Source organism: Coturnix japonica, chromosome 25 (assembly GCF_054131305.1).
Source record: "Coturnix japonica strain WE chromosome 25, WE-NBRP24, whole genome shotgun sequence".
NCBI classification, from domain to species: Eukaryota; Metazoa; Chordata; class Aves; order Galliformes; family Phasianidae; genus Coturnix; species Coturnix japonica.
Window position 1 is genome coordinate 2,074 of NC_140687.1, and position 288,358 is coordinate 290,431.

At 49.2% G+C, this 288,358-nt stretch overlaps 8 protein-coding genes across 33 annotated transcripts in view; 3 read left to right on the forward strand and 5 right to left on the reverse strand.

Moving 5' to 3' along the window:
* Positions 1-600: 600 nt before the first annotated feature.
* Positions 601-15,698, forward strand: LOC107306998 (heterogeneous nuclear ribonucleoproteins C1/C2-like). Its single transcript, XM_085523895.1, has 7 exons — positions 601-647; positions 3,146-3,260; positions 7,994-8,041; positions 10,336-10,496; positions 11,900-12,001; positions 13,767-13,918; positions 15,421-15,698. Exons 1-7 carry the CDS (start codon positions 626-628, stop codon positions 15,502-15,504), a joined length of 684 nt encoding a protein of 227 aa, XP_085380021.1. The 5' UTR covers positions 601-625; the 3' UTR covers positions 15,505-15,698.
* A 6,299-nt stretch (positions 15,699-21,997) lies between these two features.
* On the reverse strand, positions 21,998-63,993 carry TTC5 (tetratricopeptide repeat domain 5). Of its 12 annotated transcripts, none has more exons than XM_085523897.1 (13): positions 63,936-63,993; positions 63,617-63,653; positions 60,900-61,060; positions 59,240-59,981; positions 51,545-51,756; positions 45,265-45,397; positions 40,681-40,772; positions 38,964-39,020; positions 37,524-37,670; positions 36,674-36,837; positions 26,040-26,181; positions 22,842-22,989; positions 21,998-22,090 (listed from the first exon to the last, which is right to left on the reverse strand). In XM_085523897.1, exons 3-12 carry the CDS (start codon positions 60,981-60,983, stop codon positions 22,861-22,863), a joined length of 1,902 nt encoding a protein of 633 aa, XP_085380023.1. In that variant the 5' UTR covers positions 60,984-61,060; positions 63,617-63,653; positions 63,936-63,993; the 3' UTR covers positions 21,998-22,090; positions 22,842-22,860. The 12 variants fall into 12 exon arrangements, with proteins under 12 accessions (XP_085380023.1, XP_085380025.1, XP_085380030.1 ...); XM_085523899.1 differs by having other exon boundaries at positions 21,998-22,411; positions 22,822-22,989; XM_085523904.1 differs by lacking the exon at positions 51,545-51,756.
* On the reverse strand, positions 22,995-23,777 carry LOC146756815 (uncharacterized; the record flags this gene model as incomplete). The annotated part of the gene is made up of 1 exon (XM_085523945.1): positions 22,995-23,777. A coding segment is annotated over one exon (783 nt), but the record flags the coding sequence as incomplete, so codon positions are not given.
* Positions 63,994-67,932: 3,939 nt separating the features above from the next.
* Positions 67,933-124,182, forward strand: LOC146756816 (immunoglobulin superfamily member 1-like). 6 transcript variants are annotated; one of them, XM_085523909.1, is made up of 8 exons: positions 67,933-68,423; positions 71,255-71,290; positions 72,682-72,827; positions 77,842-77,995; positions 82,646-82,954; positions 103,544-103,831; positions 105,333-105,431; positions 108,704-124,182. In XM_085523909.1, exons 1-8 carry the CDS (start codon positions 68,393-68,395, stop codon positions 108,802-108,804), a joined length of 1,164 nt encoding a protein of 387 aa, XP_085380035.1. In that variant the 5' UTR covers positions 67,933-68,392; the 3' UTR covers positions 108,805-124,182. The 6 variants fall into 6 exon arrangements, with proteins under 6 accessions (XP_085380035.1, XP_085380036.1, XP_085380040.1 ...); XM_085523910.1 differs by having other exon boundaries at positions 67,939-68,423; positions 72,766-72,827; XM_085523914.1 differs by lacking the exons at positions 67,933-68,423; positions 72,682-72,827.
* On the reverse strand, positions 124,125-166,363 carry LOC107307287 (protein NDRG2-like). The gene is made up of 15 exons (XM_085523915.1): positions 166,217-166,363; positions 158,371-158,401; positions 155,812-155,920; positions 152,231-152,351; positions 146,689-146,751; positions 141,907-141,967; positions 139,341-139,427; positions 137,887-137,943; positions 137,199-137,293; positions 136,804-136,848; positions 135,803-135,854; positions 135,279-135,326; positions 133,040-133,075; positions 131,686-131,737; positions 124,125-129,059 (listed from the first exon to the last, which is right to left on the reverse strand). The coding sequence occupies exons 2-15, from the start codon at positions 158,395-158,397 to the stop codon at positions 128,905-128,907; spliced, it is 1,008 nt and encodes a 335-aa protein (XP_085380041.1). The 5' UTR covers positions 158,398-158,401; positions 166,217-166,363; the 3' UTR covers positions 124,125-128,904.
* A 10,380-nt stretch (positions 166,364-176,743) lies between these two features.
* Positions 176,744-212,283, reverse strand: PNP (purine nucleoside phosphorylase). Of its 2 annotated transcripts, XM_085523894.1 has the most exons (6): positions 212,215-212,257; positions 205,405-205,571; positions 199,693-199,796; positions 194,547-194,722; positions 185,020-185,201; positions 176,744-180,320 (listed from the first exon to the last, which is right to left on the reverse strand). In XM_085523894.1, the coding sequence occupies exons 1-6, from the start codon at positions 212,223-212,225 to the stop codon at positions 180,091-180,093; spliced, it is 870 nt and encodes a 289-aa protein (XP_085380020.1). In that variant the 5' UTR covers positions 212,226-212,257; the 3' UTR covers positions 176,744-180,090. The 2 variants fall into 2 exon arrangements, with proteins under 2 accessions (XP_085380020.1, XP_085380019.1); XM_085523893.1 differs by lacking the exons at positions 176,744-180,320; positions 185,020-185,201; positions 194,547-194,722; positions 199,693-199,796; positions 205,405-205,571 and adding an exon at positions 206,466-209,992 and having other exon boundaries at positions 212,215-212,283.
* A 3,021-nt stretch (positions 212,284-215,304) lies between these two features.
* Positions 215,305-256,310, forward strand: PIP4P1 (phosphatidylinositol-4,5-bisphosphate 4-phosphatase 1). Of its 5 annotated transcripts, XR_014937209.1 has the most exons (9): positions 215,305-215,458; positions 226,833-226,996; positions 232,524-232,630; positions 236,969-237,068; positions 244,344-244,396; positions 248,578-248,668; positions 250,923-251,104; positions 252,439-254,453; positions 254,614-256,310. XR_014937209.1 is itself a non-coding variant. In XM_085523926.1 (8 exons), the coding sequence occupies exons 1-7, from the start codon at positions 215,404-215,406 to the stop codon at positions 251,064-251,066; spliced, it is 714 nt and encodes a 237-aa protein (XP_085380052.1). In that variant the 5' UTR covers positions 215,305-215,403; the 3' UTR covers positions 251,067-251,115; positions 252,439-256,310. The 5 variants fall into 5 exon arrangements, 2 of the variants coding, with proteins under 2 accessions (XP_085380052.1, XP_085380051.1); XM_085523926.1 differs by having other exon boundaries at positions 250,923-251,115; positions 252,439-256,310; XM_085523925.1 differs by having other exon boundaries at positions 252,439-256,310.
* A 16,996-nt stretch (positions 256,311-273,306) lies between these two features.
* Positions 273,307-288,358, reverse strand: part of APEX1 (apurinic/apyrimidinic endodeoxyribonuclease 1) — a 34,468-nt gene continuing 19,416 nt past the window's right edge. Inside the window, exons 3-4 of one of the 5 annotated variants that reach the window (XM_085523920.1) lie at positions 277,816-278,008; positions 273,307-274,312 (exon numbers count right to left, since the gene is read on the reverse strand). In XM_085523920.1, the coding sequence (XP_085380046.1) occupies positions 273,774-274,312; positions 277,816-278,008 (732 nt within the window). In that variant the 3' untranslated portion in view covers positions 273,307-273,773. Of the gene's footprint in view, positions 274,313-274,426; positions 274,510-274,659; positions 274,740-274,795; positions 274,922-275,538; positions 275,685-277,815; positions 278,009-288,358 lie in introns of those variants that run through there. The other 4 variants (XM_085523923.1, XM_085523924.1, XM_085523922.1 and 1 more) reach the window with 4 other exon arrangements.

Below are 288,358 nucleotides of genomic sequence, written 5' to 3' on the forward strand. Positions count from 1 at the left end.
GGATATAGAGGGGGAATGGGGCTGCCGTGGCCGGGGAGGATGGGAGGATGATCGCAGGACAGGTCTTGGGTGAGGATATGGGGGTATAGGGGGATATGGGGGCAGATAAGGGGTCTTAGTGGGGTTTGAGGGGGTTTGGGGGGGGGTTTAGAGGGGTCTTGGGTGAGGATATAGGGATATATGGGGGGATATAGGGGGAGATAGGGGGGTAGATAGGGGGGTATATAGGGGGAGATAGGGGGGACAGGGGGAGATAGGGGGGTATAGGGGGAGATAGGGGGGTATATAGGGGAGATAGGGGGATATAGGGTGAGATAGGGGGGTATAGAGGGGGGATAGGGGGAGATGGGGGGGTATATGGGGGGATAGAGGGAGATAGGGGGGTATATAGGGGGAGATAGGGAGCTATATAGGGGGGATAGGGGGAGATAGGGGGGTATATAGGGGGGATAGGGGGAGATGGGGTGTATATAGGGGGATATGGGGGGATAGGGGGAGAGAGGGGGCTATATAGGGGGAGATAGGGGGGTATAGGGGGAGATAGAGGGGGATATGGGGGGGATAGGGGGAATAGGGGGTATATAGGGGGGGATATGGGGCCGCCGTGGCCGGGGAGGATGGGAGGATGATCGCGGGACAGGTCTTGGGTGAGGATATATGGGATATAGGGGGATATGGGTGGGTATATGGGGGGGAAATGGGGGGAGATGGGGGCAAATAGGGGGCTTATAGGGGGATATAGGGGGGTATGGGGGGCTTTTAGGGGGGTATGGGGGGCTTTTAGGGGGGTTTATGGGGGGATAGGGAGGTTATAGGGGGTATAGGATGATATGAGGGGGTGAATGGGGGGATAGGGAGGATGGGAGGATGATCGCTGGGCAGGTCTGGGGTGAGGATATAGGGGTATATGGGGGATATAGGGGCTTTATAGGGGGATATGGGGGGCTTTTAGGGGGATATGGGGGTCTTTTAGGGGGTATGGGGGGGTTATAGGGGGATATGGGGGGTTTATGGGGGGATATAGGGGGGTATGGGGGGCTTTTAGGGAGATATAGGGGGATATGGGGGGCCTTTAGGGGGATATGGGGGGGTATGGGGGGCTTTTAGGGGGTTATGGGGGGCTTTTAGGGGGATATGAGGGGATATGGGGGGCTTTTAGGGGGATATGGGGGGGTTATAGGGGGATATGGGGGGCTTTTAGGGGGATATGGGGGGGTATGGGGGGCTATTAGGGGGTTATGGGGGGCTATTAGGGGGATATGGGGGGGTATGGGGGGCTTTTAGGGGGATATGGGGGGGTTATAGGGGGCAGATGGGGGGTTTATGGGGGGATAGGGGGGGTTATAGGGGGATATGGGGGGCTTTTAGGGGGGTATGGGGGGCTTTTAGGGGGGTATGGGGGGGTATGGGGGGCTGTTAGGCGGATATGGGGGGCTTTTAGGGGGATATGGGGGGCTTTTAGGGGAATATGGGGGGCTTTTAGGGAGATATGGGGGGCTTTTAATGGGATATAGGGGGGTATGGGGGGCTTTTAGGGGGATATGGGGGGCTTTTAGGGGGATATGGGGGTCTTTTAGGGGGATATGGGGGGTTATGGGGGGTATGGGGTCCCCCTATAACCCCCATATCGATCCATCCCCCTATATATCCATCTCTATTACCCCATAGACATCAACCTGGCAGCGGAGCCCAAGGACCCCCCATATCCCCATATATCCCCCCCATACCCCATATACCCCCCCCATATCCCCCTATATCACCCCATATCACCCCCTATACCCCCCCATATACCCCCATATACCCCATATATACCCCCATATCTCCCCCTATACCCCCCATATACCCCCCTATATCCCCCCATATACCCCCCCATACCCCATATATACCCCCATATCTCCCCCCATAGACCCCATATCTCCCCCCATAGACCCCATATCCCCCCTATCTCCCCTCATATCCCCCCATAGACCCCATATCCCCCCATAGACCACATATCTCCCACCATAGACCCCATATCCCCCCCATAGACCCCATATACCCCCTTTATACCCCCCATATCCTTCCATACACCCCCCTATACCCCCCATATCCCCCCCATATCCCCTATAACCCCCCATATCCCCCATATACCCCCCATATACCCCCCATATATCTCCATATCCCCCCCATATACCCCCATACCCCATATATCTCCCCCTATCTCCCCCACATACCCCATATCTCCCCCATATCCCCCCATATACCCCCATATACCCCCATATCCCTCCATATCCCCCCCATATACACCCATATACCCCCATATCCCCCCCCATACCCCATATATCTCCCTGATACCCCATATATCCCCCCATATACCCCCCATATACCCCCATATATACCCCCATACCCCATATACCCCCTATAACCCCCCTATATCTTCCCATATCCCCCTATATACCCCCATATACCCCCATATCCCCCCATAAAGCCCCCTTATAACCCCATACCCCATATACCCCATATCCCCCCCATATCCTCCCTATATACCCCCATTATAACTCCATACCCCCCCATATCTCCCCATATACCCCCATATACCCCCCCATACCCTATATCTCCCCCCATAGACCCCATATCTCCCCCCACACACCCCATATCCCCCCATATAGCCCCCATAACCCCCCATATCCCCCTATACCCCATATATCTCCCCCCATATCCCCCCATACCCCATATATCTCCCACATATACCCCCATATCACCCCATATCTCCCCATATACCCCCATATACCCCCCATATACCCCCCATATACCCCCTATATACCCCCATATCCCCCCATAGGCCTCATATCTCCCCATAGACCCCATATACCCCCTTTATCCCCCCTATATACCCCCATAGACCCCCATAACCCCCCATATACCCCCCCATACCCCATATACCCCCCATATCCCCCCTTATAACCCCCTATATCACCCCATATACCCCCATATACCCCCATATCCCCCCTATCTCCCCTCATATCCCCCCATAGACCCCATATCCCCCCCATAGACCCCATATACCCCCTTTATCCCCCCTATATCCCCCTATATCCCCCCATATACCCCCATATACCCTATATACCCCCCCTATATCTCCCTATATATCTCTATTACCCTATAGACATCAACCTGGCAGCGGAGCCCAAGGTGAACCGCGGCAAGGCGGCTCTGAAGCGCTCAGCTGCCGACATGTACGGATCAGTGGCGGCGCCGCCATCGCCATCCCCCCTCGTCAGGTCCGGACATTTACATATTCATCGCCTGATTTGCATAAAGACATTGTTGTCTGAGTCCTTGTTAGCATATGGGTATTGTGTGACCCCTTGATTTGCATATACCTAGTGTTACTTGCCACTTAATTTGCATATAGCTAGTGTTACTTGCCCCTTGATTTGCATATAGGTGTTGTTGCTTGCCACTTAATTTGCATATAGGTGTTGTTGCTTGCCACTTAATTTGCATATTAGGTATTGTTATGTGGCTTGGATTTGCATATGGGGTTAGGTGCTGAGCACATATAGGGTGTTATGGGGTTTTTATATGGGGTTGTTATGGGGTTTCTATGGGGTTATGGGGTTTCTATGGGGTCTCTATGGGGTTATGGGGTTTATATGGGGTTTATGGGGTTTATATGGGATTTATGGGGTTTATATGGGATTTATGGGGTTTATATGGGATTTATATGGGGTTTATGGGGTTTATATGGGGTTTATGGGGTTTATATGGTGTTTATATGGGGTTTCTGGGGTTTATATGGGGGTTATATGGGGTTATGGGGTTTATATGGGGTTTATATGGGATTTATGGGGTTTATATGGGGTTTATATGGGGTTTATATGGGGTTATGGGGTTTCTATGGGGTTTCTATGGGGTTATGGGATTTATATGGGGTTTATATGGGGTTATGGGGTTTATATATGGGGTTATGGGGTTTATATGGGGTTTATATGGGGTTATGGGGTTTCTATGGGGCTTATATGGGGTTATGGGGTTTATATGGGGTTTCTATGGGGTTATGGGGTTTCTCTATGGGGTTTATATGGGGTTATGGGGTTTCTATGGTGTTATGGGGTTTCTATATGGGGTTATGGGGTTTCTATGGGGTTATGGGGTTTCTATATGGGGTTATGGGGTTTCTATATGGGGTTATGGGGTTTCTATGGGGTTATGGGGTTTCTATGGGGTTATGGGGTTTCTATATGGGGTTATGGGGTTTCTATGGGGTTATGGGGTTTCTATATGGGGTTATGGGGTTTCTATGAGGTTTCTATGGGGTTATGGGGTTTATATGGGGTTTCTATGGGATTTATGGGGTTTATATGGGGTTTATATGGGGTTATGGGGTTTATATGGGGTTATGGGGTTTCTATATGGGGTTATGGGGTTTCTATATGGGGTTATGGGGTTTATATGGGGTTATGGGGTTTCTATGGGGCTATGGGGTTTCTATGGGGTTTCTATATGGGGTTATGGGGTTTCTATGGGGTTATGGGGTTTATATGGGGTTATGGGGTTTCTATGGGGTTTCTATGGGGTTAAGGGGTTTCTATATGGGGTTATGGGGTTTCTATGGGGTTATGGGGTTTCTATGGGGTTATGGGGTTTATATGCGGTTTATATGGGGCTATGGGGTTTATATGGGGTTTCTATGGGGTTATGGGGTTTCTATGGGGTTATGGGGTTTCTATGGGGTTATGGGGTTTATATGGGGTTTCTATGGGGTTATGGGGTTTCTATGGGGTTTCTATGGGGTTATGGGGTTTCTATGGGGTTATGGGGTTTCTATGGGATTTCTATGGGGTTATGGGGTTTATATGGGGTTTATATGGGGTTATGGGGTTTATATGGGGTTTCTATGGGGTTATGGGGTTTATATGGGGTTATGGGGTTTATATGGGGTTTCTATGGGGTTATGGGGTTTCTACATGGGGTTATGGGGTTTATATGGGGTTATATGGGGTTAGGGGGTTTTTATGGGGTTTCTATGGGGTTATGGGGTTTCTATATGGGGTTATGGGGTTTATATGGGGTTATGGGGTTTCTATATGGGGTTATGGGGTTTCTATATTGGGTTATGGGGTTTCTATGGGGTTTATATGGGGTTATATGGGGTAATGGGGTTTATATGGGGTTTATATGGGGTTATGGGGTTGGTTATGGGGTTTCTATGGGGTTATGGGGTTTATATGGGGTTATGGGGTTTATATGGGGTTTCTATGGGGTTATGGGGTTTCTACATGGGGTTATGGGGTTTATATGGGGTTATATGGGGTTAGGGGGTTTATATGGGGTTTCTATGGGGTTATGGGGTTTCTATGGGGTTATGAAGTTTATATGGGGTTATGGGGTTTCTATATGGGGTTATGGGGTTTCTATGGGGTTATGGGGTTTCTATGGGGTTATGGGGTTTCTATGGGGTTATGGGGTTTCTATATGGGGTTATGGGGTTTCTATATGGGGTTATGGGGTTTATATGGGGTTATGGGGTTTCTATATGGGGTTATGGGGTTTATATGGGGTTTATATGGGGTTTCTATGGGGTTATGGGGTTTCTATATGGGGTTATGGGGTTTCTATGGGGTTATGGGGTTTCTATGGGGTTATGGGGTTTCTATATGGGGTTATGGGGTTTCTATGGGGTTATGGGGTTTCTATGGGGTTATGGGGTTTCTATATGGGGTTATGGGGTTTCTATATGGGGTTATGGGGTTTCTATGGGGTTATGGGGTTTCTATATGGGGTTATGGGGTTTCTATATGGGGTTACGGGGTTTCTATGGGGTTATGGGGTTTCTATGGGGTTATGGGGTTTCTATATGGGGTTATGGGGTTTATATGGGGTTATGGGGTTTCTATATGGGGTTATGGGGTTGGTTATGGGGTTTATATGGGGTTTATATGGGGTTTCTATGGGGTTATGGGGTTTCTATATGGGGTTATGGGGTTTCTATGGGGTTATGGGGTTTATATGGGGTTATGGGGTTTCTGTATGGGGTTATGGGGTTTCTATATGGGGTTATGGGGTTTCTATATGGGGTTATGGGGTTGGTTATGGGGTTTATATGGGATTTATGGGGTTTATATGGGGTTTATATGGGATTTATGGGGTTCATATGGGGTATATGGGGTTCATATGGGGTTTATGGGGTTTATATGGGGTTTATGGGGTTTCTATATGGGGTTATGGGGTTTCTATATGGGGTTATGGGGTTTATATGGGGTTATAGGGTTTATATGGGGTTTATATGGGGTTTATATGGGGTTATGGGGTTGGTTATGGGGTTTCTATGGGGTTATGGGGTTTCTTATGGGGTTTCTATGGGGTTATGGGGTTTCTATGGGGTTATGGGGTTTCTATATGGGGTTATGGGGTTTATATGGGGTTATGGGGTTTCTATGGGGTTATGGGGTTTCTATGGGGTTATGAAGTTTATATGGGGTTATGGGGTTTCTATATGGGGTTATGGGGTTTCTATGGGGTTATGGGGTTTCTATGGGGTTATGGGGTTTCTATATGGGGTTATGGGGTTTCTATATGGGGTTATGGGGTTTCTATGGGGTTATGGGGTTTATATGGGGTTACGGGGTTTCTATATGGGGTTATGGGGTTTCTATATGGGGTTATGGGGTTTCTATATGGGGTTACGGGGTTTCTATATGGGGTTATGGGGTTTCTATGGGGTTATGGGGTTTCTATGGGGTTGTGGGGTTTCTATATGGGGTTATGGGGTTTCTATGGGGTTATGGGGTTTCTATATGGGGTTATGGGGTTTCTATATGGGGTTATGGGGTTTATATGGGGTTATGGGGTTTCTATATGGGGTTATGGGGTTTCTATATGGGGTTATGGGGTTTCTATGTGGGGTTATGGGGTTGGTTATGGGGTTTCTATATGGGGTTATGGGGTTTCTATGGGGTTATGGGGTTTATATGGGGTTTCTATGGGGTTATGGGATTTATATGGGGTTTATGGGGTTTATATGGGGTTTCTATGGGGTTATGGGATTTATATGGGGTTTATGGGGTTTATATGGGGTTTATATGGGGTTTATGGGGTTTATATGGGATTTATGGGGTTTATATGGGATTTATATGGGGTTTATGGGGTTTATATGGGATTTATATGGGGTTTATGGGGTTTCTATATGGGGTTATGGGGTTTATATGGGTTATGGGGTTTCTGTGGGGTTTATGGGGTTTATATGGGGTTTATGGGGTTTATATGGGGTTTCTATGGGGTTTATGGGGTTTATGGGGTTTCTATATGTGGTTTATGGGGTTTATATGGGGTATATATGGGATTTATGGGGTTTATATGGGATTTATGTGGGGTTTATATGGGGTTTATGGGGTTTATATGGGGTTTATATGGGGTTTATATGGGGTTTATGGGGTTTCTATATGTGGTTTATGGGGTTTATATGGGGTTTATATGGGATTTATGGGGTTTATATGGGATTTATATGGGATTTATGTGGGGTTTATATGGGGTTTATGGGGTTTATATGGGGTTTATATGAGGTTTATATGGGGTTTATATGGGATTTATATGGGGTTTATGGGGTTTATATGGGATTTATATGGGGTTTATATGGGGTTTATATGGGGTTTATGGGGTTTATATGGGATTTATATGGAATTTATAGGGTTTATATGGGGTTTATATGGGGTTTATGGGGTTTATATGGGATTTATATGGGGTTTATATGGGGATTATATGGGACTTATATGGGGTTTATATGGGTTTTATGGGGTTTATATGGGGTTTATATGGGGTTTATGGGGTTTATATGGGATTTATATGGGGTTTATATGGTTTTTATGGGGTTTATATGGGATTTATGGGGTTTATATGGTTTATATGGGGTTTATATGGGGTTTATGGGGTTTATATGGTGTTATTCTGGGATGTTGTTATAGGGTCTGATGATTTTGGGGTGATTTGGGGGTTTTTTGGTGTCATCCTACAGGTCGTCCTTCGATCTGGATTATGATTTCCAGCGGGATTACTATGACAGGTATGGGGTTATATGGGGTCTATGGGGTATATGGGGTTATTTATGGGGTTATATGGGGTCTATGGGGTTATATGGGGTCTATGGGGTTATATGAGGTATATAAGGTTATATATGGGGTTATGGGGTTATATGGGATGTTATATGGGGGGATATGGGGTTATATGGGGTATATAGGGTTATTTATGGGGTTATGGGGTTATATGGGGTCTATGGGGTTATATAGGGTTATATATGGGGTCTATGGGGTTATATGGGGTATATAGGGTTATATATGGGGTTATATGGGGTCTATGGGTTGATATGGGGTTATATATGGGGTATATAGGGTTATATATGGAGTTATATGGGGTCTGTGGGGTTATATGGGGTATATAGGGTTATTTATGGGGTCTATGGGGTTATATGGGGTTATATGGGGTGTTATATGGGCTGTATGGGGTCTATGGGGTTATATTGGGTATATAGGGTTATATATGGGATTATATGGGGTCTATGGGGTTATATGGGGTCTATGGGGTTATATGGGGTCTATGGGGTATATAGGGTTATATATGGGGTCTATGGGGTTATATAGGGTTATATATGGGGTTATATGGGGTCTATGGGGTTATATAGGGTTATTTATGGGGTCTATGGGATTATATGGGGTATATAGGGTTATATATGGGGTCTGTGGGGTTATATGGGGTCTATGGGGTTATATAGGGTTATATATGGGGTCTATGGCGTTATATGGGGTATATAGGGTTATATATGGGGTGTATGGGGTTATATGGGGTATATAGGGTTATATATGGGGTCTGTGGAGTTATATGGGGGTATATGGGGTATATAGGGTTATATATGGGGTTATGGGGTTATATGGGGTGTGTGGGGTTATATGGGGTATATAGGGTTATATATGTGGTATATGGGGTTATATGGGGGGATATGGGGTTATATGGGGTATATGGGGGGTATATGGGGGATTTTGATCCAATTTCGAGTCATCTCCATTACAGTGTCCTCTATGTGTCTCTAATTGCCCTTTTTGGGTTGATTTTACACCATTTTGGGGCCGATTTCGATCCGGTTTCAAGGCATCTCCATTATATGGTCCGATTAGTGTTGAGAATAGGGATTTTTAGGGTCATTTTGTCCCTTTTTATGTAGATTTTAAGCCTTTTTGGGGTATTTTACGTTAAATTCCGAGTCAGTGGAGATCCACTGCGATTCCAGTTCATTTTGGGCCTAATTCAGCCATTTTCGGGCCTATTTCGATCCAGTTTTGAGTAATCTCCATTAAAGGGTCCAATTAGTGTCAGAAATAGGGATTTTTGGGGTCATTTTGGGGTTAATTTAGGGTCTTTTAGGGCAAATTTGGGGTCATTGGAGATCTATGGCCTTTCAACCTCATTCCGCTTCATTTTGGGCCTAATTCAGCCATTTTGGGGCCGATTTCGATCTGGTTTCGAGTCATCTCCATTATAGGGTCCAATTACTGTTGGAAACAGGGATTTTCGGGGCCATTTTGGGTTAAATTTGGGTCTTTTAGGGCAAATTTGGGGTCATTGGAGATCCATGGCCGTTCAACCTCATTCCCCTTCATTTTGGGCCTAATTCAGCCATTTTTGGGCCGATTTCAATCCAGTTTCGAGTCATCTCCATTAAAGGGTCCGATTACTGTTGGAAATAGGGATTTTTGGGGCCATTTTGGGTTAATTTAGGGTCTTTTGGGGCAAATTTGTGGTCATTGGAGATCCATGCCCGTTCAACCTCATTCCTCTTCATTTTGGGCCTAATTCAGCCATTTTTGGGCCGATTTCGATCCGGTTTCGAGTCATCTCCATTATAGGGTCCAATTAGTGTTGAGAATAGGCATTTTTAGGGTCATTTTGTCCCTTTTTGGGTAGATTTTAAGCTTTTTGGGGTATTTTACGTTAAATTCCGAATCAGTGGAGATCCACTGCGATTCCAGTTCATTTTGGGCCTAATTCAGCCATTTTTGGGCTGATTTCGATCTGGTTTCAAGTCATCTCCATTAAAGGGTCCAATTAGTGTCGGAAATAGGGATTTTTTGGGTCATTTTTGGGTTAAATTTGGGTCTTTTAGGGCAAATTTGGGGTCATTGGAGATCCATGCCTGTTCAACCTCATTCCCCTTCATTTTGGGTCTAATTCAGCCATTTTCAGGCCGATTTCGATCCGGTTTTGAGTCATCTCCATTACAGCGCCCTCTATGTGTCTCTAATTGCTCTTTTTGGGTTGATTTTACACCATTTTGGGTCAATTTTAATCCTTTTTATGTCCTTTTAGGATGTACAGCTACCCAGCCCGCGTCCCGCCGCCGCCCCCCATCGCTCGCGCTGTGGTTCCATCCAAACGACAGCGCGTGTCCGGAAACACCTCGAGGCGTGGAAAGAGTGGATTCAACAGCAAGAGCGGGCAGAGGGGGTCCTCCTCCAAGTCCGGAAAGTGTCAGTCCTTTTTGGGCTCATTTAGGGGGATTTTGGGTCATTTATGGGGTCATTTATGGGATTTTGGGTCATTTATGGGGTCATTTATGGGGTTTGGGGGGTTTTGGGAAGAGCGGCTTCAACAGCAAGAGCGGGCAGAGGGGGTCCTCCTCCAAGTCCGGAAAGTGTCAGTCCCTTTTGGGCTCATTTAGGGGGATTTTGGGTCATTTATGGGGTCATTTATGGGGTTTTTGGGTCATTTATGGGGTCATTTATGGGGTTTTGGGGGTTTCATTGAGTTTCGTTGAGTTTTTGTTGGGTTTCGTTGAGTTTCGTTGGGTTTCGTTGGGTTTCATTGGGTTTTATCGGGGTTCTTGACTCATCCAAGTCCAGAAAGTGTCAGTTTTGGGGTCATTTATGGGGTTTTTGGGTCATTTATGGGGTCATTTATGGGGTTTTTGGGTCATTTATGGGGTTCTGGGGTTTTTTGGGGGGTTTGATGGGTCTTAGTTGAGTTTCGTTGGGTTTCGTTGGGTTTTTGTTGGGTTTTGTTGGGTTTTGGCTCCTCCAAGTACAAAAGGTGTCAGTTATGGGGTCCTTTTTGGGGTTTTGGGGGTCATTTATCAGGTTTTTGGGTCATTTATGGGGTCATTTATGGGGTTTTTGAGTCGTTCATGGGGTCATTTATGGGGTTTTGGGGTGGTTTGATGGGTTTTCGTTGAGTTTCGTTGGGTTTCGTTGGGGTTTTTGTTGGGTTTTGGCTCCTCCAAGTCCGGAAGGTGTCAGTAATAGGTTCCTTTTGGGGGGTTTTGGGGTCATTTATGGGTTTTTTGGGGTCATTTATGGGGTTTTTGGGGTTTCATTGAGTTTCATTGGGTTTTGTTGGTTTTCAATGGGTTTCATTGAGTTTTGTTGGGTTTTGTTGGGTTTTATTGGGGTTCTTGACTCATCCAAGTCTGGAAAGTGTCAGTTTTGGGGTCATTTATGGGGTTTTTGGGTCATTTATGGGTTTTTTGGGTCATTTATGGGGTCATTTATGGGGTTTTGGGGTGGTTTGATGGGTTTTCGTTGAGTTTCGTTGGGTTTTGTTGGGTTTCGTTGGGTTTCGTTGGGATTCTTGACTCATCCAAGTCCGGAAAGTGTCAGTCATTTTTTGGGGTCATTTAGCGGGATTTTGGGTCATTTATGGGGTCATTTATGGGGTCATTTATGGGTTTTTTTTTTCATTCATGGCGTTATTTCTGGGGATTTTGGGTCATTTATGGGGTCATTTATGGGGATTTGGGGTCATTTATGGGGTCATTTATGGGGTTTTATGGGATTTCCCTCCAACCGACCCTAAAATCTCCATTTCTGGGCCCTTTTGGGCCCATTTTGAGGCCGATTTTGGGCTAAAAAAGGCCGATTTTGGTTGTTTTTGGCAGTGAAAGGCGACGACCTTCAGACCATTAAGAAAGAACTGAGTCAGATCAAGCAAAAAGTCGATTCCCTCCTCGAAAGCCTCGAGAAGATCGAAAAGGAACAAAGTAAACCCAAAATGAACCAAATCTCACCCAATTTCACCCATTTTTATGCCTCCCCCCCCCCAATAATGGGGGTTTTTGATCCCCATTGAACCCCATTGATCCTCATTGGATCCATTGACCTCATAGACCCCCATTGACCCCCATTATATCTCATAAACCCCTATAGACCCCCATTATATCCCATAGACCCCCATTATACCCCATAGACCCCCATAGACCCCCATTATATCCTATAGCCCCCCCATAGACCCCCATTAACCCCATAGACCCCCATTATATCCCATAGACCCCCATTATATCCCATAGACCCCCATTATACCCCATAGACCCCATTATACCCCATAGACCCCATTATATCCCATAGACCCCCATTATACCCCATAGACCCCCATTATACCCCATAGACCCCCATTATACCCCATAGACCCCCATTATATCCCATAGACCCCATTATACCCCATAGACCCCCATTATATCCCATAGACCCCATTATACCCCATAGACCCCCATTATACCCCATAGACCCCCATTATATCCCATAGACCCCATTATATCCCATAGACCCCCATTATACCCCATAGACCCCATTATATCCCATAGACCCCCATTATACCCCATAGACCCCATTATATCCCATAGACCCCCATTATATCCCATAGACCCCCATAGCCCCCCATTGACCCCAATGTCCCCATCCACCCCATTGACCTCATTAACCCCATAGACCCCAGTGTCCCCATTGACCCCATTGTCCCCATCCACCCCATAGACCCCCATTGACCCTATTAATCCCATTGGTCCCCATTAACCGCATAGACCCCATTGACCCCATAGACCCCCATTAACCCCATAGACCCCCATAGTCCCCATTATACCCCATAGACCCCCATTATATCACATGGACACCCCATAGGGCCCCATAGACACCCATAGACACCCCATAGAGCCCCATAGACCCCCATAGCCCCCATTGACCCCATAGACCCCCATAGCCCCCCATAGACCCCATTATATCCCATAGACCCCCATTATATCCCATAGACCCCATTATACCCCATAGACCCCCATTATATCCCATAGACCCCCATTATATCCCATAGACCCCATTATACCCCATAGACCCCCATTATACCCCATAGACCCCCATTATACCCCATAGACCCCCATTATATCCCATAGACCCCATTATATCCCATAGACCCCATTATATCCCATAGACCTCATAGCCCCCCATTAACCCCATAGACCCCATAGACCCCCATTGTCCCCATCCACCCCATAGACCCCATTGACCCCAATGTCCCCACTGACCCCATAGCCCCCCATAGACCCCATAGACCCCCATTATAACCCATAGACCCCCATTAACCCCATAGACGCCCATAGACCCCATTATATCCCATAGACCTCATTATATCCCATAGACACCCCATAGACCCCCATAGAGCCCCATAGACCCCCATTATACCCCATAGACCCCCATTATATCACATGGACACCCCATAGACACCCCATAGAGCCCCATAGACACCCCATAGAGCCCCATAGACCCCCATTATATCCCATAGACCTCCATAGACCCCCATAGACCCCCATTATATCCCATAGACCCCATAGACCCCCATTATATCCCATAGACCCCATAGACCCCCATTATATCCCATAGACCCCCATAGACCCCCATTATATCCCATAGCCCCCCATTAACCCCATAGCCCCCCATTATACCCCATAGCCCCCCATTGAGCCCCATATCTCCCCATAGAACAGAAAGGCGATAAGACGGAGGAGGAACAAGGCAGCGGATCAACCAAAAAGGAGGAAATTGGCCCCAAAACGGAGACGGGGGGGGAAGATTCGGCCGAAGAAGGAGATTTATTGGATGACGAGGATGCGGAGGAGAGGGGGGACGACCAGGTTAATTAATAGGGATCTTAATTAACACATGGGGTTAATTAATAAAGGGGGGGGGGGGGGTGTATTAATGGGGTTATGGGGGGGGGGAGGGTGTTAATTAGGGCTAATTAGGGGGTAATTAATTAATGGGGTGGGTCTGTGGGATGACGAGGATGCGTAGGAGAGGGGGGACGACCAGGTTAATTAATAGGGATCTTAATTAACACATGGGACTAATTAATAAAGGGGGTGAGGGGGGGGTGGGGATAACGGGGTTATTGGGGTGGGGAAGGGGTTAATTAGGGGTAATTAAGGGGTAATTAATTAAGGGGGGACATGTTGGATGACGAGGATGCGGAGGAGAGGGGGGACGACCAGGTTAATTAATAGGGATCTTAATTAATGCATGGGGTTAATTAATAAAGGGGGTGGGGGGGGGGTAATAATGGGGTTATTGGGGGGGGGGGGGTTAATTAAGGGTAATTAGGGGTAATTAATTAATGGGGGGGATCTGTTGGATGACGAGGATGCGGAGGAGAGGGGGGATGACCAGGTTAATTAATAGGGATCTTAATTAAGCTAATTAATTAATAGGGGGGTGGTAATGAGTAGTATAGGGGGGGTTATGGGGTGTTATAGGGGGGTAATTAGGGGTAATTAGTTAATTAAGGGGGGACATGTTGGATGATGAGGATGCGGAGGAGAGGGGGGACGACCAGGTTAATTAATAGGGATCTTAATTAACACATAGGGTTAATTAGTAAAGGGGGTGGGGGGGTGGGTAATAACAGTGGATATAATGGGGTTATGGGGGTTAATTAGGGGTAATTAGTTAATTAAGGGGGGACATGTTGGATGACGAGGATGCGGAGGAGAGGGGGGACGACCAGGTTAATTAATAGGGATCTTAATTAACACATGGGACTAATAAATAAAGGGGGCGAGGGGGGGGTAATGAGTAGTATAGGGGGGGTTATGGGGTGTTAATTAGGGGTAATTAGGGGGTAATTAATTAATGGGGGGGATCTGTTGGATGACGAGGATGCGGAGGAGAGGGGGGACGACCAGGTTAATTAATAGGGATCTTAATTAAGACACAGGGGTCGGTTAATTAGGGGGTAATTAATGGGGGGGGGAGGGGGAAGGATAATTAGGGGGTAATTAATTAAGGAGGGGAAGGTAATTAGGGATGGGGAGTTAATTAGGGAGAAATAGGGGGTTAATTAGGGGTTAATAGGGAGTTAATTAGGGAGAATTAGCGGGTTAATTAAGGTATAAATAGGGAGTTAATTAAGGGAAAATACGAGATTAATTAGGGAGAAATAGATGTAATTAGGGGAAATTAATTAGGGTGAAATCGATTTAATTAGTGTTAATTAATTAGGGGGAAATAAGGGGTCAAAATGGCTGAAAATAGGCCCAAAAATGGGTCAAAAAAGACCAAAAATGGGCAAAAAAATGGCCAAAAAAGGCTAATTAACTCATCAATACTTAATTAACGCCTAATTAATGATCTTCATTAGCTCGAATCCATTAAGGGGGACGAAAAAGAAGCGGAAGAAGGTGAAGACGACCGGGATAGCGCCAATGGAGAAGACGACTCCTAAAAATACCCCAAAAACAGGCAAATTTACCCCAAAAAACACCCCCCCCCCCCTTTATTACCCCCTTCCCTCCCCCCTTTAAGTGTTGGTGGTGTTGTGACCCCCCCCCCCCCCCCCAAATCCCTCATTAAGATCCCAATTAATTTTGATACCTCGTTAACGAACGTAACGATTAAAAGGACGGATGGTTTTTAGGATGGGGGCTGTGATGTTGTTTGTGGGGGGAAACGGACCCAAAATGGGCAGAAATTGACCCAAAATGGGCACCCAAAATGGCGAATTCAAAATGGGCCCAAATGGACCCAAAATGGGCAGAAATGGACCCAAAATGGGCCTAAAATGGCAGAAATTGGATAGAAAATGGCGGGCACAAAATGGCGGACTCAAAATGGGCCCAAATGGACCCAAAATGGGCAGAAATTAACCCAAAATGGGCAGAAAATGGGCATCCAATATGGCGGACCCAAAATGGGCCCCTAATGGACCCAAAATGGGCAGAAATTGACCTAAAATGGGCATAAAATGGGTCAAAAACGGGCACCCAAAATGGCGGACTCAAAATGGGCCCAAATGGAACCAAAATGGGCCTAAAATGGGTCAAAAACGGGCACACAAAATGGCGGACCCAAAATGGGCAGAAATTGACCCAAAGTGGGCATAAAATGGCAGAAATCGGATCCAAAATGGCGGGCACAAAATGGAGGACTCAAAATGGGCCCAAATGGACCCAAAATGGGCAGAAATGGACCCAAAATGGGCAGAAAATGGGTCAAAAATGGTCACCCAAAATGGCGGACCCAAAATGGGCCCAAATGGACCCAAAATAGGCAGAAATGGACCCAAAATGGGCCTAAAATGGCAGAAATTGGAACCAAAATGGCAGGTACAAAATGGCGGACTCAAAATGGGCCCAAATGGACCCAAAATGGGCAGAAATGGACCCAAAGTGGACATAAAATGGGTCAAAAATGGGCATCCAAAATGGCGGACTCAAAATGGGCCCAAATGGACCCAAAATGGGCAGAAATGGACCCAAAATGGGCCTAAAATGGCAGAAATCGGATCCAAAATGGCGTGCACAAAATGGCGGACTCAAAATGGGCCCAAATGGACCCAAAATGGGCAGAAATGGACCCAAAATGGGCAGAAAATGGGTCAGAAACAGGCACACAAAATGGCGGACTCAAAATGGGCCCAAATGGACCCAAAATGGGCAGAAATGGACCTAAAATGGGCATAAAATGGGTCAAAAATGGGCACCCAAAATGGCGGTCCCAAAATGGGCCCAAATGGACCCAAAATGGGCAGAAATGGACCCAAAATGGGCCTAAAATGGCAGAAATTGGATAGAAAATGGCGGGCACAAAATGTCGGACTCAAAATGGGCCCAAATGGACCCAAAATGGGCAGAAATTAACCCAAAATGGGCAGAAAATGGGCATCCAATATGGCGGACCCAAAATGGGCCCCTAATGGACCCAAAATGGGCAGAAATTGACCTAAAATGGGCATAAAATGGGTCAAAAACGGGCACCCAAAATGGCGGACTCAAAATGGGCCCAAATGGACCCAAAATGGGCAGAAATGGACCCAAAATGGGCCTAAAATGGCAGAAATCGGATCCAAAATGGCGGGCACAAAATGGCGGACTCAAAATGGGCTCAAATGGACCCAAAATGGGCATGAAAAGGGTCAAAAATGGGCACCCAAAATGGCGGACTCAAAATGGGCCCAAATGGACCCAAAATGGGCCTAAAATGGCAGAAATCGGATCCAAAATGGCGGGCACAAAATGGCGGACTCAAAATGGGCCCAAATGGACCCAAAATGGGAATAAACTGACCCAAAATGGACATAAATTGGGTCAAAAATGGGCACCCAAAATGGCGGACCCAAAATGGGCCCAAATGGACCCAAAATGGGCAGAAATGGACGTAAAATGGGCATAAAATGGGTCAAAAATGGGCACCCAAAATGGCGGACTCAAAATGGGCCCAAATGGACCCAAAATGGGCAGAAATGGACCCAAAATGGGCATAAAATGGCAGAAATTGGATAGAAAATGGAGGGCACAAAATGGCGGACTCAAAATGGGCCCAAATGGACCCAAAATGGGCAGAAATTGACCTAAAATGGGCATAAAATGGGTCAAAAACGGGCACACAAAATGGCGGACACAAAATGGGCCCAAATGGACCCAAAATGGGCAGAAATGGACCCAAAATGGGCAGAAAATGGGTCAAAAATGGGCACCCAAAATGGCGGACTCAAAATGGGCCCAAATGGACCCAAAATGGGCAGAAATGGACCCAAAATTGTGCAGAAAATGGGTCAAAAATGGGCACCCAAAATGGCGGACCGAAAATGGGCCCAAATGGACCCAAAATTGGCAGAAATGGACCCAAAATGGGCATAAAATGGCAGAAATTGGATAGAAAATGGCGGGCACAAAATGGCGGACTCAAAATGGGCCCAAATGGACCCAAAATGGGCAGAAATGGACCCAAAATGGGGCCCAGATGGTGGGGATGATGGGGACCCAAAATGGGCCCAAATGGGCCCAAAATGGCTGAAAATTGACCCAAAATGGGCCCAAAATGGGGCCCAGATGATGGGGACCCAAAACGGGCCCAAATGGGCCCAAAATGGCTGAAAATTGACCCAAAATGGGCTCAAAATGGATCCAAAATGGCGGGCACAAAATGGCGGACTCAAATGGGCCTAAAATGGGCCCAAATGGACCCAAAATGGGCCCAAAATGGCTGAAAATTGACCCAAAATGGGTCCAAAATGGCGGGCACAAAATGGCGGACCCAAATGGGCCTAAAATGGGCCCAAATTGACCCAAAATGGGCCTAAATGGACCCAAAATGGGGCTCAGATGGTGGGGATGATGGGGACCCAAAATGGGCCCAAATGGGCCCAGAATGGGCCCAAAATGTCTGAAAATTGACCCAAAATGGGCTCAAAATGGGTCCAAAATGGCGGGCACAACATGGCGGACCAAAATGGGTCTAAAATGGGCCCAGATGGACCCAAAATGGGCAGAAATGGACCCAAAATGGGGCCGAGATGGTGGGGATGGTGGGGACCCAAAATGGACCTAAATTGGACCCAAAATGGGCCCAAAATTGCTGAAAATTGACCCAAAATGGGCCCAAAAATGGGGCCCAGATGATGGGGACCAAAAATGGGCCCAAATGGGCCCAAAATGGCTGAAAATTGACCCAAAATGGGTCTAAAATGGGTCCAAAATGGCGGGCACAAAATGGCGGACCCAAATGGGCCTAAAATGGGTCCAGAATGGACCCAAAATGGGCCTAAATGGACCCAAAATGGGGCTCAGATGGTGGGGATGATGGGGACCCAAAATGGGCCCAAATGAGCCAGAAATGGCTGAAAATTGACCCAAAATAGTCTAAAATGGGTCCAAAATGGCGGCCACAAAATGGCGGACCCAAATGGGCCTAAAATGGGCCCAAATGGACCCAAAATGGGCAGAAATGGACCCAAAATGGGCCCTAAATGGACCCAAAATGGGGCCCAGATGGTGGGGATGATGGGGACCCAAAATGGGCCCAAATGGGCCCAAAATGGCTGAAAATTGACCCAAAATGGGCTCAAAATGGGTCCAAAATGGCGGCCACAAAATGGCGGACCCAAATGGGCCTAAAATGGGCCCAAATGGACCCAAAATGGGCCTAAATGGACCCAAAATGGGGCTCAGATGGTGGGGATGATGGGGACCCAAAACGAGCCCAAATGGACCCAAAATGGGCCCAAAATGGCTGAAAATTGACCCAAAATGGATCCAAAATGGCGGGCACAAAATGGCGGAACCAAATGGGCCTAAAATGGGTCCAGATGGACCCAAAATGGGCAGAAATGGACCCAAAATGGGGCCCAGATGGTGGGGATGATGGGGACCCAAAATGGACCCAAAATGGACCCAGAATGGGCCCAAAATGGCTGAAAATTGACCCAAAATGGGCCCAAAAATGGGGCCCAGATGATGGGGACCAAAAATGGGCCCAAATGGGCCCAAAATGGCTGAAAATTGACCCAAAATGGGCTCAAAATGGGTCCAAAATGGCGGGCACAAAATGGCGGACCCAAATGGGCCTAAAATGGGTCCAGATGGACCCAAAATGGGCCTAAATGGACCCAAAATGGGTCTAAAATGGGTCCAAAATGGCGGGCACAAAATGGCGGACCCAAATGGGCCTAAAATGGGCCCAAATTGGACCTAAAATGGGCCCAAAATGGCTGAAAATTGACCCAAAATGGGTCTAAAATGGGTCGTAAATGGTGGGCACAAAATGGCGGACTAAAATGGGCCTAAAATGGCCGAAAATGGGCCCAAAATGGGTAAAAAATGGGTCAAAAATGGATCCAAAATGGCCGAAAATGGATCCAAAATGGCGGGCACAAAATGGTGAGTCCCACTGACCCCATAGACCACATTGATCCCATAGACCCCATTGATCCTATAGGCCCCACAGACCCCATAGCCCCCATTAGACCCTATTAACCCCATTGACCCCATAGCCCCCACAGACTACATTGACCCCATAGACCCCATTGATCCCATAGACCCCATAGACCCCATTATCCCCACTGACCCCATAGAACCCATTGAACCCCATTCACCCCATAGACCCCATTAGTCCCATAGACCCCATTGGCCCCATAGCCCCCATAGACCCCATAGACCCCATAGACCCCATTGACCCCCATTCACCCCATAGACCCCATTGACCCCATTAGACCCCATAGACCCCATAGACCCCATAGACCCCATTAGACCCCATTGACCCCATTGATCCCATAGACCCCATTGACCCCATTGGCCCCATAGACCCCATTGACCCCCATTCACCCCATAGACCCCATTAACACCATTAAACCCCATTAGACCCCAGTGTCCCCATAGACCCTATAGGTCCCATAGACCCCATAGCCCCCATTAGACCCTATTAACCCCATTAACCCCATAGACCCCATAGCCCCCATAGACCCCATTAACACCATTAAACCCCATTAGACCCCATTGATCCCATAGACCCCATAGTCCCCATTGACCCTTTATCCCCCATAGACCCCATTGACCCCATTGACCCTATAGCCCCCATAGACCCCAATGACCCTATAGACCCCATAGACCCCATTGACCCCATAGACCCCATAGTCCCATAGACCCCATAGACCCCATTGGCCCCATAGACCCCATTACAACCTTTAAACCCCATTAGACCCCATAGCTCCCATAGACCCCATAGCCCCCATTAGACCCTATTAACCCCATTGACCCCATAGCCCCCATAGACTACATTGACCCCATAGACCCCATTAGCCCCATAGCCCTCATTAACATACTGGCCCCTAATTAACATATCACACTCCTCATTAACATATCAGTTCCTTTATTAACATATCGACCCCCTCATTAATATATCCACCCTTCACATTAACATATCTAACACCTCATTAACATATTAAACCCCCTCATTAACATATCATCCCCTTATTAACATATCATCCCCTCGTTAACATATCCACCCCCTCATTAACATATCAACCCCCTCATTACCATATCAGCCCCCTCATTACCATATCACCCCCCCATTAACATATCAACCCCCCTCATTAACATATCACTCCCTCATTAACATATCACTCCCCCTCATTACTGTACCACCTCCCTCATTAACATATAAACCCCCCTCATTAACATATCCACACCCTCATTAATATATCAGCCCCCTCATTAACATACCATCCCCCTCATTAACATATTAAATCCCCTCATTAACATATCAACCCCCTCAATAACACATCCACACCCTTATTATTATACCACCCCCCTCATTACCATATCAACCCCCTTATTACCATACCATCTCCCTCATTAACATATCTACCCCTCATTAACATATCCACCCCCTCATTAAGATATCAGCAGCCCTCATTAACATACCAGCTTCTTTATTAACATACTGACCCCCTCATAAAAATATATGCTTCCTCATTAACATATCGACCCCCCTCATTACCATATCACCCCTCATTAACATACCAGACCCCTCATTACCATACCAGCCCCCTCTATAACATATCAACCCCCTCATTACCATATCAGCCCCCTCATTAACATATAAACAGCCCTCATTACCATACCATCTCCCTCATTAACATATCAACCCCCACTCATTACCATATCAGCCCCCCCCTCATTACAATATCAACCCCTCTCATTAACATATCCACCCTCTCATTAATATATTTGCTGCCTCATTACCATATCACCCCCTCATTAACATATAAACAGCCCTCATTACCATATCGCCCCCCTCATTAACATATCCACCCCCTCATTAACATATCAACCCCTCTCATTAACATATCCACCCCCTCATTAACATATCCACCCCCCTCATTACCATATCAACCCCCTCATTACGATATCAACCCCCTCATTAACATACGAGATTGCTCATTAACATATCAACCACTTTATTACCATAACATCTCCCTTGTTAACATTCCAGACCCCTCATTAACATATCACCCCCCTCATTACCATACCACCCTCCTCATTAACACACCACCCCCCTCATTACCATATCACCCCCCTCAATACCACATAGTCCCGACCCTCATTACCATACCACCCGCCTCATTACCATATGGACCCTCTCATTACAATATCACCTCCCACATTAACATACCAGACCCCTCATTAACATATCAGCCCCCTCATTATGATATCTACTCCCTCATTAACATATCCACCCCCTCATTACCATATCACCCCCCTCCTTACCATACCAGCCCCCTTATTCCCATACCACCCCCCTCATTACCATAACACCCGCCTCATTACCATACCACCCCCCTCATTACCATACCAGGTCCCTCATTAACATATCAACCCCCTCATTACCATATGCTCCCCCCTCATTAACATACCAGGTCCCTCATTACCATATCAAACCCCTCATTAACATATCAGACCAGCTCAAAACCACAATGCCCCCCCCTCATTAACATATAAAACCCCCTCATTAACATATCAACCCCCTCATTAACATACCAGATCGCTCATTAACATATCAACCCCCTTATTACCATATCAACCCCCTCATTACCATACCACCCCTCTCATTACCATATCACCCCCCTCATTACCATATCACCCCCTCAATACCACATCGTCCCCCCCTCATTACCATACCACCCCCCTCATTACCATATGCTCCCCCCTCATTACCATATCAACCCCCTCATTAACATATCCACACCCTCATTACCATACCACCCCCCTCATTACCATACGCCACCCCCTCATTACCATATATGCTAATTAAGCCCATCGGGGGCGCAGCTGCAGTCGAGCCGTGGGGCGGCCACGGCCCAACTTGGGGGGCGGCGACCGTTGACCATCAACATCAATGGGGACGGGATGCGGACACCCAGGAACGAGAACGTCTGCGGGACCAGTATAAACCAGTATAAACCAGTATAGACCAGTATGGACCAGTATAGACCAGTATAGACCAGTATAGACCAGTATAGACCAGTATGGACCAGTATGGACCAGTATAAACCAGTATAGACCAGTATGGACCAGTATAGACCAGTATAGACCAGTATGGACCAGTATAGACCAGTATAGACCAGTATAGACCAGTATGGACCAGTATAGACCAGTATGGACCAGTATAGACCAGTATAGACCAGTATGGACCAGTATGGACCAGTATAGACCAGTATAGACCAGTATGGACCAGTATAGACCGGTATGGACCAGTATAGACCAGTATAGACCAGTATAAACCAGTATAAACCAGTATAAACCAGTATAGACCAGTATAAACCAGTATGGACCAGTATAGACCAGTATGGACCAGTATAGACCAGTATAGACCAGTATAGACCAGTATAAACCAGTATAGACCAGTATAGACCAGTATGGACCAGTATGGACCAGTATAGACCGGTATGGACCAGTATGGACCAGTATGGACCAGTATGGACCAGTATGGACCAGTATGGACCAGTATAAACCAGTATAAACCAGTATAAACCAGTATAGACCAGTATAGACCAGTATGGACCAGTATAAACCAGTATGGACCAGTATAAACCAGTATAAACCAGTATAGACCAGTATGGACCAGTATAAACCAGTATAGACCAGTATAAACCAGTATAAACCAGTATAGACCAGTATAGACCAGTATAGACCAGTATGGACCAGTATGGACCCATAGTGGTCAATAGAGCCCCATAGGAACCAGTATGGAACAGTACAGAGATATAGGGACCAGTAAGGACCAGTAGGGACCAGTATGGGTCAATATGGACCAGTATGGACCAGTATAGACCAGTATGGACCAGTATGGGTCAATACAGACCAGTATGGACCCATAGTGGCCAACAGAGACCCATAGGAACCAGTATAGACCAGTAGGGACCAGTATGGACCAGTATAGGTCAATACAGACCAGTATAGACCAGTATGGACCCATAGTGGTCAATAGAGCCCCATAGGAACCAGTATGGAACAGTACAGGGACATAGGGACCAGTATGGACCAGTACGGACCAGTAAAGACCAGTATAGACCAGTATGGGTCAATACAGACCAGTATGGACCAGTACAGACCCATAGTGACCAGTATGGAGCAGTATAGACCAGTATGGACCATTATAGACCAGTAGGGACCAGTATAGACCAATACAGACCAGTATGGACCAGTACAGACCCATAGTGGTCAATAGAGCCCCATAGGAACCAGTATGGACCAATATGGACCATTATAAACCAGTATGGACCAGAATGGACCAGTATAGACCAGTATGGACCAGTATAGACCAGTATGGACCAGTATAGACCAGTATAGACCAGTATGGACCAGTATGGGTCAATACGGACCAGTATGGACCCATAGTGGTCAATAGAGCCCCATAGGAACCAGTATATCCCAGTATAACCCAGTATATCCTAGTATAACCCAGTATATCCCAGTATATCCCAGTATAACCCAGTATATCCCAGTATATCCCAGTATATCCCAGTATAACCCAGTATAACCCAGTATAACCCAGTATATCCCAGTATATCCCAATATAACCCAGTATAACCCAGTATAACCCAGTATATCCCAGTATAACCCAGTATAACCCAGTATACCCCATTATATCCCAGTATAACCCAGTATAACCCAGTATAACCCAGTATAACCCAGTATATCCCAGTATAACCCAGTATATCCCAGTATATCCCAGTATAACCCAGTATAACCCAGTATATCCCAGTATAACCCAGTATATCCCAGTATATCCCAGTATAACCCAGTATAACCCAGTATAACCCAGTATATCCCAGTATAACCCAGTATAACCCAGTATATCCCAGTATAACCCAGTATATCCCAGTATATCCCAGTCTATCCCAGTATAACCCAGTATATCCCAGTATATCCCAGTATAACCCAGTATATCCCAGTATATCCCAGTATATCCCAGTATGTCCCAGTATGTCCCAGTCTATCCCAGTATATCCAGTATATCCCAGTATAACCCAGTATAACCCAGTATAACCCAGTATAACCCAGTATATCCCAGTATAACCCAGTATATCCCAGTATATCCCAGTATAACCCAGTATATCCCAGTATAACCCAGTATATCCCAGTATAACCCAGTATATCCCAGTATATCCCAGTATAACCCAGTATATCCCAGTATAACCCAGTATATCCCAGTATATCCCAGTATAACCCAGTATATCCCAGTATATCCCAGTATAACCCAGTATAACCCAGTATATCCCAGTATAACCCAGTATATCCCAGTATATCCCAGTATATCCCAGTATATCCCAGTATAACCCAGTATATCCCAGTATATCCCAGTCTATCCCAGTATAACCCAGTATATCCCAGTATATCCCAGTATAACCCAGTATATCCCAGTATATCCCAGTATGTCCCAGTATGTCCCAGTCTATCCCAGTATATCCAGTATATCCCAGTATAACCCAGTATAACCCAGTATAACCCAGTATAACCCAGTATATCCCAGTATAACCCAGTATATCCCAGTATATCCCAGTATAACCCAGTATATCCCAGTATATCCCAGTATAACCCAGTATATCCCAGTATAACCCAGTATATCCCAGTATATCCCAGTATAACCCAGTATATCCCAGTATAACCCAGTATATCCCAGTATATCCCAGTATAACCCAGTATATCCCAGTATATCCCAGTATAACCCAGTATAACCCAGTATATCCCAGTATAACCCAGTATATCCCAGTATATCCCAGTATATCCCAGTATAACCCAGTATATCCCAGTATATCCCAGTATAACCCAGTATATCCCAGTATATCCCAGTATATCCCAGTATAACCCAGTATATCCCAGTATATCCCAGTATAACCCAGTATAACCCAGTATAACCCAGTATAACCCAGTATATCCCAGTATATCCCAGTATAACCCAGTATAACCCATTATAACCCACCTTGCCCTGGTGCTGGATGTGGTGCCTCCTGATGTGGGGCTGCCCCACGGCGACGGCGTCTCCCACGGCCAGACCCCAACGTGGGGCCGCGTTGTACACGGTCAGAAGGACCGAGCCCGTCCCGTCACACAGACCCACGGCGCTATGGGGCACAACAGCACTTATGGGGTGATATGGGGTGATATGGGGGGATATGGGGTGTCTATGGGGTGTCTATGGGGGGATATGGGGTGTCTATGGGGCTCTATGGGGCCGCGTTGTACACGGTCAGAAGGACCGAACCCGTCCCGTCACACAGACCCACGGCGCTATGGGGCACAACAGCACTTATGGGGTGTCTATGGGGCTCTATGGGGGGATATGGGGTGATATGGGGCTCTATGGGGGGCTATGGGGGGATATGGGGTGTCTATGGGGCCCTATGGGGGGATATGGGGTGTCTATGGGGCTCTATGGGGCACTATGGGGTGATATGGGGTGTCTATGGGGCTCTATGGGGTGCTATGGGGCTCTATGGGGGGATATGGGGTGTCTATGGGGCTCTATGGGGTGTCTATGGGGCTCTATGGGGTGATATGGGGTGTCTATGGGGTCTATGGGGTGTCTATGGGGCTCTATGGGGCTCTATGGGGTGATATGGGGCACAACAGCACTTATAGGGTATCTATGGGGCGCTATGGGGTGTCTATGGGGCTCTGGTGTCTCTATGGGGTCTATGGGGAGCTATGGGGTGTCTATGGGGCTCTATGGGGTGTCTATGGGTCTCTTATGGGGCTCTATGGGGTGTCTATGGGGCACTATGGGGCTCTATGGGGTGTCTATGGGGTCTATGGGGTGTCTATGGGGCTCTATGGGGGGATATGGGGCTCTATGGGGGGATATGGGGTGTCTATGGGGCTCTATGGGGGGATATGGGGTATCTATGGGGCTCTATGGGGTCTATGGGGAGCTATGAGGTGTCTATGGGGCACTATGAGGTGTCTATGGGGCTCTATGGGGTCTATGGGGTGTCTATGGGGCTCTATGTGTGTTTATGGGATGTCTATGGTGCTCTATGGGGTCTATGGGGTGTCTATGGGGCTCTATGGGGCCGCGTTGTACACGGTCAGTAGGACCGAGCCCGTCCCGTCACACAGACCCACGGCGCTATGGGGCACAACAGCACTTATGGGGTGTCTATGGGGCACTATGGGGGGATATGGGGTGTCTATGGGGCTCTATGGGGGGATATGGGGCTCTATGGGGCTCTATGGGGTCTATGAGGCTCTATGGGTCGTCTATGGGGCGCTATGGGGTGTCTATGGGGCTCTATAGGGTCTCTATGGGGTCTATGGGGTGATATAGGGCTCTATGGGGTGATATGGGGTGTCTATGGGGCTCTATGGGGGGATATGGGGTGTCTATGGGGCTCTATGGGGCCGCGTTGTACATGGTCAGCAGCACCGAGCCCGTCCCGTCACACAGACCCACGGCGCTATGGGGCACAACAGCACTTATGGGGTGTCTATGGGGTCTATGGGGTGTCTATGGGGCTCAATGGGGTGATATGGGGGGATATGGGGTGTCTATGGGGCACTATGGGGCGCTATGGGGTGTCTATGGGGCTCTATGGGGCCGCGTTGTACACGGTCAGTAGGACCGAGCCCGTCCCGTCACACAGACCCACGGCGCTATGGGGCACAACAGCACTTATGGGGCACAACAGCACTTATGGGGTGTCTATGGGGCTCTATGGGGTCTATGGGGCTATATGGGGTGTCTATGGGGCTCTATGGGGCACTATGGGGTGTCTATGGGGCTCTACAGGGGGATATAGGGTGTCTATGGGGTGTCTATGGGGCTCTATGGGGTGTCTATGGGACTCTATGGGGTGTCTATGGGGCTCTATGGGGTGCTATGGGGTGTCTATGGGGCTCTATGGGGCCGCGTTGTACACGGTCAGAAGGACCGAGCCCGTCCCGTCACACAGACCCACGGCGCTATGGGGCGACAGGAACTTATGGGGCACAACAGCACTTATGGGGCGCTATGGGGTGATATGGGGTCTCTATGGGGCTCTATAGGGTCTATGGGTGTCTATGGGGTGTCTATGGGGCGATATGGGGTGATATGGGGTCTCTATGGGGGTCTATGGGGCTCTATGGGGTCTATGGGGTGTCTGTGGGGCTCTATGGGGTCTATGGGTCTCTATGGGGAGCTATGGGGTGTCTATGGGGGAATATGGGGTGTCTATGGGGTCTCTATGGGGTCTATGGGGCACTATGGGGTGTCTGTAGGTCTCTATGGGGCTCTATGGTGGGATATGGGGTGTCTATGGGGCTCTATAGGATGATATGGGGCTCTATGGGGTGTCTATGGGGCTCTATGAGGTGCTATGGGGCTCTATGGGGTCTATGGGGTGTCTATGGGGCTCTATGGGGTCTATGAGGCTCTATGGGGTGATATAGGGCTCTATGGGGTGATATGGGGTGTCTATGGGGCACTATGAGGCGTCTATGGGGCTCTATGGGGGGATATGGGGTGTCTATGGGGCTCTATGGGGTCTATGGGGTGTCTATGGGGCTCTATGGGGCCGCGTTGTACACGGTCAGTAGAACCGAACCCGTCCCGTCACACAGACCCACGGCGCTATGGGGCACAACAGCACTTATGGGGTGTCTATGGGGTGCTATGGGGGTCTATGGGGTGTCTATGGGGCACTATGGGGGGATATGGGGTGTCTATGGGGCTCTATGGGGTGATATGGGGTCTCTATGGGGCTCTATGGGGTCTATGGGGCACTATAGGGGGATATGGGGCTCTATAGGGTCTATGGAATGTCTATGGGGCTCTATGGGGTGTCTATGGGGCTCTATAGGGTCTATGGGATGTCTATGGGGCTCTATGGGGTGATATGGGGTCTCTATGGGGCTCTATGGGGTCTATGGGGCACTATAGGGGGATATGGGGCTCTATAGGGTCTATGGAATGTCTATGGGGCTCTATGGGGTGTCTATGGGGCTCTATAGGGTCTATGGGATGTCTATGGGGCTCTATGGGGTGATATGGGGGGATATGGGGTGTCTATGGGGCTCTATGGGGGGATATGGGGTGTCTATGGGGCACTATGGGCCTCTATAGGGTCTATGGGATGTCTATGGGGCTCTATGGGGGGATATGGGGTGTCTATGGGGCACTATGGGGTGTCTATGGGGCTCTATGGGGGGATATGGGGGGATATGGGGCGCTATGGGGTGTCTATGGGGCTCTATGGGGCCGCGTTGTACATGGTGAGAAGGACCGAGCCCGTCCCATCACACAGACCCACGGCGCTATGGGGCACAACAGCACTTATGGGGCACAACAGCACTTATGGGGTGTCTATGGGGTGATATGGGGGGATATGGGGTGTCTATGGGGCTCTATGGGGGGATATGGGGTGTCTATGGGGCTCTATGGGGCACCATGAGGTGTCTATGGGGCTCTATGGGGTGATATGGGGCTCTATGGAGTCTATGGGGTGTCTATGGGGCTCTATGGGGCTCTATGGGGTGTCTATGGGGCTCTATGGGGGGATATGGGGTGATATGGGGTGTCTATGGGGCTCTATGGGGGGATATGGGGGGCTATGGGGTGATATGGGGGTCTATGGGGGGATATGGGGTGTCTATGGGGGGCTATGGGGCCGCGTTGTACACGGTCAGAAGGACCGAACCCGTCCCGTCACACAGACCCACGGCGCTATGGGGCACAACAGCACTTATGGGGTGTCTATGGGGCTCTATGGGGTCTCTATGGGGGGCTATGGGGTGATATGGGGTTCGATGGGGGCATATGGGGTGTCTATGGGGCGCTATGGGGTCTCTATGGGGCTCTATGGGGGGATATGGGGTGTCAATGGGGCTCTATGGGGCTCTATGGAACTCTATGGGGTGTCTATGGGGTGTCTATGGGGCTCTATGGGGTGATATGGGGTGTCTATGGGGCGCTATGGGGTCTCTATGGGGCTCTATGGGGGGATATGGGGTGTCAATGGGGCTCTATGGGGCTCTATGGGGCTCTATGTGGTGTCTATGGGGTGTCTATGGGGCTCTATGGGGTGTCTATGGGGCTCTATGGGGTGTCTATGGGGCTCTATGGGGTGATCTGGGGCTCTATGGGGGATATGGGGTGTCTATGGGGCTCTATGGCATCTCTATGGGGGTCTATGGGGTGTCTATGGGGCTCTATGGGGTGATATGGGGTGTCTATGGGGCGCTATGGGGTCTCTATGGGGCTCTATGGGGGGATATGGGGTGTCTATGGGGCTCTATGGGGCCGTGTTGTACACGGTCAGTAGAACTGAACCCGTCCCGTCACACAGACCCACGGCGCTATGGGGCACAACAGCACTTATGGGGTGTCTATGGGGCTCTATGGGGTGTCTATGGGGAGCTATGGGGTGATATGGGGCTCTATGGGGTGTCTATGGGGCTCTATGGGGTCTATGGGGTGTCTATGGGGCTCTATGGGGGGATATGGGGTGTCTATGGGGCTCTATGGGGCGCTATGGGGCTCTATGGGGCTCTATGGGGTGCTATGGGGTGTCTGTGGGGCTCTATGGGGCCGCGTTGTACACGGTGAGAAGCACCGAGCCCGTCCCGTCACACAGACCCACGGCGCTATGGGGCACAACAGCACTTATGGGGTGGCTATGGGGCGCTATGGGGGGATATGGGGCTCTATGGGGGGATATGGGGTGTCTATGGGGCTCTATGGGGCTCTATGGGGTCTCTATGGGGCTCTATGGGGCTCTATGGGGTGTCTATGGGGCTCTATGGGGGGATATGGGGTGTCTATGGGGCTCTATGGGGTGTCTATGGGGCTCTATGGGGTCTATGGGGTGTCTATGGGGTGATATGGGGTGTCTATGGGACTCTATGGGGGGATATGGGGTGTCTATGGGGCTCTATGGGGCACTATGGGGTGATATGGGGTGTCTATGGGGCGCTATGGGGGGATATGGGGTGTCTATGGGGCTCTATGGGGTGTCTATGGGGGATATGGGGGGATATGAGGCTCTGTGTGGAGCTATGGGGTGTCTATGGGGCTCTATAGGGTATATGGGGTGATATGGGGTGATATAGGAAGATATGGGGTGTCTATGGGGCTCTATGGGGTGTCTATGGGGTCTATGGAGAGCTATGAGTGTCTATGGGGCTCTATGGGGGGATATGGGGTGATATGGGGCGCTATGGGGTGTCTATGGGGCTCTATGGGGCTCTATGGGGTGTCTATGGGGCTCTATGGGGGGATATGGGGTGATATGGGGCTCTATGGGGTGTCTATGGGGCTCTATGGGGTGTCTATGGGGCTCTATGGGGTGATATAGGGCTCTATGGGACTCTATGGGGTGTCTATGGGGCTCTATGGGGCCGCGTTGTACACGGTCAGCAGCACCGAGCCCGTCCCGTCACACAGACCCACGGCGCTATGGGGCACAACAGCACTTATGGGGTGTCTATGGGGCTCTATGGGGTCTCTATGTGGGTCTATGGGGTCTATGTGTGTCTATGGGGTCTATGGGGTGTCTATGGGGCACTATGGGGTGTCTATGGGGCTCTACAGGGGGATATAGGGTGTCTATGGGGCTCTATGGGGTGATATGGGGTGTCTATGGGGCTCTATAGGGCTCTATGGGGTGTCTATGGGGCTCTATGGGGTCTATGGGGTGTCTATGGGTCTCTATGGGGCTCTATGGGGCTCTATGGGGCGCTATGGGGCTCTATGGGGTCTCTATGGGGCTCTATGGGGTGATATGGGGGGATATGGGATGTCTATGGGGCTCTATGGGGTGATATGGGGCTCTATGGGGTGTCTATGGGGCTCTATGGGGGGATATGGGGTGTCTATGGGGCTCTATTGGGGGATATGGGGCTCTATGGGGCTCTATAGGGTCTATGGGATGTCTATGGGGCTCTATAGGGTCTATGGGATGTCTATGGGGCTCTATGGGGTCATATGGGGCTCTATGGGGTGTCTATGGGGCTCTATGGGGTGATATGGGGTGTCTATGGGGCTCTATGGGTCGTCTATGGGGTTCTATGGGGTGTCTATGGGGCTCTATGGGGCTCTATGGGGTCTATGGGGTGTCTATGGGGCACTATGGGGTGTCTATGGGGGTCTATGGGGCTCTATGGGGTGTCTATGGGGCTCTATGGGGCCGCGTTGTACACGGTCAGAAGGACCGAGCCCGTCCCGTCACACAGACCCACAGCGCTATGGGGCACAACAGCACTTATGGGGCACAACAGCACTTATGGGGTGATATGGGGCTCTATGGGGTCTCTATGGGGGGATATGGGGTGTCTATGGGGCACTATGGGGTGTCTATGGGGCACTATGGGGTGTCTATGGGGCTCTATGGGGCACTATGGGGTGTCTATGGGGCTCTATGGGGCACTATGGGGGGATATGGGGTGTCTATGGGGCTCTGGCGTCTCTATGGGGTGTCTATGGGGCTCTATGGGGGGATATGGGGTGTCTATGGGGCTCTATGGGGCTCTATGGGGTGTCTATGGGGTGTCTATGGGGCTCTATGGGGCTCTATGGGGTGTCTATGGGGTGTCTATGGGGCTCTATGGGGCTCTATGGGGTGTCTATGGGGCTCTATGGGGGGATATGGGGTGTCTATGGGGCTCTATGGGGCCGCGTTGTACACGGTCAGAAGGACCGAGCCCGTCCTGTCACACAGACCCACGGCGCTATGGGGCAACAGGAACTTATGGGGTGATATGGGGAGATATGGGGTGTCTATGGAGTCTATGGGGTGTCTATGGGGCTCTATGGGGTCTATGGGGCTCTATGGGGGGATATGGGGTCTCTATGGGGCACTATGGGGTGTCTATGGGGCTCTATGGGGTCTATGGGGAGCTATGGGGTGATATAGGGCTCTATGGGGTGTCTATGGGGCGCTATGGGGGGATATGGGGCTCTATGGGGGGATATGGGGTGTCTATGGGGGGGATATGGGGTGTCTATGGGGCTCTATGGGGTCTATGAGGCTCTATGGGGCTCTAGGGGGTCTATGGGGCGCTATGGGGTGTCTATGGGGCACTATGGGGTGATATGGGGTGTCTATGGGGGAATATGGGGTGTCTATGGGGCTCTATGGGGGAATATGGGGTGTCTATGGGGCTCTATGGGGGGATATGGGGTGTGTATGGGGCTCTATGGGGTGTCTATGGGGCTCTACAGGGGGATATAGGGTGTCTATGGGGCTCTATAGAGCTCTATGGGGAGCTATGGGGCTCTATGGGGTCTATGGATGTCTATGGGGCTCTATGGGTCTCGATGGGGTGTCTATGGGGGGATATGGGGTCTATGGGGCGCTATGGGGTGTCTATGGGGCTCTATGGGGTGTCTATGGGGCTCTATGGGGTGATATGGGGTGTCTATGGGGCTCTATGGGGCTCTATGGGGTGTCTATGGGGTCTATGGGGTGTCTATGGGGCTCTATGGGGGGATATGGGGTGTCTATGGGGCTCTATGGGGCCGCGTTGTACACGGTCAGAAGGACCGAGCCCGTCCCGTCACACAGACCCACGGCGCTATGGGGCACAACAGCACTTATGGGGCACAACAGCACTTATGGGGTGATATGGGGAGATATGGGGCTCTATGGGGCTCTATGGGGCTCTATGGGGCTCTATTGGTTGTCTATGGGGCGCTATGGGGTGTCTATGGGGCTCTATGGGGCTCTATGGGGTGTCTGTGGGGCTCTATGGGGCCGCGTTGTACACGGTCAGTAGAACTGAACCCGTCCCGTCACACAGACCCACGGCGCTATGGGGCACAACAGCACTTATGGGGTGTCTATGGGGCTCTATGGGGTGTCTATGGGGCTCTATGGGGTGTCTATGGGGCTCTATGGGGCAGTATGGGGTGATATGGGGCTCTATGGGGTCCTATGGGGCTCTATGGGGGGATATGGGGTGTCTATGGGGCACTATGGGGCTCTATGGGGTCTCTATGGGGTGTCTATGGGGCTCTATGGGGTGTCTATGGGGCTCTATGGGGTCTATGAGGCTCTATGGGGTGTCTATGGGGCTATATGGGGTGATATGGGGTCTCTATGGGGCTCTATGGGGTGATATGGGGGGATATGGGGTGTCTATGGGCTCTATGGCGTCTCTATGGGGTGTCTATGAAGCACTATGCGTGTCTATGGGGTGTCTATGGGGCCCTATGGGGTGTCTATGGGCCACTATGGGTGTCTATGTTGGTCTATGTTGGTCTATGGGGCTCTATGGGGTGTCTATGGGGTCTCTATGGGGCTCTATGGGGTTCTATGGGGTCTCTATGGGGGTCTGTGAGGCTCTATGGCGTCTCTATGGGGGTCTATGGGTCTCTATGGGGGTCTCTATGGGGCTCTATGGGGTCTATGGGGCTCTATGGGGTTCTATGGGGTGTCTATGGGGGTCTATGGGTCTCTATGGGGGTCTCTATGGGGCTCTATGGGGTCTATGGGGTGTCTATGGGTCTCTATGGGGCTCTATGGGTCTCTATGGGGCTCTATGGGGTTCTATGGGGTGTCTATGGGGGTCTATGGGTCTCTATGGGCTCTATGGGGTCCCTATGGGTGTCTATGGAGTGATATGGGGCTCTATAGGATCTATTAGGTTCCTATGGGGCTCTATGGGGGGATATGGGATGATATGGGGCTCTATGGAGCTCTATGGGGCACTATGGGGTCTCTGTGGGGTGATATGGGGGGATATGGGGCTCTATGGGGGGATATGGGGTGTCTATGGGGCCCTATGGGGTGTCTATGGGGCCCTATGGGGTGTCTATGGGGTGATATGGCGTCTCTATGCGGGTCTATGGGTCCCTATGGGTCTCTATGGGTCTCTATGGGGTCTCTATAGGGGTGTATGGGGCTCTATGGGTCTCTATGGGGCTCTATGGGGCTCTATGGGGCACTATGGGGTGATATGGGGTCTCTATGGGATCTATTAGGTTCCTATGGGGCTCTATGGGGGGGATATAGGATGATATGGGGTGTCTATGGGGCTCTATGGGGTCTATGGGGCTCTATGGGGCACAACAGCACTTATGGGGTGATATGGGGTGTCTATGGGGCTCTATAGGGTCTCTAGGGGGCACTATGGTGTGATATGGGGGGATATAGGGCTCTATGGGGTGTCTATGGGTCTCTATGGGGCTCTATGGGCCTCTATGTGTCCCTATGGGGTCTCTATTGGTGCCTGCAGTTCCCCAAGTGGCCACTAGGGGGCGACAAATCGACACCATAAAAACCCCATAAAAACCCGAAAAAACACCCGATTTTCACCAAAAAAACACCCTAAGAACCCTCTCGAGGCCCTTAAGACTCTAAAAAGACCCAAAAACTCCCAAAAAAGACCCAAAAATGTGGTTTTTTAACCCAAAAAACTCACATAGGGACTCCTTCTTCAGGCAGCACGCAGCCCAGCACTCGGCCCAGCAGCGCCCGGCCCTGGTTGTCCCCATGGGGATCTATGGGGGTCTATGGGGTGTCTATGGGGCTCTATGGGGTCTCTATGGGGCTCTATGGGTCTCTATGGGTCCCTATGTGTCTTTATGGGTCTCTATGGGTCCCTATGGGTCCCTATTGGTCACAATGGGTCATTATGGGGTCTATGGGTCTGTATGGGTCCCTATGGGTCTCTATAGGTCCCTATGGGTCTCTATGGGGGGATATGGGGCTCTGTGGTTTCTCTATGGGGGGATATGGGGTGTCTATGGGGCTCTATGGGGTCTATATTGGGGGATATGGGGGGATGTGGGGTGTCTATGGGTCTCTGTGGGGGGATATGGGGTGCTGTGGGGGGATAAAGGGTGTCTATGGGGCTCTATGGAGTCTCTATGGGGGATATGGGGCTCTATGGGGTGTCTATGGGGCTCTATGGGGGGATATGGGGCATCTATAGGTCCCTATGGGTCTCTATGGGGCCCTATGCGTCTCTATGGGTCCCTATGGGTCTCTATGGGTTCTCTATGGGGTGTCTATGGGGCTCTATGGGTCTCTATGGGTCCCTATGGGTCTCTATGGGGTCTCTATAGGGGTGTATGGGGCTCTATGGGATGTCTATGGGTCTCTATGGGGTCTCTATAGGGGTGTATGGGGCTCTATGGGGTCTCTATGGGGCACTATGGGGCTCTATGGGGCACTATGGGGCTCTATGGGGCACTATGGGGCTCTATGGGGTCTATGGGGTGTCTATGGGGCTCTATGGGGCTCTATGGGCTCTATGGGTCCCTATGGGTCTCTATGGGTCTCTATGGGTCTCTATGGGTCTCTATGGGTCTCTATGGGTCCCTATGGGTCTCTATGGGTCCCTATGTGTCTCTATGGGTCTCTATGGGTCTCTATGGGGCTCTATGGGTCTCTATGGGTCTCTATGTGTCTCTATGGGTCTCTATGGGTCTCTATGGGTCTCTATGGGTCCCTATGGGTCTCTATGGGTCCCTATGTGTCTCTATGGGTCTCTATGGGGGTCTATGGGGCTCTATGGGTCTCTATGGGTCCCTATGGGTCCCTATGGGTCTCTATGGGTCCCTATGGGTCTCTATGGGGCTCTATGGGTCTCTATGGGTGTCTATGGGTCTCTATGTGTCTCTATGGGGTGACTCACATGGGGACTCCTTCTTCAGGCAGCACACAGCCCAGCACTCGGCCCAGCAGCGCCCGGCCCTTGTTGTCGCCATCCCATAATGAGCCCATGGGAGTCACCGTGTCCCCTAATGACCCCAATAGTGACGGGGATAAAGCTCTGCGGCGCCGGGCTCGGGATTTCGACTGGATTTTGGGGCGAAAAAAGGCGATTTTGGGTCAAAAATGAAGGGAAATAGAGAAAATTGGGGGTGAATCAGAAACAAAATGGCCGACTTTCGGCCCACTTCTTGTATAGGCCTCAACCACTTCCTGTTTAGGCCCCACTTCCTGTCTAGGCCTCAACCACTTCCTGTCTAGGCCCCACTTCCTGTATAGGCCCAACCCACTTCCTGTTTAGGCCCAACCCACTTCCTGTTTAGGCCCCACTTCCTGTCTAGGCTCCACTTCCTGTATAGGCCACACCCACTTCCTTTTATCGGCCACGCCCACTTCCTGTCTAGCCTCCCCCCACTTCCTGTATAGGCCCCACCCACTTCCTGTCACCTCCCACTTCCTGTCCCCCCACTTCCTGTCTAGGCCCCTCCCACTTCCTGTTCCCATACACTTCCTGTCCCCCCCCCTTCCTGTCTATGCTCCTCCCACTTCCTGTTTTCCCCCACTTCCTGTCTATGCCCCTCCCACTTCCTGGTTCCCTCCCCCCCCCCCCCCCACTTCCTGTCTAGGCCCCTCCCACTTCCTGTTTCCCCCCACTTCCTGTCTACGCCCCTCCCACTTCCTGTTTCCCCCCCACTTCCTGTCTACGCCCCTCCCACTTCCTGTTTTCCCCCCACTTCCTGTCTATGCCCCTCCCACTTCCTGTTTGGTCTCACCGCGGCGGCCATGTTGCTGCAGATCCTGCCCAGATAATCCAATAGCCGCGCTCGACGCACCCTGGGCTCCGACCAATCAGGAGCCAGATCCGCCGCCCGCGCGAATCCATCCAGGGCGGCCCCGTAGTCCTCCTCGAACTGAAGCAGCTGACGGCCAAATCTGATTGGTCCAAAGCCCCATAACCCAGCTCCCATTGGCTGGATGGAGCCCCGCCCCCCAGCTCCCATTGGCTGATTAGAACCCCATTCCCCAGCTCCCACTGGCTGCCCATTACCGAGCTCCCGAGCTCCCATTGGCCGAATGGAACCCCGCCCCCAGCTCCCATTAGCTAAAGGGAGCCCAACCCCCCAGCTCCCATTGGCTGGATGGAGCCCCACCCCCCAGCTCCCATTGGCTGCCCATTACCGAGCTCCCGAGCTCCCATTGGACCAATGGAACCCCACCCCCTTCTCCCATTGGCCAACCAAAGCCTTGCCCCTCAGCTCCCATTGGTTGACTAGAGCCCCATTCCCCAACTCCCATTGGCTGACCATTACCGAGCTCCCATTGGCCCAATGGAACCCCACCCTAAGCTCCCATTGGCCAATCAGAACCCCATTCCCCAGCTCCCATTGGCTGGATGGAGCCCCACCCCCCAGCTCCCATTGGCTGATTAGAACCCCATTCCCCAGCTCCCATTGGCTGCCCATTACTGAGCTCCCATTGGCTGGATGGAGCCCCTCCCCCCCAGCTCCCACTGGCTGTCCATTACCGTGCTCTCGAGCTCCCATTGGACCAATGGAACCCCGCCCCCAGCTCCCATTGGCCGACCAGAACCCCATTCCCCATCTCCCATTGGTCGGTCCTAGCCCCGCCCCCCAGCTCCCATTGGCTGTTCATAGCCCCGCCCTTCAGCTCCCCATTGGACCAATGGAGCCCCACCCCGAGCTCCCATTGGCTGCCCATTACCGAGCTCCCGACCTCCCATTGGCCCAATGGAAACCCCACCCCCCAGCTCCCATTGGCCAATCAGAACCTCATTCTCCAGCTCCCATTGGTTGACCAAAGCCCCACCCCCCAACTCCCATTGGCTGAATCAGAGCCCCATTCCCCAACTCCCATTGGCTGACCATTACCGAGCTTCCGAGCTCCCATTGGCCCAATGGAACCCAACCCCTTCTCCCATTGGCCAACCAAAGCCCCGCCCCTCATCTCCTATTGGTTGACTAGAGCCCTGCCTTCCAGCTCCCATTGGCTGAACCAGAACCCCATTCCCCAGCTCCCATTGGCCGGTCCTAGCTCCGCCCCCCAGCTCCCATTGGCCAATTAGAGTCCCACCCCCCAGCTCCCATTGGCTGCCTATTACCGAGCTCCCGAGCTCCCATTGGACCAATGGAGCCCCACCCCCAGCTCCCATTGGTTCAATGGAACCCCGCCCCCTTGATCCCATTGGCTCTCACCGTGGCGCGGTTGAGGTGGAGGTCGGGATTGGACGCTGCCGTGGGGTCAACCTTCTCCTATGGGGCAGATGGGACCCATAGAGACACACAGAGACCCATAGAGACACATAGAGACCCATAGAGACCCATAGAGACCCATAGACACCCCATATCCCCCCATATCCCCCCATATCACCCCACATCCCCCCATAGAACCCATAGCCACCCCATAGGACCCCATATGACCCCATATCCCCCCATAGACAACTCATATCCCCCCATAGAACCCATAAGACCCCATAGCCACCCCATAGAACCCATAGGACCCATAGGAACCCATAGCCACCCCATAGGACCCCATAGGACCCCATATCCCCCCATAGAACACATAGGACCCCATAGGACCCCAAAGCCACCCCATATCCCCCCATATCACCCCATAGACCCCCATATCCCCCCATAGGATCCCATAGGACCCCATATCCCCCCCATATCCACCCCATATCACCCCATATCCCCCCATATCACCCCATAGGACCCCATAGCCACCCCATAGGACCCCATATCCCCCCATATCCCCCCATATCCCCCTATAGGACCCCATATCCCCCCCATATCCCCCCATATCCCCCCATATCCACCCCATATCCACCCCATATCCCCCCATAGAACACATAGGACCCCATAGGACCCCATAGCCACCCCATATCCCCCCATATCCCCCCATATCCACCCCATATCCCCCCACAGAAACCATATCCCCCCATATCCCCCTATATCCCCCCCATATCACCCCATATCCCTCCATATCACCCCATAGGACCCCATAGGACCCCATAGCCACCCCATAGACCCCCATATCCCCCCTATATCCCCCATATCCCCCCATATCCACCTCATATCCCCCCATAGAACCCATAGGACCCCATAGCCACCCCATATCGCCCCATAGAACACATAGGACCCCATAGCCACCCCATAGGTCCCCATAGGACCCCATATCACCCCATATCCACCCCATATCCCCCCATATCCCCCCATATTCCCCCATATCCCCCCATAGACACCCCATATCCCCCCATAGACACCCACAGGACCCCATAGCCACCCCATATCCACCCCATATCCCCCCATAGAACCCATAGGACCCCATAGCCACCCCATATCCACCCCATAGGACCCCATATCCCCCCATATCACCCCATAGACCCCCATATCCCCCCATAGGACCCCATAGCCACCCCATATCCCCCCATAGAATCCATAGACACCCCATATCCCCCCATAGGACTCCATAGGACCCCATATCCACCCCATATCCACCCCATATCCCCCCATAGGGACCCATAGCCACCCCATAGGACCCCATATTCCCCTATATCACCCCATAGACCCCCATATCCCCCCTATATCCCCCATATCCCCCCATATCCACCCCATATCCACCCCATATCCCCCCATATTTACCCCATATCCACCCCATATCCCCCCATATCACCCCATAGACCCCCATATCCCCCCATAGGACCCCATAGCCACCCCATATCCCCCCATAGGACCCCATAGGACCCCATATCCCCCCATATCCACCCCACATCCCCCCATAGAACCCATTGCCACCCCATAGGACCCCATATCTCCCCATATCCCCCCCATATCCCCCCATAGGCCCCATATCCCCCCATATCCCCCCATATCCACCCCATATCCCCCCATATCCCCCCATATCCCCCCATACCGCCTGTCCATACGCCCCCAACGCTCTCCTGGCCACTTCGGGGCGCTGCCCCCCAGCGAAGAACAGCGACACGTAGGCATTGCCCAGCACATCTATGGGGCACGACCCACACGTGTGGGGCGGGGAGACACATAGGGACCCATAGAGACCCATAGGGACACATAGAGACCCATAGGGACCCATAGGGACACATAGGGACACATAGGGACCCATAGGGACCCATAGGGACCCATAGAGACCCATAGACACCCATAGGGACCCATAGGGACCCATAGAGACCCATAGAGACCCATAGGGACCCATAGGGACACATAGGGACACATAGGGACCCATAGAGACACATAGGGACCCATAGAGACCCATAGACACCCATAGGGACCCATAGGGACCCCATAGAGACCCCATAGAGACGCATAGAGACCCATAGAGACCCATAGGGACCCATAGGGACCCATAGAGACCCATAGAGACCCATAGAGACCCATAGGGACCCATAGGGACCCATAGGGACCCATAGAGACCCATAGAGACCCATAGGGACCCATAGGGACCCATAGGGACCCATAGAGACCCATAGAGACCCATAGAGACCCATAGGGACACATAGGGACCCATAGGGACCCATAGAGACCCATAGGGACACATAGGGACACATAGGGACCCATAGGGACCCATAGAGACCCATAGGGACACATAGGGACCCATAGGGACCCATAGGGACCCATAGAGACCCATAGAGACCCATATCCCCCATAGAGCCCCATAGACACCCCATAGAGCCCCATATCCCCCATAGAGCCCCATAGACACCCCATAGAGCCCCATATCCCCCATAGAGACCCATAGACACCCTTTATCCCCCCACAGCACCCCATATCCCCCCAAAGAGACCCATAGACACCCCACATTCCCCCATATCCCCCAATATAGACCCCATAGAGCCCCATAGACACCCCATATCCCCCCACAGAGAAACCATAGAGCCCCATATCCCCTCATAGAGACCCCATAGAGCCCCATATCATCCCATAGAGCCTCATAGCCCCCCATAGAGCCCCATAGACACCCCATATCCCCCCATAGAGCCCCATAGACACCCCACAGAGCCCCATATCCCCCCATAGAGCCCCATATCCCCCCATAGAGCCCCATAGACACCCCATATCGCTCCATAGAGCCACATGAAGCCCCATATCCGCCATAGAGATCCCATAGAGCCCCATAGACACCCCACATCCCCCCATAGGGCCCCATAGGCACCCCATAGACACCCCATAGAGACCCCATATCCCCCATAGAGCCCCATAGCCCCACATAGCCCCCCATAGACACCCCATATCCCCCCATATCCCCTCATAAAGCCCCATAGACACCCCATATCACCCCATAGAGCCCCATAGACACCCCATATGCCCCCATATCACCGCATAGAGACCCCATATCCCCCCATATCCCCATAGAAACCCCATAGAGCCCCACAGACACCCCATATCCCCCCACAGAGACCCCATATCCCCCCATAGAGCCCCATAGAGACCCCATATCCTCCCATATCACCCCATAAAGCCCCATAGACACCCCATATCCCCCCCATAGACACCCCATATCCCCCCATAGAGCCCCATAGCCCCCCATAGACCCCCATAGAACCCCATATCACCCCACAGAGACCCCATAGAGCCCTATAGAGCCCCATAGACACCCCATAGAGCCCCATATCCCCCCACATCACCCCATATCCCCCCAGAGACACCCCATAGAGCCCCATATCACCCCATAGACACCCCATAGAGCCCCATAGACACCCCATAGACACCCCATAGAGCCCCATATCACCCCATATCCCCCCATAGAGACCCATATCCCCCCATAGAGCCCCATAAAGCACCATATCACCCCATAGACACCCCATATCACCCCATAGAGCCCCACAGACACCCCATATCCCCCCATAGAAACCCCATATCCCCCCATAGAGCCCCATATCCCCCCATAGAAACCCCATAGAGCCCCATATCCCCCCATATCACCCCATAGAGACGCCACAGTCCCCCATAGACACCCCATAGAGCCCCATAGAGCCCCATAGAGCCCCACAGACACCGCATATTCCCCCATACTGACACTATAGAGCCCCATAGAGCCCCATATCCCCCCATATCCCCCCATAGAGCCCCATATCCCCCAACAGACACCCCATAGAGCCCCATAGACACCCCATAGAGCCCCATAGACACCCCATATCCCCCCATAGAGCCCCATAGACACCCCATATCTTCCCATATCTCCCCATATCCCCCATTATCCCCCCATAGAGCCCCCATAGCCCCCCATAGAGCCCCATAGAGCCCCCATAGCCCCCCATAGACACCCCATAGAGCCCCATAGAGACCCTGTAGCCCCCCATATCCGCCCACACCACCACTTAGGGCCCCCATAGAGCCCCATAGACACCCCATAGCGCCCCATAGACACCCTATATCCCCCCATAGAGCCCCATAGACACCCATAGTCCCCCATATCCCCCCATAGAGCCCCATAGACACCCCATAGAGCCCCCCATAGACACCCCATATCCCCCCATAGAGCCCCATAGACACTCCATATCCCCCCACATCACCCCATAGAGCCCCATATCCCCCCATAGACACCCCATATCCCCCCATATCACCCCATATCACCCCATAGAGCCCCATAGACACCCCATAGAGCCCCACAGAGCCCCATATCCCCCCATAGAGCCCCCATATCCCCCCATAGACACCCTTTATCCCCCCATAGACACCCCATATCACCCTATAGACCCCCATATAGACCCCATATCCCCCCATAGAGACCCATATCCCCCCATAGAAATCCATAGAGACCCCATAGCCCCCCACAGAACCCCATAGAGCCCACAGACACCCCATATCCCCCCATAGAGACTCCATATGCTCCCATATCCCCCCATATCCCCCCATAGAGCCCCATAGACCCCCATAGAGACCCCATAAGGCCCTACAGAGCCCCACAGACAACCCATATCACCCCATAGAGACCCCACAGACACCCCATAGAGCCCCATATCCCCCCATAGCACCCCATAGAGCCCCATATCCCCCCATAAAGCCCCATAGAGCCCCATATCCCCCCATAGAGCCCCATAGACACCCCATAGAGCCCCATAGACACCCCATAGGGCCCTATAGAACCCCATATCTCCCCATATCCCCCCTTACACCAGTTCCTCCCATCTCTGGGCTGGCTCCTGACCGCGGCCTCGGCGTGTTGCAGACTCTCCTTTAGGGCCGCGGCCCCACAGACACCCCATAGAGCCCCATAGAGCCCCATAGAGCCCCACAGACACCCCATAGAGCCCCATAGACACCCCATAGACACCCTATAGAGCCCTATAGTGCCCCATAGCCCCCCTATATCACCCCATAGAGCCCCACACAGCCCCATAGACACCCCATAGACACCCATAGACACCCTATAGAGCCCTATAGTGCCCCATAGCCCCCCATAGACACCCTATATCACCCCATAGAGTCCCATAGACACCCAATAGAACCCCATATCCCTCCATAGACACCCCATATCCCCCCATAGAGTCCCATAGACACCCCGTAGAGCCCCACAGAGCCCCATATCCCCCCATAGAGCCCCATAGACACCCCATAGAGCCCCACAGACACCACATATCACCCCATAGAGCCCCATAGACACCCCATAGAGCCCTATAGTGCCCCATAGCCCCCCTATATCACCCCATAGAGCCCCATAGACACCCCATAGAGCCCCATAGACACCCTATATCCCCCCATTGAGTCCCATAGAGACCCCATAGCCCCCAATATCCCCATAGAGAACCCATAGAGCTCTATAGAGCCCCATAACCCCCCATAGAGCCCCATAGACACCCCATAGAGCCCCATAGACACCCCATAGGGCCCTATAGAACCCCATAGACACCCCATATCCCACCACAGAGCCCCATAGACACCCCATAGAGCCCCATGGAGACCCCATAGCCCCCCATAGAGACCCCATATCTCCCCATAGACACCCCATATCCCCCCATAGAGCCCCATAGACACCCCATAGAGCCCCATAGACACCCCATATCCCCCCATAGAGCCCCATAACACCCCATAGAGCCCCATATCCCCCCATAGAGACCCCATATCCCCCCATAGAAACCCCATAGAGCCCCATATCCCCCCATATCACCCCACAGAGACGCCATAGAGCCCTATAGACACCCCATAGAGCCCCATAGAGCCCCATAGACACCCCATAGAGCCCCATAGACACCCACAGACACCCCATATCTCCCCATATCCCCCCATAGACACCCCATATCACCCCATAGACACCCCATATCCCCCCATATCCCCCCATATCCCCCCATATCCCCCCTTACACCAGTTCCTCCCATCTCTGGGCTGGCTCCTGACCGCGGCCTCGGCGTGTTGCAGACTCTCCTTTAGGGCCGCGGCCCCACAGACACCCCATAGAGCCCCATAGAGCCCCATAGACACCCCATATCACCCCATATCCCCCCATATCCCCCCATAGCGCCCCATATCTCCCCCTTACACCAGTTCCTCCCATCTCTGGGCTGGCTCCTGACCGCGGCCTCGGCGTGTTGCAGACTCTCCTTTAGGGCCGCGGCCCCACAGTTCTGCCTTAGGGCCATAGACAGGAGACGGCGAGCCTCGGGGTGCTCACCCTATAGATATATAGGGGATATAGGGACACATTGGGACCCACAGGGAGCCATAGGGACCCATAGGTACCCATAGAGACCCATAGAGACCCATAGGGACATATAGGGACCCATAGGGACACATAGAGACCCATAGAGACCCATAGGGACATATAGAGACCCATAGGCACATATAGAGACCAATAGGGACCCATAGAGACCTATAGGGACCCATAGAGACCCATAGGGACATATAAGGACCCATAGAGACACATAGGGACCCATAGGGACCCATAAAGACCCCATAGAGACCCATAGCATCCCATTGAAACACATAGGAACCCATAGAGACTCATAGAGACCCACAGAGACCCATAGGGACACATAGAGACCCATAGAGACCCATAGAGACCCATAGAAACCCATAGGGACACATAGAGACCCATAGAGACCAATAGGGAGCCATAGGGACCCATAGGGACATATAGGGACACATTGGGACCCATAGGGATCCATAGGGATCCATAGGGACCCATAGAGACCCATACGGACACATAGAGACACATAGGGACTCATAGAGACATATAGGGATACACAGACCCCATAGGGACCCAAAGGGACACATAGGGACCCATACAGACCCATAGGGACCCACAGGGACCCATAGGGACCCATAGAGACCCATAGGGACCCATAGAGACCCATAGGGACCCATAGGGACCCATAGGGACCCATAGAGACACATAGGGACCCATAGGGACACATAGGGACCCCATAGAGACCCATGGGGACCCATAGAGACCCATACAGACCCATAGGGACCCACAGGGACTCATAGGGACCCATAGGGACCCATAGGGACATATAGGGACACATTGGGACCCATAGGGACCCATAGAGACCCATAGGGACCCCATAGAGAGAGACCCATAGAGACATATAGGAACATATAAGGACCCATAGGGATCCATAGAGACATATAGGGACATATAGGGACCCACAGAGACCCATAGAAATACATTGGGATACATTGGGACCCATAGGGACACATAGAGACCCATAGAGACCCATAGGGATCCATAGAGACCCATAGAGACCCATAGGAACATATAGGGACACATAGGGACACATTGGGACCCATAGGGACCCATAGAGACACATAGAAACCCATAGAGACCCATAGGGACCCATAGAGACATATAGGGACATATAGGGACGCATAGAGACCCATAGGGACCCATAGGGACATATAGGGACCCCATAGGGACCCATAGGGACCCATAGAGACCCATAGAGACCCATAGAGACCCCATAGGGACCCATAGAGACCCATAGAGACCCATAGGGACCCACAGAGACCCATAGAGACCCATAGGGCCCCATATCCCCCCATAGAGCCCCATAGACCCCATATCCCCCCATATCCCTCCATAAAACCCCATAGGAACCCCATATCCCCCCATATCCCCCCATAGAGCCCCATAGACACCCCATAGCCCCCCATATCTCCCCATAAAACCCCATAGGAACCCCATATCCTCCCATATCCCCCCATAGAGCCCCATATCCCCCCATAGACACCCCATAGACACCCCATAAGCCCCCATATCACCCCACAGAGACCCCATATCCCCCCATATCACCCCATAGAGCCCCACAGAGACCCCATATCCCCCCATATCACCCCATAGATCCCCATAGACACCCCATATCCCCCCCTAGCCCCCCATAGAGACCCATAGACACCCCATAGTGCCCCACAGAGCCCCATAGACACACCATATCCCCCCATAGAGCCCCATAGACACCCCATAGCCCCCCATATCCCCCCATAGAGCCCCATATCCCCCCATATCCCCCCATATCCCCACTCACGTGCTGCAGCGCCCCACGGAAGCAGGCCTTGGCCCCATCCAGGTCCCCCCTGCCCCATAGGGTCTCTCCCAATAAGGTCCGAAAACCCCATAGAGCCCCATAGAACCCCATAGAGACCCCATAGAAGCCCCATAGAGCCCAATAGGGCCCCATAGAGCCCCATAGGGCCCCATAGAACCCCATAGAAACCCCATAGAGCCCCATAGAGATCCCATAGAGCCCCATAGATACCCCATAGAGCCCCATAGACACCCCATAGAGCCCCATAGACACCCCATATCCCCCCATAGAGCCCCATAGAGACCCCATAGAGCCCCATAGAAACCACACAGAGACCCATAACACCCCATAGAGCCCCATAGAGACCCCATAGTGCCCCATACCCCCCCATATGAGCCCTACAGAGCCCCATATCCCCCCATAGAGCCCCATAGAGACCCCATAGAGCCCCATAGAGACCCCATTATCCCCCCATATAGCCCCACAGAGCCCCATAGAAACCCCATAGAGCCCCATATCCCCCCATAGAGCTCCATAGAGACCCCATAGTGCCCCATATCCCCCCATATGAGCCCTACAGAGCCCCATATCCCCCCATAGAGCCCCATAGAGACCCCATAGAGCCCCATAGAGACCCCATTATCCCCCCATATCCCCCATAGAGCCCCATAGACATCCCATATCCCCCCATAGAGCCCCATAGACACCCCAAAGCCCCCATAGAAGCCCCATAGAGACCCCATATCCCCACATAGAGCCCCATAGACACCCCATATCACCCCATAGAGCCACATAGACACCCCATATCTCCCCATAGAGCCTCATAGGACCCCATAGAGCCCCCATCGCCCCCCAAAGGGCCCCATAGACACCCCATATGCCCCCATAGAGCCACACAGACACCCCATATCACCCCATAGAGCCACATAGACACCCCATATCCCCCCATAGAGCCTCATAGGGCCCCATAGTGACCCCATATCCCCCCATAGAGCCCCATATCCCCCCCTAGCACCCCATATCCTCCCATAGGGCCCCATAGAGCCCCATATCCCCCCATAGAGACCCCATATCCCCCCATAGAGCCCCATATCCCCCCCTAGCACCCCATATCCCCCCATAGGGCCCCATAGCCCCCCATATCCCCCCATAGAGCCCCATAGCCCCCCATATCCCCCCATAGAGCCCCATATCCCCCCCAGCACCCCATAGAACCCCATAGAGACCCCATATCCCCCCATAGACACCCCATATCCCCCCATAGAGACCCCATATCCCCCCATAGAGCCCCATAGACACCCCACAGCCCACCATAGCCCCCCATAGAGCCCCATAGACACCCCATATCCCCCCATAGACACCCCATATCCCCCCACAGAGACCCCATATCCCCCCATATCCCCCCATAGGGCCCCATAGAGACTCACGTGCTGCAGCGCCCCACGGAAGCAGGCCTTGGCCCCATCCAGGTCCCCCCTGCCCCATAGGGTCTCTCCCAATAAGGTCCAAATACCCCATAGAGCCCCATAGAGACCCCATAGAGACCCATATCGCCCCATAGAGTCCCATAGAGACCCCATAGAGCCCCATAGAGCCACATAGACACCCCACATACCCCCATATCCCCCCATAGAGGCCCACAGACCCCCATAGAGACCCCATATCCCCCCATAGAGCCCCACAGCCCCCCGTAAGACCCCATAGAGACCCCATAGAGCCCCATAGAGACCCCATATCCCCCCACAGAGACCCCATATCCCCCCATATCACCCCATAGAAGCCCGATAGAGACCCCATATCCCCCCATAGACACCTCATATCCCCCCCTAGCACCCCATAGAGCCCCATAGAGACCCCATATCCCCCCATAGAGCCCCATAGACACCCCATATCCCCCCATATCCCCCCATAGAGCCCCATAAGGCCCCATATCCCCCCATATCTCCCCATAAAACCCCATAGGAACCCCATATCCTCCCATATCCCCCCATAGAGCCCCATATCCCCCCATAGAGCCCCATAGAGACCCCATATCCCCCCATAGAGACCCCATATCCCCCCATAGAGCCCCATATCCCCCCCTAGCACCCCATATCCCCCCATAGGGCCCCATAGCCCCCCATATCCCCCCACAGAGACCCCATATCCCCCCCTAGCCCCCCATAGACACCCCATATGCCCCCATAGAGCCCCATAGGGCTCCATAGAAACCCCATAGAGCCCCATAGAACCCCATAGAGACCCCATATCCCCCCATATCCCCCCATAGAGCCCCATAGAAGCCCCATAGGGCCCCATATCCCCCCATAAAACCCCATAGGAACCCCATATCCTCCCATATCCCCCCATAAAGCCCCATAGGGCCCCATAGACACAACATATCCCCCCATATCCCCCCATAGAACCCCACAGACACACCATATCCCCCCCTAACCCCCCATAGACACCCCATAGAGCCTCATAGAGCCCCATAGGGCCCCATATCCCCCCATATCTCCCCATAAACCCCATAGGAACCCCATATCCCCCCATATCCCCCCATAGAGCCCCATAGACACCCCATAGCCCCCCATATCTCCCCATAAAACCCCATAGGAACCCCATATCCTCCCATATCCCCCCATAGAGCCCCATATCCCCCCATAGAGACCCCATATCCCCCCATAGAGCCCCATAGAGCCCCATAGGATCCCCATAGAGCACCATATCCCCCCATAGACACCCCATATCCCCCCATAGAGACCCCATATCCCCCCATAGATACCACATATCCCCCCATAGAGCCCCATAGCCCCCCATATCTCCCCATATCACCCCATAGAGCCCCATAGCCCCCCATATCCCCCCTTAGAGCCCCATAGGGCCCCATAGACACTCACGTGCTGCAGCGCCCCACGGAAGCAGGCCTTGGCCCCATCCAGGTCCCCCCTGCCCCATAGGGTCTCTCCCAATAAGGTCCAAATACCCCATAGAGCCCCATAGAGACCCCATAGAGCCCCATAGGGCCCCATAGAACCCCATAGAAACCCCATAGAAGCCCCATATCACCCCATATCCCCCCATAGAGCCCCATAGAAGCCCCATATCCCCCCATAGAGCCCCATAGACACCCCATATCACCCCATAGAGCCACATAGACACCCCATATCTCCCCATAGAGCCTCATAGGGCCCCATAGAGCCCCCATAGCCCCCCATAGGGCCCCATAGACACCCCATATCACCCCATAGAGCCACATAGACACCCCATATCCCCCCATAGAGCCCCATAGACACCCCATATCACCCCATAGAGCCTCATAGGGCCCCATAGTGACCCCATATCACCCCATAGAGCCCCATAGAGACCCCATATCCCCCCATAGAGCCCCATAGCCCCCCATATCCCCCCCATAGAGCCCCATATCCCCCCCTATCCCCCCATATCCCCTCCTAGCCCCCCATAGACACCCCATATGCCCCCATAGAGCCCCATAGGGCCCCATATCCCCCCATAGACACCCCATATCCCCCCATATCCCCACTCACGTGCTGCAGCGCCCCACGGAAGCAGGCCTTGGCCCCATCCAGGTCCCCCCTGCCCCATAGGGTCTCTCCCAATAAGGTCCGAAAACCCCATAGAGCCCCATAGAACCCCATAGAGACCCATAGAAACCCCACAGAGCCCCATAGGAGCCCCATATCCCCCCATAGAGCCCCATAGCCCCCCATGTCTCCCCATATCACCCCATAGAGCCCCATAGAGACCCCATATCCCCCCATATCCCCCCATAGAGCCCCATAGACACCCCATATCCCCCCATAGAGACCCCATATCCCCCCATATCACCCCATAGAGCCCCATAGAGACCCCATATCCCTCCATATGCCCCCATAGACACACCATAAGCCCCCATATCACCCCACAGAGACCCCATATCCCCCCCTAGCCCCCCATAGACACCCCATATGCCCCCAAAGAGCCCCATAGGGCCCCATAGAAACCCCATATCCCCCCATAGAGCCCCATAGACACCCTATATGCCCCCATAGACACCCCATATCCCCCCATAGAGCCCCATATCCCCCCATAGAGACCCCATATCCCCCCATAGAGCCCCATAGACACCCCATATCCCCCCATATCCCCCCACAGAAGCCCCATAGGGCCCCATATCCCCCCATATCTCCCCATAAAACCCCATAGGAACCCCATATCCTCCCATATCCCCCCATAGAGCCCCATATCCCCCCATAGAGACCCCATATCCCCCCATAGAGACCCCATATCCCCCCATAGGGCCCCATAGAGACTCACGTGCTGCAGCGCCCCACGGAAGCAGGCCTTGGCCCCATCCAGGTCCCCCCTGCCCCATAGGGTCTCTCCCAATAAGGTCCAGGCCGAACTCAAACTTGGTTCCAGTTTTAAGGCTCTTCCCAATACGGCTTCGGCCCTTTGGGATCCCAATGGGGTCACGAGAAGAGCCCGGCCCCGCAGATATAGGGCACGGGGCAGAGCCTGGGGGGACACTGGGGGGATATGGGGGGTTAGGGGGTTAGAATGAGGCTCTATGGGGTGATATAGGACCTCTATGGGGCTCTATGGGGTTCTATAGGGTGATATGGGGCTCTATGGGCTCTATGGGTGATATGGGGTCTCTATGGGGGGATATGGGGTGTCTATGGGGTTCTATGTGGTCTATGGGGCTCTATGGGGTCCCTATGGGGTTCTATGGGGTCTATGGGGCTCTATGGGGGGATATGGGGGGATATGGGGTCTCTATGGGGCTCTATGGGGCACTATGGGATCCCAATGGGGTCACGAGAAGAGCCCGGCCCCGAAGATATAGGGCACGGGGCAGAGCCTGGGGGGACACTGGGGGGAGATGGGGGGTTAGGGGATTAGAATGGGGTGATATGGGGAGATATGGGGTCTCTATGGGGCTCTATGGGGGGATATGGGGTTTCTATGGGGCTCTATGGGGTGATATGGGGGGATATGGGGGATATGGAGTCTCTATGGGTCTCTATGGGGTCCCTATGGGGTTCTATGGGGTCTATGGGGCTATATAGGGTCTCTATGGGTCTCTATGGGGGGATATGGGGCTGTATGGGGAGATATGGGGTCTCTATGGGGCTCTATAGGGGGATATGGGGTGTCTATGGGGCCCTATGGGGTCTCTATGGGGCTCTATGGGGGGATATGGGGGGATATAGGGTCTCTATGGGGTGATATGGGGGGATATGGGGTCTCTATGGGGCTCTATGGGGGGATATGGGGGGACATGGGGTCTCTATGGGGCACTATGGGGGGCTATGGGGGGATATGGGGTCTCTATGGGGTTTCTATGGGGGGATATGGAGGCATATGGGGTCTCTATGGGGCTCTATGGGGTCTCTATGGGGTTCTATGGGGCTCTATGGGGGGATATGGGGTTTCTATGGGGCCCTATAGGGCTCTATGGGGTTCTATGGGGGGATATGAGGGATATGGGGTCTCTATGGGGCTCTATGGGGGGATATGGGGTCTCTATGGGGCTCTATGGGGTCCCTATAGGACTCTATGGGCCCTATGGGGTGTCTATAGGGCTCTATGGGGGTATATGGAGTCCCTATGGGGTTCTATGGGGCTCTATAGGGCTCTATGGGGGGAAATGGGAGGATATGGGGCGATATGGGGTCTTAATGGGGCTCTATAGGGCTCTATGGGGTGATATGGGGTCTCTATGGGGCACTATGGGGTGATATGGGTCTCTATGCGTCTCTGTGGGTCTCTATTGGGCACTATGGGTCTCTATGGGGTCACGAGAAGAGCCCGAAGATATAGGGCACGGGGCAGAGCCTGGGGGGACACTGGGGGGATATGGGGGGTGGGTTAGAAGGGGATGATATGGGGTTTCTATGGGGGGATATGGGGCTCTATGGGGTCCCTATGGGGTTCTATGGGGTTCTATGGGGCTCTATGGGGGGATATGGGGGGCTATGGGGTTCTACGGGGTTCTATGGGGTGATATGGGGGATATGGGGTGGCTATGGGGCTCTATGGGGGGATATGGGGCTCTATGGGGCTCTATAGGGGGATATGGGGGGCTATGGGGTGTCTATGGGTCTCTATGGGGTCACGAGGAGGGCCCGGCCCCGAAGATATAGGGCACGGGGCAGAGCCAGGGGGGAGACTGGGGGGATATGGGGGGTGGGTAAGAAGGGGATGATATGGGGTTTCTATGGGGGGATATGGGGCTCTATGGGGTCCCTATGGGGTTCTATGGGGTCTATGGGGCTCTATGGGGCTCTATGGGGTCTCTATGGGGGGATATGGGGTCCCTATGGGGTTCTATGGGGTCTATGGGGCTCTATGGGGTCTCTATGGGGTGATATGGGGTCTATGGGGCTCTATGGGGTCTCTATGGGACTCTATGGGGCTCTATGGGGGACTATGGGGGGCTATGGGGTTCTATGGGGTCTATGGGGTCTCTATGGGGCTCTATGGGGTACTATGGGGTGTTATGGGGGGATATGGGGTCTATGAGGGGATATGGGGCTCTATGGGGTCTCTATGGGGGGATATGGGGTCCCTATGGGGTTCTATGGGGTCCCTATGGGACTCTATGGGGCTCTATGGGTGATATGGGGTCTCTATGGGGCCCTATGGGATCTCTATGGGGTTCTATGGGGTGCCTATGGGGGGATATGGGGGATATGGGGCTCTATGGGGCTCTATGGGACCCTATGGGGTGTCTATGGGGTGATATGGGTCTCTATGGGGCTCTATGGGGCCCTTTGGGATCCCAATGGGGTCACGAGAAGAGCCCGGCCCCGAAGATATAGGGCACGGGGCAGAGCCTGGGGGGACACTGGGGGGATATGGGGGGTTAGGGGGTTAGAAGGGAGTGATATGGGGGGTATGGGGTCTCTATGGGGCTCTATGGGGGGATATGGGGTCTCTATGGGGCTATATGGGGGGATATGGGGTCTATGGGGGGATATGGGGCTCTATGGGGTCTCTATGGGGGGATATGGGGTCCCTATGGGGTTCTATGGGGTCTATGGGGCTCTATGGGGTCTCTATGGGGTTCTATGGGGTGTCTATGGGGGGATATGGGGCTCTATGGGGTCCCTATTGGGTTCTATGGGGTCTATGGGGCTCTATGGGGGGATATGGGGTGTCTAAGGGTCTCTATGGGGTGATATGGGGGGATATGGGGTCTCTGTGGGGTGATATGGGGTCTTTATGGGGCTCTATGGGGTCTCTATGGGGTTCTATGGGGGGATATGGGTTGAAATGGGGTCCCTATGGGGTGTCTATGGGTCTCTATGGGGTCACGAGAAGAGCCCGGCCCCGAAGATATAGGGCACGGGGCAGAGCCTGGGGGGACACTGGGGGGATATGGGGGGTTAGGGGGTTAGAATGGGGTGATATGGGGTGATATGGGGTCTCTATGGGGTGTCTATGGGGCTCTATGGGGGGATATGGGGTCTATGGGGGGATATGGGGCTCTATGGGGTTCTATGGGGTGATATGGGGTCCCTATGGGGTTCTATGGGGTCTATGGGGCTCTATGGGGTGTCTATGGGGCTCTATGGGGGGATGTGGGGTGTCTATGGGGCTCTACGGGGGGATATGGGGTGGCTATGTGGCTCTATGGGGGGATATGGAGGGATATGGGGTCTCTATGGGGGATATGGGGGGATATGGGGCTCTATGGGGTCCCTATTGGGTTCTATGGGGTCTATGGGGCTCTATGGGGGGATATGGGGGGATACAGGGTCTCTATGGGGCTCTATGGGGGGATATGGGGTCTCTATGGGGCTCTATGGGGGGCTATGGGGGGATATGGGAGGATATGGGGGGATATGGGGTCTCTACGGGGTTCTATGGGGTCTCTATGGCGTGATAAGGGGCCCTATGGGGTGTCTATGGGGTCCCTATGGGGTCTTTATGGGTCTCTATGGGTCTCTATGGGACTCTATGGGCCCTATGGGGGGATATGGGATCTCTATGGGGCCCTATGGAGCTCTATGGGGCTCTATGGGGCACTATAGGTCTCTATGGGGGGATATGGGGTCTCTATGGGGGGATATGGGGTCTCTGTGGGGTGATATGGGGTCTTTATGGGGCTCTATGGGGTCTCTATGGGGTTCTATGGGGGGATACGGGTTGAAATGGGGTCCCTATGGGGTGTCTATGGGTCTCTATGGGGTCACGAGAAGAGCCCGGCCCCGAAGATATAGGGCACGGGGCAGAGCCTGGGGGGACACTGGGGGGATATGGGGGGTTAGGGGGTTAGAATGGGGCTCTATGGGGGATATGGGGGATATGGGGTCTATGGGGGTAAACGGGGTTCTATGGGGTGATATGGGGTCTATGGGGGGATATGGGGGGATATAGGGTCTCTATGGGGCTCTATGGGGGGATATGGGGGGATACAGGGTCTCTATGGGGCTCTATGGGGGGATATGGGGTGTCTATAGGGCTCTATGGGGGGATATGGGGTTCTATGGGGGGATATAGGGGGATATGGGGTCTCTATGGGGCTCTATGGGGTCTCTATGGGGGGATATGGGGTGTCTATGGGGGGATATGGGGTCTCTATGGGGCTCTATGGGGGGATATGGGGTCTCTATGGGGCTCTATGGGGTCTCTATGGGGCTCTATGGGGGGATATGGGGTGTTATGGGGCTCTATGGGTCTCTATGGGGTCACGAGAAGAGCCCAGCCCCGAAGATATAGGGCACGGGGCAGAGCCTGGGGGGACACTGGGGGGATATGGGGGGTTAGAAGGGGGTTCTATGGGGTGATATGGGGTCTCTATGGGGGGATATGGGGTTTCTATGGGGCTCTATGGGGGGATATGGGGTCTCTATGGGGTCTCTATGGGGGGATATGGGGTTTCTATGGGGCTCTATGGGGGGATATGGGGTCTCTATGGGGTCTCTATGGGGGGATATGGGGTGTCTATGGGGGGGTATGGGGCTCTATGGGTCTCTATGGGGCTCTATGGGGCTCTATGGGGTGTCTATGGGGCTCTATGGGGTGTCTATGGGGCTCTATAGGGCTCTATGGGGGGATATGGGGTCTCTATGGGGCTCTATGGGGCACTATGGGGTCTCTATGGGGTCACAAGAAGAGCCCGGCCCCGAAGATATAGGGCACGGGGCAGAGCCTGGGGGGAGACTGGGGGGATATGGGGGGTTAGGGGGTTAGAATGGGGCTCTATGGGGTTTCTATGGGGCCCTATGGGGGGCTATGGGGGGATATGGGGTGTCTATGGGGGGATATGGGGCTCTATGGGGGGCTATGGGGCTCTATGGGGGGATATGGGGTCTCTATGGGTCTCTATGGGGTCCCTATGGGGTTCTATGGGGTCTATGGGGCTCTATAGGGTCTCTATGGGTCTCTATGAGGGGATATGGGGCTGTATGGGGGGATATAGGGTCTCTATGGGGCTCTATAGGGTGATATGGGGGGATATGGGGTCTCTATGGGGCTCTATGGGGGGATATAGGGGGATATGGGGTCTCTATGGGGCTCTATGGGGTCCCTATGGGGTTCTATGGGGTTCTATGGGGTACTATGGGGTGTTATGGGGGGATATGGGGTGTCTATGGGTCTCTATGGGGTGATATGAGGGGATATGGGGTGTCTATGGGGCCCTATGGGGTCCCTATGGGGCTCTATGGGGCTCTATGGGGCTCTATGGGTAATATGGGGTCTCTATGGGGCCCTATGGGATCTCTATGGGGTTCTATGGGGTGCCTATGGGGGGATATGGGGGATATGGGGCTCTATGGGGTCCCTATGGGGCTCTATGGGGCTCTATGGGGGGCTATGGGGTGTCTCTGGGTCTCTATGGGGTCACGAGAAGAGCCCGGCCCCGAAGATATAGGGCACGGGGCAGAGCCTGGGGGGACACTGGGGGGATATAGGGAGATTGTGGGTTAGAATGAGGCTCTATGGGGTTCTATGGGGTGATATGGGGGATATGGGGTGTCTATGGGGCTCTATGGAGGAATATGGGGTCTATGGGGGGATATGGGGCTCTATGGGGCTCTATAGGGGGATATGGGGTGTCTATGGGGCCCTATGGGGTCCCTATGGGGCTCTATGGGGCTCTATGGGATCTCTATGGGGTGATATGGGGTCTCTTTGGGGGGATATGGGGCTGTATGGGGGAATATAGGGTCTGTATGGGGCTCTATAGGGGGATATGGGGGGCTATGGGGTTCTATGGGGGGATATGGGGTCTCTATGGGGTTCTATGGGGCTCTATGGGTGGATATGGGGTCTCTATGGGGCCCTATGGGATCTCTATGGGGTGATATGGGGTTCTATGGGGTCTATGGGGCTCTATAGGGCTCTATGGGGGGATATGGGGGGATATGGGGTCTATGGGGGGATATGGGGTCTATGGAGTTCTATGGGGTGATATGGGGAGGTATGGGGTCTATGGGGTTCTATGGGGGGATATGGGGTCCTTATGGGGTTCTATGGGGTACTATGGGGTGTTATGGGGGGATATGGGGTCTCTATGGGGCTCTATGGGGGGATATGGGGGCATATGGGGTCTCTATGGGGCTCTATGGGGTCTCTATGGGGTGTCTATGGGGGGATATGGGGGATATGGGGTCTCTATGGGGTGACATGGGGTCTCTGTGGGGCTCTATGGGGGGCTATGGGGGGCTATGGGAGGATATGGGGGGATATGGGGTCTCTATGGGGTTCTATGGGGCACTATGGGGTCTCTATGGGTATCTATGGGGTCTCTATGGGGCTCTATGGGGCACTATGGGGTCTCTATGGGGTCACGAGAAGAGCCCGGCCCCGAAGATATAGGGCACGGGGCAGAGCCTGGGGGGACACTGGGGGGATATGGGGGGTTAGAAGGGGATGATATGGGGTTTCTATGGGGCCCTATGGGGCTCTATGAGGTCTCTATGGGGCTCTATGGGGTGTTATAGGGGAATATGGGGCTCTATGGGGGGATATGGAGTGTCTATGGGGTCTCTATGGGGTTCTATGGGGTCTCTATGGGGCTCTATGGGGTTCTACCGGGGGATATGGGGCTCTATGGGTAGATATAAGGCTCTGTGGGGCTCTATGGGGTCCCTATGGGGCCTCTATGGGGCTCTATGGAATTATATGGGGTCTATGGGGCTCTATGGGGTTCTATTGGGTCTCTATGGGTCTCTATGGTTCTCTATGGGTCTCTATGGGTCTCTATGGGGGGATATGGGGGGCTATGGGGTTCTATGGGGGGATATGGGGTCTCCATGGGTCTCTATGGGGTCCCTATGGGGCTCTATGGGGTGATATGGGGGATATGGGGTCTCTATGGGTCTCTGTGGGACTCTATGGGCCCTATGGGGGGGATCTGGGGTTTCTATGGGGCCCTATAGGGCTCTATGGGGTTCTATGGTGTGATATGGGGTTTCTATGAGGTCTCTATGGGGCTCTATGGGGTCTCTATGGGGCTCTATGGGGCTTTATGGGGCACTATGGGGCTCTATGGGGTCCCTATGGGGTTCTATGGGGACTCTATGGGGCTCTATGGGACTCTAAGAGGGGATATGAAGAGATATGGGGTCTCTATGGGTTTCTATGGGTCTCTATGGGGTCTCTATGGGTTCCTATGGGTCCCAATGGCCCCCTATAGGGTTCCAATGGCTCTCAATGGGGTCTCTATGGGTCTCTATGGGTCCCTATGGGTCTCTATGGGTCTCTATGGGTCTCTATGGGTCCCTATGGGTCTCTATGGGTCTCTATGGGTCTCTATGGGTCCCTATGGGTCTCTATGGATCTCTATGGGTCCCTATGGATCTCTATGGGTCCCTATGGGTCTCTATGGGTCTCTATGGGTCCCTATGGATCTCTATGGGTCCCTATGGATCTCTATGGGTCTCTATGGATCTCTATGGGTCCCTATGGATCTCTATGGGTCTCTATGGGTCCCTATGGGTCCCTATGGATCTCTATGTGTCTCTATGGGTCCCAATGTCTCCCTATGGGTCTCACCCCGGATGCTCTCCATTTGTTTGACGATTCTCTCCATCTCCTCCTCCAGCTCTTCCTGCGTCCCCGTCCTTCTGCCCCATACTTTGGGGGCGCCATCATGGCCGCCATCATGGCCACCATCATGGCCGCCACCATGTCCAAGATGGCCGCCGTCACTTCCAACATGGCCGCCATCAGATCCAACATGGCCGCCATCATGTCCGCCATCATGTCCAAGATGGCCGCCACTTCCAAGATGGCCGACACTTCCAAGATGGCCACCATCAGATCCAACATGGCCGCCACCATTTCCAATATGGCCGCCATCAGATCCAACATGGCCGCCATCGCTTCCAATATGGCCGCCGTCAGATCCAATATGGCCGACACTTCCAATATGGCCGCTGTCAGATCCAACATGGCCGCCATCAGATCCAACATGGCTGCCATCACTTCCAAGATGGCCGCCATCAGATTCATCATGGCCGCCGTCAGATCCAACATGGCCGCCATCAGATCCAACATGGCTGCCATCACTTCCAATATGGCCGCCATCACTTCCAACATGGCCGCCACTTCCAACATGGCCGCCGTCAGATCCAACATGGCCGCCATTTCCATCACGTCCGCCATCATGGCCGCCATCACGTCCAACATGGCCGCCGCCGTCAGATCCATCATGGCCGCCGCCATTTCCAAGATGGCCGCCGCCACTTCCGCCCTTGATGGCATCCCGGAAGCGATAGAGCGCCGCCACCATTTCCTGTGGGAGATCACGTGACCTCGCTCAAGCCACGCCCCCTTCTCCAAGCCACGCCCCCTTCGAGGCCACGCCCCCTATGGGTCCCCATTGGTTCCTATGGGGTCAATGGGTGTCTATGGGTCCCTATGGGTCCCTATGGGTCTCTATGGGTCCCTATGGGTCCCTATGGGTCTCTATGGGTCCCTATGGGTCCTTATGGGTCCCTATGTGTCTTTATGGGTCTCCATGGGTCTCCATGGGTCCCTATGGGGTCTCTATGGGGTCTCTATGGGTTTCAATGGGTCCCTATGGGTCTCCATGGGTCCCTATGGGTCCCTATGGGTCTCTACGGGTCTCTATTGGGTCTCTATGGGTCCTTATGGGTCCCTATGGGTCTCTATGGGTCTCTATGAGTCTCTATGGGTCCCTATGGGACTTTATGGGTCCCTATGTGTCCCTATGGGTCTCTATGGGGTCTCTATGGGTTTCAATGGGTCCCTATGGGTCTCTATGGGTCTCTATGGGGTCTCTATGGGTCCCTATGGGTCTCTATGGGTCTCTATGGGTCCCTATGGGTCTCTATGGGTCCCTATGGGTCCCTATGGGTCCCTATGGGGTCTCTATGGGTCTCTACAGGTCCCTATGGGTCTCTATTGGGTCTCTATGGGGTCCCTATGGGTCCCTATGGGTCTCTATGTGTCTCTATGGGTCTCTATGGTTCCCTATGGGTCCCTATGGGTCTCTATGTGTCCCTATGGGTCTCAATGGATCCCTATGTGTCTCTATGGGTCTCTATGGGTCTCTATGGGTCTCCATGGGTCCCACTTCCGGGTTCTAAGCCCCGCCCCTTTCCCCTCCTTCGACCAATCAAATCGCGTCCCGAAGCCCCGCCCACTCCCCCTCAAGCTCCGCCCCATTTCCCTTTAGCCCCGCCCCCACCTCCATCTCTTTAATGGCGGCCTCGTCTCCTCCTTCATCCCCCGCCGCCTCGTTGTTCTCTTCCTCCTCCACCGCCGCCGCCATCTTGGATCGGACTAACCCCTCCACTTCCGGTCCTAGCACCGGAAACAGGAAGCGCCTCTTCAAGCTTCCGTTTCCGCCTGTTGGGGATAGAACAGGAGGCAGCCAATGGGATGGCGCGCTGAGAGGCACGTGACGCTCGATGCCCTTATATGGAATAAGCCACCCAAAATGGCGGCTGCTCTGTGGATATAGTGGGGGGGGGGGAATGTAGCCAATGGGATGGCGCGCTGAGAGACACGTGACTCAATGCCCTTATATGGAATAAGCCACCCACAATGGCGGCGGCTCGATGCCATTATATGTTATGTGCCCTCCCCAACATGGCGGCACGGCGCAGTCACGTGACGGAACGCACTCAACATGGCGGCCCAATGACCTTATATGGAAGTTGCCCCCCCCCCCAAACATGGCGGCCGGGTGACCTTATATGGAATCTGCCGCACTCAAGATGGCGGATTAACGCCAATAGGTGGACTTGACCTTCTCAACATGGCGGCCATGCCCATATAAGGAGTGCGCTATCCAACATGGCGGCTCAATGCCCATATAAGGAGTGCGCTATCCAACATGGCGGCCATGCGCATATAAGGAGTGTGTTAATCCAACATGGCGGCTCGATGCCCATATATGGAAGTCTCCACACCCAACATGGCGGCAGAGCTCATACAGGGAACCCCCCCACACTCAAGATGGCGGCGCGATGCCCATATATGGTGATATATAGGGGGGATATGGGGTCGCTATGGGGCTCTATGGGGTTATATGGGTCTCTATGGGGCCCTATGTGGTGTCTATGGGGCTCTATGGGTCTCTATAGGGCTCTATGGGGCTCTATGGGGGATATGGGGTTTCTATGGGGGGTCTATGGGTTCTATGGGGGGATATGGGGTTTCTATGGGGTGTCTATGGGTTCTATGGGGGGATATGGGGTTTCTATGGGGTGTCTATGGGTTCTATGGCTCTCTATGGGGCACTATGGGGCTCTATGTGTTGTCTATGGGGTGATATGGGGCTCTATGGGGTCTCTATGGGGCTCCATTGGGGGATATGGGGTGTCTATGGGGTGATATGGGGTCTCTATGGGGCTCTATGGGGTTATATGGGTCTCTATGGGGCCCTATGGGGTGTCTATAGGGCTCTATGGGGTTTCTATAGGGCTCTATGGGGCTCTATGTGGCGCTATGGGGGGATATGGGGTGTCTATGGGGTCTATGGGGCTCTATGGGACTCTATGGGGTTACTATGGGGCTCTATGGGGTATCCATGGGGGGATATGGGGTCTCTATGGGGCTCTATGGAGGGATATGGAGTGTCTATGAAGATCTATGGGGGATATGGGGTCTCTATGGGGCTCTATGGGGTATCCATGGGGTTATATGGGGCACTATGGGGCTCTTTGGGGTGATATTGGGTTATATGGGGTGTCTATGGGGCTTTATAGGGTGTCTATGGGGCACTATGGGGGTCTATGGGGCTCTATGGGGTGTCTATGGGGTCTCTATAGGGCTCTATGGGGGGATATGGGGTCTGTGGGGCTCTATGGGGTTTCTATGGGGCTCTATGGGGTGTCTATAGTGCTCTATGGGGCACTATGGGGCTCTATGTGGGATATGGGGTATCTATGGGGTGTCTGTGGGGCTCTATGGGTGTCTATGGGGTCTCTATGGGGTCTCTATGGGGCTCTATGGGGTGTCTATGGGGTCTCTATAGGGCTCTATGGGGTGTCTATGGGGCCCTATGGGGTCTCTATAGGGCTCTATGGGGGGATATGGGGTCTGTGGGGCTCTATGGGGCTCTATGGGGTCTCTATGGGGCTCTATGGGGTTTCTATAGGGCTCTATGGGGCTCTATGTGGCCCTATGGGGGGATATGGGGTGTCTATGGGTCTCTATGGGGCACTATGGGGTGACTATGGGGTGATATGGGGTTTCTATGGGGTCTCTATGGGTTCTATGGGGTGATATGGGTCTCTATAGGGCTCTATAGGGCTCTATGGGGGGATATGGGGTCTCTATGGGGTTTCTATGGGGCTCTATGGGGTGTCTATAGGGCTCTATGGGGCTCTATGGAGGGATATGGGGTGTCTATGGGGACCTATGAGGGATATGGGGTCTCTATAGGGCTCTATGGGGGGATATGGGGTCTGTGGGGCTCTATGGGGTTTCTATGGGGCTCTATGGGGTGTCTATAGGGCTCTATGGGGCTCTATGGGGTGTCTATAGGGCTCTATGGGGCACTATGGGGCTCTATGTGGGATATGGGGTATCTATGGGGTGTCTGTGGGGCTCTATGGGTGTCTATGGGGCTCTATGGGTGTCTATGGGGCCCTATGGGGATCTATGGGGTCTCTATAGGGTTCTATGGGTGTCTATGGGGCTCTATGGGGCTCTATGGGGCTCTATGGGGTGTCTATGGGGCACTATGGGGATCTATGGGGTTTCTATAGGGTTCTATGGGAGGATATGGGGTTTATGGCAATCTGAGGGAAAAACGGTCATAAAAGAGCAAAAGGGCAAAAAAGTGGCAAAAAAAAGGGAAATATAATGAAATTAAGTTAAAATTAAAGGGATTTCGAAGGGATTTTGTGGAAATAAAGCGATTTATGTGGTTTTAAGAGGGAAATAAATGAGTACGAAGCAAAGCGAGCTGCGTTCCGCCTCCATTCCGCTCCTAAAGGCAAAAAAAACACCTTTAAACACCAAATTTTGCTGTTTTTAACCCAAAATCCCCTTATTTTTAATATTTATATTTATACGGCCTCGCAAAGTCCGGCCACGAACCGCATCGCTCCGGGTGAAGCCATAGGCCGCTATTAAATGTTATACGACACCGCAAAACCCCGCAGCCCGAACTGGCGACAACGAGGGGAACGCGGGTCGGGTCTTTATTCCCTTTTTTTCCCCGTTTTTTTCCCGTTTTTGCCCTTTTTTGCCCCATTTTTCCGCTCCTCACCGTCACTTTCCGGTTCTCCACACGGAGCTCCGCGCTGTTCGAGCGCCGGAAGTGGAATGAGAGGCGGAAACAGACTTGAGAGCCGCTCGCTTGAGGCCGCCTCTTCTGATTGGTCGAGGAGAAAAAGGGGTGGGATCAATGTCCATGTGGATGCTTCTCATTGGTTAATAATGCGTTAAGGGGGTGGGATTAAGCAGATCTCGCTTTTCATTGGTTATAAATCGCAGGGGGGGCGGGATTAGGAGGCCCGTCTTTAAATGTCAATCAAATGCTTTCTCGCGATTTCATTGGTTACAAACCGCAGGGGGGGAGGGATTAGGAGGCCTGTCTTTAAATGTCAATCAAATGCTTTCTCGCGATCTCATTGGCTGGTGGGATATAATGGGATATAATGGGATATAATGGGATATACTGGGTTATACTAGGTTATACTGGGTTATACTGGGATATACTGGGTTATACTGGTTTATACTGGGATATACTGGGTTATACTGGGATATACTGGGTTATACTGGGATATACTGGGATATACTGGGTTATACTGGGATATACTGGGATATACTGGGTTATACTGGGATATACTGGTTTATACTGGGTTATACTGGGATATACTGGGATATACTGGGTTATACTGGGTTATACTGGTCTATACTGGTTTATACTGGTTTATACTGGGGTTATACACCATCACGAGGCTCATTTTGAGGAAGAAAAGCCGGAAATGGTGACTGTCAAAAACAGGAACATTCAGGGCTCCAAAATGACCCAAAATTGGCCTTTTTGACCCCATTTGGAGGCTCCATTGGGGCTCTATGGGGGGATATGGGGCTCTATGGGGCTCTATGGGGGGATATGGGGCACTATGGGGTCTCTATGGGGTTCTATGGGGGGATATGGGGTGTCTATGGGGCTCTATGGGGGGCTATGGGGTTCTATGGGAGGATAAGGGGTGTCTATGGGGCTCTATGGGGTCTATGGGGCTCTATGGGGGGATATGGGGTGTCTATGGGGCTCTATGGGGTCTATGGGGCTCTATGGGGGGATATGGGGTGTCTATGGGGCTCTATGGGGCTCTATGGGGTCTATGGGGCACTATGGGGCTCTATGGGGGGTTATGGGGTGTCTATGGGGTGTCTATGGGGCTCTATGGGGTTATATGGGGCTCTATGGGGCACTATGGGGTGTCTATGGGGCTCTATGGGGGGATATGGGTTGTCTATGGGGTGTCTATGGGGGGATATGGGGCTCTATGGGGCTCTATAGGGTGTCTATGGGGCTCTATGGGGCACTATGGGGTGTCTATGGGTCTCTATGGGGTGTCTATGGGGCTCCATGGGGGGATATGGGGTGTCTATGGGGCTCTATGGGGCTCTATGGGGCACTATGGGGCACCAGGGGGCTCTATAGGGCTCTATAGGGTGTCAATGGGGGGATATGGGGTGTCTATGGGGCTCTATGGGGTCTATGGGGTGATATGGGGCTGTATAGGGTTTCTATGGGGTTCTATGGGGCTCTATGGGGTGTCTATGGGGCTCTATGGGGCCCTATGGGGTCTCTATGGGGCACTATGGGGTGTCTATGGGTCTCTATGGGGTGTCTATGGGGCTCCATGGGGGGATATGGGGTGTCTATGGGGCTCTATGGGGTGTCTATGGGGCTCTATGGGGTGTCTATGGGGCTCCATGGGGGGATATGGGGTGTCTATGGGGCTCTATGGGGTGTCTATGGGGCTCTATGGGGTGTCTATGGGGCGCTATAGGGTTATATGGGATGTCTATGGGTCTCTATGGGGCTCTATGGGGTTCTATGGGAGGATATGGGGTGTCTTTGGGGCTCTATGGGGTCTATGGGTCTCTATGGGGGGATATGGAGGGATATGGGGTCTCTATGAGGCTCTATGGGGCTCTATGGGGTCTATGGGTCTCTATAGGTTTCTATGGGGGGATATGGGGTGTCTATGGGGGCTCTATGTGGTGTCTATGGGGTTCTATGGGGCTCTATGGGGGGATATGGGGCACTAGGGGGCTCTATGGGGCTCTATGGGGGGATATGGGGTGTCTATGGGGGGATATGCGGGTGTATGGGGTTATATGGGGGGATATGGGGCTCTATGGGGTCTATGGGGCACTATGGGGCTCTATGGGGGGATATGGGGTGTCTATGGGGTTCTATGGGGTTATATGGGGGGATATGGGGCACTATGGGGCTCTATGGGGCTCTATGGGGGGATATGGGGCTCTATGGGGCTCTATGGGGTGTCTATGGGGTTATATGGGGTGTCTATGGGGCACTATGGGGCTCTATGGTTCTCTGTGGGGTGTCTATGGGGCTCTCTGGGGGGATATGGGGTGTCTATGGGGCTCTATGGGGTGTCTATGGGGCTCTATGGGGCTCTATGGGGCTCTGTGGGGCCTATGGGGTCTCTATGGGGCACTATGGGCTTCTATGGGGCTTCTATGGGGCTCTATGGGGCTCTATGGGGTTATATGGGGCACTATGGGGCGCTATGGGGTTCTATGGGGTGTCTATGGGGCTCTATGGGGCTCTATGGGGGGCTATGGGGTGTCTATGGGGCACTATGGTTGTCTATGGGGCTCTATGGGGTCTCTATGGGGCTCTATAGGGTGTCTATGGGGCACTATGGAGCTCTATGGGGGCTCTATGGGGCACTATGGGGCTCTATGGGGTCTCTATGGGGCTCTATAGGGTCTCTATGGGGCACTATGGGGCTCTATAGGGTCTCTATGGGGCACTATGGGGCTCTATGGGGGCTCTATGGGGCACTATGGGGCTCTATGGGGTGATATGGGGTGATATGGGGTGTCTATAGGGCTCTGTGGGGCTCTATGGGGTCTACGAGTCTCTATGGGGTGTCTATGGGGCTCTATGGGGTTATATCGGGCTCTATAGGGTCTCTATGGGGCTTTAAGGGGCGCTATGGGGTTATATGGGATGTCTATGGGGCGCTATGGGGCCCTATGGGGTCTATGGGGGGATATGGGGACTCTATGTGCTCTATGGGGTGATATGGGATGTCTATGGGGCACTATGGGGTGTCTATGGGGCTCTATGGGACTCTATGGGGCCTTATGGGGTGTCTATGGGGTTCTATGGGGAGATATGGGGCTCTATGGGTCTCTATGGGTCTCTATGGGGCACTATGGGGTGTCTATGGGGCTCTATGGGGCACTATGGGGTTCTATGGGGTTCCTATGGGGCTCTATGGAGTGTCTCTGGGGCACTATGGGGTCTCTATGGGGCTCTATGGGGTGTCTATGGGGCACTATGGGGTCTCTATGGGGTCTCTATGGGTGTCTATGGGGCTCTATGGGGTCTATGGGTCTCTATGGGTCTCTATGGGTCCCTATGGGTCTCTATGGGTCTCTATGGGGCTCTATGGGATCTGTGGGTCTCTATGGGGTTTATGAGTCTCTATGGGTCTCTATGGGGTCTCTATAGGGTCTATGGGGTCTCTATGGGTCTCTATGGGACTCTATGGGGCACTATGGGGTGTCTATAGGGCTCTATGGGTCTCTATGGGTCCCTATGTGTCCCTATGGGTCTCTATGGGTCCCTATGGGTCTCTATGGGTTTCTATGGGTCTCTATGGGGTCTCTATGGGTCTCTATGTGTCCCTATGGGTCTCTATGGTTCCCTATGGGTCTCTATGGGTCCCTATGGGTCCCTATGGGTCTCTATGGGTCCCTATGGGTCTCTATGGGTCCCTATGGGTCCCTATGGGTCTCTATGGGTGTCTATGTGTCTCTATGGTTCCCTATGGGTCTCTATGGGGTCTCTATGGCGCTCTATGGGGTGTCTATAGGGCTCTATGGGGCACTATGGGGCTCTATGGGGCGCTATGGGTCCCTATGGGGGGATATGGGGTGTCTATGGGTCCCTATGGGTCTCTATGGGTCTCTATGTGTCTCTATGGGTCCCTATGGGTCCCTATGGGTCTCTATGGGTCTCTATGGGTCTCTATGGGGGGATATGGGGTCTCTATGGGTCTCAATGGGTCCCTATGGGTCCCTATGGGTCTCTATGGGGTCTCTATGGGGTCTCTATGGGTCTCTATGTGTCCCTATGGGTCTCTATGGGTCTCTATGGGTCTCTATGGGTCTCTATGGGTCTCTATGGGTCTCTATTGGTCCCTATGGGGTCTCTATGGGTCCCTATGGGTCTCTATGGGGTCTCTATGGGGTCTCTATGGGTCTCTATGGGGTGTCTATGGGGCTCTATGGAGCTCTATGGGGCACTATGGGGCTCTATGGGGTCTCTATGGGGTGTATATGGGTCCCTATGGGTCTCTATGGGTCCCTATGGGTCTCTATGGGTCTCTATGGGTCTCTATGTTTCTCTATGGGGCTCCGCCCTATAGGCCCCAATGACGCATTTTTGGGCTGGATTTGGGGTTTTTTGGGCTAAAAACAGGAACTTCCATAAACAGGAACGGAACCATGGAGGGGTTGAGCTTCATCCTCATCCTGGGTAAGAAACAGGACCCGATTTTGGGGCATTTTCCCTCTTTTTGATCAATTTGACCCTATTTGGGGCCAGTTTTGAGCCTATTTTTGCCCCAAATTGGCCTTTTTTACCCCAAAATTGACCTTTTTTACCCCATTTTTGGGCTCTTTTCTTCCCCTTTTTCCCCCATTTCCCCCCATTTTGACCCAAAATTGCCCCTTTATACCCCATTTTTGGGCTCTTTTACCCCATTTTTGGGCTCTTTCCTCCCCTTTTAACCCCAAAATTGCCCATTTTTACCCCAAAATTGCCCTTTTCCCCCCATTTCTGACCCCATTTCTTCCCCTTTTTCCCCCATTTCCCCCCATTTTGACCCAAAATTGTCCATTTTTACCCCAAAATTGCCCTTTTTACCCCATTTTTGGGCTCTTTTCCCCCCATTTCTGACCCCATTTCTTCCCTCTTTTCCCCCATTTCCCCCTTTTAACCCCAAAATTGCCCATTTTTACCCCAAAATTGCCCTTTTTTACCCCATTTTTGGGCTCTTTTCTTCCCCTTTTTCCCCCATTTCCCCCCATTTTGACCCAAAATTGCCCCTTTTCACCCCAAAATTGCCCTTTTTACCCCATTTTTGGGCTCTTTCCCCCCCTTTTAACCCCAAAATTGCCCTTTTTTACCCCAAAATTGAGCTTTTTTACCCCATTTTTGGGCTCTTTTCTTCCCCTTTTTCCCCCTTTTCCCCCCATTTTGACCCAAAATTGCCCCTTTTAACCCCAAAATTGACCTTTTTTACCCCAAAATTGCCCTTTTTTACCCCATTTTTGGGCTCTTTTCCCCCTTTTTGACCCAAAATTGCCCTTTTTTACCCCAATTTCTGACCCATTTCTTCCCCTTTTGCCCCAAATTCCCCCTTTTTTACCCCATTTCTGACCCCATTTCCCCCATTTTTGACTATTTTGGCCACATTTTTGCCCAAAATTGCCCTTTTTTACCCCATTTTTGGGCTCTTTTCCCCCTTTTTACCCCAAAATTGCCCATTTTTACCCCAAAATTGCCCTTTTTCCCCCCATTTCTGACCCCATTTCTTCCCCTTTTCCCCCCATTTACCCCCATTTTGACTCAAAATTGTCCCTTTTTACCCCAAAATTGCCCTTTTTTACCCCATTTTTGGGCTCTTTTCCCCCTATTTTACCCCCAAATCACCATTTTTTACCCCAAAATTGCCCTTTTTTACCCCATTTTTGGGCTCTTTTCCCCCTTTTCTGACCCCATTTCTTCCCTTTTTACCCAAAATTGCCCTTTTTTACCCCATTTTTGGGCTCTTTTCCCCAATTTCTGACCCCATTTCTTCCCCCTTTTCCCCCATTTCCCCCCATTTTGACCCAAAATTGCCCATTTTTACCCCAAAATTGCCCTTTTTTACCTCATTTTTAGTCTATTTTCCCCCTTTTTACCCCAAAATTGCCCTTTTTTACCCCAATTTCTGGCCCATTTCTTCCCCTTTTGCCCCAAATTCCCCCTTTTTTACCCCATTTCTGACCCCATTTCCCCCATTTTTGACTATTTTTTGCCCCTTTTTTGCCCAAAATTGCCCTTTTTTACCCCATTTTTGGGCTCTTTTCCCCCTTTTTACCCCAAAATTGCCCATTTTTACCCCAAAATTGCCCTTTTTTACCCCATTTCTGACCCCATTTCTTCCCCTTTTTCCCCCATTTCCCCACTTTTTGACCCAAAATTGCCCCTTTTTACCCCAAAATTGCCTTTTTTACCCCATTTTTGGGCTCTTTCCCCCTTTTTACCCCAAAATTGCCCTTTTTTACCCCATTTTTGGGCTCTTTTCCCCCTATTTTACCCCCAAATCACCATTTTTACCCCAAAATTGCCCTTTTTTACCCCATTTTTTGGTCTATTTTCCCCCTTTTAACCCCAAAATTGCCCTTTTTTACCCCAATTTCTGACCCATTTCTTCCCCTTTTGCCCCAAATTCCCCCTTTTTTACCCCATTTCTGACTCCATTTCCCCCATTTCTGACTATTTTGGCCCCTTTTTTGCCCAAAATTGCCCATTTTTACCCCATTTTTGGGCTCTTTCCCCGCTTTTTAACCCCAAAATTGCCCTTTTTTACCCCAAAATTGCCTTTTTTACCCATTTTTTGGTCTATTTTCCCCCTTTTTAACCCCAAAATTGCCCTTTTTTACCCCATTTTTGGGCTCTTTTCCCCCTTTTTTGCCCAAAATTGCCCATTTTTACCCCAAAATTGCCCTTTTTCCCCCCATTTCTGACCCCATTTCTTCCCCTTTTTCCCCCATTTCCCCCCATTTTGACCCAAAATTGCCCATTTTTACCCCAAAATTGCCCTTTTTTACCCCATTTTTGGGCTCTTTTCCCCCTTTTAACCCCAAAATTGCCCTTTTTTACCCCAAAATTGCCCTTTTTTACCCCATTTTTGGGCTCTTTCCCCCCATTTCTGACCCCATTTCTTCCCCCTTTTCCCCCATTTCCCCCCATTTTGACCCAAAATTGCCCCTTTTTTGCCCAAAATTGCCCTTTTTTACCCCAAAATTGCCCTTTTTTACCCCATTTTTGGGCTCTTTTCCCCCTTTTAACCCCAAAATTGCCCCTTTTTACCCCAATTTCTGACCCATTTCTTCCCCTTTTGCCCCAAATTCCCCCTTTTTTACCCCATTTCTGACCCTATTTCCCCCATTTTTGACTATTTTGGCTCCATTTTTTGCCCAAAATTGCCCTTTTTTACCCCATTTTTGGGCTCTTTCCCCCTTTTTACCCCCAAATTGCCCTTTTTTACCCCAAAATCCCCCTTTTTCGCCCCATTTTCACCCTCTTTTCTCTTGCAGCCCTTCAGATGGTCTCCCTGCATTCACAGCCCACAGGTAACCAAAAATCGCCTTTTTTTGCCCCAAAATCCCCCATTCTGACCCTAAATTGCCCATTTTCACCCCATATTCTTCCATTTTGACCCAAAATTGCCCTTTTTCAGCCCCAAATCCCCCATCTTCATCCCAGATTCCCCCATTTTGACCCAAAATTGCCCTTTTTTACCCCCAAATGATCCATTTTTTTGCCTAAAATCGCCCATTTTTGCCCCAAATTCCCCCATTTTCACCCCAAAATTCCTATTTTGACCCGAAATTGCCATTTTTCACCCCAAATTTCCCCATTTTATCCCTAAAATTGCCCATTTTCACCCCAGAATCCCCCATTCTGACCCCAAAATTGCCCATTTTCACCCCAAAAACGCCCATTTTGACCCAAAATTGCCCATTTTTACCCCAAAATGATCGATTTTTTGCCTAAAATCGCCCATTTTTGCCCCAAAATTTCCCATTTTCACCCTAAATTTCCCCATTCTGAGCCCAAAATTGCTCATTTTCACCCCAAATCCCCCATTTTGACCCAAAATTGCCCTTTTTAACCCCAAAAAATCGCCTTTTTGACCCCAAAATTACCCATTTTGACCCCATAATTCCCCCATTTTGACCCTAAATTGCCCTTTTTGACCCAAAATTGCCCTTTTTTACCCCAAATTCCTCCAGTTGGACCTAAAATTTGCTATTTTTGACCCAAAAGTGCCCCATTTTGACCCAAATTTGCCCTTTTTGACCCCAAAATTCCCATTTTCACCCCAAAATCCCCCATTTTGACCCAAAATTTGCTATTTTTGACCCCAAAATGCCCCATTTTGACCCCAAATCGCCCTTTTTCACCCCAAAATCACCATTTTTGACCCCAAAATTGCCATTTTTCACCCCATAATTCCCCCATTTAGACCCAAAATTACCCTCATTTTGACCCAAAATTGCCAATTTTCACCCCAAAATTGACTTTTTGGACCCAAATTTTCCCATTTTCACCCCATAATTCTCCCATTTAGACCCAAAATTGTCCATTTTCTCCCCAAATTCCCCCATTTTGACCCAAAATTGCCCTTTTTCACCCCAAAATCACCATTTTTGACCCAAAATTGCCATTTTTGACCCCAAAATCCCCCATTTTGACCCCAAAATTGCCCGTTTTCACCCTAAAGTGATCCATTTTTTGACTAAAATTGCCCATTTTTGCCCCAAATCCACCATTTTCTCCCAAATTCCCCCATTTTTACCCCAAAATTACCCTCATTTTGACCCCAAAATCGCCTTTTTTCACCCCAAAACCCCCCATTTTAACCCCACCACCCCCTCACCCAACCCCTTCTCTATCTCCCCCCACCATCAAATGACCCAAAATCGCCTTTTTTCACCCCAAAACCCCCCTTTATTCCCAGCCCCCCCCCCTCCCCCCACCATCTCCGTGTCTCCGCACAAGGAGCTTTATTGGATCGGGGACACGGTTACTGTTATATGTACAGCGCCGCCACAGCGACACCGTGTGGACGGGTGGAGAATTGCAGCCGGGGGAGGACGGGCTGTGGTCAGTCTATGGGGGGCTATGGGAGTCAATGGGGGTCTATGTGATATAATGGGAGTCTATGGGAGTCAATAGATTATAATGGGAGTCAATGGGGGTCTATGGGATATAATGGGGGTCTATGGGGTATAATGGGAGTCTATGGCAGACAATGGGATATAATGGGGGTCTATGGGGCTCTATGGGGTCTATGGGGTCTATAGGGTTCTATGGGGGTCTATTGGGGTCTATGGGAGTCAATGGGAGTCTATGGGATATAATGGGAGTCTATGGGAGTCAGTGGGATATAATGGGAGTCAATGGGAGACTATAGGATATAATGGGGGTCTATGGGAGTCTATGGGAGTCAATGGGAGTCAATGGGGGTCGATATAATGGGGGTCTATGGGATATAATGGGAGTCAGTCAGTGGGGTATAATGGGGGTCCATGGGGGGATATGGGGTGTCTATGGGGCTCTATAGGGTGTCTATGGGGGTCTATGGGGTGTCTATGGGGGTCTATGGGATATAATGGGGGTCTATGGGGGTCTATGAGGGTCTATGGGGCTCTATGGGGTGTCTATGGGATATAATGGGGCTCTATGGGATATAATGGGGTTCTATGGGGGTCTATGGGATATAATGGGAGTCAATGGGAGTCTATGGGAGTCAATTGAATATAATGGGAGTCTATGGGGGTCTATGGGATATAATGGGAGTCTATGGGATATAATGGGAGTCAATGGGAGACTATAGGATATAATGGGAGTCTATGGGAGTCAATGGGAGTCAATGGGAGTCTATAGGATATAATGGGGTCTATGGGGTTATAATGGGGGTCTATGGGATATAATGGGGGTCTATGGGGTTATAATGGGGGTCTATGGGATATAATGGGGTCTATGGGATATAATGGGGGTCTATGGGGTATAATGGGGGTCTATGGGATATAATGGGGTCTATGGGATATAATGGGGGTCTATGGGATATAATGGGGTCTATGGGATATAATGGGGGTCTATGGGATATAATGGGGTCTATGGGGTATAATGGGGGTCTATGGGGGTCTATGGGATATAATGGGGGTCTATGGGATATAATGGGGGTCTATGGGAGACTATAGGATATAATGGGAGTCTATGGGAGTCAATGGGAGTCTATGGGAGTCAATGGGATCTAATGGGAGTCAATGGGAGTCTATGGGAGTCAATGGGGGTCGATATAATGGGGGTCTATGGGGTATAATGGGGGTCTATGGGGGTCTATGGGGTATAATGGGAGTCAATGGGGTATAATGGGAGTCTATGGGAGTCAATGGGGGTCGATATAATGGGGGTCTATGGGGTATAATGGGGGTCTATGGGGGACTATGGGGTATAATGGGAGTCAATGGGGTATAATGGGAGTCTATGGGAGTCAATGGGGTATAATGGGAGTCTATGGGAGTCAATGGGGTATAATGGGGGTCTATGGGAGTCAATAGAATATAATGGGAGTCTATGGGGGTCTATGGGCGTCTATGGGGTCTATGGGATATAATGGGGGTCAATGGGGGTCGATATAATGGGGGTCTATGGGGTACAATGGGGTTCTATGGGGGTCTATGGGATATAATAGGGGTCTATGGGAGTCTATGGGATATAATGGGAGTCAATAGAATATAATGGGGGTCTATGGGGGTCTATGGGAGTTTATGGGATATAATGGGGGTCTATGGGATATAATGGGAGTCTATGGGAGTCTATGGGAGTCTATGGGAGTCTATGGGAGTCAATGGGGGTCGATATAATGGGGGTCTATGGGGTACAATGGGAGTCTATGGGAGTCTATGGGGTGTCTATGGGGGTCTATGGGGGGATATGGGGGTCTATGGGATATAATGGGGGTCTATGGGGTATAATGGGATATAATGGAAGTCTATGGGAGTCTATGGGAGTCAATGGGAGTCAATGGGGGTCGATATAATGGGGGTCTATGGGATATAATGGGAGTCAATGGGAGTCTATAGGATATAATGGGAGTCTATGGGAGACAATGGGAGTCAATGGGAGTCTATGGGATATAATGGGAGCCTATGGGATATAATGGGGGTCGATATAATGGGGGTCTATGGGGTATAATGGGGGTCTATGGGATATAATGGGGGTCTATGGAGGTCTATGGGGCTCTATGAGGTTCTATAGGATATAATGGGGTGTCTATGGGGTTCTATGGGGTGTCTATGAGGTTCTATGGGGTCTCTATGGGGGTCTATGGGATATAATGGGGTCTATGGGATATAATGGGGGGTCTATGGGATATAATGGGGTCTATGGGATATAATGGGGTCTATGGGATATAATGGGGGTCTATGGGATATAATGGGGTCTATGGGATATAATGGGGTCTATGGGGTATAATGGGGGTCTATGGGATATAATGGGGTCTATGGGATATAATGGGGGTCTATGGGATATAATGGGGGTCTATGGGATATAATGGGGTCTATGGGATATAATGGGGGTCTATGGGATATAATGGGGTCTATGGGATATAATGGGGGTCTATGGGGTATAATGGGGGTCTATGGGGTATAATGGGGTCTATGGGATATAATGGGGGTCTATGGGGTATAATGGGGTCTATGGGATATAATGGGGGTCTATGGGATATAATGGGGTCTATGGGATATAATGGGGGTCTATGGGATATAATGGGGTCTATGGGATATAATGGGGCTCTATGGGATCGGGGACTCCATTACTGTTATATGTACAGCGCCGCCACAGCGACACCGTGTGGACGGGTGGAGAATTGCAGCCGGGGGAGGACGGGCTGTGGTCAGTCTATGGGATATAATGGGAGTCTATGGGAGTCTATGGGATCTAATGGGAGTCTATGGGAGCCAATAGAATATAATGGGGGTCTATGGGGGTCTATGGGAGGCAATAGAATATAATGGGAGTCAATGGGAGTCAATGGGGGTCTATGGGATATAATGGGAGTCAATGGGAGTCAATGGGAGTCAATAGAATATAATGGGAGTCAATGGGGGTCTATGGGATATAATGGGATGTAATGGGAGTCAATGGTGACAACAACAGCGACACCGTGTGGACGGGTGGAGAATTGCAGCCGGGGGAGGACGGGCTGTGGTCAGTCTATGGGAGTCTATGGGAGTGAATAGAATATAATGGAAGTCAATGGGAGACTATAGGATATAATGGGGGTCTATGGGATATAATGGGAGTCAATGGGAGACTATGGGATATAATGGGGCTCTATGGGGGTCAATGGGAGTCAATGGGAGTCTATGGGATATGATGGGGGTCTATGGGGCTCTATGGGGTCTATGGGGTCTATAGGGTTCTATGGGGGTCTATTGGGGTCTATGGGAGTCAATGGGAGTCTATGGGATATAATGGGAGTCTATGGGAGTCAGTGGGATATAATGGGAGTCAATGGGAGACTATAGGATATAATGGGGGTCTATGGGGGTCTATGGGATATAATGGGAGTCAATGGGGTCTATGGGAGACAATGGGGTATAATGGGAGTCTATGGGAGTCTATGGGAGTCAATGGGAGTCAATGGGAGACTATAGGATATAATGGGAGTCTATGGGATATAATGGGGGTCTATGGGGGTCTATGGGATATAATGGGAGTCAATGGGGTCTATGGGAGACAATGGGGTATAATGGGAGTCTATGGGAGTCTATGGGAGTCAATGGGAGTCAATGGGAGACTATAGGATATAATGGGAGTCTATGGGATATAATGGGGGTATAATGGGGGTCTATGGGAGTCAATGGGAGTCAATGGGAGTCTATGGGAGTCTATGGGATATAATGGGAGTCTATGGGAGTCTATGGGGGTCTATGGGAGACTATAGGATATAATGGGAGTCTATGGGGTGTCTATGGGATATAATGGGGCTCTATGGGGTATAATGGGGGTCTATGGGATCTAATGGGGCTCTATGGGAGTCTATGGGAGCCAATAGAATATAATGGGAGTCTATGGGAGTCTATGGGATATAATGGGGTCTATGGGATATAATGGGAGTCTATGGGGTGTCTATGGGAGTCAATGGGAGTCGATATAATGGGAGTCAATGGGATGTAATGGGAGTCAATGGTGACAACAACAGTGACACCGTGTGGACGGGTGGAGAATTGCAGCCGGGGGAGGACGGGCTGTGGTCAGTCTATGGGGGGCTATGGGATATAATGGGGGTCTATGGGGTCTATGGGGTCTATGGGGTCTATAGGGTTCTATGGGGGTCTATTGGGGTCTATGGGAGTCTATGGGGGTCTATGGGAGTCAATGGGAGTCAATGGGAGACTATAGGATATAACGGGAGTCTATGTGAGTCTATGGGAGTCTATGGGAGTCATTGGGGGTCAATATAATGGGGGTCTATGGGGTATAATGGGAGTCTATGGGGGTCTATGTGAGTCAATAGAATATAATGGGGGTCTATGGAGGTCTATGGGGCTCTATGGGTTGTCTGTGGGGGTCTATAGGATATAATGGGGGTCTATGGGATATAATGGGAGTCAATGGGATTCTATGGGGGAATATGGGTTGTCTATGAGGTTCTATGGGGGTCTATGGGGTCTCTATGGGGTGTCTATGGGGTCTATGGGGTCTATGGGATATAATGGGAGTCTATGGGAGTCTATGGGAGTCAATGGGGGTCGATATAATGGGGTCTATGGGATATAATGGGGGTCTATGGGGGTCTATGGGATATAATGGGAGTCAATGGGAGACTATAGGATATAATGGGGGTCTATGGGAGTCTATGGGATATAATGGGGTCTATGGGATATAATGGGGTCTATGGGATGTAATGGGGTCTATGGGATATAATGGGGGTCTATGGGATATAATGGGGGTCTATGGGATATAATGGGGGTCTATGGGGTATAATGGGGGTCTATGGGGTATAATGGGGGTCTATAGGGTATAATGGGGGTCTATGGGATATAATGGGGTCTATGGGGTATAATGGGGGTCTATGGGATATAATGGGGGTCTATGGGGTTTTTAGATGCTCAGGGACCGGAACCGGAAGTGTCGTCACACCTTCGTGATCCGGGGGATCCAAGATGGCGGCTCCTACAGCTGCGCTTACACCGTATTGGACGGGATGAGGCGTCACGTGACTTCCGGGGAGAGCCAGGAAGTGACGGTCAACGTGCAGCGTGAGAACCGGAAGTGGGGGGGGGGTGGGAGCCCCCTAAATCCGCCATCTTGGATCCCAAAGTCCGCCATCTTGGAACCCAAACTCCCCCATTTCCCCCCACTTTGACCCCCCAAATCCCCCTTTTTTCCCCCAAAATCCCCCATTTTGACCCCCAAATCCCACATTCTGAACCCAAAACTCACCATTTCGACCCCATTTTGCCCTCAAATCCCCCAATTTCCCCCCATTTTGACCCCCAAATCCACCATCTTGCCCCTCATATCCGCCATCTTGGATCCCAAAGTCCGCCATCTTGGATCCCCAAAACCCCCCATTTTCACCCCCCAAAAAAACCCCATTTTTCCCCCCAAATCCCCCAATTTTACCCCCAAACCATCCAATTTCAACCCATTCTTGCCCAATTTCACCTCATTTTGACCCCAAATCCCCCTTTTTCACCCTAATTTCCCACCATTTTACCTCAAAATCCACCATCTTGGCCCCCAGGTCCGCCATCTTGGATCCCAAAGTCCGCCATCTTGGATCCCAAACCCCCCCATTTACACCCCCAAAAAACCCCAGTTTTACCCCAAAATTTCTCAATTTCTCCCTCAAACCCCCTAATTCAAACCCTTTCTGACCCACTTTCACCCCATTTTGACCCAAAAAAGCCCATTTCACCCCATTTTCCCCTTCTTTTGCAGCCCCCCCGCGCCCTCACCCTGACTCCCTCCCCCTCACCAGTCCAACACTCCCCTATTACCCCCCATTTTTTCCCCATTTTTACCCCCAAATCCTCCATTTTTACAGCAAAATCCCCATTTCTGACCCCAAAACTCCCCAATTTCACCCCATTTTGACCCAAAATCCCCCATTTTCACACCAAAATCCCACATTTTGACCCCAAAATCCCCATTTCTGACCCCCAAATCCGCCATCTTCCCCCTCATATCCGCCATCTTGGATCCCAATGTCCGCCATCTTGGATCCCCAAACCCCCCATTTTCACCCCCAGAAAACCCCATTTTTCCCCCCAAATCCCCCAATTTTACCCCCAAATCCCCCAATTTCAACCCATTCTGACCCAATTTCACCTCATTTTGACCCCAAATCCCCCTTTTTCACCCTAATTTCCCACCATTTTACCTCAAAATCCACCATCTTGGCCCCCAAATCTGCCATATTGGATCCCAAAGTCCGCCATCTTGGATCCCAAAACCCCCCATTTTCACCCCAAAAAAACCCCATTTTTACCCCAAAATTTCCCTTTTTCCCCCCAAATTTCACCTCGTTCTGACCCAAAAAGCCTTTTCTGACCCATTTTCACCCCATTTTGCCCCAAAAATGCCCATTTTCACCCCATTTTCCCCTTCTTTTGAAGCCCCCCCCCGCCCCTACCCTGACTCCCTCCCCCTCCCCAGTCCAACACCCCCCAATTACCCCCCATTTTAACCCCAAAATCTCCCATTTTCACCCCAAAATCCCCATTTCTGACCCCAAAACCCCCCAATTTCACCTCATTTTGACCCCAAATTCCCTCATTTTCACCCCAAAATCCCACATTTTGACCCCAAAATTCCCTTTTCTGACCCCCAAATCCGCCATCTTGCCCCTCATATCCGCCATCTTGGATCCCAAAGTCCGCCATCTTGGATCCCAAACCCCCCCATTTACACCCCCAAAAAACCCCAGTTTTACCCCAAAATTTCTCAATTTCTCCCTCAAACCCCCTAATTTAAACCCTTTCTGACCCATTTTCACCCCATTTTGAACCAAAAATGCCCATTTTCACCCCATTTTCCCCTTCTTTTGCAGCCCCCACCGCCTTCTCCCTGACTCCCTCCCCCTCCCCAGTCCAACACTCCCCAATTATCCCCCATTTTGACTCCAAAATCCTCCGTTTTCACCCCAAAATCCCCATTTCTGACCCCCAATCCCCCCAATTTCACCCCATTTTGACCCCAAATCCCCCATTTTCACCCCAAAATCCCACATTTTGACCTCAAAATCCCCATTTCTGACCTCAAAATCCGCCATCTTGCCCCTCATATCCGCCATCTTGGATCCCAAAGTCCGCCATCTTGGACCCCAAAACCCCCCATTTTCACCCCAAAAAAACCCCATTTTTCCCCCCAAATCCCCCATTTTGACACCCAAACCCCCTAATTTAAACCCTTTCTGACCCATTTTCACCCCATTTTGACCCAAAAATGCCCATTTTCACCCCATTTTCCCCTTCTTTGGCAGCCCCCCCTCCGCCCCCACCCTGACTTCCTCCCCCTCCCCAGTCCAACACTCCCCAATTATCCCCCATTTTAACCCCAAAATCCTCCATTTTCACCCCAAAATCCCCATTTCTGACCCCAAAACCCCCCAATTTCACCCCATTTTGACCCCAAATCCCCCATTTTCACCCCAAAATCCCACATTTTGACCCCAAAATCCCCATTTCTGACCCCCAAATCCGCCATCTTGCCCCTCATATCCGCCATCTTGGATCCCAAAGTCCGCCATCTTGGATCCCCAAAACCCCCCATTTTCACCCCAAAAAAAACCCATTTTTACCCCCAAATCCCCCATTTTGACACCCAAACCCCCTAATTCAAACCCTTTCTGACCCATTTTCACCCCATTTTGACCCAAAAATGCCCATTTTCACCCCATTTTCCCCTTCTTTTGCAGCCCCCCCCCACCCCCACCCTGACTTCCTCCCCCTCCCCAGTCCAACATTCCCCAATTACCCCCCATTTTGACCCCAAAATCCCCCATTTTCACCCCAAAATCCCCATTTCTGACCCCAAAACCCCCCAATTTCACCCTATTATGACCCCAAATCCCCCATTTTCACCCCAAAATCCCACATTTTGACCCCAAAATCCCCATTTCTGACCCCCAAATCCGCCATCTTGCCCCTCATATCCGCCATCTTGGATCCCAAAGTCCGCCATCTTGAATCCCAAAACCCCCCATTTTCACCCCCAAAAAACCCCATTTTCCCCCCCAAATCTTCATTTTGACACCCAAACCCCCTAATTTAAACCCTTTCTGACCCATTTTCACCCCATTTTTCCCCCAAAATGCCCATTTTCACCCCATTTTCCCCTTCTTTTGCAGCCCCCCCCCCTACCCTGACTCCCTCCCCCTCCCCAGTCCAACACTCCCCAATTACCCCCCATTTTAACCCCAGTTTCCCCCATTTTCACCCCAAAATCCCCATTTCTGACCCCAAAATCCCCCAATTTCACCCCATTTTGACCCAAAATCCCCCATTTTCACCCCAAAATCCCACATTTTGACCCCAAAATCCCCATTTCTGACCCCCAAATCTGCCATCTTGCCCCTCATATCCGCCATCTTGAATCCCAATGTCCGCCATCTTGGATCCCCAAACCCCCCTGTTTTCACCCCTCAAAAACCCCATTTTTACCCCAAAATCCCCCATTTTCCCCCCAAATTTCACCTCATTCTGACCCAAAAAGCCTTTTCTGACCCATTTTGACCCCATTTTGACCCAAAAATGCCCATTTTCACCCCATTTTCCCCTTCTTTTGCAGCCCCCCCCCGCCCTCACCCTGACTCCCTCCCCCTCCCCAGTCCAACACTCCCCAATTACCCCCCATTTTGACCCCAGTTTCCCCCATTTTCACCCCAAAATCCCCATTTCTGACCCCAAAATCCCCCAATTTCACCCCATTTTGACCCAAAATCCCCCATTTTCACACCAAAATCCCACATTTTGACCCCAAAATCCCCATTTCTGACCCCCAAATCCGCCATCTTCCCCTTCATATCCGCCATCTTGGATCCAAAATTCCGCCATCTTGGATCCCCAAACCCCCCATTTTCACCCCAAAAAACCCCCATTTTTCCCCAAAATTCCCCATTTTGACACCCAAACCCCCTAATTTAAACCCTTTCTGACCCATTTTCACCCCATTTTGCCCCAAAAATGCCCATTTTCACCCCATTTTCCCCTTCTTTTGCAGCCCCCCCCCGCCCCCACCCTGACTTCCTCACCCTCCCCAGCCCAACACTCCCCAATTACCCCCCATTTTAACCCCGAAATCTCCCATTTTCACCCCAAAATCCCCATTTCTGACCCCAAAACCATCCAATTTCACCCCATTTTGACCCAAAATCCCCATTTTACCCCAAAATCACACATTTTGACCCCAAAATCCCCATTTCTGACCCCCAAATCCGCCATCTTGCCCCTCATATCCGCCATCTTGGATCCCAAAGTCCGCCATCTTGGATCCCGAAACCCCATTTTCACCCCAAAAAAACCCCATTTTGACCCCCAAATCCCCCAATTTTACCCCAAAACCATCCAATTTCAACCCATTCTGACCCAATTTCACCTCATTTTGACCCCAAATCCCCCATTTTCACCCCAAAATCCCACATTTTGACCCCAATTTCCCCCATTTTGACCAAGAATCCGCCATCTTGCCCCTCATATCCACCATCTTGAATCCCAATGTCCGCCATCTTGGATCCCCAAAACCCCCCATTTTCACCCCTCAAAAACCCCATTTTTACCCCCAAATCCCCCATTTTCCCCCCAAATTTCACCTCATTCTGACCCAAAAAGCCTTTTCTGACCCATTTTGACCCCATTTTGCCCCAAAAATGCCCATTTTCACCCCATTTTCCCCTTCTTTTGCAGCTCCCCCCCCCGCCCCTATTCTCACTCCCTCCCCCTCCCCCACCCTCCTCCTCGGCTCCTCCCTCTCCCTCACCTGCTCCACCCCCTCCCCCCCCCAAATCTCGCGAGACTTCCGCCTCTACCGCGACAACCAATCAGAAGCCTACATCAACATCACCGTCTTTTCCCCCAACCAATCGCAAGCCACCTTCTTCATCCGGGAGATCTCATTGGCTGACGCCGGTTACTATGGTTGCGCCTATGAGGATCGATGGGAACTAGGCCGCGTCCAATCCTACCTCAGCTCCAGCCTCCATGTTGTGGTTATAGGTGAGATTTTGGGGTGAAAAAAGGCGATTTTGGGGCTTTTTGGGGCATTTTGGGATTGTGGGGGGTCATTGGGGTGAAAATAGTGATGAAAAAGAGGAAAAATTGGGGTAAAATTGGCCATTTTTGGCTTAAATTGAGGCCTTTTTTGGGTCAACTCAAGTAGGCTCGAAATGACCCAAAATTGGCCAATTTTGCCCATTTTTACCCCAAAATTCGACCAATTTTGAGGCCAAATCCCCAATTTTGGCCAGTTTTACCCCTTCCCATCCAAAAAACACCAATTTTGACCAATTTTACCCTTTTTTACCCCAAATTTTGACAGTATTTTGAGGTCAACGCAAGTAGGCCCAAAACGACCCAAAATTGGCCAATTTTGCCCATTTTTACCCCAAAATTCAACCAATTTTGAGGCCAAATCCTCAATTTTGGCCAGTTTTATCCCTTCCCATCCAAAAAACATCAATTTTGACCAATTTTGCCCTTTTTTACCCCAAATTTGGGTCCTATTTGGAAATCTACTCAAGTAGGCACAAAAACGACCCAAAATTGGCCAATTTTGCCCATTTTTACCCCAAAATTCAACTAATTTTGAGGCCAAATCCCCAATTTTGGCCAGTTTTACCCCCTTTCCATTCAAAAAAGATCAATTTTGACCAATTTTACCCTTTTTTACCCCAAATTTTGACTGTATTTCGAGGTCAACGCAAGTAGGCCCAAAATGACCCAAAATTGGCCAATTTTGCCCATTTTTACCCCAAAATTGAACCCATTTTTGGGCTTTCTGGGTTCTGGGGGGTCAATGGGATGAAAATAGTGAAGAAAAAGGGGGAAAATTGGGGTAAAATTGGCCATTTTTGGCTTAAATTGGGGCCTTTTTCGGGTCAACTCAAGTAGGCCCAAAATGACCCAAAATTGGCCAATTTTGCCCATTTTTACTCCAAAATTCAACCAATTTTGAGGCCAAATCCCCAATTATGGCCAGTTTTACCCCTTCCCATACAAAAAATGTCAATTTTTGACCAGTTTTCCCCTTTTTTACCCTAAATTTTGACCATATTTTGAGGTCAACTTAAGTAGGCCCAAAATGACCCAAAATTGGCCAATTTTACCCATTTTTACCCCAAAATTTGACCAATTTTGAGGCCAGATCCACAATTATGGCCAATTTTACCCTTTCCCATCCAAAAAACCATCAATTTTAGCCATTTTTGCCCCTTTTTACCTTAAATTTTGACCGTATTTTGAGGTCAACTCGAATAGGCTCAAAATGACCCAAAATTGGCCAATTTTGCCCATTTTTACCCCAAAATTGAACCCATTTTAGGGCTTTTTGTGTTCTGGGGGGTCAATGGCTTGAAAATAGTGAAGAAAAAGGGGAAAAATTGGGGTAAAATTGGCCGTTTTTGGCTTAAATTGAGGCCTTTTTGGGTCAACTCAAGTAGGCCCAAAATTGGCCAATTTTGCCCATTTTTACCCCAAAATGTGACCAATTTTGAGGCCAAATCCCCAATTTTGGCCAGTTTTACTCCCATCCCAGACAAAAAATATCAATTTTGACCAATTTTGCCCTTTTTTACCCCAAATTTTGACAGTATTTTGAGGTCAACTTAAGTAGGCCCAAAATGACCCAAAATTGGCCAATTTTGCCCATTTTTACCCCAAAATTGAACCCATTTTAGGGCTTTTTGTGTTCTGGGGGGTCAATGGCTTGAAAATAGTGAAGAAAAAGGGGAAAAATTGGGGTAAAATTGGCCGTTTTTGGCTTAAATTGAGGCCTTTTTGGGTCAACTCAAGTAGGCCCAAAATTGGCCAATTTTGCCCATTTTTACCCCAAAATTTGACCAATTTTGAGGCCAAATCCCCAATTTTGGCCAATTTTACCCTTTCCCATCCAAAAAACATCAATTTTAGCCATTTTGCCCCTTTTTACCCTAAATTTTAACCGTATTTCAAGGTCAACTCGAGTAGGCCCAAAACGACCCAAAATTGCCCAATTTTGCCCTTTTTTACCCCAAAATTGAACCCATTTTTGGGCTTTCTGGGTTCTGGGGGGTCAATGGGGTGAAAATAGTGAAGAAAAAGAGGAAAAATTGGGGTAAAATTGGCCATTTTTGGCTTAAATTGGGGCCTTTTTTGGGTCAACTCAAGTAGACCCAAAACGACCCAAAATTGGCCAATTTTGCCCATTTTTACCCCAAAATTCGACCAATTTTGAGGCCAAATCCCCAATTTTGGCCAGTTTTACCCCCTTCCCATCCAAAAAAGATCAATTTTGACCAATTTTGCCCTTTTTACCCTAAATTTTAACCGTATTTCAAGGTCAACTCGAGTAGGCCCGAAATGACCCAAAATTGGCCAATTTTACCCATTTTTACCCCAAAATTGAACCCATTTTAGGGCTTTTTGAGTTCTGGGGGGTCAATGGGGTGAAAATAGTGAAGAAAAAGGGGAAAAATTGGGGTAAAATTGGCCATTTTTGGCTTAAATTGAGGCATTTTTCAGGTCGACTCAAGTAGGCCCAAAATGACCCAAAATTGGCCAATTTTGCCCATTTTTACCCCAAAATTCAACCAATTTTGAGGCCAAATCAACAATTTTGGCCAATTTTACCCCCTTTCCATTCAAAAAAGATCAATTTTGACCAATTTTGCCCTTTTTTACCTTAAATTCTGACCGTATTTCGAGGTAAATGCAAGTAGGCCCAAAATGACCCAAAATTGGACAATTTTGCCCATTTTTACCCCAAAATTGAACCATTTTAGTGCATTTTTGGGTTCTGGGGGGTCAATGGGTTGAAAATAGTGAAGAGAAAGGGGAAAAATTGGGGTAAAATTGGCCATTTTTGGCTTAAAATGGGGCCTTTTTGGGTCAACTCAAGTAGGCCCAAAACGACCCAAAATTGGCCAATTTTGCCCATTTTTACCCCAAAATTCGACCAATTTTGAGGCCAAATCCCCAATTTTGGCCAGTTTTACCCCCTTCCCATCCAAAAAACACCAATTTTGACCAATTTTACCCTTTTTTACCCCGAATTTTGACAGTATTTTGAGGTCAACGCAAGTAGGCCCAAAACGACCCAAAATTGGCCAATTTTGCCCATTTTTACCCCAAAATTGAACCCATTTTTGGGCTTTCTGGATTCTGGTGGGTCAATGGGATGAAAATAGTGAAGAAAAAGGGGAAAAATTGGGGTAAAATTGGCCATTTTTGGCTTAAATTGAGGCCTCTTTGGGTCAACTCAAGTAGGCCCCAAATGACCCAAAATTGGCCAATTTTGCCCATTTTTACCCCAAAATGTGACCAATTTTGAGGCCAAATCCCCAATTATGGCCAATTTTACCCTTTCCCATCCAAAAAACCATCAATTTTGACCAATTTTACCCTTTTTTACCCTAAATTTTGACCGTATTTTGAGGTCAACTCGAGTAGGCCCAAAATGACCCAATATTGGCCAATTTTGCCCTTTTTTACCCCAAAATTGAAATCATTTTGGTGGCCTTTTTAGGTTCTGGGGGGTCTTAGGAATCAACTTTATGATTCTGGGGTGAAATTGGCCATTTTTGGGTCAAATATGATTCTTTTTTGGGGTCCATTCAACCCATCCAACGTTGAAGACCAAAAATATCAATTTTGACCAATTTTGCCCTTTTTTGACCCATTTTTACCCCATAATTGAACCCATTTGTGGCAAAATCCCCCATTTTGGCCAATTTTACTCCCTTCCCATCCAAAAAACCATCAATTTTAGCCATTTTTGCCCATTTTAAACCTAAATTTTGACCATATTTTGAGGTCAACGCAAGTAGGCCCAAAATGACGCAAAATTGACCAATTTTGCCCTTTTTACCCCAAAATTGAACCCATTTTAGGGCTTTTTGGGTTCTGGGGGGTCAATGGGGTGAAAATAGTGAAGAAAAAGGGGAAAAATTGGGGTAAAATTGGCCATTTTTGGCTTAAATTGGAGCCTTTTTGGGTCAACTCAAGTAGGCCCAAAATTGGCCAATTTTGCCCATTTTTACCCCAAAATGTGACCAATTTTGAGGCCAAATCCCCAATTTTGGCCAGTTTTACCCCCTTCCCATCAAAAAAACACCAATTTTGACCAATTTTACCCTTTTTTACCTTAAATTCTGACCGTATTTTGAGGACAACTCGAGTAGGCCCAAAACGACCCAAAATTGGCCAATTTTGCCCATTTTTACCCCAAAATTGAACTCATTTTAGGGCTTTTTGGGTTCTGGGGGGGTGAAAATAGTGAAGAAAAAGGGGGAAAATTGGGGTAAAATTGGCCATTTTTGGCTTAAATTGGAGCCTTTTGGGGTCAACTCAAGTAGGCCCAAAACGACCCAAAATTGGCCAATTTTGCCCATTTTTACCCCAAAATTCGACCAATTTTGAGGCCAAACCCTCAATTTTGGCCAGTTTTATCCCTTCCCATCAAAAAAGATCAATTTTGACCAATTTTACCCTTTTTTACCCTAAATTTTGACCATATTTCAAGGTCAACTCAAGTAGGCCTAAAATGACCCAAAATTGGCCAATTTTGCCCTTTTTTACCTCAAAATTAAACCCATTTTAGGGCTTTTTGGGTTCTGGGGGGTCAATGGGATGAAAATAGTGAAGAAAAAGGGGAAAAATTGGGGTAAAATTGGCCATTTTTGGCTTAAATTGGGGCCTTTTTCGGGTCAACTCAAGTAGGCCCAAAACGACACAAAATTGGCCAATTTTGCCCATTTTTACCCCAAAATTCAACCAATTTTGAGGCCAAATCCCCAATTATGGCCAATTTTACCCCCTTCCCATCCAAAAAACACCAATTTTGACCAATTTTGCCCTTTTTTACCCCAAATTTGGGTCCTATTTGGAAATCTACTCAAGTAGGCACAAAAACGACACAAAATTGGCCAATTTTGCCCATTTTTACCCCAAAATTTGACCAATTTTGAGGCCAAATCCCCAATTTTGGCCAGTTTTACCCTTTCCCAACCAAAAAAGATCAATTTTGACCAATTTTGCCCTTTTTTACCCCAAATTTTGACCGTATTTTGAGGTCAACGCAAGTAGGCCCAAAATGACCCAAAATTGGCCAATTTTGCCCATTTTTACCCCAAAACTGAACCCATTTTGGGGCATTTTTGGGTTCTGGGGGGTCAATGGGGTGAAAATAGTGAAGAAAAAGGGGAAAAATTGGGGTAAAATTGGCCAGTTTTGGCTTAAATTTGGGCCTTTTTGGGTCAACTCGAGTAGGCCCCAAATGACCCAAAATTGGCCAATTTTGCCCATTTTTACCCCAAAATTGAACCCATTTTTGGGCTTTTTGGGTTCTGGAGGGTCAATAGGGTGAAAATAGTGAAGAAAAAGGGGAAAAATTGGGGTAAAATTGGCCATTTTTGGCTTAAATTGAGGCCTTTTTTGGTCAACTCAAGTAGGCCCAAAATTGGCCATTTTTGCCCATTTTTACCCCAAAATTCGACCAATTTTGAGGCCAAATCCCCAATTTTGGCCAGTTTTACCCCCTTCCCATCAAAAAAACACCAATTTTGACCAATTTTACTTTTTTTTAACTTAAATTCTGACCGTATTTCAAGGTCAACTCAAGTAGGCCCGAAATGACCCAAAATTGGCCAATTTTGCCCATTTTTACCCCAAAATTGAACCATTTTTGGGCCTTTTTGAGTTCTGGGGGGTCAATGGGGTGAAAATAGTGAAGAAAAAGGGGGAAAATTGGGGTAAAATTGGCCATTTTTGGCTTAAATTGGGGCCTTTTTGGGTCAACTCAAGTAGGCCCAAAACGACCCAAAATTGGCCAATTTTGCCCATTTTTACCCCAAAATTTGATCAATTTTGAGGCCAAATCCCCAATTTTGGCCAGTTTTACCCCTTCCCATACAAAAAATGTCAATTTTGACCAATTTTGCCCTTTTTTAACCTAAATTTTGACCGTATTTCGAGGTCGACTCAAGTAGGCCCCAAATGACCCAAAATTGGCCAATTTTGCCCACTTTTACCCCAAAATTGAACCATTTTTGGGCCTTTTTGGGTTCTGGGGGGTCAATGGGATGAAAATAGTGAAGAAAAAGGGGAAAAATTGGGGTAAAATTGGCCATTTTTGGCTTAAATTGGGGCATTTTTCAGGTCAACTCAAGTAGGCCCAAAACGAACCAAAATTGGCCAATTTTGCCCATTTTTACCCCAAAATTTGACCAATTTTGAGGCCAAATCCCCAATTTTGGCCAGTTTTACCCTTTCCCAACCAAAAAAGATCAATTTTGACCAATTTTGCCCTTTTTTACCCTAAATTTTGACCGTATTTTGAGGTCAACTCAATTAGGCCCAAAACGACCCAAAATTGGCCAATTTTGCTCATTTTTAGCCCAAAATTCAACCAATTTTGAGGCCAAATCCCCAATTTTGGCCAGTTTTACCCCCTTTCCATTCAAAAAAGATCAATTTTGACCAATTTTGCCCATTTTTACCCCAAATTTTGGTAGTATTTTGAGCTCAACTCAAGTAGGCCCAAAACAAACCAGAATTGGCCAATTTTGCCCATTTTTACCCTAAAATTGAACCCATTTTTGGGCCATTTTGGGTTCTGGGGGGTCAATGGGGTGAAAATAGTGAAGAAAAAGGGGGAAAATTGGGGTAAAATTGGCCATTTTTGGCTTAAATTGGGGCCTTTTGGGGTCAACTCAAGTAGGCCCAAAACGACCCAAAATTGGCCAATTTTGCCCATTTTTACCCCAAAATTCGACCAATTTTGAGGTCAAATCCCCAATTTTGGCCAGTTTTACCCTTTCCCATCAAAAAAACCATCAATTTTAGCCATTTTTGCCCATTTTTACCTTAAATTCTGACCGTATTTCGAGGTCAACTCGAGTAGGCCCGAAATGACCCAAAATTGGCCAATTTTGCCCATTTTTACCCCAAAATTCAACCAATTTTGAGGCCAAATCAACAATTTTGGCCAGTTTTACCCCCTTTCCATTTAAAAAAGATCAATTTTAGCCATTTTTGCCCATTTCAAACCTAAATTTTGACCATATTTTGAGGTCAACTCAAGTAGGCCAAAAACGACCCAAAATTGGCCAATTTTGCCCCTTTTTACCCCAAAATTGAACCCATTTTTGGGCTTTCTGGGGGGTCAATGGGGTGAAAATAGTGAAGAAAAAGGGGAAAAATTGGGGTAAAATTGGCCTTTTTTGGCTTAAATTGAGGCATTTTTCAGGTCAACTCGAGTATGCCCAAAATGACCCAAAATTGGCCAATTTTGCCCATTTTTACACCAAAATTTGACCAATTTTGAGGCCAGATCCCCAATTTTGGCCAATTTTACCCTTTTTTACCCTAAATTTTGACCGTATTTTGACGTCAACTCGAGTAGGCCCAAAACGACCCAAAATTGGCCAATTTTGCCCATTTTTACCCCAAAATTGAACCCATTTTAGGGCTTTTCAGGTTCTGGGGGGTCATTGGGGTGAAAATAGTGAAGAAAAAGGGGAAAAATTGGGGTAAAATTCGCCATTTTTGGCTTAAATTGGGGCCTTTTTGGGTCAACTCAAGTAGGCCCAAAATTGGCAAATTTTGCCCATTTTTACCCCAAAATTCAACCAATTTTGAGGCCAAATCCCCGATTTTGGCCAGTTTTACTCCCTTCCCATCCAAAAAACATCAATTTTGACCAATTTTGCCCTTTTTTACCCCAAATTTGGGTCCTATTTGGAAATCTACTCAAGTAGGCACAAAAACGACCCAAAATTGGCCAATTTTACCCATTTTTACCCCAAAATTTGACCAATTTTGAGGCCAAATCCCCAATTTTGGCCAGTTTTACCCCCTTCCCATCCAAAAAACACCAATTTTGACCAATTTTGCCCTTTTTTACCCCAAATTTGGGTCCTATTTGGAAATCTACTCAAGTAGGCACAAAAACGACCCAAAATTGGCCAATTTTGCCCATTTTTACCCCAAAATTCGACCAATTTTGAGGCCAAATCCCCAATTTTGGCCAATTTTACCCCCTTCCCATCAAAAAAACACCAATTTTGACCAATTTTACCCTTTTTTACCCTAAATTTTGACAGTATTTTGAGATCAACTTAAGTAGGCCCAAAATGACCCAAAATTGGCCAATTTTGCCCATTTTTACCCCAAAATTTGACCAATTTTGAGGCCAAATCCCCAATTTTGGCCAGTTTTACCCCCCTTTCCATCCAAAAAAGATCAATTTTAGCCATTTTTTCCCCTTTTTACCTTAAATTTTGACCGTATTTCGAGGTCAACTCGAGTAGGCCCAAAATGACCCAAAATTGGCCAATTTTGCCCATTTTTACCCCAAAATTTGACCAATTTTGAGGCCAAATCCCCAATTTTGGCCAGTTTTACCCCCCTTTCCATCCAAAAAACACCAATTTTGACCAATTTTGCCCTTTTTTACCCTAAATTTTGACCGTATTTTGAGGTCAATGCAAGTAGGCCCAAAACGACGCAAAATTGGCCAATTTTGCCCATTTTTACCCCAAAATTTGACCAATTTTGAGGTCAAATCCCCATTTTTGGCCAGTTTTACTCCCTTCCCATCCAAAAAACACCAATTTTGACCAATTTTGCCCTTTTTTTACCCTAAATTTTGACCGTATTTCGAGGTCAACTCGAGTAGGCCCAAAATGACCCAAAATTGGCCAATTTTGCCCATTTTTACCCCAAAATTGAACCATTTTGGGGCATTTTTTGGTTCTGGGGGGTCAATGGGGTGAAAATAGTGAAGAAAAAGGGGAAAAATTGGGGTAAAATTGGCCATTTTTGGCTTAAATTGGGGCCTTTTTCGGGTCGACTCAAGTAGGCCCAAAATGACCCAAAATTGGCCAATTTTGCCCATTTTTACCCCAAAATGTGACCAATTTTGAGGCCAAATCCCCAATTATGGCCAATTTTACCCTTTCCCATCCAAAAAACCATCAATTTTGACCAATTTTACCCTTTTTTACCCTAAATTTTGACCGTATTTTGAGGTCAACTCGAGTAGGCCCAAAATGACCCAATATTGGCCAATTTTGCCCTTTTTTACCCCAAAATTGAAATCATTTTGGTGGCCTTTTTAGGTTCTGGGGGGTCTTAGGAATCAACTTTATGATTCTGGGGTGAAATTGGCCATTTTTGGGTCAAATATGATTCTTTTTTGGGGTCCATTCAACCCATCCAACGTTGAAGACCAAAAATATCAATTTTGACCAATTTTGCCCTTTTTTGACCCATTTTTACCCCATAATTGAACCCATTTGTGGCAAAATCCCCCATTTTGGCCAATTTTACTCCCTTCCCATCCAAAAAACCATCAATTTTAGCCATTTTTGCCCATTTTAAACCTAAATTTTGACCATATTTTGAGGTCAACGCAAGTAGGCCCAAAATGACGCAAAATTGACCAATTTTGCCCTTTTTACCCCAAAATTGAACCCATTTTAGGGCTTTTTGGGTTCTGGGGGGTCAATGGGGTGAAAATAGTGAAGAAAAAGGGGAAAAATTGGGGTAAAATTGGCCATTTTTGGCTTAAATTGGAGCCTTTTTGGGTCAACTCAAGTAGGCCCAAAATTGGCCAATTTTGCCCATTTTTACCCCAAAATGTGACCAATTTTGAGGCCAAATCCCCAATTTTGGCCAGTTTTACCCCCTTCCCATCAAAAAAACACCAATTTTGACCAATTTTACCCTTTTTTACCTTAAATTCTGACCGTATTTTGAGGACAACTCGAGTAGGCCCAAAACGACCCAAAATTGGCCAATTTTGCCCATTTTTACCCCAAAATTGAACTCATTTTAGGGCTTTTTGGGTTCTGGGGGGGTGAAAATAGTGAAGAAAAAGGGGGAAAATTGGGGTAAAATTGGCCATTTTTGGCTTAAATTGGAGCCTTTTGGGGTCAACTCAAGTAGGCCCAAAACGACCCAAAATTGGCCAATTTTGCCCATTTTTACCCCAAAATTCGACCAATTTTGAGGCCAAACCCTCAATTTTGGCCAGTTTTATCCCTTCCCATCAAAAAAGATCAATTTTGACCAATTTTACCCTTTTTTACCCTAAATTTTGACCATATTTCAAGGTCAACTCAAGTAGGCCTAAAATGACCCAAAATTGGCCAATTTTGCCCTTTTTTACCTCAAAATTAAACCCATTTTAGGGCTTTTTGGGTTCTGGGGGGTCAATGGGATGAAAATAGTGAAGAAAAAGGGGAAAAATTGGGGTAAAATTGGCCATTTTTGGCTTAAATTGGGGCCTTTTTCGGGTCAACTCAAGTAGGCCCAAAACGACACAAAATTGGCCAATTTTGCCCATTTTTACCCCAAAATTCAACCAATTTTGAGGCCAAATCCCCAATTATGGCCAATTTTACCCCCTTCCCATCCAAAAAACACCAATTTTGACCAATTTTGCCCTTTTTTACCCCAAATTTGGGTCCTATTTGGAAATCTACTCAAGTAGGCACAAAAACGACACAAAATTGGCCAATTTTGCCCATTTTTACCCCAAAATTTGACCAATTTTGAGGCCAAATCCCCAATTTTGGCCAGTTTTACCCTTTCCCAACCAAAAAAGATCAATTTTGACCAATTTTGCCCTTTTTTACCCCAAATTTTGACCGTATTTTGAGGTCAACGCAAGTAGGCCCAAAATGACCCAAAATTGGCCAATTTTGCCCATTTTTACCCCAAAACTGAACCCATTTTGGGGCATTTTTGGGTTCTGGGGGGTCAATGGGGTGAAAATAGTGAAGAAAAAGGGGAAAAATTGGGGTAAAATTGGCCAGTTTTGGCTTAAATTTGGGCCTTTTTGGGTCAACTCGAGTAGGCCCCAAATGACCCAAAATTGGCCAATTTTGCCCATTTTTACCCCAAAATTGAACCCATTTTTGGGCTTTTTGGGTTCTGGAGGGTCAATAGGGTGAAAATAGTGAAGAAAAAGGGGAAAAATTGGGGTAAAATTGGCCATTTTTGGCTTAAATTGAGGCCTTTTTTGGTCAACTCAAGTAGGCCCAAAATTGGCCATTTTTGCCCATTTTTACCCCAAAATTCGACCAATTTTGAGGCCAAATCCCCAATTTTGGCCAGTTTTACCCCCTTCCCATCAAAAAAACACCAATTTTGACCAATTTTACTTTTTTTTAACTTAAATTCTGACCGTATTTCAAGGTCAACTCAAGTAGGCCCGAAATGACCCAAAATTGGCCAATTTTGCCCATTTTTACCCCAAAATTGAACCATTTTTGGGCCTTTTTGAGTTCTGGGGGGTCAATGGGGTGAAAATAGTGAAGAAAAAGGGGGAAAATTGGGGTAAAATTGGCCATTTTTGGCTTAAATTGGGGCCTTTTTCAGGTCAACTCAAGTAGGCCCAAAACGAACCAAAATTGGCCAATTTTGCCCATTTTTACCCCAAAATTTGATCAATTTTGAGGCCAAATCCCCAATTTTGGCCAGTTTTACCCCTTCCCATACAAAAAATGTCAATTTTGACCAATTTTGCCCTTTTTTAACCTAAATTTTGACCGTATTTCGAGGTCGACTCAAGTAGGCCCCAAATGACCCAAAATTGGCCAATTTTGCCCACTTTTACCCCAAAATTGAACCATTTTTGGGCCTTTTTGGGTTCTGGGGGGTCAATGGGATGAAAATAGTGAAGAAAAAGGGGAAAAATTGGGGTAAAATTGGCCATTTTTGGCTTAAATTGGGGCATTTTTCAGGTCAACTCAAGTAGGCCCAAAACGAACCAAAATTGGCCAATTTTGCCCATTTTTACCCCAAAATTTGACCAATTTTGAGGCCAAATCCCCAATTTTGGCCAGTTTTACCCTTTCCCAACCAAAAAAGATCAATTTTGACCAATTTTGCCCTTTTTTACCCTAAATTTTGACCGTATTTTGAGGTCAACTCAATTAGGCCCAAAACGACCCAAAATTGGCCAATTTTGCTCATTTTTAGCCCAAAATTCAACCAATTTTGAGGCCAAATCCCCAATTTTGGCCAGTTTTACCCCCTTTCCATTCAAAAAAGATCAATTTTGACCAATTTTGCCCATTTTTACCCCAAATTTTGGTAGTATTTTGAGCTCAACTCAAGTAGGCCCAAAACAAACCAGAATTGGCCAATTTTGCCCATTTTTACCCTAAAATTGAACCCATTTTTGGGCCATTTTGGGTTCTGGGGGGTCAATGGGGTGAAAATAGTGAAGAAAAAGGGGGAAAATTGGGGTAAAATTGGCCATTTTTGGCTTAAATTGGGGCCTTTTGGGGTCAACTCAAGTAGGCCCAAAACGACCCAAAATTGGCCAATTTTGCCCATTTTTACCCCAAAATTCGACCAATTTTGAGGTCAAATCCCCAATTTTGGCCAGTTTTACCCTTTCCCATCAAAAAAACCATCAATTTTAGCCATTTTTGCCCATTTTTACCTTAAATTCTGACCGTATTTCGAGGTCAACTCGAGTAGGCCCGAAATGACCCAAAATTGGCCAATTTTGCCCATTTTTACCCCAAAATTCAACCAATTTTGAGGCCAAATCAACAATTTTGGCCAGTTTTACCCCCTTTCCATTTAAAAAAGATCAATTTTAGCCATTTTTGCCCATTTCAAACCTAAATTTTGACCATATTTTGAGGTCAACTCAAGTAGGCCAAAAACGACCCAAAATTGGCCAATTTTGCCCCTTTTTACCCCAAAATTGAACCCATTTTTGGGCTTTCTGGGGGGTCAATGGGGTGAAAATAGTGAAGAAAAAGGGGAAAAATTGGGGTAAAATTGGCCTTTTTTGGCTTAAATTGAGGCATTTTTCAGGTCAACTCGAGTATGCCCAAAATGACCCAAAATTGGCCAATTTTGCCCATTTTTACACCAAAATTTGACCAATTTTGAGGCCAGATCCCCAATTTTGGCCAATTTTACCCTTTTTTACCCTAAATTTTGACCGTATTTTGACGTCAACTCGAGTAGGCCCAAAACGACCCAAAATTGGCCAATTTTGCCCATTTTTACCCCAAAATTGAACCCATTTTAGGGCTTTTCAGGTTCTGGGGGGTCATTGGGGTGAAAATAGTGAAGAAAAAGGGGAAAAATTGGGGTAAAATTCGCCATTTTTGGCTTAAATTGGGGCCTTTTTGGGTCAACTCAAGTAGGCCCAAAATTGGCAAATTTTGCCCATTTTTACCCCAAAATTCAACCAATTTTGAGGCCAAATCCCCGATTTTGGCCAGTTTTACTCCCTTCCCATCCAAAAAACATCAATTTTGACCAATTTTGCCCTTTTTTACCCCAAATTTGGGTCCTATTTGGAAATCTACTCAAGTAGGCACAAAAACGACCCAAAATTGGCCAATTTTACCCATTTTTACCCCAAAATTTGACCAATTTTGAGGCCAAATCCCCAATTTTGGCCAGTTTTACCCCCTTCCCATCCAAAAAACACCAATTTTGACCAATTTTGCCCTTTTTTACCCCAAATTTGGGTCCTATTTGGAAATCTACTCAAGTAGGCACAAAAACGACCCAAAATTGGCCAATTTTGCCCATTTTTACCCCAAAATTTGACCAATTTTGAGGCCAAATCCCCAATTTTGGCCAATTTTACCCCCTTCCCATCAAAAAAACACCAATTTTGACCAATTTTACCCTTTTTTACCCTAAATTTTGACAGTATTTTGAGATCAACTTAAGTAGGCCCAAAATGACCCAAAATTGGCCAATTTTGCCCATTTTTACCCCAAAATTTGACCAATTTTGAGGCCAAATCCCCAATTTTGGCCAGTTTTACCCCCCTTTCCATCCAAAAAAGATCAATTTTAGCCATTTTTTCCCCTTTTTACCTTAAATTTTGACCGTATTTCGAGGTCAACTCGAGTAGGCCCAAAATGACCCAAAATTGGCCAATTTTGCCCATTTTTACCCCAAAATTTGACCAATTTTGAGGCCAAATCCCCAATTTTGGCCAGTTTTACCCCCCTTTCCATCCAAAAAACACCAATTTTGACCAATTTTGCCCTTTTTTACCCTAAATTTTGACCGTATTTTGAGGTCAATGCAAGTAGGCCCAAAACGATGCAAAATTGGCCAATTTTGCCCATTTTTACCCCAAAATTTGACCAATTTTGAGGTCAAATCCCCATTTTTGGCCAGTTTTACTCCCTTCCCATCCAAAAAACACCAATTTTGACCAATTTTGCCCTTTTTTTACCCTAAATTTTGACCGTATTTCGAGGTCAACTCGAGTAGGCCCAAAATGACCCAAAATTGGCCAATTTTGCCCATTTTTACCCCAAAATTGAACCATTTTGGGGCATTTTTTGGTTCTGGGGGGTCAATGGGGTGAAAATAGTGAAGAAAAAGGGGAAAAATTGGGGTAAAATTGGCCATTTTTGGCTTAAATTGGGGCCTTTTTCGGGTCGACTCAAGTAGGCCCAAAATGACCCAAAATTGGCCAATTTTGCCCATTTTTACCCCAAAATTCAACCAATTTTGAGGCCAAATCCCCGATTTTGGCCAGTTTTACTCCCTTCCCATCCAAAAAACATCAATTTTGACCAATTTTGCCCTTTTTTACCCCAAATTTGGGTCCTATTTGGAAATCTACTCAAGTAGGCACAAAAACGACCCAAAATTGGCCAATTTTACCCATTTTTACCCCAAAATTTGACCAATTTTGAGGCCAAATCCCCAATTTTGTCCAGTTTTACCCCCTTCCCATCCAAAAAACACCAATTTTGACCAATTTTGCCCTTTTTTACCCCAAATTTGGGTCCTATTTGGAAATCTACTCAAGTAGGCACAAAAACGACCCAAAATTGGCCAATTTTGCCCATTTTTACCCCAAAATTCGACCAATTTTGAGGCCAAATCCCCAATTTTGGCCAATTTTACCCCCTTCCCATCAAAAAAACACCAATTTTGACCAATTTTACCCTTTTTTACCCTAAATTTTGACAGTATTTTGAGATCAACTTAAGTAGGCCCAAAATGACCCAAAATTGGCCAATTTTGCCCATTTTTACCCCAAAATTTGACCAATTTTGAGGCCAAATCCCCAATTTTGGCCAGTTTTACCCCCCTTTCCATCCAAAAAAGATCAATTTTAGCCATTTTTTCCCCTTTTTACCTTAAATTTTGACCGTATTTCGAGGTCAACTCGAGTAGGCCCAAAATGACCCAAAATTGGCCAATTTTGCCCATTTTTACCCCAAAATTTGACCAATTTTGAGGCCAAATCCCCAATTTTGGCCAGTTTTACCCCCCTTTCCATCCAAAAAACACCAATTTTGACCAATTTTGCCCTTTTTTACCCTAAATTTTGACCGTATTTTGAGGTCAATGCAAGTAGGCCCAAAACGACGCAAAATTGGCCAATTTTGCCCATTTTTACCCCAAAATTTGACCAATTTTGAGGTCAAATCCCCATTTTTGGCCAGTTTTACTCCCTTCCCATCCAAAAAACACCAATTTTGACCAATTTTGCCCTTTTTTACCCTAAATTTTGACCGTATTTCGAGGTCAACTCGAGTAGGCCCAAAATGACCCAAAATTGGCCAATTTTGCCCATTTTTACCCCAAAATTGAACCATTTTGGGGCATTTTTTGGTTCTGGGGGGTCAATGGGGTGAAAATAGTGAAGAAAAAGGGGAAAAATTGGGGTAAAATTGGCCATTTTTGGCTTAAATTGGGGCCTTTTTCGGGTCGACTCAAGTAGGCCCAAAATGACCCAAAATTGGCCAATTTTGCCCATTTTTACCCCAAAATTCAACCAATTTTGAGGCCAAATCCCCAATTTTGACCAGTTTTACCCTTTCCCAACCAAAAAAGATCAATTTTGACCAATTTTGCCCTTTTTTACCCTAAATTTTGACCGTATTTTGAGGTCAACTCAATTAGGCCCAAAACGACCCAAAATTGGCCAATTTTGCCCATTTTTACCCCAAAATTGAACCCATTTTTGGGCTTTCTGGGTTCTGGGGGGTCAATGGGGTGAAAATAGTGTAGAAAAAGGGGAAAAATTGGGGTAAAATTGGCCATTTTTGGCTTAAATTGAGGCATTTTTCAGGTCAACTCAAGTAGGCCCAAAATGACCCAAAATTGGCCAATTTTGCCCATTTTTTCCCCAAAATTTGACCTATTTTGAGGCCAAATCCCCAATTATGGCCAATTTTACCCTTTCTCATCAAAAAAAATGTCAATTTTAGCTATTTTTGCCCATTTTAAACCTAAATTTTGACCATATTTTGCGGTCAACGCAAGTAGGCCCAAAACGACCCAAAATTGGCCAATTTTGCCCTTTTTTACCCCAAAATTGAACCCATTTTAGGGCTTTTTGGGTTCTGTGGTGTCAATGGGGTGAAAATAGTGAAGAAAAAGGGGGAAAATTGGGGTAAAATTCGCCATTTTTGGCTTAAATTGGGGCCTCTTGGAGTCAACTCATGTAGGCCCAAAACGACCCCAAAATTGGCCAATTTTGCCCATTTTTACCCCAAAATTCAACCAATTTTGAGGCCAAATCCCCAATTTTGGCCAGTTTTACCCCTTTCCATCCAAAAAAGATCAATTTTGACCAATTTTGCCCTTTTTTACCCCAAATTTGGGTCCTATTTGGAAATCTACTCAAGTAGGCACAAAAACGACCCAAAATTGGCCAATTTTGCCCATTTTTACCCCAAAATTTGACCAATTTTGAGGCCAAATCCCCAATTATGGCCAATTTTACCCTTTCCCATCCAAAAAACCATCAGTTTTAGCCATTTTTGCCCATTTTAAACCTAAATTTTGACCATATTTTGAGGTCAACGCAAGTAGGCCCAAAATGACCCAAAATTGGCCAATTTTGCCCATTTTTACCCCAAAATTGAACCCATTTTAGGGCTTTTTAGGTTCTGGGGGGTCAATGGGGTGAAAATAGGTCAAAATTGAGGCAAAAAATGGGGATTTTGGGGTCCAAAAAAGGTGAATTTGGGGGCAAGAAATAGCAATTTTGGGGTTAAAAATGGCGATTTTGGGTCAAAATCCCTTAATTTTAGGTCCAAAAATGGCAATTTTGATGTCAAAAATATGAATTTTGGGTTGAAAAATGGCAAATTTGTGTCCAAAAATGCAGATTTTGGGGTTAAAAACATCAATTTTGGGTCAAAATCCCTGAATTTCAGATCCAAAAATCGCGATTTTGGGGTGAAAAATAGCAAAAAATGGCGATTTTGGTGCCAAGAATATGAATTTTGGGGTCAAAAATGGCAATTTTGTGTGAAAATTGAGGCAAAAAATGGGGATTTTGGGGTGAAAAATGTGAATTTTTGGGTCCAAAAAAGGCAATTTCGGGGCAAAAAATAGCGAAAAATAGCAATTTTGGGGTTAAAAATGATGATTTTGGGTCAAAATCCCTCAATTTTAGGTCCAAAACTGGCGATTTTGGGGTCAAAAATATGAATTTTGGGTTCAAAAATATCAATTTTCGGTCAAAAAATGTCAATTTTGGGCTTAAAAACATCAATTTTGGGTGAAAATCCCTCAATTTTGGGTCCAAAAATGGCAATTTTAGGTCCAAAAATCGCAATTTTGGGGTGAAAAATAGCAAAAAATGGCAATTTTGGGCTTAAAAACATCAATTTTGGGTGAAAATCCCTCAATTTTGGGTCCAAAAAAGGCCATTTTGGGTCAAAACTGAGGCAAAAAATGATGATTTTGGGGTCAAAAATAGGAATTTTGGGGTCAAAAATATGAATTTTAGGGTGAAAAATATCAATTTTGGGTCCAAAAATGTCAATTTTGGGCTTAAAAACATCAATTTTGGGTGAAAATCCCTCAATTTTGGGTCCAAAAACGTCAATTTGCGTCAAAACTGAGGCCAAAAATGATGATTTTGGGGTCAAAAATAGGAATTTTGGGGTCAAAAATATCAATTTTGGGTCCAAAAATGTCAATTTTGGGCTTAAAAACATCAATTTTGGGTGAAAATCCCTCAATTTTGGGTCCAAAAATGGCAATTTTAGGACCAAAAATATGAATTTTGGGGTGAAAAATAGCGATTTTGGGGCCAAAAAAGGCAATTTTGGGCTTAAAAACGTCGATTTTGGGGCCAAAAAAGGCGATTTTGGGTCCAAAAAAGAGAAATTTGGGGTCAAAAATATGAATTTTAGGTCAAAAAATATCAATTTTGGGCTTAAAAACATCAATTTTGGGTCAAAATCCCTCAATTTTGGGTCAAAAAATGGCAATTTGGGTCAAAACTGAGGCCAAAAATGATGATTTGGGGGTCAAAAATATGAATTTTGGGTTGAAAAATATCAATTTTGGGTCCAAAAATATCAATTTTGGGCTTAAAAGCATCGATTTTGGGTGAAAATCCCTCAATTTTGGGTCCAAAAATGGCAATTTTAGGTCCAAAAATCGCGATTTTGGGCCAAAAAAGGCGATTTTGGGTCCAAAAAAGAGAAATTTGGGGTCAAAAATATGAATTTTAGGTCAAAAAATATCAATTTTGGGCTTAAAAACATCGATTTTGGGTCAAAATCCCTCAATTTTAGGTCCAAAAATCGCGATTTTGGGGTGAAAAATAGTAAAAAATGGCGATTTTTGGGACAAAAAATGGCGATTTTGGGGTTAAAAACATCACTTTTGGGTCAAAATCCCTCAATTTTGGGTCAAAAAATGTCAATTTGGGTCAAAACGGAGGCCAAAAATGATGATTTTGGGGTCAAAAATATGAATTTTGGGTTGAAAAATATCAATTTTGGGTCCAAAAATGTCAATTTTGGGCTTAAAAACATCAATTTTGGGTCAAAATCCCTCAATTTTGGGTCAAAAAATGGCAATTTTAGGACCAAAAATATGAATTTTGGGGTGAAAAAGGCGATTTCGGGTCCAAAAAAGAGAAATTTGGGGTCAAAAATATGAATTTTAGGTCAAAAAATATCAATTTTGGGCTTAAAAACATCAATTTTGGGTCAAAATCCCTCAATTTTAGGTCCAAAAATCGCAATTTTGCGGTGAAAAACAGTAAAAAATGGCGATTTTTGGGACAAAAAATGGCGATTTTGGGGTTAAAAACGTCACTTTTGGGTCAAAATCCCGCAATTTGGGTCAAAAAATGGCAATCTGGGTCAAAACTGAGGCCAAAAATGATGATTTTGGGGTCAAAAATATGGATTTTGGGTTGAAAAATATCAATTTTGGGTCCAAAAATATCAATTTTGGGCTTAAAAACATCGATTTTGGGTGAAAATCCCTCAATTTCAGGTCCAAAAATCGCGATTTTGGGGCCAAAAATCGCGATTTTGGGCCAAAAATGGTGATTTCGGGTCCAAAAAAGGGAAATTTGGGGTCAAAAATAGGAATTTTAGGTAAAAAAAAATCAATTTTGGGCTTAAAAACATCAATTTTGCGTCAAAATCCCTCAATTTTGGGTCCAAAAATGGCAATTTTAGGTCCAAAAATCACGATTTTGGGCCAAAAAAGAGAAATTTGGGGTCAAAAATATGAATTTTAGGTCAAAAATATCAATTTTGGGCTTAAAAACATCAATTTTGGGTCAAAATCCCTCAATTTTGGGTCCAAAATTGGCAATTTTAGGTCCAAAAATCGCGATTTTGGGGCCAAAAATGGCAATTTTGGGGTAAAAAAATATAAGTTTTGGGTGAAAAATGGCAATTTTGGGTCCAAAAAAGTCAATTTTGGGGTCAAAAATATGAATTTTGGGGTGAAAAATAGTGATTTTTGGGCCAAAAAAGGCCATTTTGTGTCAAAATTGGGTTCAAAAATGGCGATTTTGGGTCAAAATACCTCGATTTTGGGTCCAAAAAATGCAGTTTTGGATCAAAAAAGGCAATTTTGGGTCCAAAAAAGAAATTTGGGGTCAAAACTATGAATTTTGGGTCCAAAAATGTCAATTTTGAACTTAAAAACATCAATTTTGGGTGAAAATCCCTCAATTTTGGGGCCAAAAATGGCGATTTTGGGTCAAAACTGAGGCCAAAAATGATGATTTTGGGGTCAAAAATATGAATTTTGGGGTGAAAAATATCAATTTTGGGCTTAAAAACATCGATTTTGGGTCAAAATCCCTCAATTTTGGGTCAAAAAATGTCAATTTGGGTCAAAACTGAGGCCAAAAATGATGATTTTGGGGTGAAAAATATGAATTTTGGGGTCAAAAATATCAATTTTGGGTCCAAAAATATCAATTTTGGGCTTAAAAACATCAATTTGGGGTCAAAACCCCTCAATTTTGGGTCAAAAACTGGCAATTTTAGGTCCAAAAATTGGGATTTTGGAGTGAAAAATAGCAAAAAATGGCAATTTTGGGGCAAAAAATGGCGATTTTAGGGTTAAAAACGTCACTTTTGGGTGAAAATCCCTCAATTTTGTGTCCAAAAATGGCAATTTTAGGTCCAAAAATCGCGATTTTGGGCCAAAAAAGGCGATTTTGGGTCCAAAAAAGAGAAATTTGGGGTCAAAAATATGAATTTTGGGTTGAAAAATATCAATTTTGGGTCCAAAAATGTCAATTTTGGGCTTAAAAACATCAATTTTGGGTCAAAATCCCTCAATTTTGGGTCCCCAAAACCCTCTTTATTTCAGAGCCCCCCTCCCCCCCCATCTTACAACTGGATCCTCCATCTGGATTATTATTGGATGGCAGCCAGGTCACCTTGATCTGCTCCACCAATGGGAGCGCTGTTGCCGGGCAGAACTTCAGCTTCTATCGCGACGGCGAGCTCCTATTGGCTGACGGAGACGATATGGGGCTATCGCGATATCGAGTGGTCGGAGATGGGGGGAATTACAGCTGCCGGTACCAGGTGGATGTGGGGGGCGGGATGTGGGTCACGTCGCCCCATAGCGAGAGGAAGGAGGTGACGGTCAAGGGTGAGATGATCTATGGGGCTGGGATCTATGGGGCAGGGGGGATCTATGGGGCAGATATGGGGGGATATGGGGGGATATGGGGCAGATATGGGGCAGATATGGGGGGATATGGGGGGATATGGGGGATATAGGGGAGATATGGAGCAGGGATCTATGGGGCTGGGATCTATGGGGCTGGGATCTATGGGGCTGGGATCTATGGGGCAGGTGGGGGGATCTATGGGGCGAGGATCTATGGGGCAGAGGGGGGGATATGGGGCAGATATGGTGGGATATAGGGGAGATATGGGGCAGGATGTGGGGCAGGGGTGGATATGGGGGGATATGGGGGGATATGGGGCAGATATGGGGGGATATGGGGGAGATATGGGGCAGGATGGGGGGGATGTGGGGGGATGTGGGGGGAGGGATGTGGGTCACGTCGCCCCATAGCGAGAGGAAGGAGGTGACGGTCAAGGGTGAGATGATCTATGGGGCAGGATGTGGGGCAGGGATCTATGGGGCAGGGATCTATGGGGCAGAGGGGGGATATGGGGGGATATGGGGCAGGATGTGGGGCAGGGATCTATGGGGCTGGGATCTATGGGGCTGGGATCTATGGGGCAGATATGGGGGGATATGGGGGGATATGGGGGAGATATGGGGGGATATGGGGGGATATGGGGCAGATATGGGGGGATATGGGGCAGATATGGGGCTGGGATCTATGGGGCAGGGATCTATGGGGCAGAGGGGGATCTATGGGGCAGGGGGGGATCTATGGGGCAGATATGGGGGGATATGGGGGGATATGGGGCAGATATGGGGGGATATGGGGGGATATGGGGCAGATATGGGGGGATATGGGGTGGGATGTGGGGCTGGGATCTATGGGGCTGGGATCTATGGGGCAGAGGGGGGATATGGGTGGGATATGGGGTGGGATATGGGGCAGGGATCTATGGGGCAGGAAGGGGATGTGGGGTGGGATGTGGGGCAGGAGGGGGGATATGGGGGGATATAGGGTAGATATGGGGCAGGGTGGGATGTGGGGTGGGATATGGGGGGATGTGGGGTGGGATATGGGGCAGGGGGGGATATGGGGCAGGGATCTATGGGGCGGGGATCTATGGGGCAGAGGGGGGATATGGGTGGGATATGGGGTGGGATATGGAGCAGGATGTGGGGCAGGGATCTATGGGGCAGGGATCTATGGGGTTAAAAATGGGGGTTTGGGGGATTGAAAAATAGGAATAATTGGGTTAAAATGGGTTTTTTTGGGGTTAAAAATGGGGATTTGGGGGCCTAAAATGGGGATTTTGGGGTTAAAAATAGAGATTTTGGTTAAAAATTGAACCAAAAATGAGGATTTTGGGGTGAAAAATGGGGATTTTGGGGATTAAAAATGGGGATTTTGGGGTTGAAAATAGGAATAATTGGGTTAAAATGGGTTTTTTTGGGGTTAAAAATGGGGATTTTGGGTGTCTTTGTTCTGACTGAGCCTCATTTTGGGTTGAAAAAGGCTCTTTTTGGTCCATGCTGTTGATCTGCGCTTCGGCCGCCGCCATTTTGTTGCTGTTGTCGGCCATTTTGATCTGCGTCTACTACAGGAGGAGACGAGGTGGGTGAAAAAAGGGCGATTTTGGGCAAAAAATGAGCCAAAAAATGGCATTTTTGACCCAAAATTGATGGAAATGAGGCCAAAAATGGCATTTTTGGACCCAAAATTGATGGAAATGGGTCTAAAATTGCCATTTTTAGACCTAAAATGGAGGGAAATGAGCCCAAAAATGCGGGGAAATGAGACCCAAAAATGGGGGAAATTAGCCTAAAAATGGCATTTTTGGACCCCAAATGACCCCAAAATGGCATTTTTGGACCCAAAATTGGGGGAAATGAGCCCAAAAATGGCATTTTTGGACCCAAAATTGACGGAAATGAGCCCAAAAATGGCGTTTTTGGACCCAAAATTGATGGAAATGAGTCCAAAAATGCGGGGAAATGAGCCAGAAAATGGCATTTTTTGACCCAAAATTGATGGAAATGAACCCAAAAATGGCATTTTTGGACCCAAAATTGGGGGAAATGACCCCAAAAATGGTATTTTTGGACCCAAAATTGATGGAAATGGGTCTAAAATTGCCATTTTTAGACCTAAAATGGAGGGAAATGAGCCCGAAAATGGCACTTTTTGGACCCAAAATTGGGGGAAATTAGTCCAAAAATGGCATTTTTGGACCCAAAATTGATGGAAATGGGTCCAAAAATGGCATTTTTGGACCAAAAATTGATAGAAATGGGTCTAAAATTGCCATTTTTAGACCTAAAATGGGGGAAATTAGACCAAAAATGGCAATTTTGGGTCTGAAATCAGCCTTAAAAATGGTGATTTTTGGTTAATTGACCAAAACTGGGAGAAATGGGCCCAAAAATGGGGGAAAATGAGCCCGAAAATGGCATTTTTGGACCGAAAATTGATGTAAATGAGACCAAAAATGGCATTTTTGGACCCAAAATTGATGGAAATGACCCCAAAAATGGCATTTTTGGACCCAAAATTGGGGGAAATGACCCCCAAAATGGCATTTTTGGACCCAAAATTGGGGGAAATGAGCCCAAAAATGGCACTTTTGGACCCAAAATTGGGAGAAATGACCCCAAAAATGGCATTTTTGGACCCAAAATTGATGGAAATGAATCCAAAAATGGCATTTTTGGACCCAAAATAACCCCGAAATGGCACTTTTTGACCCAAAATGGGGGGAAATGAGGCAAAAAATGGCATTTTTGGACCCAAAATTGATGGAAATGAGCCCAAAAATGCGGGCAAATGAGCCCGAAAATGGTATTTTTGGACCCAAAATTGATGGAAATGAGCCCAAAAATGGCATTTTTGGACCCAAAATTGATGGAAATGGGTCTAAAATTGCCATTTTTAGACCTAAAATGGAGGGAAATGAGCCCCAAAAATGGCAATTTTGGGTCTGAAATCAGCCTTAAAAATGGTGATTTTTGGTTAATTGACCGAAAGTGGGAGAAACGGGCCCAAAAATGGGGGAAAATGACCCCAAAAATGGCATTTTTGGACCCAAAATTGATGGAAATGGGTCTAAAATTGCCATTTTTAGACCTAAAATGGAATGAAATGAGCCCAAAAATGCAGGGAAATGAGCCCAAAAATGGTATTTTTGGACCTAAAATTGGGGGAAATGACCCCAAAAATGGCATTTTTGGACCCAAAATTGATGGAAATGAACCCAAAAATGGCATTTTTGGACCTAAAATGAGCTCAAATGACCCCAAAAATGGCAATTTTGGGTCCAAAATCAGCCTTAAAAATAGCGATTTTTGCTTAAATGACCCAAAATGGGGGGAAATGACCCTAAAAATGGCATTTTTGGACCCAAAATGGCTTCAAAATGGCACTTTTTGACCCAAAAATGTCGATTTTTAACCCAAAATTCGGATCAAATGACCCCAAAAATGGCAATTTTGGGTCTGAAATCAGCCTTAAAAATAGCGATTTTTGGTTAATTGACCAAAAATTGATGGAAATTAGACTCCAAAATGGCATTTTTGGACCCAAAATGAGCCCAAAAATGGCACTTTTTGACCCAAAATTGATGGAAATGAACCAAAAAATGGCATTTTTGGACCCAAAATGGGCTCAAATTACCCCAAAAATGGCAATTTTGGGTCTGAAATCAGCCTTAAAAATAGCGATTTTTGGTTGATTGACCCAAAATTGATGGAAATTAGACTCCAAAATGGCATTTTTTGACCCAAAATTGGTGGAAATAAGCCCAAAAAAGCCATTTTTGGACCCAAAATGGGACTAAATGACCCCAAAAATGCCGTTTTTTGACCCAAAATCAGCCCTAAAAATAGCGATTTTTGGTTAATTGACCCAAAATTGATGGAAATTAGACCCCAAAATGGCATTTTTGGACCCAAAATTGGGGGAAATAAGCCCAAAAAAGCCATTTTTGGACCCAAAATGGGCTCAAATGACCCCAAAAATGCCATTTTTTGGCCCAAAATCAACCCTAAAAATAGCGATTTTTGGTAAAATGCCCCAAAATTGCTGAAATTGAGACTCAAAAATGGCATTTTTGGACCCAAAATGAGCCCCGAAATGGCACTTTTTGACCCAAAATTGATGGAAATGAACCCAAAAATGGCATTTTTGGACCCAAAATGGGCTCAAATGAACCCAAAAATGCCATTTTTGACCCAAAATCAGTCCTAAAAATAGCGATTTTTGGTTAAATGACTCAAAATTGCTGAAATTGAGACTCAAAAATGCCATTTTTGGACCCAAAATAACCCCAAAATGGCACTTTTGGACCCAAAATTGGTGGAAATGAACCCAAAAATGGCATTTTTGGACCCAAAATAAGCCCCAAAATGACATTTTTTGACCCAAAATGGGACCAAATGACACAAAAATGGCATTTTTTGGCCCAAAAATGACCCCCAAAATGGTGTTTTTTGACCCAAAATTGATGGAAATGACCCTAAAAATGGCATTTTTGGACCCAAAATGGCTTCAAAATGGAGATTTTTGACCCAAAAATGGCACTTTTTGACCTAAAAATGTCAATTTTAACCCAAAAGTGGGATCAAATGACCCCAAAAATGCCATTTTTTGATCCAAAATCAGTCCTAAAAATAGCGATTTTTGGTTAAATGACCCAAAATGGGGGGAAAATAGACCCAAAAATGGCACTTTTAGACCCAAAATGGGATCAAAAGACCCCAAAAATGGCATTTATGGACCAAAAATGACCCCAAAAATGCCATTTTTTGACCCAAAATCAGCCCTAAAAATAGCGATTTTTGGTTAATTGACCCAAAATGGCTGAAATTTAATGGTCTTTTTTTTTGGGGTAGGAAACGTCAATTGGGTGGATTTGGTGGAAAAAGATGAAGCCGGAGCCGTTCCCATGGTTCTCATGGAAGGAAGAGGAGAAAATGGAGCCGTTTTGGGGTGAAAAAAGGCGATTTTGGGTCATTTTGAGCTAAAAATGGAATTTTTCGACCCAGAATTGATGGAAAATGGCGTTTTTTGACCCAAAATAGATGGAAAAATGGTGTTTTTTGACCCAAAAATGGTGGTTTTTGACCCAAAATGGGATCCAGGAACCCCAAAATGGAGCCGTTTTGGGGTGAAAAAGGGCGATTTTGGGTCATTTTGAGCTAAAAATGGCATTTTTTGGACCCAGAATTGATGGAAAATGGTGTTTTTTGACCCAAAATGGATGGAAAATGGAGATTTTTGACCCCAAAATGGTGTTTTTTGACCCAAAATGGGATCCAAGAACCCAAAAATGGAGCCGTTTTGGGGTGAAAAAGGGCGATTTTGGGTCATTTTGAGCTAAAAATGGTGTTTTTTGGACCCAGAATTGATGGAAAATGGTGTTTTTTGACCCCAAAATTGATGGAAAAATGGAGATTTTTGACCCCCAAAATGGCACTTTTTGACCCAAAATGGGGGTAAATGACCTCAAAAATGGAGACATTTTGGGGTGAAAAAGGGCGATTTTGGGTCATTTTGAGCTAAAAATTGCATTTTTTGACCCAAAATTGATGGAAAATGGTGTTTTTTGACCCCAAATGGATGGAAAATGGAGCTTTTTTGACCCCAAAAATGGTGTTTTTTGACCCAAAATGGGATCCAGGAACCCCAAAATGGAGCCGTTTTGGGGTGATAAAGGGCGATTTTGGGTCATTTGACCCAAAAATGGCATTTTTTGGAACCAGAATTGATGGAAAATGGCGTTTTTTGACCCAGAATTGATGGAAAATTGAGTTTTTTAGCCCCGAAAATGGTGTTTTTTGACCCAAAATGGATGGAAAATGGAGCTTTTTTTGACCCCAAAATGACACTTTTTGACCCAAAAAAGGCACTTTTTGACCCAAATGGGGGTAAATGAACCCAAAAATGGCACTTTTTGACCCCAAAATTGATGGAAAATGGTGTTTTTTGACCCAAAATTGATGGAAAATGGAGATTTTAGACCTCAAAAATGACACTTTTTGACCCAAAATGATACTTTTTGACCTAAAAATGGCATTTTTTGACCCAAAATGGAGCCGGAGCCGTTCCCACGGTTCTCATGGAAGGAAGAGGAGAAAATGGAGCCGTTTTGGGGTGAAAAAGGGCGATTTTGGGTCATTTGACCCCAAAATGGCGTTTTTTGGACCCAGAATTGATGGAAAATGGCGTTTTTTGACCCAAAATTGATGGAAAATGGAGATTTTAGACCCCAAAAATGGCACTTTTTGACCCAAAATGAGATCCAGGAACCCCAAAATGGAGCTGTTTTGGGGTGAAAAAGGGCGATTTTGGGTCATTTTGAGCTAAAAATGGCATTTTTTGACCCCAGAATTGATGGAAAATGGCATTTTTTGACCCAAAATGGATGGAAAATGGAGATTTTTGACCCCAAAAATGGCACTTTTTGACCCAAAATGGGATACAGGAACCCAAAAATGGAGCCGTTTTGGGGTGAAAAAGGGCGATTTTGGGTCATTTGACCCAAAAATAGCATTTTTTGGACCCAGAATTGATGGAAAATGGTGTTTTTTGACCCCCAAAATGGTGATTTTTGACCCAAAATGGGATCCAGGAACCCCCAAATGGAGCCGTTTTGGGTTGAAAAAGGGTGATTTTGGGTCATTTGAGCCAAAAATGGCATTTTTTGGACCCAGAATTGATGGAAAATGGCGTTTTTTGACCCAAAATGGATGGAAAATGGAGATTTTTGAGCCCCAAAATGGCACTTTTTGACCCAAAATGGGATCCAGGAACCCAAAAATGGAGCCGTTTTGGGGTGATAAAGGGCGATTTTGGGTCATTTGACCCAAAAATGGCATTTTTTGGAACCAGAATTGATGGAAAATGGCGTTTTTTGACCCAGAATTGATGGAAAATTGAGTTTTTTAGCCCCGAAAATGGTGGTTTTTGACCCAAAATGGATGGAAAATGGAGCTTTTTTTGACCCCAAAATGACACTTTTTGACCCAAAAAAGGCACTTTTTGACCCAAATGGGGGTAAATGAACCCAAAAATGGCACTTTTTGACCCCAAAATTGATGGAAAATGGTGTTTTTTGACCCAAAATTGATGGAAAATGGAGATTTTAGACCTCAAAAATGACACTTTTTGACCCAAAATGATACTTTTTGACCTAAAAATGGCATTTTTTGACCCAAAATGGAGCCGGAGCCGTTCCCACGGTTCTCATGGAAGGAAGAGGAGAAAATGGAGCCGTTTTGGGGTGAAAAAGGGCGATTTTGGGTCATTTGACCCCAAAATGGCGTTTTTTGGACCCAGAATTGATGGAAAATGGCGTTTTTTGACCCAAAATTGATGGAAAATGGAGATTTTAGACCCCAAAAATGGCACTTTTTGACCCAAAATGAGATCCAGGAACCCCAAAATGGAGCTGTTTTGGGGTGAAAAAGGGCGATTTTGGGTCATTTTGAGCTAAAAATGGCATTTTTTTGACCCCAGAATTGATGGAAAATGGCATTTTTTGACCCAAAATGGATGGAAAATGGCGTTTTTTGACCCAAAATTGATGGAAAATGGAGCTTTTTTTGACCCAAAAATGGTGTTTTTTGACCCAAAATGGGATCCAATAACCCCAAAATGGAGCCGTTTTGGGGTGAAAAAGGGCGATTTTGGGTCATTTGAGCCAAAAAATGGCATTTTTTGGACCCAGAATTGATGGAAAATGGTGTTTTTTGACCCAAAATGGATGGAAAATGGAGATTTTTTACCCCAAAAATGGCACTTTTTGACCCAAAATGGGGGTAAATGACCCCAAAAATGGAGCTGTTTTGGGGTGAAAAACATCGATTTTGGGTCATTTTGAGCTAAAAATGGCATTTTTTGGACCCAGAATTGATGGAAAATGGTGTTTTTTGACCCAAAAATGGCACTTTTTGACCCAAAATGGAGCTTTTTGACCCCAAAAATGGCACTTTTTGACCCAAAATGGGATCCCGGAACCCAAAAATGGAGCCGTTTTGGGGTGAAAAAGGGCGATTTTGGGTCATTTTGAGCTAAAAATGGCACTTTTTGCACCCAGAATTGATGGAAAATGGTGTTTTTTGACCCAAAATGGATGGAAAATAGAGATTTTTGACCCAGAAATGGTGTTTTTTGACCCAAAATGGAAATGAACCCAAAAATGGCACTTTTTGACCCAAAATGGGGGTAAATGACCCCAAAAATTGAGACATTTTGGGGTGAAAAAGGGCATTTTTGGGTCATTTTGAGCTAAAAATGGCATTTTTCAACCCAGAATTGATGGAAAATGGTGTTTTTTGACCCAAAATAGATGGAAAATTGAGTTTTTTGACCCCAAAAATGGCACTTTTTGACCCAAAATGGGATCCAGGAACCCCAAAATGGAGCCGTTTTGGGGTGAAAAAGGGCGATTTTGGGTCATTTTGGGCTAAAAATGGCATTTTTTGGACCCAGAATTGATGGAAAATGGAGTTTTTTGACCCAAAATGGATGGAAAAATGGAGATTTTAGACCCCAAAAATGACACTTTTTGACCCAAAATGGGATCCAGGAACCCCAAAATGGAGCCGTTTTGGGGTGAAAAAGGGCGATTTTGGGTCATTTCTGGCTTTCCTGGACACCAAAATGGTGTTTTTTGACCCCAAAATTGATGGAAAATGGCGTTTTTTGACCCAAAATAGACGGAAAATGGAGTTTTTTGACACCAAAAATGGCAGTTTTTGACCCAAAATGGGATCCAAGAACCCAAAAATGGAGCCGTTTTGGGGTGAAAAAGGGCGATTTTGGGTCATTTGACCCCAAAAATGGCGTTTTTTGGACCCAGAATTGATGGAAAATGGAGATTCTTGACCCAAAATTGTCACTTTTTGACCCAAAATGGAGCTTTTTGACCCCAAAAATGGTGTTTTTGGACCCAAAATGGGGGTAAATGACCCCAAAAATGGAGACGTTTTGGGGTGAAAAAAGGCGATTTTGGGTCATTTGACCCTAAAAATGGCATTTTTGGACCCAGAATTGATGGAAAATGGTGTTTTTTGACCCAAAATTGATGGGAAAATGGATATTTTTGACCCCAAAAATGGCACTTTTGGACCCAAAATGGGGGTAAATTACCCCAAAAATGGAGACATTTTGGGGTGAAAAATGGCGATTTTGGGTCATTTTGAGCTAAAAATGACACTTTTTGGACCCAGAATTGATGGAAAATGGAGTTTTCTTGACCCAAAATTGTCAATTTTTGACCCAAAATGGAGCTTTTTGACCCCCAAAATGGTGTTTTTTGACCCAAAATGGGATCCAGGAACCCCAAAATGGAGCCGTTTTGGGGTGAAAAAGGGCGATTTTGGGTCATTTGACCCCAAAAATGGCATTTTTTGGACCCAGAATTGATGGAAAATGGTGTTTTTTGACCCAAAATGGATGGAAAAATGGAGATTTTTGACCCCCAAAATAGTGTTTTTTGACCCAAAATGGGATCCTGCAACCCCAAAATGGAGCCGTTTTGGGGTGAAAAACATCGATTTTGGGTCATTTGAGCCAAAAATGGCATTTTTTGACCCAGAATTGATGGAAAATGGCGTTTTTTGACCCAAAATTGATGGAAAAAATGGAGATTTTTTGACCCAAAAAATGGTGTTTTTTGACCCAAAATGGGATCCAGGAACCCCAAAATGGAGCCGTTTTGGGGTGAAAAAGGGCGATTTTGGGTCATTTTGAGCTAAAAATGGCAATTTTTGGACCAAGAATTGATGGAAAATGGCATTTTTTGACCCAAAATTGATGGAAAATGGAGCTTTTTTGACCCCAAAAATGGTGTTTTTTGACCCAAAATGGGATCCTGGAACCCAAAAATGGAGCCGTTTTGGGGTGAAAAAGGGCGATTTTGGGTCATTTGAGCCAAAAATGGCGTTTTTTGGACCCAGAATTGATGGAAAATGGCGTTTTTTGACCCAAAATGGATGGAAAATGGAGATTTTTGACCCCAAAAATGGTGTTTTTTGACCCAAAATGGGATCCAGGAACCCGAAAATGGAGCCGTTTTGGGGTGAAAAAGGGCGATTTTGGGTCATTTTGAGCTAAAAACGGCATTTTTCGGACCCAGAATTGATGGAAAATGGAGTTTTTTGACCCAAAATGGATGGAAAATGGAGATTTTTGACCCCAAAAATGGCAGTTTTTGACCCAAAATGGGGGTAAATGACCCCAAAAATGGAGACATTTTGGGGTGAAAAAGGGTGATTTTGGGTCATTTTGAGCTAAAAATGGCATTTTTTGGACCCAGAATTGATGGAAAATGGTGTTTTTTGACTCAAAATTGATGGAAAATGGAGATTTTTGACCCCAAAATGGTGGTTTTTGACCCAAAATGGGATCCAGGAACCCCAAAATGGAGCCGTTTTGGGGTGAAAAAGGGCGATTTTGGGTCATTCGACCCAAAAATGGCATTTTTTGGACCCAGAATTGATGGAAAATGGCGTTTTTTGACCCAAAATAGATGGAAAATGGAGATTTTTTGACCCCCAAAATGGCACTTTTTGACCCAAAATGGGATCCCGGAACCCAAAAATGGAGCCGTTTTGGGGTGAAAAAGGGCGATTTTGGGTCATTTGAGCCAAAAATGGTGTTTTTTGGACCCAGAATTGATGGAAAATGGAGTTTTTTGACCCAAAATGGATGGAAAATGGAGATTTTTGACCCCAAAAATGGTGTTTTTTGACCCAAAATGGGATCCAGGAACCCGAAAATGGAGCCGTTTTGGGGTGAAAAAGGGCGATTTTGGGTCATTTTGAGCTAAAAACGGCATTTTTCGGACCCAGAATTGATGGAAAATGGAGTTTTTTGACCCAAAATGGATGGAAAATGGAGATTTTTGACCCCAAAAATGGCAGTTTTTGACCCAAAATGGGGGTAAATGACCCCAAAAATGGAGACATTTTGGGGTGAAAAAGGGTGATTTTGGGTCATTTTGAGCTAAAAATGGCATTTTTTGGACCCAGAATTGATGGAAAATGGTGTTTTTTGACTCAAAATTGATGGAAAATGGAGATTTTTGACCCCAAAATGGTGGTTTTTGACCCAAAATGGGATCCAGGAACCCCAAAATGGAGCCGTTTTGGGGTGAAAAAGGGCGATTTTGGGTCATTCGACCCAAAAATGGCATTTTTTGGACCCAGAATTGATGGAAAATGGCGTTTTTTGACCCAAAATAGATGGAAAATGGAGATTTTTTGACCCCCAAAATGGCACTTTTTGACCCAAAATGGGATCCCGGAACCCAAAAATGGAGCCGTTTTGGGGTGAAAAAGGGCGATTTTGGGTCATTTGAGCCAAAAATGGTGTTTTTTGGACCCAGAATTGATGGAAAATGGCGTTTTTTGACCCAAAATGGATGGAAAATGGAGATTTTTGACCCCAAAAATGGTGGTTTTTGACCCAAAATGGGATCCAGGAACCCCAAAATGGAGCCGTTTTGGGGTGAAAAAGGGCGATTTTGGGTCATTTGAGCCAAAAATGGCATTTTTGGACCCCAAAATTGATGGAAAATGGTGTTTTTTGACCCAAAATGGATGGAAAATGGAGATTTTTGACCCGAAAAATGACACTTTTAGACCCAAAATGGGATCCAGGAACCCCAAAATGGAGCCGTTTTGGGGTGAAAAAGGGCGATTTTGGGTCATTTTGAGCTAAAAATGGTGTTTTTTGGACCCAGAATTGATGGAAAATGGCGTTTTTTGACCCAAAATGGATGGAAAATGGAGCTTTTTGACCCCCAAAAATGGTGTTTTTTGACCCAAAATGGGATCCAGGAACCCCAAAATGGAGCCGTTTTGGGGTGAAAAAGGGCGATTTTGGGTCATTTGAGCCAAAAAATGGAATTTTTCGACCCAGAATTGATGGAAAATGGAGTTTTTTGGCCCCGAAAATGGCACTTTTTGACCCAAAATGGAGCTTTTTGACCCCAAAAATGGTGTTTTTTGACCCAAAATGGGATCCTGCAACCCCAAAATGGAGCCGTTTTGGGGTGAAAAATGGTGATTTTGGGTCATTTGAGCCAAAAATGGCATTTTTTGGACCCAGAATTGATGGAAAATGGAGCTTTTTTTGCCTCAAAAATGGCACTTTTTGACCCAAAATCAGCTCTAAAAATAGCGATTTTTGGTTAATTGACCTAAAATGGGAAGAAATTATTCCCAAAAATGGCACTTTTTGATCCAAAATAACCCCAAAAATGGCATTTTTTGACCCAAAATGGGCCTTTAGTACTCAAAAATGGCACTTTTTTACCCAAAATTGATGTAAATGAACCCAAAAATGGCAATTTTGACCCAAAATCAGCTCTAAAAATAGCGACTTTTGGTTAATTGATCCAAAATGGATGGAAATAAGACCCAAAAATGGCACTTTTTGACCCCAAATTACCCCAAAAATGGCACTTTTTGACCAAAAATGTGCTCAAATAGCCTCAAAATCGCCATTTTTGGCCCCAAAATGGGCTCAAATGAGCTTAAAAATGGCAATTTTGGGTCAGAAATCAGCCCTAAAAATAGCGATTTTTGGTTAATTGACCTAAAATGGCAAGAAATGAGTCCCCAAAATGGCATTTTTTGACCCAAAATGGACCTTTAGGACCCAAAAATGGCACTTTTTGACCCAAAATTGATGTAAAAGAACCCAAAAATGGCAATTTTGACCCAAAATTAGCCCTAAGAATGGTGATTTTTGGTTAATTGACCCAAAATGGGGGGAAATGAGCCCCCAAAAATGGCACTTTTTGACCCAAAATGACCCCAAAAATGGCACTTTTTGACCCAAAATGGCCTCAAATAGCCCCAAAATAACCATTTTTGGCCCCAAAATAGGCAAAAATAAGCCAAAAAATGGCACTTTTGACCCAAAATCAGCTCTAAAAATGGCGATTTTTGGTTAATTGACACAAAATGGGAGGAAATGAGACCCAAAAATGGCACTTTTTGACCCAAAATGACCACAAATATGGCACTTTTTGACCCAAAATGGGCTCAAATAACCCCAAAATCGCCATTTTTGGCCCAAAACAAGCCCAAAAATGGCACTTTTTGACCCAAAATCAGCTCTAAAAATAGCGATTTCTGGTTAATTGACCCAAAATGGGAAGAAATGAGTCCCCAAAATGGCACTTTTTATCCCAAAATGACCCCCAAAATGGCACTTTTTGACCCAAAATGGCCCTTTAGGACTCAAAAATGGCACTTTTGGACCCAAAATTGATGGAAAAGAACCCAAAAATGGCACTTTTGACCCAAAATTAGCTCTAAAAATGGCGATTTTTGGTTAATTGACACAAAATGGGAGGAAATGAGACCCAAAAATGGCACTTTTTGACCCAAAATGACCCCCAAAATGGCATTTTTTGACCCAAAATGGACCTTTTGGACCCAAAAATGTCGATTTTTGACCCAAAATGGTCTCAAATGAGCCAAAAAATGGCAATTTTGGGTCAGAAATTAGCCCTAAAAATAGCGATTTTTGGTTAATTGACCCAAAATGGGGGGAAATAAGACCCAAAAATGGCACTTTTTGACCCAAAATGACCACAAAAATGGCATTTTTTGACCCAAAATGAACCTTTTGGACCCAAAAATGTTGATTTTTGACCCAAAATGGGCTCAAATGAGCCAAAAAATGGCAATTTTGGGGTCAGAAATCAGCCCTAAAAATAGCGATTTTTGGTTAATAGACTCAAAATGGGGGGAAATGAGACCAAAAAATGGCACTTTTTGACCCAAAATAACCCCAAAAATGGCACTTTTAAACCCAAAATGGGCTCAAATAACCCCAAAATCGCCATTTTTGGCCCAAAACAAGCCCAAAAATGGCACTTTTTGACCCAAAATCAGCTCTAAAAATAGCGATTTTTGGTTAATTGACCTAAAATGGCAAGAAATGAGTCCCCAAAATGGCACTTTTTGACCCAAAATTACAACAAAAATGGCATTTTTGGACCCAAAATGGTATTTTTGGACCCCCAAAATGTCGATTTTTGACCCAAAATGAGCTCAAATGAGCCCCAAAATGGCATTTTTGGGTCAGAAATCAGCTCTAAAAATAGCGATTTTTGGTTAATTGACCCAAAATGGATGGAAATAAGACCCAAAAATGGCACTTTTTGACCCCAAATTACCCCAAAAATGGCACTTTTAAACCCAAAATGGGCTCAAATAGCCCCCAAATCGCCATTTTTGGCCCAAAATGGGCTAAAATAAGCCAAAAAATGGCACTTTTGACCCAAAATCAGCTCTAAAAATGGCGATTTTTGGTTAATTGATCCAAAATGGGGGGAAATAAGACACAAAAATGGCACTTTTTGACCCAAAATGACCACAAATATGGCACTTTTTGACCCAAAATGGGCTCAAATAACCCCAAAATCGCCATTTTTGGCCCAAAATGGGCTAAAATAAGCCAAAAAATGGCACTTTTGACCCAAAATCAGCTCTAAAAATGGCGATTTTTGGTTAATTGACACAAAATGGGAGGAAATGAGACCCAAAAATGGCACTTTTTGACCCAAAATGACAACAAAAATGGCATTTTTTGACCCAAAATGGTATTTTTGGACCCCCAAAATGTCGATTTTTGACCCAAAATGGGCTCAAATGAGCCAAAAAATGGCAATTTTGGGTCAGACATCAGCCCTAAAAATGGCGATTTTTGGTTAATTGACCCAAAATGGGGGGAAATAAGACCCAAAAATGGCACTTTTTGACCCAAAATGACAACAAAAATGGCACTTTTAAACCCAAAATGGGCTCAAATAGCCCCCAAATCGCCATTTTTGGCCCAAAATGGGCTCAAATGAGCCAAAAAATGGCAATTTTGGGTCAGAAATCAGCCCTAAAAATAGCGATTTTTGGTTAATAGACTCAAAATGGGGGGAAATGAGACACAAAAATGGCACTTTTTGACCCAAAATGACCCCAAAAATGGCACTTTTAAACCCAAAATGGGCTCAAATAGCCCCAAAATCGCCATTTTTTCCCCCAAAATAGGCTCAAATGAGCCAAAAAATGGCAATTTTGGGTCAGACATCAGCCCTAAAAATAGCGATTTTTGGTTAATAGACTCAAAATGGGGGGAAATAAGACCCAAAAATGGCACTTTTTGACCCAAAATGACCCCAAATATGGCACTTTTTGACCCAAAATGGGCTCAAATAACCCCAAAATCGGCATTTTTGGCCCAAAACAAGCCCAAAAATGGCACTTTTTGACCCAAAATTAGCTCTAAAAATAGCGATTTTTGGTTAATTGACACAAAATGGGAGGAAATGAGACCCAAAAATGGCACTTTTTGACCCAAAATGACCCCAAAAACGGCACTTTTTGACCCAAAATGGCCTCAAATAGCCCCAAAATCGCCATTTTTGGCCCAAAACAAGCCCCAAAATGGCACTTTTTGACCCAAAATCAGCTCTAAAAATAGCGATTTTTGGTTAATTGACACTAAATGGGAGGAAATTAGACCCAAAAATGGCACTTTTTGACCCAAAATAACCCCAAAAATGGCATTTTTGGACCCAAAATGGTATTTTTGGACCCCCAAAATGTTGATTTTTGACCCAAAATGGGCTCAAATGAGCCAAAAAATGGCATTTTTGGGTCAGAAATTAGCCCTAAAAATAGCGATTTTTGGTTAATAGACTCAAAATGGGGGGAAATGAGACCAAAAAATGGCACTTTTTGACCCAAAATGACCCCAAAAATGGCATTTTTTGACCCAAAATGAACCTTTTGGACCCAAAAATGTTGATTTTTGACCCCAAAATGGGCTCAAATGAGCCAAAAAATGGCAATTTTGTGTCAGAAATCAGCCCTAAAAATAGCGATTTTTGGTTAATTGATCCAAAATGGGGGAAATAAGACCCAAAAATGGCATTTTTTAACCCAAAAATGACCCCAAAAATGGCATTTTTTGACCCAAAATGGGCCTTTAGGACCCAAAAATGTTGATTTTTTACCCCAAATGGGCTCAAATGAGCCAAAAAATGGCAATTTTGGGTCAGAAATCAGCCCTAAAAATGGCGATTTTTGGTTAATTGACCCAAAATGGGAAGAAATGAGTCCCCAAAATGGCACTTTTTGACCCAAAATAACCCCCAAAAATGGCATTTTTGGACCCAAAATGGCCCTTTAGGACCCAAAAATGGCACTTTTTGACCCCAAATTACCCCAAAAATGGCATTTTTGACCCAAAATTTGCTCAAATAGCCCCCAAATCGCCATTTTTGGCCCCAAAATGGGCTCAAATGAGCTTAAAAATGGCAATTTTGGGTCAGAAATCAGCCCTAAAAATAGCGATTTTTGGTTAATTGACCCAAAATGGGAAGAAATGAGTCCCCAAAATGGCACTTTTTGACCCAAAATAACCCCCAAAATGGCACTTTTTGACCCAAAATGGCCCTTTAGGACCCAAAAATGTCGATTTTTGACCTAAAATGGTCTCAAATGAGCTTAAAAATGGCAATTTTGGGTCAGAAATCAGCCCTAAAAATAGCGATTTTTGGTTAATTGACCCAAAATGGGGGGAAATAAGACCCAAAAATGGCACTTTTTGACCCAAAATAACCCCAAAAATGGCATTTTTTGACCCAAAATGGACCTTTAGGACCCAAAAATGGCACTTTCTGACCCAAAATTGATGTAAAAGAACCCAAAAATGGAAATTTTGACCCAAAATCAGCTCTAAAAATAGCGATTTTTGGTTAATTGACCCAAAATGGGAAGAAATGAGTCCCCAAAATGGCACTTTTTGACCCCAAATAACCCCCAAAATTGCATTTTTTGACCCAAAATGGACCTTTTGGACTCAAAAAAGGCAGTTTTTGACCCCAAATGGGCTCAAATGAGCCAAAAAATGGCATTTTTGGGTCAGAAATTAGCCCTAAAAATAGCGATTTTTGGTTAATTGATCCAAAATGGGGGGAAATAAGACCCAAAAATGGCACTTTTGGACCCAAAATGACCCCCAAAAATGGCATTTTTTGACCCAAAATGGACCTTTAGGACCCAAAAATGTTGATTTTTAACCCAAAATGGGCTCAAATGAGCCAAAAAATGGCAATTTTGGGTCAGACATCAGCCCTAAAAATGGCGATTTTTGGTTAATTGACCCGAAATGGGGGGAAATAAGACCCCAAAATGGCACTTTTTGACCCAAAATGACCCCAAAAATGGCACTTTTAAACCCAAAATGGGCTCAAATAGCCCCAAAATCGCCATTTTTGGCCCAAAATGGGCTAAAATAAGCCAAAAAATGGCAATTTTGACCCAAAATCAGCTCTAAAAATAGCGATTTTTGGTTAATTGACACAAAATGGGAGGAAATGATTCCCAAAAATGGCACTTTTTGACCCAAAATAACCCCCAAAATGGCACTTTTTGACCCAAAATGGGCTCAAATAACCCCAAAATCGCCATTTTTGGCCCAAAACAAGCCCCAAAATGGCACTTTTGACCCAAAATCAGCTCTAAAAATGGCGATTTTTGGTTAATTGACCCAAAATGGGGGGAAATGAGTCCCCAAAATGGCACTTTTTGACCCCAAATTACCCCCAAAATGGCACTTTTTGACCCAAAATGTGCTCAAATAGCCCCCAAATCGCCATTTTTGGCCCCAAAATGGGCTCATATGAGCCCAAAAATGGCAATTTTGGGTCAGAAATCTGCCCTAAAAATAGCGATTTTTGGTTAATTGACCTAAAATGGATGGAAATAAGACACAAAAATGGCACTTTTTGACCCAAAATGACCCCAAAAATGGCATTTTTGGACCCAAAATGGTATTTTTGGACCCCCAAAATGTTGATTTTTGACCCAAAATGGGCTCAAATGAGCCAAAAAATGGCAATTTTGGGTCAGAAATTAGCCCTAAAAATAGCGATTTTTGGTTAATTGACGCAAAATGGGAGGAAATTAGACCCAAAAATGGCACTTTTTGACCCAAAATGACCCCAAAAATGGCACTTTTTGACCCAAAATGGACCTTTAGGACTCAAAAATGGCACTTTTTGACCCAAAATTGATGTAAAAGAACCCAAAAATGGCAATTTTGACTCAAAATTGGCTCTAAAAATGGTGATTTTTGGTTAATTGACCTAAAATGGATGGAAATAAAACCCCAAAATGGCACTTTTTGACCCAAAATGGCCCTTTAGGACCCAAAAATGTCAATTTTTGACCCAAAATGGGCTCAAATGAGCCAAAAAATGGCAATTTTGGGTCAGAAATCAGCCCTAAAAATGGCGATTTTTGTTTAATTGACCCAAAATGGGGGAAATAAGACCCAAAAATGGCACTTTTTGACCCAAAATGACAACAAAAATGGCATTTTTGACACAAAATGGTATTTTTGGACCCCCAAAATGTTGATTTTTGACCCAAAATGAGCTCAAATGAGCCAAAAAATGGCAATTTTGGGTCAGAAATTAGCCCTAAAAATAGCGATTTTTGGTTAATTGACCCAAAATGGGAGGAAATAAGACCCAAAAATGGCACTTTTTGACCCAAAATGACAACAAAAATGGCATTTTTGGACCCAAAATGGTATTTTTGGACCCCCAAAATGTTGATTTTTGACCCAAAATGGGCTCAAATGAGCCAAAAAATGGCAATTTTGGGTCAGAAATCCACCCTAAAAATGGCGATTTTTGGTTAATTGACCCAAAATGGGGGGAAATAAGACCCAAAAATGGCACTTTTTGACCCCAAATTACCCCAAAAATGGCACTTTTTGACCCAAAATGTGCTCAAATAGCCCCCAAATCGCCATTTTTGGCCCAAAATGGGCTAAAATAAGCCAAAAAATGGCACTTTTGACCCAAAATCAGCTCTAAAAATAGCGATTTTTGGTTAATTGACCCAAAATGGGAGGAAATTAGACCCAAAAATGGCACTTTTTGACCCAAAATAACCCCCAAAATGGCACTTTTTGACCCCAAATGGACCTTTAGGACTCAAAAATGGCACTTTTTGACCCAAAATTGATGTAAAAGAACCCAAAAATGGCAGTTTTGACCCAAAATCAGCTCTAAAAATAGCGATTTTTGGTTAATTGACCTAAAATGGATGGAAATAAAACCCCAAAATGGCACTTTTTGACCCAAAATGACCCCAAAAATGGCATTTTTGACCCAAAATGGACCTTTAGGACCCCAAAATGGCACTTTTGACCCAAAATTGATGTAAAAGAACCCAAAAATGGCAATTTTGACCCAAAATCAGCTCTAAAAATAGCGATTTTTGGTTAATTGACCTAAAATGGCAAGAAATGAGTCCCCAAAATGGCACTTTTTGACCCAAAATGACAACAAAAATGGCATTTTTTGACCCAAAATGGCCCTTTAGGACCCAAAAATGGCACTTTTTGACCCAAAATTGATGTAAAAGAACCCAAAAATGGCAATTTTGACCCAAAATTAGCTCTAAAAATAGCGATTTTTGGTTAATTGATCCAAAATGGGGGGAAATAAGACCCAAAAATGTCAATTTTTGACCAAAAATGACCCCCAAAATGGCACTTTTAAACCCAAAATGGGCTCAAATAGCCCCAAAATAACCATTTTTTGCCCCAAAATAGGCTCAAATGAGCCAAAAAATGGCAATTTTGGGTCAGAAATCAGCCCTAAAAATAGCGATTTTTGGTTAATAGACTCAAAATGGGGGGAAATGAGACCAAAAAATGGCATTTTTGGACCCAAAATGACCCCAAAAATGGCATTTTTTGACCCAAAATGGCCCTTTAGGACTCAAAAATGGCACTTTTTGACCCAAAATGGCCTCAAACAGCCCCAAAATCGCCATTTTTAGCCCCAAAATAATTCCACCACCAAAAAGCAGCTTTTTAACCCCAAAACAGCCCCCAAACCCCCTTAACTCCCCCATAACCCCTCCCCTAATCCAAGATGGCGACCGGAAGTGCCCAAATGACCCTTTTTTAACCCAAAATGACCCAAAACTGCTTAAATTCCATCCAAAATGGCGGCCGGGAGCCAACATGGCCGCCGGGATCACACTGCGCATGCGCCTGTTTCTATAGCAACGACATGGAGTGTGGTTGCCTAGCAACAGCGCATGCGCATTAAGAACGAGTCGTTGCCTAGCAACAGCGCATGCGCATTGATAACAATGGGATCGTCGCTTAGCAGCGGCGCATGCGCAACCGGGAATAAAGATGGCGGCCGGCGGTTGCTTAGCAACGGGGCGCCTTCCGCGCATGCGCAGTGAGTCGGCAGAGGGAAAATGGCGACCGCGGCTTTTATTGCAACAACCCGGATTAAAGGTCGGCACTTCCGGTTTGTGGGGAGAGGTGACGTCACTTCCGGTCTTCGGTGGGGGGGGGGGAGGGGCGGGGATTCGGAGGTCACGTGGTTTATGGGGGATATAGGGGGGATATGGGGTTATATGGGGTTCTATGGGATCTATGGGGTTCTATGGGGTTCTATGGTGTTCTATGGGGTTATATGGGGTTATATGGGGGGATATGGGGGGATATGGGGTGTCTATGGGGCTCTATGGGGTTATATGGGGTTATATGGGGTCTATGGGGTGTCTATGGGGCCCTATGGGGTGTCTATGGGGCCCTATGAGGCTCTATGGGGTTATATGGGGACTATGGGGTTATATGGGGTTTCTATGGGGGGATATGGGGCTCTATGGGGTTATATGGGGCCTTATGGGGTGTCTATGGGGGCCTATGGGGGGATATGGGGTTTCTATGGGGTTCAATGGGGCTCTATGGGGCCCTATGTGGGGTTATATGGGGTTTCTATGGGGCCCTATGTGGGGTTATATGGGGTCTATGGTGTTCTATGGGGTTTCTATGGGGCCCTATGGGGGTATATGGGGTTATATGGGGTCTATGGGGTTATATGGGGTTTCTATGGGGCTCAATGGGGTGCTATGGGGCTCTATGGGGTTCTATGGGGCTCTATGGGGTGTCTATGGGGCTCTATGGGGTTTCTGTGGGGCCCTATGGGGGGATATGGGGTTTCTATGGGGCTCTATGGGGTTATATGGGGTTATATCGGGCCCTATGGGGCTCTATGGGGTTATATGGGGGCTATGGGGTTCTATGGGGTTTCTATGGGGCTCTATGGGATTATATGGGGTTATATGGGGTTTCTATGGGGCCCTATATGGGGTTATATGGGGTTTATGGGGTTATATGGGATCTATGTGGCTATATGGGGCTTTATGGGGTTCTATGGGGCTCTATGGGGTTTCTATGGGGCTCTATGGGGTTATATGGGGGGATATGGGGTGTCTATGGGGCTCTAAGGGGTGTCTATGGGGTTATATGGGGTGTCTGTGGGTCTCTATGGGAGATATGGGGCCCTGTGGGGGGATATGGGGTTTCTATGGGGCTGTATGGGGCCCTATGGGGTTATATGGGTTCTATGGGGTTCTATGGGGTTATATGGGGTGTCTATGGGGCCCTATGGGGTTATATGGGGTTATATGGGGGCTATGGGGCTCTATGGGGTTATATGGGGCTCTATGCGGGGATATGAGGTGCTATGCGGCTCTATGGGGCCCTATGGGGTGTCTATGGGGGGATATGGGGCTTTATGGGGCTCTATGGGGTTATATGGGGTCTATGGGGTTATATTGGGCTCTATGGGGTGTCTATGGGGCTCTATGGGGTTATATGGGGCCCTATGAGGCTCTATGGGGTTATATGGGGACTATGGGGTTATATGGGGTTTCTATGGGGGGATATGGGGCTCTATGGGGTTATATGGGGCCTTATGGGGTGTCTATGGGGTCCTATGGGGGGATATGGGGTTTCTATGTGGTTCAATGGGGCTCTATGGGATTATATGGGGTTTCTATGGGGCCCTATGTGGGGTTATATAGGGTCTATGGTGTTCTATGGGGTTTCTATGGGGCCCTATGGGGGTATATGGGGTTATATGGGGTCTATGGGGTTATATGCGGTTTCTATGGGGCTCTATGGGGTTATATGGGGGCTCTATGGGGTTATATGGGGCTTTATGGGGTTTCCATGGGACCCTATGGTGCTCTGTGGTGTTCTATGGGGCTTTATGGGGCTCTATGGGATTATATGGGGTGATATGGGGCTCTATGGGGGGATATGGGGTTATATGGGGTTATACGGGGGCTATGGGGTTATATGGGGCTATGGGGTTTCTATGGGGTCCTATGGGGGGATATGAGGGGATATGGGGTTATATCGGGCCCTATGGGGCTCTATGGGGTTATATGGGGATATATGGGGTGATATGGGGCTCTATGGTGTCTATGGGGTTATATGGGGTTATATAGGGGGATATGGGGTGTCTATGGGGCTCTATGGAGTTATATGGGGGGATATGGGGTTATATGGGGTTATATGGGCTCTATGAGGTTATATGGGGGCTATGGGGCTCTATGGGGTTATATGGGGCTTTATGGGGTTTCTATGGGGCCCTATGGGGGGTTATGGGGGTATATGGGGTTATATGGGGATCTATGGGGAGATATGGGGTTTCTATGGGGCCCTATGGGGTTATATGGGGTTATATGGGGCCCTATGTGGCTCTATGGGGTTATATGGGGTCTATGGGGTTCTCTGGGGTTTCTATGGGGCTCTATGGGGGGATATGGGGCTCTATGGGGTGTCTATGGGGCCCTATGGGGCGCTATGGGGCTCTATGGGGACATATGGGGTGATATGGGGCTCTATGGGGGGATATGGGGTGATATGGGGCTCTATGGGGTTATATGGGGGGATATAGGGTGTCTATGGGGCCCTATGGGGGGATATGGGGCAGATATGGGGGGATATGGGGTGTCTATGTGGGGGATATGGGATTATATGGGGTGTCTATGGGGCTCTATGGGGGCAGATGTGGGATTGAATGGGATTCAATGGGGTTGAATGGGGTTGAATGGGACTTGGGGGTCTGGGGTCGCTATGGGGCGACTTATGGGGCTGCCCCACACCCTATGGGGGTCTTAATAGGACTATAGGGATCCCATTGGGGTCAATGAATGGGATGGAATGGGATTCTATGGGGTTGAATGGGATTCAATGGGATTCAATGGGATTCAATGGGGTTGAATGGGACTTGGGGGTCTGGGGTCGCTATGGGGCCACTTATGGGGCTACTTATGGGGCCACTTATGGGGCAGGGCTGCCCCACATCCTATGGGGGTCCTAATAAGACTCTATAGGGATCCCATTGGGGTCAATGAATGGGATTCAATGGGATTCAATGGGATTCAATGGGATTCAATAGGACTTGGGGGTCTGGGGTCGCTATGGGGCTACTTATGGGGCCACTTATGGGGCAGGGCTGCCCCACATCCTATGGGGGTCCTAATAAGACTCTATGGGGCAGGAATTGGGGTCAATGAATGGGATTCAATGGGATTCAATGGGACTTGGGGGTCTCAGATCACTATGGGGCTACTTATGGGGCTACTTATGGGGTCAGTGGGGCTACTTATGGGGCAGGGCTGCCCCACATCCTATGGGGATCTTCATTGAGGTCATTGAATGGGATTCAATGGGATTGAATGGGATTCAATGGGACTTGGGGGTCTGGGGTCGCTATGGGGCCACTTATGGGGCTACTTATGGGGCCACTTATGGGGCAGGGCTGCCCCACATCCTATGGGGGTCCTAATAAGACTATATGGGGCAGGAATTGAGGTCATTCAATGGGATTCAATGGGATTCAATGGGACTTAGGGGTCTCAGATCGCTATGGGGCTACTTATGGGGCCACTTATGGGGCCACTTATGGGGCAGGGCTGCCCCACATCCTATGGGGGTCCTAATAAGACTCTATGGGGCAGGAATTGAGGTCATTCAATGGGATTGAATGGGATTCAATGGGACTTGGGGATCTGGGGTCGCTATGGGGCTACTTATGGGGCTACTTATGGGGTCAGTGGGCTACTTATGGGGCAGGGCTGCCCCACATCCTATGGGGGTCTTAATAAGACTCTATGGGGCAGGAATTGGGGTCAATGAATGGGATTCAATGGGATTCAATGGGATTCAATGGGACTTGGGGGTCTGGGGTCGCTATGGGGCGACTTATGGGGCCACTTATGGGGCCACTTATGGGGCAGGGCTGCCCCACATCCTATGGGGGTCTTAATAAGACTCTATAGGGATCCCATTGGGGTCAATGAATGGGATAGAATGGGATTCAATGGGATTCAATGGGATTCAATGGGACTTGGGGGTCTGGGGTCACTATGGGGCGACTTATGGGGCTACTTATGGGGCAGGGCTGCCCCACATCCTATGGGGGTCCTAATAAGACTCTATGGGGCAGGAATTGGGGTCATTCAATGGGATTCAATGGGATTCAATGGGACTTGGGGGTCTGGGGCTACTTATGGGGCAACTTATGGGGCCACTTATGGGGCAGGGCTGCCCCACATCCTATGGGGGTCCTAATAAGACTCTATGGGGCAGGAATTGGGGTCATTGAATGGGATTCAATGGGATTCAATGGGGTTGAATGGGACTTGGGGGTCTGGGGTCGCTATGGGGTGACTTATGGGGCTACTTATGGGGCAGGGCTGCCCCACATCCTATGGGGGTCCTAATAAGACTCTATAGGGATCCCATTGGGGTCAATGAATGGGATTCAATGGGATTCAATGGGATTCAATGGGATTCAATGGGACTTGGGGGTCTGGGGTCGCTATGGGGCCACTTATGGGGCTACTTATGGGGCAGGGCTGCCCCACATCCTATGGGGGTCTTAATAAGACTCTATGGGGCAGGAATTGGGGTCAATGAATGGGGTTCAATGGGATTCAATGGGACTTGGGGGTCTGGGGTTGCTATGGGGCCACTTATGGGGCTACTTATGGGGCCACTTATGGGGCAGGGCTGCCCCACATCCTATGGGGGTCCTAATAAGACTCTATGGGGCAGGAATTGGGGTCATTCAATGGGATTCAATGGGGTTCAATGGGACTTTTGGGGGGGGGGGGGGGGGGGCATGTTACTTATGGGTCTGGGGTCTCTATGGGGTGACTTATGGGGCGACTTATGGGGCAGGGCTGTTCCCCACCCCCCCCCCGATGCTCCCCCTGGACAAGGTCCGTTTCCTGTCGGCCATCTTGTCTCCGTCACCACCGGAAGTCGAGCTGGAAACGGACGCGGTGCGGGAACGGGACAGACGTGTCATGGCCGACGACGGCACTAAAGGGATGATGGGAAATTAATGGAGGTTAATTAAGAGACACATAGGGACCCATAGGGACACATAGGGACCCATAGAGACCCATAGAGACCCATAGAGACACGTAGAGACCCATAGAGACCCATAGAGACCCATAGAGACCCATAGAGACCCATAGAGACCCATAGGGACCCATAGAGACCCATAGGGACCCATAGAGACCCATAGAGACCCATAGGGACCCATAGAGACCCATAGGGACCCATAGAGACCCATAGAGACCCATAGGGACCCATAGGGACCCATAGAGACCCACAGAGACCCATAGAGACCCATAAAGACCCATAGGGACCCATTACAACCCATACAAACCCATAGCGCCCCATAGAAACCCATAGAGACCCTATAGAGACCCATAGAGACCCATAGAGACCCCATAGGGACCCATAGAGACCCATAGGGACCCATAGAGACACATAGAGACCCATAGAGACCCATAGAAACCCATAGAGACCCATAGAGACCCATAGGGACCCATAGAGACCCATAGAGACCCATAGGGACCCATAGGGACCCATAGAGACCCATAGAGACCCATAGGGACCCATAGACCCCTTAGAGACACATAGACACCCATAAGGACCCATAGAGACCCATAGAGACCCAATAGGGACCCATAGAGACCCATAGAGACCCATAGAGACCCGTAGGGACCCATAGAGACCCATAGAGACCCATAGAGACCCATAGAGACCTATAGAGACCCATAGAGACCCATAGGGACCCATAGGGACCCATTACAACCCATACAAACCCATAGAGACCCATAGAGACCCATAGGGACCCATAGAGACCAATAGAGACCCCATAGAGACCCATAGAGACCCATAGGGACCCATTACAACCCATACAAACCCATAGCGCCCCATAGAAACCCATAGAGACCCATAGAGACACATAGAGACCCATAGGGACCCGTAGGGACCCATAGAGACACATAGAGACCCATAGGGATACATAGAGACACATAGGGACCCATAGAAACCCATAGAGACCCTATAGAGACCCATACAGACCCATAGAGACCCAAAGAGACCCATAGGGACCCATAGAGACCCATAGAGACCCATAGGGACCCATAGAGACCCATAGAGACACATAGAGACCCATAGAGACACATAGGAAACCATAGGGACCAATAGGGACCCATAGAGACCCATAGAGACCCATAGAGACCCATAGAGACCCATAGGGACCCATAAGGATCCATAGAGACTCATAGGGACCCACAGAGACCCATAGGGACCCATAGAGACCCATAGAGACCCCATAGGGACCCATAGAGACATAGGAGTGGGGGCTGTTAATTAGCATCCTCTTAACGAGCTTAATTAGCCATGCAAGTGGCTAAAAACGCACATGCAAATCAAGAACCCTTTATGCTAATGAGCCACCCCACCGAAGGCATTAATTAATCTTTCCTTCATTAATTAAAATGCTAATTAATAAAAACAATTCACATGTTAAGTGGCTTTAGCGAAAGCGGGGGGGGGTTAATTAGCATCCTCTTAATGGCCTTAATTAGTCATGCAAAGGGATAAGAACCACCTATGCAAATTAAGAACCCTTTATGCTAATGAGCCATCCCACCCAAGGCGTTAATTAATGTTTCTTTCATTAATTAATATGCTAATTAAGTGACCATTCTAAGGTAAGTGGCTTTTGCTAAAGCGGGGGGGTGTTGTTATTTAACACCCCCTAATTGGGCTTAATTAGTCATGCAAGTGGCTAAAAATGCCCTATGCAAATTAAGAACCCTTTATGCTAATGAGACATTCCACTCATGTCATTAATTAATATTTCTTTCATTAATATGCTAATTAAGAGGGTTCACAAGGTATGGTGCTATAGCAAAAGGAGGGGGGGGGCTGTTAATTAGCATACTCGTAACGAGCTTAATTAGTCATGCAAGTGGATAAAAACTCACGTGCAAATTAAGAACCCTTTATGCTAATGAGCTGTCCCGCCCAAGTCGTTAATTAATCTTACCTAGGTTAATTAATATGCAAATTATTGACTGAACACAAGGTAAGTGGCTATAGCGAAAGGAGGGGGGACTGTTAATTAGCATCCTCTAATTGGCCTTAATTATCCATGCAAGTGGCTAAAAACGCACATCCAAATTAAGAACACTTTATGCTAATGAGCCACCCCACCAAAGTCATTAATTAATCTTACCTATGTTAATTAATATGCAAATTATTGACTGAACAGAAGGGAAGGGTATATAGAGAAATGAGGGGGGGCCTGTTAATTAGCATACTCTTAACGAGCTTAATTATCCATTCAAGTGGCTAAAAACGCACATGCAAATTAAGAACCCTTTATGCTAATGAGCCATCCCACCCAAGTCATTAATTAATCTTACCTAAGTTAATTAATATGCAAACTATTGACTGAGCACAAGGTAAATGTCTATAGCGAAAGGAGGGGGGGCTGTTAATTAGCATCCTCTAATTGGCCTTAATTATCCATGCAAGTGGCTAAAAACACACATGCAAATTAAGAACCCTTTATGCTAATGAGCCACCCCACCCAAGTCGTTAATTAATCTCCCCCTCGTTAATTAATGAATCATAAACTCACTGTATCCCATTCCCTGCACGAAGTACTTGAAGGCCTCGGTCAGCTTGGCCGGCTATAGGGGGAAAAAAGGAGCCAATAGTGAGAAGGGGGCGGGGCTTAGGATAGGCCACGCCCCCCTCATTATATAGACCACGCCCCATTCATTATGCAAATTACGCCGCTTCATTATGCAGGCCACACCCCCTTCATTATGCAGGTTACGGCCCTTTCATTATGGAGCCCCATTCATTATTCAGGCCACGCCCCCCTCATTATGCAACCCACACCCCTTCATTATGCAGGCCACGCCCCTTTATTACAGAGGCCACGCCCCCTTCATTATACAGGCCACGCCTCCTTTGTTATGCAGACCCCGCCCCTTCATTATGCAGTCACGGTCCCCTTCATTACACAGGCCACGCCCCCTCGTTATGCATACCACGCCCCCCCCCCCCCCCCCCCCCCCCCCCATTATGCAAACCACGCCCCTCATTTATGCAGGCCGCGCCCCCTTCATTATGAAGGCAGCGCCCCCTTCATTATGCAGACCACGCCCCCTTCATTATGCAGGCCACGCCCCCTTCATTATGCAGGCCACGCCCTTCATTATGCAGTCACGGCCCCCTTCATTACACAGGCCACGCCCCCTCATTATGCAGGCCACGCCCCCTAATTATGCAGGCCACACACCTGTTGTTTTAGCCCCGCCCCCCTCATTATGCAAACCACGCCCGCCTCATTATGCAGACCACGCCCCTTCATTATGCAGACCACATAACCCTCATTATGCAGGCCACGCCCCTCATTATATAGACCGCGCCCCTTTATTATACAAACCACGTCCTTCATTATGCAGGCCATGACCCCTCATTATGCAAATCACACCCCTTCATTATGCAAATCACGCCCCCTCATTATTCAGGCCACGCCCCCTTCATTATTCAGACCACCGCCTTCATTGTGGAGGCCACGCCCCCTTCATTATGCAGACCAAGTCCCCTTCATTATGCAGGCCACGCCCACTTCATTCCACTTCATTATGCAGGCCACGCCCCCTCATTATGCAGGCCATGCCCCCTCTATTATAGAGGCCACCCTCTTCATTATGCAGACCACGCCCCTTCATTACGCAGGCCACGCCCCCTTCATTATGCAAACAGCGCAGGTCATTATGCAGACCACGCCCACTCAATATGGAGGCCACGTCCCCTTCATTATGCTGGCCATGCCCCATTCATTATGCTGGCCACACCCCCCTCATTATGCAGGCCATGTCCCTCATTATGCAGGCCACGCCCCCTTAATTATATATGCCACGCCCCCTTCATTATGCAGGCCATGCCCCCCTGCTGTTTTAGCCCCGCCCCCTTCTCACCTGGCGCAGTTGTGGTTGGCCGCCGCCATCCGCCATCTATGGGAGGAGAACAGGAAGTGGGGGGGGGGTTAACAGGAAGTGGGGTTAACAGGAAGTGGGGGGGGTTAACAGGAAGTGGGGGGGGTTAACAGGAAGTGGGGTTAACAGGAAGTGGGTGTAACAGGAAGTGGATTTAACAGGAAGTGGGGGTAACAGGAAGTGGGGTTAACAGGAAGTGGGTGTAACAGGAAGTGGGGTTAACAGGAAGTGGATGGGGTAAAGAGGAAGTGGGGGTAACAGGAAGTGGGGGTAACAGGAAGTGGGGGTAACAGGAAGTGGGGGTAAGAGGAAGTGGGGGTAACAGGAAGTGGGGGTAAGAGGAAGTGGGAGGGGTAACCAGGAAGTCGGAGGGATAAACAGGAAGTGGGAAGGGTAAACAGGAAGTGGGCCGGGTTAACAGGAAGTGGGGGTAACAGGAAGTGGGATGGGTAAACAGGAAGTGGGAGGGGTTGCTTAACAGGAAGTGGATGGGAGAAGGAGGAAGTGGGAGGGGTTAACAGGAAGTGGGATGGGATAACAGGAAGTGGGGGTAACAGGAAGTGGGGTTAACAGGAAGTGGGAGTAACAGGAAGTGGAAGGGGTTAACAGGAAGTGGGGGGGGTTAACAGGAAGTGAGGTTAACAGGAAGTGGAAGGGGTTAACAGGGAGTGGGGGGGGTCAACAGGAAGTGGGCCAAGTTAACAGGAAGTGGGGTTAACAGGAAGTGGGAGGGGGATAACAGGAAGTGGGGTTAACAGGAAGTGGGGGTAACAGGAAGTGGATGGGAGAAGGAGGAAGTGGGAGGGGTTAACAGGAAGTGGAAGGAGATTACAGGAAGTGGGGTTAACAGGAAGTGGGAGGGGATAACAGGAAGTGGAAGGGCTAAACAGGAAGTGGGATTAACAGGAAGTGGAAGGGGCTAAACAGGAAGTGGGCTGGGATAACAGGAAGTAGAAGGGCTAAACAGGAAGTGGAAGGACTAAACAGGAAGTGGGCCAGGATAACAGGAAGTGGGTTTAACAGGAAGTGGGGGGGCTTAACAGGAAGTGGAAGGGGTTAACAGGAAGTGGAAGGGCTAAACAGGAAGTGGAAGGGGATAACAGGAAGTGGGAGGGGTAAACAGGAAGTAGAAGGGGCTAAACAGGAAGTGGAAGGGCTAAACAGGAAGTGGAAGGGACTAAACAGGAAGTAGAAGGGTCTAAACAGGAAGTGGAAGGGGATAACAGGAAGAGGGATTGCTAAACAGGAAGTAGAAGGGCTAAACAGGAAGTGGGCCCGGATAACAGGAAGTGGGTTTAACAGGAAGTGGAAGGGCTTAACAGGAAGTGAAAGGGCTAAACAGGAAGTAGAAGGGGCTAAACAGGAAGTGGAAGGAGATAACAGGAAGTGGAAAAGCTAAACAGGAAGTCGAAAGGTCTAAACAGGAAGTAGAAGTGTCTAAACAGGAAGTAGAAGGGGCTAAACAGGAAGTAGAAGGGCTAAACAGGAAGTGGGCCCGGATAACAGGAAGTGGGTTTAACAGGAAGTGGAAGGGGTTAACAGGAAGTGGGAGGGGATAACAGGAAGTGGGGGGGTTAACAGGAAGTGGGGTTAACAGGAATTGGTAGGGGTCAACAGGAAGTGGGCCAAGTTAACAGGAAGTGGGGTTAACAGGAAGTGGGGGTAACAGGAAGTGGATGGGAGAAGGAGGAAGTGGGAGGGGTTAACAGGAAGTGGAAGGAGATTACAGGAAGTGGGGTTAACAGGAAGTGGGAGGGGTAAACAGGAAGTGGGATTAACAGGAAGTGGAAGGGGCTAAACAGGAAGTGGGCTGGGATAACAGGAAGTAGAAGGGTCTAAACAGGAAGTAGAAGGGGCTAAACAGGAAGTGGGCCTGGATAACAGGAAGTGGGTTTAACAGGAAGTGGAAGGGGTTAACAGGAAGTGGAAGGGCTAAACAGGAAGTGGAAGGGCTAAACAGGAAGTAGAAGGGGCTAAACAGGAAGTGGAAGGGGGTAACAGGAAGTGGGATTGCTAAACAGGAAGTAGAAGGGCTAAACAGGAAGTGGGCCCGGAGAACAGGAAGTGGGTTTAACAGGAAGTGGAAGGGCTTAACAGGAAGTGGGAGGGGCTAAACAGGAAGTAGGCCGGGATAACAAGAAGTGGGGTTAACCGGAAGTGGGCGGGGCTAACAGGATGAACGGTCCAATCAGAACAAAGGTGGGCGGGGCTTATTCCCCACCTTGAGGAAGGAAGTCTGGGTTGGATCCAGCTTGGCGTTGCACTCCACCTGCAAATGGCGGCCATTAGCCCCGCCCCTTTTGTCCATATATGGGCATAGGCCACGCCCACATGACCATATAAGGGCATAGGCCACGCCCACGTGACCTTATATGGGCATAGCCCACGACCACATGACCATATATGGGCATAGGCCACGCCCACATGGCTATATATGGGCATAGCCCACGCCCCTAGAGCAATATATGGGCTTAGGCCACGCCCACGCAACCATATATGGGCATAGGCCACGCCCACGTGACCATATATGAACTTAGGCCACGCCCACATGACCATAGATGGGCATAGGACACACCCACACCCACATGGCCCATATATGGACTTAAGCCACGCCCACACACCCATATATGGGCATAGGCCACGCCCACACTGCCATACACGGGCATAGGCCACGCCCACTTGCCCTTATATGGCATAGGCCACGCCCACATGACCATATATGGGCATTAAGCCCCGCCCACTCACCACAGCGTCCTCGTGGGGGGAGTTGTCGCCGACGACCAATAGGACGGGGCACCTGGAAAAGGGGGCGGGGCTATGCTAATGAGGTCATTGCTGTGCATTGGGGATGGGGCGGGGTTTAAAGCCAATGGGGGCGGGGCTATGCTAATGAGCTAGTTGCTATGGGAGGGATAACGCCAAGGAGGCGGGGCTATGCTAATGAGTTGGGTGCTGTGGGAGGGGCGGGGTTTAAGGGGGCGGGGCTATGCTAATTAGTTCAGTGCTGTGGGTGGGTTTTAAGCCAAGGAGGAGGGGGTATGCTAATGAGTTGGCTGCTAAGGAAGGGGGCGGGGCTTAATGGGGCGGGGCTATGCTAATGAGCTGGGTGCTATTGAAGAAGTAGGGTTTAGGGAGAAGGGGGCGGGGTTTAAAGCCAAGGGGGAGGGGCTATGCTAATGAGGTGGGTGCTCTGGGTGGGTTTAAAACCAAGGGGGCGGGGCTATGTTAATGAGATGGAGCTATAGAAGGGGGAAGGGGCGGGGCTATGCTAATGAGGTGGCGGCTATGGAAGGAGTGGGGCTTAGTAAGAAGGGGGCAGGGTTTAAGGCCAAGAGGGCGGGGCTATGCTAATGAGTTGATTGCTATGGGTGGGTATAAAGCCAAGGGGGCGGGGCCATGCCAATCAGTTGAGAGGTATAAAAGGGGAAAGGGGCGGGGCCATGCTAATGAGCTGGCTGCTATTGAAGGGAAAGGGGCGGGGCTATGCTAATGAGATGGCTGCTATAGAGGGGGAAGGGGCGGGGCTATGCTAATGAGCTGGGGCTATAGAAGGGGTAAGGGGCGGGGCTATGCTAATGAGATGGCTGCTATAGAGTGTGGGAGGGGGCGGGGCTATGCTAATGAGAAGGGGCAAGGTTATAAAGGAGGGGGCGGGACTTAATGAGAGGCAACCAATGGGATGTGGAAGATGCTAATGAGACGGGGTTTCATTGGCCAATGGGGTTGAAGGGGGCGGGGCTACAGACCTCAATGTCTTGGCTCCATTGCGCTCCAGGCCCAGGTCACCGCGGCTATAGAAACCAGTATAAACCAGTATAAACCAGTATAAACCAGTATAGACCAGTATAAACCAGTATAAACCAGTATAAACCAGTATAACCCAGTATATCCCAGTATAACCCAGTATAACCCAGTATATCCCAGTATAACCCAGTATATCCCAGTATATCCCAGTATAACCCAGTATAACCCAGTATATCCCAGTATAACCCAGTATATCCCAGTATATCCCAGTATAACCCAGTATATCCCAGTATATCCCAGTATATCCCAGTCTATCCCAGTATATCCCAGTATATCCCAGTATAACCCAGTATATCCCAGTATAACCCAGTATAAACCAGTATAAACCAGTATAAACCTGTTGTACATGGCCCAGTACAGCCCCACATTGGGGCAGTTCTCCATGTTCTCTCTCACTTCTTGTACTGGGGGGGCAGCAGCCGCCACTTCTTCCTATGGGGCAGACCAGTATAAACCAGTATAGACCAGTATAGACCAGTATAGACCAGTATGGACCAGTATAGACCAGTATGGACCAGTATGGACCAGTATGGACCAGTATAGACGAGTATAGACCAGTGTAAACCAGTATGGACCAGTATGGACCAGTATAGACCAGTATAGACCAGTATAGACCAGTATGGACCAGTATAGACCAGTATAGACCAGTATGGACCAGTATGGACCAGTATAGACCAGTATAGACCAGTATGGACCAGTATGGACCAGTATGGACCAGTATAAACCAGTATGGACCAGTATAGACCAGTATGGACCAGTATGGACCAGTATAGACCAGTATAGACCAGTATAGACCAGTATGGACCAGTATAGACCAGTATGGACCAGTATGGACCAGTATGGACCAGTATAAACCAGTATGGACCAGTATAGACCAGTATGGACCAGTATGGACCAGTATAGACCAGTATAGACCAGTATAGACCAGTATGGACCAGTATAGACCAGTATGGACCAGTATGGACCAGTATGGACCAGTATGGACCAGTCTAAACCAGTATAGACCAGTATAAACCAGTACAGACCTGAGTGAAGAGGTGCCCCATGATCAGCTCCGTGGTGGACGAGGTCAGGCCGGACAACTGCAATAGAGACCCATAGAGACCCATAGGGACCCATAGGGACCCATAGAGACCCATAGAGACCCATAGAGACCCATAGAGACCCATAGAGACCCATAGAGACACATAGAGACCCATAGGGACCCATAGAGACCCATAGAGACCCATAGGGACCCATAGAGACCCATAGAGACCCATAGAGACCCATAGGGACCCATAGGGACCTATAGAGACCCATAGAGACCCATAGGGACACATAGCGACCCATAGAGACCCATAGGGACCCATAGAGACCCCATATCCCCCCATAGAGACCCATAGAGACCCATAGAGACCCGTAGGGACCCATAGAGACCCATAGAGACCCATAGGGACCCATAGAGACCCATAGAGACCCATAGCGACCCATAGGGACCCATAGGGACCCATAGAGACCCCATATCCCCCCATAGAGACCCATAGAGACCCATAGGGACCCGTAGGGACCCATAGAGACCCATAGAGACCCATAGGGACCCATAGAGACCCATAGCACCCCATAGCGCCCCATAGCTCCCATAGACAACCCCATAGACACCCCATAGAGCCCAATAAAGACCCCATAGAGCCCCATAGAGCCCCATAGACACCCCATAGAGCCCCATAGAGCCCCATAGACACCGTATAGCTCCCCATAGAGTTCCATAGAGTCCCATAGACAACCCATAGCACCCCATAGTGCCCCATAGAGCCCCATTGACACCCCATAGAGCCCCATAGACACCCCAACATAGACACCCCATAGCGCCCCATAGTGCCCCATAGAGCCCCATAGACACCCCATAGAGCCCCATAGAGCCCCATAGACACCCCATAGCGCCCCATAGAGCCCCATAGACACCCCATAGAGCCCCATAGACACCCCATAGGCACGCCATATCCCCCCATAGTGACCCCATAGAGCCCCATAGAGCCCCATATCACCCCATAGACACCCCATAGAGCCCCACAGAGCCCCATAGAGTCCCACAGAGCCTCATAGAGCCCCATAGACACCCCATAGCGCCCCATAGATTCCCATAGACATCCCATAGGCACCCCATAGTGCCCCATAGAGCCCCATAGACACCCCATAGAGCCCCATAGACACCCCATAGCACCCCATATAGATACCCCATAGAGCCCCATAGACACCCCATAGACACCCCATATCCCCCCATAGTGACCCCATAGAGCCCCATATCACCCCATAGAACCCCATAGAGCCCCATAGACACCCCATAGAGCCCCATATCACCCCATAGACACCCCATAGAGCCCCATAGAGCCCCATAGACACCCCATAGCGCCCCATAGAGCCCCATAGACACCCCATAGAGCCCCATAGACACCCCATAGACACCCCATAGACACCCCATAGCGCCCCATAGCGGCCCCACCTTGTGAGCAGCCCAGTCCATCCATCCTTTGGCGTTGGGGTCGATGTTGATGAGCACGAGACCTTCCACAGCATCGGGGTGAAGCAGCTGTGGGGCAGCAATGGGGCAGAGACACATAGGGACCCATAGAGACCCATAGGGACCCATAGGGACCCATAGAGACCCATAGGGACCCATAGAGACCCATAGAGACCCATAGAGACCCATAGAGACCCATAGACCCCATAACTCCATATTGACCCCATAGACACCCCATAGGCCCCATAGAGACCCATAGGGACCCATAGAGACCCATAGGGACCCATAGAGACCCATAGAGACCCATAGAGACCCCATAGAGACCCATAGACCCCATAACTCCATATTGACCCCATAGACGCCCCATAGGCCCCATAGAGATCCATAGGGACCCATAGAGACCCATAGAGACCCCATAGAGCCCCACAGAACCCATAACCATCCCATAGACTCCGTAGAGCCCCATAGACCCCATAGCCACCCCATAGAGCCCCATAGAGCCCCATAGAGACCCCATAGACCCCATAGAGACTCCATAGAACCCATAGAGCCCCATATTGACCCCATAGACTCCATAGACCCCATAGACCCCATAACTGCCCCATAGACACCCTAGAGACCCCATAGAGACCCCATAGCCACCCCATAGGCCCCATATTGACCCCATAGAGACCCCATAGAACCCCATATATCCCATAGCCACCCCATAGACCCCATATTGACCCCATATTGACCCCATAACCACCCCCATAGTCCCCATAGAGACCCCATAGCCGCCCCATAGACCCCACTACTTACCCCATACTGGCCCCATAAACCCCATAGCTGCACCATAACCACCCCATAGTCCCCATAGAGACCCATAGAGACTCCATAGACCCCATAGTGACCCCATAGACCCCATAGAGACCCCATAGACCCCATAGCCACCCCATAGACCCCATAGGGACCCCATAGACCCCATAGTGACCCCATAGACCCCATAGCCACCCCATAGACCCCATAGAGACCCCATAGACCCCATAGCCACCCCATAGAACCCATAACCCCACTACTCACCCCATAGCCACCCCATAGGCCCCACACTGACCCCACAGACCCCATAGACACCCCATAGACCCCATGGTCCCCCCAAATACCCCATATAGACCCCATAGACCCCATACTGACCCTATAGACCCCATAGACCCCATATTGACCCCATAGAGACCCATAGCTGCCCCATAGACCCCATATTGACCCCACAGACCCCATAGACACCCCATAGACCCATGGTCCTCCCAAGTACCCCATATAGACCCCATAGACCCCATACTGACCACAGAGACCCCATAGACCCCATATTGACCCCATAGATACCCATAGCTGCCCCGTAGACCCCATATTGACCCCATAGACCCCATAGACCCCCCATAGAAACCATGGTCTCCCCATAGACCCCATATTGACCCCATTGACCTCATATAGATGCCATAGACCCCATAGACCCCATATTGACCCCATAGAGACCCATAGCTGCCCCATAGACCCCATAACCTCCCCATAGACCCCATAGCTGCCCCATAGCTGCCCCATAGACCCCATAACCTCCCCATAGACCCCATACTGACCCCATAGGCCCCATATTGACCCCATACACCCCATAGCTGTCCCCATAGACCCCATAGCTGCCCCATAGACCCCATAGACCCAATAGAGACCCCATAGACCCCATAGCCACCCCATACACCCCATAGAGACCCCATAGACCCCAATCTGACTCCATAGAGCCCATACTGACCCCATAGACCCCATACGGACCCTATAGACCCCATAGCCATCCCATAGACCCAATATTGACCCCGTAGAGACCCCACAGACCTCATAGACCCCATAGCCGCCCCATAGCCACCCCATAGACCCCATGACCCCATAGCCGTCCCCATAGACCCCATACTGACCCCATAGACCCCATAACCTCCCCACAGACCCCATACTGACCCCATAGGCCCCATATTGACCCCACACACCCCATAGCTGTCCCCATAGAACACATACTGACCCCATAGACCCCATAGCTGCCCCATAGACCCCATAGAGACCATAGAGACCCCATACTGACCCCATAGACCCCATAGCCATCCCCATAGACTCCATAGCTGCCCCATAGCTGCCCCATAGACCCCATAGACCCCATACCGCCCCATAGCTGCCCCATAGACCCCATACTCACCCCATAGACCCCATAGAGCCCATAGCCGCCCCATAGCTGCCCCATAGACCCCATAACCTCCCCGTAGACCCCATAGCCACCCCATAGCTGCCCCATAGACCCCATACTCACCCTATAGACCCCATAACCACTCCATAGACCCCATACTGACCCCACAGACCCCATAATCAACCCATAGACCCCATAGCCGTCCCATAAAGACCCCATAGACCCCATAGAGACCCCATAGCTGCCCCATAGACCCCATAGACCCCATAGAGAACCCATAAAGACCCCATAGACCCCATAGCCGCCCCATAGCCGCCCCATAGCCGCCCCATAGACCCCACAACTCACCCCATACTTGGCCAGGACGAAGGCTCCAGCCCCGACTCCCATCCCAATGATGCTCTTCAGGCTTCAGTTATAGGGTCAATAGGATTTAATAGGGGATGGGATGGGGTCGAACCCCCCCCCCATCCCATAATAGGTCACCCTATAAGGACCCCGACCCCATAAGGACCCTATAAGGACCCTATAAGGACCCTATAAGGACCCTGATCCCATAAGGACCCTATGAGGACCCAATAGGACCCTATAAGGACCCTATAAGGACCCTATAAGGACCCCGACCCTATAAGGACCCTATAAGGACCCTATAAGAACCCCAACCCCATAAGGACCCTATAAGGACCCTATAAGGACCCCAACCCCATAAGGACCCTATGAGGACCCCATAGGACCCTATAAGGACCCTATAAGGACCCTGACCCCATAAGGACCCCATAAGGACCGTATAAGTACCCTATAAGGACCCTGACCCCATAAGGACCCTATAAGGACTCTATAACTCTATAAGGACCATATAAGAACCCCGACCCCAAAAGGACCCTATAAGGACCCTATAAGGACCCTATAAGGACCCTATAAGGACCCCAACCCCATAAGGACCCCATAAGGACCCTATAAGGACCCCAGCCCCATAAGGACCCTATAAGGACCTTATAAGGACCCCGACCTCATAAGGACCGCATAAGGACCCTATAAGAACCCCGACCCCATAAGGACCCTATGAGGACCCCATAGGACCCTATAAGGACCCCATAAGGACTCTATAAGGATCGTATAAGGACCCCGACCCCATAAGGACCCTATAAGGACCCTATAAGGACCCCAGCCCCATAAGGACCCTATAAGGACCCTATAAGGACTTTATAAGGACCGTATAAGGACCCTGACCCCATAAGGACCCCATAAGGACCCTATAAGGACCCCAGCCCCATAAGGACCCCATAAGGACCCTATAAGGACCCCAACCCTATAAGGACCCTATAAGGACCCCGACACCATAAGGACCCTATGAGGACTCCGACCCTATAAGGACCCTATAAGGACCCTGACCCCATAAGGACCCTATAAGGACTCTATAAGGACCCTGACCCCATAAGGGCCCTATAAGGACCCCATAGGACCCTATAAGGACCCTATAAGGACTCTATAAGGACCGTATAAGGACCCCAACCCCATAAGGACCCTATAAGGACCCTATAAGGACCCCAACCCCATAAGGACCCTATGAGGACCCCATAGGACCCTATAAGGACCCTGACTCCAGAAGGACCCTATAAGGACCCTATAAAGACCCCATAAGGGCCCTATAAGGACCCTATAAGGACCCTATAAGAACCCCGACCCAATAAGGACCCTATGAGGACCCAATAGGACCCCAACCCCATAAGGACCCTATGAGGACCCCATAGGACCCTATAAGGACCCTATTAGGACTCTATAACTCTATAAGGACCGTATAAGTATCCCGACCCCATAAGTACCCTATAAGGACCCCAGCCCCATAAGGACCCTATAAGGACTCTATAAGGACCCTATAAGGACCCTGACCCCATAAGGACCCTATAAGGACCCTATAAGGACCTCAACCCCATAAGGACCCTATAAGGACCCTATAAGGACCTCAACCCCATAAGGACCCTATAAGGACCGTATAAGGACCCCGACCCCATAAGGACCCTATAAGGACCCTATAAGGACCCCGACCCTATAAGGACCCTATAAGGACCCCGACACCATAAGGACCCTATAAGGACCCCAACCCCATAAGGACCCTATAAGAACCCCGACCCCATAAGGACCCTATAAGGACCCCATAGGACCCTATAAGGACCCCATATGGACTCTATAAGGACCGTATAAGGACCCCGACCCCATAAGGACCCCATAAGGACCCCAACCCCATAAGGACCCTATAAGGACCCTATAAGGACCCTATAAGGACCCCGACACCATAAGGACCCTATAAGGACCCTATAAGGACCCTATAAGGATCCTGACCCCATAAGGACCCTATAAGGACCCTATAAAAGGACCCCGACCCCATAAGGACCCTATAAGGACCCCGACACCATAAGGACCCTATAAGGACCCTATAGGGACGCTATAAGGACCCTATAAGGACCCTATAAGGACCCCATAAGGACCCTATAAGGACCCCAACCCCATAAGGACCCTATAAGGACACTATAAGGACCGTATAAGGACCCCGACCCCATAAGGACCCCATAAGGACCCTATAAGGACTCTATGAGGACCCTATAGGGACCCTATAAGGACCCCGACCCCATAAGGACCCTATAAGGACCCCAACCCCATAAGGACCCTATAAGGACCCCGACACCATAAGGACCCTATAAGGACCCTATAGGGACGCTATAAGGACCCTATAAGGACCCTATAAGGACCCCATAAGGACCCTATAAGGACACTATAAGGACCGTATAAGGACCCCGACCCCATAAGGACCCCATAAGGACCCCATAAGGACCCCATAAGGACCCTGACCCCATAAGGACCCTATAAGGACCCTATAAGGACCCCGACCCTATAAGGACCCTATAAGGACCCTATAAGGACCCTATGAGGACCCCAACCCCATAAGGACCCTATAAGGACTCTATGAGGACCCCGACCCCATAAGGACCCTATAAGGACCCCATAAGGACCCCAACCCCATAAGGACCCTATAAGGACTCTATAAGGACCCTATAAGGACCCCGACCCCATAAGGACCCTATAAGGACCCCATAAGAACCCTATAAGAACCCCGACCCCATAAGGACCCTATGAGGACCCCATAGGACCCCATAAGGACCCTATAAGGACCCTATAAGGACCCTATAAGGATCCCAACCCCATAAGGACCCTATAAGGTCCCTATAAGGATCCCATAAGGACCGTATAAGGACCCTGACCCCATAAGGACGCCATAAGGACCGTATAAGGACCCTATAAAGACCCCATAAGGACAGTATAAGGACCCCGACCCCATAAGGACCCTATGAGGACCCCATAGGACCCTATAAGGACTCTATAACTCTATAAGGACCCTGACCCCATAAGGACCCCATAAGGACCCCATAAGGACCGTATAAGGACCCCGACCCCATAAGGACCCCATAAGGACCGTATAAGGACCCTGACCCCATAAGGACCCCATAAGGACCCTATAAGGACCCCAGCCCCATAAGGACCCCATAAGGACCCTATAAGGACCCTATAAGGACCCCGACCCCATAAGGACCCTATGAGGACCCCATAGGACCCTATAAGGACCCTATAAGGACTCTATAAGGACCGTATAAGGACCCCGACCCCATAAGGACCCCATAAGGACCCTATAAGGACCCTATAAGGACCCTGACCCCATAAGGACCTTCAATGGCCCTATATGACCCTATAAGGACCACTATATGGCCCTATATGGCCCTATATGGCCCCATAGACATTATATGGCTCTATACAGCCCTATACAGCCCTATAAGGACACTATATGACCCCATAGACATTATATGGCCATATACGGCACTATATGGCCCTATAAGGATCCTATATGATCCTATAAGGTCCCTATATGATCCTATAAGGTCCCTATATGGCCCCATAGACCCTATATGGCCCTATATGGCTCCATAGACCCTATATGGCCCTATATGGCCTTATAGGGCCCTATATGGCCCTATATGGCCCCATAGACCCTATAAGGCCCCTATAAGGCCCCTATAAGGACCCTATATGGCCCTATATGGCCCCATAGACACTATATGGCCCTATACGGCCCTATATGACCCTATATGACCCTATATGGCCCCATATGACCCTATATGGCCCCATAGACACTATATGGCCCTATATGGCCCTATATGGCCCCATAGACCCTATATGGCCCTATATGGCCCCATAGACCCTATATGGCCCTATATGGCCTTATATGACCCTATATGACCCTATATGGCCCCATAGACCCTATATGGCCCTATATGGCCTTATATGACCCTATATGACCCTATATGGCCCCATAGACCCTATATGGCCCCATAGACCCTATATGGCCCCATAGACCCTATATGGCCCTATATGGCCCCATAGACACTATATGGCCCTATATGGCCTTATATGACCCTATATGGCCCTATATGGCCCCATAGACACTATATGGCCCCTATAAGGACCCTATATGGCCCTATATGGCCCTATATGGCCCCATAGACCCTATATGGCCCTATATGGCCCCATAGACCCTATGTGACCCTATATGGCCCTATATAGCTCTATATGGCCCTATATGGCCTTATATGGCCCTATATGGCCCTATATGGCCTCATAGACCCTATAAGGCCCCTATAAGGACCCTATATGGCCCTATATGACCCTATATGGCCCTATATGGCCCCATAGACACTACATGGCCCTATAGGGCCCTATAAGGACCATTATATGGCCCTATATGGCCCCATAGACCCTATATGACCCTATATGGCCCTATATGGCCCCATAGACCCTATGTGACCCTATATGACCCTATATGGCCCTATATGGCCCCATAGACCCTATATGGCCCTATATGGCCCCATAGACCCTATATGGCCCTATATAGCTCTATATGGCCCCATAGACATTATATGGCCCTATACGGCCCTATACGGCCCTATATGGCCCCATAGACCCTATAAGGCCCTATTCGGCCCTATATGACCCTATATGGCCCTATCTGGCCCTATATGGCCCCATAGGCCCTATATGACCCTATATGACCCTATCTGGCCCTATATGGCCCCATAGACTCACCTGAAGTGCTGTAGGATGTAGGGGATGGTCTCGGCCAGTTGCTCCAGTGACGGGTATTGATACCTGTGGGGCGATAGAGGGGATTAATAGGGGATTTATAGGGTCGGGGGGGTTATGGGGTCTCTATGGGTCTCTATGGGGTCTCTATGGGTCTCTATGGGACTCTATGGGGTTTCTATGGGGTCTATGGGTCCCTATGGGTCTCTATGGGGTCTCTATGGGGTCTATATGGGGTCTATGGGGCTCTATGGGGTCCTATGGGGTCTATGGGGTCCTATGGGTCTCTATGGGTCTCTATGGGTCCCTATGGGTCTCTGTGGGGTCTATAGGGTCTCTATGGGGTCTCTATGGGTCTCCATGGGGTCTCTATGGGGTCTCTATGGGGTCTATGGGGTCTATCGGGGTCTATGGGTCTCTATGGGTCCCTATGGGTCTCTATGGGACTCTATGGGGTTTCTATGGGGTCTATGGGTCCCTATGGGTCTCTATGGGGCACTATGGGGTCTCTATGGGTCCCTATGGGTTCCTATGGGTCTCTATGGGTCTCTATGGATCTCTATGGTGTCTCTATGGGGTCTATGGGGTCTATCGGGCTCTATGGGTCTCTATGGGTCCCTATGGGTCTCTATGGGTCTCTATGGGTCTCTATGGGTCTCTATGGGTCTCTATGGGTCTCAATGGGTCCCTATGGGTGTCTATGGGGCTCTATGAGCCTCTATGGGTCTCTATGGATCTCTATGGGGTCTCTATGGGGTCCCTATGGGTGTCTATGGGGCTCTATGGGTCGCTATGGGGTCTATGGGTCCCAACGGGGTCTCTAGTGGGCCGATAGAGGGGATTAATAGGGGATTTATAGGGTCGGGAGGTGTCTATGGGGTCTCTATGGGTCTCTATGGGGTCTATAGGGTCTCTATGGGTCTCTATGGGACTCTATGGGGTTTCTATGGGGTCTATGGGTCCCTATGGGGTCTCGATGGGGTATATGGGGCTCTATGGGGTCTATGGGTCTCTATGGGTCTCTATGGGTCTCTATGGGGTCCTATGGGTCTCTATGGGTCTCTATGGGTCCCTATGGGACTCTATGGGTCTCTATGGGTCCCTATGGGTCTCTATGGGGTCTCTATGGGGTTTCTATGGGATCTATGGGTCCCTATGGGGTCTCGATGGGGTATATGTGTCTCTATGGGGTCTATGGGTCTCTATGGGTCTCTATGGGTGTCTATGGGGCTCTATGGGTCTCTATGGGTCTCTATGGGTCTCTATGGGGTCTACATGGGTCTCTATGGGTCTCTATGGGTCTCTATGGGGTCTATGGGGTCTCTATGGGTTTCTATGGGGTCTATAGGGTCTCTATGGGGTCTCTATGGGGTCTATAGGGCCTCTATGGTGTCTCTATGGGGTCTATGGGGTCTATCGGGCTCTATGGGTCTCTATGGGTCCCTATGGGTCTCTATGGGACTCTATGGGGTTTCTATGGGGTCTATGGGTCCCTATGGGTCTCTATGGGGCACTATGGGGTCTCTATGGGGTCTATGGGTCCCTATGGGTCTCTATGGGGTTTCTATGGGGTCTATGGGGTCTATGGGATCTATGGGGTCAATATGGGGCCTATGGGGTCTCGATGGGTGTCTATGGGGCTCTATGGGTGTCTATGGGGCTCTATGGGTCGCTATGGGGTCTATGGGTCCCAATGGGGTTTCTAGTGGGACGATAGAGGGGATTAATAGGGGATTTATAGGGTCGGGGGGGTTATGGGGTCTCTATGGGTCTCTATGGGTCTCTATGGGTCTCTATGGGTCTCCATGGGGTCTATGGGTCTCTATGGGACTCTATGGGGTTTCTATGGGGTCTATGGGTCCCTATGGGGTCTCGATGGGGTATATGGGGCTCTATGGGGTCTATGGGTCTCTATGGGTCCCTATGGGTCTCTATGGGTCCCTATGGGTCTCTATGGATCCCTATGGGTCTCTATGGGTCGCTATGGGTCCCTATGGGTCTCTATGTGTCCCTATGGGTCTCTATGGGTCCCAATGGGTCTCTCTGGGGTCTATGGGATCTATGGGGTCTACATGGATCCCTATGGGTCTCTATGGGTCTCTATGGGTTCCTATGGGTCTCTCTGGGTCTCTATGGGGCGCTATGGGGTCTCAATGTTTCCCTATTAATCCCTATGGGTTGCAATGAGTCCTCTCAGTCGCTAGGGGGCGCTCTATTAATCTCTATGGGGTCTATGGGGTCTCTATGGGTCTCTATGGGGTCAATATAGGTCTCTATGGGGCTCTATGGGTCCCTATGGGTCTCTATGGGACTCTATGGGGTTTCTATGGGGTCTATGGGTCCCTATGGGGTCTCGATGGGGTATATGGGGCTCTACGGGGTCTATGGGTCTCTATGGGTCCCTATGGGTCTCTATGGGGTCTATGGGATCTATGGGGTCAATATGGGGCCTATGGGGTCTCTATGGGTCTCTATGGGTCTCTATGGGGTTTCTATGGGGTCTATGGGGTCTATGGGATCTATGGGGTCAATATGGGGCCTATGGGGTCTCTATGGGTCGCTATGGGGTCTATGGGTCCCAATGGGGTCTCTAGTGGGGCGATAGAGGGGATTAATAGGGGATTTATAGGGTCAGGGGGGTTATGGGGTCTCTATGGGTCTCTATGGGTCTCTATGGGTCTCTATGGGTCTCTATGGGTCGCTATGGGGTCTATGGGTCCCAATGGGGTCTCTAGTGGGGCGATAGAGGGGATTAATAGGGGATTTATAGGGTTGGGGGGGTTATGGGGTCTCTATGGGTCTCTATGGGTCTCTATGGGTCTCTATGGGGTCTCTATGGGTCCCTATGGGTCTCTATGGGACTCTATGGGTCTCTATGGGTCTCTATGGATGTCTATGGGGCTCTATGGGTCTCTATGGGTCTCTGTGGGTCTCTATTGGTCTCTGTGGGGTCTATATGGGGTCTATGGGGTCTATCGGGCTCTATGGGTCTCTATGGGTCCCTATGGGTCTCTATGGGGTCTATGGGGTCTCTATGGGTCTCTATGGGTCCCTATGGGTCTCTATGGGGTCTATGGGGTCTACATGGGTCCCTATGGGTCCCTATGGGTCTCTATGGGTCCCAAAGGGGTCACTTATGGGTCTCTATGGGTCTGTATGGGTCCCTATGGGTCTCTATGGGTCTCTATGGGTCCCTATGGGTCCCTATGGGTCTCTATGGGTCCCTATGGGTCTCTATGGGTCTCTATGGGTCGCTATGTGTCTCTATGGGGTCCCTATGGGTCTCTATGGGTCCCTATGGGTCTCTATGGGTCTCTATTGGTCTCTATGGGTCCCTATGTGTCTCTATGGGATCCCTATGGGTCTCTATGGGGTCTCTATGGGTTCCTATGGGTCTCTATGGTTCCCTATGTGTCTCTATGGGTCTCTATTGGTCCCTATGGGATCCCTATGGGTCTCTATGGGTCCCTATGGGTCCCTATGGGTCTCTATGGGTCCCTATGGGGTCTCTATGGGGTCTATAGGATCTATGGTGTCTACATGGGTCCCTATAGGTCTCTATGGGGTCTCTATGGGTCACTAAGGGGTCCCTATTGGACTCTATGGGTCTCTATGGGTCTCTATGGGTCCCTATGGGTCTCTATGGTTCCCTATGGGTCTCTATGGGTCTCTATGGGTCTCTAAGGGTCCCTATGGGGTCTATGGGTCCCTATTAGTCCCTATGGGTCTCTATGGGTCCCTTTGGGTCTCTATGGGACTCTATGGGTCTCTATGGGTCCCTATGGGATCCCTATGGGGCGCTATGGGGTCTCAATGGTTCCCTATTAATCTCTATGGGTTGCAATGAGTCCTCCCAGCCGCTAGGGGGCGCTCTATTAATCTCTATGGGTCTCTATGGGGCTTTATGGGGTCTCTATGGGTCTCTATGGGGTCAATATGGGGCTCTATGGGGTCTCTATGGGTCTCTATGGGTCCCTATGGGTCTCTATGGGTCTCTATGGGTCGCTATGTGTCTCTATGGGGTCCTTATGGGTCTCTATGGGTCCCTATGGGATCAATATAGGTCTCTATTGGTCTCTATGGGTCCCTATGTGTCTCTATGGGATCCCTATGGGTCTCTATGGGGTCTCTATGGGTCCCTATGGGTCTCTATGGGTCTCTATGGGGTCAATATGGGGGTCTATGGGGCTCTATGGGTCTCTATGGGTCCCTATGGGTCTCTATGGGTCTCTATGTGTCTCTATGGGGTCTATGGGGTCTCTATGTGTCTCTATGGGTCTCAATGGTTCCCTATTAATCCCTATGGGTTGCAATGAGTCCTCCAGGCCTCCAGGTGGCGCTCTATTAAGCTCTATGGGGCATCTATAGGGCTCTATGGGGTCTCTATGGTTCTCTATGGGGTCAATATGGGGGTCTATGGGGCTCTATGGGGCTCTATGGGGTCTCTATGGTTCTCTATGGAGTTTGTGGGGTCTCTATGGATCTCTATGTGGTCAATATGGGGGTCTATGGGGTCTCTATGGTTCTCTATGGGTCTTTATGGGATCCCTATGGGTCTCTATGGGGTCTCTATGGGATCCCTATGGGTCCCTATGGGTCTCTATGGGTCTCTATGGGGTCAATATGGGGGTCTATGGGTCTCTATGAGTCCCTATGGGGTCTATGGGGTCTCTATGGGTCTCTATGGGGTCAATATGGGGGTCTATGGGTCCCTATGTGTCCCTATGGGTCCCTATGGGGCGCTATGGGGTCTCAATGGTTCCCTATTAATCCCTATGGGTTGCAATGAGTCCTCCAGTCCTCCAGGTGGCGCTGTTCCTTTACCCGGCCGGAAATGGCGGCGCTCTATGGGTCTCTATGGGTCTCTATGTGTCCCTATGGGTCCCTATGGGTCTCTATGGGTCCCTATGGGTCTCTATGGGACTCTATGTGTCTCTATGGGGTCTATGGGGCAGCTATGGGGTCTATGGGGTCTCTATGGGTCTCTATGGGTCCCTATGAGTCTCTATGGGTCCCTATGGGTCCCTATGGGTCCCTATGAGTCTCTATGGGTCCCTATGGGTCTCTATGGTTCCCTATGGGTCCCTATGGGTCTCTATGGGGTCCCTATGGGTCTCTATGGGGTCCCTATGGGTCTCTATGGGTCTCTATGGGGTCTCTATGCGTCTCTATGGGTCTCTATGGGTCTCTATGGGGTCTCTATGCGTCTCTATGGGTCTCTATGGATTCCTATGGGGTCCCTATGGGTCTCTATGAGTCTCAGTGGTTCCCTATTAATCCCTATGGGTTGCAATGAGTCCTCCCAGACGCTAGGGGGCGCTCTATTAATCTCTATGGGGCTCTATGGGGTCTCTATGGGTCCCTATGTGTCTCTATGTGTCCCTATGTGTCTCTATGGGTCCCTATGTGTCTCTATGGGTCTCTATGGGTGCCTATGGGTCTCTATGGGGTCCCTATGGGTCCCTATGGGGTTTCTATGGTTCCCTATTAATCCCTATGGGTTGCAATGAGTCCTCCAGTCCTCCAGGTGGCGCTGTTCCTTTACCCGGCCGGAAATGGCGGCGCTCTAGGCTGCATCCCCGGCGGCTCTATGTTCAGTCGCAGGAAGTTCCGGGCGATGTCCGCCATTTCTTCGTGTGCGAATAAAGCCCCGAAACACGTTTCGGCTGTGAAAAAAAAGACCCAAAATCGATTGTTTTAGCCCCAAAATGACGCCGGGAATGGAAAGAACGGCCTCAAAAACCCTATAGGGGACCCATAGACCCCGTAGAGACCCATAGAGACCCATAGAGACCCATAGAGTTTAATAGAGCGCCCCCTAGTGGCTGGGAGGACTCATAGCAACCCATAGGGATTAATAGGGACCCATAGAAACCCATAGAGACCCATAGAGACCCCATAGAGACCCATAGGGACCCATAGGGACACATAGGGACCCATAGGGACCCATAGGGACCCATAGGGACCCATAGAGACCCATAGAGACCCATAGAGACCCATAGAAACCCATAGTGACCCATAGAGACCCATAGAGACCCATAGAGATTAGTAGGGCACCCCCTAGTGGCTTGGAGGACTCATTGCAACCCATAGGGATTAATAGGGACCCATAGAAACCCATAGAGACCCCATAGAGACCCATAGAGACCCATAGAGACCCATAGGGACCCATAGAGACCCCATAGAGCCCCATAGAGACCCCATAGCGACCCCATAGAGACACATAGAGCCCCATAGAGACCCCATAGACCCCATAGAGATCCCATAGAGACCCATAGACCCCATAGACCCCATAGAGACCTATAGAGACCTATAGAGACCCATAGGGACCCATAGAGACCCATAGAGACCCATAGGGACCTATAGAGACCCCATAGAGCCCCATAGACCCCATAGAGACCCCATAGACCCCATAGAGACCCATAGACCCATAGAAACCCATAGAGACCCCATATAGACCCCATAGACCCCATAACAGACCCCATAGCCCCTTACCGGTGTGCCCCACATCGGGGAAGCAGAGCAGTGCTGGTCTCCCACCCAATAGAGACCCCATAGACCCCATAGAGACCCCATAGCGACCCAAAGAGACCCCATAGACACCCCATAGAGACACATAGCGACCCCATATAGACCCCATAGACCCCATAGATCCCATAGACCCCCATAGACACCCCATAGAGACACATAGCGACCCCATATAGACCCCATAGACCCCATAGATCCCATAGACCCCCATAGAGACCCCATAGACCCCATAGGGACCCATAGGGACCCATAGAGACCCATAGAGACCCATAGACCCCCATAGAGACCCCATAGAGACCCCATAGAGACCCCATAGAGACCCCATAGCGACCCCATAGAGACCCATAGAGACCCCATAGACCCTATAGAGACCCATAGAGACCCATAGAGACCCCATAGACCCCATAGAGACCTATAGAGACCCATAGAGATCCATAGAGACTCATAGAGACCCATAGGGACCCATGGACCCCATAGAGACCCATAGAGACCTTATAGACACCATAGATCCCATAGACCCCATATAGACCCCATAGACCCCATAGAGCCCCATAACAGACCCCATAGACCCCATAGATCCCATAGACCCCATAGAGACCCATAGAGACCCCATAGACCCCATAGAGACCCCATAGACCCCATAGACCCCATAAACCCCATAGCGACCCCATAGAGACACATAGAGCCCCATAGAGACCCCATAGACCCCATAGAGACCCCATAGAGACCCCATAGCGACCCCATAGACCCCATAGACCCCATAGATCCCATAGACCCCATAGAGACACATAGCGACCCCATAGAGACCCCATAGACCCCATAGATCCCATAGACCCCCATAGAGACCCCATAGATCCCATAGACCCCCATAGACACCCCATAGTGACCCCATAGCCCCCATAGATTCCCATAGAGACCCCATAGCGACCCCATAGATCCCATAGATCCCATAGACACCCCATAGACACCCCATAGAGACCCATAGAGACCCCATAGACCCCATAGAGACCCCATAGACCCCATAGACCCCATAAACCCCATAGCGACCCCATACAGACACATAGAGCCCCATAGAGACCCCATAGACCCCATAGAGACCCATAGCGACCCATAGACCCCCATAGAGACCCCATAGACCCCATAGACCCCCATAGAGACACATACTGACCCCATAGCGACCCCATAGACCCCATAGATCCCATAGACCCCCATAGAGACCCCATAGACCCCATAGAGACCTATAGACACCTATAGAGACCCATAGGGACCCATAGGGACCCCATAGAGCCCCATAGAGCCCCATAGCCCCCTTACCGGTGTGCCCCACATCGGGGTAGCAGAGCAGTGCTGGTCTCCCACCCCATAGAGACCCCATAGACCCCATATAGACCCCATAGACCCCATATAGACCCCATAGACACCCCATAGAGACCCATAGAGACCCCATAGAGACCCATAGAGACCCCATAGAGACCCATAGAGACACATAGCGACCCCATATAGACCCCATAGACCCCATAGATCCCATAGACCCCCATAGAGACCCCATAGAGACCCATAGACCCCACAGATCCCATAGACACCCCATAGAGACCCCATAGCCCCCATAGATTCCCATAGAGACCCCATAGAGCCCATAGTCCCCATAGAGACCCCATAGAGACACAAAGCGACCCCATAGACCCCATAGAGACCTATAAAGACCTATAGAGACCCATAGGGACCCCATAGACCCCATAGAGACCCCATAGAGACACAAAGCGACCCCATAGATCCCATAGAGACCCATAGAGACCCATAGAGACCCATAGAGCCCCATAGCCCCCTTACTGGTGTGCCCCACATCGGGGTAGCAGAGCAGTGCTGGTCTCCCACCCCATAAGGACCCCATAGACCCCATAGAGACCCCATAGACCCCCATAGAGACACATAGAGCCCCATAGAGACCCCATAGACCCCATAGAGATCCCATAGAGCCCCCATAGAGACCCATAGAGACCTTATAGACACCATAGATCCCATAGAACCCCATAGAGACCCCATAGAGACACATAGAGACCCCATAGACCCCATAGACCCGATAGAGACCCCATAGAAACACATAGCGATACCATAGACCCCATAGAGCCCATAGAGACCCATAGAGACCCCATAGACCCCATAGGGACCCATAGAGACCCATATAGACCCCATAGACCCCATAGAGATCCCATAGAGCCCCATAGAGACCCATAGAGACCCCATAGGGACCCATAGAGACCCATAGTGACCCCATAGAGACCCCATAGAGACCCCATAGACCCCCATAGAGACCCCATAGACCCCATAGACCCCCATAGATCCCATAGACACCCTTAGTGACCCCATAGCCCCCATAGATTCCCATAGAGACCCCATAGCGACCCCATAGACCCCATAGATCCCATAGACCCCATAGAGACCCATAGAAACCCCATATAGACCCCATAGAGACCCATAGAGACCCATAGGGACCCATAGGGACCCATAGAGACCCATAGAGACCCATAGAGACCCCATAGAGCCCCATAGACCCCATAGAGACCCCATAGAGACCCATAGAGCCCCATAGCCCCTTACCGGTGTGCCCCACATCGGGGAAGCAGAGCAGTGCTGGTCTCCCCACACGTTGGGATCCTACAGCCACGACTCCGACCACCCCAAATGGGGTCTCCACTGCTGCCAGCCTCTGAAAAGACCCCAAAAACACCCAAAATCAGCCCAAAATGAGCCTAAATGACCCCAAAAATGTGTTCAGGGACCCCAAAATACCCCATAAAGACCCCAAAAAGACCCGAAATGGGCTCAGGGACCCCAAAGACCCCATAGACCCCATAAGGATCCCATGGAATCCAATGGGATCCCAAAAGACCCCATAGACCCCATAGGGACCCCAAAGACCCCCCAAACCCCATAAGGATCCCATAGACTGTAATGGGACCCCAAATGACACCATAGACCCCATAAGGATCCCAAAGAGACCCTAAAAGGACCCGAAATGAGCCTAAAATGACCCTAAATGAGCCCAAAACGACCCCAAAAGGACCTTAAATGGACCCTAAATGGGTTCTGGGACCCCAAAAGACCCCAAAATGACCCTAAATGAGCCCAAAAGACCCCATAGAATCCAATGGGATCCCAAAGGAAATCAAGGACCCCATAAGGATCCCAAAGACCCCATAGACTCCAATGGGACCCCAAAGACCCCAAAAGACCCCAATGGGACCCCAAAGACCCCATAAGGAACCCAAAGACCCCATAGATCCCCATAGGACCCCATAGAGCCCCATATACCCCAAAAGGATCCCATAGACTCCAATGGGACCCCAAAAGACCCCATAGGCCCCATAGGGATCCCAAAGACCCCAAAGACCCCATAGAATCCAATGGGACCCCAAAGACCCCAAAAACCCCATAAGGATCCATAGACTGTAATGGGAGCCCAAATGACCCCATAGACCCCATAGGGATCCCATAGAATCCAATGGGACCCCAAAAGACCCCATAGACCCCATAGAATCCAATGGGACCCCAAAGACCCCATAAATCCCCATTTTCGATTCCAAAATCACCATTTTTGCCCCATTTTTACCCCAAATCCCCCATTTTCAACCCAAAATTCCCCATATTTGCCCCATTTTCAACCCCAAAATCCCCATTTTTAACCCCAAATTCCAATTTTTAACCCCCAAAATCCCCATTTTTTACCCAAAATCGCCATTTTCCGCCCCTTTTTTAACCAAAATCCCCCATTTTAACCCCAAAAATCCCCATTTTCAACCCAAAAATCCTTATTTTTAACCCAAATCCCCCATTTTCAACCCAAAATTTCCCATTTTTGCCCCAATTTTTAACCAAAATCGCACTTTTTTACCCCAAAATTCTCCATTTTCAACCCCAAAATCTCAATTTTTGACCCAAAATTGCTATTTTTCACCCCATTTTTAACCCCAAAAATCTCCATTTTTGCCCCATTTTTGCCCCAAATCCCCCATTTTCAACCCAAAAATCCCCATTTTTACCCCATTTTTAACCAAAATCCCCCATTTTTAACCCAAAATTGACATTTTTAGCCATTTTTAACCCCAAAAATCCCCATTTTAACCCCATTTTAGCCCCATTTTTAACCAAAATCCCCATTTTTAACCCCAAAAATCCCCATTTTTCACCCTATTTTTACCCCAAATCCCCATTTTTTACCCCAAAATTCTCCATTTTTGACCCAAAAATCCCCATTTTTGACCCCCAAAATTGCCATTTTTAATCAAAATTGACATTTTTTACCCCATTTTTAACCAAAATCCCCATTTTCAACCCAAAAATCCCCATTTTTAAACCCATCTTTAACCAAAATCCCCTTTTTTACCCCCAAATTTCCCCATTTTTATACCCCAAAACCCCCAATTTTGACCCAAAATTGCCACTTTTAACCCCATTTTTAACCAAAATCGCCCATTTTCAACCCAAAATCACCATTTTAACCCCCAAAATCCCCATTTTTTACCCAAAAATTTCCATTTTTCACCCCATTTTTAACCAAAATCCCCATTTTTAACCCAAAAATCTCCATTTTTACCCTATTTTTGCCCCAAAAATCCCCATTTTTTACCCCATTTTTAACCAAAATCCCCCATTTTTATCCCCCAAAACCCCAATTTTCAGCCAAAATTCCCCATTTTTAACCCCAAAAATTCCCATTTTTTGCCCCATTGTTAACCAAAATCCCCATTTTTAACCCCAAAAATCTCCTTTTTGCCCCATTTTTGCCCCAAATCCCCATTTTTAACCCCAAAATTTCCCCATTTTTCACCCCATTTTTAACCCCAAAAATCCCCATTTTTGACCCATTTTCAACCCCAAATCCCCATTTAAAACCAAAATCGCCTTTTTTTACCCCAAAATTCCCCATTTTTAACCAAAATCCCCATTTTTTACCCCAAAAATCCCCATTTTTAACCCCATTATTATCCCCCAAAATCCTCATTTTTGACCCATTTTTACCCAAAATCGCCCTTTTTTACCCCATTTTAACCAAAATCGCCGTTTTTTACCCCAAAAATCCCCATTTTTAACCCAAAAATCCCCATTTTTCCCCCATTTTTACCCAAAATCGCCATTTTTTACCCCATTTTGACTCACCTGAAGGTCATCAGCTCCGTCCGCCATTTTCCTATGGGGGATTTTGGGGGAAAAAAGGGAGATTTTGGTTAAAAATGGGAGCAAAAATAGTGAATTTTGGTTAATAATGGGGATTTTTGGGGTAAAAAAGGGCAATTTTGGTTAAAAATTGGAGCAAAAATAGTGAATTTTGGGGTTGAAAATGGGGATTTTGGGGTAAAAAATGGCGATTTTGGTTAAAAATGGGAGCAAAAATAGTGAATTTTGGTTAATAATGGGGATTTTTGGTGTGAAAATTGGGGATTTTGGTTAAAAATGGGGCAAAAATGGGGATTTTTGAGTTGAAAATGGGGATTTTGGGGTGAAAAATGGGGATTTTGGTTAAAAATGGGAGCAAAAATAGTGAATTTTGGTTAATAATGGGGATTTTTGGGGTGAAAAAGGGCGATTTTGGTTAAAAATGGGGTGAAAATGGGGATTTTTGGGATAAAAATGGGGATTTTTGGGTTGAAAATGGAGAATTTTGGGGTAAAAAAGGGCGATTTTGGTTTAAAAATGGGAGTAAAAATAGTGAATTTTGGTTAATAATGGGGATTTTTGGGGTGAAAATGGGGGATTTTGGTTAAAAATGGGGTAAAAAATGAGGGTTTTTGGTTAAAAATGGGGATTTAGGGGTTGAAAATGGGGATTTTTGGTTAAAAATGGGGCAAAAATGGGGATTTTGGGGTTGAAAATGGGGATTTTTGGGGATAGAAATGGGGATTTTGGTTAAAAATGGGGTGAAAAAATGGAAATTTTGGGGTAAATAATGAGGATTTTTGGGTTGAAAATGGGGGATTTTGGTTTAAAATGGGGCAAAAATGGGGATTTTGGGGTTGAAAATGGGGAATTTTGGGGTAAAAAAGGGCAATTTTGGTTAAAAATTGGGAGAAAATTGGGTTTTTGGGGTTGAAAATGGGGAATTTTGGGGTGAAAATGGGGGATTTTGGTTAAAAATGGGGCAAAAATGGGGATTTTGGGGTTGAAAATGGAGAATTTTGGGGTAAAAAAGGGCGATTTTGGTTTAAAATGGGGTAAAAATGGGGGATTTGGGGTTGAAAATGGGGAATTTTTGGGTTGAAAATGGGGAATTTTGGTTAAAAATTGGGAGAAAATGGGGATTTTGGGGTTAAAAATGGGGATTTTGGGGTTGAAAATGGAGAATTTGGGGGTTAAAAAGGGCGATTTTGGTTAAAAATGGGGTAAAAATGGGGATTTTTAGGGATAAAAATGGGGATTTAGGGGTTGAAAATGGAGGATTTTGGGGTAAAAAAGGGCGATTTTGGTTAAAAATGGAGCAAAAATAGTGAATTTTGGTTAATAATGGGGATTTTTGGGTTGAAAATAGAGGATTTTGGTTAAAAATGGGGCAAAAATGGGGATTTTTGGGGATAAAAAGGGTGATTTTGGTTAAAAATGGGGTGAAAATGGGGATTTTTGGTTTGAAAATGGGGATTTTTGGTTAAATATGCGGTGAAAAGGGGGGAATTTGGGGGGAAAAAGGGGGATTTTGGCTAAAAATGGGGTAAAATGGGGATTTTTGTGTTGAAAATGGGGATTTTTGGTTAAAAATGGGGTAAAAATGGGGATTTGGGGGTTAAAAATGGGGGTTTTGGGGTTGAAAATGGAGGATTTTGGGGTAAAAAGGGGTGATTTTGGTTAAAAATGGGGCAAAAATGGGGATTTTTGGGGTCGAAAATGGGGAATTTTGGGGTAAAAAAGGGCAATTTTGGATAAAAATTGGGAGTAAAAATGGGGAATTTTGGTTAAAAATGGGGATTTGATGTTAAAAATTGAGGATTTTGGATAAAAATGGGGCAAAAATGGGGATTTTGGGGTGAAAATGGGGATTTTCGTGTTGAAAATGTAGAATTTTCGGGTAAAAAGGGGCGATTTTGGTTAAAAATGGGGCAAAAATGGAGATTTTGGGGTTGAAAATGGGGATTTTTGGTTAAAAATGTGGTGAAAGGGGGAATTTGGGGGAAAAAAGGGAGATTTTGGTTAAAAATTGGGAGAAAATTGGGATTTTGGGGGTTGAAAATGGGGAATTTTGGTTAAAAATGGGGTTAAAATGGGGATTTTTGGGGATAAAAATGGGGATTTAGGGGTTGAAAATGGAGGATTTTGGGGTAAAAAGGGTGATTTTGGTTAAAAATGGGGCAAAAATGGGGATTTTTGGGTTAAAAATGGGGATTTTTGGGGTGAAAAATGGGGGATTTTGGTTAAAAATGGGGATTTTGGGGTTGAAAATGGGGATTTTTGGGGATAAAAATGGGGATTTCGGTTAAAAATGGGGTGAAAAAATGGAAATTTTGGGGTAAATAATGAGGATTTTTGGGTTGAAAATGGGGGATTTTGGTTAAAAATGGGGTGAAAATGGGGATTTTGGGGTTGAAAATGGAGGATTTTGGGGTAAAAAAGGGCAATTTTGGTTAAAAATGGGGCAAAAATGGGGAATTTTGGTTAATAATGGGGATTTTTGGGGTTAAAAATGGGGATTTTGGTTAAAAATGGTGCGAAAACGGGGATTTTGGGGTTGAAAATGGGGAATTTGGGGGTAAAAAAGGGCGATTTTGGTTAAAAATGGGGTAAAAATGAGGAATTATGGGTTAAAAATGGGGATTTTGGGTTAAAAATGGGGATTTGGGGGTAAAAAGGGGCGATTTTGGTTAAAAATGGGCAAAAATGGGGATTTTGGGGTTGAAATTGGGAATTTTGGGGTAAAAAGGGCAATTTTGGTTAAAAATGGGGTGAAAATGGGGATTTTTGGGTTGAAAATGGGGAATTTTGGTTAAAAATGGTGCAAAAATGGGGAATTTTGGTACAAAATTGTGGGGATTTGAAGGGAAAATGGGTCAAATTTGGGGCATTTTGGGTCATTTTGGGTCAAATTTGTGCAATTTTGGGTCATTTTGGGTCAAATTTGTGCAATTTTGGGTCATTTTGGGTCATTTTGGGTCGAATTTGTGCAATTTTGGGGTTATTTGGAATAATCTGGTTAAATTTTGGGTCAAATTTTGGCATTTTTGGGTCAAATTAGTGCAATTTTGGGTCATATTGGGTCATTTGGTGGAAATCAGAGTCAAGTTTGGGTCAAAATTGCACATTTTTGGGTCATTTTGAGCCCATTTTGGTCATTTTTGGGCCATTTTGGGCCATTTTGGGCCAATTTTGTCCATTTTTTATCAAATTTGGTCAATTTTGGTCAATTTTAGGCCAATTTTGACCAATTTTGGGTCAATTTTTGTCGATTTCGGGTCAAATTTGTGTCCTCCGGACTCATAGGGACAAATGGGGTCGATTTTGGGTCAAAACGGGGCGATTTTGGTCCATTTGGAACCAAAAATGGGTATTTTGGGCTCATTTGGGGCCATTTTGGGGCATTTTAAGCCAAAATGGGGCAAATTTGGGGCATTTTGGGGTTATTTGGGGACTCATCCACCCCCATAGGGACAAATGGGGTCGATTTTGGGTCAAAATGGGGCGATTTTGGTCAATTTGGAGCCAAAAATTGGTATTTTGGGCTCATTTGGGGCTATTTTGGGCATTTTAAGCCAAAATGGGGCAAATTTGGGGCATTTTGGGGCTCTTTAAGGACTCATCCATCCCCATTGGATCAAATGGGGTCGATTTGGGGTCAAAACGGGCCGATTTTGGTCAATTTAGAACCAAAAATGGGTATTTTGGCTCATTTATGGCCATTTTGGGGCATTTTAAACCAAAATGGGGCAATTTTGGGGCATTTTGGGGCTATTTGGAGACTCCTCCATCCCCATTGGATCAAATGGGGTCGATTTTGGGTCAAAACGGGGCGATTTTGGTCAATTTGAAGCCGAAAATGGGTATTTTGGGCTCATTTGGGGCCATTTTGGGGCATTTTAAGCCAAAATGGGGCAAATTTGGGGCATTTTGGGGCTCTTCAATGACTCCTCCATCCCCATAGGAACAAATGGGGTCGATTTTGGGTCAAAACGGGGCGATTTTGGTCAATTTGGAACCAAAAATGTGTATTTTGGGCTCATTTAGGGCCATTTTGGGGCATTTTAAGCCAAAATGGGGCAAATTTGGGGCATTTTCGGACTATTTAAGGACTCATCCAACTCCATAGGAACAAATGGGGTCGATTTTGGGTCAAAACTGGCCGATTTTGGTCAATTTGGAGCCAAAAATGGGTATTTTTGGGCCTTTTAGGGCCATTTTGGGGCATTTTAAGGCAAAATGGGGCAAATTTGGGGCATTTTGGGGCTATTTAAGGACACATCCAACCCCATAGGAACAAATGGGGTCGATTTTGGGTCAAAATGGGGCGATTTTGGTCAATGTAGAATCAAAAATGGGTATTTTGTGCCATTTTGGTCCATTTTGGGGCATTTTAAGCCAAAATGGGGCAAATTTGGGGCATTTTGGGACTATTTAAGGACTCATCCAACCCCATAGGAACAAATGGGGTCGATTTTGGGTCAAAACAGGGCGATTTTGGTCAATTTGAAGACAAAAATTGGTATTTTGGGCTCATTTAGGGTCATTTTGGGGCATTTTAAGCCAAAATGGGGCAAATTTGGGGCATTTTGGGGTTATTTAAGGACTCATCCAACCCCATAGGGACAAATGGGGTCGATTTTGGGTCAAAACGGGGCGATTTTGGTCAATTTGATGCCAAAAATGTGTATTTTGGGCTCATTTGGGGCCATTTGGTGGATTTTTAAGCCAAAATGGGGCAATTTTGGGGCATTTTGGGGTCTCTTTAGGGACTCCTCCATCCCCATTGGATCAAATGGGGTCGATTTTGGGTCAAAACGAGCCGATTTTGGTCAATTTGAAGCCAAAAATGGGTATTTTGGGCTGATTTAGGGCCATTTTGGGGCATTTTAAGCCAAAATGGGGCAATTTTGGGGCATTTTGGGGTTATTTGGAGACTCCTCCATCCCCATAGGGACAAATGGGGTCAATTTTGGGTCAAAACGAGCCGATTTTGGTCAATTTGAAGCCAAAAATGGGTATTTTGAGCTCATTTGGGGCCATTTTGGGGCATTTTAAGCCAAAATGGGGCAATTTTGGGGCATTTTGGGGTTATTTTGGGACTCATCCAACCCCATAGGAACAAATGGGGTCGATTTTGGGTCAAAACGGGGCGATTTTGGTCAATTTGAAGCCAAAAATGGGTATTTTTGTGCCTTTTAGTGCCATTTTGGGGCATTTTAAGCCAAAATGGGGCAAATTTGGGGCATTTTGGGGTTATTTAAGGACTCATCCAACCCCATAGAGACAAATGGGGTCGATTTTGGGTCAAAACGGGGCGATTTTGGTCAATTTGGAGCTAAAAATGGGTATTTTTGTGCCTTTTAGGGCCATTTTGTGGCATTTTAAGCCAAAATGGGGCAATTTTGGGGCATTTTGGGGTTATTTAAGGACTCCTCCATCCCCATAGGGAGAAATGGGGTCGATTTTGGGTCAAAACGGGGCGATTTTGGTCAATTTGGAGCCAAAAATGGGTATTTTGAGCTCATTTGGGGCCATTTATGGGCTTTTTAAGCCAAAATGGGGCAAATTTGGGGCATTTTGGGGCTATTTAAGGACTCCTCCATCCCCATAGGAACAAACGGGGTCGATTTTGGGTCAAAACGGGGCGATTTAGGTCAACTTGATGCCAAAAATGGGTATTTTGGGCTCATTTGGGGCCATTTTGGGGCATTTTAAGCCAAAATGGGGCAAATTTGGGGCATTTTGGGGCTATTTAAGGATTCCCCCATCCCCATAGGGACAAATGGGGTCGATTTTGGGTCAAAACGGGGCGATTTTGGTCAATTTGAAGCCAAAAATGGGAATTTTGGGCTCATTTAGGGCAATTTTGGGGCATTTTAAGCTAAAATGGGGAAAATTTGGGGCATTTTGGGGTTATTTAAGGACTCATCCAACCCCATAGGGACAACTGGGGTCGATTTTGGGTCAAAATGGGGCAATTTTTGTCAATTTGAAGACAAAAATGGGTATTTTGGGCTCATTTGGGGCCATTTTGGGGCATTTTAAGCCAAAATGGTGCAATTTTGGGGCATTTTGGGGTTATTTGAGGACTCCTCCATCCCCATAGGGACAAATGGGGTCGATTTTGGGTCAAAATGGGTCGATTTTGGTCAATTTAAAGCCAAAAATAGGTATTTTTGCTCATTTGGGGCCATTTTGGGGCATTTTAAGCCAAAATGGGGCAATTTTGGGGCATTTTGGGGCTCTTTAAGGACTCCCCCACCCCCATAGGAACAAATGGGGTCGATTTTGGGTCAAAACGGGGCGATTTTGACAATTTGGAGCCAAAAATGGGTATTTTGGGCTCATTTGGGGCCATTTTGGGGCATTTTAAGCCAAAATGGGGCAATTTTGGGGCATTTTGGGGTTATTTAAGGACTCTCCCATCACCATAGGAACAAATGGGGTCGATTTTGGGTCAAAATGGAGCGATTTTGGTTAATTTGGAGCCAAAAATGGGTATTTTTGTGCCTTTTAGGTCCATTTTGGGGCATTTTAAGCCAGAATGGGGCAATTTTGGGGCATTTTGGGGCTCTTTAAGGACTCCTCCATCCCCATAGGGACAAATGGGGTCGATTTTGGGTCAAAACGGGTCGATTTTGGTCAATTTGAAGCCAAAAATGGGTATTTTGGGCTCATTTTGGGCCATTTTGGGGCATTTTAAACCAGAATGGGGCAATTTTGGGGCATTTTGGGGTTATTTAAGGACTCATCGAACCCCATAGGGACAAATGGGGTCGATTTTGGGTCAAAATGGGGCGATTTTGGTCAATTTGGATCCAAATTTGTGTATTTTTGTGCCTTTTAGGGCCATTTTGGGGCATTTTAAGCCAAAATGGGGCAATTTTGGGGCATTTTGGGGTTATTTAAGGACTCCTCCATCCCCATAGGGACAAATGGGGTCGATTTTGGGTCAGAAAGGGGCGATTTTGGTCAATTTGGAACCAAAAATGGGTATTTTGGGCACATTTAGGGCCATTTTGGGGCATTTTAAGCCAAAATGGGGCAAATTTGGGGCATTTTGGGGTTATTTAATGACTCCTCCAACCCCATAGGAACAAATGGGGTCGATTTTGGGTCAAAACGGGGCGATTTTGGTCAATTTGGAGCCAAAAATGGGTATTTTGGGCTCATTTGGGGCCATTTTGGGGCATTTTAAGCCAAAATGGGGCAAATTTGGGGCATTTTGGGGTTATTTGGAGACTCCCCCATCCCCATAGGGACAAATGGGGTCGATTTTGGGTCAAAACGGGGCGATTTGGGTCAATTTGAAGCCAAAAATGGGTATTTTGGCTCATTTGGGGCCATTTTGGGGGATTTTAAACCAAAATGGGGCAATTTTGGGGCATTTTGGGGCTCTTTAAGGACTCATCCAACCCCATACGAACAAATGGGGTCGATTTTGGGTCAAAACGGGGCGATTTTGGTCAATTTGATGCCAAAAATGGGTATTTTGGCTCATTTGGGGCCATTTTGTGGCATTTTAAGCCAAAATGGGGCAAATTTGGGGCATTTTGGGGCTCTTTAAGGACTCCCCCATCCCCATAGAAACAATAGGGTCAATTTTGGGTCAAAATGGGTCGATTTTGGTCAATTCAGACCCAAATTTCCCTATTTCGGGCCACTTACTCCCATTTCGGCACCTCTTAAAGGGAAACACACCCAATTTTCGCTCATCGCGGGCTTCTACGGGGCCTCCCCCGGGACCTATAGGGTTAACGGGGCCGATGGGAGGAGATTTTGGGGTAAAAAAGGGCAGTTTTAGGTCCCTCCCCCCCCCCCCCCCCCCCGAACCACCTTCACTTGCCTTTGCCGTGCGCCGCCCCTCCCCCTCCCAACGGGGAACCCCCTCCTTGGCCACGCCCCCAAACGTGTGACGTCATTGACGTCGGGGGGGGGACCCCGGGGGGGGTTCCCCGACGGGGCGGCGATGAAGGTGAATATGGCGTTAAAATGGACCAAAATCGGCTGGTTTGGACCCAAAATCGACCCCGTTTGATCCTATGGGGATGGAGGAGTCCTTAAAGAGCCCCAAAATGCCCCAAAATTGCCCCATTTTGGCCCAAAATAGCCCAAAATTGACCGAAATGGCAAAAAATAATCAAATTTGGTTCAAAATGGACCAAAATCGGCTCGTTTTGACCCAAAATCGACCCCATTTGTCCCTATGGGGATGGAGGAGTCTCCAAATAACCCCAAAATGCCCCAAAATTGCCCCATTTTGGCTTAAAATGCCCCAAAATGGCCCCAAATGAGCCCAAAATACCCATTTTTGGCATCAAATTGACTAAAATCGCCCCGTTTTGACCCAAAATCGACCCCATTTGTCCCTATGGGGATGGGAGAGTCCTTTAAGAGCCCCAAAATGCCCCAAAATCGCCCCATTTTGGCTTAAAATGCCCCAAAATGGCCCCAAATGAGCCCAAAATACCCATTTTTGGCTTCAAATTGACCAAAATCGGCTCGTTTTGACCCAAAATCGACCCCATTTGTTCCTATGGGGTTGGAAGAGTCATTAAATAACCCCAAAATGCCCCAAAATGGCCCCATTTTGGCTTAAAATACCCCAAAATGACCCTAAATCAGCCCAAAATACCCATTTTTGGCTTCAAATTGACCAAAATCGCCCCGTTTTGACCCAAAATCGACCCTATTTGTTCCTATGGGGTTGGATGAGTCCTTAAATAGCACCAAAATACCCCAAAATTGCCCCATTTTGGCATAAAATGCCCCAAAATGGCCCCAAATGAGCCAAAATACCCATTTTTGGTTCTAAATTGACCAAAATTGCCCCATTTTGACCCAAAATCGACCCCATTTGTCCCTATGGGGATGGAGGAGTCTCCTAATAACCCCAAAATGCCCCAAAATTGCCCCATTTTGGCTTAAAATGCCCCAAAATGGCCCTAAAAGGCACAAAAATACCCATTTTTTATTCCAAATTGACCAAAATCGCCACATTTTGACCCAAAATCGACCCCATTTGTCCCTATGGGGATGGATGAGTCCTTAAATAACCCCAAAATGCCCCAAAATTGCCCCATTTTGGCTTAAAATGCCCCAAATAGACCCTAAATGAGCCCAAAATACCCATTTTTGGCATCAAATTGACCAAAATCGCCCCGTTTTGACCCAAAATCGACCCCATTTGTTCCTATGGGGGTGGATGAGTCCTTAAATAACCCCAAAATGCCCCAAAATTGCCCCATTTTGGCTTAAAATGCCCCAAAATGGCCCTAAAAGGCACAAAAATACCCATTTTTGGCTTCAAATTGACCAAAATCGCCCCATTTTGACCCAAAATCGACCCCATTTGTTCCTATGGGGATGGAGGAGTCTTTAAATAACCCCAAAATGCCCCAAATTTGCCCCATTTTGGCTTAAAATGCCCCAAAATGGCCCTAAAAGGCACAAAAATACCCATTTTTGGCTTCAAATTGACCAAAATCGCCCCTTTTTGACCCAAAATCGACCCCATTTGTCCTTATGGGGATGGAGGAGTCCTTAAAGAGCCCCAAAATGCCCCAAATTTGCCCCATTCTGGCTTAAAATGCCCCAAAATGGCCCTAAATGAGCCCAAAATCCCCATTTTTGGCTTTAAATTGACCAAAATCGCCCTTTTTTGACCCAAAATCGACCCCATTTGTCTCTATGGGGTTGGATGAGTACTCAAATAACCCCAAAATGCCCCAAAAATGCACCATTTTGGCTTAAAATGCCCCAAAATGGCCCCAAAGGCACAAAAATACCCATTTTTGGCTCCAAATTGACCAAAATCGCCCCATTTTGACCCAAAATCGACCCCATTTGTTCCTATGGGGATGGAGGAGTCCTTAAATAACCCCAAAAGGCCCCAAAATTGCCCCATTTTGGCTTAAAATGCCCCAAAATGGCCCTAAAAGGCACAAAAATACCCATTTTTGGCTTCAAATTGACCAAAATCGCCCCTTTTTGACTCAAAATAGACCCCATTTGTCCCTATGGGGATGGAAGAGTCCTCAAATAACCCCAAAATGCCCCAAAATTGCCCCATTTTGGCTTAAAATGCCCTAAAATGGAACAAAATGAGCCCAAAATACCCATTTTGGGTTCCAAATTGACCAAAATTGCCCGGTTTTGACCCAAAATCGACCCCATTTGTCACTATGGGGATGGAGGAGTCCTTAAATAGCCCCAAAATGCCCCAAATTTGCCCCATTTTGGCTTAAAATGCCCCAAAATGGCCCTAAAAGAGACAAAAATACCCATTTTTGGCTCCAAATTGACCAAAATCGGCTCGTTTTGACCCAAAATCGACCCCATTTGTCCCTATGGGGATGGATGAGTCCTTAAATAACCCCAAAATGCCCCAAAATTGCCCCATTTTGGCTTAAAATGCCCCAAAATGGCCCCAAATGAGCCCAAAATACCCATTTTTGGCTTCAAATTGACCAAAATCGCCCCTTTTTGACCCAAAATCGACCCCATTTGTCCCTACGGGGATGGAAGAGTCCTTAAATAACCCCAAAATGCCCCAAATTTGCCGCATTTTGGCTTAAAATGCCCCAAAATGGCCCTAAAAGGCACAAAAATACCCATTTTTGGCTCCAAATTGACCAAAATCGGCTCGTTTTGACCCAAAATCGACCCCATTTGTCCCTATGGGGATGGAGAAGACCTTAAATAGCCCCAAAATGCCCCAAAATTGCCCCATTTTGGCTTAAAATGCCCCAAAATGGCCCCAAATGAGCCCAAAATACCCATTTTTGGCTTCAAATTGACCAAAATCGGCCCGTTTTGACCCAAAATCGACCCCATTTGTCCCTATGGGGGTCAAGGAGTCCTTAAATAGCCCCAAAATGCCCCAAAATTGCCCCATTTTGGCTTAAAATGCCCCAAAATGGCCCTAAAAGGCACAAAAATACCCATTTTTGGCTTCAAATTGACCAAAATCGCCCGGATTTGACCCAAAATCGACCCCATTTGTTCCTATGGGGGTGGATGAGTCCTTAAATAACCCCAAAATGCCCCAAATTTGCCCCATTTTGGCTTAAAATGCCCCAAAATGGCCCTAAAAGGCACAAAAATACACATTTTTGGCATCAAATTGACTAAAATCGGCTCGTTTTGACCCAAAATCGACCCCATTTGTTCCTATGGGGATGGAGGAGTCCTTAAATAGCCTCAAAATGCCCCAAAATTGCCCCATTTTGGCTTAAAATGCCCCAAGATGGCCCTAAAAGGCACAAAAATACCCATTTTTGGCTTCAAATGGACCAAAATCGCCCGGATTTGACCCAAAATCGACCCCATTTGTTCCTATGGGGGTGGATGAGTCCTCAAATAACCCCAAAATGCCCCAAATTTGCCCCATTTTGGCTTAAAATGCCCCAAATTGCCATAAATGAGCCCAAAATACCCATTTTTGGCTTCAAATTGACCAAAATCGCCCCGTTTTGACCCAAAATCGACCCCATTTGTTCCTATGGGGTTGGAGGAGTCCTTAAAGAGCCCCAAAATGCCCCAAAATTGCCCCATTTTGGCTTAAAATGCCCCAAAATGGCCCCAAATGAGCCCAAAATACCCATTTTTGGCTCCAAATTGACCAAAATCGCCCCGTTTTGACCCAAAATCGACCCCATTTGTCCCTATGGGGATGGAGGAGTCATTAAATAGCCCCAAAATGCCCCAAATTTGCCCAATTTTGGCTTAAAATGCCCCAAAATGGCCCTAAAAGGCACAAAAATACCCATTTTTGGCTTCAAATTGACCAAAATCGCCCCTTTTTGACTCAAAATCGACCCCATTTGTCCCTATGGGGATGGAAGAGTCCTCAAATAACCCCAAAATGCCCCAAAATTGCCCCATTTTGGCTTAAAATGCCCTAAAATGGAACAAAATGAGCCCAAAATACCCATTTTGGGTTCCAAATTGACCAAAATTGCCCGGTTTTGACCCAAAATCGACCCCATTTGTCACTATGGGGATGGAGGAGTCCTTAAATAGCCCCAAAATGCCCCAAATTTGCCCCATTTTGGCTTAAAATGCCCCAAAATGGCCCTAAAAGAGACAAAAATACCCATTTTTGGCTCCAAATTGACCAAAATCGACCCATTTTGACCCAAAATCGACCCCATTTGTTCCTATGGGGATGGAGGAGTCATTATAGAGCCCCAAAATGCCCCAAAATTGCCCCATTTTGGCTTAAAATGCCCCAAAATGGCCCTAAAAGGCACAAAAATACCCATTTTTGGCTCCAAATTGACCAAAATCGGCTCGTTTTGACCCAAAATCGACCCCATTTGTCCCTATGGGGATGGGGGAGTCCTTAAAGAGCCCCAAAATGCCCCAAAATTGCCCCATTTTGGCTTAAAGTGCCCCAAAATGGCCCTAAAGGGCACAAAAATACACAAATTTGGCTTCAAATGGACCAAAATCGCCCCTTTTTGACCCAAAATCGACCCCATTTGTCCCTACGGGGATGGAAGAGTCCTTAAATAACCCCAAAATGCCCCAAATTTGCCGCATTTTGGCTTAAAATGCCCCAAAATGGCCCTAAAAGGCACAAAAATACCCATTTTTGGCTTCAAATTGACCAAAATCGGCTCGTTTTGACCCAAAATCGACCCCATTTGTCCCTATGGGGATGGAGGAGTCATTAAATAACCCCAAAATGACCCAAAATTGCCCCATTTTGGCTTAAAATGCCCCAAAATGGCCCTAAATGACAAAAAAATACCCATTTTTGGCTTCAAATTGACCAAAATCGCCCCGTTTTGACCCAAAATCGACCCCATTTGTCCCTATGGGGATGGAGAAGACCTTAAATAGCCCCAAAATGCCCCAAAATTGCCCCATTTTGGCTTAAAATGCCCCAAAATGGCCCCAAATGAGCCCAAAATACGCATTTTTGGCTTCAAATTGACCAAAATCGGCCCGTTTTGACCCAAAATCGACCCCATTTGTCCCTATGGGGGTCAAGGAGTCCTTAAATAGCCCCAAAATGCCCCAAAATTGCCCCATTTTGGCTTAAAATGCCCCAAAATGGCCCTAAAAGGCACAAAAATACCCATTTTTGGCTTCAAATTGACCAAAATCGCCCGGATTTGACCCAAAATCGACCCCATTTGTTCCTATGGGGGTGGATGAGTCCTTAAATAACCCCAAAATGCCCCAAATTTGCCCCATTTTGGCTTAAAATGCCCCAAAATGGCCCTAAAAGGCACAAAAATACACATTTTTGGCATCAAATTGACTAAAATCGGCTCGTTTTGACCCAAAATCGACCCCATTTGTTCCTATGGGGATGGAGGAGTCCTTAAATAGCCTCAAAATGCCCCAAAATTGCCCCATTTTGGCTTAAAATGCCCCAAGATGGCCCTAAAAGGCACAAAAATACCCATTTTTGGCTTCAAATGGACCAAAATCGCCCGGATTTGACCCAAAATCGACCCCATTTGTTCCTATGGGGGTGGATGAGTCCTCAAATAACCCCAAAATGCCCCAAATTTGCCCCATTTTGGCTTAAAATGCCCCAAATTGCCATAAATGAGCCCAAAATACCCATTTTTGGCTTCAAATTGACCAAAATCGCCCCGTTTTGACCCAAAATCGACCCCATTTGTTCCTATGGGGTTGGAGGAGTCCTTAAAGAGCCCCAAAATGCCCCAAAATTGCCCCATTTTGGCTTAAAATGCCCCAAAATGGCCCCAAATGAGCCCAAAATACCCATTTTTGGCTCCAAATTGACCAAAATCGCCCCGTTTTGACCCAAAATCGACCCCATTTGTCCCTATGGGAATGGGGGAGTCCTTAAAGAGCCCCAAAATGCCCCAAAATTGCCCCATTTTGGCTTAAAGTGCCCCAAAATGGCCCTAAAGGGCACAAAAATACACAAATTTGGCTTCAAATGGACCAAAATCGCCCCTTTTTGACCCAAAATCGACCCCATTTGTCCCTACGGGGATGGAAGAGTCCTTAAATAACCCCAAAATGCCCCAAATTTGCCGCATTTTGGCTTAAAATGCCCCAAAATGGCCCTAAAAGGCACAAAAATACCCATTTTTGGCTCCAAATTGACCAAAATCGGCTCGTTTTGACCCAAAATCGACCCCATTTGTCCCTATGGGGATGGAGGAGTCATTAAATAACCCCAAAATGACCCAAAATTGCCCCATTTTGGCTTAAAATGCCCCAAAATGGCCCTAAATGACAAAAAAATACCCATTTTTGGCTTCAAATTGACCAAAATCGCCCCGTTTTGACCCAAAATCGACCCCATTTGTCCCTATGGGGATGGAGAAGACCTTAAATAGCCCCAAAATGCCCCAAAATTGCCCCATTTTGGCTTAAAATGCCCCAAAATGGCCCCAAATGAGCCCAAAATACGCATTTTTGGCTTCAAATTGACCAAAATCGGCCCGTTTTGACCCAAAATCGACCCCATTTGTCCCTATGGGGGTCAAGGAGTCCTTAAATAGCCCCAAAATGCCCCAAAATTGCCCCATTTTGGCTTAAAATGCCCCAAAATGGCCCTAAAAGGCACAAAAATACCCATTTTTGGCTTCAAATTGACCAAAATCGCCCGGATTTGACCCAAAATCGACCCCATTTGTTCCTATGGGGGTGGATGAGTCCTTAAATAACCCCAAAATGCCCCAAATTTGCCCCATTTTGGCTTAAAATGCCCCAAAATGGCCCTAAAAGGCACAAAAATACACATTTTTGGCATCAAATTGACTAAAATCGGCTCGTTTTGACCCAAAATCGACCCCATTTGTTCCTATGGGGATGGAGGAGTCCTTAAATAGCCTCAAAATGCCCCAAAATTGCCCCATTTTGGCTTAAAATGCCCCAAGATGGCCCTAAAAGGCACAAAAATACCCATTTTTGGCTTCAAATGGACCAAAATCGCCCGGATTTGACCCAAAATCGACCCCATTTGTTCCTATGGGGGTGGATGAGTCCTCAAATAACCCCAAAATGCCCCAAATTTGCCCCATTTTGGCTTAAAATGCCCCAAATTGCCATAAATGAGCCCAAAATACCCATTTTTGGCTTCAAATTGACCAAAATCGCCCCGTTTTGACCCAAAATCGACCCCATTTGTTCCTATGGGGTTGGAGGAGTCCTTAAAGAGCCCCAAAATGCCCCAAAATTGCCCCATTTTGGCTTAAAATGCCCCAAAATGGCCCCAAATGAGCCCAAAATACCCATTTTTGGCTCCAAATTGACCAAAATCGCCCCGTTTTGACCCAAAATCGACCCCATTTGTCCCTATGGGGATGGAGGAGTCATTAAATAGCCCCAAAATGCCCCAAATTTGCCCAATTTTGGCTTAAAATGCCCCAAAATGGCCCTAAAAGGCACAAAAATACCCATTTTTGGCTTCAAATTGACTAAAATCGCCCCTTTTTGACCCAAAATCTACCCCATTTGCTCCTATGGGGATGGGGGAGACCTTAAAGAGCCCCAAAATGCCCCAAATTTGCCCCGTTTTGGCTTAAAATGCCCCAAAATGGCCCTAAAAGGCACAAAAATACCCATTTTTGGCTTCAAATGGACCAAAATCGGGTCGTTTTGACCCCAAATCGACCCCATTTGTCCCTATGGGGATGGGGGAGTCCTCAAAGAGCCCCAAAATGCCCCAAAATTGCCCCATTTTGGCTTAAAATACCCCAAAATTGCCCCAAATGAGCCAAAATACCCATTTTTGGCACCAAATTGACCAAAATCGCCCCGTTTTGACCCAAAATCGACCCCATTTGTCCCTATGGGGTTGGATGAGTCCCCATATAACCCCAAATAACCCCAAAATACCCCAATTTAGCCCCAAAATAACCCCTAATTACCGCTAATTACCACTAATTACTTCCTAATTAACCCAAAATACTCCAAAATACCCCAATTTTACCCCAAAAATCCACTTCCCCCCCCCATTTCCCCCAATTAACCCCTAAGACCCCCATTAATTACCCCTAATTAACCCCTAATTAACCCTAATTAACCTTAATTACCTCTAATTAACCCTAATTATCTCTAATTACCCTCAAATACCCCAAATAACCCCAAAATCCCCCATTTTTACCCCAAATTCCCACAAAATACCCCAATTTCCCCCTAATTACCCCCTATTACCCCTTAATTACTCCTAATTAACCCTAATTAACCCTAATTAACCCCAATTAACCCCTAATTACCCACTAATTACCCCAAATACCCCAAATAACCCCAATATCCCCCATTTTTACCCCAAAATCCCACAAAATACCCCAATTTCCCCCTAATTAACCCCCAATTACCCCTTAATTACCCCTAATTAACGCCTAATTAAAACTAATTAACCCTAATTAACCCCTAATTACCCACTAATTACCCCCCAAATACCCCAAATAACCCCAAAATCCCCCATTTTTACTCCAAATCCCCACAAAATACCCCAATTTCCCCCTAATTAAACCCCAATTACCCCTAATTAACCCCTAATTAACCCTAATTACAACTAATTAACCCCTAATTAACCCTAATTACCCACTAATTACCCCAAATACCCCAAATAACCCCAAAATCCCCCATTTTTACCTTAAAATCCCACAAAATACCCCAATTTCCCCCTAATTAACCCCCAATTACCCCTTAATTACCCCTAATTATCCCTAATTAACCCCTAATTAACACCTAATTAACCCTAATTAACCTCTAATTAACCCAAAATCCCCCATTTTACCCCAAAATTCCCCTCATTAACCCCCCTAATGTCCCCCCATCCCTCCCCCTTAATTAACGCTAACGAACCGCGCCCTGTAATTAACGCCCACGGGGCCTCATTTGCATAACACGGTTCCCACGCTGGCCTCATTTGCATAACAATGTTCCCACACGGGCCTCATTTGCATAACGTTGTTCCCACGGCGCCTTTATTAATCACATTGACTTAATTAAGTGGTCCCATAATGAAGGGGGGGGGTGTTAATTAATGGGGAGGGGTAATTAAGGGGAGGGTTAATTAAGGAAGGGGTTAATTAAGATGTTAATTAAAGGGGGTTTAATTAATTGGGGGGTTTAATTAATGGGGGGGTTAATTAATGGGGGAGTTAATTAAGGGGGGGTGTTAATTAACAGGGGGCTTTATTGGGGGAGTTAATTAAGGGAAGGGTTAATTAATTAATGGGGTTAATGAAGGGGGGGGTTAATTAATGGGGGTTAATTAATGGGGTTAATTAATGGGGGGTTAATTAATGGGGGGTGTTAATTAAGAGGAGGTTAATTAATGGTGAGAGTTAATTAAGGAGGGGGGTTAATTAATGGGGGGGTTAATTAAGTGGGGTGTTAATTAACAGGGGGCTTCATTGGGGTAGTTAATTAAGGGGAGGGCTAATTAATAGGGTTAATTAATGGGAGGGATTAATTAATGGGGGGGTTAATTAATGGGGTTAATTAAGGGGGGCGTTAATTAACAGGGGGATTAATTAATGGGGGTTAATTAATGGGGGTTAATTAATGGGAGAGTTAATTAAGGGGAGAGTTTATTAATGGGGCGGGGTTAATTAATGATGGGGGTTAATTAAGAGGAGGTTAATTAAGGAGGGGGTTAATTAAGGAGGGGGTTAATGAATGGGGGAGTTAATTAAGGGGAGGGTTAATTAATGATGAGGTTAATTAATGGGGGGATAATTAATGGGAGGGTTAATTAAGGAGGGGGTTAATTAACCTGGGGGTTAATTGGGGGGCGTTAATTAAGGGGGAATAATTAATGGAGGGGGTTAATTCATGGGGGTTTAATTAAGAGGGGGTTAATTAAAGGGGGAGGTTGGTCCTTGTGGAGTCAACATGGGATTAACACGGGATTAACATGGGATCTACACGGGATCAACATGGGATCAACATGGGATCGACATGGGATCTACACGGGATCTACATGGGATGGACATGGGATGATCACGTGACCTGTAGGCAGCCAACATGGGATTTACATGGGATTTACATGGGATTTACATGGGATTTACATGGGAATTACATGGGATGGTCACGTGACCGATAGGCAGTTTGCATGGGATTAACATGGAATGGTCACGTGACCTGTAGGCAGCCAACATGGGATGGACACGGAATCAACATGGGATTGACATGGGATTAACATGGGATCTACACGGGATCAACATGGGATTAACACGGGATCGACATGGGGTGGACTTGGGATTAACATGGGATCTACACGGGATTGACATGGGATTAACATGGGATCAACATGGGATGGACATGGGATTAACACGGGATTGACATGGGATTAACATGGAATTAAGTGCTGATGTGTCAATGAGGCACATGTGAATAACACACAACGAACACGGGACGGTCACGTGACCTTTAGGCAATTTACATTGGATTAACATGGGATGGTCACGTGATCTATAGGCAATTTACATGGGATCTACATAGGATCTACATGGGATGGTCACGTGACCTGTAGGCAGCCAACATGGGATTAACATGGGATTAACATGGGATGGTCATGTGACCTATAGGCAGCCAACATGGGATTAACATGGAATTAACATGGGATGGTCACGTGACCTGTAGGCAGCCAACATGGGATTAACATGGGATCAACATGGGATTAACATGGGATCGACATGGGATTAACATGGGACTGAGATGAATACAGCACTGAGTCAACATGAGATCAACATGGGGTTTACATGGGATCAACATGGGATTAACATGGGATTAACATGGGATTAACATGGGACAGAGATGAGTACAGCAGTTAATCAAACATGGGATTAACATGGGATCAACATGGGATTAACATGGGATTAACATGGGATTGACATGGGATTAACATGGGACGGAGATGAGTACAGCAGTAAATCCAACATGGGATCAACATGGGATTAACATGGGATTGACACGGGATGGACATGGGATCGACACGGGATGGACATGGGATTAACATGGGATTAACATGGGATCAACATGGGATTAACATGGGATTAACATGGGATGGTCACAGTGCTCTTCCGCCACGCCACCGACCCACACAGTGCACATGCTAAGAACATGCTAAGAACCCGTGATGAGCCCCATCTTAACACGCTAAGAACATGGTAAGAAACCGCGATGAATTCCAGTTTAACATGCTAAGAACATACTAAGATCATGCTAAGAACCTGTGATGAATCCCAGCCAAACATGGCAAGAACATGATACGAACATACTAAGAACCCGTGATGAATCAGAGCCAAACATGCTAAGAACACGCTACGAAGACACTAAGAACATACTTGCTTAGATCATGCTAAGAACCCGCGATGAATCCCAGCCAAACATGCTAAGAACACGCTAAGAAGACCCTAAGAACATACTGAGATCATGCTAAGAACCTGCGATGAATCCCAGCCAAACATGGTAAGAACATGCTAAGAACCAGCAATGAATCACAGCCATATGTGCTAAGAACATGCTAAGAACATGGCAAGAACCTGCCATATATCTCAGCCTCACATGCTAAGAACACGTTAAGAATATGGTAAGAACACACTACGATCATGATAAGAACATACTAAGAACCTGCGATCAATCTCAGTCAAACATATTAAGAACACGCTAAGAAAACACTAAGAACATGCTAAGATCATGCTAAGAACCCACAATGAATCCCTGTCAAACATGCTAAGAACATGCTAAGAACATGTTAAGAACACACAACGCCTTCCAGACGGATTTCATGATGGTTCTCTCCTATAACATGCCTTAAGCGTGTTCCAGGCTTGTTCCAAGCATGATCTAAGCGTGTTCTAAGCGTGTTCGGAGTCCAAACAAGGCGAAATCTTCAATTTCAGGCTGTTTTCATGATGGTTTCATGCCATTTTGCTACTTAATGTGTTCTTAGCGTGTTCTTAGCATGTTCTAGGCATGTTCTTAGCCTGTTCTAAGCGTGTTCCATGTCCGAACAAGGTGGAATCTCCAAAATCAGGCTGTTTTCACAAGGATTTCATCCCGTGTTCCCCCTTAGCGTGTTCTACATGTGTCCTAAGCATGTTCTAAGTGTGTTCTAAGCATGTTCAGTGTCCAAATGAGGTTCAATCTCCAAATTCAGGTTGTTTTCCCAAGGATTTCATGATGATTTCATGCAGTTTTGATTCTTAGTGTGTTCTTAGCGTGTTCTAAGCATGTTCTAAGCATGTTCAGTGTCCAAATGAGGTGTAGTCTCCAAATTCAGGCTGTTTTCACAATGATTTCATCCTGTGTCCCCCCTAAGCGCGTTCTAAGTGTGTCCTAAGTGTGTTCTAAGCGTGTTCTAAGCGTGTTCTAAGCGTGTTCTAAGCATGTTCCAAGTCTGAACTTTGCAGATTCTCCAAATTCAGGCTGTTTTCACAAGGATTTCATCATGATTTCCTGCCAATTCTGTCCCATTACACCCCCTTAGCATGTTCTAAGCGTGTTCTAAGCATGTTCTAAGCGTGTTCCATGGTTTTCACAAGGATTTCATCATTATTTCCTGCCAATTGTCTCCCATAACACCCCCTTAGCATGTTCTAAGCGTGTTCTAAGCATGTTCTAAGCGTGTCCTAAGTGTGTTCTAAGCATGTTCTAAGCGTGTTCCAAGTCCAAACGTGGCAGATTCTCCATGGATTTCGAGATGATTTCATGCCGTTTCGCTCCTTAGCGTGTCCTTAGCGTGTCCTAAGCATGTTCCATATCCAAACAAGGTGGAATCTCCAAATTCAAGCTGTTTTCACAAGGATTTCATCATGATTTCCTGCCAATTCTCTCCCATAACACCCCCTTAGCATGTTCTAACCGTGTTCTAAGCATGTTCTAAGCGTGTTCTGTGTTATAAGCATGTTCTAAGCGTGTTCTAAGCATGTCTATGCATCTTCTAAGCGTGTCTAAGCGTGTCCTAAGCATGTCCTAAGCGTGTTCCAAGTCCAAACGTGGCAGATTCTCCAACAATTTCAAGATGATTTCATGCCGTTTCGCTCCTTAGCGTGTCCTTAGCGTGTCCTAAGCGTGTTCCATATCCAAACAAGGTGGAATCTCCAAATTCAGGCTGTTTTCACAAGGATTTCAACATGATTTCCTGCCAATTCTCTCCCACAACACCCCCTTAGCATGTTCTAAGCGTGTTCTGTGTTATAAGCATGTTCTAAGCATGTCCTAAGCATGTTCTAAGTGTGTTCTAAGCATGTTCTAAGCGTGTTCTAAGCATGTTCTAAGCGTGTTTCATGGTTTTCACAAGGATTTCATCATGATTTCCTGCCAATTCTCTCCTATAACACCCCCTTAGCATGTTCTAGGCGTGTTCTAAGCATGTTCTAAGCATGTCTAAGCATGTTATAAGCATGTCTAAGCATGTCCTAAGCGTGTTCCAAGTCCAAACATGGCAGATTCTCCAACGATTTCGAGATGATTTCATGCCGTTTCGCTCCTTAGCGTGTCCTTAGCGTGTCCTAAGCGTGTTCCATATCCAAACAAGGTGGAATCTCCAAATTCAGGCTGTTTTCACAAGGATTTCATCATGATTCCCTGCCAATTCTCACCCACAACACCCCCTTAGCATGTTCTAAGCGTGTTCTAAGCATGTTCTAAGCATGTCCTAAGCATGTTCAAAGCGTGTTCCAAGTCCAAACGTGGCAGATTCTCCAACGATTTCGAGATGATTTCATGCCGTTTCGCTCCTTAGCGTGTCCTTAGCGTGTCCTAAGCGTGTTCCATATCCAAACGCGGTGCCAATGCCATTAGAAGGGCCCTGAGGTGCCGGGCACCGGCTTGAGCAGCTTCCAGAACCTCTTGGTGTCCGGTTGGACCATCATCGGTGTCACCGGAACCGGATTCGTTTGAACCCGGAGCCGCGTTGGTGATAAGGGAGAGTCCGAGGAGACGTAAACCGCAATGACGGGCGGCTACGGCCTCCGATACCGTGCTCATGCCTATGGGGAGAACATGGGAAGGACATGCTAAGGACACGGTAAGGACATGCTAAGGATATGGGGAGGGTATGGGGAGGATATTGGATGGATATGGGGTAGAGAGGGGGGAAGAACATGCTAAGGACACGCTAAGGACATGGGGATGATATGGGGAGGTTATGGGATGGATATGGGGAGGACATGGGAAGGACATGCTAAGGACACGCTAAGGACATGGGGAGGGTATGGTGAGAGTATGGGGAGGATATTGGGAGGAGATGGGATGGATATGGGGGAGATATGGGATGGATATGGGGAGGACATGGGAAGGACACGCTAAGGACACGGTAAGGACATGGGAAGGGTATGGGATGGATATGGATAGATATGGGGGAGATATGGGGGAGATATGGGGAAGATATGGGGGAGATATGGGATGGATATGGAGAGATATGGGGAAGATATGGGAAGAACATGGGAAGGACATGCTAAGGACATGGGGAGGGTATGGGGAGGAGATGGGGAGGGATATGGGATGGATATGGGGGAGATATGGGATGGATATGGGGTAGAGAGGAGGGTAGAACATGCTAAGGACATGCTAAGGACACTCTAAGGACATGGGAAGGGTATAGGGAGGGTATGGGATGGATATGGGGAGATATGGGGTAGAGAGGGGGGTAGAACATGCTAAGGACATGGGAAGGATATGGGGGAGATATGGGAGGGATATGGGGAGGACATGGGAAGGACATGCTAAGGACACGCTAAGGACACACTAAGGTGAAGGGGACGGTATGGGAAGGGTATAGGGAGGATATAGGGAGGGTATGGGGGAGATATGGGATGGATATGGAGGAGATATGGGATGGATATGGGGAGGACATGGGAAGGACATGCTAAGGACACGCTAAGGACATGGGGAGGGTATGGGATGGATATGGAGAGATATGCGGGAGATATGGGACGGATATGGGGGAGATATGGGAAGAACATGGGAAGGACATGCTAAAAACATGCTAAGGACACGCTAAGGACATGGGAAGGAGATGGGGAGGATATGGGGAGGGTATGGGATGGATATGGAGAGATATGGGGGAGATATGGGGAAGATATGGGGGAGATATGGGATGGATATGGAGAGATATGGGGAAGATATGGGAAGAACATGGAAAGGACACGCTAAGGACATGGGGAGTATATGGGGAGGTTATGGGATGGATATGGGGTGGATATGCGGAGGATATAGGGAGGATATGGGATGGATATGGGGAGGACATGGGAAGGACATGCTAAGGACACGCTAAGGACATGGGGAGGAGAAGGGGAGGAGATGGGGAGGGATATGGGATGGATATGGGGGAGATATGGGGAGAACATGGGATGGATATGGGGTAGAGAGGGGGGTAGAACATGCTAAGGACATGCTAAGGACATGAGGATGATATGGGGAGGTTATGGGATGGATATGGGGAGGACATGGGAAGGACACGCTAAGGACATGGGAAGGACACGCTAAGGAGAATAGGAGGGTATAGGGAGGATATGGGGAGGGATATGGGATGGATATGGGAAGCACATGCTAAGGACATGCTAAGGGCACGCTAAGGACATGGGAAGGAGAAGGGGAGGATATGGGGGGGAGATGGGATGGATATGGGGACCCCTATATCACCCCATAACTCCCCATAGAGCCCCATAGACACCCCATAGTGCCCCATAGAGCCCCATAGAGTCCCATAGAGCCCCATAGACACCCCTTAGGGCCCCATAGAGCCCCATAGACACCCCATAGGACCCCTATATCCCCCCATATACCCCCATAAGGCACCATAGAGCCCCATAGACACCCCATATCCCCCCATAGAGCCCCATAGAGCCCCATATTCCCCCATAGACACCCCATAGAGCCCCATAGACACCCCATATCCCCCTATATCTCCCCATAGACACCCCCTAGGGCCCCATATCACCCCATAGGGCCCCATAGACACCCTGTATTCCCCCATATCCCCCCATAGAGCCCCATAGACACCCCATATCCCCCCATAGACACCCCATAGAGCCCCATAGACACCCCATATCCCCCCATATTCCCCCATAGACACCCCATATCCCCCCATAGAGCCCCATAGACGCCCCATATCCCCCCATAGAGCCCCATAGACACCCCATATCCCCCCATATCCCCCCATAGACATCCCATAGAGCCCCATATCCCCCCATAGAGCCCCATATCCCCACATAGGGCCCCATAGAGCCCCATAGACACCCCATATCCCCCTATATCCCCCCATATCCCCCCATAGACACCCCAAAGGGCCCCATATCGTCCCATATCTCCCCATAGACACCCCATATCCCCCCATAGAGCCCCATAGAGCCCCATATCCCCCCATAGACACCCCATAGGGCCCAATATCCCCCCATAGACCCCCCATATCCCCCCATAGGGCCCCATAGACACCCCATATCCCTCCATATCCCCCCATAGGACCCCATAGAGACCCATATCATCCCCTGCCCCACATACTGACCCACAGCATCAGCCCCCAGGCTCTTCAACATGCGACACTCAGCCGGGGTCTCGTAGCTGGGCCCCCCGACCCCAACGTAGACCCCACATATCACCCCATAGAGCCCCATAGAGCCCCATAGACACCACATAGAGCCCCATAGACACCCCATAGAGCCCCATAGAGCCCCACAGAGACCCCATAGAGCCCCATATCTCCCCATAGACACCACATATACCCCCATAGAGCCCCATAGACACCCCATAGAGCCCCATATCCCCCCATAGACACACCATAGGGCCCCATATCCCCCCATAGAGCCCCATAGACGCCCCATATCCCCCCATATCCCCCCATAGACACCCCATAGAGCCCCATATCCCCCCATAGAGCCCCATATCCCCACATACACACCCCATAGAGCCCCATAGACACCTCATATCCCCCCATAGAGCCCCATATCCCCCCATAGGGCCCCATAGAGCCCCATAGACACCCCATAGGGTCCCATATCACCCCATAGAGCCCTATAGGGCCCCATGTCCCCTCACAGACACCCCATATCACCCCATAGACCCCCCATATCCCCCCATAGACACCCCATATACCCCCATAGAGCCCCATATCCCCCTATATCCCCCCATATCCCCCCTATTATTGCCCTGCCCCACATACTGACCCACAGCATCAGCCCTCAGGCTCTTCAACATGCGACACTCAGCCGGGGTCTCGTAGCTGGGCCCCCCGACCCCGACGTAGACCCCACATATCACCCCATAGAGACCCATAGAGCCCCATAGAGCCCCATATCCCCCCACAGACACCCCATAGAGCCCCGTAGACAACCCATAGGGCCACATAGAGCCCCATAGGCACCCCATAGAGCCCCATAGGGCCCCATAGACATCCCATATCCCCCCATATAGACCAACAGACACCCCATAGGGCCACATAGAACCCCATAGACACCCCATAGAGCCCCATAGACACCTCATATCCCCCCATATCCCCCCATAGACACCCCATAGAGCCCCATATCCCCCCATAGAGCCCCATAGACACCCCTATCTCCCCATAGACACCCCTTAGGGCCCCATAGAGCCCCATAGAAACCCCATATGTGACTCCCAACCCCCTGCCCCACATACTGACCCACAGCATCAGCCCCCAGGCTCTTCAACATGCGACACTCAGCCGGGGTCTCGTAGCTGGGCCCCCCGACCCCGACGTAGACCCCACATATCACCCCATAGAGACCCATAGAGCCCCATAGACACCCCATAGAGCCCCATAGACACACCATAGAGCCCCATAGACACCCCATAGAGCCCCATAGACACACCATAGAGCCCCATATCACCCCATAAAGACCCATAGACACCCCATAGGGCACCATATCCCCCCATAGACACCCCATATCCCCCCATAGACACCCCTTAGGGACCCATAGAGCCCCATAGACACCCCATATCCCCCCATAGAGCCCCATAGACACCCCATAGAGCCCCATAGACACCCCATATCCCCCCATAGAGACCAATAGACACCCCATAGACCCCCATACTGACCCACAGCATCAGCCCCCAGGCTCTTCAACATGCGACACTCAGCCGGGGTCTCGTAGCTGGGCCCCCCGACCCCGACGTAGACCCCACATATCACCCCATAGAGACCCATAGAGCCCCATAGACACCCCTTAGAGCCCCATAGAGCCCCATAGACACCCCATAGAGCCCCATAGACACCCCATAGAGCCCCATATTCCCCCATAGACATCCCATAGAGCCCCATAGACACCCCATATCCCCCCATATCCCCCCATAGACACCCCATAGAGCCCCATATCCCCCCATAGACACCCCATAGAGCCCCATATCCCCCCATAGAGCCCCATAGACACCTCATATCCCCCCATATCCCCCCATAGACACCCCATAGGGCCCCATATCCCCACATAGAGCCCCATAGAGCCCCATAGACACCCCATATCCCCCTATATCCCCCCATATCCCCCCATAGACACCCCAAAGGGCCCCATATCGCCCCATATCCCCCCATAGACACCCCATATCCCCCCATAGAGCCCCATAGAGCCCCATATCCCCCCATAAACACCCCATAGAGCCCCATAGACACCCCATATCCCCCCATAGAGCCCCATATCAGCCTATATCCCCCCATATCCCCCTGCCCCACATACTGACCCACAGCATCAGCCCCCAGGCTCTTCAACATGCGACACTCAGCCGGGGTCTCGTAGCTGGGCCCCCCGACCCCGACGTAGACCCCTTCCTTGGCCCTCAATTCGGGGGGGCTCAAAGCCAACGTCAGCTTCCTCAGCTCCGGGTCGTACAGATCCCCCATAGGAGGGAAACGGGGCCCGAATCTATGGGGCACGGATGGGGTTATGGGGTTTTTATGGGGGTTATATGGGAATATATGGGGTTACTGGGGGGATATGGGGGCTTATAGTGGTCCTATGGGGTGTCTATGGGGGGATATGGGGGGATATGGGGCCCTATGGGGGGATATGGGGCTCTATGGGGTGTCTATGAGGGGATATGGGTGGATATGGGGCCCTATGGGGTGTCTGTGGGGCTCTATGGATGGATATGGGGCTCTATGGGGTGTCTGTGGGGCCCTATGGGGGGATATGTGGGGATATGGGGCTCTATGGGGCTCTGTGGGGTGTCTATGGGGCCATATGGGGGGATATGTGGGGATATGGGGGGATATAGGGGGATATGGGGTGTCTATGAGGCCCTATGGGGTGTCTATGGGGTTCTATGGGGCTCTATGGGGTGTCTATGGGGCTCTGTGGGGGGATATGGGGGGATATGGGGCTCTATGGGGTGTCTATGGGGGGATATGGGGCCCTATGGAGGGATATGGGGCTCTATGGGGTGTCTATGGGGCCCTATGGGGGGATATGTGGGGATATGGGGCTCTATGGGGGGATATGGGGGGTATATGGGGTTATTAGGGGAAATATGGGGCTCTATGGGGGATATGGGGGGATTTATGGGGGGATATAGGGGGATATGGGGCTCTATGGAGCTCTATGGGGCTCTATGGGTGGATATGGGGGGATTTATGGGGGGATATGGGGGATATGGGGCTCTATGGGGTGTCTATGAGGGGATATGGGTGGATATGGGGCTCTATGGGGTGTCTATGGGGGGATATGGGGCATCTATGGGGGGATATGGGGGGTATAAGGGGTTATATGGAGAGATATGGGGCTCTGTGGGGTGTCTATGGGGGAATATGGGGGGATATGGGGCTCTATGGGGGGATATGGGGCTCTATGGGATGTCTATGGGGCTCTAAGGGGTGTCTATGGGGGGATATGGGGGTCCTATGGGGGGGTATGGAGGGTATATGGGGGGCTATGGGGCCCTATGGGGTGTCTATGGGGCTCTATGAGGCCTTATGGGGGGATATGGGGTGTCTATGGGGCTCTATGGGGCCTTATGGGGGGATATGGGGCTCTAGGGGGTGTCTATGGGGGTATATGGGGGTATATGGGGAGATATGGGGCTCTATGGGGGGGTATGGGGGGTATATGGAGGGCTATGGGGCCCTATGGGGTGTCTATGTAGCTCTATGGGGGGGATATGTGGGGATATGGGGCTCTATGGGGGGATATGGGGGGTATAAGGGGTTATATGGGGAGATATGGGGCTCTATGGGGTGTCTATGGGGGGATATGGGGCTCTATGGGGCATCTATGGGGTTATATGGGGGTATATGGGGTTATTAGGGGAAATATGGGGCTCTATGTGGGATATGGGGGGATTTATGGGGGGATATGGGGGGATATGGGGGATATGGGCCTCTATGGGGGGGCTATGGGGGCTATGGGTTGTCTATGGGGGGATATGGGGGGATATGGGGCTCTATGGGGTGTCTATGGGGAGATATAGGGGGATATGGGGCTCTATGGGGTGTCTATGGGGTGTCTATGGGGTTATATGGGGTTATATGGGGGGATATGGGGGTATATGGGGAGATATGGGGCTCTATGGGGGATACGGGGGGATTTATGGGGGGCTATGGGGGGCTATGGGGCCCTATGGGGGGATATGTGGGGATATGGGGCTCTATAGGGGGATATGGGGGGTATATGGGGTTATATGGGGAGATATGGGGCTCTATGGGGCATCTATGGGGTTATATGGGGGTATATGGGGCTCTATGGGGGGATATGGGGCTCTATGGGATGTCTATGGGGCTCTAAGGGGTGTCTATGGGGGGATATGGGGGTCCTATGGGGGGGTATGGAGGGTATATGGGGGGCTATGGGGCCCTATGGGGTGTCTATGGGGCTCTATGAGGCCTTATGGGGGGATATGGGGTGTCTATGGGGCTCTATGGGGCCTTATGGGGGGATATGGGGCTCTAGGGGGTGTCTATGGGGGTATATGGGGAGATATGGGGCTCTATGGGGGGGTATGGGGGGTATATGGGGGGCTATGGGGCCCTATGGGGTGTCTATGGGGCTCTATGGGGGGATATGGGGCATCTATGGGGTTATATGGGGTTATATGGGGGGATATGGGGGGTATATGGGGTTATATAGGGAGATACGGGGGCTTATGGGGCTCTATGGGGTGTCTATGGGGCCCTATGGGGGGATATGGGGTGTCTATGGGGCTCTATGGGGCGATATTGGTGGATATGGGGCTCTATGTGGTGTCTATGGGGGGATATGGGGCTCTATGGGGTGTCTATGGGGTGTCTATGGGGCCCTATGGGAGGCTATGGGGCTCTATGGGGGGATATGGGGTGTGTATGGGGCTCTATGGGGGTATATGGGGGTATATGGGGGTTATATGGGGAGATATAGGGTTATATGGGGGGATATGGGGTTATGAGGGGGATATGGGGTGTCTATGGGGCTCAATGGGCCCTATGGGGGGATATGGGGTGTCTATGGAGCTCTATGGGGCCCTATGGGGTGTCTATTGGTCTCTATGGGGGATATGGGGTGTCTATGGGGTTATATGGGGTTATATGTGGGTATATGGGGTTATATGGGGTTATATGTGGGTATATGGGGTTATATGGGGGTATATGGGGGGATATGAGGGTCCTATGGGGTGTCTATGGGGGGATATGAGGGTATATGGGGGGATATGGGGTGTCTATTAGGGGATATGGGGCCCTAGAAGGGGATATGGGGCATCTATGTGGCCTTATGGGGTGTGTATGGGGCTCTATGGGGTGTCTATGGGGGGATATGGGTCTCTATGGGTGTATATGGGGGAATATGGGGGAATATGGGGGGATATGGGGTGTCTATGGGGTTATATGGGGGTCCTATGGGGTGTCTATGGGGGGATATGGGGCATCTATGTGGGGATATGGGGCATCTATGGGGAGCTATGGGGGGATATGGGGCACTATGGTGGGATATGAGGTGTATAAGGGGGAATATGGGGGAATATGGGGGGATATGGGGTGTCTATGGGGTTATATGGGGGTACATGGGGGGATATAGGGGGATATGGGGTGTCTATGGGGTCTCTATGGGGGGATATGGGGCATCTATGGGGCCCTATGGGGGGCTATGGGGTTTTATGGGGTTATGGGGGGTAAACGGGGCCTGAATCTATGGGGCAGAGATGGTTAATGACCCCATTAAGAACCCATTAATAACCCACTAATAACCCATTAATAGCCCTAATAACCCCATTAATAGCCCTAATAACCCATTAATAGCCCTAATAACCCATTAATAGCCCTAATAACCCATTAATAGCCCTAATAACCCATTAATAGCCCTAATAACCCCATTAATAGCCCTAATAACCCATTAATAGCCCTAATAACCCCATTAATAGCCCTAATAACCCATTAATAGCCCTAATAACCCATTAATAGCCCTAATAACCCATTAATAGCCCTAATAACCCATTAATAGCCCTAATAACCCATTAATAGCCCTAATAACCCCATTAATAGCCCTAATAACCCCTAATAACCCATTAATACCCCTAATAACCCATTAATAATGGCTAATTAACCCCTAATAATCCCTAATAACCCCATTAATAGCCCTAATAACCCCATTAATAGCCCTAATAACCCATTAATAGCCCTAATAACCCATTAATAGCCCTAATAACCCATTAATAGCCCTAATAACCCATTAATAGCCCTAATAACCCCATTAATAGCCCTAATAACCCATTAATAGCCCTAATAACCCCATTAATAGCCCTAATAACCCATTAATAGCCCTAATAACCCATTAATAGCCCTAATAACCCATTAATAGCCCTAATAACCCATTAATAGCCCTAATAACCCCATTAATAGCCCTAATAACCCCTAATAACCCATTAATACCCCTAATAACCCATTAATAATGGCTAATTAACCCCTAATAATCCCTAATAACCCCATTAATAGCCCTAATAACCCCTAATAACCCATTAATAACCCTAATAACCCCTAATAACCCATTAATAACCCTAATAACCCCTAATAACCCATTAATAACCCCATTAATAGCCCTAATAACCCATTAATAATGGCTAATTAACCCCTAATAACACTAATAACCCCATTAATAGCCCTAATAACCCCTAATAACCCATTAATAACCCTAATAACCCCTAATAACCCATTAATAACCCTAATAACCCCTAATAACCCATTAATAACCCCATTAATAGCCCTAATAACCCATTAATAACCCCATAAACCCCCATAACCCCCCCTAATAATCCATTAATAACCCATTAATAGCCCTAATAACCCATTAATAATGGCTAATTAACCCCTAATAACCCCTAATAAACCCATTAATACCCCATTAATAATCCTAATAACCCCATTAATAGCCCTAATAACCCATTAATAACCCCTAATAACCCCTAATAACCCATTAATAGACCTAATACCCCCTAATAACCCCTAATAACCCATTAATTACCCCTAATAACCCACTAATAACCCATTAATAGCCCTAATAACCCCCTAATAACCGCTAATAACCCCTTAACAACTTTATAAACCCCCTAATACCCCATTAATAACCCCATTAATAGCACTAATAACCCACTAATAACCCCTAATAACCCATTAATAACCCCCTAATAATCCCTAATAACCCATTAATACCTCATTAATAGCCTCTAATACCCCATTAATAACCCCATTAATAGCCCTAATAACCCCATTAATAGCCCTAATAACCCATTAATAACCCACTAATAACCAACTAATAACCCTTAATAGCCCATTAATAACCCTAATAACCCCTAATAACTCCATTAATAGCCCTAATAACCCACTAATAGCCCCTAATAACCCCATTAACCCCCCCTAATAACCCATTAATAACCCTAATAACCCATTAATAGCCCTAATAACACATTAATAGCCCTAATAACCCATTAATAGCCCTAATAACCCCATTAATAACCCTAATAACCCATTAATAGCCCTAATAACCCATTAATAGCCCTAATAACCCCATTAATAGCCCTAATAACCCATTAATAGCCCTAATAACCCATTAATAGCCCTAATAACCCCATTAATAGCTCTAATAACCCATTAATAACCCTAATAACCCCATTAATAGCCCTAATAACCCATTAATAACCCTAATAACCCCATTAATAGTCCTAATAACCCATTAATAGCCCTAATAACCCATTAATAACCCTAATAACCCCATTAATAGCCCTAATAACCCCATTAATAGCCCTAATAACCCATTAATACCCCTAATAACCCCATTAATAGCCCTAATAACCCCATTAATAGCCCTAATAACCCATTAATAACCCTAATAACCCCATTAATAGCCCTAATAACCCATTAATAGCCCCAATAACCCCATTAATAGCCCTAATAACCCCATTAATAGCCCTAATAACCCATTAATAGCCCTAATAACCTCATTAATAGCCCTAATAACCCATTAATAGCCCTAATAACCCATTAATAGCCCTAATAACCCATTAATAATGGCTAATTAACCCCTAATAACCCCACTAATAACCCTAATAACCCCATTAATACCCCATTAATAATCCTAATAACCCCATTAATAGCCCTAATAACCCATTAATAACCCCTAATAACCCCTAATAATTCCATTAATAGCCCCTAATAACCCACTAATAACCCCTAATAACCCATTAATACCCCATTAATAGCCCTAATAACCCCTAATAACCCCATTAATGACTTATAAACCCCATTAACAATCCTATAAACCCCCTAATAACCCCATTAATAGCCCTAATAACCCACTAATACCCCATTAATAGCCCTAATAACCCATTAATAGCCCTAATAACCCATTAATAACCCACTAATAACCCCTAATAACCCCATTAATACCCCATTAATAGCCCTAATAACCCACTAATAACCCCTAATAGTCCCCTATTAACCACTAATAATTCACTAATAACCCCTAATAACCCCATTAATACCCATTAATAGCCCTAATAACCCCATTAATAACCCCTAATAACCCCTTATTACCCCTAATAACCCCTAATAACCTCATTAATAGCCCTAATAACCCCTAATGACCCCATTAATAGCCCTAATAACCCATTAATAACCCATTAATACCCAATTAATAGCCCTAATAACCCATTAATAACCCCATAACCCCCCATAAACCCCCCTAATAACCCCTAATACCCCATTAATAGCCCTAATAACCCATTAATAATGGCTAATTAACCCCTAATAACCCCTAATAACCCATTAATAACCCTAATAACCCCATTAATAACCCTAATAACCCCTAATAACCCCATTAATACCCCATTAATAATCCTAATAACCCCATTAATAGCCCTAATAACCCATTAATAGCCCTAATAACCCCTAATAACCCATTAATAACCCTTAATTACTCCTAATAACCCCCTAATAGCCCCATTAATAACCCTAATAACACTAATAACCCCATTAATAGCTCTAATAACCCATTAATACCCCATTAATACCCCTAATAACCCCACTAATAACCCTAATAATAGCTAATTAACCCCTAATAACCCCATTAATAGCCCTAATAACCCATTAATAACCCATTAATACCCAATTAATAGCCCTAATAACCCATTAATTACCCCTAATACCCCATTAATAACCCTAATATCCCCTAATAACCCCATTAATACCCCATTAATACCCTAATAAGCCCTAATAACCCCATTAATAATGGCTAATTACTCCCTAATAACCCCTAATAACCCCATTAATAGCCCTAATAACCCATTAATAACCCATTAATACCCCTAATAACCCATTAATAATGGCTAATTAACCCCTAATAACCCCTAATAACCCCATTAATAGCCCTAATAACCCCATAAACCCCCCAAATAACCCCCTAATAACCCCTAATAACCCCTTATTACCCCCTAATACCCCATTAATAACCCATTAATAGCCCTAATAACCCCTAATAACCCCTTATTACCTCCTAATACCCCATTAATACCCCATTAATAGCCCTAATAACCCACTAATACCCCATTAATAGCCCTAATAACCCCATTAATAGCCCTAATAACCCATTAATAGCCCTAATAACCCCATTAATAGCCCTAATAACCCCCAATAACCCATTAATACCCCTAATAACCCCTAATTAACCCCATTAATTAATATCCATTAATTAATTAATGACCTCTCATCATTGGGTCCCACCAGCGGGTTCCTCCCGCTGAGCCCCATTAAATCGATGTGATCCTTGATGACCCCATTAATTACCCCTAATAACCCCATTAATAACCCTGATAACCCACTAATAACCCATTAATAGCCACTAATAACCCATTAATAACCCATTAATACCCCTAATAACCCCTTATTACCCCCTAATTACCCCATAATTACCCCCTAATAACCCCTAATAACACATTAATAACCCATTAATAGCCTTAATAACCTATTAATAACCCATTAATAGCCTCTAATAACCCCTAATAACCCCATTAATGACTTATAGACCCATTAATGACCCTATAACCCCTAATAACCCCATTAATAACCCTAATAACCCACTAATACCCCATTAATAGCCCTAATAACCCCATTAATAGCCCTAATAATAGCCCTAATAACCCCTAATAACCCCATTAATAGCCCTAATAACCCATTAATAGCCCTAATACCCCATTAATACCCCTAATAACCCCACTAATAACCCTAATAATGGCTAATTAACCCCTAATATCTCATTAATAGCCCTAATAACCCATTAATTACCCCTAATAACCCCACTAATAACCCACTAATAACCCCTAATAACCCCATTAATAGCCCTAATAACCCCTAATAACCCATTAAAACCCCATTAATAGCCCTAATAACCCCTAATAACCTCATTAATAGCTTTAATAACCCCTAATAACCCATTAATAACCCACTAATAACCCTAATAACCCATTAATACCCCTAATAACCCATTAATAATGGCTAATTAACCCCTAATAACCCCTAATAACCCCACTAATAACCCTAATAACCCCATTAATACCCCATTAATAGCCCTAATAACCCCACTAATAACCCTAATAATGGCAAATTAACCCCTAATAACCCCATTAATAGCCCTAATAACCCATTAATTACCCCTAATACCCCACTAATAACCCCTAATAACCCATTAATACCCCATTAATAGCCCTAATAACCCATTAATAACCCCATAAACCCCCATAAACCCCCCTAATAACCCATTAATAACCCATTAATAGCCCTAATAAACCCACTAATGACCCATTAATAATCCTAATAACCCCATTAATAGCCCTAATAACCCATTAATAGCCCTAATAACCCATTAATAGCCCTAATAACCCCTAATAACCCATTAATAGCCCTAATAACCCATTAATAATGGCTAATTAACCCCTAATAACCCCTAATAACCCCATTAATAGCCCTAATAACCCCATTAATAGCCCTAATAACCCACTAATAACCCCTAATACCCCATTAATAACCCTAATAACCCATTAATAACCCCATTAATAACCCTAATAACCCATAACAACCCAATTAATAGCCCTAATAACCCACTAATAACCCATTAATACCTCATTAAAAACCCCATATAACCCCTAATAACCCCATTAATAGCCCTAATACCCCATTAATAACCCATTAATAACCCCATTAATAGCCTCTAATGATCCCTAATTACCCATTAATAGCGCTAATACCCATTAATACCCCATTAATAGCCCTAATAACCCCCTAATAACCCCTAATAAACCCATTAATAACCCATTAATAGCCCTAATAACCCCTAATAACCCCATTAATGACTTATAGACCCCATTAATGACCCTATAACCCCTAATACACCCCATTAATAGCCCTAATAACCCATTAATAACCCCATTAATAGCCCTAATAACCCCTAATAACCCCATTAATATCCCTAATAACCCCTAATAACCCCATTAATAACCCATTAATAGCCCTAATAACCCATTAATTACCCCTAATAACCCCTAATAATCCATTAATAACCCATTAATAGCCCTAATAACCCCTAATAACCCCATTAATGACTAATAGACCCCATTAATGACCCTATAACCCCCTAATACACCCCATTAATAGCCCTAATACCCCATTAATAGCCCTAATAACCCCATTAATACCCCTAATAATGGCTAATTAACCCCTAATTAACCCCATTAATTAATGACCCCATTAATTAATGACCCACCTCTCATCATTGGGTCCCACCAGCGGGTTCCTCCCGCTGAGCCCCATTAAGTCGATGTGATCCTTGATGACCATTAAATGACCCGGCTGGAAACATGGCCGCAGTCCTCCAGCAGCGTTGGTCAGCACCAGCGTATGGACACCCAGCAGGCGAAGGGTACGGATGGGAGTAACAACCTACCATAGAGATGGATCATAGAGATGGATCATAGAGATGTGGGAGGACTCAGAGGAACCATAGAGAATAACCATAGAGAGGAACCATAGAGATGTGGGAGGACTCAGAGGAACCATAGAGAGGAACCATAGAGTTGAACCATAGAGAGGTGGGAGGACTCAGAGGAACCATAGAGAGGAACCATAGAGAGGGATCATAGAGAGGTGGGAGGACTCAGAGGAACCATAGAGACCTGGGATCATAGAGAGGTGGGAGGACTGGAGCCATAGAGACATGGAAGGACTGAGAGGAACCATAGAGACCTGGGAGGGATCATAGAGAGGTGGGAGGACTGGGAGGAACCATAGAGAGGGATCATAGAGAGGAACCATAGAGACATGGGAGGACTAGGAGGAACCATAGAGATGTGGGAGGACTGGAGCCATAGAGACATGGGAGGACTGAGAGGAACGATAGAGAGATGGGAGGACTGGGAGGAACCATAGAGACCTGGGAAGGGTCATAGAGAGGAACCATAGAGACTTGGGAGGACTGGGAGGAACCATAGAGACCTGGGAAGGGTCATAGGGAGGGATCATAGAGATGTGGGAGGACTGGGAGGAACCATAGAGACCTGGGAGGGATCATAGAGAGGTGGGAGGACTATAAACATGGCCGCAGTCCTCCAGCTGCGTTGGTCAGCACCAGCGTATGGACACCCAGCAACCGCAGTGTACGGATGGGAGTCACCACCTACCATAGAGAATAACCATAGAGACTAACCATAGAGAGGAACCATAGAGAGGTGGGAGGACTCAGAGGAACCATAGAGAGGAACCATAGAGAGGGACCATAGAGACGTGGGAGGACTCAGAGGAACCATAGAGACCTGGGATCATAGAGAGGTGGGAGGACTGGAGCCATAGAGACATGGAAGGACTGAGAGGAACCATAGAGACCTGGGAGGGATCATAGAGATGTAGGAGGACTGGAACCATAGAGAGGAACCATAGAGATGTGGGAGGACTGGGAGGAACTATAGAGAGATGGGAGGACTGAGAGGAACCATAGAGACCTGGGAGGGATCATAGAGAGGGATCATAGAGATGAATTAACCATAGAGAGGAACCATAGAGACGTGGGAGGACTCAGAGGTACCATAGAGACCTGGGAGGACTGGAACCATTGAGAGGTAGGAGGACTTTAAAGATGGAGGGGAGGAACCATAGAGACGTGGGAGGACTGGAACCATAGAGAGATGGGAGGACTGGAAGGAACCATAGGGAGGAACCATAGAAATGTGGGAGGATTGGAACCATAGAGATGTGGGAGGACTCAGAGGAACCATAGAGACCTGGGAGGGATCATAGAGAGGTGAGAGGACTGGAACCATAGAGATGTAGGAGGACTGGAACCATAGAGAGGAACCATAGAGACGTGGGAGGACTCAGAGGAATCATAGAGACGTGGGATCATAGAGAGGTGGGAGGACTATAAACATGGCCGCAGTCCTCCAGCTGCGTTGGTCAGCACCAGCGTGTGGACACCCAGCAACCGCAGTGTGCGGATAGGGGTCACCACCTACCATAGAGAATAACCATAGAGTATAACCATAGAGACTAACCATAGAGACTAACCATAGAGAGGTGGGAGGACTCAGAGGTACCATAGAGTTGGCTGGGAGGGACCATAGGTGGGAGGACTGTAGGGGAAACCATAGAGACCTGTGAGGGATCATAGAGATGTAGGAGGACTGGAACCATAGAGACCTGGGAGGGATCATAGAGAGGAATCATAGAGATGTGGGAGGACTGGGAGGAACTATAGAGACCTGGGATCATAGAGAGGAACCATAGAGACTAACCATAGAGACGTGGGAGGACTGGTAGGAACCATAGAGACCTGGGAGGGATCATAGAGAGGAACCATAGAGACCTGGGATCACAGAGAGGGACCATAGAGAGGTGGGAGGACTGTAACTATAGAGAGGACAGAGGAACCATAGAGAAGAATCATAGAGAGGAACCATAGAGAGGAACCATAGAGACGTGGGATCATAGAGACGTGGGAGGACTGGAACCATAGAGACATGGGATCATAGAGAGGAACCATAGAGAGGGACCATAGAGATGTGGGAGGACTGGGAGGAACCATAGAGACCTGGAAGGTATCATAGAGAGGTGGGAGGACTATAAACATGGCCGCAGTCCTCCAGCTGCGTTGGTCAGCACCAGCGTATGGACACCCAGCAGGCGAAGGGTGCGGATGGGAGTCATCACCTACCATAGAGATGGATTAACCATAGAGAATAACCATAGAGACTAACCATAGAGACCTGGGAGGACTCAGAGGAACCATAGAGATGTGGGAGGACTGGAACCATAGAGACCTGGGAGGGATCATAGAGAGGTGGGAGGACTGGAACAACAGAGAGGTGGGAAGGACCATAGAGAGGAACCATAGAGATGTGGGAGGACTCAGAGGTACCACAGAGACGTGGGATCATAGAGAGGTGGGAGGACTGGAAGGAGCCATAGAGACCTGGGAGGGATCATAGAGAGGAACCATAGAGACGTGGGAGGACTGGGAGGAACCATAGAGATGTAGGAGGACTGGAACCATAGAGAGGAACCATAGAGATGTGGGAGGACTGGAGCCATAGAGACCAAGGAGGACTGGGAGGAACCATAGAGAGGAACCATAGAGACGTGGGAGGACTCAGAGGAACCATAGAGAGGTGGGAGGACTTTAAAGATGGAGGGGAGGAACCATAGAGAGGGATCTCATAGAGAGGGACCATAGAGATGTGGGAGGACTGGGAGGAACCATAGAGAGGGATCATAGAGAGGTGGGAGGACTGGAACCACAGAGACATGGGAGGGACCATAGAGAGGTGGGAGGACTGGAACCATAGAGAGGAACCATAGAGAGGGACCATAGAGATGTAGGAGGACTCAGAGGAACCATAGAGAGGGATCATAGAGAGGTGGGAGGACTGGAACCATAGAGACCTGGGAGGGATCATAGAGAGGGATCATAGAGACGTGGGAGGACTGGGAGGAACCATAGAGACCTGGGATCATAGAGAGGAACCATAGAGAGGTGGGAGGACTCAGAGGAACCATAGAGATGTGGGATCATAGAGAGGGATCATAGAGACGTGGGAGGACTATAAACATGGCCGCAGTCCTCCAGCTGCGTTGGTCAGCACCAGCGTATGGACACCCAGTAACCGCAGTGTACGGATGGGGGTCACCACCTACCATAGAGATGGATTAACCATAGAGAATAACCATAGAGTATAACCATAGAGACTAACCATAGAGACCTGGGAGGACTCAGAGGTACCATAGAGACATGGGAGGGACCATAGAGAGGTGGGAGGAACCATAGGTGGGAGGACTGTAGGGGGAACCATAGAGAGGGACCATAGAGAGGTGGGAGGACTGGAACCATAGAGAGGAACCATAGAGACGTGGGAGGACTCAGAGGAGCCATAGATACGTGGGATCATAGAGAGGTGGGAGGACTGGAACAATAGAGAGATGGGAGGACTGGAGCCATAGAGAGATGGGAGGAAGCATAGGTGGGAGGACTGGGAGGAACCATAGAGACCTGGGATCATAGAGAGGAACCATAGAGACATGGGAGGACTGAGAGGAACCATAGAGAGGAACCATAGAGACGTGGGAGGACTGGAACCATAGAGAGGGATCATAGAGATGTAGGAGAACTGGAACCATAGAGAAGAACCATAGAGACGTGGGAGGACTGGAACCATAGAGACATGGGAGGGACCATAGAGAAGGATCATAGAGATGGATTAAACACATAGAGAAACCATAGAGATATGGGATCATAGAGAGGGATCATAGAGATGTGGGAGGACTGGGAGGAACCATAGAGAGGTGGGAGGGATCATAGAGAGGTGGGAGGACTATAAACATGGCCGCAGTCCTCCAGCCGCGTTGGTCAGCACCAGCGTATGGACACCCAGCAGGCGAAGGGTGCGGATGGGAGTCACCACCTACCATAGAGAATAACCATAGAGTATAACCATAGAGACTAACCATAGAGATGTGGGAGGACTCAGAGGATCCATAGAGAGGAACCATAGAGTTGAACCATAGAGACGTGGGAGGACTGGAACCATAGAGAGGTGGGAGGACTGGGAGGTACCATAGAGAATAACCATAGAGAGGAACCATAGAGAGCTGGGAGGACCGGGAGGAACCATAGAGACCTGGGAGGGATCATAGAGAGGAACCATAGAGACGTGGGAGGACTAGGAGGAACCATAGAGAGGAACCATAGAGATGTAGGAGAACTGGAACCATAGAGAAGAACCATAGAGAGGTGGGAGGGATCATAGAGAGGGACCATAGAGACGTGGGAGGACTGAGAGGAAACATAGAGATGTGGGAGGACTGGGAGGAACCATAGAGAGGGACCATAGAGACGTAGGAGGACTCAGAGGAACCATAGAGTTGGCTGGGAGGAACCATAGAGAGGTGGGAGGACTGGAACCATAGAGATGTGGGAGGACTCAGAGAACCATAGAGACCTGGGAGGGATCATAGAGAGGTGGGAGGACTGGAAGGAACCATAGAGATTTGGGGGGTGGGGAACCATAGAGAGGGATCATAGAGACGTGGGAGGACTGGGAGGAACCATAGAGACCTGGGATCATAGAGAGGAACCATAGAGATGTGGGAGGACTGGAACCATAGAGAGGAACCATAGAGAGGAATTGAGAGGAACCATAGAGATGTGGGAGGACTGGGAGGTACCATAGAGACGTGGGATCATAGAGAGGAACTATAGAGACCTGGGAGGGATCATAGAGACGTAGGAGGACTGGAACCATAGAGAGGGATCATAGAGAAGAACCATAGAGAGGAACCATAGAGAGGAACTATATAGAGGAACCATAGAGAGGAACCATAGAGAGGAACCATAGAGAGGCCTGTGTAGGCCTTGGAGGACCCACCTGCTGGGGGCTGTACCCCTCATAGAGGTGGAAGCGGCCCTGAAGGACGGCGACGGGCACCGAGCCAAGATGGCCGACAACCAGGCGGCCTGCGTGGCCTGACACTGCAATACAGGGACATAGGGGGACATTGGGACCCATAGGGACCCATAGAGACCCATAGAGACCCATAGAGACACATAGGGACCCATAGGGACCCATAGAGACCCATAGGGACCCATAGAGACCCATAGAGACCCATAGGGAAACATAGAGACACATAGGGACCCATAGGGACCCATAGAGACCCATAGGGACCCATAGAGACCCATAGAGACCCATAGAGACCCATAGGAACACATAGAGACCCATAGGGACCCATAGAGAACCATAGGGGGACACTGGGGGACATTGGGACCCATAGAGACCCATAGGGACACATAGAGACCCATAGAGAACCATAGAGACCCATAGGGACACATAGGGACCCATAGGGACCCATAGAGACCCATAGAGACACATAGAGACACATAGGGACCCATAGAGACCCATAGGGGGACATTGGGAGCCATTGGGACCCATACAAACCCATAGGGACCCATAGAGACCCATATGGACACATTGAGACCCATAGAGACCCATAGGGACCCATATGGACCCATAGAGACCCATAGGGACTCATAGAGGGACATTGGGACCCATAGAGACCCATAGAGACCCCATAGAGACTCATAGGGACCCATAGGGGGACACTGAGAGCCATTGGGACCCATAGAGACCTCATAAGGACCCATAGGGACCCATAAGTGGCACATTGGGACCCATAGAGACCCATTGGGACCCCATAAGAATCCATAGGGACCCATAGAGATCCATAGAGATCCATAGAGACACATAGAGACCCATAGGGACCCATAGAGACACATAGGGACCCATAGAGACACATAGGGGGACATTGGGACCCATGGAGACACACTGAGACCCATAGGGGGACATTGAGAGCTATTGGGACCCATAAGGACACATAGAGACCCATAAGTGGAACATAGGGGGACATTGGGAGCCATTGGGACCCATAGAGACCCATAGAGACCCATAGGGACCCATAGAGACACATTGGGACCCATAGGGACCCATAGAGACCCATAGAGACCCATAGGGACCCATAGAGACACATAGGGACCCATAGGGACCCATAGAGACCCATAGAGACCCATAGGGACCCATAGGGACACATAGAGGGACATTGGGTACCATAAGTGACACATACAGACCCATAGGGACCCATAGGGACACATAGGGACCCATATAAGGACATTGGGACCAGTAGGGACCCATAGAGACCCATAGAGATCCATAGAGACACATAGAGACCCATAGGGACACATAGAAACCAATAGAGCGCCCCCTAGTGGCTTGGAGGACTCATTGCAACCCACAGGGATTAATAGGGACCCACAGAGACCCATAGAGACCCATAGAGACTCATAGGGACCTATAGGGACACATAGGGACCCATAGGGGGACACTGGGACCCGTAGAGACCCATAGAGACCCCATAGGGACCTATAGGGACCCATAGAGACCCATAGAGACCCATAGGGACCCATAGAGACCCATAGGGACCCATAGAGATTAATAGAGCGCCCCCTAGTGGCTTGGAGGACTCACTGCAACCCATAGGGATTAATAGGGAACCATTGAGACCCATAGAGACCCATAAGAACCCATAGGGACCCATAGAGACCCATAGAGATCCATAGAGACACATAGAGACCCATAGGGACACATAGAAACCAATAGAGCGCCCCCTAGTGGCTTGGAGGACTCATTGCAACCCACAGGGATTAATAGGGACCCACAGAGACCCATAGGGACACATAGAGACTCATTGGGAGCCATAGGGAGACATAGGGACCCATAGAGACCCATAGAGACCCATAGGGACCCATAGAGACCCATAGGAACCCATAGAGACTAATAGAGCGCCCCCTAGTGGCTCAGAGGACTCATTGCAACCCATAGGGATTAATAGGGATCAATAGGGACCATAGAGACCCCATAGACCCCCCATCTCAGTCCTCCACCCCACATCTATGGGGCAGGACCCCCCTCGCCCCCCATCTATGAGGCTGACCCCATTAACCCCCCCTACCCTCCACCCCCCATCTATGGGGCAGACCCCCTCCCTCACCCATCTATGGGGCAGACCCCAACCCCATTAACCCCCTTAAACCCCATCTATGGGGCAGGACCCCCCCAACCCCCTTTCCCCCCCCATATCTATGGGGCAGGACCCCCCCCGAGACCCCCCACCCCCATCTATGGGGCAGACCCCACTAACCCCCAACCCCCCCCCATATCTATGGGGCTGACCCCATTAACCCCCCCCATATCTATGGGGCTGACCCCATTAGGCCCCCCATATCTATGGGGCTGACCCCATTAACCCCCCCCATATCTATGGGGCTGACCCCATTAACCCCCCCCCATATCTATGGGGCAGACCCCATTAACCCCCCCCATATCTATGGGGCAGACCCCATTAACCCCCCCCATATCTATGGGGCTGACCCCATTAACCCCCCCCATATCTATGGGGCTGACCCCATTAACCCCCCCCATATCTATGGGGCTGACCCCATTAACCCCCCCCATATCTATGGGGCTGACCCCCTCCCACCTCCCATCTATGGGGCAGACTCCCACCCCATTAACCCCCCCCCCATATCTATGGGGCAGGACCCCCCCACAACCCTCTGCCCCCCATCTATGGGGCAGACCCCCACCCCATAGAGACCCCCCCATATCTATGGGGCAGGACCCCATTAACCCCATATCTATGGGGCTGACCCCATTAACCCCCCCCATATCTATGGGGCAGACCCCATTAACCCCCCCCATATCTATGGGGCTGACCCCATTAACCCCCCCATATCTATGGGGCAGACCCCATTAACCCCCCCCATATCTATGGGGCAGACCCCATTAACCCCCCCCCCATATCTATGGGGCAGACCCCATTAACCACCCCCCATATCTATGGGGCTGACCCCATAGAGACCCCCCCATATCTATGGGGCAGACCCCATTAACCCCCCCCATATCTATGGGGCAGACCCCATTAACCCCCCCCATATCTATGGGGCTGACCCCATTAACCCCCCCCATATCTATGGGGCTGACCCCGTTAACCCCCCCCATATCTATGGGGCTGACCCCATTAACCCCCCCATATCTATGGGGCTGACCCCATTAACCCCCCCCATATCTATGGGGCTGACCCCATTAACCCCCCCCCATATCTATGGGGCTGACCCCATTAACCCCCCCATATCTATGGGGCTGACCCCATTAACCCCCCCCCATATCTATGGGGCTGACCCCCTCCCACCTCCCATCTATGGGGCAGACCCCCACCCCATAGAGACCCCCCCATATCTATGGGGCTGACCCCATTAACCCCATTAACCCCCATAAACCCCATCTATGGGGCAGACCCCAACCCCATAGAGACCCCCAACCCCCATCTATGGGTCAGACCCCCTCCCACCCCCCATCTATGGGGCAGGACCCCCCCAACCCCCTTCCCCCCCCCCATATCTATGGGGCAGGACCCCCCTGAGACCCCCCACCCCCATCTATGGGGCAGACCCCCACCCCATAGAGACCCCCCCATATCTATGGGGCAGACCCCATTAACACCCCCCAACCTTCTGCCCCCCATCTATGGGTCTGAACCCCCCCCCACCCCTCATCTATGGGGCAGACCCCCACCCCATAGAGACCCCCCCATATCTATGGGGCTGACCCCATTAACCCCCCCCATATCTATGGGGCTGACCCCATAGAGACCCCCCCATATCTATGGGGCTGACCCCATTAACCCCCCCCATATCTATGGGGCAGACCCCATTAACCCCCCCCATATCTATGGGGCTGACCCCATTAACCCCCCCCATATCTATGGGGCTGACCCCATTAACCCCCCCCCATATCTATGGGGCAGACCCCATTAACACCCCCCAACCCTCTGCCCCCCATCTATGGGGCTGAAACCCCAGCAGCCCCCATCTATGGGGCAGACCCCATTAACCCCCTTTCCCCCCAATCTATGGGGCTGACCCCACCCCATAGAGACCCCCACCCCACCCCCATGTACCTACCCCCCATATCTATGGGGCAGGACCCCCCCCGAGACCCCCAACCCCATATCTATGGGGCAGACCCCCACCCCATTAACCTCCCACCCCATTAACCCCCCTGAACCCCCATCTATGGGGCAGACCCCAACCCCATTAACCACCCCCCCCACCCCACAACCCTCTGCCCCCCATCTATGGGGCAGACCCCCACCCCATAGAGACCCCCAACCCAACCCCATTAACCCCATTAACCCCCCACCCCCATCTATGGGGCAGACCCCAACCCCATAGAGACCCCCAACCCCCATCTATGGGTCAGACCCCCTCCCACCCCCATCTATGGGGCAGACCCCCAACCCATTAACCCCCATCTATGGGGCAGACCCCCACCACATAGAGACCCCCGCATATCTATGGGGCTGACCCCATTAACCCCCCCCCATATCTATGGGGCTGACCCCATTAACCCCCCCCCATATCTATGGGGCAGACCCCATTAACCCCTCCTACCCCACCCCCATGAACCCCCCCCATATCTATGGGGCAGACCCCAACCCCATAGTACCCCCAACCCCCATCTATGGGGCAGGACCCCCCCTGAGACCCCCTACCCCCATCTATGGGGCAGACCCCCACCCCATAGAGACCCCCCCATATCTATGGGGCAGGACCCCCACCCCATTAACCCCCCTAACCCCCATCTATGGGGCAGACCCCCTCCCTCACCCATCTATGGGGCAGACCCCAACCCCATTAACCCCCTTAAACCCCATCTATGGGGCAGGACCCCCCCAACCCCCTTTCCCCCCCATATCTATGGGGCAGGACCCCCCCGAGACCCCCCACCGCCCCATCTATGGGGCAGACCCTCACCCCATTAACCCCCCTAACCTCCATCTATGGGGCAGACCCCCTCCCTCACCCATCTATGGGGCAGACCCCAACCCCATAGAGACCCCCCAACCCCCATCTATGGGTCAGACCCCCTCCCAACCCTCATCTATGGGGCAGACCCCCACCCCAACCTTCTGCCCCCCATCTATGGGGCTGAAACCCCCCCCACCCCTCATCTATGGGGCAGACCCCCACCCCCTTTCCCCCCCATATCTATGGGGCAGACCCCATTAACCCCCCCCATATCTATGGGGCTGACCCCATTAACCCCCCCCATATCTATGGGGCAGACCCCCTTTCCCCCCCCATATCTATGGGGCTGACCCCATAGAGACCCCCCCATATCTATGGGGCTGACCCCATTAACCCCCCCCATATCTATGGGGCTGACCCCATTAACCCCCCCCATATCTATGGGGCTGACCCCAACCCCATAGAGACCCCCCCATATCTATGGGGCTGACCCCATTAACCCCCCCCATATCTATGGGGCTGACCCCATTAACCCCCCCCATATCTATGGGGCTGACCCCATTAACCCCCCCCATATCTATGGGGCTGACCCCATTAACCCCCCCCATATCTATGGGGCTGACCCCATTAACCCCCCCCATATCTATGGGGCTGACCCCATTAACCCCCCCCATATCTATGGGGCTGACCCCATTAACCCCCCCATATCTATGGGGCTGACCTGTGCTCCGTGGGAAATGGGGGACGTTGGCGTATTCCACGCTGTGGGGCTGCCCCAAATCTTGGGCCAAAGCTCCGAGGCCGGACCCACAAACCAGCCCCACACGTGGCTTCATGGACCCAAAACGGGACCCCAAAAAGGCGGCGGCCTCAGAACAGCACTCGTAGCTGTGGGGCAGAGACCCATAGGGAGACATTGGGACCCATAGAGACCCATAGGGACCCATAGGGACCCATAGGGAGACATTGGGACCCATAGAGACCCATAGAGACCCATAGGGACCCATAGGGACCCATAGGGACCCATAGAGACCCATAGGGACCCATAGGGAGACATTGGGACCCATAGGGACCCATAGAGACCCATAGGGACCCATAGGGACCCCATAGAGACACATAAGGACCCATAGAGACCCATAGGGACCCATAGGGGCCCATAGGGGCCCATAGGGACCCATAGAGACCCATAGGGACCCATAGAGACCCCATAGAACCCATAGGGACCCATAGAGACCCATAGAGACCCATAGGGAGACATTGGGACCCATAGAGACCCATAGAGACCCATAGAGACCCATAGGGACCCATAGACCCCATAGAGACCCCATAGAGACCCATAGGGACCCATAGAGACCCATAAGGACCCATAGGAACCCATAGGGACCCATAGGAACCCATAGAGACCCATAGGGACCCATAGAGACCCATAGAACCCCATAGAAACCCATAGAGACCCCATAGAGACCCATAGAGACCCATAGAAACCCATAGGAACCCATAGGGACCCATAGACCCCATAGAGACCCATAGAGACCCAAAGAGACCCATAGAGACCCATAGGAACCCGTAGAGACCCATAGGGAGACATTGGGACCCATAGAGACCCATAGAGACCCATAGGGACCCATAGAGACCCATAGAGACCCATAGGGACCCATAGGGACCCATAGAGACCCATAGGGAGACATAGAGACCCATAGAGACCCATAGACCCCATAGAGACGCATGGAGACCCCATAGAGACCCATAGAGACCCATAGGGACCCATTGGGACCCATAGAAACACATAAGGACCCATAGAGACCCATAGAGACCCATAGATCCCATAGAGACCCATAGAGATACATAGGGACCACTGAGACCCATAGAGGCCCATAGGGACCCATAGAGACCAATAGACCCCATAGAGACCTCATAGGGATCCATAGAGACCCATAGATCCATAGAGACCCATAGAGACCCATAGACCCCATAGAGACCCATAGAGACTCATAGGGATCCATAGACCCCATAAAAACCCCATAGAGACCCATAGAGACCCATAGACCCCATAGAGACCCCATAGAGACCCATAGGGACCCATAGGGACCCATAGAGACCCATAGAGACCCATAGATCCCATAGAGACCCATAGAAACCAATAGACCCCATAGAGACCCCATAGGGACCCATAGACAACCATAGAAACCCATAGAGACCTATAGGGACCCATACGGACCCATAGAGACCCATAGTGCCCCATAGAGACCCATAGAGCCCAATAGAAACCCCATAGAGCCCCATAGGGAACCATAGGGTCCCATAGGGATCCATTGGGACCCATAAGTCCACACTCCAGCCCCACACGTGGCTTAATGGACCCCAAACGGGACCCCAAAAAGGCGGCGGCCTCAGAACAGCACTCGTAGCTGTGGGGCAGAGACCCATAGGGATCCATTGAGACCCATAGAGACCCATAGAGACCCATAGAGACCCATAGAGACCCATAGGGACCCATAGAGACCCATAGAGACCCCATAGAGACCCCATAGAGACCCATAGAGACCCATAGGGACCCATAGAGACCCATAGAGCCCCATAGGGATCCATTAGGACCCATAAGTCCACACTCCAGCCCCACACGTGGCTTAATGGACCCCAAACGGGACCCCAAAAAGGCGGCGGCCTCAGAACAGCACTCGTAGCTGTGGGGCAGAGACCCATAGGGAGACATTGGGACCCATAGAGACCCAAAGAGACCCATAAGGACCCATAGAGACCCATAGGGAGACATTGGGACCCATAGAGACACATAGAGACCCACAGGGACCCATAGGGAACCATAGGGAGCCATAGAGACCCATAGAGACCCATAGGGACCCATAGGGACCCATAGAGACCCATAGGGACCCATAAGGACCCATAGAGACCCATATGGACCCATAGGGACCCATAGAGCCCCATAGGGAACCATAGGGCCCCATAGGGATCCATTGGGACCCATAAGTCCACACTCCAGCCCCACACGTGGCTTAATGGACCCCAAACGGGACCCCAAAAAGGCGGCGGCCTCCGAACAGCACTCGTAGCTGTGGGGCAGAGACCCATAGGGAGACATTGGGACCCATAGAGACACATAGAGACCCATAGAGACCCATAGAGACCCATAGAGACCCATAGGAACCCATAAGGATCCATTGGGACCCATAGAGACCCATAGAGACCCATAGGGACCCATAGAGACCCATAGGGACCCATAAGGATCCATTGGGACCCATAGAGACCCATAGGGACCCATAGAGACCCGTAGAGACCCATAGAGACCCATAGAGACCCATAGAACCCCATAGAAACCCATAGACCCCATAGAGGCCCATAGGGGCCCATAGGGATCCATTGGGACCCATAGGGACCCATAGAGACCCATAGGGAGACATTGGGACCCATTGGGACCCATAGAGACCCATAGGGAAACATAGAGACCCATAGAGACCCATAGGGACCCATAGACCCCATAGAGACCCCATAGAGACCCATAGGGACCCATAGAGACCCATAGAGACCCATAGAACCCCATAGACCCCATAGAGGCCCATAGGGGCCCATAGGGATCCATTGAGACCCATAGAGACCCATAGAGACCCATAGAGACCCATAGAGACCCATAGGGACCCATAGAGACCCATAGAGACCCCATAGAGACCCCATAGAGACCCATAGAGACCCATAGGGACCCATAGAGACCCATAGAGCCCCATAGGGATCCATTAGGACCCATAAGTCCACACTCCAGCCCCACACGTGGCTTAATGGACCCCAAACGGGACCCCAAAAAGGCGGCGGCCTCCGAACAGCACTCGTAGCTGTGGGGCAGAGACCCATAGGGAGACATTGGGACCCATAGGGACCCATAGAGACCCATAGAGACCCATAGGGACCCATAGGGACACATAGAGACCCATAGGGACACATAGAGACCCATAGAGACCCATAGAGACCCCATAGAGACCCATAGGGACCCATAGGGAGACATTGGGACCCATAGAGACCCATAGAGACCCATAGGGACCCATAGACCCCATAGAGACCCATAGGGAGACATTGGGACCCATAGAGACCCATTGGGACCCATAGAGACCCATAGGAACCCATAGAGACCTATTGGGACCCATTGGGACCCATAGAGACCCATAGAGACCCCATAGAGACCCACAGACAACCATAGAACCCCATAGAATCCCATAGAAACCCATAGAGACCCATAGAGACCCATAAGGACCCATAGAGACCCATAGGGACCCATAGGGACCCATAGAGCCCCATAGAGACCCATAGAGCCCCATAGGGAACCATAGGGACCCATAGAGACCCATAGAGCCCCATAGAGACACATAGACCCCATAGAGACACATAGAGACCCATAGACCCCATAGAGACCCATAGGGAGACATTGCGACCCATAGAGACCCATAGGGACCCATAGGGACCCATAGAGATCCATAAGGACCCATAGGGACCCATAGGGACACATAGAGACCAATAGAACCCCATAGAAACCCATAGAGACCCATAAGGACCCATAGAGACCCATAGAGACCCCATAGAGACCCATAGAGACCCATAGAGACCCATAGAGACCCATAGGAACCCGTAGAGACCCATGGAGACCCCATAGAGACCCATAGGGAGACATTGGGACCCATAGACCCCATAGAGACCCCATAGAGACCCATAGGGACCCATAGAGCCCAACAGACCCCATAGAGACCCATAGGGACCCATAGAGCCCAATAGACCCCATAGAGCCCCATAGAGCCCCATAGAGACCCATAGGGACCCATAGGGATCCATTAGGACCCATAAGTCCACACTCCAGCCCCACACGTGGCTTAATGGACCCCAAACGGGACCCCAAAAAGGCGGCGGCCTCAGAACAGCACTCGTAGCTGTGGGGCAGAGACCCATAGGGAGACATTGGGACCCATAGAGACCCAAAGAGACCCATAAGGACCCATAGAGACCCATAGGGAGACATTGGGACCCATAGAGACACATAGAGACCCACAGGGACCCATAGGGAACCATAGGGAGCCATAGAGACCCATAGAGACCCATAGGGACCCATAGGGACCCATAGAGACCCATAGGGACCCATAAGGACCCATAGAGACCCATATGGACCCATAGGGACCCATAGAGCCCCATAGGGAACCATAGGGACCCATAGGGATCCATTGGGACCCATAAGTCCACACTCCAGCCCCACACGTGGCTTAATGGACCCCAAACGGGACCCCAAAAAGGCGGCGGCCTCAGAACAGCACTCGTAGCTGTGGGGCAGAGACCCATAGGGAGACATTGGGACCCATAGAGACCCATAGGGACCCATAGGGACCCATAGGGAGACATTGGGACCCATAGAGACCCATAGAGACCCATAGGGACCCATAGGGACCCATAGGGACCCATAGGGACCCATAGGGAGACACTGGGACCCATAGAGACCCATAGGGACCCATAGAGACCCATAGAGACCCCATAGAGACCCATAGGGACCCATAGAGAACCATAGAGACCCATAGAGACCCATAGAGACCCATTGAGACCCATTGGGACCCATAGAGACCCATAAGGACCCATAGAGACCCATAGACCCCATAGAGACCCATAGAGACCCATTGAGACCCATAGGGACCCATAGGGAGACATTGGGACCCATTGGGGCCCATAGAGACCCATAGAGACCCATAGAGACCCATAGCGACCCATAGGGACCCATAGAGACCCATAGAGACCCATAGAGACCCATAGGGACCCATAGAGACCCATAAGGACACATAGGGACCCATAGAGACTCATAGAGACCCATAGAGACCCATAGAGACCCATAGGGACCCATAGAGACCCATAGAGACCCATAGGGACCCATAGACCCCATAGAGACCCATAGAAACAAACAGACCCCATAGAGACCCATAGAGACCCAAAGAGACCCATAGAGACCCATAGGGACCCATAGAGACCCATAGAGACCCATAGGGAGACATTGGGACCCATAGGGACCCATAGAGACCCATAGGGACCCATAGAGACCCATAAGGACCCATAGAGACCCATAGAGACCCATAGAGACCCATAGAGACCCATAGGGACCCATAGAGACCCATAGAGACCCATAGGGACCCATAGAGACCCATAGGGAGACATTGGGACCCATAGAGACCCATAGGGACCCATAGGAACCCATAGAGACCCATAAGGACCCATAGGAACCCATAGAGACCCATAGAGACCCATACGGACCCATAGAGACCATTAGAACCCCATAGAGACACATAGAGCCCCATAGACCCCATAGAGACCCCATAGAGACCCATAGAGACCCATAGGGACCCATAGAGACCCCATAGAGACCCATAGAGACCCATAGACCCCATAGAGACCCATAGAAACCAATAGACCCCATAAAAACCCCATAGGGACCCATAGCGCCCCATAGAGACCCATAGGGACCCATAGGGACCCATAGGGATACATAGACCCCATAGAGACCCATAGAAACCCACAGACCCCATAGAAACCCCATAGAGAACCATAGAGACCCATTAGGACCCATAGAGCCCCATAGACCGCATAGCGACCTCATAGAGACTCATAGAAACCAATAGACCCCATAGAGACCCATAGAGACCCATAGGGACCCATAGGGACCCATAGAGACCCATAGATCCCATATAACCCCATATAACCCCATATAACCCCATAGACCCCCATTATATCCCATAAAACCCCATATAACACCATATAACTCCATAGACCCCCATTATATCCCATAAAACCCTATATAATCCCATATAACCCCATAGACCCCCATATAGACCCCATATAACCCCATATCCCCCCATATAACCCCATAGACCCCCATTATATCCCATATAACCCCATATAACCCCATAGAACCCCATAGAACCCCATATAACCCCATAGACCCCCATTATATCCCATATAACCCCATATAACCCCATATAACCCCATAGACCCCCATTATATCCCATATAACCCCATATAACCCCATATAACCCCATATAACCCCATATAACCCCATAGACCCCCATTATATCCCATATAACCCCATATAACCCCATAGACCCCATAGATCCCATATAACCCCATAGATCCTATAGGGCCCCATTGACCCCAATTGACCCCATAGACCTCAATGGACCCCCCGCCCCCCCCGTAAGTCACGTGACCCGGAAGCGCCCATCGGACTTAGCCCCCGGGGTGGGGGCGTGACCAATCAAAGGGAGGGTGGGGATGAAACACGCGCTCTGATTGGTTGAGGAGGGGGCGGGAGAGGGAAAGGCGCGCTGTGATTGGTTGAGAGAGTGAGGTGAGCCTGAGCACGGCGAAACCGCCCATATGGATTTAAGGGGGTCCCGGATGTTAATTAGGGGTTAATGAGGGTTGGTTTATGGTAATTAATGGGGGTTAATTAGGGTTAATTAGGGATTTAATGGGGATTTAAAGTGCGCATGCGCGGCCCGCTCACCTCCCGTCCATGGTAGAGAAGGTCTGAAGGCCGCGCCGGAAGTGCCGCCATCTTAAGTGCGACAACGGACCAATCAGAAGCGGCCGCAACGCCCACTCAGGTATTGACAGCCAATCAGATTGAGGAATGATTTAGGCCACGCCCACGAGCGACGTTGCTATGGAGATAGTTGGGGCACGTGATCGACACCAGCCAATCAGATTCAGGGTTGGGGGAGGCCACGCCCGCGCGCGCCGTTGCTATGGAGATTAGGGAGGGGCACGTGATAAATGCGGACCAATCAGAGAGAGGGGTGTGCGAGGCCACGCCCTCTGTCAGCGTTGCCATGGTGACAAGGGGCGGGAATGCAGTCATGTGATCATGGCGGACCAATCAGAGAGCGGGGATTGAAACCACGCCCCTCCGCGGCGTTGCTATGGAGACAAGGGGCACGAATAGGTCACGTGATCAATGTTGACCAATCAGAGAGTGCGGAAGTGGAAGCCACGCCCCCAGGGATCGTTGCTATGGAGATGTGGGCGGAAGAGGAAGTGTCACGTGGGAATAACGAGCCAATCAGAGAGCGGGGATTGAAACCACGCCCCCTCCGCGGCGTTGTTATGGAGATAGGGGGGTAATGGCAGGGTCACGTGATAGTAATGGACCAATCAGAGGGATATAGGGTGTCTATGGGGTTCTATGGGGCTCTATGGGGTCTATGGGGCTCTATAGGGGGATATGGGGGGATATGGGGTGTCTATGGGGGGATATGGGGCCCTATGTCGTGTCTATGGGGCTCTATGGGGTGTCTATGGGGGGATATGGGGCTCTATGGGGCCCTATGGGCTCTATGGGATGTCTATGGGGCCCTATGGGGGGATATGGGGCCCTATGGGGTCTCTATGGGGCTCTATAGGGGGATATGGGGCATCTATGGGGCTCTATGGGTCCCTATGGGACTCTATGGGGTGTCTATGGGGCTCTATGTAATGATATGGGGCTGTATGGGGTGTCTATGGGGTCTAAGGGGGGATATGGGGTGTCTATGGGGCTCTATGGGGCTGTATGGGGTGTCTATGGGGTCTATGGGGCTCTATGGGGTGTCTATGGGGCTCTATAGGGTGTCTATGGGGCTCTATGGGGCTCTATGGGGTTCTATGGGGTGTCTATGGGGCTCTATAGGGGGATATAGCGCCCTACGGGGGGATATGGGGCTCTATAGGGCTGTATTGGGATGGGGTGTCTATGGGGCTCTATGGGGTTTCTATAAGGCTCTATAGGGGGATATGGGGGGATATTGTGCTCTATGGGGGGATATGAGGCTCTATGGGGTGTCTGTGGGGTCTATGGGTTGTCTATGGGGCTCTATGGTGTATGTGGGGCTCTTTGGGGTGTCTATGGGGTGTCTATGGGGCTCTATGGGGGGCTATGGGGCTCTATGGGGTGTCTATGGGGGGATATAGGGTGTCTATGGGGCTCTATGGGGTGTTATGGGGGGCTGCGGGGGGCTATGGGGTCTCTATGGGGCTCTATAGGGGGGTATGGGGCATCTATGGGGGGATATGGGGCTCTATAGGGCTGTATTGGGATCTATGGGTCCCTATGGGGTGTCTATGGGGCTCTATGGGGGGATATAGGGCATCTATTGTGGGCTATGGGAGGCTATGAGGGTTTTAGGGGGGATATGGGGTATCTCTGGGGCCCTATGTGGTGTCTATGGGGCTCTATGGGGAGCTATGGGGTTTCTATGGAGCTCTATGGGGTGTCTATAGGGTTCTATGGGGCTCTATGGGGCTCTATGGGGTGTCTATGGGTCTCTATGTGGTCTCTATAGGGGGATATGGGGCCCTACGGGGGGATATGGGGCTCTGTAGGGCTGTATAGGGATATATGGGGCTCTATGGGTCCCTATGGGGTGTCTATGGGGCTCTATGGGGTTTCTATGGGGCTCTATAGGGGGATATGGGGGGATATGGGACTCCTATGGGGTGTCTATTGGGGGATATGGGGCTCTATGGGGTGTCTATGGGGCTCTATGGGGGGATATGGGGCTCTATGGGGTGTCTATGGGGGGATATGGGGTTATTATGGGGCTCTATGGGAGTCTATGCGGCACTATGGGGTGTCTATGGGGCTCTATGGGGTGTCTATGGGGTGATATGGGGCTCTATGGGGTGTCTATGGGGCTCTATGGGGCCCTATAGGGTTTCTATGGGGTCTCTATGGGGCTCTATGGGGCTCTATGGGGCACTATGGGGCTCTATGGGGCTCTATGGGGTGTCTATGGGGCTCTATGGGGCACTATGGGGCTCTATGGGGTTATATGGGCTCTATGGGTCCTATGTAGGATATGGGGAGACGGACCAATCAGAGAGCGAGGATGGGACAACGCCTCCTGAGCTGCGTTGCCATGGAGATAGAAGAGACGGAGAGGTCACGTGGGAAGAGACAGCCAATCAGAGAGCGAGGGATGAAACCACGCCCCTATTCCGCGTTGTTATGGAGATATGGAGATAAAAAGTGTCACGTGGTTTCCAGGCGACCAATCAGAAAGAGAAGAGGGGGAAAGCCACGCCCCCTTCTCCGCGTTGCCATGGAGATAATAGGGAGATGGGTCATGTGATTAGAAGGAGCCAATCAGAGTGCGAGGGTGGAAGCCACGCCCCTCCGCCACGTTGCCATGGAGATAGGGGCGGGAAAGGGTTTGTCACGTGATAAGGTGCAGCCAATCAGAGAGCTGGGAGAGAAGCCACGCCCCCTGCCCGGCGTTGCCATGGAAATAGAAGGGACGTGTGTCATGTGATTAGAGTGAGCCAATCAGAGAGCGGGGTTATAACCACGCCCCCTTCTCTGCGTTGTTATGGAGATAAGGGCGGGAAAGGGTTTGTCACGTGATAAGCTGCAACCAATCAGAGACCGCGATGTGTAGTCACGCCCCTTCGCCGCGTTGCTATGGAGACGGAGGTGATAAAGGATCACGTGATAGATTTGGACCAATCAGAGCGCGAGGAATGAAACCACGCCCCCTCAGCATTAAAAAGGCGGAAGTGGAGGCGGACGGGCTTATCACGTGACATCTAACGGACCAATCAGAGCGCGGCTTTGTATCGCGTCTTTATCTAGAGCCAATGGAGAGGGAGGGAGGCGGTGTCACGTGATGGGCGGCGTCACGTGGTGCGGAGGCAGCCAATCAGGAGCGAGGCGGCGGCCATGGCGGACGGGGAGCGATCCCCGCTGTTGGCGGATGGAAACGGGGGGAGGAACGGTGGGGGAGGGGAATAATGGGGGTCTATGGGGTTATATGGGGGGATATGGAGTTATATGGGGGCTATGGGGCTCTATGGGGTGTCTATGGGGTTATATGGGGATATATGGGGGGATATGGGGTTATATGGGGTTATATGGGGGTCTATGGGGGGATATGGGGGGATATGGGGATCTATGGGGTGTCTATGGGGGTATATGGGGCTCTATGGGGTTATATGGGGGATATGGGGTGTCTATGGGGCTCTATGGGTGGATATGGGGTTTATATTGGGCTCTATGGGGGGATATGGGGTGTCTATGGGGCTCTATGGGGTTATATGGGGATCTATGGGGTCTATGGGGCTCTATGGGGTTTATATGGGGCTCTATGGGGTCTGTGGGGCTCTATGGGGTTTATATGGGGCTCTATGGGGGGATATGGGGTGTCTATGGGGTTATATGGGGGGATATGGGGGCTCTATGGGGTCTATGGGGGGATATGGGGCTTATATGGGGGGATATGGGGTGTCTATGGGGCTCTATGGGGGGATATGGGGTTATTATGGGGCCCTATGGGGTATATATGGGGTTTATGGGGGGATATGGGGATTAATGGGAGTCTATGGGGGGATATGGGGCTTATATGGGGGGATATGGGGGGATATGGGGTTATTATGGGGCCCTATGGGGGGATATGGGTTCCTATGGGGTCCTATGGGTTAATATGGGGCTCTATGGGGGGATATGGGGTGTCTATGGGGCTCTATGGGGTCTATATGGGGCTCTATGGGGTCTATGGGGCTCTATGGGGTTTATATGGGGTTATATGGGGTTATATGGGGGTCTATGGGGGGATATGGGGCTCTATGGGGTCTATATGGGGCTCTATGGGGGGATATGGGGTCTCTATGGGGCTGTATTGGGATCTATGGGGCTCTATGGGGTGTCTATGGGGCTCTATGGGGTGTCTATGGGGTGTATATGGGGGGATATGGGGATCTATGGGGTTATATGGGGTTATATGGGGCTCTATGGGGTTATATGGGGTTATATGGGGTTATATGGGGTTATATGGGGGGATATGGGGTTATATGGGGTTATATGGGGGGATATGGGGGGATATGGGGTGTCTATGGGGTCTATAGGGTGATATGGGGGTATATGGGGGGATATGGGGTTATATGGGATATATGGGATAATATGGGGGTCTATGGGGATCTATGGGGGGATATGGGAGTCTATGGGGTGTCTATGGGGTTATATGGGGTTATGTGGGGTTATATGGGGGTCTATGGGGGGATATGGGGTTATATGGGTTATATGGGGATCTATGGGGTTATATGGGGTTCTATGGGGTTATATGGGGGGATATGGGGTTATATGGGGTGATATGGGGTTATATGGGGGTCTATGGGGGGATATGGGGCTCTATGGGGTTATATGGGGTTATATGGGGATCTATGGGGTTATATGGGGTGTCTGTGGGGCTCTATGGGGGGATATGGGGATATATGGGGATATATGGGGATATATGGGGTTATATGGGGCTATATGGGGGGATATGGGGTTATATGGGGATATATGGGGTTATATGGGGGGATATGGGGTTATATGGGGTTATATGGGGCTCTATGGGGGGATATGGGGTTATATGGGGGTCTATGGGGGGATATGGGGTTATATGGGGGTCTATGGGGTTATATGGGGTTATATGGGGGTCTATGGGGGTCTATGGGGTTATATGGGGGTATATGGGGATATATGGGGTTATATGGGGGGATATGGGGGGATATGGGGTTATATGGGGTTATATGGGGTTATATGGGGGGATATGGGGTTATATGGGGTTCTATGGGGGGATATGGGGTTATATGGGGGGATATGGGGGTCTATGGGGGGATATGGGGTTATATGGGGTCTATGGGGTTATATGGGGGGATATGGGGATCTATGGGGGGATATGGGGGTCTATGGGGCTCTATTGGGGTATATGGGGGGATATGGGGCCATATGGGGTGTCTGTGGGGCTCTATGGGGGGATATGGGGGTCTATGGGGTGTCTATGGGGCTCTATGGGGTCTCCATGGGGGGCTATGGGGCTGTATTGGGATCTATGGGGCTCTATGGGGGGATATGGGGTTATATGGAGTTATATGGGGGCTATGGGGCTCTATGGGGTGTCTATGGGGTTATATGGGGCTCTATGGGGGGATATGGGGTGTCTATGGGGCTCTATGGGGTTATTAGGGGATCTATAGGGGGATATGGGGATCTATGGGGTTATATGGGGCTCTATGGGGGGATATGGGGTTATATGGGGGTCTATGGGGGGATATGGGGTTATATGGGGTTATGTGGGGTTATATGGGGGGATATGGGGTTATAGGGGGTTATATGGGGTTATATGGGGGGATATGGGGGGATATGGGGTTATATGGGGGGATATGGGGTTATATGGGGGGATATGGGGGGATATGGGGTTATATGGGATAATATGGGGGTCTATGGGGATCTATGGGGGGATATGGGAGTCTATGGGGTGTCTATGGGGTTATATGGGGTTATATGGGGTTATGTGGGGTTATATGGGGTTATATGGGGGGATATGGGGTTATATGGGATATATGGGGTAATATGGGGGTCTATGGGGATCTATGGGGTTATATGGGGATCTATGGGGGGATATGGGGCTCTATGGGGTTTATATGGGGTCTATGGGGCCTTATGGGGTCTTATGGGGTCCTATGGGTTTATATGGGGCTCTATGGGGTGTCTATGGGGGGATATGGGGCACTATGGGGTTCTATGGGGTTATTATGGGGCTTTATGGGGTTATATGGGGGGATATAGGGATCTATGGGGAGATATGGGGAATATGGGGCCCTATGGGGGTCTATGGGGTTATATGGGGTTATATGGGGTTATTATGGGGTTATATGGGGCTCTATGGGGGGATATGGGTTAATATGGGGTTATATGGGGGGATATGGGGTTATATGGGGTTATATGGGTTTATATGGGGCTCTATGGGGGGCTATGGGGCTGTATTGGGATCTATGGGGCTCTATGGGGGGATATGGGGTTATATGGGGCTCTATGGGGGGATATGGGGTGTCTATGGGGCTCTATGGGGTTATTAGGGGATCTATAGGGGGATATGGGGATCTATGGGGTTATATGGGGGGATATGGGGCTATATGGGGTGTCTATGGGGTCCTATGGGGTATCTATAGGGTTATATGGGGGGATATGGGGTCTATAGGGTTATTATGGGGCTCTATGGGGGGGCACGGGGTCTATATGGGGGGATATGGGGTTATATGGGGGTCTATGGGGTTATATGGGGGGATATGGGGTTATATGGGGCTCTATGGGGGTCTATGGGGGTCTATGGGGTGTCTGTGGGGCTCTATGGGGTCTCTATGGGGGGCTATGGGGCTGTATTGGGATCTATGGGGCCCTGTGGGGTTATTATGGGGCTCTATGGGGTGTCTATGGGGGGATATGGGGGTTATATGGGGGGATATTGGGGGATATGGGGTGTCTATGGGGGGATATGGGGCTCTATGAGGGGATATTGGGGGATATGGGGTGTCTATGGGGGTATATCGGGCTCTATGGGGTGTCTATGGGGGGCTATGGGGTCTATGGGGCTCTATTGGGATCTATGGGGGGATATGGGGCTGTATTGGGATCTATGGGGTGTCTATGGGGCTCTATGGGGGGCTATGGGGCTCTATGGGTCTATATGGGGCTCTGTGGGGGGATATGGGGTCTTAATGGGGATCTATGGGGCTCTATGGGGTCTATGGAGGGATATGGGGTCTATATTGGGCTCCATGGGGTCTATATGGGGGTATATGGGGTGTCTATGGGGCTCTTTGGGGGGATATGGGGTGTCTATGGGGCTCTATGGGTTTATATGGGGCTCTATAGGGGTATATGGGGTGTCTATGGGGGGACATGGGGCTGTATTGGGATCTATGGGGGGATATGGGGTTTATATGGGGCTCTATGGGGGTATATCGGGGGATATGGGGCCTATATGGGGTCTATGGGGTGTCTATGGGGCTCTATGGTGGATATGGGGCCCTGTGGGGTCTCTATGGGGCTGTATGGGGGGATATGGGATGATATGAGGCTGTCATGGGGTGTCTATGGGGCTCTATGGGGGGATATGGGGTTATTATGGGGCCCTATGGAGTTATTATGGGGCTCTATGGGGGGATATGGGGATTAATGGGGGTCTATGGGGGATATGGGGTCTATATGGGGGTCTATGGGGTTATATGGGGGGATATGGGGTTATATGGGGGGATATGGGGTTATGTGGGGATCTATGGGGTGTCTATGGGGGTATATGGGGTTATATGGGGTTATATGGGGTTATATGGGGTTCTATGGGGTTCTATGGGGTTATACGGGGGGATATGGGGTTATATGGGGTTATATGGGGGGATATGGGGTTATATGGGGGGATATGGGGTTATATGGGGTTATATGGGGCTATATGGGGTTATATGGGGGGATATGGGGCTATATGGGGTTATATGGGGATATATGGGGATCTATGGGGTGTCTATGGGGGGATATGGGGTGTCTGTGGGGCTCTATGGGGTTATTAGGGGATCTATAGGGGGATATGGGGATCTATGGGGGTCTATGGGGTTATATGGGGTTATATGGGGGGATATGGGGTTATATGGGGTTATGTGGGGTTATATGGGGGGATATGGGGTTATATGGGGGGATATGGGGTTATATGGGGTTATATGGGGGGATATGGGGTTATATGGGGTTATGTGGGGTTATATGGGGGGATATGGGGTTATATGGGGGGATATGGGGTTATATGGGGTTATATGGGGATCTATGGGGGGATATGGGGCTCTATGGGGGGATATGGGGTTATATGGGGTTATATGGGGGGATATGGGGGTCTATGGGGATCTATGGGGTTATATGGGGTTATATGGGGATATATGGGGTTATATGGGGGGATATGGGGTTATATGGGGATATATGGGGGGATATGGGGGTGTATGGGGATATATGGGGTTATATGGGGGTCTATGGGGCTCTATGGGGTTATATGGGGATCTATGGGGGGATATGGGGTTATATGGGGGGATATGGGGTTATATGGGGGTCTATGGGGGGATATGGGGCTCTATGGGGTTATATGGGGGGATATGGGGATATGTGGGGTTATATGGGGGGATATGGGGTCTCTATGGGGCTCTATGGGGCTCTATGGGGTGTCTATGGGTTCTATGGGGGATATGGGGTGTCTATGGGGCTCTATGGGGGTATATGGGGTCTATATAAAGATCTATAGGGGGATATGGGGGTATATGGGGGGATATGACGTTATTATGGGGCTCTATGGGGTTTATATGGGGATCTATGGGGCTCTATGGGGGGATATGGGGCTCTATGGGGTCTATATGGGGCTCTATGGGGGGATATGGGGTCTCTATGGGGCTGTATTGGGATCTATGGGGCTCTATGGGGTGTCTATGGGGTGTATATGGGGGGATATGGGGTTATATGGGGGTCTATGGGGCTCTGTGGGGTTATATGGGGATCTATGGGGTTATATGGGGGGATATGGGGTTATATGGGGGGATATGGGGTTATATGGGGTTATATGGGGCTCTATGGGGGGATATGGGGTTATATGGGGCTCTATGGGGGTCTATGGGGGTCTATGGGGTGTCTGTGGGGCTCTATGGGGCTCTATGGGGGGATATGGGGCTGTATTGGGATCTATGGGGCTCTATGGGGGGATATGGGGTTATATGGGGCTCTGTGGGGGGATATGGGGGTCTATGGTGCCCTATGGGGTATATATGGGGCTCTATGGGGTCTATGGGGCTCTATGGGGTTTATATGGGGCTCTATGGGGCTCTATGGGGTTATATGGGCATCTATGGGGGGATATGGGGTGTCTATAGGGTTATATGGGGTATACATGGGGGATATATGGGGATTAATGGAGGTATATGGGGTTATATGGGGATTGATGGGGTTATATGGGGATCTATGGGGCTTAATGGGGCTCTATGGGGGGATATGGGGTTATATGGGGATCTATGGGGTCTATGGGGCTCTATGGGGTTTATATGGGGCTCTATGGGGGGATATGGGGTTATATGGGGGGATATGGGGTTATATGGGGGTCTATGGGGATCTATGGGGATCTATGGGGTTATATGGGGGGATATGGGGTTATATGGGGTTATATGGGTGTCTATGGGGTTATATGGGGGTATATGGGGATATATGGGGGGATATGGGGTTATATGGGGTTATATGGGGGGATATGGGATATAATGGGGGTCTATGGAAGTCAGTGGGGGTCTGTGGGGCCCTGTGGGGTTATTATGGGGCTCTATGGGGTGTCTATGGGGCTCTATGTGGCCCTATGGGGTCTTATGGGGTCCTATGGGTTTATATGGGGATCTATAGTGGGATATGGGGTATCTATGGGGCTCTATTGGGGTATATGGGGGGATATGGGGCCCTATGGGGTGTCTATGGGGCTCTATGGGGGGATATGGGGTGTCTATAGGGTTATATGGGGTTATATGGGGGGATATGGGGCTCTATGGGGATCTATGGGTTTATATGGGGCTCTATGGGGGGATATGGGGTTATATGGGGCTCTATGGGGAGATATGGGATGATATGAGGCTCTATGGGGTGTCTATGGGGTGTCTATGGGGCGATATGGGGCTCTGTGGGGTGTCTATGGGGGACTATGGAGTTATATGGGGTGTCTGTGGGGCTCTATGGGGGGATATGGGGCTGTATGGGGTTATATGGGGATTAATGGGGTCTATGGGATGTCTATGGGGTGTCTATTGTGGGATATGGGGTCTATGGGGGGATATGGGGTTATTATAGGGCCCTTTGGGGTTTATATGGGGCTCTATGGGGGTATATGGGGGGATTTGGGATTTTAATGGGGCTCTATGGGGGGATATGGGGGATATATGGGGTCTATGGGGTTTATATGGGGCTCTATGGGGGGATATGGGGCAATATGGGGTCTCTATGGGGCTGTATTGGGATCTATGGGGCTCTGTGGGGGGATATGGGGCCTATATGGGGTTATTATGGGGCTCTATTGGGTGATGTGGGAGGATATGGGGGGTATGGGGTTATATGGGCTCTATGGGGTGTCTATGGGGCTCTATGGTGGGATATGGGGATGTATTGGGATCTGTGGTGGGATATGGGGTTTATATGGGGTCTATGGGGGGATATGGGGTTATTATGGGGCTCTATGGGGTTTATGTGGGGGTATATGGGGGGATATGGGGCTCCATAGGGTGTCTATGGGGTTATATGGGGGGATATGGGGTTATATGGGGCTCTATGGGGCTCTATGGGGTGTCTATGGGTTCTATGGGGGATATGGGATGTCTATGGGGCTCTATGGGGGTATATGGGGTCCTATGGGGTATCTATAGGGTTATATGGGGGATATGGGGCCCTGTGGGGTGTCTTTGTGGCTCTATGGGGTTTATATGGGGTATATGGGGCTCTATTGGGATCTATGGGGCTCTATGGGGGGACATGGGGGAATATGGGGCCCTATGGGGTGTCTTTGTGGCTCTATGGGGTTTATATGGGGGATATGGGGCTCTATGGGGTGTCTATGGGGATCTGTGGGGGGTATGGGTCTATATGGGGCTGTATTGGGATCTATGGGGCCCTATGGGGGGACATGGGGTCTATATGGGGATCTATGGGGTATCTATAGGGTTATATGGGGGATATGGGGGATATATGGGGTCTATGGGGTGTCTATGTAGCACTATGGGGCTCTATGGGGCTTGTATGGGGTCCTATGGGGGTATATGGGGTTTTTATGGGGCTCTATGGGGGGCTGTGGGGCTGTATTGGGATCTATGGGCGGATATGGGGTTATTATAGGGCCCTATAGGGTTTATATGGGGCTCTATGGGGGGATATAGGGTCTTTATGGGGTCTATGAGGTGTCTGTGGGGCTCTGTGGGGGGATATGGGGTGTCTATGGGGAGATATGGGATCCTATGGGGTTCTATGGGGTGTCTATTGGGGATATGGGGTCTATAATGGGTTCTATCGGGGGATATGGGGTTTATATGGGGCTCTATGGGGTGTCTATGGGGCTCTATGGGGTCTATGGGGTGTCTATGGGGCTCTATGGGTGTATATCGGGGAATATGGGGCCTATATGGGGCTCTATGGGGTGTCTATGGGGCTCTATAGGGTGTCTATGGGGCGATATGGGGCTCTATGGGGAGATATGGGGCTCTATGGGGTGTCTATGGGGCTCTATAGGGGGATATGGGGACCTATGGGGTTATATGGGGCTCTATGGGGAACTATGGGGTGTCTGTGGGGTAACTATGGGGGGATATGGGGTCTATGGGGGGATATGGGGCTCTATGGGGATATATGGGGCGTCTATGGGGCACTATGGGGGGATATGGGGTCTATATGGTGATCTATGGGGTATCTATAGGGTTATATGGGGGGATATGGGGCTATATGGGGTCTATGGGGGGATCTGGGGGGATCTGGGGGATATATGGGTTCTATGGGGTGTCCATGGGGATCTATGGGGTTATATGGGGCTCTATGGGGTGTATGGGGGGATATGGGGTGTCTATGGGGCTGTATGGGGCTTATATGGAGCTCTATGGGGCCCTGCGGGGTTATTATGGGGCTCTATGGGGTGTCTGTGGGGCTCTATGGAAGTACATGGGGGGATAGGGGATGTCTATGGGGCTCTGTGGGTGGATATGGGGTTATTATGGGGCTCTATGGGGTTCTATGGGGCGACATGGGGCTGAATTGGGATCTATGGGGCTCTATGGGGGGATATGGGGTCTATATAGGGATCTATAGGGGGATATGGGGCTATTATAGGGGTCTATGGGATCTTAATGGGGGATATATGGGCTTATATGGGGCTCTATGGGGTTTATATGGGGTTCTGTGGGGGATATGGGGTGTCTATGGGGCTCTATGGGGGGATATGGGGCTCTATGGGGGGATATGGGGTGTCTATGGGGCTGTATGGGGCTGTATTGGGATCTGTGGGGCTCTGTGGGGCTCTATGAGACTATTGGGGGATATGGGGGGATATGGGGTGTCTATGGGGGTCTGTGGGGGATATGGGGTTATATGGGGCCTATATGGGGGTATATGGAGTGTCTATGGGTTTATATGGGGCTCTATGGGGTGTCTATGGGGATCTATGGGGGGATATGGGGCTCTATGGGTTTATATGGGGATCTATGAGGCTCTATAGAGGGATATGGGGTCTATATGGGGGGATATGGGGTTATTATGGGGCTCTATCTGGGATATGGGGTGTCTATGGGGGGATATAGGGGGATATGGGGCCTCTATGGGGCTCTATGGGATGTTATGGGGTGTCTGTGGGGCTCTATGGGGGAATATGGGGTGCTATGGGGTCTCTATGGGGGCATATGGGGCTCCTATGGGGTGTCTAAGGGGGAATATGGGGCTCTATGGGGTGTCTATGGGGCTCTATAGGGCCCTATGGGGGGATATGGGGCATCTATGGGGTTTCTATGGGGGGATATGGGGGGATATAGGGTCTCTATGGGGATCTGTGGGGCTCTATGTGGGGATATGGGGTCTTAATGGGGATGTATGGGGCTCTATGGGGTCCTATGGGGCTCTATTGGTTTATATGGGGCTCTATGGGTCTCTATGGGGCGCTATGGGGTCTTTATGGGCATCTATGTGGTCTCTATGGGGCTCTGTGGGGTCTATGTGGGGTCCTATGGGGCTCTATGGGTTTATATGTGGCTCTATGTGGGGATATGGGGTCTTTATGGGTCTCTATGGGGTCTATATGGGGGGCTATGGGGTATCTATGGGGCATATAGGGTCTCTATGGGGTCCTATGGGTTAATATGGGGCTCTATGGGTGGATATGGGGTCTCTATGGGGCTGTATTGAGATCTATGGGGCTCTATGGGTGGATATGGGGTTTATATGGGGCTCTATGGGGGGATATGGGGGGACATTGGGGTCTATGGGGTCTCTATGGGGGGATATGGGGTCTATATGGGGCTCCATGCGGTCTCTATGGGGGGATATGGGGCTGTATTGGGATCTATGGTGTCTCTATGGGACTCTATGGGGGGATATGGGGTGTCTATGGGGCTCTATGGGTTTATATGGGGCTCTGTGGGGCTGTATTGGGATCTATGGGGTGTCTATGGGGCTCTATGGGGGGATATGGGGTCTCTATGGGGCTGTATTGGGATCTATGGGTCTCTATTGGGGGCTATGGGGGGGATATGGGGTCTGTATGAGGCATATAGGGTCTCTATGGGGTCCTATGGGGTCCTATGGGTTAATATGGGGCTCTATGCGGGGATATGGGGTCTTTATGGGTCTCTATGGGGTCTATATGGGGGGCTGTGGGGGGATATGGGGTCTGTATGGGGCATATAGGGTCCCTATGGGGTCCTATGGGTTAATATGGGGCTCTATGGGGGGCTATGGGGGGATATGGGGTCTGTATGGGTATATAGGGTCTCTATGGGGTCCTATGGGTTAATATGGGGCTCTCTATGGGGGGATATGGGGTGTTTATGGGGCTCTATGGGGAGATATGGGGTCTACATGGGGATCTATGGGGGAATATGAGGTCTCTATGGGGCTCTATGGGGGGCTATGGGGGGATATGGGGTCTGTATGGGGCATATAGGGTCCCTGTGGGGTCCTATGGGTTAATATGGGGCTCTATGGGGCTCTATGGGTTTATATGGTGCTCTGTAGGGGGATATGGGGTCTTAATGGGGATCTATGGGGGGATGTGGGGTCTCAATGGGGCTCTGTGGGGTTTATATGGGGCTCTATGGGGTGTCAATGGGGGGATATGGGGCTCTATGGGGGGATATGGGGTTATTATGGGTCCCTATGGGTCCCTATGTGTCTCTATGTGTCTCTATGTGTCTCTATGTGTCTCTATGGGTCCCTATGGGTCTCTATGGGTCTCTATGGGTCCCTATGGGTCTCTATGGGTCCCTATGGGTCCCTATGGGTCTCTATGGGTCCCTATGGGTCTCTATGGGTCCCTATGGGTCTCTATGGGTCTCTATGGGTTCCTATGGGTCCCTATGTGTCTCTATGGGTCTCTATGGGTCCCTATAGGGTCCCTATGGGTCACTATGGGTCCCTATGTATCTCTATGGGTGTCCAAAAGGGGGCGGAGCTAAGACAGAGGGGGCGGAGCCTGCATAATATTCAGCCAATCAGAGCTCAGCTATGCTAATTACTTCAACCAAAGGGGGCGTGGCTTAACAAGGGGGCGTGGCGTGTTTTAACCCCTCTCCCTTCCTTTCCTCCTATAGGTCCGTCGTCTCCCGAAGCCCCGCCCCCTTACTCCCCATTGGTCAGCCCGGAAGGAGGGGCGGGGCCTGCTGCGGTCACGTGTCGTGTTTGCGGCTCGGCCATTGGTGTAGAAGGGAAAGGGGCCCAACACGTGGTGCGCTGCGGAGCGTGCGGGGAGGCCACGGTGAGACCGGAAGAGGAGGGACTTCCGGCGGAAGTGGATGGGGAGGGGGGCGGGATTAGCAGGAGCGTGGGCCAATGGGGTGGGGTTAATGGCGGAAGTGGATTTCTGGCGGAAGTGGGTGGGCTGGGGGTGGAACTAAGGGCGGAAGTGGGAGGGACTTCCGGCGGAAGTGGGCGGGATATAATGTATTGTGGGCCAATGGGGTGGGGTTAATGGTGGAAGGGGAACTTCCGGCGGAAGTGGGTGTGGAGGGTCGGGGTTAATGGCGGAAGGGGGACTTCCGGCGGAAGTGGGGGGGTCTAATGGGTCTTATGGGGTTCTATAGGGTTATATGGGGTTTTATAGGGTCCTATGGGGTATTATAGGCTTATATGGGGTTCTATAGGGTTATATGGGGTTATATAGGATCATATGGGGTCCTATAGGGTCATATTGGATCCTATGGGGTCATACGGGGTCCTATAGGGTGCTATGGGGTCCTATAGGGTCATATGGGGTCCTATAGGGTTGTATGGGGCCCTATAGGGTCGTATGGGGTTCTCTGGGGTCCTATAGGGTCCTATGGGGTCCCGTAGGGTCATATGGGGTTGTTTAGGGTCCTATGGGGTCCTATAGGGTCATATGGGATCCTATAGGGTTGTATGGGATCCTGTAGGGTTATATGGGGTCCTATAGGGTCGTATGGGGTCCTATAGGGTTATATGGGATCCTATAGGGTCATGTGGGGTTCTATGGAGTCCTATAGGGTCCTATGGGGTCCTATGGGGTCCTATAGGGTCATATAGGGTCATATGGGGTCGTATGGTTTTCTATGGGATCCTATAGGGTTATACGGGGTCCTATGGGGTATTATAGGGTCATATGGGGTTCCATAGGGCCGTATGGGTCCTATGGGGTCTTATGGGGTTCTATGGGGTCTTATGGGGTCCTATGGGGTTCTATGGGGTTTTATGAGGGTCTATGGGGTCCTATTGGGTCCTATGGGGTCCTATAGGGTCATATGGTGTCCTATAGGGTCATATAGGGTCTTTGGGGTCTTATGGGGTCCTATAGGGTCTTATGGGGTCCTATAGGGTCATATGGGATCCTATAGGGTTATATGGGGTCCTATGGGGTCCTATGGGGTCCTATGGGGTCCTATGGGGTCATATGGGGTCCTATAGGGTTGTATGGTGTCCTATAGGGTCATATGGGGTCCTATGGGGTCCTATAGGATCATATGGGGTTCTATGGGGTCGTATGGGTTTCTATGGGGTTTTATGGGGTTCTATGGGGTCCTATGGGATCCTATAGGGTTATATCAGATCCTATGGATTCCTATGGGTTCCTATGGGGTAATTTTGGGTTAAAAAATGTTGTTTTTGGGGTCATTTTCCAGCCCATCCGCCCGGCCCCATCAGGGAAGCAATTATATGGGGTCCTATGGGGTCCTATAGGGTCCTATGGGGTCCTATGGGGTTATATGGGGTCCTATAGGGTTATATGGGGTCCTGTAGGGTCATATGGGGTCTTATGGGGTCATATAGGGTCTTATGGGGTCTTATGGGGTCCTATAGGGTCATTTGGGGTCCTATATGGTCCTATGGGGGCTTATGGGGTCATATGGGGTCCTATAGGGTTGTATGGGATCCTATAGGGTTATATGGGGTCCTATGGGGTCATATTGAGTTCTATGGGGTTTTATGGGGTCGTATGGGTTCCTATAGGGTCTTATGGGGTTCTATAGGGCCGTATGGGTTCTATGGGGCCTTGTGGGGTCTTATGGGGTTCTATAGGGCTGTATGGGTTCTATGGGGTCTTCTGGGATCATATAGGGCCCTATAGGGTCCTATGAGGTTCTATGGGATCCTATGGCGTTTTATGGGGTCTTATGGCATCGTATTGGGTCCTATTGTGTTCTATGGGGTCGTATGGGTTCCTATGGGGGTTTTGGGGTCAATTTTGGGTTTAAAAACGTTGTTTTTGGGGTTATTTTTCAGCCCATCCGCCCGGCCCCATCAGGGAAGCAATCATATGCGGTCCTATGGGGTCCTATAGGGTCGTATGGGGTCCTATAGGGTCGTATGGGGTCCTGTGGGGTCCTATAGGATCATATGGGGTTCTATAGAGTCATATGGGGTCCTATAGGGTCATATGGGGTCGTATAGGGTCTTATGGGGTCCTATGGGGTTCTATGGGGTCGTATGGGTTTCTATGGGGTTTTATTAGGTTCTATGGGGTCCTATGGGGTTCTATGGGGTCATATAGGGTCTTATGGGGTCCTATGAGGTCATATGGGGTCATATAGGGTTCTATGGGTTTCTATGGGGTCTTATGGAGTTCTATAGGGTCTTATGGGGTCCTATGGGGTTCTATAGGGCCGTATGGGTTCTATGGGGTCTTATGGGATCATATAGGGTCCTATAGGGTCCTACGAGGTTCTATAGGGTCCTATGGGATCCTATGGCGTTTTATGGGGTCTTATGGCATCGTATTGGATCCTATTGTGTTCTATGGGTTCCTATGGGGTCAATTTTGGGTTTAAAAACGTTGTTTTTGGGGTTTTTCAGCCCATCCGCCCGGCCCCATCAGGGAAGCAATCATATGGGGTCCTATGGGGTCCTATAGGGTCGTATGGGGTCCTATAGGGTCGTATGGGGTCCTGTGGGGTCCTATAGGATCACATGGGGTTCTATAGAGTCATATGGGGTCCTATAGGGTCTTATGGGGTCCTATAGGGTCTTATAGGTCCTATGGGGTCCTATGGGTCCCATAGGGTCATATAGGGTCTTATGGGGTCCTATAGGATCATATGGGGTTCTATAGGGTCCTATAGGTTCCTATAGAGTCATATGGGGTCTTATGGGGTCATATGGGGTCCTATAGGATCATATAAGGTCTTATGGGGTTGTATGGGTTTCTATGGGTTTCTATGGGGTTTTATGGGGTTCTATGGGATCTTATGGCATCATATGGGGTCTTATGGATTCCTATAGGGTTATATGGGGTTAAATAGCTGAATTTTGGGTTTAAAAACGTTGTTTTTGGGGTCATTTTCCAGCCCATCCGCCCGGCCCCATCAGGGAAGCAATTATATGGGGTCCTATGGGGTCCTATAGGGTCGTATGGGGTCGTATGGGGTCCTATAGGGCCATATGGGGTCCTATGGGGTCATATAGGGTCCTATAGGGTCATATGGGGTCTTATAGGGTCATATGGGGTCATATGGGGTCCTATAGGGTCATATGGGGGTCTATGGGTTTCTATGGGGTTTTATGAGGTTCTATGAGGTCTTATGGCATCGTATTGGATCCTATGGGGTCTTATAGGGTTCTATGGGATCCTATAGGGTTGTATGGTGTCCTATAGGGTCATATGGGGTCCTATGGGGTCCTATAGGATCATATGGGGTTCTATGGGGTCGTATGTGGGGTTCTATTGGTCCTTATAGGGTCATATTGGATTCTGTGGGGTCATATGGGGTCCTATGGGGTCCTATGGGGTCTTATAGGGTCCTATGGGGTCACATAGGGTCTTATGGGGTTCTATGGTTTCTATGGGGTCCTATGGGGTTTTATGGGGTTCTATGGGGTCTTATGGCATCGTATTGGATCCTATGGGGTCTTATGGGTTTCTATGGGGGTTTGGGGGTCAATTTTGGGTTTAAAAACGTTGTTTTTGGGGTCATTTTGCAGCCCATCCGCCCGGCCCCATCAGGGAAGCAATTATATGGGGTCCTATGGGGTCATATGGGGTCATATGGGGTCCTATAGAGTCCTATAGGGTCCTATGGGGTCCTATAGGGTTGTATGGGGTCCTATTGGGTCCTATAGGGTCATATGGGGTCTTATGGGGTCATATGTGGTCCTATAGGGTCATATGGGGTCCTATGGGGTCATATGGGGTCCTATAGGGTTGTATGGTGTCCTATAGGGTCATATGGGGTCTATGGGGTTCTATAGGATCATATGTGGTTCTATGGGGTCGTATGGGTTTCTATGGGGTTTTATGAGGTCCTATGGGGTCCTATTGGGTCCTATGGGGTCCTATGGGTCCTATAGGGTCATATAGGGTCTAATGGGGTTTTGTGGGGTCATATGGGGTCACATAGGGTCTTATAGGGTCGTATGGGTTTCTGTGGGGTCCTATGGGATTTTATGGGGTTCTATGAGGTCTTATGGCATCATATTGGATCCTATTGTGTTCTATAGGTTCTTATGGGTTCCAATGGGGCCCTATAGGGTTTTAGGGTCAATTTTGGGTTTAAAAACGTTGTTTTTGGGGTCATTTTGCAGCCCATCCGCCCGGCCCCATCAGGGAAGCAATTATATGGGGTCCTATGGGGTCCTATAGGGTCATATGGGATCCTATGGGGTCATATGGGGTCCTATAGGGTCATATGGGGTCCTATGGGGTCCTATGGGGTCCTATAGGGTCATATGGGGTCCTATGGGGTCCTATAGGGTCATATAGGGTTCTATGGGGTCCTATAGGGTCATATGGGGTCCTATGGGGTCCTATAGGGTCATATGGGGTCCTATGGGCTCCTATAGGGTCATATGGGGTCCTATGGGGTCCTATAGGGTCATATGGGGTCCTATGGGCTTATACGGGGTCACATTGTCTCCTATGGAGTCCTATGGGGTCTTATGGGGTCATACTGTGTCTTTTGGGGTCCTATGGAGTCTTATTGGGTCCTATAGAGTCATATGGGGTCCTATGGGGTCATATGGGGTCCTATAGGGTCCTATAGGATCCTATAGAGTCATATGGGGTCCTATGGGGTCTTATGAGGTCCTATAGAGTCATATGGGGTCCTATGGGGTCATATAGGGTCTTATGGGGTCTTATGGGGTCCTATGAGGTCATATTGGGTTCTATGGGGTCCTATAGGGTCATATGGGGTCCTATGAGGTCATATAGGGTCCTATGGGGTCCTATAGGGCCATATGGGGTCCTATGGGGTCCTATAGGGCCATATGGGGTCCTATGGGGTCCTATAGGGTCATATAGGGTCTTATGGGATCCTATTGGGTCCTATGGGGTCCTTTAGGGTCATATTGGGTTTTATGGGGTCCTATGGGGTTCTATGGGGTTTTATGAGGTTCTGTGGGGTCCTATTGGGTCATATTGGGTCCTATGGGGTCCTATGGGGTCTTATGGGATCATATAGGGTTTTATGGGGTCCTATAGGGTCCTATAGGATCCTATAGAGTCATATGGGGTCCTATGGGATCTTATGAGGTCCTATAGGGTCATATGGGGTCCTATAGGGCCATATGGGGTCCTATGGGGTCCTATAGGGTCATATGGGATCCTATGCGGTCATATGGGGTCCTATGGGGTCTTATGGGGTCATATAGGGTCTTATAGGGTCTTATGGGATTCTATAGGGTCATATGGGTTTCTATGGGTTTCTATGGGGTTTTATGAGGTTCTATGGGGTCCTATTGAATCATATTGGATCATATTGGATCCTATTGTGTTCTATGGGTTCCTATGGGGTAATTTTGGGTTTAAAAACGTTGGTTTTGGGGTCGTTTTTCAGCCCATCCGCCCGGCCCCATCAGGGAAGCAATACGTGCGCTGCCCCTGTAACTGCCTGCTGGTCTGTCGCAGCTCAGCCAGGAGGGTGGCCTGTCCCCGGCCCTATTGGTGGGTAATGGGGTCTATGGGGTCTATGGGGTGGGATATGGGGTCTATGGGGTCTATGGGGTGGGATATGGGGTCTATGGGGTGGGATATGGGGTCTATGGGGTCTATGGGGTGGGATATGGGGTCTATGGGGTCTATGGGGTGGGATATGGGGTCTATGGGGTCTATGGGGTGGGATATGGGGTCTATGGGGTCTATGGGGTGGGATATGGGGTCTATGGGGTCTATGGGGTCTATGGGGTGGGATATGGGGTCTATGGGGTCTATGGGGTGGGATATGGGGTCTATGGGGTCTATGGGGGGTCTATGGGGTCTGTGGGGTGGGATATGGGGTCTATGGGGTGGGATATGGGGTCTATGGGATGGGATATGGGGTCTATGGGGTCTATGGGGTGGGATATGGGGTCTATGGGGTCTGTGGGGTCTATGGGGTGGGATATGGGGTCTATGGGGTCTATGGGGTCTATGGGGTGTGATATGGGGTCTATGGGGTGGGATATGGGGTCTATGGGGTCTATGGGGTGGGATATGGGGTCTATGGGGTCTATGGGGTCTATGGGGTGGGATATGGGGTCTATGGGGGGGATATGGGGTCTATGGGGTGGGATATGCGGTCTATGGGGTCTGTGGGGTGGATATGGGGTCTATGGGGTGGGATATGGGGTCTATGGGGTATTGGGGTGGGATATGGGGTCTATGGGGTCTATGGGGGGGATATGGGGTCTATGGGGTCTATGGGGGGGATATGGGGTCTATGGGGTGGGATATGGGGTCTATGGGGTGGGATATGGGGTCTATGGGGTGAGATATGGGGGGGATATGGGGTCTATGGGGTCTGTGGGTTGGGATATGGGGTCTATGGGGTCTTTGGGGTGGGATATGGGGTCTATGGGGTCTATGGGGTGGGATATGGGGTCTATGGGGTCTATGGGGTGGGATATGGGGTCTATGGGGTCTATGGGTCTATGGGGTCTATGGGGTGGGATATGGGATTTATGGGGTCTGTGGGGTCTATGGGGTCTATGGGGTGGGATATGGGGTCTATGGGGTCTATGGGGTGGGATATGGGGTCTATGGGGTCTATGGGGTCTATGGGGTCTATGGGGTGGGATATGGGGTCTATGGGGTCTATGGGGTGGGATATGGGGTCTGTGGGGTGGGATATGGGGTCTATGGGGTCTATGGGGTGGGATATGGGGTCTATGGGGTGGGATATGGGGTCTGTGGGGTCTATGGGTGGGATATGGGGTCTATGGGGTATATGGGGTCTATGGGGTGGGATATGGGGTCTGTGGCGTCTATGGGGTCTATGGGGTGGATATGGGGTCTATGGGGTGTGAGGTAATGGGATATGGGGTCTATGGGGTCTATGGGGTGGGATACGGGGTCTATGGGGTGGGATATGGGGTCTGTGGGGTCTATGGGGTCTATGGGGTGGGATATGGGGTCTGTGGGGTGGGATATGGGGTCTATGGGGTGGGATATGGGGTCTATGGGGTGGGATATGGGGTCTATGGGGTGGATATGGGGTATTGGGATGGGATATGGGGTCTATGGGGTGGGATATGGGGTCTGTGGGGTCTGTGGGGTCTATGGGGTGGGATATGGGGTCTATGGGGTGGGATATGGGGTCTATGGGGTGGGATATGGGGTCTATGGGGTGGGATATGGGGTCTATGGGGTCTATGGGGTGGGATATGGGGTCTATGGGGTCTATGGGGTGGGATATGGCATCTATGGTGTCTATGGGGTGGGATATGGGGTCTATGGGGTCTATGGAGTGGGATATGGGGTCTATGGGGTCTATGGGGTCTATGGGGTGGGATATGGGGTCTATGGGGTCTGTGGGGTCTATGGGGTCTATGGGGTCTATGGGGTGGGATATGGGGTCTATGGGGTCTATGGGGTGGGATATGGGGTTGGATATGGAGTCTGTGGGGTGGGATATGGTTTCTGTGGGGTCTATGGGGTGGGATCTATGGGGTCTATGGGGAGTGGGGTATTGGGATATGGGGTCTATGGGGTCTATGGGGTGGGATATGGGGTCTATGGGGTCTATGGGGTGGGATATGGGGTCTGTGGGGTGGGATATGGGGTCTATGGGGTCTATGGGGTCTATGGGGTGGGATATGGGGTCTATGGGGTGAGATATGGGGTCTATGGGGTGGGATATGGGGTCTATGGGGTCTATGGGGTGGGATATGGGGTCTATGGGGTCTATGGGGTGGGATATGGGGTCTATGGGGTCTATGGGGTGGGATATGGGGTCTATGGGGTCTATGGGGTCTATGGGGTCTATGGGGTGGGATATGGGGTCTATGGGGTGGGATATGGGGTCTATGGGGTCTATGGGGTCTATGGGGTGGGATATGGGGTCTATGGGGTGGGATATGGGGTCTATGGGGTCTATGGGGTCTATGGGGTGGGATATGGGATCTATGGGGTCTATGGGGTGGATATGGGGTGGGGTATGGGGTCTATGGGGTCTATGGGGTGGGATATGGGGTCTATGGGGTCTATGGGTTCTGTGGGGTGGGATATGGGGTCTATGAGGTCTATGGGGTGGGATATGGGGTCTATGGGGTGGGATATGGGGTCTATGGGATCTATGGGGTCTATGGGGTGGATATGGGGTGGGGTATGGGGTCTATGGGGTCTATGGGGTGGGATATGGGGTCTATGGGGTCTATGGGTTCTGTGGGGTGGGATATGGGGTCTATGAGGTCTATGGGGTGGGATATGGGGTCTATGGGGTCTATGGGGTCTGTGGGGTGGGTAATGGGGTCTATGGGCTCTATGGGGTGGGTAATGGGGTCTATGGGGTCTGTGGGGTGGATATGGGGTCTATGAGGTGGGATATGGGATCTATGGGGTCTATGGGTGGGATATGGGGTCTATGGGGTGGGATATGGGGTCTATGGGGTATTGGGATATGGGGTCTATGGGGTCTATGGGGTGGGATATGGGATCTATGGGGTCTATGGGGTGGGATATGGGGTCTATGGGGTGGGATATGGGGTCTATGGGGTCTATGGGGTGGGATATGGGGTATTGGGATGGGATATGGGGTCTATGGGGTGGGATATGGTGTCTATGGGGTAGGATATGGGGTCTATAGGGTCTATGGGGTGGGATATGGGGTCTATGGGGTGGGATATGGGGTCTATGGGGTGGATATGGGGTGGGATATGGGGTATTGGGATGGGATATGGGGTCTATGGGATGGGATATGGGGTCTATGGGGTAGGATATGGGGTCTATAGGGTCTATGGGGTGGGATATGGGGTCTATGGGGTGGGATATGGGGTCTATGGGGTCTATGGGGTGGGATATGGAGTCTATGGGGTCTATGGGGTCTATGGGGTGGGATATGGGGTTTATGGGGTCTATGGGGTCTATGGGGTGGATATGTGTGGGATATGGGGTCTATGGGGTGGGTTATGGGATCTATGGGGTCTATGGGGTCTATGGGGTGGGATATGGGGTCTATGGGGTCTATGGGGGGGATATGGGGTCTATGGGGTCTATGGGGTGGGATATGGGGTCTATGGGGGGGATATGGGGTCTATGGGATCTATGGGGTGGGATATGGGGTCTAAGGGGTCTATGGGGTCTATGGGATGGGATACAGGGTCTATGGGGTCTATGGGGTCTGTGGGGTGGGATATGGGGTCTATGGGGTGGGATACGGGGTCTATGGGGTGGGATATGGGGTCTATAGGGTCTATGGGGTGGGATATGGGGTCTATGGGGTGGGATATGGGGTCTATGGGGTCTATGGGGTCTATGGGGTGGGATATGGGGTGTATGGGGTCTATGGGGTGGGATATGGGGTCTATGGGGTGGGATATGGGGTCTGTGGGGTCTGTGGGGTGGGATATGTGGTCTATGGGGTCTGTGGGGTGGGATATGGGGTCTATGGGGTGGTCTATGGGGTATGGGATCTATGGGGTATGGGGTATTGGGGGGGGACTGGGATGGGACTGGGATCATACTGGGATATACTGGGAGGGATCTATGGGGCACTGGGATGGGGATATGGGGCATAATGGGATGGGGGTATGGGGTACTGGGCCATACTGGGGGGCTCAGGGCTGTATCCCAGTATATCCCAGTATATGGACCAGTATATGGCCCAGTATAACCCAGTATATCCCAGTATATGGACCAGTGTAACCCAATACATCCCAGTATGGCCCAGTATATGGCCCAGTATAAACCATTATATGGACCAGTACATCCCAGTACATCCCAGTATGGCCCAGTATAAGGACCCCATTGGTTCCCAGTATATCCCAGTATATCCCAGTATAACCCAGTACACCCATTGTTTCGCAGTAAGCGTGTGATCACGTTGGCCCCGTTACAAAGCGCCCCCAGCCCTGAACCTCCGGCCGGGATCCGAGTGTCGTGTGGGCACTGCAGCGCTGCCTTCCTGGTGAGCAAAACCCATAGGGACCTATGGGACCCTATAGGACCCTATAGGAGCCTATAGAACCGATAGAACCCCATATAACCCCATAGAAACCTATAGGACCCTATAGGACCCTATAGAACCTATATGATCCTATAGGACCCCATATAACCCCATATGATCCTATAGAACCCCATATTACCCCATATAACCCCATCTGACCCTATATGACCCCATATGACCCCATATAACCCCATATAACCCCATATAACCCCATATGACCCTATAGAACCCCATACAACTCCATAGAACCCCGTCTGATCCTATAGGACCCCATATAACCCCATATGATCCTATAGGACCCTATAGAATCCCATACAACTCCATAGAACCCCATAGAACCCTATATGACCCCATACGACCCCATATGACCCCATACGATCCTATATGACCCCATAGGACCCCATAGAACCCCATAGGACCCCATAGAAACCCATAGAACCCTATAGGACCCCATACAAATCCATAGAACCCATAGAACCCATAGAACCCCATATGACCCTATAGGACCCCATAGAACCCATAGAACCCTATAGGACCCCATAGAACCCCATAGGATCCTATAGGACCCCATAGAAACCCATAGAAACCCATAGAACCCCATCTGATCCTATAGGACCCTATAGGAGCCCATAGAACCCATAGAACCCCATAGAACCCCATATAACCCTATAGGACCCCGTAGAACCCCATCTGACCCTATAGGACCCCATAGGACCCTATAAGACCCCATATCTTCCTATATGACCCTATATGACCCCATAGAACCCCATCTGACCCTATAGGACCCCATAGGACCCTATAAGACCCCATATCTTCCTATATGACCCTATATGACCCCATAGAACCCCATATGTTCCTATATGACCCTATATGACCCCATATGACCCCATAGGACCCCATATAACCCCATATAACCCCATCTGACCCCATAGAACCCTATATGACCCCATATGATCCTATATGACCCCATAGAACCCCATAGAACCCCATAGAACCCCATAGGACACCATAGGACCCATAGATCCCTATATGACCCCATACAACTCCATAGAATCCCATAAAACCCCATATGACCCCATAGGACCCCATAGAACCCCATAGAACCCTATAGGACCCCATAGAAACCCATATAACCTCATCTGATCCTATAGGACCTATATAACCCCATAAAAACCCATATAACATCGTCTGATCCTATAGGACCTATATAACCCCATAGGACCCCGTCTGATCCTATAGGACCCTATAGAAACCCATAGGACCCCATAGAACCCTATAGGACCCCATATGACCCTATAGGACCCCATAGAACCCTATAGGAGCCCATATAACCCCATACAACTCCATAGAACCCCATAGAACCCTATAGGACCCCATAGAACCCCATCTGACCCTATAGGACCCCATAGAACCCCATACAATTCCATATAACCTTATATGACCCCATAGGAACCCATATAAACCCATATGATCCCATAGGACGCTATAGAACCCCATATAACCCCATCCGACCCTATAAGACCCTATACAACCCCATACAACTCCATATAACCCCATAGGACCCCATCTGACCCTATAGGACCCCATATAACCCCATCTGACCCTATAGGACCCTATAGAACCCCATACAACTCCAAAGAACCCCATAGAACCCTATAGGACCCTATAGAACACCATAGAACCCCATATAACCCTATAGGACCCCATATAACCCCATAGAACCCCATCCGACCCTATAGGACCCCATAGAACCCCATAGAACCCCATCTGATCCTATAGGACCCCATACGACCCCATAGAACCCCATAGGACCCCATATAACCCCATCTGATCCTATAGGACCTATATAACCCCATAGGACCCCATAGAACCCCATAGGACCCCATAGAAACCCATAGAACCCTATAGGACCCCATAGAAACCCATAGAACCCTATAGGACCCTATAGAAACCCATAGAAACCCATAGAACCCTATAGGACCCTATAGAACCCCATACAACTCCATAGATCCCATATAACCCCATATAACCCCATATGATCCTGTAGAGCCCCATAGAACCCCATCTGACCCTATAGGACCCTATAGAACCCCATATGATCCTATAGAACTCCATATAACCCCATCTGACCCTATAGGACCCTATAGAACCCCATACAACTCCATATAACCCCATATGAACCCATAGGAACTCGTATGACCCCATATAACCACATATGATCCTATAGAACCCCATAGAACCCCATATAACCCCATATAACCCCATAGGACCCTATAGGACCCCATAGAAACCCATATGACCTCATATGATCCTATATGACCCCATAGAAACCCATATAACCCCATAGGACCCTATAGGACCCCATAGAAACCCATATGACCTCATATGATCCTATATGACCCCATAGAAACCCATAGAACCCCATAGAACCCTATAGGCCCCCATATAACCCCATATGATCCTATATGACCCTATAGAACCCCATATAACCCTATATAACCCCATAGAACCCCATAGGACCCTATAGGACCCCATAGAACCCATAGGACCCTATAGGACCCCATAGGACCCCATAGGACCCCATAGAACCCATAGAACCCTATAGGACCCCATAGAACCCCATAGAACCCCATATAAACACATCTGACCCTATAGGACCCTATAGAACCCTATATAACCTATATGATCCTATGGAACCCCGTAGAACCCCATAGAACCCTATAGGGCCTCATAGAAACCCATAGGACCCTATAGGACCCTATAGAACCCCATAGAACCCCATAGAAACCTATAGGACCCTATAGGACCCTATAGGACCCCATACAACTCCATATAACCCCATATGACCCCATAGGACCCCATATGTTCCTATACAACCCTATATGACCCCATAGGACCCCATACAACTCCATAGAACCCTATAGGAGCCTATAGAACCCCATATGATCCTATAGATCCCCATGTAACCCCATCTGACCCTATAGGACCCCATACAACTCCATATAACCCCATAGGACCCCATATATTCCTATACGACCCCATATAACGTCATAGGACCCCATAGGACCCCATAGGACCCCATAGAAACCCATAGAACCCTATAGGACCCTATAGAACCCCATATAGCCCCATAGAACCCCATCCGACCCTATAGGACCCCATAGGAACCCATATAAACCAATGCGTTCCTATATGACCCTATATGACCCCATATGACCCCTATAACCCCATCTGACCCTATAGGACCCTATATAACCCCATACAACTCCATATAACCCCATAGGACCCCATATGTTCCTATAGAACCCCATACAACCCCATATAACCCCATATGATTCTATAGAACCCCATATAACTCCACCTGACCCCATAGGACCCCATATAACCCCATACAACTCCATATAACCCCATATCACCCCATAGGACCCCATATGTTCCTATAGAACCCCATACAACCCCATATGATCCTATAGAACCCCATATAACCCCATCTGACCCTATAGGACCCTATAGAACCCCATATGATCCTATAGAACCCCATATAACCCTATCTGACCCTATAGGACCCCATATAACCCCATCTGACCCTATAGGAGCCTATAGAACCCCATAGAACCCTATAGGACCCTATAGAACCCCATAGAACCCCATCTGATCCTATAGGACCCTATAGAACACCATAGAACCCCATATAACCCTATAGGAGCCTATAGAACCCCATATAACTCCATATGACCCTATAGGACCCTATAGAACCCCATATAACCCTATATGACCCTATAGGACCCCATAGAACCCCATATGATCCTATAGAACCCCATATAACCCCATCTGACCCTATAGGACCCCATATAACCCCATATGACCCCATAGGAACCCATATAAACCCATATGAACCTATAGAACCCCATAGAACCCCATAGATCCCATATAACCCCATATAACCCCATAAAAACCCATCTGACCCTATAGGACCCTATAGAACACCATAGAACCCCATATAACCCCATAGGAGCCTATAGAACCCCATATGATCCTATAGAAACTCATATAACCTCATCTGACCCTATAGGACCCCATATAACCCCATCTGACCCTATAGGACCTTATAGGAGCCCATATAACCCCATCTGACCCCATAGGACCCCATATAACCCCATGCAACTCCATATAACCTTATATGACCTCATAGGAACCCATATAAACCCATATGACCCCATAGGACCCTATATAACCCCATATAGCCCCATCTGACCCTATAGGGCCCTATATAACCCCATACAACTCCATATAAGCCCATATGACCCCATAGGAACCCGTATAAGCCCATATAAACCCATATGATCCTATAGAACCCCATATAACCCCATCTGACCCTATAGGACCCCATATAACCCCATATTAACCCATATGATCCTATAGGACCCCATATAAGCACATATGATCCTATAGAACCCCATATAACCCCATATAACCCCATATGACCCTATAGGACCCTATAGAACCCCATACAACTCCATATAACCCCATATGACCCCATAGGAATCCATATGTTCCTATATGACCCTATAGAACCCCATATGTTCCTATATGATCCTATATGACATCTATAGAACCCCATATAAACCCATATGATCCTATAGGAGCCCATATAACCCCATACAACTCCATATAACCCTGTGTGACCCCATAGGATCCAATATGTTCCTATATGACCCCATAGGACCCCATAGGACCCCATATGTTCCTATACGACCCTATATGACCCCATAGGACCCCATAGGACCCCATATGTTCCTATATGACCCTATATAACCCCATATGATCCTATATGACCCCATAGGACCCCATATGTTCCTATACGACCCTATATGACCCCATATAACCCCATATGATCCTATATGACCCTATATGACCCCATAGGACCCCATATAACCCCATATGATCTTATACGACCCTATATGACCCCATAGGACCCCATATGTTCCTATACGACCCTATATGACCCCATAGGACCCCATATAACCCCATATAACCCCATCTGACCCCATAGAACCCTATATGACCCCATACGATCCTATATGACCCCATAAGACCCTATATGATCCCATATAACCCTGTATGATCCCATATGACCCCATAGAACCCTATATGATCCCATATAACCCTATATGACCCCATAGAACCCCATAGAACCCTATAGAACCCTATATGATCCCATAGGACCCCATATGACCCCATAGAACCCCATAGATCCCTATATGACCCCATAGAACCCTATATGACCCCATAGAACCCCATAGAACCCCATAGAACTCCATAGAACCCCATAGGACCCCATAGAACCCCATAGGACCCCATAGGACCCCATAGAACCCCATAGAACCCCATAGGACCCCATATAACCCCATATGATCCTATATGACCCTATATGACCCCATAGGACCCCATATAACCCCATATGATCTTATACGACCCTATATGACCCCATAGGACCCCATATGTTCCTATACGACCCTATATGACCCCATAGGACCCCATATAACCCCATATAACCCCATCTGACCCCATAGAACCCTATATGACCCCATACGATCCTATATGACCCCATAAGACCCTATATGATCCCATATAACCCTGTATGATCCCATATGACCCCATAGAACCCTATATGATCCCATATAACCCTATATGACCCCATAGAACCCCATAGAACCCTATAGAACCCTATATGATCCCATAGGACCCCATATGACCCCATAGAACCCCATAGATCCCTATATGACCCCATAGAACCCTATATGACCCCATAGAACCCCATAGAACCCCATAGAACTCCATAGAACCCCATAGGACCCCATAGAACCCCATAGGACCCCATAGAACCCCATAGAACCCCATAGGACCCCATATAACCCCATAGGACCCCATAGAACCCCATAGGACCCCATAGAACCCCATAGGACTCCATAGAACCCCATAGAACCCCATAGGACCCCATATAACCCCATAGGACCCCATAGAACTCCATAGGACCCCATAGGACCCCATAGAACCCCATAGAACCCCATAGGACTCCATAGAACCCCATCGGACCCCATACGATCCTATATGACCCCATACGACCCCATATAACCCCATAGGACCCCATAGAACCCCATAGGACCCCATAGAACCCTATGGGACCCCATATGTTCCTATATGACCCCATAGAACCCTATATGACCCCATATGATTTTATCTGACCCTATATGTGACCCCATACAACCCCATAGGACCCCATAGAACCCCATAGAACCCCATAGGACCCCATATAACCCCATAGGACCCCATAGAACCCCATAGGACCCCATAGAACCCCATAGGACTCCATAGAACCCCATAGAACCCCATAGGACCCCATATAACCCCATAGGACCCCATAGAACTCCATAGGACCCCATAGGACCCCATAGAACCCCATAGAACCCCATAGGACTCCATAGAACCCCATCGGACCCCATACGATCCTATATGACCCCATACGACCCCATATAACCCCATAGGACCCCATAGAACCCCATAGGACCCCATAGAACCCTATGGGACCCCATATGTTCCTATATGACCCCATAGAACCCTATATGACCCCATATGATTTTATCTGACCCTATATGTGACCCCATACAACCCCATAGGACCCCATAGAACCCCATATGATCCTATATGACCCCATAGAACCCTATATAACCCCATATAACCCTATATGTGACCCTATATAACCCCATAGAACCCCATAGGACCCCATAGAACCCTGTATGGCCCCATACGACCCCATATAACCCCATAGGACCCCATAGGACCCCATAGAACCCTATATAACCCCATACGATCCTATATGACCCCATAGGACCCCATATGATCCTATATAACCCTATAGAACCCCATAGGACCCCATAGAACCCCATATGACCCCATACGACCCCATAGAACCCCATATGACCCCATAGAACCCCATAGAACCCCATATAACCCTATATGACCCCATAGGACCCCATCTGACCCTATATGACCCTATATGTGACCCTATATCTGACCCTATATGTTTCCCTATATGACCCTATATGTGACCCTATATCTGACCCTATATGACCCTATATGTGACCCTATATGTGACCCTATATGTGACCCTATATCTGACCCTATATGTGACCCTATATCTGACCCTATATGTGACCCTATTATTTTCCCCTACAGTGGACGGAGTTCACGGATCGAACGTTGGCGCGATGCCCCCATTGCCGGAAAGTGTGAGTGACCCCAAAGACCCTAAATGAGCCCAAAGACCCCATAGACCCTATAGACACCCCATAGACCCCATAGACCCCATAGACCCCATAGACCCTATAGACCCTATTGACCCTATAAACCCCATTGACCCCATATATCCCATAGAAACCCCATAGACCCCATAGACCCTATTGACCCCATAGACCCCATTGACCCCATAGACCCTATTGACCCCATAAAGCCCCATAGACCCCATAGACCCTATAGACCCTATTGACCCTATAAACCCCATAGACCCCATTGACCCCATAGACCCCATAGACCCTATAGACACCCCATAGCCCCCATATACCCCATTAACCTCATTAACCCCATAGACCCCATAGACCCCATTGACCCCATTATACCCCATTTACCCCATTTACCCCATTGACCCCATAGACCCCATTGACCCCATAGACCCCATAGACCCCATTGACCCCATAGACCCCATTGACGCCATATACCCCATAGACCCCATAGACCCTATTGACCCCATAGACCCCATAGACCCCATTGACCCTATTGACCCCATAGACCCCATTGACCCCATAGACCCCATAGCCCCCATAGACCCCATTGACCCTATAAACCCCACTGACCCCATAGCCTCCATAGACCCCATATACCCTATAGACCCCATTAACCCTATAGACCCCATATACCCCATAGACCCCATAGCCCCCATAGACACCATTGACCCCATAGACCCCGTAGCCCCCATTGACCCCATTGACCCCATAAACCCCCCTGACCCCGTAGACCCTATTGACTCTATTAACCCCATAGAGCCCCATAGACAGCCCATAGACCCCATAGACCCTATAGACCCCATAGAGCCCCATAGACACCCCATAGACCCCATAGACCCCCATTATATCCCATAGACCCCCATTATATCCCATAGACCCCCATTATACCCCATAGAGACCCCATAGACCCCATAGATCCCTATAGGGCCCCATAGACTCCATAGAGCCCCATAGACACCCACTATATCCCTTATATCCCCCCATAGACCCCCATTATACCCCATAGATCCCCATAGACTCCCATAAACCCCATATACCTTACTGACCCCATAGACCTCATAGACCCCATAGACCCTATAGACCCTATTGACCCCATAGACCCCATAGCCCCCATAGACCCCATTGACCCCATAGACCCCATAGACCCCATTGACCCCATAGAACCCCATAGACCCCATAGACCCTATAGACCCCATAGCCCATAGAGCCCCATAGACCCCATAGACCCCATAGACCCTATTGACCCTATAAACCCCATTGACCCCATAGACCCCATAGACCCTATTGACCCTATAAACCCCATTGACCCCATTGACCCCATAGACCCCATAGACCCTATAGACCCTACAGACCCTATAAACCCCATAGACCCCAATGACCCCATAGACCCCATAGACCCTATAGACACCCCATAGCCCCCATAGACCCCATTAACCTCATTAACCCCATAGACCCCAATGACCCCATAGACCCCAATGACCCCATAGACCCCATAGACCCCATAGACCCCAATGACCCCATAGACCCCATAGACCCCATAGAACCCCATAGACCCTATAGACCCCATAGACCCTATAGACCCCATAGACCCCATAGACCCCATAGACCCCATATCCCCCCATAGACATCCCATAGAGACCCATAGAGACCCCATAGAACCCTATAGACACCCCATAGACCCCATAGACCCCATTATATCTCATAGCCCCCATAGACCCCATAGACCCCATAGACCCCCATTATATCCCATAGGACCCCATAGGACCCCATAACCCCCCATAGGACACCATTATATCCCCTATATCCCCCCATAGACCCCCATTATACCCCATAGACCCCCATTATATCCCATAGACCCCCATTATACCCCATAGACCCCATTATATCCCATAGACCCCATAGACCCTACAGACCCTATAAACCCCACTGACCCCATTGACCCCACTGACCCCATAGACCCCCCTGACCCTATAAACCCTATTGACCCTATAAACCCTATAGACCCTATAAACCCCCCTGACCCTATAAACCCTATTGACCCTATAGACCCTATTGACCCTATAAACCCCATAGAGCCCCATAGACACCCCATAGAGACCCATAGAGACCCCATAGAACCCTATAGACACCCCATAGACCCCAATGACCCCATAGAGCCCCATTGACACCCCATAGACCCCATTGACCCCATATACCTTACTGACCCCATTAACCCCATAGACCCCATAGACCCTACAGACCCTATGGACCCTATAGACCCTATTGACCCTATAGACCCCATAGACCCCCATTAACCCCGTAGACCCCATTGACCCCATAGCCCCCATTGACCCCATAGACCCTATAGACCCTACAGACCCTATAAACCCTATTGATCCTATAAACCCTATAGACCCCATTGACCCTATTGACCCCATTATATCCCATAGACCCCATTATATCCCATAGACCCCCATTATATCCCCTATATCCCCCCATAGACCCCCATTATACCCCATAGACCCCATAGACCCCATAGAGCCACATCTACACCCCATAGAGACCCATAGACACCCATTGACACCCCATAGCCCCCATACACCCCATAGACACCCCATAGAGACCCATAGAGACCCCATAGAGCCCCATAGACACCCCATAGACCCCATAGACACCCCATAGAGCCCCATAGACACCCCATAGAGCCCCATTGACACCCCATAGAGACCCATAGACACCCCATAGAGCCCCATAGAGCCCCATAGAGCCCCATAGACACCCCATAGTGACCCATAGACACCCCATAGACCCCAATGACCCCATATACCCCATAGACCCCATAGACCCTATAGACCCCATAGACCCCATTATACCCCATAGACCCCATTATATCCCATAGACCCCCATTATATCCCATAGACCCCCATAGACACCCATTATATCCCATAGACACCCCATATCCCCCCATAGACCCCATAGACACCCCATAGAGACCCATAGAGCCCCATTGACACCCCATAGAGCCCCATAGACACCCCATAGACCCCATAGACACCCCATAGAGCCCCATAGACACCCCATAGACCCCATTATATCCCATAGACCCCATAGACACCCCATAGACCCCATAGACACCCCATAGAGCCCCATAGACACCCCATAGACACCCCATAGTGACCCATAGACCCCATAGACACCCCATAGAGCCCCATAGAACCCCATAGTTCCCCATAGACACCCCATAGAGCCCAATAGACACCCATAGACTCCCATTATATCCCATTATATCCTATAAACCCCATAGACTCCCCATAGGGCCCCATAGACACCCCATAGAGTCCCATAGTTCCCCATAGACTCCCATTATACCCCATAGACCCCCATTATATCTCATAGACACCCCATAGAGCCCCATAGACACCCCACAGACCCCCATTATATCCCATAGACCCCCATAGACACCCATTATATCCCATAGACTCCCATTATACCCCATATAACCCCATAGACACCCCATAGAGCCCCATAGACACCCCATAGAGACCCATAGACACCCCATAGACCCCATAGACACCCCATAGAGCCCATAGACACCCCATAGAGACCCATAGAGCCCCATAGACACCCCATAGACCCCATAGACACCCCATAGAGACCCATAGACACCCCATAGAGCCCTATAGACACCCCATAGACCCCATAGACACCCCATAGAGCCCCATTGACACCCCATAGAGCCCCATTATACACCATAGACACCCCATAGAACCCCATAGTTCCCCATAGACACCCCATAGAGCCCCATAGACCCCATAGACCCCATAGACACCCCATAGACACCCCATAGAGACCCATAGAGCCCCATAGAACCCCATAGACACCCCATAGACCCCATAGACCCCATTAACCCCATAGACCCCATAGCCCCCATAGACCCCATTAACCCCATAGACCCCATAGACCCTAGACACCCCATAGAGCCCCATAGACACCCCATAGAACCCCATAGAGCCCCATAGACACCCCATAGACCCCATTATATCCCATAGACCCCATTATATCCCATAGACCCCCATTATATCCCATATACCCTATAAACCCCATAGACCCCATAGACCCCCCTGACCCTATAAACCCCATTGACCCCCCAGCTCGTCCATTGGCTCCCGCTATCGGCGCCGTCGCTGCCTGTGCTGCTTCGTTATGGGGCTGCTCATGGCGGCATCCGCTACGGGGCTGGCGGTGAGTCACCCCATATGTGGGGTATATGGGGTTATATGGGGTTATATGGGGTTATATGGGATATATGGGGTTATATGGGATCTATGGGGTTATATGAGGTCTATGGGGTCAATGGGGTCAATGGGGTCTATGGGGTCAATGGGGTCTATGGGGTTATATGGGGTTATATGGGGGCTATGGGGTCTATGGGGGCTATGGGGTCAATGGGGTCAATGGGGTCTATGGGGGCTATGGGGTCTATGGGGTCAATGGGGTCTATGGGGTCTATGGGGACAATAGGGGTCAATGGGGTCTATGGGGTGTCTATGGGGTTATAAGGGGTCTATGGGGTTATATGGGATCTATGGGGTTATATGGGATCCTATATACAGTTATATGGTGTTATATGGTATCTATGGGGTTATATGGGGTTATACGGGATCTATGGGGTTATATGGGATCTATGGGGTTATATGGGGTTTAATCGGGTTATATGGGGTTATATGGGGTTTTATGGGGTTATATGGGGTTTTATGGGGTTTTATGGGATCTATGGGGTACTGGGATCTATGGGGTACCGGGATCTATGGGGTACCAGGATCTATGGGGTACTGGGATCTATGGGGTATTGGGATCTATGGGGTAATGGGATGTATGGGGCACTGGGATCTATGGGGTACTGGGATCTATGGGGTAATGGGATCTATGGGGTAATGGGATCTATGGGGCACTGGGATCTATGGGACACTGGGATCTATGGGGTAATGGGATCTATGGGGTAATGGGATCTATGGGGTAATGGGATCTATGGGGCACTGGGAGGGATCTATGGGGTATTGGAATCTATGGGTACTGGGATCTATGGGGTACTGGGATCTATGGGGTAATGGGATCTATGGGGCACTGGGATCTATGGGGCACTGGGAGGGATCTATGGGGTACTGGGATCTATGGGGCACTGGGATGGGGTTATGGGATATGGGGAGGGACTGGGATATGTATATGGGATGGTCCATACTGGTCCTTACGTGTTTAGGTCCATATAGGTTTATATTGGTCCATACTGGTCCATACTGGTCCCTATGGGTCCGTACAGACCCCTACTGGTCCGTACTGGTCCCTACTGGTCCATACTGGTCCCTACTGGTCCATACTGGTCCCTATGGGTCCATACAGACCCCTACTGGTCCATACTGGTCCATACTGGTCCTTACTGGTCCCTATGGGTCCGTACAGACCCCTACTGGTCCATACTGGTCCGTACTGGTCCCTATGGGTCCCTACAGACCCCTACTGGTCCTTACTGGTCCCTATGGGTCCATACAGACCCCTACTGGTCCATACTGGTCCTTACTGGTCCATACTGGTCCCTATGGGTCCGTACAGACTCCTACAGGTCCATACTGGTCCATACTGGTCCATACTGGTCCCTATGGGTCCATACAGACCCCTACTGGTCCATACTGGTCCATACTGGTCCCTGCTGGTCCTTACTGGTCCTTACTGGCCCTTACTGGTCCATACTGGTCCCTACAGGTTCTTATTGGTCTATACTAATCCAGACTGGTCCATACTGGTCCATACTGATCCATACTGGTCCGTACTGGTCCTTACTGGTCCATACAGGTTCCTACTGGTCCATATTGATCCAGACTGGTCTGTACTGGTCCCTACTGGTCCTTACTGGTCCATAGTGATTCATTCAAGTCCCTACTGGTCCATACTGGTCTATAATGGTCTATACTGGTCCATACTGGTCCCTACAGGTCCTTATTGGTCTATACTAATCCAGACTGGTCTGTACTGGTCCATACTGGTCCTTATGGGTCCATACTGGTCCATACTGGTCCTTACTGGTCCATAATGATTCATACTGGTCCCTACTGGTCTATAATGGTCCATACTGGTCTTTACAGTTCCATACTGGTCCATAGAGGTTCCTACTGGTCCATATTGATCCAGACTGGTCTGTACTGGTCCCTACTGGTCACTACTGGTCTATAATGGTCCCTACAGTTCCATACTGGTCCCTACTGGTCTATAATGGTCTTTATAGTTCCATATTGGTCCATAGAGGTTCCTACTGGTCCATATTGATCCAGACTGGTCCCTACTGGTCTCTACTGGTCTATAATGGTCTTTACAGTTCCATACTGGTCCATACTGGTCTATAATGGTCTTTATAGTTCCATACTGGTCCATACTGGTCCTTACTGGTCCATACTGGCCCTTACTGGTCCATACTGGTCCTTACTGGTCCTTACTGGTGTTCCAGGTCGGGACGTGGGCCGCAGCTCGTCGCTGGGGAGCTTTACACGCGTGTTGGGCCGTGTTGGTGGCCGGGGCCGGAGCGTGTTTATTGCGGGCCGGGTACTGGGGCTGCGTGAGGGTCAGTCACCCCATCCCACAACGCGCCTGAACACGCCAACTACACGCTAAGGACACGCCAAGGGCACGGTAAGGACATGGTAAGGACATACTAAGGTCATGGTTATGTCATGTTAATGTTATGTTTAGGTCATGCTAAGGACATGTTAAGGACACGCCAAGGTCATGGTAAGGATATGGCTATGTCATGTTAAGATCATGCTAAGGACATGTTAAGGTCATGGTAAGGACATGGTTATGTCGCGTTAACATTATGTTTAGGTCATGCTAAGGACATGTTAAGGACACGCCAAGGCACAGTAAGGTCATGGTAAGGATATGGCTATGTCATGTTAAGATCATGCTAAGAACATGTTAAGGTCATGGTAAGGACATACTAAGGTCATGGTTATGTCATGTTAACGTTATGTTTAGGTCATGCTAAAGACATGCTAAGGACATGCCAAGGGCATGGTAGGGACATGGCAATGTCATGTTAAGATCATGCTAAGGACATGTTAAAGTCATGGTAATGACATGGTAAGATCATGGTAAGGACATGGTTATGTCATGTTAAAGTTATGTTTAGGTCATGCTAAGGACACTGTAAGGTCACGGTAAGGACATGGTAAGGTCATGGTAAAGACATGTTAAGGTCACATTAAGGACATGCTTAGAATAAGTAAGCTCATGCTTCAAGGTCATGGGAACATGCTAAGGACATGCTTAAGTCCTTTGACATGCTAAGGGCATACTTAGATCATGGATCATGCTAAAGACATGTTTCAGTCATTGGACATACTAAGGGCATACTTAGGTCATGGGAACATGCCAAGGACATGGGAACATGCTAAGGACATGCTTTTGTCATTGGAACAGACTAAGGGCATACTTAGGTCATGCAACATGCTAAGGGCATGCTAAGAACATGGGCACATGCTAAGGACATGCTTAGATCATGGAACATGCTAAGGACATACTTAGGTCATAGGACATGCTAAGGGCATACTTAGGTTATGGGAACATGCTAAGGACATGATTAGGTAAAGGAACATGCTAAGGACATAATTAGGTCATGGGAACATGCTAAGGACATACTTAGATTATGGAACATGCTAAGGACATACTTAGGTCATGGGACATGCTAAGTGCATGCTAAGAAGATGGGCACATGCTAAAGACATGAGAACATGCTTTGAGCATACATAGGTCATGGGAACATGCTAAGGGCATGCTAATGACATGGGAACATGCTAAGGACATGGGAACATGCTAAGGACATGGTTCAGCCATTGGAACATGCTAAAGGCATTCTTAGCTCATGGAACATTCTAAGGACATACTTAGATCATTGAACATGCTAAGAACATGCTTAGAACATGGGATATGCTAAGGACCTGGATTGACTGTCTGTCATTCTTCAGGCCTCGGTGAGCTGTGGGAACACGCTAAGGACACGCCTGCATCATGGGACACGCTAAGGACATGCAGTTATCATGTGGGACATTCCTCAGGCCAAAGGAACACGCTAAGGACACGCTTAGATCATGGGACGTGACCTGAGAACATGGATCCATCCCTTCAGACAACATTCCTTCAACATGCTTAGGTCATGGGACATGCTAAGAACATGCTTAGCTCATGTGACATACTAAGGACATGAAGCTGTCATACAACATCCTTCAGCCATGGGAACATTCTAAGGACATGCTTAGATCATGGGACATGCTAAGGACATGCTTCAGTCATTGGACATGCTAAGGACATACTTAGAACATGCTTAGGTCATGCATATCACACAGTGGCAGAGCTGGGATGTGTCTTGAGACATATGACACGCTAAGGACATGCTATGGTCATGTGACGTGCTAAGAACATGGATTTCCTCTGCCATTCATTGGGTCATACATCATGCTAAGGACATGCTAAGGTCACGTGACATGATAAGGACACGGATTCATTCTATGGCTTCCCTTGGACACACTTGTGCCCTATGAACATGCTAAGGACACGCTAAGGTCATGTGACATGCTAAGGACAAGGGTTTACTTTGTCATTCCTTGGGTCATACAACATGCTAAGGACATGCTTAGGTCACGTGACATGCTAAGGACATGCATTCATTCTATGTAATCCCTTGGGCATGCTTCAGCCTTAAGAACATGCTAAGAACATGCTAAGGTCATGTGACGTGCTAAGAACATGGATTTCCTCCGCCATTCATTGAGTCATACAACATGCTAAGGACATGCCAACGTCATGTGACATGCTAAAAACATGAATTCATTCCATGTCATCCCATGGACATGTTTCAGCCTGAAGAACATGCTAAGGTCATGTGACATGCTAAGGACATGCCAACGTCATGTGACTTCCCTCGCTTGCGATTGGGTCATACAACATGCTAAGGACACGCTAAGGTCATGTGATGTGCTTAGAACATGGATTTCCTCTGCCATTCCTTGGGACATACATCATGCTAAGGACATGCTAAGGTCGCGTGACATGATAAGGACACGGATTCATTCTATGGCTTCCCTTGGACACACTTGTGCCCTATGAACATGCTAAGGACACACTAAGGTCATGTGACATGCTAAGGACAAGGGTTTACTTTGCCATTCCTTGGGTCATACAACATGCTAAGGACATGCTTAGGTCACGTGACATGCTAAGGACATGCATTCATTCTATGTAATCCCTTGGACATGCTTCAGCCATAAGAACATGCTAACAACATGCTAAGGTCATGTGACATGCTAAGAACATGGATTTCCTCTGCCATTCCTTGGGTCATACAACATGCTAAGGACATGCTTAGGTCATGTGACATGCTAAGGACATGCATTCATTCTATGTAATCCCTTGGACATGATTCAGCCATAAGAACATGCTAAGGACATGCTAAGGTCACATGACATGTTAAGGACATGGATTTCCTCCGCCATTCATTGGGTCATACATCATGCTAAGGACATGCCAACGTCATGTGACTTCCCTCACATGTGATTGGGTCATACAACGTGCTAAGGACACGCTAAGGATATGTTAAGCTCATGGGACATATTGTGAACATGGGCTCATACTGTGGCATCCTTTTCAGCCATTAGAACATGCTAAGAACATGCTAAGGTCATGTGACATGCTTAGGACATGGGTTTACTTTGCCATCCATTTGGTCATACAACATGCTAAGGACATGCTAAGGTCATGTGACTTCTCTCAATTGTGGTTGGGTCATACAACATGCTAAGGACACACTAAGGACATGCTAAGGTCATGTGACATGCTAAGGACACGGGTTCATTGTATGGCATCCCATGGACATGCTTCAGCAATAAGAACATGCTAAGAACATGCCAAGGTCATGTGACATGCTAAGAACGTGGATTTCCTCTGCCATTCCTTGGGTCATACAACATGCTAAGGACACGTCAAGGTCACGTGACACGCTAAGGACATGCTAAGGACACATGTAGGTCATGTGACATACAGATAACAAGGCTTGGTCTGATGAACACGCTAAGAACATGCCAAGGTCACGTGACACGCTAGGGACATGCCAGAGGTGTCGTGTGACATGCTAAGGACACGCCAAGGTCACATGACTGCCCACATTACTTGGCGGCCATCTTGGATCGAGTCACGTGATGCAGCGGCCATCTTGGATCCACAGGAACGGTCATCTTGGCTTGATGGCCGCCATCTTGGATTGCCCACACCCTCATGGCGACCATCTTGGATCAGCCCACGTGACTCGGTGGCCATCTTGGATCGAGTCATGTGATGCGGCGGCCATCTTGGATTGTATCACATGTCATGGCCGCCATCTTGGATCCACTCACTGTCATGGGATTCAGCCATCTTGGGTCGAGTCACGTGACAGGGCGGCCATCTTGGATCCAGCACAGCGGCCATCTTGGATCAAGTCACATGATGCGGCAGCCATCTTGGATCCATCGCAGCGGCCATCGTGGGTCTATGGCAGCCATCTTGGATCAACCCACGTGACGCGCCAGCCATCTTGGATCGAACCCCCATGACCCAGAAGCCATCTTGAACCCCTGGCAGCCATCTTGATTTGACCCATGTGACCTGGCAGCCATCTTGGATTGATACACGTGACCAAGCAGCCATCTTGGATCCGCCCCACCATCTTGAAGCCTTGGCGGCCATCTTGAATCCACACTGCCACCACGGCGGCCATCTTGGCAGGTGTCACGTGACTCGGCAGCCATCTTGGCTCCACCCCACCACCACGGCGGCCATCTTGAACCCCTGGCGGCCATCTTGGCTCCACCACGTGACTCGGCAGCCATCTTGGATTGACCCCACCGCCACAGCGGCCATCTTGAATCCCTGGCGGCCATCTTGCCTCGACCCACATGACTCAGCAGCCATCTTGGCTCCATGGCAGCCATCTTGGCTCCACCCCACTACCACAGCGGCCATCTTGAACCCCTGGCGGCCATCTTGGCTCCACCACCTGGCTCGGCAGCCATCTTTGCTCCACCCCACCACCACAGCGGCCATCTTGGTTGGCCCCACGTGACTCGGCAGCCATCTTGGATCCACCCCACCACCACGGCGGCCATCTTGAATTCCTGGCAGCCATCTTGGCTCTACCCACGTGACCCGGCAGCCATCTTGGATCCACCCCACCACCACAGCGTCCATCTTGAATCCCTGGCGGCCATCTTGGCTCTACCCATGTGACTTGGCAGCCATCTTGGATCCACCCCACCACCACGGCGGCCATCTTGAACCCCTGGCGGCCATCTTGAAGCCCAGGCGGCCATCTTGGCTCTACCCATGTGACTCGGCAGCCATCTTGGATCCACCCCACTACCACGGCGTCCACCTTGAACCCCTGGCGGCCATCTTGAAGCCCAGGCGGCCATCTTGGATCTACCCATGTGACTCGGCAGCCATCTTTGCTCCACCCCACCACCACGGCGGCCATCTTCGTTGGCCCCACGTGACTTGGCGGCCATCTTGGATCCACCCCGCCACCACAGCGGCCATCTTGAACCCCTGGCGGCCATCTTGGCTCCACGACCTGGCTCGGCAGCCATCTTTGCTCCACCCCACCACCACGGCGGCCATCTTGGTTGGCCCCACGTGACTTGGCGGCCATCTTGCCCTCCCCTACTTCCTTGCATGCCCCCCCCCCCCCGCATGCCTTTAAGCCCCGCCCCCCTGTACATAAGCCCCTCCCCCAAAGTGGAAGTGGGTGGAGCCTGTAAATAAACTCCCCCCCCCCCCCAAGGAAAAAACATGGCCGACCCTCCAAAAATGGGCAGCTTTATTTATAGGTTGATAAAACCATTAATAGGGGATATAGGGGGGTCCCTGAGGGCCCCTATGGGGCTGAGGGGGAGGATCTGTGGGGCTGAGGAGGAATCTATGGGGCTGAGGGGGGATATCAGGGGTCTATGGGGTGACTTACGGGGCTGAGGAGGGATCTATGGGGCTAAAGGCGGATATGGGGGTATATGGGGTGACTTATGGGGGTTTGAGTGGGGATCTATGGGGCTAAGGGGGGATCTATGGGGCTGAGGGGGGTATAGGGAGCTGGGGACGATCTATGGGGTTGAGGGGGGATCTATGGGGGTCTATGGGGTGACTTATGTGGGTCTGGGAAGGAGATCTATGGGGCTGAGGGGGGATCTGTGGGGCTGAGGGGGGATATGGGGAGCTGGGGGGTATCTATGGGGCTGAGGGGGGGATCTGTGGGGCTGAGGGAGGAATATGGGGGGCTGGGAAGATCTATGGGGCTGAGGGGGGATCTGGGGGGCTGAAGGGGCATATGGGGGTCTATGGGGTTACTTATGGGGCTGAGGGGGGGGATCTATGGGGCTCAGAGGGGGGATCTATGGGGCAGAGGAGGGGGATCTGTGGGGCTGAGTGGGAATATGGGGAGCTGGGGGGGATCTATGGAACTGATGGGGGATATGGGGGTCTATGGGGTGACTTATGGGGGCCTGAGTGGGAATCTATGGGGCTGAGAGGGGATATGGGGAGCTGGGGAGGATCTATGGGGCTGAGGGGGGAATATGGGGGTCTATGGGGTTACTTATGGGGCTGAGGGGGGGGGATCTATGGGGCTGAGGGGTGATATGGAGCTCTATGGGGTGACTTATGGGGTGTCTGGGGGGGATCTATGGGGCTGAAGGGACATATAGGGTGACTTATGGGGCTGAGAGGGGATCTATGGGGCTGAGGGTGGAATATGGGGGTCTATGGGGTGACTTATAGGGTGGCTGGGGGGATCTATGGGGCTGAGAGGGGATCTATGGGGCTGAGGGGTGATATGGGGGTCTATGGGGCGACTTATGGGGGGCTCAATGGGGATTTATGGGGCTGAGGGGGGATCTATGGGGCTGAGAGGGGATATGGGGGTCTATGGGGTGACTTATGGGGTCTTGAGTGGGATCTATGGGGCTGAGGGAGGAATATGGGGGGCTGGGGGGTGACTTATGGGGTGTCTGGGGGGGATCTATGGGGCTGAAGGGACATATAGGGTGACTTATGGGGCTGAGAGGGGATCTATGGGGCTGAGGGGGGGATATGGGGATCTATGGGGTGACTTATGGGGTGTCTGGGGGGGTCTATGGGGCTGAGTGGAGATCTATGGGGCTGAGGGGGCATATGGGGTGACTTATGGGGAGCTGAGTGGGGATCTATGGGGCTGAGGGGGGGATATGGGGATCTATGGGGTGACTTATAGGGCTGGGGGAGATCTATGGGGCTAAGGGGGGATCTATGGGGCTGAGGGGGGTATAGGGAGCTGGGGACGATCTATGGGGCTGAGGGGGGATCTATGGGGGTCTATGGGGTGACTTATGTGGGTCTGGGAAGGAGATCTATGGGGCTGAGGGGGGATCTGTGGGGCTGAGGGTGGAATATGGGGGTCTATGGGGTGACTTATGGGGTGGGGGGGATCTATAGGGCTGAAGGGGGCATATGGGGTGACTTATGGGGTGCTGGGTGGAATCTATGGGGCTTGGGGTTGGATATGGGGATCTATGGGGTGACTTATAGGGTGGCTGGGGGGGATCTATGGGGCTGAGGGGGGATCTATGGGGCTGAGGGGTGATATGGGGGTCTATGGGGCGACTTATGGGGGGCTCAATGGGGATTTATGGGGCTGAGGGGGGATCTATGGGGCTGAGAGGGGATATGGGGGTCTATGGGGTGACTTATGGGGTCTTGGGTGGGATCTATGGGGCTGAGGGAGGAATATGGGGGGCTGGGGGGTGACTTATGGGGTGTCTGGGGGGGATCTATGGGGCTGAAGGGGGCATATAGGGTGACTTATGGGGCTGAGAGGGGATCTATGGGGCTGAGGGTGGAATATGGGGGTCTAAGGGGTGACTTATGGGGGTTTGAGTGGGGAATCTATGGGGCTGAGGGGGGATCTATGGGGCTGACAGGGGATATGGGGGTCTATGGGGTGACTTATGGGGTGTTGGGGGAGATCTATGGGGCTGAGGGGGATATGGGGGTCTATGGGGTGACTTATGGGGGTTTGAGTGGGGAGTCTATGGGGCTGAGGGGGGATCTATGGGGCAGAGGAGGGGGATCTGTGGGGCTGAGTGGGAATATGGGGAGCTGGGGGGGATCTATGGAACTGAGGGGGGATATGGGGGTCTATGGGGTGACTTATGGGGGCCTGAGTGGGAATCTATGGGGCTGAGAGGGGATATGGGGAGCTGGGTGGGGATCTATGGGGCTGAAGGGACATACGGGGTGACTTATGGGGCTGAGAGGGGATCTATGGGGCTGAGGGGGGAATATGGGGGTCTATGGGGTGACTTATGGGGGTTTGAGTGGGGAATCTATGGGGCTGAGGGGGGATCTATGGGGCTGAGGGGGAGTATGGGGGTCAATGGGGTGACTTATGGGGTGTCTGGGGGGGATCTATGGGGCTGAGGGGGAATATGGGGGGCTGGGGGGTGACTTATGGGGTGTCTGGGGGGGATCTATGGGGCTGAAGGGACATATAGGGTGACTTATGGGGCTGAGAGGGGATCCATGGGGCTGAGGGTGGAATATGGGGGTCTATGGGGTGACTTATGGGGGTTTGAGTGGGGGTCTATGGGGCTGAGTGGAGATCTATGGGGCTGAGACAAGATATGGGGCTTTGGGGGGGTATCTATGGGGCTGAGGGGGGATCTATGGGGCTGAGGGGGGGATATGTGGGTCTATGGGGTGACTTATGGGGTCTTGGGTGGGATCTATGGGGCTGAGGGGGGATCTATGGGGCAGAGGAGGGGGATCTGTGGGGCTGAGTGGGAATATGGGGAGCTGGGGGGGATCTATGGGGCTGAGGGGGGATCTGGGGGTCTATGGGGTGACTTATGGGGGCCTGAGTGGGAATCTATGGGGCTGAGAGGGGATATGGGGAGCTGGGTGGGGATCTGTGGGGCTGAGGGGGGAATATGGGGGGCTAGGGGGTGACTTATGGGGTGTCTGGGGGGGATCTATGGGGCTGAAGGGACATATAGGGTGACTTATGGGGCTGAGAGGGGATCTATGGGGCTGAGGGGGAATATGGGGGTCTATGGGGTGACTTATGGGGGTTTGAGTGGGGAATCTATGGGGCTGAGGGGGGATCTATGGGGCTGAGGGTGGAATATGGAGGTCTATGGGGTGACTTATGGGGTGCTGGGTGGGATCTATGGGGCTGAGAGGGGATCTATGGGGCTGAGAGGGGATATGGGGGTCTATGGGGTGACTTATGGGGTGCTGGGTGGGATCTATGGGGCATATGGGGTAATATGGGGGGCTGGGGGGTGACTTATGGGGTGTCTGGGGGGGATCTATGGGGCTGAAGGGACATATGGGGTGACTTATGGGGCTGAGAAGGGATCTATGGGGCTGAGGGTGGAATATGGGGATCTATGGGGTGACTTATAGGGCTGGGGGGGATCTATGGGGCTGAGGGGGCATATGGGGGTCTATGGGGTGACTTATGGGGCAGAGAGGGCGATGTGTGGGGCTGAGGGGGCATATGGGGTGACTAATGGGGAGCTGAGTGGGGATCTATGGGGCTGAGGGGGGGATATGGGGATCTATGGGGTGACTTATAGGGCTGGGGGAGATCTATGGGGCTGGGGGGGGATCTATGGGGCTAAGGGGGGATCTATGGGGCTGAGGGGGGTATAGGGAGCTGGGGACGATCTATGGGGCTGAGGGGGGATCTATGGGGGTCTATGGGGTGACTTATGTGGGTCTGGGAAGGAGATCTATGGGGCTGAGGGGGGATCTGTGGGGCTGAGGGGGGATATGGGGAGCTGGGGGGGATCTATGGGGCTGAGAGAAGATCTATGGGGCTGAGGGAGGAATATGGGGGTCTATGGGGTGACTTATGGGGCTGAGGGGGGGGGATCTATGGGGCTCAGAGGGGGACCTATGGGGCTGAGACAAGATATGGGGCTGAGGGGGGTATCTATGGGGCTGAGGGGGGATCTGTGGGGCTGAGGGAGAGATATGGGGGGCTGGGAAGATCTATGGGGCTGAGGGGGGATCTGGGGGGCTGAGGGGGCATATGGGGGTCTATGGGGTTACTTATGGGGCTGAGGGGGGATCTATGGGGCTGAGGGGGGGACATGGGGGTCTATGGGGTGACTTATGGGGTCTTGGGTGTGATCTATGGGGCTGAGGGGGATATGGGTGTCTATGGGGAGATTTATGGGGTCTTGGGCGAGATCTATGGGGCTGAGGGGGGATCTATGGGGCTGAGGGGGAGTATGGGGGTCTATGGGGTGACTTATGGGGTATCTGGGGGGGATCTATGGGGCTGAAGGGACATATGGGGTGACTTATGGGGCTGAGAGGGGATCTATGGGGCTGAGGGTGGAATATGGGGGTCTATGGGGTGACTTATGGGGGTTTGAGTGGGGAATCTATGGGGCTGAGGGGGGATCTATGGGGCTGAGGGGGAGTATGGGGGTCTATGGGGTGACTTATGGGGTGTCTGGGGGGGTCTATGGGGCTGAGTGGAGATCTATGGGGCTGAGGGTGGAATATGGGGATCTATGGGGTGACTTATAGGGCTGGGGGGGATCTATGGGGCTGAAGGGGGCATATGGGGTGACTTATGGGGTGCTGGGTGGAATCTATGGGGCTTGGGGTTGGATATGGGGATCTATGGGGTGACTTATAGGGTGGCTGGGGGTGATCTATGGGGCTGAGGGGGGATCTATGGGGCTGAGGGGTGATATGGGGGTCTATGGGGCGACTTATGGGGGGCTCAATGGGGATTTATGGGGCTGAGGGGGGATCTATGGGGCTGAGAGGGGATATGGGGGTCTATGGGGTGACTTATAGGGGCTGAGAGGGGATCTATGGGGCTGAGACAGTATATGGGGGCTGGGGGGGAATCTATGGGGTTGAGGGGGGATCTGTGGGGCTGAGGGGTGATATGGAGCTCTATGGGGTGACTTATGGGGTGCTGGGTGGGATCTATGGGGCTGAGGGGGATATGGGTGTCTATGGGGAGATTTATGGGGTCTTGGGTGGGATCTATGGGGCTGAGGGGGATATGGGGGTCTATGGGGAGATTTATGGGGTCTTGGGTGGGATCTATGGGGCTGAGGGGGAGTATGGAGGTCTATGGGGTGACTTATGGGGTGTCTGGGGGGGTCTATGGGGCTGAGTGGAGATCTATGGGGCTGAGCGGGGATATGGGGGTCTATGGGGTGACTTATGGGGCAGAGAGGGCGATGTGTGGGGCTGAGGGGGCATATGGGGTGACTAATGGGGAGCTGAGTGGGGATCTATGGGGCTGAGGGGGGGATATGGGGATCTATGGGGTGACTTATAGGGCTGGGGGGGATCTATGGGGCTGGGGGGGATCTATAGGGCTGAGGAGGGTATAGGGAGCTGGGGAGGATCTATGGGGCTGAGGGGGGATCTATGAGGGTCTATGGGGTGACTTATGTGGGTCTGGGAAGGAGATCTATGGGGCTGAGGGGGGATCTGTGGGTCTGAGGGGTGATATGGAGCTCTATGGGGTGACTTATGGGGTGCTGGGTGGGATCTATGGGGCTGAGGGAGGAATATGGGGGGCTAGGGGGTCACTTATGGGGTGTCTGGGGGGGTCTATGGGGCTGAAGGGACATATGGGGTGACTTATGGGGCTGAGAGGGGATCTATGGGGCTGAGGGTGGAATATGGGGGTCTATGGGGTGACTTATGGGGGTTTGAGTGGGGAATCTATGGGGCTGAGGGGGGATCTATGGGGCTGAGGGGGGGATATGGGGAGGGTCTATGGGGTGACTTATGGGGTGTCTGGGGGGGTCTATGGGGCTGAGTGGAGATCTGTGGGGCTGAGAGGGGATATGGGGGTCTATGGGGTGACTTATGGGGCAGAGAGGGCGATGTGTGGGGCTGAGGGGGCATATGGGGTGACTAATGGGGAGCTGAGTGGGGATCTATGGGGCTGAGGGGGGGATATGGGGATCTATGGGGTGACTTATAGGGCTGGGGGAGATCTATGGGGCTGGGGGGGATCTATGGGGCTGAGGGGGGTATAGGGAGCTGGGGAGGATCTATGGGGCTGAGGGGGGATCTATGAGGGTCTATGGGGTGACTTATGTGGGTCTGGGAAGGAGATCTATGGGGCTGAGGGGGGATCTGTGGGGCTGAGGGGGGAATATGGGGGTCTATGGGGTGACTTATGGGGGTTTGAGTGGGGATCTATGGGGCTGAGGGTGGAATATGGGGGTCTATGGGGTGACTTATGGGGGTTTGAGTGGGGAATCTATGGGGCTGAGTGGAGATCTATGGGGCTGAGAGGGGATATGGGGGTCTATGGGGTGACTTATGGGGTGCTGGGTGGGATCTATGGGGCTGAGGGAGGAATATGGGGGTCTATGGGGTGACTTATGGGGCAGAGAGGGCATATGGGGTGACTAATGGGGAGCTGAGTGGGGATCTATGGGGCTGAGGGGGGGATATGGAGGTCTATGGGGTGACTTATGGGGTGTCTGGGGGGGATCTATGGGGCTGAAGGGACATACGGGGTGACTTATGGGGCTGAGAGGGGATCTATGGGGTTGATGGGGGGATCTATGGGGCTTAGGGTGGATCTATGGGGCTGAGAGGGGATATGGGGGTCTATGGGGTGACTTATAGGGCTGGAGGGGATCTATGGGGCTGAGGGGGGATCTATGGGGTTGATGGGGGGATCTATGGGGCTTAGGGTGGATCTATGGGGCGGAAGGGGGATCCCTGAGGGTCCCTATGGGACAAAGGTGGGGGGAACTTAATGGGGTTTTGGGTCAAGATATTGGGATTTTGGGTCAAGTTAATGGGATTTTGGGTCGAGATATTGGGATTTTGGGTCTAGATATTGGGATTTTGAGTCACTTTATTGGGATTTCACGTATCAAAACGGGATTTTGGGTCAAGATACTGGGATTTTGGGGCACGATACTGGGATTTTGGGTCTACTTGTTGGGTTTCTGGTCAACGTAATTGGATTTTGGGTCAAGATATTGGGATTTTGGGTCAAGATATTGGGATTTTGGGTCAAGATATTGGGATTTTGGGTCAAGATAGTGGGATTTTGGGTCAAGATACTGGGATTTTGAGTCAAGATATTGGGATTTTGGGTCAAGATAATGGGATTTTGGGTCAAGATTTTGGGATTTTGGGTCAAGATATTGGGATTTTGGGTCAAGGTAATGGGATTTTGGGTCGAGATATTGGGATTTTGGGTCAAGATAATGGGATTTTGGGTCAAGATACTGGGATTTTGGGTCAAGATAATGGGATTTTGAGTCTACTTGTTGTGTTTCTGGGCAATGTAATGGGATTTTGGGTCAAGATATTGGGATTTTGGGTCGAGATATTGGGATTTTGAGTCACTTTATTGGGATTTCACGTATCAAACCGGGACTTTGGGTCACGATACTGGGATTTTGGGTCTACTTGTTGGGTTTCTGGTCAACGTAATGGGATTTTGGGTCACGTTAGTGGGATTTTGGGTCTACTTGTTGGGTTTGGGGTCAATGCAATGGGGTTTTGGGTCAAGATATTGGGATTTTGGGTCGATGTGTTGGGTTTCTGGTCAACGTAATGGGATTTTGGGTCAAGATACCAGGATTTTGAGTCAAGATAATGGAATTTTGTGTCTATTTAATGGGGTTTTTGGTCAAGATAATGGGATCCGTTGGGTTTCTGGTCAACGTAATGGGATTTTGGGTCAAGATATTTGGGATTTGTGTCTAGTTATTGGGATTTCGGGACAAGTTAATGGGATTTGTTGGGTTTCTGGTCAACGTAATGGGATTTTGGGTCGAGATATTGGGATTTTGGGTCAACACAATGGGATTTTGGGTCACGATACTGGGATTTTGGGTCTACTTGTTGGGTTTCTGGTCAACGTAATGGGATTTTGGGTCAAGAAATTGGGATTTTGAGTCAAGATATTGGGATTTTGTGTCTTGTTGGGTTTCGGGTCAACGTAATGGAATTTTGGGTCAAGATATTGGGATTTTGGGTCAAGATACTGGGATTTTGGGTCAAGATACTGGGATTTTGGGTCTTGTTGGGTTTCTGGTCAACGTAATGGGATTTTGGGTCAAGATATTGGGATTTTCGGTCTTGTTGGGTTTCTGGTCAACGTAATGGGATTTTGGGTCAAGATATTGGGATTTTGGGTCAAGATACTGGGATTTTGGGTCAAGATACTGGGATTTTGGGTCTACTTGTTGGGTTTCTGGTCAACGTAATGGGATTTTGGGTCAAGATATTGGGATTTTGGGTCTACTTGTTGGGTTTCTGGTCAACGTAATGGGATTTTGGGTCGAGATATTTGGATTTTGGGTCAAGATTTTGGGATTTTGGGTCCGTCCATGGCCATATAGAGGGTGATGGGGCAGTGGTCGCTGCCCATGGCCGTGGATCGGATCTTGGAATCACACAAGGCCGCCCCCAATCTCTTGGAGAGCAGGAAATAATCCAACCTCCAGCCCACGTTCCTCTCCCTGGCGCCCCCCATATAGGGCCCAAAGGGGGGCAGCGCTATGGGGTGCGTGTGGGGCCAGGAATGGGGGCAAGCAATGGGGGTTTTGGGGGCAATTCATGGGGTTTTGGGGCTTGGTCATGGGGTTTGGGGGCAAGAGATTGGGGTTTCGGGGCAGCGTGTTGGGTTTATGGTCAAGGTAATGGGGTTTTGGGTCGAGATATTGGGATTTTGGGTCGAGATATTGGGATTTTGGGTCAAGATATTGGGATTTTGGGTCAAGATATTGGGATTCTGGGTCTACTAGTTGGGTTTTGGGTCAAGGTAATGGGGTTTTGGTTCGAGATATTGGGATTTTGGGTCAAGATGTTGGGATTTTGGGTCAAGATATTGGGATTTTGGGTCACGATATTGGGATTTTGGGTCAAGATAATGGGATTTTGGGTCAAGATATTGGGATTTTGGGTCGCGATATTGGGATTTTGGGTCACGATACTGGGATTTTGGGTCAAGATATTGGGTTTCTGGTCAACGTAATGAGATTTTGGGTCAAGATATTGGGATTTTGGGTCTACTTGTTGGGTTTCTGGTCAAGGTAATGGGATTTAGGGTCAAGATATTGGGGTTTTGGGTCAAGATATTGGGATTTTGGGTCTTCTTGTTGGGTTTCTGGTCAATGTAATGGGGTTTTGGGTCAAGATATTGAGATTTGGGGTCGAGATAATGGGATTTTGGGTCAATATATTGGAATTTTGAGTGAAGTTAATGGGATTTTGGGTCTACTTTTTGGGTTTCTGGTCAACATAATGGGATTTTGAGTCAAGATAATGGGATTTTGGGTCAAGATATTGGGATTTTAGGTCTACTTGTTGGGTTTCTGGTCAACGTAATGGGGTTTTGGGTCTAGATATTGGGATTTTGGGTCACGATACTGGGATTTTGGGTCAAGATAATGGGATTTTGGGTCAACTTGTTGGGTTTCTGGTCAACGTAATGGGATTTTGAGTCAAGATATTGGGATTTTGGGTCAAGATATTGGGATTTTGGGTCGAGATATTGGGATTTTGGGTCAACTTGTTGGGTTTCTTGTCAACGCAATGGGATTTTGTGTCAAGATTATGGGATTTTGGATCTACTTGTTGGGTTTTGGGTCAATGTAATGGGATTTTGGGTCAATTTAATGGGATTTTGGGTCAAGTTAATGGGATTTTGGGTCTACTTGTTGGGTTTCTGGTCAACGTAATGGGATTTTGGGTGAAGATAATGGGATTTTGGGTCAAGATATTGGGATTTTGGGTCGCGATATTGGGATTTTGGGTCAAGATACTGGGATTTTGGGTCAAGATATTGGGATTTTGTGTCAAGATAATGGGATTTTGGGTCTACTTGTTGGGTTTCTGGTCAACGTAATGCGATTTTGGGTCAAGATAATGGGATTTTGGGTCTTCTTGTTGGGTTTCTGGTCAAGTTAATGGGATTTTGGGTCAAGATAGTGGGATTTTGGGTCAAGATAGTGGGATTTTGGGTCAAGATATTGGGATTTTGGGTCTATTTAATGGGATTTTGGGTCAGGTTAATGGGATCTGTTGGGTTTCTGGTCAACGTAATGGGATTTTGGGTCAAGATTTTGGGATTTTGGGTCAAGATTTTGGGATTTTGGGTCCGTCCATGGCCATATAGAGGGTGATGGGGCAGTGGTCGCTGCCCATGGCCGTGGATCGGATCTTGGAATCACACAAGGCCGCCCCCAATCTCTTGGAGAGCAGGAAATAATCCAACCTCCAGCCCACGTTCCTCTCCCTGGCGCCCCCCATATAGGGCCCAAAGGGGGGCAGCGCTATGGGGTGCGTGTGGGGCCAGGAATGGGGGCAAGCAATGGGGGTTTTGGGGGCAATTCATGGGGTTTTGGGGCTTGGTCATGGGGTTTGGGGGGAAGAGATTGGGGTTTCGGGGCAGCGTGTTGGGTTTTGGGTCAAGGTAATGGGGTTTTGGGTCGAGATATTGGGATTTTGGGTCAAGATATTGGGATTTTGGGTCACGTTAGTGGGATTTTGGGTCGAGATACTGGGATTTTGGGTCAAGATAATGGGATTTTGGGTCTTGTTGGGTTTCTGGTCATCGTAATGGGATTTTGGGTCAAGATAATGGGATTTTGGGTCGAGATATTGGGATTTTGGGTCACGATATTGGGATTTTGGGTCAAGGTAATGGGGTTTTGGGTCAAGATATTGGGATTTTGGGTCAAGATAATGGGATTTTGGGTCAAGATATTGGGATTTTGGGTCAAGATATGGGGATTTTGGGTCTACTTGTTGGGTTTTGGGTCGAGATATTGGGATTTTTGGTCAAGATATTGGGATTTTGGGTCAAGATATTTGGGATTTGTGTCTAGTTATTGGGATTTTGGGTCAAGTTAATGGGATTTGTTGGGTTTCTGGTCAACGTAATGGGATTTTGGGTCAAGATAATGGGATTTTGGGTCAAGTAATAGGATTTCGAGCTTCGCAATGGGATTTTGAGTCACTTTATTGGGATTTCACGTATCAAAACGGGATTTTGGGTCACGATACTGGGATTTTGGGTCTACTTGTTGGGTTTCTGTTCAACATAATGGGATTTTGGGTCAAGATATTGGGATTTTGGGTCTATTTAATGGGGTTTGGGTCAAGTTAATGGGATTTGTTGGGTTTCTGGTCATCGTAATTGGATTTTGGGTCAAGATAATGGGATTTTGGGTCAAGATACTGGGATTTTGGGTCAAGATTTTGGGATTTTGGGTCCGTCCATGGCCATATAGAGGGTGATGGGGCAGTGGTCGCTGCCCATGGCCGTGGATCGGATCTTGGAATCACACAAGGCCGCCCCCAATCTCTTGGAGAGCAGGAAATAATCCAACCTCCAGCCCACGTTCCTCTCCCTGGCGCCCCCCATATAGGGCCCAAAGGGGGGCAGCGCTATGGGGTGCGTGTGGGGCCAGGAATGGGGGCAAGCAATGGGGGTTTTGGGGGCAATTCATGGGGTTTTGGGGCTTGGTCATGGGGTTTGGGGGCAAGAGATTGGGGTTTCGGGGCAGCGTGTTGGGTTTGTGGTCAAGGTAATGGGGTTTTGGGTCGAGATATTGGGATTATGGGTCAAGATATTGGGATTTTGGGTCGAGATATTGGGATTTTGGGTCAAGATATTGGGATTTTGGGTCAAGATATTGGGATTTTGAGTCAAGATATTGGGATTTTGAGTCAAGATACTGGGATTTTGGGTCAAGATATTGGGATTTTGGGTCAGCGTGTTGGGTTTCTGGTCAACGTAATGGGATTTTGAGTCAAGATATTGGGATCTTGGGTCAAGATATTGGGATTTTGGGTCGAGATAATGGGATTTTGGGTCAAGATATTGGGATTTTGGGTCAAGATAGTGGGATTTTGGGTCAAGATATTGGGATTTTGAGTCAAATAACGGGATTTTGTGTATCGCAATGGGATTTTGAGTCACTTTATTGGGATTTCACGTATCAAAACGGGATTTTGGGTCAAGATACTGGGATTTTGGGTCAAGATATCGGGATTTTGGGTCAAGTTAATGGGATTTTGGGTCAAGATTTTGGGATTTTGGGTCAAGATAATGGGATTTTGGGTCAAGATATTGGGATTTCGGGTCAAGTTAATGGGATCTGTTGGGTTTCAGGTCAACGTAATGGGATTTTGGGTCAAGATAGTTGGGTTTCTGGTCAAGGTAATGGGATTTTGGGTCAAGATTTTGGGATTTTGGGTCCGTCCATGGCCATATAGAGGGTGATGGGGCAGTGGTCGCTGCCCATGGCCGTGGATCGGATCTTGGAATCACACAAGGCCGCCCCCAATCTCTTGGAGAGCAGGAAATAATCCAACCTCCAGCCCACGTTCCTCTCCCTGGCGCCCCCCATATAGGGCCCAAAGGGGGGCAGCGCTATGGGGTGCGTGTGGGGCCAGGAATGGGGGCAAGCAATGGGGGTTTTGGGGGCAATTCATGGGGTTTTGGGGCTTGGTCATGGGGTTTGGGGGCAAGAGATTGGGGTTTCGGGGCAGCGTGTTGGGTTTGTGGTCAAGGTAATGGGGTTTTGGGTCGAGATAGTGGGATTTTGGGTCAAGATAATGGGATTTTGGGTCAGCGTGTTGGGTTTCAGGTCAACGTAATGGGGTTTTGGCTCAAGATATTGGGATTTTGGGTCAAGATATTGAGATTTTGGGTCTACTTGTTGGGTTTTGGGTGAACGTAATGGGATTTTGGGTCGAGATACTCGGATTTTGGGTCAAGATATTGGGATTTTGAGTCAAGATATTGGGATTTTGGGTCAAGATATTGGTATTTTGGGTCAAGATACTGGTATTTTGGGTCGAGATATTGGGATTTTGGGTCTACTTGTTGGGTTTCGGGTCAAGTTAATGGGATTTTAGGTCTTCTTGTTGAGTTTCTGGTCAAAGTAATGGGATTTTGGGTCAAGATACTGGGATTTTGGGTCACGATACTGGGATTTTGGGTCTACTTGTTGGGTTTCTGGTCAACGTAATGGGATTTTGGGTCAAGATATTGGGATTTTGAGTCAAGATATTGGGATTTTGGGTCAAGATATTGGGATTTTGGGTCAACTTGTTGGGTTTCTGGTCAACGTAATGGGATTTTGGGTCAAGATACTGGGATTTTGGGTCAAGAGTTTGGGAATTTGGGTCAAGATTTTGGGATTTTGGGTCAAGATTTTGGGATTTCGGGTCAAGTTAATGGGATTTGTTGGGTTTCTCATCAACGTAATGGGATTTTGGGTCAAGATATTGGGATTTTGAGTCAAGATACTAGGACTTTGGGTCAAGATATTGGGATTTTGGGTACATATAATGAGGTTTTGGGTCAAGTTAATGGGATCTGCTGGGTTTCTGGTCAACTTAATGGGATTTTGGGTCACGATATTGGGATTTTGGGTCAAGATTTTGGGATTTTGGGTCCGTCCATGGCCATATAGAGGGTGATGGGGCAGTGGTCGCTGCCCATGGCCGTGGATCGGATCTTGGAATCACACAAGGCCGCCCCCAATCTCTTGGAGAGCAGGAAATAATCCAACCTCCAGCCCACGTTCCTCTCCCTGGCGCCCCCCATATAGGGCCCAAAGGGGGGCAGCGCTATGGGGTGCGTGTGGGGCCAGGAATGGGGGCAAGCAATGGGGGTTTTGGGGGCAATTCATGGGGTTTTGGGGCTTGGTCATGGGGTTTGGGGGCAAGAGATTGGGGTTTCGGGGCAACGTGTTGGGTTTGTGGTCAAGGTAATGGGGTTTTGGGTAGAGATATTGGGATTTTGGGTCACGATATTGGGATTTTGGGTCAAGATATTGGGATTTCGAGTCTACTTAATGGGATTTGTTGGGTTTCTGGTCAACGTAATGGGATTTTCGGTCAAGATATTGGGATTTTGGGTCAATATAGTGGGATTTTGGGTCACGATACTGGGCTTTTGGGTCTACTTGTTGGGTTTCGGGTCAACGCAATGGGATTTTGGGTCAAGATAATAGGACTTTGGGTCAAGATATTGGGATTTTGGGTCAAGATATTGGGATTTTGGGTCGAGATATTGGGATTTTGGGTCGAGATATTGGGATTTTGGGTCAAGATATTGGGATTTTGGGTCTACTTGTTGGGTTTCTGGTCAACGTAATGGGATTTTGGGTCGAGATATTGGGATTTTGGGTCGAGATATTGGGATTTTGGGTCAAGATAATGGGATTTTGGGTCAAGATAATGGGATTTTGGGTCACATTAGTGGGATTTTGGGTCAAGATATTGGGATTTTGGGTCAAGATATTGGGATTTGGGGTCAAGATATTGGGATTTTGTGTCTAGTTATTGGGATTTCGGGTCAAGTTAATGGGATTTGTTGGGTTTCTGGTCAACGTAATGGGATTTTGGGTCAGGATTCTAGGATTTTGGGTCAAGATACTGGGATTTTGGGTCGAGATATTGGGATTTTGGGTCAAGATATTTGGGATTTGTGTCTAGTTATTGGGATTTCAGGTCAAGTTAATGGGATTTGTTGGGTTTCTGGTCAACGTAATGGGAGTTTGGGTCAAGATAATGGGATTTTGGGTCAAGATACTGGGATTTTGGGTCAAGATATTGGGATTTTGGGTCGAGATTTTGGGATTTTGGGTCAAGATTTTGGGATTTTGGGTCCGTCCATGGCCATATAGAGGGTGATGGGGCAGTGGTCGCTGCCCATGGCCGTGGATCGGATCTTGGAATCACACAAGGCCGCCCCCAATCTCTTGGAGAGCAGGAAATAATCCAACCTCCAGCCCACGTTCCTCTCCCTGGCGCCCCCCATATAGGGCCCAAAGGGGGGCAGCGCTATGGGGTGCGTGTGGGGCCAGGAATGGGGGCAAGCAATGGGGGTTTTGGGGGCAATTCATGGGGTTTTGGGGCTTGGTCATGGGGTTTGGGGGCAAGAGATTGGGGTTTCGGGGCAGCGTGTTGGGTTTATGGTCAAGGTAATGGGGTTTTGGGTCGAGATATTGGGATTTTGGGTCAAGATATTGGGGTTTTGGGTCAAGATAATGGGATTTTGGGTATTCTTGTTGTATTTTGGGTCAACGTGTTGGGTTTCTGGTCAACATAATGAGATTTTGGGTCAAGATACTGAGATTTTGGGTCAAGATATTGGGATTTTGGGTCTACTTGTTGGGTTTATGGTCAAGGTAATGGGGTTTTGGGTCGAGATATTGGGATTTTGGGTCAAGATATTGGGATTTTGGGTCTACTTGTCGGGTTTCGGGTCAACGTAATGGGGTTTTGGGTCTAGATAATGGGATTTTGGGTCTCGGCAATGGGATTTTGGGTCACGATATTGGGATTTTGGGTCAAGATATTGGGATTTTGGGTCTACTTGTTGGGTTTCTGGTCAACTTAATGGGATTTTGGGTCAAGATATTTGGGATTTTGGGTCAAGATATTGGGATTTTGGGTCAAGATAATGGGATTTTGGGTCTACTTGTTGGGTTTCTGGTCAACGTAATGGGATTTTGAGTCAAGATATTGGGATTTGGGGTCAAGATATTGGGTTTTTGAGTCAAATAACGGGATTTTGTGTATCGCAATGGGATTTTGAGTCACTTTATTGGCATTTCACGTATCAAAACGGGATTTTGGGTCAAGATACTGGGATTTTGGGTCACGATATTGAGATTTTGGGTCTACTTGTTGGGTTTCTGGTCAACGTAATGGGGTTTTGGGTCAAGATATTGGGATTTTGGGTCAAGATAATGGGATTTTGGGTCAAGATACTGGGATTTTGAGTCACTTTATTGGGATTTCACGTATCAAAACAGGCTTTTGGGTCAAGATAATGGGATTTTGGGTCACATTAGTGGGATTTTGGGTCTACTTGTTGGGTTTCTGGTCAACGTAATGGGATTTTGAGTCAAGATATTGGGATTTTGGGTCGAGATATTGGGATTTTGGGTCAAGTTAATGGGATCTGTTGGGTTTCTGGTCAACGTGTTGGGTTTTGGGTCAAGATTTTGGGATTTTGGGTCGAGATACTGGGATTTTGGGTCAAGATATTGGGATTTTGGGTACATATAATGAGGTTTTGGGTCAAGTTAATGGGATCTGTTGGGTTTCTGGTCAACGTAATGGGATTTTGGGTCAAGATACTGGGATTTTGGGTCGAGATATTGGGATTTTGGGTCAAGATTTTGGGATTTTGGGTCCGTCCATGGCCATATAGAGGGTGATGGGGCAGTGGTCGCTGCCCATGGCCGTGGATCGGATCTTGGAATCACACAAGGCCGCCCCCAATCTCTTGGAGAGCAGGAAATAATCCAACCTCCAGCCCACGTTCCTCTCCCTGGCGCCCCCCATATAGGGCCCAAAGGGGGGCAGCGCTATGGGGTGCGTGTGGGGCCAGGAATGGGGGCAAGCAATGGGGGTTTTGGGGGCAATTCATGGGGTTGTGGGGCTTGGTCATGGGGTTTGGGGGCAAGAGATTGGGGTTTCGGGGCAGCGTGTTGGGTTTTGGGTCAAGGTAATGGGGTTTTGGGTCGAGATATTGGGATTTCTGGTCAAGATATTGGGATTTTGAGTCAAGATATTGGGATTTTGAGTCAAGATATTGGGATTTTGGGTCAAGATATTGGGATTTTGGGTCGAGAAATTGGAATTTTGGGTCAAGATATTGGGATTTTGGGTCAAGATAATGGGATTTTGGGTCTACTTGTTGGGTTTCTGGTCAAGTTAATGGGGTTTTGGGTCAAGATATTGGGATTTTGAGTCAAATAACGGGATTTTGTGTAGCGCAATGGGATTTTGAGTCACTTTATTGGGATTTCACGTATCAAAACGGGATTTTGGGTCAAGATATTGGGATTTTGGGTCATCTTTGGGTTTCTGGTCAATATAATGGGATTTTGGGTCAGGATAATGGGATTTTTGGTCAAGATTTTGGGATTTTGGGTCAAGATAATAGGACTTTGGATCAAGATATTGGGATTTTGCGTCTTTTTAATGGGGTTTTGGGTCAAGTTAATGGGATCTGTTGGGTTTCTGGTCAACGTAATGGGATTTTGGGTCAAGATAATGGGATTTTGGGTCAAGATACTGGGATTTCGGGTCAAGTTAATGGGATTTTGGGTCAAGATATTGGGATTTCGGGTCAAGTTAATGGGATTTGTTGGGTTTCTGGTCAACGTAATGGGATTTTGGGTCAAGATACTGGGATTTTGGGTCAAGATACTGGGATTTTGGGTCAATTTAATGGGATTTTGGGTCAAGATTTTGGGATTTTGGGTCCGTCCATGGCCATATAGAGGGTGATGGGGCAGTGGTCGCTGCCCATGGCCGTGGATCGGATCTTGGAATCACACAAGGCCGCCCCCAATCTCTTGGAGAGCAGGAAATAATCCAACCTCCAGCCCACGTTCCTCTCCCTGGCGCCCCCCATATAGGTCCAGAACGTATAGGCATAGGGCGTTGTAGGGTACAGCTCCCTATAGGAATCAATGAACCCGGCTTTTAGGATTTCCCCCATCCCATCCCGTTCTTCTTGGGTAAAACCGGCCGTTTTTCGGTTACTTTTAGGGTTTTTTAAGTCGATTTCTTCGTGGGCCACGTTAAGGTCACCGCAAAGGATAACGGGTTTTTTGGTGTCTAATCCTATTAAATAAGCCTTAAAATCCCGATCCCAACGTTGGCGGTATTGGAGGCGGGTCAGACCCCGACCCGAATTAGGGACGTAGGCGCAGACGATGTAACACGTGGGGTATTCAGCTGTCAGGACCCGGCCTTCATTGTCGTGTTCTTCGATACCTGGAAAATAAGGGGATTTTGGGTCAAAAAGGGGCGATTTTGGGACATTTTGGGGTATATGGGGGGATATAGGGATGATATGGGGTGTTATAGGGGGGATTTGGGGTGAAAAAGGGGGATTTTGGGGGGTTATAGGGGGGATATGGGGGGATATTCAGCTGTCAGGACCTGGCCTTCGTTGTCATGTTCTTCTATGCCTGGAAATAGAGGGATTTTGGGTCAAAAAATGGGGATTTTGGGGCATTTTGGGGTATATGGGGGTGTATGGGGTTATATGGGGGGATATGGGGTTATATGGGGTTATATGGGGGGATATGGGGGGATATGGGGTTATATGGGGTTATATGGGGGGATATGGGGGGTTATAGGGGATATGAGGGATATTCAGCTGTCAGGACCCGGCCTTCGGTATCGTGCTCTTCGATACCTAAAAAATAAGGGGATTTTGGGTCAAAAAAGAGGGTTTTTGGGACATTTTGGGGTATATGGGGGTGTACGGGGTTATTTGGGGTTATATGGGGAGATATGGGGTTATATGGGGTTATATGGGGGGATATGGGGGATATTCAGCTGTCAGGACCCGGCCTTCGTTGTCGTGCTCTTCTATGCCTGGAAATGGAAGAGATTTGGGTCAAAAAAGGGGGATTTTGGGGTTATTAGAGGGGATATAGGGTTGATATGGGGTTATATGGGGTCTATGGGGTTATATGGGGTTATATGGGGGGATATAGGGGGGATATGGGGGATATTCAGCTGTCAGGACCCGGCCTTCGGTATCATGCTCTTCGATACCTGGAAAATAAGGGGATTTTGGGTCAAAATGGGTGAAAAAGGGGCAATTTTGGGGTTTTTAACGGGGTATGGGGGGATATGGGGGGATATAAGGGGATATAGGGGGATTTTGGGGTGAAAAAGGGGGATTTTGGGGTGTTATTGGGGGATATTCAGCTCTCAGGACCTGGCCTTCGGTGTCGTGTGCTTCTATGCCTGGAAATGGGGAAATTTGGGGTTAAAAAGGGGGATTTTGGGACATTTTGGGGTATATGGGGGTATATGGGGGTGTATGGGGGGATATGGGGGGATATAGGGGGGATTTGGGGTGAAAAAGGGGATTTTAGGGTGTTATTGGGGGATATTCAGCTGTCAGGACCCGGCCTTCAGTATCGTGCTCTTCTATGGCTGGAAATGGGGAAATTTGGGGTTAAAATGGGGGATTTTGGGGCATTTTGGGGTATATGGGGCTATATGGGGGGATATAGGGGGATATGAGGAAATAAAGGGGGTATTTGGGGTGAAAAAGGGGGATTTTGGGGTGTTATTGGGGGATATTCAGCTGTCAGGACCCGGCCTTCATTATCATGCTCTTCGATGCCTGGAAATCGAGGAATTTTGGGGTTAAAATGGGGGATTTTGGGACATTTTGGGGTATATGGGGGGATATGGGGGTGTATGAGGGGATATAGGGGGTGTATGGGGGGATTTTGGGGTGAAAAAGGGGGATTTTGGGGTGTTATTGGGGGATATTCAGCTGTCAGGACCCGGCCTTCAGTGTCGTGCTCTTCTATGGCTGGAAATAAGGGGATTTTGGGTCAAAAAAGGGGGATTTTGGGACATTTTGGGGTATATGGGGCTGTATGGGGGGATATAGGGGGATATGGGGGGATTTTGGGGTGAAAAAGGGGGATTTTGGGGTGTTATTGGGGGATATTCAGCTGTCAGGACCCGGCTTTCGGTGACGTGCTCTTTAATGCCTGGAAATGGGAAAGAATAAGGAGATTTTGGGGTGAAAAAAGGGGATTTTGGGTTAAAATGGGGGATTTTTATGTGTTATTAGGGGATTTGGGGGGGATATGGGGGGAGATATGGGGTAAAAAAGGGGGATTTTGGGGTTATTAGCGGGAATATGGAGGGGATATGGGAGGATATGGGGGGATTTGGGGTGAAAAAGGGGGATTTTGGGGTCAGAAAGGCTCATTTTGGGGCTAAAAAGGGCATTTTGGGGTCCAAAAGGGCCATTATGGGGGGAAAAAGGCCCATTTTGGGGTCAGAAAGGTCAATTTTGGGGCCAAAAAAGCCCATTTTGGGGTCAGAAGGAGCCATATTATGGCTAAAAAGGACCGTTTTGGTGCCACAAAGAGCCATTTTGGGTCTAAATAGGGCATTTTAGGGTCCAAAAAATCTCATTTTGGGTCCAAAAAAGCCCATTTTAGGGCCAAGAAGAGCCATTTTGGGGTCAAAAAGTCCCATTTTGGGGCCAAAAATGACCATTTTGGGGTCAAAATTGGGGGTTTTTGGGGTCCAAAAAGCCCATTTGGGGACCAAAAATGACAATTTTGGGGTCAAATTGGGGGTTTTTGGGGTCAAAAAGGGCCATTTTGGGGTCAGAAAGGGGGATTTTAGGGTCCAAAAAACCCCATTTTGGGGTAAGAAAGGGGGATTTTAGGGTCAGAAAGGGCCATTTTGGGGCCAAAAATGCCCATTTTAGGGCCAAGAAGAGCCATTTTTGGGTCAAAAAGTCCCATTTTGGGGCCAAAAATGACCATTTTGGGGTCAAAATTGGGGGTTTTTGGGGTCCAAAAAGCCCATTTGGGGACCAAAAATGACAATTTTGGGGTCAAATTGGGGGTTTTGGGGCCAAAAAGGGCCATTTTGGGGTCAGAAAGGGGGTTTTTAGGGCCAAAAAGGGCCATTTTGGGGTCAGAAAGGGGGATTTTAGGGTCCAAAAACCTCATTTTGGAGTCAGAAAGGGGGATTTTAGGGTCAGAAAGTGCCATTTTGGGGCCAAAATTGACCATTTTGGGGTCGAAATTGGAGGTTTTTTGTGGCCAAAAAGGCCCATTTTGGGGTCAGAAAGTGCCATTTTGGGGCCAAAAAATCCATTTTTGGGGTCAAAATGGGGAATTTTGGGGCCAAAAATGACCATTTTGGGGTAAAAATGGGGGATTCTGGGGTCAAAAAGCCCCGTTCTGGTACTAAAATGCCCATTTTAGGGCGAAAAATGGCCATTTTGGGGTCAAATTGGGGCTTTTTGGGGTCAAATTGGGGGTTTTGGGGGTCCAAGAGGCTTATTCTGGTGCTAAAACTGTACATTTTGGGGTAAAAAACGCCATTTTTGGGTCCTCCCAATGCCATATGTGACCCGGATGGGCTCGGTCCTGCTGAGCAGCCCCATCATTTTGGGGTCAGAAAGGGCCATTTTGGGTCCAAAAATGACTATTTTGGATCTAAAAAGGCCCATTTTGGGGTCAAAAATGTCCATTTTGGGGCTAAAAAGGCCCATTTTGGGGTCAAAAAGTCTCATTTTGGGGCCAAAAATGACCATTTTGGGGTCGAAATTGGGGGTTTTGGGGGTCCAAAAAGCCCATTTTGGGGCCAAAAGTAGTCATTTGGGGCCCAAAAATGACCATTTTGGGGTCAAATTGGGGGTTTTTGGGGTCCAAAAGGCTAATTCTGGTGCTAAAAATGTGCATTTTGGGGTAAAAAACGCCATTTTTGTGTCCTACCAATGCCATGTGTGACCCGGATGGGCTCGGTCCTGCTGAGCAGCCCAACTCCGCTGTACCCTGATTTCCCCACGGCCGAACCCCAAAACTTGTGGGGCAGCAGCTCCAGCTCCGACAGCTCCGACGGAACCGAGTCCGACCCACATTTGGTTTCTTGAAGGCAAAGAACGTCCGGGGCCTCCGACTGCAGCCACTATAGGGGGGAAATGGGTATTAAATGGACACTGGCCCTTTAAGAAGTGTGGCCATATAAGGACACTGGCCCTTTAAGAGACTGACCCTATAAAGAGCCTGGCCCTATAGGAAACTGGGGGCCTATGGGGCTCTATGGGGTCTCTATGGGGGCCTATGGGGGTATGGGGCTTTAAGAGGACTCTGTGGGGGTCTATGGGGTCTCTATGGGTCTCTATGGGGTCTATGGGGTCTCTATGGGGCTCTATGGTGTCTATGGGGTGTCTATGGGGCTTTATGGGGCTCTATGGGGTCTATGGGGTGTCTATGGGACTCTATGGGGTTCTATGGGGTTCTATGGGGCTCTATGGGTCTCTATGGGGACCAATGGGGCCTATGGGGCTCTATGGGGTGTCTATGGGGTCTCTATGGGCCTCTATGGGGTCCCTATGGGGGCCTATGGGTGTCTATCAAGTCTCTATGGGGCTCTATGGGGACCTATGGGGATCTATGGGGTCTCTATGGGGCTTTAAGAGGACTCTGTGGGGGTCTATGGTGTCTCTGGGGGCTCTATGGGGTCTATGTGGTCTCTGTGGGGCTTTATGGGGTCTCTATGGGGCTCTATGGGGCCTGTGGGGCTCTATGGGTCTCTATGGGGACCTATGGGGCCTATGGGGTGTGTATGGGTGATATGGGGCTCTATGGGGTCTATGGGGTGTCTATGGGGCTCTATGGGGTGTCTATGGGGCTCTATGGGGTCTATGGGGCTCTATGGGGTGTCTATGGGGCTCTATGGAGCTCTATGGGGTGTCTATGGGGCTCTGTGGGGCTCTATGGGGTCTATGGGTTGTCTATGGGTCTCTATGGGGTCTATGGGGTGTCTATGGGGTGTCTATGGGTCTCTATGGGGTCTATGGGGTGTCTATGGGGCTCTATGGGGCCTATGGGTCTCTATGGGGCTCTATGGGGACCTATGGGGCCTCTGTGTGGGTCTATGGGGTCTCTATGGGGTCTCTATGGGGCTCTATGGGGTGTCTATGGGGGCTCTACGGGGACTTATAGGGCCTATGGGGCCTATGGGGTCTATGGGGTGTCTATGGGGCCTATGGGGTCTATGGGGGGTCTATGGGGCTCTATGGGGTCTATGGGTCTCTATGGGTCTCTATGGGGTGTCTATGGGTCTCTATGGGGTCTATGGGTCTCTATGGGGCTCTATGGGGTCTCTATGGGGCTGTACAGGAGCCCTGAAGGCAAAGAACGTCCGGGGCCTCCGACTGCAGCCACTATAGGGGGGGAAATGGGCATTATAAGGACGCTGGCCCTTTAAGAGACTGGCCCTTTAAGAGGCTGAACAAATAAGGACACTGGCCCTTTAAGAGACTGACCATATAGAACCCAGCCCTATAAGGACACTGGCCCTTTAAGAGTCTGATCCTATATAGAGTATGGCCCTATAAGGAGACTGGGGGTCTATGGGGTCTCTATGGGGCTTTATGAGGACTCTATGGGGCTCTATGGGGTCTATGGGGTGTCTATGGGGCTCCATGGGGTCTCTATGGGGGTCTATGGGGCTCTATGGGGTCTCTATGGGGTCTATGGGGACCTATGGGGCCTCTATGTGGGTCTATGGGGTCTCTACGGGGTCTCTATGGGGCTCTATGGGGTATCTATGGGGGCTCTATGAGGACTTATAGGGCCTATGGGGCCTAGGGGGTCTATGGGGTGTCTATGGGGCCTATGGGGTCTATGGGGTCTCTATGGGGCTCTATGGGGTCTATGGGGGTCTATGGGGTCTCTATGGGGTGTCTATGAGGCTCTATGGGGCCTATGGGGTCTATGGGGCTCTATGGGGCTCTATGAGGACTCTATGGGGTCTCTATGGGGCCTATGGGGCCTCTATGGGGCCTATGGGGCTCTATGGGGTCTATGGGGCTCTATGGGGTGTCTATGGGGTCTATGGGGTGTCTATGGGTCTCTATGGGGTCTATGGGGTGTCTATGGGGCTCTATGGGGTCTATGGGGCTCTATGGGGTCTATGGGGTGTCTATGGGGCTGTACAGGAGCCCTGAAGGCAAAGAACGTCCGGGGCCTCCGACTGCAGCCACTATAGGGGGGAAATGGGTATTAAATGGACGTTGGCCCTTTAAGAGACTGGCCCTTTAAGAGGCTGAACAAATAAGGACGCTGGCCCTTTAAGAGACTGATCCTATATAGAGTATGGCCCTATAAGGAGACTGGGGGCCTATGGGGTCTATGGGGTGTCTATGGGGCTCTATGGGGTCTCTATGGGGTCTATGGGGTGTCTATGGGGCTCTATGGGGTCTATGGGGCTCTATGGGGTCTATGGGGGTCTATGGGGGTCTATGGGGTCTATGGGGATCTATGGGGTGTCTACGGGGCTCTATGGGGTCTATGGGGTGTCTATGGGGATCTATGGGGCTCTATGGGGTGTCTATGGGGCTCTATCAAGTCTCTATGGGGTTCTATGAGAGACTAAGGGGACCTATGGGGTCTCTATAGGGCTCTATGGGGTCTATGGGGCTCTATGGGGTCTATGGGGCTCTATGGGGCCTATGGCGTCTATGGGGTGTCTATGGGGCTCTATGGGGACCTATGGGGCTCTATGGGTCTCTATGGGGTCTATGGGGTGTCTATGGGGCTCTATGGGGACCTATGGGGCTCTATGGGTCTCTATGGGGTCTATGGGGTGTCTATGGGGCTCTATGGGGAGTCTAAGGGGCTCTATGGGGACCTATGGGGCGCTATGGGGCTCTATGGGGTGTCTATGGGGTCTATGGGGACCTATGGGGCTCTATAGAGCTCTATGGGGTGTCTATAGGGCTCTATGGGGACCTATGGGGCCTATGGGCCTCTATGGGCTCTATGGGGTGTCTATGGGGCTCTATGGGGTCTATGGGGCTCTATGGGTCTCTATGGGGTCTATGGGTCTCTATGGGGTCTATGGGGTGTCTATGGGGCTGTACAGGAGCCCTGAAGGCAAAGAACATCCGGGGCCTCCGACTGCAGCCACTATAGGGGGGGAATGGGCATTAAATGGACACTGGCCCTTTAAGAGAATGATCCTATAAAGAGCCTGGCCCTATAGGAAACTGGGGGTCTATGGGGCTCTATGGGGCTCTATGGGGTCTATGGGTCTCTATGGGGCCTATGGGGTGTCTATGGGGCTGTACAGAAGCCCTGAAGGCAAAGAACGTCCGGGGCCTCCGACTGCAGCCACTATAGGGGGGAAATGGGTATTATAAGGACGCTGGCCCTTTAAGAGATTGACCATATAGAACCCAGCCCTATAAGGATGCTGGCCCTTTAAGAGACTGACCCTATAAAGACACTGGCCCTTTAAGAGGCTGATCCTATAAAGAGCCTGGCCCTATAAGGAGATGGGGAGCCTATGGGGCTCTATGGGGGCCTATGGGGCTCTACGGGGCTCTATGGGGTTTCTATGGGACTCTATGGGGTCTCTATGGGGTGTCTATGGGGCTCTATGGGGCCTATGGGTCTCTATGGGGCTCTATGGGGACCTATGGGGTCTCTATGGGGCTTTATGGGGCTCTATGGGGTCTATGGGGTGTCTATGGGTCTCTATGGGGTCTCTATGGGGTGTCTATGGGCTCTATGGGGTGTCTATGGGGCTGTACAGGAGCCCTGAAGGCAAAGAACGTCCGGGGCCTCCAACTGCAGCCACTATAGGGGGGAAATGGGTATTATAAGGACGCTGGCCCTTTAAGAGACTGGCCCTTTAAGAGGCTAAACAAATAAGGACACTGGCCCTTTAAGAGACTGACCATATAGAACCCAGCCCTATAAGGACACTGGCCCTTTAAGAGTCTGATCCTATATAGAGTATGGCCCTATAAGGAGACTGGGGGTCTATGGGGTCTCTATGGGGCTTTATGAGGACTCTATGGGGCTCTATGGGGACCTATGGCGGTCTATGGGGCTCTATGGGGTCTATGGGGACCTATGGGGGCCTATGGGGCTCTATGGGGACCTAAGGGGTGTCTAACAAGTCTCTATGGGGGCCAATGGGGTCTCTACGGGGCTCTATGGAGACCTATGGGGCCTATGGGGCTCTATGGGGTCTATGGGGTCTCTATGGGGGTCTATGGGGTGTCTATGGGGGTCTATGGGGTTTAAGGGGTCTCCATGGGGACCTATGGGGCCTATGGGGCTCTATGGGGTTCTATGGGGATCTATGGGGTCTATGGGGTATCTATGGGGCTCTATGGGGACCTATGGGGTCTCTATGGGGCTCTATGGGGTCTCTATGGGGCCTGTGGGGCTCTATGGGGCCTGTGGGGTGTCTATGGGGCTCTATGGGGTGTCTATGGGGCTCTATGGGGACCTATGGGGCCTATGGGTCTCTATGGGGTCTATGGGGTCTCTATGGGGTGTCTAAGGGGACCTATGGGGGCCTATGAGGTGTCTATAGGGTTCTATGGGGACCTATGGGTCTCTATGGTGTCTATGGGTCTCTATGGTGTCTATGGGTCTCTATAGGGCTCTATGGGGCTCTATGGGGACCTATGGGGCTCTATGGGTCTCTATGGGGTCTATGGGGTGTCTATGGGGGCCTCTGGGGCTCTATGGGGGCCTCTGTGGGGCTTTATGAGGACTCTATGGGGGGGAAATGGGTATTATAAGGACGCTGGCCCTTTAAGAAGTGTGGCCATATAAAGACACTGGCCCTTTAAGAGACTGACCCTATAGAACCTAGTCCTATAAGGAGACCAGGGGCCTATGGGGCTCTATGTGGATCTATGGGGTCTATGGGTTGTCTATGGGGGCTCTATGGGGTCTCTATGGGGTGTCTATGGGGCTCTATGGGGCTCTATGGGGTGTCTATGGGGTGTCTATGGGCCTCTATGGTGTCTATGGGGTGTCTATGGGTCTCTATGGGCTCTATGGGGTGTCTATGGGGCTGTACAGAAGCCCTGAAGGCAAAGAACGTCCGGGGCCTCCGACTGCAACCACTATAGGGGGGAAATGGGTATTATAAGGACGCTGGCCCTTTAAGAGACTGGCCCTATAAAGACACTGGCCCTATAAGGAGATGGGGAGCCTATGGGGCTCTATGGGGTCTCTATGGGGCTTTATTGGAGTCTTTGGGATTCTATGGGGCCTATGTGGTGTCTATGGGGCTCTATGGGGACCTATGGGGCTCTATGAGGACTCTATGGGGTCTCTATGGGGTCTATGGGTCACTATGGGGACCTATGGGGCTCTATGGGGTCTCTATGGGGCACTATGGGGTCTATGGGGTCTCTATAGGGGTGTCTATGGGGCACTATGGGGTCTACGGGGTCTCTATGGGGTCTATGGGGTGTCTATGGGGCTCTATGGGGTCTATGGGGCTCTATGGGGTGTCTATGGGGCTCTATGGGGTGTCTATGGGGTGTCTATAGGGCTCTATGGGGTGTGTATAGGGTCTATGGGGTCTCTATGGGGTCTATGGGGTCTCTATGGGGTCTATGGGGCTCTACGGAGCTCTATGGGGTTTCTATGGGCCTCTATGGGGCTCTATGGGGTGTCTATGGGGGCTCTACGAGGACTTATAGGGCCTATGTGGCCTATGGGGTCTATGGGGTGTCTATGGGGCTCTATGGGGCCTATGGGGGGTCTATGGGACTCTATGGGGTGTCTATAGGGCTCTATGGGGTCTATGGGGTGTCTATGGGGTGTCTATGGGGTCTATGGGGTCTCTATGGGGTCTCTATGGGGTCTATGGGTCTCTATGGGGCTCTATGGGGTGTCTATGGGGCTCTATGGGGTCTATGGGGTGTCTATGGGGCTCTATGGGGGCTCTATGGGGTGTCTATGGGGCTTTATGAGGACTCTATGGGGGTGTATGGGGTCTCTATGGGGGCTCTATGAGGGTCTATGGGGTGTCTATGGGGCTCTATGGGGTCTATGGGGTGTCTATGGGGTCTCTATGGGGTCTATGGGGGCCTATGGGGTCTATGGGGACCTAAGGGGTGTCTAACAAGTCTCTATGGGGGCCAATGGGGTCTCTATGGGGCTCTATGGAGACCTATGGGGCCTATGGGGCTCTATGGGGTTCTATGGGGTCTCTATGGGGTCTCTATGGGGTCTATGGGGTGTCTATGGGGTCTCTATGGGGCTCTATGGGGTGTCTATGGGGTCTCTATGGGTCTCTATGGGGTGTCTATGGGTCTCTATGGGGCTCTATGGGGTGTCTATGGGGCTGTACAGGAGCCCTGAAGGCAAAGAACGTCCGGGGCCTCCAACTGCAGCCACTATAGGGGGGAAATGGGTATTAAATGGACACTGGCCCTTTAAGAAGTGTGGCCATATAAGGACACTGGCACTTTAAGAGACCTGATCCTATAAAGAGCCTGGCCCTATAAGGAGATGGGGAGCCTATGGGGCTCTATGGGGTCTCTATGGAGACCTATGGGGACCTATGGGGTCTCTATGGGGTGTCTATGAGGCTCTATGGGGTCTATGGGGCTCTATGGGGACCTATGGGGTCTATGGGTCACTATGGGGGCTCTATGGGGCTCTATGGGGTGTCTATGGGGCTTTATGGGGGACTGTGGGGTCCCTATGGGGCTCTATGAGGTCTATGGGGTACCTATGGGTCTCTATGGGTCTCTATGGGGTATATGGGGTGTCTATGGGGCTCTATGGGGCTCTATGGGGCTCTATGGGGTGTCTATGGGGTGTCTATGGGGCTCTATGGGGTCCCTATGGGGGCCTATGGGTGTCTATCAAGTCTCTATGGGGCTCTATGGGGACCTATGGGGATCTATGGGGTCTCTATGGGGCTTTAAGAGGACTCTGTGGGGGTCTATGGTGTCTCTGGGGGCTCTATGGGGCTCTATGGGGTCTATGTGGTCTCTGTGGGGCTTTATGGGGTCTCTATGGGGCTCTATGGGGCCTGTGGGGCTCTATGGGGTCTATGGGGGGTCTATGGGGACCTATGGGGCTCTATGGGGCTTTATGGGGTCTATGGGGCTCTATGGGGTCTATGGGGACCAATGGGGCCTATGGGTCTCTATGGGGTCTCTATGGGGCTCTATGGGGTCTATGGGGACCAATGGGGCCTATGGGTCTCTATGGGGTCTCTATGGGGCTCTATCATGTCTCTATGGGGTTCTATGAGAGACTAAGGGGACCTATGGGGTCTCTGTAGGGCTCTACGGTGTCTATGGGTCTCTATGGGGTGTCTATGGGGCTCTATGGGGACCTATGGGGCTCTATAGAGCTCTATGGGGTGTCTATAGGGCTCTATGGGGACCAATGGGGCCTATGGGTGTCTATGGGGCCTATGGGGCTCTATGGGGTCTATGGGGTGTCTATGGGTCTCTATGGGGTCTATGGGGTGTCTATGGGGCTCTATAGGGCTCTATGGGGTCTATGGGGTGTCTATGGGGGTCTATGGGGCTCTATGGGGTCTATGGGGTCTCTATGGGGTTCTATGGGGTCTATGGTGTCTCTATGGGGTCTATGGGGGTCTATGGGGTCTATGGGGTGTCTATGGGGTGTCTATGGGGCTGTACAGGAGCCCTGAAGGCAAAGAACGTCCGGGGCCTCCGACTGCAGCCACTATAGGGGGGAAATGGGTATTATAAGGACGCTGGCCCTTTAAGAGACTGACCCTATAAAGACACTGGCCCTATAAGGAGATGGGGAGCCTATGGGGCTCTATGGGGTCTCTATGGGGGTCTATGGGGCTCTATGGGGTCTATGGGGTGTCTATGGGGTCTATGTGGTGTCTATGGGGTTTCTATGGGGTGTCTATGGGGCTCTATGGGGCTTTATGGGGCTCTATGGGGTCTATGGGGTGTCTATGGGGCTCTATGGGGTCTATGGGGTGTCTATGGGGCTCTATGGGGCTTTATGGGGTCTATGGGGTGTCTATGGGGTCTCTATGGGGTGTCTATGGGGTCTATGGGGTGTCTATGGGGTCTATGGGGTGTCTATGGGGTCTATGTGGTGTCTATGGGGTTTCTATGGGGTGTCTATGGGGCTCTATGGGGCTTTATGGGGCTCTATGGGGTCTATGGGGTGTCTATGGGGCTCTATGGGGTCTATGGGGTGTCTATGGGGCTCTATGGGGCTTTATGGGGTCTATGGGGTGTCTATGGGGCTCTATGGGGTCTATGGGGTGTCTATGGGGTCTATGGGGTGTCTATGGGGCTCTATGGGGTCTCTATGGGGGTCTATGGGGCTCTATGGGCCTCTATGGGGTGTCTATGGGTCTCTATGGGGTCTATGGGGTGTCTATGGGGCTCTATGGGGTCTATGGGGTGTCTATGGGGCTCTATGGGGTTTATGGGGTGTCTATGGGGGTCTATGGGGTCTATGGAATGTCTATGGGTCTCTATGGGCTCTATGGGGTGTCTATGGGGCTGTACAGGAGCCCTGAAGGCAAAGAACGTCCGGGGCCTCCGACTGCAGCCACTATAGGGGGGAAATGGGTATTATAAGGACGCTGGCCCTTTAAGAGACTGGCCCTTTAAGAGGCTGAACAAATAAGGACACTGGCCCTTTAAGAGACTGACCATATAGAACCCAGCCCTATAAGGACACTGGCCCTTTAAGAGTCTGATCCTATATAGAGTATGGCCCTATAAGGAGACTGGGGGTCTATGGGGTCTTTATGGGGCTTTATGAGGACTCTGTGGGGGTCTATGGGGACCTATGGGGCACTATGGGGCTCTATGGGGTTTCTATGGGCCTCTATGGGGTCTCTATGGGGCTCTATGGGGTCACTATGGGGGCTCTATGGGGCACTATGGGGGCTCTATGGGGCTCTACGGGGTCTATGGGGTGTCTATGGGGCTCCATGGGGTCTCTATGGGGGTCTATGGGGCTCTATGGGGCCTATGTGGTGTCTATGGGGTCTATGGGGTCTCTATGGGGTCTATGGGGACCTATGGGGGCCTATGGGGCTCTATGGGGACCTAAGGGGTGTCTAACAAGTCTCTATGGGGGCCAATGGGGTCTCTATGGGGCTTTATGGAGACCTATGGGGCCTATGGGGCTCTATAGGGTCTATGGGGTCTATGGGGGTCTATGGGGTTTAAGGGGTCTCCATGGGGACCTATGGGGCCTATGGGGCTCTATGGGGTTCTATGGGGACCTATGGGGTCTATGGGGTGTCTATGGGGACCTATGGGTCTCTATGGGGCTCTATGGGGTGTCTATGGAGGCTCTATGGGGACCTATGGGGCTCTATGGGTCTCTATGGGGTCTATGGGGTGTCTATGGGCCCTATGGGGCTCTATGAGGTCTATGGGGTCTCTATGGGGCTCTATGGGTCTCTATGGGGTATATGGGGTGTCTATGGGGGCTCTATGGAATCCTATGGGGCCTATGGGGCTCTACGGGGCTCTATGGGGTGTCTATGGGCCTCTATGGGGTGTCTATGGGGCTCTATGGGGTCTATGGGGCCTATGGGGTCTCTATGGGGCTCTATGGGGACCTATGGGTCTCTATGGGGTCTATGGGGTGTCTATGGGGTTCTATGGGGTGTCTATGGGGCTCTATGGGGTCTATGGGTCTCTATGGGGTCTATGGGGTGTCTATGGGGCTCTATGGGGTCCATGGGGTCTCTATGGGGTCTATGGGGTGTCTATGGGGCTGTACAGGAGCCCTGAAGGCAAAGAACGTCCGGGGCCTCCGACTGCAGCCACTATAGGGGGGAAATAGGCATTAAATGGACACTGGCCCTTTAAGAGAATGACCATATAGAACCCAGCCCTATAAGGATGCTGGGGTTCTATGGGGCCTATGGGGTATCTATGGGGCTCTATGGGGACCTATGGGGTCTCTATGGGGCTTTATGGGGCTCTATGGGGTGTCTATGGGGCTCCATGGGGTCTCTATGGGGGTCTATGGGGCTCTATGGGGTCTATGGGGTGTCTATGGGGCTCTATGGGGTCTCTATGGGGTCTATGGGGTGTCTATGGGGCTCTATGTGGTGTCTATGGGGTTTCTATGGGGTCTATGGGGTGTCTATGGGGCTCTATGGGGCTTTATGGGGCTCTATGGGGTCTATGGGGTGTCTATGGGGCTCTATGGGGTCTATGGGGTGTCTATGGGGCTCTATGGGGTGTCTATGGGGTGTCTATGGGGCTCTATGGGGTGTCTATGGGGTGTCTATGGGGTCTATGGGGTCTCTATAGGGCTCTATGGGGTCTATGGCGTTTCTATGGGGTCTATGGGGCTCTATGGGGTCTATGGGGTGTCTATGGGGCTCTATGGGGTCTATGGGGTCTCTATGGGGTCTATGGGTCTCTATGGGGCTCTATGGGGTGTCTATGGGGCTCTATGGGGTGTCTATGGGGTCTATGGGGTCTATGGGGTGTCTATGGGCTCTATGGGG

Coding starts and splice junctions, on each gene's coding strand:
- LOC146756816 (XM_085523909.1), top strand. CDS start 68,393: ATGGAGGGGTTGAGCTTCATCCTCATCCTGG. Junction 103,832..105,332: donor GAAGGAGGTGACGGTCAAGG/GTGAGATGATCT, acceptor GGGTTGAAAAAG/GCTCTTTTTGGTCCATGCTG. Junction 105,432..108,703: donor CTACTACAGGAGGAGACGAG/GTGGGTGAAAAA, acceptor TTTTTGGGGTAG/GAAACGTCAATTGGGTGGAT.
- PIP4P1 (XM_085523926.1), top strand. CDS start 215,404: ATGGCGGACGGGGAGCGATCCCCGCTGTTGGCGGATGGAAACGGGGGG. Junction 215,459..226,832: donor TGGAAACGGGGGGAGGAACG/GTGGGGGAGGGG, acceptor TTCCTCCTATAG/GTCCGTCGTCTCCCGAAGCC. Junction 248,669..250,922: donor CATCCGCTACGGGGCTGGCG/GTGAGTCACCCC, acceptor CTGGTGTTCCAG/GTCGGGACGTGGGCCGCAGC.
- LOC107306998 (XM_085523895.1), top strand. CDS start 626: ATGATCGCGGGACAGGTCTTGG. Junction 3,261..7,993: donor TCGCCATCCCCCCTCGTCAG/GTCCGGACATTT, acceptor GTCATCCTACAG/GTCGTCCTTCGATCTGGATT. Junction 8,042..10,335: donor CAGCGGGATTACTATGACAG/GTATGGGGTTAT, acceptor ATGTCCTTTTAG/GATGTACAGCTACCCAGCCC.
- LOC107307287 (XM_085523915.1), bottom strand. CDS start 158,397: ATGGCGGACGGAGCTGATGACCTTCAG. Junction 136,849..137,198: donor TACTGGGCCATGTACAACAG/GTTTATACTGGT, acceptor TGGTTTCTATAG/CCGCGGTGACCTGGGCCTGG. Junction 135,855..136,803: donor AATGGAGCCAAGACATTGAG/GTCTGTAGCCCC, acceptor CCCCTTTTCCAG/GTGCCCCGTCCTATTGGTCG.
- TTC5 (XM_085523897.1), bottom strand. CDS start 60,983: ATGGCGGCGGCGGTGGAGGAGGAAGAGAACAACGAGGCGGCGGGGGAT. Junction 39,021..40,680: donor TGGGGGCGTATGGACAGGCG/GTATGGGGGGAT, acceptor TCTGCCCCATAG/GAGAAGGTTGACCCCACGGC. Junction 37,671..38,963: donor TCCACCTCAACCGCGCCACG/GTGAGAGCCAAT, acceptor TTTGGCCGTCAG/CTGCTTCAGTTCGAGGAGGA.